At 42.4% G+C, this 288,358-nt stretch overlaps 3 protein-coding genes and 1 long non-coding RNA gene across 12 annotated transcripts; 2 read left to right on the top strand and 2 right to left on the bottom strand.

Moving 5' to 3' along the window:
* Positions 1-10,291: 10,291 nt before the first annotated feature.
* On the bottom strand, positions 10,292-51,156 carry SLC7A5 (solute carrier family 7 member 5). The gene is made up of 10 exons (XM_037409248.1): positions 50,441-51,156; positions 36,828-36,953; positions 24,447-24,552; positions 23,633-23,677; positions 22,256-22,379; positions 21,086-21,189; positions 20,211-20,307; positions 19,772-19,921; positions 18,455-18,632; positions 10,292-16,554 (listed from the first exon to the last, which is right to left on the bottom strand). Exons 1-10 carry the CDS (start codon positions 51,045-51,047, stop codon positions 16,499-16,501), a joined length of 1,593 nt encoding a protein of 530 aa, XP_037265145.1. The 5' UTR covers positions 51,048-51,156; the 3' UTR covers positions 10,292-16,498.
* A 3,740-nt stretch (positions 51,157-54,896) lies between these two features.
* CA5A (carbonic anhydrase 5A) lies at positions 54,897-81,581 on the bottom strand. 2 transcript variants are annotated; one of them, XM_037409249.1, is made up of 7 exons: positions 81,286-81,581; positions 71,180-71,377; positions 67,080-67,198; positions 65,217-65,312; positions 64,982-65,044; positions 61,573-61,728; positions 54,897-59,692 (listed from the first exon to the last, which is right to left on the bottom strand). In XM_037409249.1, the coding sequence occupies exons 1-7, from the start codon at positions 81,455-81,457 to the stop codon at positions 59,513-59,515; spliced, it is 984 nt and encodes a 327-aa protein (XP_037265146.1). In that variant the 5' UTR covers positions 81,458-81,581; the 3' UTR covers positions 54,897-59,512. The 2 variants fall into 2 exon arrangements, with proteins under 2 accessions (XP_037265146.1, XP_037265147.1); XM_037409250.1 differs by lacking the exon at positions 81,286-81,581 and adding an exon at positions 73,298-73,424.
* Positions 73,495-88,646, top strand: LOC119157874. Of its 2 annotated transcripts, XR_005107688.1 has the most exons (3): positions 73,495-73,994; positions 76,931-76,994; positions 87,808-88,646. It is a non-coding gene; the product is annotated as an uncharacterized LOC119157874 (long non-coding RNA). The 2 variants fall into 2 exon arrangements; XR_005107689.1 differs by lacking the exon at positions 76,931-76,994.
* Positions 88,647-89,143: 497 nt separating this feature from the next.
* On the top strand, positions 89,144-241,684 carry LOC119157770 (BTG3 associated nuclear protein). Of its 7 annotated transcripts, XM_037409009.1 has the most exons (14): positions 89,147-89,253; positions 95,973-96,024; positions 103,922-104,066; positions 105,420-105,514; positions 106,818-107,017; positions 125,319-125,441; positions 126,203-126,378; positions 139,541-139,780; positions 157,164-157,331; positions 165,833-165,963; positions 170,348-170,419; positions 172,197-172,241; positions 236,374-236,517; positions 240,905-241,684. In XM_037409009.1, the coding sequence occupies exons 3-14, from the start codon at positions 103,997-103,999 to the stop codon at positions 240,974-240,976; spliced, it is 1,536 nt and encodes a 511-aa protein (XP_037264906.1). In that variant the 5' UTR covers positions 89,147-89,253; positions 95,973-96,024; positions 103,922-103,996; the 3' UTR covers positions 240,977-241,684. The 7 variants fall into 7 exon arrangements, with proteins under 7 accessions (XP_037264909.1, XP_037264908.1, XP_037264906.1 ...); XM_037409011.1 differs by lacking the exon at positions 95,973-96,024 and having other exon boundaries at positions 89,145-89,253; positions 170,357-170,419; XM_037409008.1 differs by lacking the exon at positions 95,973-96,024.
* The last annotated feature ends 46,674 nt before the right edge of the window (positions 241,685-288,358 follow it).

Here is a 288,358-nt window from a genome sequence, read left to right as displayed (position 1 = left end):
ATACCTGTTAACAGTTTTTCTGTCACTGTAATGTGTACTGTTTTCTCTCAGAAATAACCATCTTGGGTTCCTGACCTGTGATGTCATTTCTCTTACTAGAAAAGAAAGAGTCACACAGGAAGGCGAAAAGCAGATCTTGGTGATATGTCACAGTGGGCTTTTTTCTGTGCTGTTTGAATGGAAAGCACAGCTTTATTATAAACAACCACATGAAAAACAATCTGACACAATGTGCCACACATGATCCATTCTGCTGATGAAGCAGATGGGAATTAGGTCCCATTTAGAAACCAGTATTTACTCTGATATCTGCTGCTGGCTCTGCCGTGCTGTCTGGCAAGGATCAGGAGTGTAAACTGGGTTTCTATGGTGGCTGTTTACACTCAGGCCAGCTTCACACTTTCCCACAAGATAAACTGTCACATTATGGGACCAAGGTGAAAAGCAACCCAGCCACACAAGGCAGGGAGTGGGAGCGTGGCTGGGTGCCTGGGTCTGGTGGGCTGCAAGATGCTCCTTCTGGTGCTATTCCTCTTGCCCAGGGTGTCTACACACCAGCCAGCAGAGTGGTAGGTTATACTTGCGTGCAAAAGGCCAGCTCTGATTTAATACAACCACTTTTCCCTGCTCTTCAGGTACAAAGTGAGGGACCAGGACAGGCTCCAGGAAGTGGAGAGCACAGGGGATGTATTTGTGCAATGCCAGCTGCAGAAGCTGCACATTCCCCTCTGCTGCCTTTGTGGACAGGCTCCTCCTGCTCACTTGCAGCACTGGGGGATGCTAGTTCATGAAAAAGAGTATGGCTATTTCAAGACACCATGAAGTACAGATACTGCACGGTCCACACAGGGCAACGAGTCCTTCTGTATGACACTGCTGCTGTGGGACATCCAGCAGAGAGGTCTGCTAGGAAGGTCATTTCTTCTGCACAGAGCTGTTAGCTCATATGAGCTGTGTTACAGCTTTTTATCTGTGGGAATTGGTACATGCCAGACAAATACATAGCAAATCAATCTGGTGATGCTCTGAACTGCAAAGCAGCTACTAGGAGAAGCTGACAGCTCTCCCCAGGCACAGACTTGCCTGGTGAAGTGCTCAGTTGGAGGCAGGCGTGGGCTGGTGCTGGGGTTCCTCATTCCTACCAAATCCCTCACCTTTATCCGCTGCACCTGGAGGCTAGCGGAGTTCGAACATGCCGGTGGTTATTTGTTGGGGAGAGGCAGCAAGCCAGGTACTGCCTGCATCTGAGGCGGTGAGGGGAACCTCACCAAACCCAGCTAGGGAAAATCCAGGTGGTAACTCCATCGGTCTAAAAACATGGAGAACTTCACCTAAACAGTGCAGGGACTTTGGGTTGACCTTTAAGCCGCAGTCACTTTCCAAGGCACTGCAATCCAAACTGAAAGGTTGTGGCCCAATTCCTCCTGCCACCCCTTTGGGGTTATTTGTGAAGGAGGATTGCCAGCTCCTTTGTCTGCCCCACCACCAAACCTACCTGGCAGGGAAGCTCTTCCTGATGTCCCTTTTGCTTTTTGATCTAATGCAGAATTAAGATCCCTTTTTCATTCCAGGTCAATTTTCCTCATTGTCTCCAATGCCCCATCTCTTCCCAAGCTCTGTTTCTGTCACACCTGGTTGGAGGTAACCAGCCTTGAGATTAATTTTGTCATTTCATCTCGATGCTGTTTTCTCAGAGATGGGTGGGAAAGGATTTTCCCACCACGACTGTGGTTTCTTTCCAACACAGACCCCAAGAGGGTTTGAACATGCAGCCGTTGCAGGTTGCCAGTTGCAGCTCCGCATCCCAGCAGGGTTGCAGGGGCAAGGATGCTACAGACCACCCCTCACGGCACTTGTGTCAATGCTCGGAGCAAACCACCCTGAAACACCAACGCAGCACTTGCCCCACTGTGATTTGCACCAGGACCATGGCTGGATCCTGGGAGATGGTGGCATACAAAGCAGGGTGTGCAGCTCCACAGAAAGCCTGGAATTTGTTTAATAAGGGCAAGGAAAATCAAATGAAAGCCTCCTTCCCCACCTACCCCCCTGCATGAATCAACAGAGGTGGCTTCAGCATCCAAAAGCTCTCAGCCTGAAGCCTTTTTCCCAGGGCATGGGCGGAGAACAGGCCACAACAAGCAGGTGGTTAAATCACTGATAGTTGCCATAAATTGTGTTTCTGCTGGGGATCTTGTTCTGTAGCAAAACCACAGATTTCTGAGACACCGTTACAGCTCCGTGCTGAGCAGCCTTGTGGCTGCTGGGTTGAGTATAAGGCTCCAATCCTGCAAAAAAAAAAAAAAGCCTCCTGCGAGGAAGGAAGCAGAGCCCACAGTTCTGGGGGAAGACGAGTCAGAGCTGTGCCTTTGCGGGCGCTTTCCTACCCCATAGCCTGCAAAATGGCTCCTGCTGTTTTCTTCTGGTGCAACAGCCTTTGGTAAGGTCTTGCATCAGACACTGAAGAGGCTACAAGACCATGGTCAGAATTAGGCAGGTGTAAAAGTGGTTTTGCAGGCTTATTTTTCTGTGCTGAGGGCAGGGAAGAAATCTAGATGGTATTTGGCCCACACAGCAAGAAGAAAATCCCATAGAGAATATTTTGCAAGATTTTGAGGTTTATCTTGTTTGACTTGGGTGCAGCAGGTTCTCTCAAATTTGGTTTAATGAATAAGACAAGCAAAACCTGTTTAACCTTTGCTCAGCAGTGATAGCACCTGGTCAGAACCTCCACAGGGTACTAGAAAAAAAAACTATTTTTGCTGAAGTTTTCTGTGTTTTAATTTAAAGTATTGATTTTAATTAAGCATGGAAACTAAAGAAAAGCTAGAGAAGTTTGAGGCTTGCCGGCTTTCTAACTAGGTAATGCCAGGCTTCCGGCTTTCTCTAGAATAAATATTAGAGGTATATGAAGAAAACAAACATGAACAAGTGACAGAAGGATTCTTCCATCTCCAAAGCTTCCTTCTAAAGAAAAAAATGTGAGCAGTAATAGTAGTTTTTGGTTACCTGGAGGGTCTGACCTACACTGGGATTATTGTGGCTTTAAGTGGCTTTCTTCTAGGAACTGCAATTTTTATTTTGAAGCAATTATTTTCTCCACCTGAGGAAGGACTGTCCAATTAGCAGCTCATCAGACCTTTCCTTTTGACTGCTTTCTTAGGTTCCTGCTTACCCCCTATGACCACACTGTCTAGAGCCAACACTGATTTCTGCAGTAATTGCACAACCCAGAGTGTCACGTGAGAGCTTAAACTCTTTACGTTGTGGAAGGCCAGCGCCTCTTTGAAAAGACTATTTCAAACAACTTTGTCAATCTGGATTATTTTTTTCCCCCCTAATGCAAACACAATGTTGGCAAAAGGCTAAATACCATTTAGCAAGAGCAGCGCTGCAGACAGATGGACAGCCGGCGACAGCAGCGTTGGGAGACTGCAGTTAACAGCAGGGAGCTCAGCCTGGCTGAGCTGAGCCCTGCAATTCCTGCAGTTCATCGGGTCATCTGGGACAATCTTTTCAAGATCTGAACAATCAGCTGACTTCGAACATGCAAGAAATAGTGAAAAGGTGGTAAAGCCCAGCATGTCGGGCAGCTTCTGGTCACCAAAGGATGTTCCCTTTGGGTCCCTGTGGCCCGTGGTGCTTTTTTCCTTGGTGCAGCCAGCCGTCCCCCAGCAGTGCCTATGCCCCAGTGACTTGCAGGCAGCTTTCACAGCTGCCAGTGCCTGCCAGAGGCGCAACGCAGGGTGGACTGCCAAGTCTGGGAAACCTTCTTAGTCCTTGCAGGAATGTCTGCAAAGGTCCTCCTTGCATGTCTGTGGCTGCTGAGACCTCCCTGTGGCCCCACAGCTGCTTCCCCAACTGCCGTTGGTACAACCCCAAAATGTTCAGCTTGATTTTCTCAAGACTCACTGCAGAAAGTTTACATGTACTGTTGTTTTTATTACCCATGTGCAATTGGTCTGCTGAGTTTTGTTTACTGAAACCAGGGCCAGCAGCAACCTCACTTCAAGTCCTTGCAGGCCCAAATGTGTTTTGCATATTCTTTATCACACACAGACTTGCAGAGTGTTAGTCCCTATCGAATGAGCAGGAGCTTCACCACCTGCCCTTCTCCTGGCAGAGGTAACTCATGCCCTCCAGACATTGGGTGTTTTTTTTTAAACTGATCCAGTATCTTTGCAGCACCACTGCTTTCAGATACAACATGCACTGGCACCTCTATGAGCTCGTTACACCACAAAACCTCGTGAATACCTGAAATGCCTGGACCTGGTTTATGAGTTCTGCAAAGCCAAAGGCTAAGAGGGACGAGCTCTCCTGCCTTTGCAACACACAGCGGTTACACAAGGCAAGGAGCTGCACAGGGAGAGGGATGAGCCCATGCTTTTCCTAGGCAAGTCAGAGCAGAAATGACCTCACTGAAATCTCAAGCCAGGCTCCTGGAGACATTGACCAAACCAGCCAGAAAACTGGTCCAAAGTGGAGAACACACTCATGTTCCCACCATGCAGTTACACTTTTAGGGTTTGTACAGGCATATTGCCACATCCTTAGAGTTTGCTTATGGCACTTAGGGTGCACAAAGCTCTGTGCCTTTTATTGTTATTACTCATTTTTGTGATAATATTATTGACTGCTCTGGAGGCTACAAGATTCATAGCTTGATGCTGTTACAGACAGTACCTCATTTTCAGAAGTCTGGAGAGGTCTTTGATGATACCCTACTCAAAACTTGCTTTTAATTGTGCAGAGAGCCTGGCATGATGCATAGGCAGGGCACAATAAAGGCAAAGACCTTCTACTGGTCTGCTCAGAGGCAGACATGCACAAATACATCCCACTGAGACTCTTTGTGACCTGTGCGTGTCCTTGCCACTGCTGGCAATGTGGTCTAGCTCTGAAGGACACAGTGACAAGTGATGGCAACCCACGCAGGGAAGCTGGGGGAGTGGGATAGGATCCTCAAGATGGATCATTTCAGTGCTTATTGCTCTGGCTGCAAAGAGGAGGCAAGGGATCGGTTCCAAAAGGAGGTGTTGAAAAGAGCTCTTAATACAAAAGAAGAATTATTTTTCTTACATAATCTGTCATCCTGCCTGTTTCCGTTGTCTCAGACAGTGTCCCTCACCCCGGCATCCTTCCCCTGCTCAGTGCCCTGCCAGCTCCATCCAAACTGAGCTGCCGCTTGACTCTTTGCTGGCCAGCACTGCTGGCCACAGCTCTCAGTGCACACAGTGGGTAACTGGATTGTGCTGAAAGCACTTTCAGCTCACCCAGATCTGGGGACAAGATCTCCAAGGCATGTATTTAACAAGACTAAGGCAATAGGTACACTCTTTGCTCCAGCAAACCTTGACTGCAAGCTGACTTTCAGGGACAGGGTGCTGGCAGAGCTCTTCATATGAACACGAGGTGCCTTGCCCAGTGACCCCAGAAGGACAGCATCTGAAGGACAAGTTAGTTAAATCAGGCAAGAGAAGCTCAGGCAAGAAGAATTGACATTTCTTAGTTGCCTGGTCTCTAATTTGATGTAAGGGTTCAAATGTGGATTTATCTTTTGTATTGTGTAGCTTGGATGAAGACCAGGGGAATTGCCAGCACTTATTGCCCCACCTGATTCAGACAGAGCTTTTAATCTGCTCTCCGCAGGTGGGCAAGATCATTCAGAGCTGGGGAAGCTGAGGCACAGCCAGGCACAATGGTGGTTGGCTGGAGGAGAGCCCAGACTTCCAGGTCCCCCCCAACCACACCACCGTCTCTGGTGCCACCCATCCCCAGCGCGGCGGATGGCAGTCCAAGATAGGCAGAAAACTTGCATGTGCAGTAACTACACAGGGAGGATAAAACCGTATAGATATCTGTAAAAAATAATCCCTCTGTTATCAAGGTCTGGTAATCAGGAGGTTGGGGGTACACTTTCGTTAACACCCACTCTTCTATACCACTTCAGTGCCACTGAGCTCTGACACCTGAAATAGGTCTCCAGCAAAACCAGGGCAGAGTGGCATGTTCTGCAGAGGCACCTTTATTTCATGGCTTTTGTGCAACAGGTGAAACATTAACAACTCCTTTTGAAAAGAACAAAGACTTCCAAGTGGAACTTCCATTGCCTCAATATTAAGGGGACAATTTTGTTGTCAGGTGTGTTTTGCTGCAAGGAAGTCTGTTGACATTGATTCTCCTTTTATTAATTTTCCTCATACCTGTATCTTGGTTTTGGTGTATTAATTTATCTGCCTCTGAGGATCCCTTTATTAGTTCTATACACAATTCCTTGTCAGCTCCTTGCTTTCATTTGTTTGCACCCTTGAAGCAGTTCCCAGCCCATGTCATACCCCAGCCTTAATGGCTTCTTCCCAACCCAAACATATTTAATGCCTTTCATCTTTCGCACAAATTTTCAAATAAACAATGGTTTTATTGCTTCTTGCTGGGCTTGCCTCCAGTTTGCAGAAGTATTTCTACCTGCTGCTCCAGGGGCTCACCCTTCTTTGGTGGCAGACCCCTGTGCCTCTCTCCATGCTACTCAAACACACAGGCACTCCTGGGTTTGGGGAGAAAAATGTCATGTTTTTGGTTTAAGGGTGGAAAACCATCAGTCTCGCTGCCTGTGTGTCCTCCAGAAGGGCTGCATTCCCACGCTTGCTCCCTCCCATCACCACTGCAACCTCCAAAAGACCAGCAGCCACAAGGCCAAAGCTGGGGACAGCCGTCTAGACAGCTCAGTGCTGCCTGGGGACCGTGCTGGGTCCATGTGTGGTCCCCATGCAGTGTGTCCTTCCCAGGCAAAGCCCAGCATGAAGTTTCCTCTACCACCATGGGGCTTCCCTTGCCGCCGCTGATCTATCGAAGTTCACCCTCCAGAGATGGAGGCATGGCTGCCACAGTGGCACCAAAGGAAAGGACAGCTGGGGGGGAGCCAAGAGTCAACACATGGCCAAAGAACCATGTCTCCAGCAGCCATCAGTAGTGATCTTTTAGGGAAAACTCCTATGAAACATAAGGTCTGATCCCTTCCCGACTTTGTCCTTCCAGCCTCAGACTCACAAAGACAGTGCTCCTTGAGGCAGAGGCTGCACCAAGGCTCCTGCAGTTAATAACAAACCCTTTCATCTGAGCCCTTTTTGAACTTTAATGCACACAGAAAAGTCTCAACTACATCCCCTGACACCGAGCGCATGATTAATGCTGCTGTGTGCAAAAAAACACTTCCTGCCTTTGTTTCGGGCCATCCGCCTGAGAGCTTGCCCCGTGCTTGCGCAACAGTGAGTGCAAGTCATCTCCCGCTCTCCCTCGTGCAGCCCCAGACCCCAGCAGGGTGACCGGGCTGGCTCAGCACTCAGGACAGGCACACAGAGCAACATTACATAGCATCCTTGGAGCCTTTCATTCTCACTTCCTAACTTGATATTTGATGAGCCTGGAAAATGCTCATTCTCCAGGAGGTTTTGCCCGTCTCCCTTTCTAGATCATGTGTGCTGAACTGGCCTGAACCAAGAGAAGATCCATAGGCAAGCTCTGCAGACCACCTCCCTCCATTATGAACTACTTTCAGCAGTGTTCTCTCCCTCCCAAACAATTATGATCAAGATTAATTCCTTCTTTCAGACCCCGTGGGAAGCTCAGTGAGACCTGAGCCTGCTGAAAACCCAAGGATACAAGGGGCTGGAAGCGCGGTGGTCTGCTGAGGACTGACCTCCCTGTATGAAAGCTGCGTGCTTCTCCTCAGGATGCTCTTCTCCATCTCTCTGCTCACTGTATCCTCTACACTGGCTTCTTGCAACCGGTCTGGGCTGCTCCTGGACCCCGTACCTGTACTGGCATCATGTTTGCCACCTCCCATACCAGGGGCATTGCTGCCGCGTTGGGCAGTGGGTTGCACATGCCTGCTGGTAGCACTTAACCTGATCTGGGACCCTTTGCAGGTCTCGAGGGCCTCTGAATCCCACAGCTGGAGCTTTGCTCTGAAACACGATGCTGGAGGAATTCCTTGGGCTTGCTCCCTGTAAGAAAGGCTCCAGTACGGGAACTTCTCCAAGCAAGCCTGTAGCAAACACAGATGCAAATAACTCATTTTGTTTCTGTGCTACTGCCTTATCTGTCTGTTAAAGCGCTTTGCAGCACAGCACGGGGCCCACTTGTGTCTCTGGCAGGCTTCCTGCAGGCGTCACGGCCCTTCTTCTGCTGCTGCTGTCAGCGTCCCAATTGTGAATGTACTGTTGACTTGTCGTATTGAGGTTTTATATTTAATTTGCCAGAGTTTATTCTCTCCTCTGTTTTCCTTCTTTGGCCACAACTGTCACTTTTTGAATGATCTGTTTTACATGGCTGATAGCACAGGCTATTCTGCTGTTTAGCCATGCTGGCTTTTAGAGATGTTTTTCTTAGATTACTCTAATTCCTCCACTAAGAGCCTTTAATGCCATATTGGAAAGCCTCTGTGCCCCTTGGTGCACACATTATCCTTGAAACTGCGTTCTCCTTTCTGCATCTTTGACTTTGTCCTTTGTATATACATGTATCTATTTAAAGTTAAACGTTACTGTGGTAGTAGAGTTCAGTTTTGCGAGGACGTTGGGCTTGAGCATATAATACTGCAGATTCTCTCTTCCAGCGTTACTTTCTGAAACAGCCACAATGCTTGAGAGTAAATCAAGAATTGCCTTTTTCTTGTGAGTTCTCTCGTTGTTCAAGACATCGGTTGCCTGTTGCACCTAAAATTCACTAAGAAATTTGTCTATAATATCTATTCAGCCTATGTAGGCATCACTGAAGTCTCACTTTACTACTGGGTTTTCTTTGCAGCCTTTCAGAGCTCCATTAGCATTTCATACCCATTTCTTCCTCTAGTAGGGGTGTGTGTGTGTGTCCAAAGAATGGCCTGAGCACTGTCCCCTCCTTTAGGAAGGGAAACTTCTGAGCTTTGCAAGTCTGCAAGCAACCCTCATGCCTCCACCTTTCTGGTATGCCTGAGCCAGGACCCCTGCAGACCCAGTCAGCCCTGAATTGGTCAGGCAATTGGACTAGGTGATCATTGTAGGTCTCTTCCCACTGAAATATCCTCTTCTTTTGCATGGAAGGACATGGGCAAGAGGAATGGCAGCAGAGGATCCCCTTATAAAGTTTGATGCCTTCCTGCTTGATAGACAGGTTCCTGTGTAAACCTCATTAAGTTCAACAAGGCAGAGTGCAGGGTCTGGCACATGGGTTGGGGCAATCTCAGGCATAAATACAGGCTGGATTGAGAGCAGCCCTGAGGAGAAGAACTTGGGAGTTTTGGTGGATGAGAAGCTCAACACGACCCGGTAATGTGTGTTTGCAGCCCAGAAAGTGAACTGTGCCCTGGGCTGCATCCCAAGCAGCAGGGCCAGCGGGTCGAGGGAGGGCATTGTCCCCCTCTGCTCTGCTGACACCCCCTCCCCACAGTGCTGTGTCCAGCTCTGGGGCCCCCAACATCAGAAGGACATGGAGCTGCTGGAGCGAGCTCAGGGGAGGCCACGAAGATGATCCGAGGGCTGGAGCACCGCTCCCCTGGAGACGGGCTGGGAGAGCTGGGCTGGTTCAGCCCGGGGAAGAGGAGGCTCCGGGGAGACCTTAGAGCAGCTTCCAGCACCTACAGGGGCCGCCAGGAAACCTGGGGAGGGGCTTTGTACAAGGGCCTGTGGTGACAGGACAAGGGGGGTGGCTTTGAGCTGGAAGAGGGTGGATTTAGATTAGAGATGAGGAAGAAATTCTTCCCCGTGAGGGCAGCGAGGCGCTGGCCCAGGCTGCCCGGAGCAGCTGTGGGTGCCCCATCCCTGGCAGTGTCCCAGGCCAGGCTGGACGGGGCTGGGGGCAGCCTGGGCTATGGCAGGTGTCCCTGCCCGTGGTGGGGGGGTGGAACTGGGGGGGCTTTAGGGTCCCTTCCAACCCAAACCATTCGGTCATTCTATGATGTCTTTTGGCTAGTGGCTTTTCAGCAGCATGAGCAGTGTCTCCATCATGTAACCATGCAGATACACGCTGAGAATTGGGACATTCATGTTCTGCTCCCACCTCTCGCCCAAAGCTCATCCATTTTCCCACTCCCTTAGTCTTAACACATACAAACCTAGAAATGGTAACTAGAATTTTAAAAAGGAGGATGGTGACAGAGGAACAGATGCTGTCGTCACTCAGCTGTGCTTCTAGACCCATCTGCAAGAGAAACACTTGGAATCCCAGGGCTCAGATGCTGGTGGATCTGGGATAAACAAGGCAACCTTTTGCAAAAGACAAGTTTTAGAGGCAAAGACCAGCAACAAGAAAGTTGTAATTCAGCTTTCTTTGTTAAAAAAAAAAAACAAAACAATGACCCAAAACATAGAACAACCCAAACATTTAACAGATTTGTTAAACACAGACATAAAAGAATCAAGAAATACTAGAAAAAATCCATTGCAGGAGACATCTTGTTTTACAAGGCAATTTGATTAAGTTACTACTGGCTGACCAGCACTCAGTCAGTCGTGGAATAGCTGTGTTGACAGGAACACAAACATTGTAAATAGACAGCGCTTACTGTAGAAGTATTAAGACTAAAAGATATTTACCCCTTAAAATAAATAGTCATCTACAGCAACATTTAAATTAGTAAAATATTTTTAAAGCAATCAAATATAACAAAATTGTAAATCAGATCTAGATTTTCTTCTGTATGTTAAGATCTTTTTTTTTCTGTGTTTTTAAAAAACCAACAAAAATACAAACTTTAGAAGAACGGTATCTCTGACGCGTCAGATTATTCACTACAAGTGAATTTCACCCTCTTTATGTTCTGCGGGCCAGTGCAAGGTCTGGGTACCACTTGAAATTCTCCTTTTGCATGGATTTAGGTGGGACACAGACCTCACCCTGTCCTCTGAACAGATAAGGACTTTTTCCCTACATGTGATATTCATCCCAGCGCAGGAGATGCAGCCAGGCCCTGCAGTGCCACGTCCCGCTGGCTGGGATGCAGGAGAGCATCCGAGTGCTTACAGAGCCCCTGCGCAGAGATGAACATCACCCAACGGGAACAATTTAGATGTAGATATAAAGTCTCTTTTAGGCCATTTAAAAATTAATTCAATATTTAAAAAAATAATTTTTTTTCTCATTAACACTTCAACAGCTGGAGGAAGCAACACCCCTTCTCACGCAAGGAACAGGGGGCTAAAAGCAAAGAAATAATCCTCTGGACATTGGTTCCTTAGGGGGGACCTAACCCGAGCCACATTTCCTACTACTACATCTTGTGGGTGAGAGCATCTGCACCAAACGGGGAGCTCTTCGTTCCACCAAGCCCAGAGCATCCCACGCACACACGCACCCCCCCCACACCCCACCTACTAGTTCCAGTTTGGACCATGTAAACTGGGAAGAAACTTGTCAAGTACGGGCAAAACCAGCATAAGGCTGGCGGGCTGTAACTCCTCAAGAAGCTACCAGAAATGGAGAGCCCTTTGAGCATCCCTCGGTGCCAAGGTCTCAAGGGATGCCCCAGCCTGGGCAAGGTCCCCAGCGGAGGCACGGGAGCAGATTCCCATCGCCGCAGGAAGTCGGCTGCTGTGCTCCCTGGTCAGCAGCCAGGCACCGCCGGCTCCAGCCGCGCTGGCCCGGCCCACAGCTGGAGATGCTCGCCAGGCTCCCAGGGCCAGCACAAAGCTGTGATTCAGTACACAGGGCTCTGCCGAGGTTGCGACACTGGCCAGCAGACCTCAGCATGAGCCCTGCAGGGGAACCAGAGCCATCCCACCCCTGGGCTGCCCTTTCCCAAGCTCCAGTAGGAAGCTTTGTTCCAGCCCTTTCTCAATAGCCAACGTTGCCTTCCCCTTTGATGTCACTAGAAATGGAGTTGTGCAACGGGTTGATGAAAAAGCTGGCATCCCACAAGAATAGCCCCAAACAGCCAGAGTGTTGTGTAATGACATTTGGTCATTTCCTTTTTTTCTTTTTTTTATTTTTATTTTTATTTTTTATTAAAGCCCAAGGACACTGCAGTCTCGGCTGAAGGCACGGGTACCTTTCCAGACTGAGTGGAAGCCTTCCCTGTGATTTCCCACAGCTGGACCAGGACTCTGTCACTGCAAACACCTCCCCATGTTGGGAAGCGGCAGCCATGGCAAAGACCTCTGCTGCAAAACCACTGCCCCTCACGGGCTCCGCTCCTGGGCAGACCCACAGCGGAGGAGCCCAATTTATTGTCCTGCCTGAGCCACCCACAGGGAGAGGGCTCGGAGGACAACAAAGCCACTTATTACAAACCTCAATCCAGTTGAAGGGTCGTTAAAGTTTGTTCAACAGTGACAGAGTCCCTTTGAACTTAGTATCCACAGAGGGTGCCATTAAAAACAAAAGCGTGTTTACCAGAACATGGTATCCGAGATGGAAAACACTGCAAATACTGCAGGAAGTTTAAAAAAAAATAATAATACATTCTACCCAAGATGACCTAAATCCCCCCGACTTTTGGCCAGGAGATTTTGCAGGGCTGAGCGGGGCTGGTTCCCCTCTCAGTCAGGAAGGTTTCTTGTTCAGAAAGAGGAACCCAATGGGTAAGGAAGTGCCCGGCCCCCAGCTCCTGCACACCCCTGCCCTACTGTTGAGCAACCCCTGCAGGATGCTATTCCGTGCACACCCCAACCACCAACTGCCTGGGAGTCTGAACACTTAAAAACAAGCTAAGAGTAGCAATAATTGAAAGGGGGGTTTAGTACAAGGACCAAGGGGCTACTGCAGCACTGCCATTGCTTGCAGAAATACATAGCCTTGGCTCCACAGTTGGACCTGATGATCTTAAAGGTCTCTTCCAATCTAAACAATTCCATGATTCCACTGACATGACCACTCCAGCTATCTTTGCCATATGAAATAGATTCACATGGAACATCCTTTAACTGTAGCTACTGTTTAGGAAAATAAACTCACGGTCACTGTGGTTCTATGTATCCTTTGCGGCAAGGGTTTATCTCCCTTGCTGGCTTGCAACAGATGTGACTGATCACAGGCTCAAAAGAGCACAAGCAGAGAAACAACAGAAAAAAATCCCACATCCAGTGCTGGGAAAGATAAGAAATTTTCTGTGAAGTCTCTGTTGCTCATTTCACCCTCTGTGACATGTGTCATTCCACATTTCAGGAAATCAAGCAGCAAGGAAGTCTTCATGGGGATGTATTCTGTCTCTCTTGCCATACCAAAATCCAGCTGAACACGGCATGCCCCTGAGGGCAGGAGACACTCCTGTCTGCTGATCTGTGTTACAAGCTGTCACACTGGACAGCAGATGCTGTTAGCATCAGTTTCACCCACTCGAGAAATTATTTTATTGTGTTTTCTTTATAAAATGAAATTCAGTTTTACCCCCTTACTCTTTATCTCCCTAGCCTCCAGGAAAAAAACAACCCAACCTCTTACAGCCGTATCACCAAGCACTAGTGGTGCTGGGGAACTATTGGGGTCAATGAATCAGGGATAAAAGAAGTCAGGTTTTTGAAAGGTCAGCATTGAGATGTGAGCTGTTCAACATTTTTGTCATTCTGTGCTGGTACCTGGTTCAGTTTCTTCCTGTAGCTCTATTGCCAGGGAGATGCTGGCAAGATCACCATGAAACATATGGTATCAATGCCAGAGCCAGCAGGTTAGTACAAGAGAAAGATCTTCAGCAGCAAGTGAAAAATCATGAATATTCATAAAGAGCCAGCAAGCGAGTTAAGGATTTAATTAAGATTGGTTAATTAATAAAAAAATATTTCTCAGTGTGACATCTCCTTGTCAAAACCAGTGTGAAAAGGTTCACCAAGAGGATATAATGTAGTGATGGTCTTCATCACTGATGAAACTCGTTTAAAGATGTGTCCAAACCAAGTAACCCCACGCCTCTGGGAGATTTGGACCCATTTCTGAGCGCTCTGTGGATGGGACTTGAGTGCTAATTTATGTTGGACTGAGGTGGATGAGAGCTAAAATCCCTTTCCTTTGCATCACAAATAATTCTGCTGGTATCTGCTAGCACTGAGTCCCTCCACTGAACCCAGGCCCTGCAGGAAGCTGGCTCTGAGACCGCTACAGCCAAAAAAGCTGCAGACCAAGTGGAAGGTGACAGACTGAGGTTCTCGCTCCATGACACAGGTCCAGCATAAGCAGCAATTTCCCATCACTACCCTGCCAAAACATCTCAGCCTTCAGCTGGACGAGGATTCCAAAAATTGAGTTTAGGTTTTATGGTTCATGACCTTATTTATGCAAACGCCTCTCCGCAGGCACTGGATCGGAGATGCTCCAATTCATTGCACGTAGGTCCCTGAACAGCCAGGCACTGGCCATAAACTTTGGGTTCTTCTGCACTGTAGGTACACCCAAACCAGCTGCAACTCTCCACAGGTTAACTTAGCTCCTGGAAAGCTCAACGCTAAAACACATGAAGTGGCACCTGAGCTGGCCTGGGTATCTCTACATGGTGCTGCCATTGAATAAGCAACCTGACAGCAAAGTTTTTCAGCGTGATGATTGTCTCGCCCGTTCCTCCTGCACTGCCTCAAAGTAAAGACGCGTGGCTGATGAAGCAATAGCAAAAAGCTGCACATAGATACTCGCTGACATAGGCACGGTCATTGTCACACACACTTGAACAGAAGCTGCCACCTGCTAGAACACACACTTTTTTTTTTGCTAAGGAACTTCTTACAAGGACAAAGCATGAGCTAGTACCATTGGTGTCCTTAATGCCTCTTCATCCAAAATAACTCTATGCTACAAGGAGAAAGCATTAGCTTTTGGAGGATCCCGGCTTCCAAATGGCTTAGGTTACAAAAATAATGAGGAGAAAAAGTAGTTCAACAACCCATTTGCACAAAGCACAAGCACAAAGATCTGTAGCAGAGACTGAAGCAGCTCCCTTATGGGGAAAAAGATGCTTTTGATTTCCAACTATCACCTTGAGCGCAGAGGCGTAATAAGCAAATTGTTCAAGAACTGCAGTTTTGCTGAAAAGGTGATGCTTTTGACCAAATGAAGCAACGTGTTCCTAAGAGGACAGTTTTGGCTACTCGGGAACTAGAGAGATTTGGGGTGGGGTCAGGGGATGGGACTGCACCACCCACAACAGCAAAACAAGATTTCACATGCGGATTGTGGGTTTTATGCTCAGAGACCACTCCCTGAATGGGAGGGTGTTGGTGGGGGCATCTCACCAAGCCAAATGCTGCAGTTCCGAGGCCCCCAGGCCCTACTTCTTAGAGGCAAACAGACCATCTACAGCAGCCCAAGATTAAAGCCAGGCTCCAGCCGTTCTGGGGACATCTGCCCTTTTCTGTGCCCCCAGATCCAGCTGGTCCCATCTCCACTGCACGTTCTAGAAGAGACACAGCATAACGGAGGGCATGGCAACAGGCAATGCACAGACAGACCCCAGGGAATGAGCTAAGGGAATCCCACCCTTATTTTCTCTTTGCAAATGGTTCAGGGGAAAACACGAATCACACTGCAGGCAATGAACAGGGCCATTCGGAGAGCATGGTGTTGCTCATCCCATGCTGGACGATAGCTTATCTGCGGAAAAACATGGAGTGAGCAAGCCAAGGACTTGGCCTTCTGATAATTGCAATTTCCTGGGTTTATCAGGAGGAACTCCACCCTCAGGCCTGCACCTGCCCCAGTGCTAATTCACAGGGCCATGGGATGGACGTTTGGTGAAAAGCATCCCAGAGGACCGGCTCAGTAGCAGGGAGATGGCTTGGATCTGAGAGTTTAAAGCCAGACAGTGGCAGGGGACCCTGAGTGCTCTAGTCAGGAACGCAATGAAAGTCAGATGAGGCCTCCCCACATCATTTGTCTGACACTGACACTGCTCTGCCTTGTCTCACCTAAGTCACTCCAGTGGACACAGTCAAAGCATCCAGCAGCATGTATTTTGGTATGAGTTTGTGTGTGTGTGAGCACATGAGCCATCTTCAGCCAACCTTTGCTTCCCAACCACCCTCCCTTGACTAGGTAAGGCAGGAGGGCCAGGCTCAGAACCACCCTGCAGCTCTGTGACAGTCCCAGCCCCAGGCACGTTTGTAAGGCTGAAAACACTCAAACCAGGCTTGCAAGCAGATCTGCCATCATCTGAGGGATCCCAGACCCAAGCCCAGTAAGCCTACATGGAACTGAAGTACAGCTCTCGGTATCACACACACACAGAGATGCTGATCGGACTCGCTGCTGCCGGGCAGGCAGGACCCCTTTGAAGCTGCCAGCAGGAATTCCTCCTTCTGACCCACGTTCGTACCAAGAACTTCTCATCTCAGGGCTGCTCATCTGCCAGGCTAAAGGGTGGTGATGGAGGGGCTGGAGGAGGCAAGGCAGAGCTGGGGGCGTGCTGTCAGACACGAAGAGCTCCAACGGGCTGCTGCAGTGCCTAGGTTTCGTTTACGAGGGATCAGAAGCATTTTCTCCTTGTGTTGTCTTAAAATAATATTGTGCGTTTCCTCGAGCTGAATGTCTCTGCTTTTCCTGCTTATGATTCTTGTGGAACCACTTCCATCAGCTTCTGGCACAGGACTGTTGCAGAGACTGCGGGGAAGAAAGCAAAGTACAGGTCAGAAATCGCACGCAGGGGCCCAACATGTATCTTGGTCTTGGTTCATGATGCTCTGCCTCTGAAAGGCTGACCCATTTGCCTCCCCACCGTGATTCTGAGCAAGATTAGTCCAAATACAATTTAAGACTTGAAAGCAAATAAGCCATGGGCTACTCTCTATTCATGCCCAGAACCTCAATGTGTAACACTGGGAGCTTTGCTCCTGCAGCAAGGATGCAGTACTGCCCCAAGAGAGCCTCTGGTCCCTCCCGACAGCAGTTTCTAATTGTGTGGTGATAGGGTAACTATCTTTAAATGCCATAACTACAAGCAGACAAAACTGACTCAGGCACAACAGCACAAAAGGGCATAGAAAATATAAAAAGCTGATGCTTTTACTTCCAATTTTGGAGACCTCGGCTCTATGTGCACATAGCTTCCTTAAAGGCTCAAGTACCCAGGGCAAAACCTGGGCAGAAAACCTGCCAGAAGGCAGAGGCCACTGCCCTGCACAGAGCAGGTGAGGAGTAAAGGAAGCATTTCAAATGCAAGTTTGCACAGGAAAGGTGCTAAACTGAAGTAACTTTATTTTTCCACCCATTAGTTCTGGTAGCTGGTATCCAAACACACCTGTGCTTTCTGCTGCTTCGCTGTGTGTTTGGAGATCACGAGATAGCCTTGCCAGGTAAAGCTAGCACTAATTCTAAATACACGCAAAGTCAAACCCAGATCAGTTGGAGGTGATCAAATTACCTGCAATATATTAATATATATGTGTTTAAAGTTCATATGTTTCTAACTGGACATTTGCAGGATCATCATTCCCGCAAAATGTTCCCAGAATATTTTCTATATTCTCCTTAAAGCTTTTGATGGTGGTAAACAATCAATATGGTAATTTGCCACCCAAGCACTGCAAAAATGGCTTTTCCAGGAACTGAGCCTAATACTCAGAATGAAAAAGTGAGTGTGTGAGAGAGGGAGAGAGAGAGATGGGGGGGAAAGAATAACAAGTGCTGCTGAGCACTGTTGAAAGCCTTTTTCTTCTTCATAAAAAGCATCCAGCTAAGGCTGGGCATTTCTACTTGTCTGCTTTTCTAGGTCAGCCTGCTGTATGAGAGCTAGGAGGCAGATGGTAGAGTTTAGTTACTTGGACAACACGGATTGACTTTCTTGATTCAGTTGTTCAGACAGAGGTTACATGTGCCAAGCACAGCCTCTCCATCCCTTCAAAACACACTGTGGTGTAGCATCAGCTGTTGGAAAAACTTGTAGGAAGATAGCTAAAAAAAAAAAAACTCGTAAGAGAATAAGAGAAAATGTCAAAAGGATCTTCCTCTCCCTCTGCCCTGCTGCCACATTTTGATGCCAAGGAGGGCTTTGACAGGACCAGAAACGTTAGCACTGGCTAAGCGATGGATTGGGACTAATTACGCATTTTCAGCAGTCAAATTGAGGCCAACTGTGCTCAGAACGTTAGGCTGTTTCTTCTTTTCCTTTCCTACACCACTAGAAAGGGACTCTCTGGTGAGAAAAGGCTTGACCTGCGCTTTTACAGGAGGCAGAAGAAAGGCAGCAATGTGCTCAGGATATTACGCTCCACTGCATAACAACCTGTTTGCCAAGATAAAAAAAATACAGACATGGTATTTGGCCCAAACTTAGCTATTATCACAAGTCAGGGTCCGTTTTGGGTGCTTAGTAGATACAGTAATCATCAGGTTAAAACTTGTTACCATTAAAGAAGAACTGATCTGAGCCAAGACATTGGAAGCCGCCACTACACAAAGGAGAGCCAGTACTAGCTACTAGCTGTAGCATGCTCACCGAAAACCTGCTATTTTTGGAGGAAAAGCCAAGGCTGCACCCTTGCTTTTCACTGCTAATACTTACAGATGCCTTGGAGAACCCACTTGGGCTTGTTTTGCCACCAGACCCCAAAGAAGTAAACAGGGATCCCACTGAAGATGATTGCAAACCCAATCGCACATTCCTTCGGCGTCATCCAGAAGGAAACAGCAATGAGAAACAAGCAGGCCAGGATGAAGAAAATGGGCAGGCAGATGTTCACCTAAACAAGGACCCAAAGAACAGGTTAGAAGTTGTATCAGGGGAACAGGGTACACTTTCCAGGGAAGTTTATCTTGCTGTACAGCCCGGTGAGGGAAGAAGTTCATGTTCCACCAGGGACCCCTATATGGATGGTGCTCCTGTCTGTCCCAGTGCTCTGAACAAGGGGACCGTGACCTTGAATTGCCATGGGGAAGGTATCGATATAGGCAGTGCTCTTTATCAGCCCCAGAAAAAGCAGATGTTAGGTTAACACCTAACACGTTCCTTTAAAACCAGCAAAACAAAGCACAAAGATGTGGCTTGCAAGAGCTGTGAGCATTTCTCAGCACCCTTTTTTTTGACCCCAATTCCATACTTGAATGATTCCTTATAAAAAGCACCTGTACAGCATCAAATTCAGCAGCAACCACAGCACAAGCCATAGCATCTTCACAGCGGTTTCTCAGGGGACTCGGCTACACTGCTCTGAGCAGCCCAGGTCTTAGAAGAAAAACCAAAAAACAAAGGAAACACCCTGCCAAGAGTTCCTTTGGGAAGGCACTGGTACAGGTCTGAGAGTTTGTTTCTGTCTGGCTGCCTGTTGCCTGGCAGAGACCTGCGTGTGCTGCGGGATGAGTGAGAAACATGCCTTTAAGGAAGGCAGACACGCTTGTGGCTGACATGATCTTGGCCTCCTCCCAGATGGACGCGGTACTGCCAAGCTGGCCAAGGACAAAAAGAACAAAGTTCTCATCTCGGCAGGCGTGGGTTTGTCTGCTTTATTAAAAAACTATTTAAAGTTAATTCTGTGATGGTACAGAGTGTTTCACTGAGAGCCACAGCCAGTAATTTGTCCTGGGGAATATGTTAGTCATCGAGAGCTTCCTGCTGGGCTACCCCACCATAGCACGCTGCATCTCTGACACTCAGAGTCTCCTTCAGGCTGATGTCCCTATGGCCACGGCAGCTCTTCGTCCTCCCACCCTGATCCGCATTTAGCAAATTCCATGCAGCAGAAACACCTGTGTTAGCTACTACACAACATTTCCCCTGCATGCTTGCAACCCCAGTCCCTCCTCCATACAGGACAAACAGCCATACTTGAACTTGGTGAGAAGGGGCTCAGGGAGGACCATGCAATTACCACACTGTTCTCACCTTGATGGGCCTCTCCAGCTCTGGCTTCTTGTAACGCAACCACATCATGCCAATGATGGCCAGAGCCACGCAGAGCCAGTTGAAGAAGCTGAAGAAGTTGATGACTGAGAAAATGTTGTTGGAGAAGGCATAGAGCAGGGTCATGATGCACTGCATCCAAAAAATAAAAAGCCATTAGCAAAGGGAGTTGGCGGAGCCATGTATGTTACAGCACTAAATACAGGCATTTTAGAAGAACTAGTTGCCTGAAGCAATTTCAAAACAGAAGTGAAATATGAGGATATGAGGAGGAGGAGGGTCCATCCCCTCCTTTAGGTACATGCAGGAGTGGCTGTGTCTGGAGGTGGTGCCCAAGTAGTCCCCCTCCAACCGCTCGGATGGGATCCTACTATTTTTCAATACCAGGTCAACACTCACCACCACAGACCCAGGTGCTTACCGTAAAAATGAGGGATGGCACAGGAGTGAGAAGTCTGGGGTGAATCATAGACAGGATTGAAGGCAAGTGTCCTTCTCGGGACCCCACAAAGAACAGCCTGGGGGGAGGAGACAGAACAATTATCACCTCTGCAACCTTATGCCCCGGGCTGGGGTTTGTCTTCAGCACAAAACAAGTAGGGACAGCCCAGGCTCAGCCTAGAGAGTGTCAAGGCAGCAAGACTGAGATGCCCAGGCTCCGCACAGGTTCTCCACCCTGGTAGTGCCTTGCACAATGCCAGCTGTGCCCTTTTGCCAGTCGCTGGCTCAGGAGTGGGCCCTCCAGGAGCAGCCCCCAGCACAGACTGCTCTGCACATACACAGTGGAAAGTCCCTGTCCTAGAAGGAAGGCTGGAGACAGATGAAGAGTGTAATAAAAAAAATGTATTTATATCCTCCTTTGCAGAGAGGAATTAAGTGACTTTCCTAAGACAACCTGGGAGATGTGTGTCAGAGCTGGAACTATCTCAGTCCCTGTTCTGGCCCATCTTTTCTCCGCTTTCTGGAGGGATTCTCAGCCCTGAAGTTTCTTAAGTTTCTGCTTTTCATTACACCACTTTCTTGGGCAACATCACTGAGCCCCAAACCTGTGTTTATGTTCTAATAACTTCAACAGGACTTTGCCTGAGGAATAGAAGACTAAGATCACTAAAAGTTTTTCCTTTAAACTGGATATGGTTTTAAAGCCTCACTTTTTTTTTCTGCATTCCCCACATGGCCTCCAGATCCTTTAGACTTTGTGTCTACCCACAGCCACTCTTTGGAGGACAGCTCCAAACGAAGAGGCATTAAGCACGACTCGTAAACAAAACCCACAAAATTGAGCAAGAAACCTACCGGGAAGAAGTGAAGAGAGATCCATTAACGGATCCAAAGCATGACAAACCAACAAAGACGGGTATGATCCAGGACATGACGCCAAGGTGATAGTTCCCAAAATCCTAAATGGGGGCAACAAGACAGATCTGTCATACCCAGAGTGTCCGAAAGAATTCACAGCTGCCTACAAAGACTTAATATTTGTGGAAATCTGAACAAATGACATGGCTTAGAGCTGAAGCTGTTACAGAGTTTTCCATATTGCCATTTGCTGCTCCTCCTTCCTGAAAAAGCATATTGTAGAATTGCAAAAAAAATCAGCAGCGCGCCCTTCTCTCACACACATTTATCAGAATGGCTACCCAAAAGTTCAAGACCAAATGGAAACTGCGAGGCAGATGTTGCCAGCTGCTGAGTAAGGACCTGGGACACGGCCCCTTAGAAAAACAGTGACCTGGAGCTGTAGTTTTTTATCACAAACTGACCCCGCACTGCTTCACTGCAGTTTTATGCCTTTATTACATTGCTTGTGAGTCTTGCAAAGGCACCCAACTAGAGCAACGCGACACAGGCTGGCATCTCCAGTAATTCAGTACTGCACAGGTGCAGGCTGGAGCCGGAGCTTGGTACTAACCCAAAGGATGGAGCACCTGAATGGCCCAGACCAGCTTATCCTGGACTGTGAGACTCCTCCTGAAGCACTGAACAGTCCTGGTCATGCTCAGACTGCAAGGTCATACCATGCTGCTCGCTTCTGAAGCAATCAGATTTCTGACCGCAATGGCATTTTAATTAATAGAAGTATTATTTTTCTGTCTTAATTAAAACAAGGAAGATACAGAGTGAGAACAATCAAGTTCAGTACTGACTGAATGACCTTTCCCCATAAATATCATGCTCTGGTAACTGATAAGAAGTCATGAGGCCAGCAGCAGCCCTGCATGTTTACAAGCGCAGTGCTAACTGATTGCCCACCCTTCCTATTGTCTGGGATTAATCCCCCTGGGTATCACGCTGTTCCTCCCTGCTCCCATCACAGATGCTCTTTAATTCCTGTCAAACATCAGCTTTTTTGTAAGCAGCTGTGATCAACCTGGAATGAACTAGAAGACGTATCCAGAGATTGTAAGTCTGATATAACCAGCCCTGGAAAACAGATGAGTCGCGTCAGAAATGCACCTATCTTACCACAGCCACGGCCTCGGACATCAGCATCTGGTCTGTCGACAGGGTCGTGAAGTAAGCCAAGTTTGTCAGCACATAAACCAAAGTGACTACAGGTAGTGAGATGATGATAGCCAGAGGCAGGTTTCTAGGAAGAAAATACAAATTGTAATGGAGCGCTGCAGCTCACAGAAGAGCTGTTGATGCCAGGGATCGGTGGCTCATGCTGCAGCCCTCCTGTACTCATTGAAAGTTTGCTTGAGCCATTTTGCTCCTCTGACTCTGCAGCACGTCCGGTTTCCCAGCCGCACACTGCTCCCCTGGGGGAGCAGAAGATGCCCCCACAGCAACAACCTGGAGACTGACAGATGTAGAGTGAAGGATTATGGCAGAAGGGACTTTTTGCATGGAGAAGCTCTGGCTGTCTGGGCAAGCAACAATCCAAGCTCACTGCAAAGGCAATTAATTAAAAATACACACACACACACACCCCCCCATGTCTCTTGCTAGCCAGTGGCATTAACACGTGTATTCTCTTCTGGACAAAGGAGAATCATTTGTGCTGGTGGGTTTCTTGCAGGAGATGGGAAGGTCTGGGATTTAGCACGCAGTTGTTAGGCTCTAACTCTGCAGCTGGCTGGACTAAGGAAACTCAAAGAAAATGTGTTCAGACACAGTCTGAGCAGGTCTATAAAGACAAGGCTGCATTGGTACAAATCTGCCTTTCCAAATATTTTTAACTTCATTTGCGAACGGAAACTGAAAAAGGAAACCCTGCTTGATGCCATGTATAATTGGTCTAGTGGAGCTCAAAGCCACAGGAGGAGAGAGTCAAATACCATGACTGCATTCAGAAGACATGAAAGTAATTGCAAACTGCAAAAACCTTTTTATAACTGTATTTGTGAAGGAAAAGGCATATCAAATCTTATGCTTCCCAGCAGGCACTAATCACTGCCAGGGCCAGCCAGGAATGGGTTCTTGCACAAGTGACCCCAAAGCTCATCTCAGAAGTGCCTCATAGGCACCTTCCCTATGAGCAAAACCGATTCATCGGTGATGTCCTGCTTTAGGGTGGCACATCCTTATCTCACTGAGTCCCCTGCATAACCCCGAAAGGCACGAGCAGGCCATGGCAAGGAAGCAGGACTTTCTAACACTGATAACATTAGCAGTACAGGAAAGCAGTGTAAGCAACAGCCCTCCGTATACAGAGATTATTCTTCCCCTTCCCCTGTTACAGGGAGGAACAATGCCATTAATTTATCTTGTTTTCTATTTCCCCAGAAAAAGGCCTTGGCTTCTGGGCTGATTAGCAAACCCTGTTACACACATGAGGAAAGGCTTCCCAAGAACAACAGGATTCCCTCCCAGGGAAGTTATCACAGGACGTACACCTACCTGTAGGGATTTATCATCTCTTCTGTAACAAAATTCAAGTAATTCCTGTAATTTAAAAAGAACGGCAGTTAATTCTGGTTAGTCCATGGAATAAATGAAGCCCTTCATCTCACTCATCTGCAGGGGAATTTCAGGAGGGGTTGCGAGACTGACATCTGTGGTAAAACTTATGATGGCTGATGCCCACTCCAAGACCCCCAGCACAAAACCTGTGAAGCACAAGCCCTGGATGGTGCCGATGGATCTAGCACACCATGCTGCCAGCTTCCTTGCAAGGGAGGGGGATGGCTGCAGGTGAAGAGCTGGACCCACGACTGACAGGGCCGTCCCTCCAGGCAATAAGGACGGCTGCAACCGGCCTGTTCTCACAGCCAGCTGAGCAGGCTCCTTGTGCTTGCAAGTGCTCAAAGCGACTGCCAAAACAGCCCTCTGGGAGCTTCAGTTTTGTGCTCAAAGTCAGTCCACTGGCACGTAGCACATCTCTCTTCTGCTAGCTAAACCCAACCCTGCTGCTTTCCCCTAACACACCCAGGAGCTGCACCAAGCATCACGGTGCGTCATCACCCATCATCTGCTGCCTCCGAAATCCCATGATCACCTCCACTTCTTTGTGCTTCTATGTCCTGGTGGGAAATGCGGTGTGAAGTATGACAATAAAACATTACTAGGCAAACCCAAAGCATCTACCTCACTGCCCTGGTTACATGAAAAATGGAATATCCTGGACCACACTCTTCCTCCAAACACAATCTGGGGACAAAAGGAATGGACTGCAATATTTAGCACTAAAAAAATATAGAGGGCTGTATCTTACCATCCTCCATAGGCAAAGAGACCGCTGTACAAAGCTAAGACGATGTTCCCCACGCCTACTTTTGTGCCCTCAAAGGAGCGCTCAGGAGTCAGGCTTGTCACGTCACCTGCACAAAACAAAAACAAGAAAGGATCAATGTAGATGGACTGTGAACCCCAAGGGCCTTTGTGGGTGTTGAAACAAAGAAACCTGGAGGCAAAAGCTGCTCTTAGGATAATTGTCATGCTGATGCACTTTGGGTTATGCTAGGGAGCATGTGCACATATTAGTATTGGGCTGATTTATCCGGTTTTACAGTGCTTAATTCATCGGGAGTAACGCACCGAAGAATCAGCCCCAAATACACTCGTCTCAAGCAACTGGCCATTTCTGAGCCCTCAAAACTTTCTCACACTGCAATGTGCTATCATCGAGGTAATCTCCCCCTTCTCTTCTCCTTGCAAAGAAAATATTCTGGGTACCTTCCTGCTGGAAGATGCTATGCAAACAGATATTGTCACATTGTCCTCTCAACTGAAAGCTGCTTTCATTCGATAAAACCCCAGGATTTCCTCCACTTCCACCAGCCACCCAGTAAAGCAGAAACCCAGGATTTCCTCTAGTCCCACCAGCCACCTGATAAAGCAGAAGGTTGTGGCAATCCCTTTGATTGTGGGAAGTCAGGTTCTTGGGGGCTTGAATGTCAGAAGTTAGCCTCTTTAGGGCTTGAATATCAAAAGTTCCTGTTATGTACCTGCTTTTGAAACAGAGAGCCATAAATAGACAACTCGATTGTACCTTTGGTAAGAATTCTCCCAGAGCAGCCAAGGGTTTATTTATTTTGCTTTAAAATGCTCTGCAGTTGTTTTGTTCCCTACCTTTTGATGTGGAGCCTGGGTGTAAGCCTGCGATGGCGAAGCCACGCTCCCCTCCCGGACCCAGTGCGCCCCTCGGTGAGGACCAAAGCAGGGAGGGAGGGAGGCAGGATTTGGCAGGGCACGTTTTCATCCAGGGAGACCTGTCGAAGCCCATGTGATTCCTCTTAGGGCACAGATCTCTGCTAATCGCTGGAGCAACTGCATCACATGGCAGTCAGCAGGGCCTGGAGCTTAACCCTTCATCTCTTAGTGCAAGGTACCCCACACGTGCATATGGGGAAAGGAGAGGGATGCTAACACACCAGGCATTTTCCCTCTGGATGGGCTCTCTTTCCCATCTCATGCTGGGACCTTTCACTCCCCTATGCCACCAAAAGCCACTTCTGCAGAGGCTGAGTAACAAATGCAGATGCACGGGCCTTTTAACGCCTTGCTGGTGGTGGGAACGGCAGATTTTCCTGACACGCTATTGGTCTGCTGGTGCATCCCAAGGGACTGCTCCGCATCTGTGCCGGTGACACAGAGCTGCCCTGTGTGCGTGGGAGAGCTACATCTTGTCTTTCACCTCCTCTACCTGACCCTCCAGCTCTGTCCCCATCCTTTCCATCGTGGGCATTGCTCCCCTCACCAACTTTCTCCCTCCTGCTCCTGCTGAGTCCTAACCAGGTCAAAAAAGATATTCCCTAACATGGGGCACAAGGTGCTTTCTGCTCACAGAGATACCCCGGAAAGCAGCAGCCCTCTGCCTTCTTCCATGACCTGTCACTATCCCATTTGCAAGGGAATGCTGTGGGTGTGAGCTGCAAAAGAGCCGGGACCACAGGAGCAGCTCTTGCACTGGGCAATCGGGTCCGGGAAACCCCGTGCAGTTACGTCCAGCACATTGCGAGGCTCTGCGTGCCCAGATCCCACTGCAGGCTGCAGTTCCCCATTGGTGTCACCATGCCCCTCTCTCTCCAGAACCTACTTGCACTAGGAAGGTCTCTTCTGAATCTACCTTGGGATATGCTGGTTGTATTTAACGCCCCTTCAAGCTGGTGAATCTCCTTAAGCAACATGCACCAACTGTTTTTAAAAAGCAAGGTTAGAAAATGCACATCAGTGTAACAGGAAAGCCAGGAAATGCAGAGAGACTGATACAACGTTGTGAGTTTAACCTTAATTCCTGGCTTATACGTTCAGTCATATAATCTTAATTTACCATTAATGCCCTGGACTGGCTGTGAATAAAAAGGCTGAGCAGGAGGCGGGTGTGCACAGTATCACATTCTGCTGGATCCCTCGGGCTCAGCTTTCCCGACTTTATTTTCTGCCCCTTCTGAATAATCACCAGCCTAGTTCTTTCCAGGTCTTTTGTTATGGGAATAAGATACACTTTTTGTTAACAGTGACCGTAATTAGCTACTGGAATGGCAGATGAACAGACTAGGAGAGCAGGAGAGCTCCCCAGGCCTTTCAAACACCTCTCGGGACCTCTCTTCTCAAAGGTCTGTCCATGATCTGCCAGCAGCCTGGCTCCCACCTGGACGTCAGGAGGATGCTGCGATCCGGGAGCAGCCAGGGCACAAGCAGCATCATGCCGTGGGCTCGCACTTCCACTTCTTGCCCAGAACCGGGCACTGGCTTCCACCAAGCCTCTTTCTGTTTGTCACAGGCAAAAAGCTCTCAGGCCAAATGTTCCTTTTTCTGAAGCATCTGCAGGTTTCACTCTATTGCCTTCCCAAACCTCACACAGGAACCGTGTGCTGGTGCTGCTGAGGAAGGGCTGAGCTGCCACCCTCGCCCAGCTGGCCGGGAGGGGAGGGGAGGGGAGCAGAGCATCGGTGGGACCCAGCCCAAAACCAGATGCCTGGATTCAGGGTATGCCCCCTGCTTGGGAACCAGGGGCATCTTCAGCCTGTGGGCAAGGAAGGGTCCCAGCCCAAGTGGGTGGCCTGCTGGGCTGTCCAGACACGTTGGCTGTGTGTCAGGACTGCCTGCCTTCCAGGAAACGTGAACAAAAGAGGAAGGAAAGGCAGCGCTGGACCGCTACGGGAGCAGCACCGAAGCAAAGAAATTAAAACAAAGCCTGGCATTTTGTTATGCTGTGGTTGGGGGTGGCGGATAAGAGGAATGGATGGGTGCAACATAACTAATTACTTGCACACCTCTTCCCTGAACCTGCCGCGGCATGCACCTAACACATCTCTTTGAAGCACTGGCACTGAAATGCAGCTACCGGCAAAGGAGTGGCAAGTCAACGTGGAGGCAGCCAGGAGAGGAGACGAGGTAGGAAGGAAGGGACTTTTCGTTCCTCCTCAACACTTGAGGAGCTGACACTTCGCTGCCTTCTCCCTGCCTTGCTTATCAAGAGTTGTAGCTCTCCAAAAAATTGCTGCACATCGCTGAACTTCATGTCTCTATGCTCCCATGGTAAAATGGATTTAGCAACATGTCAGAACACAAATAACCAGAGGAGCCAAGATGTTCCCTTGGAGCAGGAGGCGATACAAGCTCATTTACTCAGGTGTCCACCTGACGCTCTTTAGCAGCTCCCCACACAATTAGACAGAGGTTCAAGTAGTCGTTAAACAGATCCCTGGAGGAGGAATCATCACACAAAGATACCTCATCTGGTGCAGAAGACCCAGAGGTGCACTGGAGGCTGAGAAAGCATCCAGGGAGCACCACGAGTCCCCCTTGTTCTTGCACTTACCCACTGATGCTTGCTACTGGCCCCAGCTGGAGACTGGGGACACTGGGTAGATGGTCCAGCAGGGTCATTCTTACCTCCTTCCTCTAGTACAAACGCCCCTAGGAACTGCTGTTCCAAAGGGAGGTACGAGCCTCCGTCCCAGACACCGCATCTTTCAAGCCTCAATGTGCAATTCAAGGCTCCCAACAGACTTTGGATCAAACTAGGGTTACAGATCTGTAGGTGAGGCTGCCAAGCACGGCCCCAACCGCTCCCAGAGAGCAAGAGGTCTGCCAGCGAGCGCACCCTGGGCGAAGCCATGCTCTGCCCACCCTCCTGGCTCCCCTGCCCTCCCCCAGCCCACGCAGCCACCACTGCTCTCTAGGCAATGCCCTGCCCGTGCCCGGCACCCCAGAGATCTGAAACCTGATTTGAACTGGCTGTTCAACTGCACTCTGCTCTACAATTAACCAAATTAAGGTAACAAGCTCTGACATAAACCCCATTTGCTGATCTTGCCAGCTGCCAAGACTCTGGTAATTGCGCCGGCAAGCGATGGGTCACCTGGGGCCTTTCTGCGGGAGGGACCTATTTCGGGTCCACGTGCTGCATGTTCAGACCCTTTCTTTGAAAATGTTCATTTGCTCCCCAGTCATGTCTGTTCCGGTTTTAATAGCACAGCAATCTTCTCTTGCAGAAAGCATTTAATGATAATTAAATATTTTTAACTTGCCTAAACAGCGAGGAGAGGGAACATGGCCATCTAGAGAGCTCAGCAAGACCTGGGGGGCCCTCAGTGTGTCTCACTCGTGGAAGAAACTGAGCCAGGGAGAAATGTGTTGTATACATGGAAAAACCCCAGAGGAGAAGATCAACTCAGCTCTTGAGCCATTTTCTGTGAAAAGCAGCGAGAGTTCAGTAGACCGATTCAGAATAATGAGATGGCAAGAAACGTGCAGGGGCCAGGGTTAGGAGAGCATCTCTTCGCCAGCTCGGAGCTCCCTGGGAAACGCACACTTGGTAGCCACATAAGCCGTTTGCTCTTCTCTGCTTGCCACCACTCTGCAGACAGTTTTGCATTAAGCAGGTTCGAACAGCAGCTATTAAACTCGGGTCCCATAGAGACAAGTTTATGGGTCTGAAAGACAGCACCAGAACCTTGGAAGAGCAGAGTGGGCATCCAAGGAGGAGCCAGAGGCTCCTGGCTTACGTCCCAATTCTCACCAGCAGCTGCGGACAGGCTGTGACACTTCCCCTCACTTCAGCTACAACCTTCTGGTTTACAGAAAAGCTCCTCTCCTCCCAGTGCTGGGAAGCTCTGTCAATACCATTTACAAAGAGCTGTTATTCCTCCTTCAGGGTGAAACCATGGGTCTGGGCTCCTGCATTCACTCCACCCCACTACTCAAGCTTCACAACTCCTCCTTTTGCAGTTGTCCACCAGGACACCACCTGGGCCAGACAGCATTTAGCACCTTTCCCACCTTCTCTGCATCCTGCTGATGTCACCAGAAGACCTTTTTATCTTCCTCCTCAGCAAAAACCTCTCGATTTTCACAACCTCTGCATCAGCCGCCGTAACATTTGCTGATGGGAAAGAGAGAAGCAGACCCAGAAGCAGTGGCGCAAGCCCTGACCTCAAAATGCTGGGTTCCTCCGGCAGCTGGAAAGCACAGGGGCACTGCAGAGACCCTGGATAAGCAGGGTCCCTTCGATCTTTAGCATGGCATGGAAAGGTGTTTCCTACATGTCCCCTTGTCTGCCCCTATCTGGGCAAAGTCACAGCAAGGTGCAAACCCTGAACAAACCACCCAGTGGGTTTCTAGTCACTTCCATAAGCTTTTTTCTTTTCATTATCTGCGCAACACATGCAATCCACATCCATAGAAACTTGGGACTGAGAACGACAAGCAAGAAGGAGCCAGCTGACCAGGCTCTGGGGGCTAACAGAGCCAACCAGCCTGGCATGCAGGAGAGCCAAGAGCACCTGGGGAGGGAGATCCCCCTGCCCATCACCCACATCTCCAGCCCCACAGGCAAGGCCGCTCAGTTCAGCCCAGCAGCCGGAGGCTGTGGGAAAAGTTCAGTCTCGAATGCAAGCAAAGGCACACGCGCAGACACAGAGCTATCGCTGACACACCTCAGGCATGAGCCACTGCTCCTGCTGCGGCCAGAGACTTCAGGGAGGCAGAGGGAGAAGAGCCCGACAGAGATGCACAGAAGCAAATACCAGAGAATTAGCTGCTCTCTAGTTAAATATGTCTGCATTGCTGGGATAGCTGAACTTGGAAAAATGTGAAGCCACCAGAGCCTCTCACACCGGCTGCCCTAACCCCCACCGAGCCCACCAGAGGGGTGAGCAGGGTGCCCTGTGGGTGCGCTCCTCAGCCTCCCACGCAAGGCACCTACCTTGATCCAGCTCAGCGCTTGGCACTTCGTTCCACGTGCCGAAAATGAGCAACGTGCTACGATCCACAACTCCTTGGATTAAAGCAGCAGCTTTCCAGGTGTCACAGCACATTTCCAGCCTGAAGAGCTAACGCAGCTACGAGCCTCGATACGCAACGCTAAACAAACATCGGTTCACATCATCATTAGAGTCCGAGCTTCCAGCGTGCACATACAGAGCCACTCCAACTCACAGTGAGCTTAACAAGCAGCACAGGTCACTGACCGACTGCTTCTGTATTTTGGGGGAGGAGCTGTTGTTGTTTTGTTGTTATTAAATGCATTTTATTTATTTTTGGACAGGCAACCTTGCACTTGTAAAATGCAAAAGTCCCAGCAGGCCGAACTGTTATCCTTGAATCTATAATTGCTGAAAATTTTCTGGGCAGAGAGGGCAAGAAAAAAAATTGTCTGAGCAGAAATGAACATTGCTCACTCCAAACCAGAGCAGGCAAGCTGCAGAGCACGCTAACCTGCTGTGCCCACCTGGCCTCAACATTTGCATCCACCTTTGGCTAGAAAAGAAATCAAACATAAGAGAGTGAGAGGCCCATAAAACATAATTGTGTTGCATCAACCCTCCAGTGTTAAGACGCCTGATTAATCTCCGACATATGGCTGATGTGATTTAGAGGTTCAGGATGCTGGCAGCTTTCCCAGCTTCCTTGTTTCTGCTCTCCTTCGGTACAGTCTTCCACTGTCCATGTGCTCCGTGAACAAGAGGGTGAGTAAGGGAAGCACAACAGCTTTCTTTCAAAGCTTAACGCTTTGAAAATCATGTTATAGTGGCATTTTTGAATGCCAGTGTAACAAGAAACAGCACGGGCAGCTGCAGGGCACGCTTTTCTTGCAATCTTTTGTGCGCCAGCCTCAGCCCCAACTTGCAGGGATGCACTCAAAAGCTTGAGGGACCTTTTCTGATCCACAGGCTTTGCCTCCCGTCTGCCAAAGAGGATCTACAGTGCGAGTTAGTCACGGGCTGGCTGGCTGAACACCCGTCAGCGCTGGCTTTGGGCTCCAAACTCCTCTCAGACACCTACAGCTCTATTATCACTTGATTCCCATGTCCCAGCTTGTGTCCTAGATAGAGCCAGTCCCTTGGGTGAGCTTGTTCCTCTGGGCACGGCCACCAGTGCAATGGCCACCACTCTGCGTACAATGACAGAGAGTGTGCCAGAGGCATTGCTGCATCTACCCTCCATTAGCAAAAAAGCAGGTCGTGACTGATGGGGCAGGGGAAAAAATATTTTTTAAAAAAATCAATAAATCAATTGAAAACAAACTCCTAAACATCAACCTGCTGATCAGGTTCATGCTACGGACACGAGAGATGAGACCGGGCCAAAGGAAAACTTGCAGCAGATTTCTTTAGCTGTGCTAAGGGCTCGTGTATCTCTGGATGGCCAAGCGTGATTAAACGTAGGTACAAACCAAAGAGACTTCATACAATGATCACTCTTGTTTTCTCCCAGCCTCTGTGCACCATTGTGCTTTGAGACCTGAGGGAGCCTGAGATTTTAATTATCAGCCATGAAATCAAGTTTTCCTGCCGTGTCAGCAGGACCCCCGCAGAGCAGCCCTGCCCTCCCCATGCTCGGCTCTACCCTGGCCTTTGCTGCTGGCCGAGCTCTGCCCCAGCTCTCACTCCACAGCTGCCTCAAGGGGCTTTTTGGGACATTCAACTGACGTTGCCACTGGCAGCAGAGAAGAAAATTTGGGAGGAAAGGAAGATTGAGTAAACTTTCTCTCCCTCAGTTCTTTCTTAATCATGGGATTTTTAATCAAAAGAAAGGCAAAGAAAAAAGGTCTGGGCAGGGAACTAGCAAAATAACCCTCACAGAGACAGACAGAGACCAACTAGGCATTTTCTAGCAAAATGCAAAGGGATTCGATAAATGAAAGCAGCACCCAGATGCACACACAGCCCCATGGCGCCAAGATTCTGCCTCACACCTGGAGTACTTAATGATATTTTTAGGAGGCTTCACCAACATGCTAAGCACACATTAATGACTGAAGGTTTGACTCTTCATTTCAGTACTTTCAGAACCCTCCCCCATGTCGAGTTCAGAATCTGCCAGCCACAAGTACACCTCTAAACATCTTTTTACAAAGAACACGTGATATTGGAGTGAGGGGTGCCAGTGCTGGCTGACACTGTATGCATCTATTTAAAAGAAAACCCCAAGATTAAGAACAAAACTCCCTGCCTAGTCTGAACTCTCCATGGCAAATGTCTGGAGTTCAACCTGCCTGCTTTGTCCTTAATTCACCCTGTGCTTGTTCAGCAGATGCAGCTCTGCTGGTCTCTGACAACCCAACGAAGGGACTTAAGTGAGAATAATGCTGCTGCCATCAAACAGGCACTCGAGGCACCGCAGACAAGAAATTTAAGATCAGAAATTAGGCATTAAGAGGGAAAAGGGACAATAAATTCAATAAAAATAATTCAATAAAGCAAGCGTCAAATTCTATTTCCCCAAGTCCCAAATGCCCGATTTCTTTTTTTTTCTTGGAGCAGAACTGCTGGTGAGGAATCGCAGCGAGTGCTGGAGCCCAGCACCACAGCACTCCCCGAACGTGCGGCACCTGGGGATGGCACCTCTCTGCTTGATCTGCCCGTGGGTAACTAAACATTTCAGAAGCCCCAGGACATCAACAATGGACAAGAATATATATGAAACATGGCTGTGATATGTTTGTTTAGAAATTTTTTTTTTTTTTTACATCAAAACCTTTCCTGAATTTCCTTGCTTGTAAAAAGTGTGACCATGTCCCTAAAGATTGGCACTTTTTTTAAACCACATCGCACCCACGTTAATTTTTAAGGCACCGGGAGGTGGCAGGGTGATCGGGTATGAAAAGCACAGCTGCAGACCTAACCGCAGACCGTGTCGCACCCAGTGCGGGAAGCATCCCTCAAACCTGCACAGCCACTGCCCAAAGCAGCTGCGCAGTCCGGTCCTGGGCATCCTGCTCCCCAGGACAAGCATATCGCCAAAAAGTACCCAGAGGTGGCTGGACAGAAGGCAATTTGTGAGAGCTGGTAGAACAGTAGAACCAAAAATAAGCCTAGTTTTCATAATATCAGAGTGAAAAAATACTGATCCTGTCTATGCTGTAAGTTATTTATCCTATTTAAGCGCTACAGACTGGTGGGCTCTGCCGTTGGGGGTCCATATATAAGGTTTTACACACCAATATACCAAGTTCAGGACACCGAACTTTTAAAGCCACACAACTGCAGCCACCCAAAGGCTTTTAAAAGTGCAACTTTTGTATTAGTAAAATAATTGCATCCCAAATGGGTCAGCTATACTGAGTCAACTTTCAAGCAGCTGAAAGGCTGTCTAAGTAGGAAACCAACTTCCACCCTTCTTTTGAAGTCGCATGAAAGAAGTGATGTAAAACAGCTGTCCACAGAAAGATCACAAGGAAACACTATTTTCTGTGTGGTAATATCGCCACATATTTCTTCGTCTTGAGATGTTACTGCTTTTCTGAAAATAATGAAAATATCCAATGAAAGGAAAAAAGAAAAGCCAAAAGCTGAAGGTGGGAGGTCAATACAAAGACATACTTCTGTGAAGTCTCAGAAGTTTCCACATTTGAGCAAGAAACTGTGGCACTGCTCCTCTCCTCTGTTTATAGATACTGTAAACACAAGCCAGCAACGGGACACTAACATTAAAGCGAGTTAATCAGCATTGCTCAGGTGCTATCCGGACCATCACGGGATACACAACCCCAGCGCCGCAGAAACTGCAGCCCCAGACAAATCAACATGGTGTGTATTTCACTCTGGCTTGGGACTTAATTTACCCAGCTGGTAGTGGTAGGAGTCCTCTTTGTCTGAAGAGCATTGGAACCAGTGTAACAGAAAGCAAGGGCACGCAGAGGAGCAGTAAAGGCATGGCCCTGTGGTTACGTATAGGAATCAGGATCAGCCACCTACCCAGAGGTGAAACGGGCTTTTAGAAAAAAGCTACCCGTTTCAAAGCATCAGTGCTTTAAAAGACTTGGTCTGGAGTGTTTTGCCTAGAGAAGACCCAGCAGCTCTGCACTGTACCAGTAATGACAGCACGGCCGCAGAGAGCACCGGCACAGCAGCTTCCAGGGGCACCGGCTCTGTCCCCCCTGCTCCAAGGCACCTTCGACTCACTTAAACCACTCCCGAGAGAGACTGCTTAATCCGTCCTTGTGCATCTCCAGTGAGACAGCCTCTCTGGACAATCCACTTGACCTCTGAATATACAGTTAAAAGTGGTTTTCTAATAACTAATCTAAATACCCCTTGCTTCACAGCTTGCAGCCATCGTTTCTTGTCCCAACAAAGAGCGAGAACAGCGCAGTACTCTCCCATTTTCAGTATGCTTTACGTGATGCTAGTATGCTTTCCTTGAAGAAAAAAGGAAGAAAAAAAGACAGTCTCTTGATGTATCCCTGCTACATAAAAGCATCATGTTACCTGGCATGATTTAAAGAAAAATTGAGAAAGTTGCAAAATGTAGGTGGAAGCTATGGGAAGGCATACGAAAGGAGCTTGCACATTCTTAGGGACTTGCCGGAGAGCCTGCAACTTCCATAAGGAGATTAATACAATCCACGTTAGACCACAAGTAGAATCCCAGGCAGCACGTTGTAAAATAGGAACCCAGACAAGCATAGCGTGCCACCTGGGACAAGGTGTAAACGTGGACTTTGTGAGGAGCACCCTCTGTAGATCCCAAGGTTCCCACTCTGAACCAGTTTGCTTTACCTGGAGCACTGTGTGCACAGGCAGGAAAAAAAGGGTTTGCCTTCTGAGGTCACCAGCTAACTATCACTTTTGATCTTATTACCTTCCAATCTGTCCGAAGCGGCCGGATGGTTTAGCAGAAAACTAAATGTCATGTGCAATGGCCTGTAGTGCAAGATGCACACAAGTCATAGCTGCAGCTCTCCAAGCTAGGAAAACCTGAAGCTGTAAGAGGCTTTGTAAGAGGTAAAAAGCTTCTGAGACAGAGGAATATAGGATGTGTGTGTGGGGGGGTGTGTGCACAAGACAGAAATGTCTTATTGGTTACAGCTGCAAGTCAATGGAAATATCATGTACTTATACCTGGGGAACCAGGGCAGAAAGCGATCCACCCTTGACAAAAAGGACAGTATAGAGGGAGGGAAAGTGATTCTGCAGATGCAAATTAAGATTGTCACCTGCAGACAAAAAACAATCGTAAATATACCTTTACGCTAAAATGTTAAAGAACTAACACAGATTTCTGTTTATTTATCCTTGTCCTTCTAAGAGAGAAAAAAAGTTGAGCAAAGCAGCCTGGGGAGTTATGAAGAGGAAGGAGGTATATTTTGTGATAAGCCTCAAACAATGTTTCTGTTGAGTGTAGGCACTGAGCTGGAAGAAAATAAAACCTCTGATAAAGCAAGAAATTCTGCAAAGACAGCACTGGCTCCCATAGCTGAGACAGGAATTAAAAAGACCCACGTGCACACACAAGCATACATACATGCTTGCCAGTGCAGAGACAGGCAAGGCAGGACTATGGGCAGACTTTTATCCATGTTTAACAAACAGGGCCTGTACTGTTCCTTAAGAAAAGTTTATTTCCACAAAACACCACAAAAAAAGCACACAGTAAAGCTTATCTGTGTGGATTAGTTAATCAGATGGATTTGGAACAAAATATCTCCCTAGGTCTGAGAGGACTTTAAGTGTGCATGAAGAAAACAAGCAAAACCACCAGAAATTTGCTTTATCTTCCCATTTTTATCTCCTCCTTCAGATGCTAGTTGACAGACATGTGTGCTAGTGTCAGCTGAGAGCCCTAATATCACTGTTCATCATGTGGTTTCTGCAGCCTCGCCTGATCCCGTGTGACCCCACGGACCCAACCAAGCTTTTCCATACCTGAGGCAGGAGGAAGGGAAACGTGCAGGGGCAGTTTGTGAAAGAAGGAAAGTTACTGGGGGTTGGTTTGCACATGCAGATAATTCTCTACTAGCGAATGGCCATGACCAGCCACCAGTTACAGAAAAGACTTCCCAAGAGCCACAGCACCAAAATTTTCATTCCCTGTAGACTTGGCAGCTCTGCAGATCTCAAAGGGAGAGGCCACACAGTGACTGCACCAAGTGGGAAAGAGCTTGGGTGATATATGCTGGGTTCCACTAGCGTGAAATCAAGCATAACTTTGGCTAGGTAAATACAAAATCTCGCAAATAAAATGCACAAAAGCACTCAAAGCACAAGGTGGAAGTATCACCCAAGCATGCAAGAGAACGGAAGATGTTTGTAAAGCACTTCTGCTATCTCTGAAATGCTTGGGTTGGGACTCTCGGGCTTTATCCCTAATTCCCAGATTCTGCTTTAACTGCACACCACCTTCAACAGGGAAACATACTCACCCTTTGCAAGCTGCACGAAGCCAAGAATGATGATCAGAGCCAGCGCCAGCAGCTTGGCCGCAGCAAAGGCATCCTGAACACGAGTAGCAGCTTTCACGCTGTAACAGTTCACTGCTGTGAGGAGCACTAAGGGAAATGGACAAGAAAAGGCACATCAGTTGTCAGCGAAACACTTAAAATGCAAACCAAATTATGACAAATTGGCATTTGCTTTCTGCTAAAACTTAAACACACACAAAGACTCTCTTCCTAAAGTAGTAACTTTTCAAAAGCAAGGCTCTGCAGCCACACACTTCTCTGTTTCGTCTTTCGTTTTGGCAATAGGTGGGTTGAACAGTTCATACGCTCCCTGGGACAAGGAACTGCCCTGCAGCCCTGGGAAGTTATGCTTCTGAGGGCAGATAAATAAAAGCCCTTACTGCAACCATTACCATCAAAGTGCTTGGTTGCAATCCCTGTTAAGTGGATCCAGTTTAATGCTGCTGTGGTGTGAAAACACCATAGAAACATCAGGACAAGCTCCCAGAACTGATATATAGCTATCTGTGTAACATTAGCACCTAAAAGGCTATGGAGGCCACACCACTGCCTAAACATATTGGAAGAGACGTCCCTGGCCCGACCTGTTCGGCAAGTGGCACAGCTGGGAAAAGCAGCTGGATCTAAGGAGACCCTCATCCTCTGCCCGACCCACTCCACCAGCGGTGCCAGCGGCCGTGCCGGCTCTCAGAGGTGCTCAGCACGGCAGCAGTGGAAGAGACGGCTGCGCAGAGCAGCTCAGCGGCTCCGATGTGCTGTGGCTGCTCTTGGACTTGATCGCGCTGCCTCCCCGTCAGCATTTTGCTTGTCGAGAAGCTCCCGCTACCGACAAATTGCTCTGTGGTTAATGCACCTAATGAAACCTTTTTTCCTACCTTTTTTTGCCTTGTTCCTCCACCACCCTCCTCTGTATCACCCACTCCTGCTGCTATTTAGTGTGGCACTCCTACCAGGCAAGGGACAGCATGAACTAGGGTTTATCTAAAGCCAGATGCTGACTGGCCAAGTTTCACCTGCTTCACAGAAAATAATGGCTAAAGCCTTTACTGCTCTTACAAATCACTTACTATTTTCGTGCCCTGCTCACTCCCCACTCCCCAGCGCCTGTTGCTTGTTATAGAGGCAGGCAAATGTCACACAGAGAATGACAGTGCCCTACGTGCTGCATGCCCTCCCCTCCTCCTTGTCTCCCTTGCACCGAGCCACCCCTCGCTGCCTCCACACCAGCTTGCCAGCAGCCCCCGGAGCTGACCCGGCACCGAGCAGCTCAGGGAGGAGCAGATCTCAACCTTTCGTCTTGAGCTGGATTTTCCCAGCGGGATCATTTCCAAGCTGGCTTCTGCCCTCCTGCAAAGGCCCCTTCCCACATCCTGCAGCTCATTTTCACAGGACGCCACTGCCTCGACCAGAGCCAAACAGCTGCTCCTGAAAATATTCAGCTCGGAAGCAGCTCACCCTTCTCTTGAGGTTACGGGCTATATCTGCACTCGCAGTTTAAAGCCCAGAGCATTTGATGGAGATATTTCAGCCTTAATCAAACCCCCAGAGAAATGAGAGGGCTCAGCAGCATCCTTGTCAGGCCACCAGCCTCTCCAAGAGATTGCTGGTGGAGACTCTGGCCACAAGCCTGTCCCCATGGGGCTGAGCCACTCGGGGTCCTTCAGAATGGAGGCAGAAGGTGACGGATAGGAGAAATACCCACAGGAGGCAGAAATACCCGTAGCTGGATTGCTTGGTTACCACCCTCAAGAGCACCCAGTGCCTTAAGACCCTCAACACATCACAGAAAACCACAGTGCACCCCTACTCTGAAGCAAGGTGGCCTCCCAGCTACAGACCGGTACCCAGCTGAGTGTGCCCCGAGTGCAGGACACAGGCACCAGCACCCCCCATATTCACTCAGCACCTGCAACACGAGGCGGTGGCCCAGGACCGGCAGAGCCTGCCTTCCTGCCTTACAGCAGGACCAAGCACCAGAGCTGCCGATACCTCACCAGCTTGGAGCTATGGCACGTTCCCACAGCCTCACACCCTGCCTCCCAGCAACGGCACAATAAACTGCAAACCGAGAAATAAAACCATGGGAGGAGGAAGAAGTATTTAGGCATTTAAAAGGGCCTTATTGCCTCACTGCCATCCTGCCCTGCCTGTGAGAAAGCAACTGCATTGGTAAGAGTTCAGGAAGATGCACACAGAGCCCATGCCAGAGCTGAGAATAGCCTTCCTGGAACACATGGGCACAGACAGGCTCAGACATACCCACAGGCTGGCTTCAGAGAGCTCGGTCACCAGGGACCACAGTATCGGGGTCTGACAGCAATGATGAGACTTTGTGTTCCTGCTCAAGTGAGCGCCGAGTGTGACAGGGCTTCCCGGTGACTCAGAGCACAGGCAGGCAAGAAGGGATCCAGCGTGTCGTTCATTCACAGGGGGCTGGGAGCTGCTACGCCCACTACACGTCAGGCTGAGAGGACTGAAGTGTCCGCACGTTGGTCAGGGAAAGGCTGCTGGTAGGGGACCATTGGGCAGGGAAGAGCAAAGCCAGCTCCATCTGCACATCCCAGAGTATGATGACTGCTTTGGGGATAGTTGGCTTCCACACCCCCAAACCCCTTGGATCTAGCGTCATCTCAACAGAAGAGAATGTAAAGTTTGGAGAAATGAAAGAGTTGGACATCTTTGCAAAGAAAACCACATGATCGAATATGTCTTACAAGAATGAAAGCCAGAAGGAAATAAGGCATTTCAGAATCACTTTTTTTTTTTTTTTTTTTTTTTTTTTTAATCATGCCTCTCAAGCCCCTTTGGCACTCTGGGGGTGTCTGGGTATTTGGAGTGGGTGAGACTGAAACAATGCAGAGCTGTTTCCATTCGGAAGGACACCCGTACTCCCATGAGCTCTTAACACAAGCCACAGGACAGCACGAGCTGGTCTTTGGTTGCGCCAGCCGAAAGCCAGCAGTGAGGAACCGTGCCAGCCAACCCGCCACACCACCTCCCCCCTCTGTAACACCCCGTCCCAGCGTCCCTCACCCTGTGCTCTGCAGGGCCGATACGGTGCATCTCACTCGAAAGACACGGCACGAAAGACCAAAAAGTCCAGGCGTGGAGGCTTTTCAGCCTCGAGCAGCAGGCCAGCAGCGTCAGCGCTGTGCAGGGGCAAAGCTCTGTCCCCTTGCAGCAAGATTGCAATGGATCTGCCTCCAACCAGTACGCTAAAAGGGACACTGTCCAGATACACGGGGAGGGGAAAACAAAGGTAAGCAAGGTCAGCTTACATATGCCTGTGCTACAGGGGGGAGGTGAGGGGGGAGAAGAGAACACAGCGAAGTATCACTAAGCACAGATGACAAATCATCTACTAAAAGCACCTCTAGTGAACCTTAACGGGGAGGGGAGGGAGGAAACCAAAGATCCAGGATTCACTTCGACCAGCAATTACGCTAAAAATAAAACTCTCCCTGTTTACAGAGGGATATTTAAAGGATGAGCTAACACATCTAAAAGCACACTTTTCGTGTTGGTGAAGACAGCCCTCAGAGGTGTGACAGTGACATTCCCTTCCCCATTTAGGCATTCTGTGTCTTTGACAATAGCTGCTTCAGCCCCCACGGTAAATACTGACTTTCTTGGGGCCGTTTCTCACGTTCTGGTTCTGTACAGAGTCTCGGTTGGATGGACCGTGGGACGGCAACGGTGTACATAAAAGGCAAAAGCTTTCTACACAGTCCGAAACTGAAAAGCAATGGAAGTGTCAGTATTGAGCCCTTAAAAACACACTGGTGCCAGATAAACAGGCTCTGTAAAAATAAGAAAACACTTAGGGCCAAGACTATAAGCAGGACTGAAAGCTTCTTCCACGCCAGTCGTGATTCAGAGCCCTTTGAGTCACAATCTCTCTGCTTTGCTTTTCCCACCATGTAATAATATTTGTCTTTCCTAAAGGAGTGTGGTGGAGTTACTACATTTAAATGCTTTCAAGATAGGAAGGGCCAAAAAAAAAACCCCAGAACAACCCAGTCCCACCCACCAGGAAGGATCCTACAGACACAGTGACGAAAAGACAGACTGAGTACTTTTTCAGTAAAGCTCCCTGACAAATTCCAGTGGTTGCTCAACTTCTCGGGAGACCAGAGGGCTGGGGTTTCTTACAGCAGAAAGTTTTATTCCTTTGATCCAAGATGCTACTCTGCAAAGCAGGGGCTGCAGGACTCCTCCTGGCACTGGTCCGTTCACCTCAGATGAACTGCTCCGCGTGAACAACGGGGGAAAGTTGTACGGCCACAGCTTTATACATCAGGGCAATGATACAAAGCAGGGAAAGATCGGATGGCACTGCCCTAATTTCTGCAGCACCTTTCCTAAGGCCACTGGCCCTGCCAAAAGCCGGCTGTGCAGCCAGGCAGACTTTCAGCGTGACCTGTCGGGGCCATTCTTGGGAATCGTTCTAGGAATAAGGATTTCAGCACAACCCGGCGTGACACGCTCTGTCTGATCCAGCAGCCCCTCTCCAAACACTTTACATAATTGGGATAATAGGAGCTAGAAAGCTGCAGTGATTGCAGATATAAGATATTTATGTACTTCTGCCAGAAGTAGGAAAGATACTGGCTTTTGACTGCTGTCGAGAGAACGTGCTCACAAGGTGGTGTTCACCCCTTCATCTCTTCCAGTGACTGTCCAAGCTAGCTGAGAGTGAGTGTCATTGCAAGATACTCAAGCCACAGGGGATGCCAGAGGCTTTCAAAGAGAAGTTTGGCTTTCTGAAGACAACGGCGGGTCTGGCTTCAGTTATTTACTCTGTTCTAGTAGTCCTCGCTGGCTTCAGGCACGTCATTTAACCTCGTCCTGCTGGCACTCACCTGCCCAGTCAGGTAATCTCCCCATTACTGGGAGGAGCCAAGGATAAACTGATTACTACAGCATAGGACCAAGAACCTTGTCTCCTCGCAATTCACATTTTATGGGCATATTACTTTGAACTCAAGTTCCAAGATGCCTCCCAACCCTGATTTCTAGATCACAACAGGAATAAACCCTTACAAAGCAGACACAGAAAGGGATCATGACAATCCCCACGTAGAACAAGTCCACAACAAACACACGGTATGTAACAACAGCTCCTATGTCTACAAAGGAAAGGCAGGATGTAGTAAAGCTGCCCTGAGGGTATGTGGTTCTGCCCAAAGCAAATAGGACATGAAGGAAGCCCGCACACAGGTAAACCAACAGGGCTTGGCATTTATGATGCAACAGTCCTGGCAACTACCCTACAGAAAAAGGCAGGGCCGCAGCTTTCCTGGAGTAATGGAACACGGCCGTGGATCAGAGGCAGAGTAAAGACAGTGCTCACGGAGGCTTTGTTCGGAGAAAAAAAAGCAAACAAGCAAGGAGCCGATCCACAGCTCTGCGCACTCGTCCTCATTCGCAGGGGAAAAAAAGGATCCAACTCCAGCACCATATGTAACTTGCTGATGGGGGACGGGAGTCTGCTCAACCCAAGATCTTTAGCAGCTTTTCATTGTAGGAATTCTTGAGGTACTGGCACAGCTGCATTCATGCTGCTTGTGAGGTTACATACCTCGGGAGCCTTGCACAATGCCACTTCTGTCCTTTATTTCCTCTCCTACAGGTTTCCCTGGTCTTGACCTGTAGTGCTTCCCATATAACTCAGTATACACCTCTGTGACAAGGATAGATGTAAGTAGCTTGCTTTAAAGAAGTGAACTCAATTAACTTGCTGCAAGTTACCCACGGATTCTTTTTTGTGGTATTAGAGGACCAGCATGAAAATGCATAGTAAGGTACGGGACTTGTGGAGGGAAACAGGAAGAATGAAGGGAAATCCTCCATCTCAGCTTCCCCTCCAGGAAAACAGGGACTGTAACACCTCCACACACAGAGGATAAAGCATGCAATGATTCCTGTTTGTAACGCACATTTCCAAAGGGCTTAGCCCTTACAGTCCTAAGACGATGCTGCAGTTTACCATCCACCACGAGATGATGTTGATTTTCTCTTCACAGTTACAGAACAGTTCTCAGCTCCTTCCCATTTCCCCGCTCCACAGCAAGGCTGCTCCTTTCGCTCTTGGCAAAAGTGCAGATGATGGACAAGCGGTTTCCTCTTCTACCAAAGACGGTGCAACCAGGTTTCACACAGGGACAATATACACTGAGCCTGTGGCCACCAAGAGCCAAACCACAGGGATGACAGCACCACGTGGCACAGACACAAACTGGTCCACGTGCTTTAAAAAACCCTGCTACCTAGGCTCACCAGAGGTCAGACACATGGAAAATAAAATTACTCCACACAGTACGAACAAGGAATTATGCTATACTGACTACAGCGGTTAAACCCATGGGACAAGTCAATGCCTTAACCAGACGCTAAGGCCAAACTCCCACACTTTATATTCAGGTGGTTGTGACGCCGCAGCGTCTTCCAGTAGTCTCAGATGTCTTATTTCTAATAGCACAACCTAGCATGAGACATACAGACAAGAACAGAGACAGAAAACGGGTTGGGAAATTTCACCTTGATGGGTATTGAGTGAAGACTTGTGCCCTGCAAGGCAGTAAAGAGAAAAAGCAGAAGGAAAAACTTTGCAGATATTTCTTCAAGGACAAGTCTCTGGAGAAACCGAACAGTCAGGGCAATGAGTCTGCAGAAAGGAAACCCTTAGTAGCACATGAGGCTGTTGGAAAGGAGCACTTGACCCCACAGCAAATGTATCTTTATGTATCAACTTATAATAATAAACACACCTGGCAACTGTTTACAGTCTCCTTGTTATTTTCCTTCCCAAAACAGCGGTGCTGGGGACTGGGGGAACAGCTGCATCAAAGGACCACAGGTGGAAGGAGAAGGTGAAGGCTGCCCTAACGCTGCAGTTTAAGAAAAGAGATTGCCTCCAGACCCGCCTTGAGACCACGAGCTCTGGCTCTCCCCAACAAATGGCTGCAGACCCCTGAAAGCGTCACCGCTCCATCCTTGCACCGGCTTCCAGTTCCAGGAAGTCCCTGGTGCTGAAACAGGTCGGAGCTGGGAGCCAGCACCAGGAGCCAGCACCAGGAGCCAGCACCAGGAGCCAGCACCGCTAGCGCAAAGCAGGATGCTGCTATCATTTCATCATGTACCACAGATCCCAGCAGCATCCACACCCTCCGGTTTCCAGAATTCCGCAAGAATAAATTAACAAGCACTCACTTGCCATCCCTCTCTCTCACGAGCTGTGCCAACCAGTGCGGCGCAGGCAGGGCCAAAAGGCAGCGCCAGAACTGCCCGGAGGACGAGCTCAGCGCACAATTAACTGCTGAAGCTGGATCTCAAGCCTACGTAAACGCACCCCTTGCTTTGGTACCAGGTTCTGTAATAACGGCAGGTTCAGTTTACGCTATTCAAACTGTGTGGTTTGAATAAAAACTATGAAGAATTCATTAATATTAGGGGAGCTAACTCCTAGCCGCTAGTAGTAGTAGTAAACTATTTTGTTTCCTTAGAAAGAAGCTTGTGTTTTTACTGTCAAAGTTTCTAAATTACATGATGCCGCAATTTCACAAAACAGGTCATTTTACCACAGGAAGACAAACAAAAGATATTTTGCAATGGGAGAAAGGGGTAGATTTGTTCCATTCCCAGCAAATTAAAAGGACCCCATAACTATCACGAGCTAAACATCTCTTCCACCATGCCCACCTGATATGAAACATCTTCCTGACAGCAAACAACACTTACTAATATGTTACGTGCACTTTAAGCCCCACAGACATACCACCATCTGTGCCGAACAGACGGTCAGCTACCAGACCTGCAAACCACGGCATCTTACCTGGCCCACAGAGACATTATGCTCACAGAAACACCTCCCCATAATTGTACTGAAGCAGGTTCCACAAATCCACAGAAAGGTGGTTGAACTTCACCGCTGAGAGCTAAACTCTGGGTCATGAACTCAATGAAAAATTCCAGGCAGGTTTTAGTCTGAATCACACCACCTATCCTAAGCAGGGGGTCAGAACTCAGCCCTGCACGCTGACTGGCAAGAACCCGCTTTCTCACATCCTTCTCATTTGATCTATTGGCCGCATCTGACACTGGGACTATAAGACTCCTGGAATACTTGAAATACTTAGTGATGTTGCTTTGAATTAGACTGACGATGGAGAATTTCTCTGAGAAAGCCTTCCTAATTTGTTCATGTCAGAAGAGAAAGACTCTGAAGGATCTCAGTGGTAATGTAAATCATTCAAATACAATAAAATTTAATGGGACATTTGTTGCGAGAGCCAAGAGAGGGGTGCCAAGAAATGCGGTAGTTGCTTACTGTGCTTCAAGAGTCCTCCAAACCGTCACCCATTTCAGAAGAGTCCTACTAGTGTCAGAGGCCGTTTTCATTAACGCTACTCTCTCTAATTAAACACAGCTTTTAAAAAAGCAACCTCAGATTTGCAGCATTAGCATACAGCAGGGATTCTACAAAGGCCCTTTCCCTCCACTCTGATCAAACAAGCGCATATTTACTGCTAAAGCTTAGCCAGTTAATCCACCTTGCTGGGGGCTGGGGGGGGCGGGGGGCAGCGGTGGAAAGTCTTCAAACTCTTTAAAGCTTCACACCCTGCTTGTCCTGGCAGATTAAATCCAAGTAGCGATGCTGCAAAATAAAACCCATCTTAGACAAGCACAAGATGTATTTTGTGTTTGCCTTGCTAACCATCTAATACCTGATGGGTTGAAAATCTACCCATAGCTTCACTTTGAACAGCTAGTCAAGCAGCCAAACTTGTCAGATTAAAATAAAACCTTAATACCAAATGAAGATGTTCCTGCTTTGAACATCTGCAATCTCTAGTTGAAATGCTGACAGTGAATATTCACTTATGGACTACAGCTATAATTTGGCAAGCACTCACGGCATGTGTTTAGACACTTTTGCCAAACCCCGGCTTTGATACCATTCTCCTCTAACTCACAATGTACTCAGGGGGGGTGTCAGGCACTTATGCTATTAGATATGACTCAACTCTGCGCTGACTGCTACTAATTCTTCCACTATTAGGCTGTTCATAACAAAAGAGACGAATGAGCAATAGGTGATCATGCTTGCAGGAATTCCATGCTTGCAGGAGAAGCGCCCAAAATATTTCAGAAGCAGCAAAGGAAGTCTAAAGAAATTCTGAAGAAGATTAAGATACTGTAGCTTTGGAAGAAGCAGATATTGCTGCAGCAATATTGGGGTTATTAGTGCCAGATGAGCATATATAATTAACAAGTGATAAAAGGCCTCAGAGGCTAACAATCAAATCACTGATTTGACATTGAAGATGAAGAGTAAAATTATATGCAACTGGCAGGGTTTCTCAAGCTTCTGTGGAGCAGATTACACTGTCAAGAAATAAGTAAATTACAGAATAACCTGTTATGTAGCACACAGCGGGGGTGTGGCAGGCTGTGTGTAAGAACCTGTGTACAAAGAACAGTTCAGGCACCAGCGAAACACCAAGCAAGAACCAGCTGGGGGCTGGAAGCAGCGTTATTCCTCATCCCCCTTTACCTGCAGGGAATTCCCTGTACCACAGTTCAGAGACCTCTCACATGTAGGAAACCTGCAAATTAACAGGTGGAAATAAGGAACATGGATGTTAACTTTAACTGGGCAATTTGAAACTTTCCATCTTTAAGCTATATCTACAACATACACTGTGTATTAGGTTGTGCTCTGTGAGTTTTTAATGGTTTTTGTTAAGATTTATCAGTTCAGATTTAAGAAATGTTAACACAAGCATCAGCCAACTGTAAAAGAGGATCTGACCGACATGCACTGGAAGACATCAGGGATGCACCTTCAACTGGATGCTGTTCCACGCCATCTCTTCCACGGGAAAAAAAAGACAGGATTAAACAGGTTTACACGATCCTGCTTCTGCTACATGAAGATGGTCCTGCAACGTATATAAACAACAAGTTCTTTCAAAGCTACACTTGCTACCTAAATATTCTGTTAAAAGGCGTGTATTTTTTAATTCTAAGTAAAAATAAACTGTAGAAAATAGCAGAAAAAGATACAAGTGTGTTGGAAGTACAGTGTGAATGTACGTTCCGCTGTGATGCTTTCTCAAGAGAACAAGAAGAGGAGCCAACAACAAATACAACGGATCCTCATTTATCTACGTAGATTCAAATTTGCACCTGAGACACCAAGTACAGAATCCTTAGCAGTTTAATTCTTTGCCATGTACAATACTAATACTGTAATGTAGATGTCATCAAACACAAAACCTCAGGACATAGTAACTGTGCCTCCATCCTCTATAGAAGGGGTAAAACTGGTTTAGATAAGATTGTATTTGGGGGAATTCAAATTATTGTTGGGTATTCACGCAGATGCACAAATTCTCAGTTTCATTAACTTCTCCTGTTCAAAAACACTTGGATACCACGCAGACTTTGTGTTTGTTATCCCTTAGCATCTGCTTTTATGATTTATCAGTTCTAAAAGCATCAGCCAGCCAGTCTTACAGCTAAAATAACACGATCAGGTTTCTGAGTTTCCCAAGAAACCCGCAGCCTGAAAAACATTAAGCCAAACTACCTGGAAATTCTTACAACCAGGGAGCACTGGCTGTTGCGCGGTGAACATAAAATACACCGCACTAATGATGAACAGCTTGACCCACCTTGCCACAGGAAGACTTCCCCACACTTTTATTTGGCAGCTATAATAAGCGTTCGTGTTGTCTTATGGAAGAAGCAGTCTTGAATACTAACTGGCTGGAGATCGTAATCTTGATAGCAGAAAATACCTATTTGTAGTGAAATTTTACTTACCACCCACCTTGTTTTCCTCAGCACCTTAAGGGGAACAAAATTCCCTAATCCAGCTATTTTTTTCTTTCTTTCAAGACTGTGATTTATTTAGATTATCTTCATGCCTAGGAATTCAATTTCTGTACTTCACGGTGGCAAATACCAAACAACACGTTATTTATTCAACTGTTCAACACTGGTAACACTCGCAGTGGAAACGAGTAACTGTTGTTATTTCTCCTGTTGCTAGAAGCCATGCAGCCAATTGCATTTATGTTGAGATACAAACTTTGCAAAGAATACAGCTGGTACTGTTCTGGACGGCTGGGTTTTAGCTACATAGTAAGTCAACTGTATTCCAGCCCCGGGGCCCCACATTCCCCTGTTGCTTCCTAAACTGTTCTTCCCCTCTTTGAGGTAACTCATTAGTGTATGCTCTGGAGCGTATGTACAAATAGGCCATTTTTCCTACCCCAGGGCTCTTGAAAAAACATAAATATCTCCCTGGGTAGGGGTATGTTGGGAACAACCATGTAACAAAGCCGCTTGTTAGTCCATAGAAGTTTTGTGTGACTTGCTAAGTCCTTGGACCAGATTTACTTCATTTGTTGTTCCTAGATCATGATGTGGTTTTGGCACCAGACAGTCAACAAGCTAACTGCAAAATCAAAGTTACAGAACACTAACTTGCTGAAGGCAAAGCATGATGAACTAACCTTTTGTAGCAAAAGAGACAAACAAAAATTTAACCCAAAGCATAAACAAAATAGTAGCCAGGGTGTAGGGGGGGATAAAGTTTGAAGAAGAAACACATGGAAATTACGCAGATTTGTAGAACTAGCAACTCTTCCCTTGGCATTTCAGGATAAAGGTTAAAGAACAAATTCTGCTTCAGGAAAACTACTAATTGCTAGCAAAAGGAGGTTGGAGACATGTTACTTATTAGAGGAGCTTAAGTAGGAATGAGACCTGGCATCAAGAAATTTCATGTTGCAATCCATGGTCACAGAACCAGATCTTGCCATGGGCAAGTCTGCTTCACCCCTGTATTTTTTTTCTGATCAGTAAAACCTCATCCTACCTATTTTGGGAAAGATCTTGCAGAGGAAAAACTACTTATTATTAGAAACATGTTCTCAAAGGCTTTGTCGACTACAATATGTTCCTGCACAGGGAAACTTTGACATAAAACACCAAGAAAGCCCATTTAATCAACGCTCTAATTCTGTTAGCTTCTCAGCAGAAAAACGTGAACGCCACATGCATGCATGCCCCTTGTCTCTGTGTCACTGAAGAAACCACACTGCAGACTGAAGGAAAGCTCTAAAAAGAGGTTTTTTCACAAGGCCCTACTTGAGGCAAGAAACCCGTCAGCAGAACTCTTTTCTAACCCCGCTACAGCTTTCTCAGTTGGGTTAGTGCATTTCCTTGATAGATGCACTTCATTTTGTTAAAAACTTGGATGGAAAGTCCACATGCCTGTCTACTTGTCCTTACGTTCCTAAAAATTTATCTGGGGAATGAGTAAGCTTCAACCTCGCCCAACGAATGTACAAATTGCTGTCCCACCTGTTATTTATCTTATTGTCATCTACCAAAGATTTGGTCAGTGTGTGTATGAAGACAGTTACAGACAATCTATCTTCCTGTAACGACCATGTGCTGCCACTTTTGAATGCCTGCGATCCTCAGAGGGTGAAGGAATCTAACACAATCTCCCTTTGGACAGCACGAACAAGCAGCCTTCCCTTCACAACCTCAAAATGAAAAAATAAAAAGACCACCTGATCATCACTTCGTATACTGAACATGCGCTTTACAAAGCCCTCACAAAAAACTATAACCTCTCCCAACGTACATCTTTACAACAGCACAAGAACTACCAGTGCAGTAGAACACAGACTGAACAGAAAATGAGAAGAGAAAGGCAGAAAATGATCCTGTATTTAAAGGATGAGAAATCTGGATAGAGTGACTTTGCAGTCACTGGAGGAATGGAAAATGGGGTGTCAGCGGCAAAACCGCAGACCTCAAAATACCAGCGATGGTAAAAACTGCAGCAGGAGAGATCGATCCGCGTGCCAATGGCAACATCAGCGGCCCTAAATTCATCACAGCATGACTGAAAGGCAATGCCTCACGAAACGCAATGTTTGCTAGCAAAAAACCCCAGGTTTTGAGCTTGCTATCAGTGCACATACAGCCAAGAAACATCTTGTCTCAAAACTGGTGCTGAAAACAGCCAGGCACTGCAGCACAGGCCATGTTCAGCACCAGCTGGTCGTGACAGATAATCTGCCAACTGCACGTTATCCTCACGTACCTCTGCACACAAACACCCACCGCAGCCCCCGCGGCCCCTCAGCACTGCAGGGCTGCAAGAGGAGATGTTACCCCGGCCAAACGCACCTCTGCGGGAGGGCAGGAGAAATCCCATTCCAGCACGAAGGCAAAACGCATGTTGCATTTGCTGCACGCTGCTCACTGCGTTGCTGGAAATCAGAGAGGCTCGCTAGCCTGTAACCGGCATTTGGGGAATATTTTGCTCAATTTATTTGGGATGGGACGCATTTTCTGCTCACAGCAGCCCCCGACCCCCAGTATGCAGCCAGCGGAGCAGAGGAGAGATGGTGCACCTCCTGCAACGCGGCGGGCTCGAGGGCAGCTAGCCGTTTGGGCAGACTTTTGGGGAAGGCGACGGTGAGCGGGCAGCCACGTGCGGCAGCGGGACAGCGGGCACCTGGAGAGGGACCGCGAGTACTTACGGACGCAGAGACAGGCCACCAGCTTGGCAGCCTCGTCGGGCACCGGGCAGACGGGGAAGATGGGCTTGAGCAGGTAGGTGGCGAAGACCAGAGCGACGATGTACTGCGAGGAGGGCCGGATGATGAGCAGCTCTATCCAGAGCTTGAGGAAGGCGGGCAGGGAGCCGTACACCTCCAGCATGTAGGCGTAGTCCCCGCCGGACTTGGTGATGGTGGTGCCCAGCTCGGCGTAGCAGAGGGCACCCACGATGGAGAAGGCCCCGCAGACGGCCCACACCACCAGCGACAGCCCGGGCGAGCCGGCCTCCCGCAGCACGCCCGTGGGGGTGACGAAGATGCCGGAGCCGATGATGGTGCCGACGATGATGGCCACGCCGTTGAGCAGCGTGATGGAGCGCTGCAGGGTCACCCCCTCGGCCTCGGCGGAGGCGCAGGGCGAGGGCGAGCGGACGCAGCCGTTCTCCTGCGCCCCGCCATCCGCCGCCTCCAGCATCTTCTCCATCGCCTGCTTCTCCTCCTCCTGCGCCAGCGAGGCGGCCGAGCCCGCCGGGCTCCGCTTCTTCACCCCGCTGCTGCCGGGGCTGCCGGCGCCGCCGCTGCCCGACATGGTGGCGCGGAGCGGAGCGGAGCGGGGCGCGGAGCGGCGCGGAGCGGGGCGGGGGGGCAGGGCGCGGGGCCGCCACCATGCAGCGCTGCCGCCCCTTTTGTTCCGGCGGCGGTGGGCGGCGTGCGCCGAGCGCCTCCCGCCCGGGCGGGGAGCGGGGCTGGCCTCCTTTCCGGGGGGGGGGGGGAGGAGGAGGAGGAGGAGGAGGAGGAGGAGGAGGAAGGATGGTGTCGCAGGGCCCCGGGAACCGGCGGCTATGGGTCCCTTTCCAGGCGCGCAGGCCACCCGCACCCCCCTCGCAAGGGGCCAGAGGCACGGCGGGGAGGGGGACCAAGGGGACCAAAGAGCCCCCCCCGCCCCCGCCCCTGCCCCCGGGGGCTCCCCGCTGCCGGGAGGGGAGGGGGTCACCCTGCACCCCAGACTGGGCGGCTGTTCTTAGAAAGCAGAATGGGTCTCTGTGTGTAAACCCCAAATCCAGCAACACGCGCCCCTCCCAGCCCCCCCGATCTCAGCCCCCCCAGCCCCCCCGATCTCAGCCCCCCCAGCCCCCCCAGCCCCCCCTGATCTCAGCCCCCCCAGCCCCCCCTGATCTCAGCCCCCCCAGCCCCCCCTGATCTCAGTGCATTTGCTGTGCTCCTGTTTGACAGATCCGTGGGCCAAGGCCCCTCACTGCATCACCGTGCTTCTGCAGAGGCACTGCAGGCATCTTCCTGTCATCTCAGGCACCCAGACTACCAAAAAGATGCATTTGCCAAAAAAAATTACAATAAAACCTTTCTGCTAACCTGGCAAGTGTGCAGGCAAAACGGGCAACTTCTACCACACCACCTCAGTGAAGGCGTCGGGTTTGAACCCGAGGAGACTTACTCGGATAGCTCACAACAGTGCCCAGGGAGCCAATTCTTGGTCAAATTCAGGCTCCCTCTGGTCCTTGTGGGATAGAAGAGCTCAGAGGCTGCAGCCTGGAAGCCCTGATGCTCAGCGAGGCTCCTTCCCACCCCGGGCTGCAGGCGGTACCTCTACCGAGAAGTCGGAGCCCGAAGTCTGAGAGCCAAGGTGTCCATCCTGCCCCGACCATCCCCCTCCCCAGCCTCAGTACAGGCAGTGGGTCAGGAGGTTTCTGCAAGTCACCTCGGAGAAAGGTGAGATCTGCATTCTGGGGAAAGATGTAACCGAGTAGGAACGTTAGTAACCGATAACGGGCATCGCGGCCGCTCCCAACCGCGCCAGGAATCCCGAGCGGCCCCTCAGCACCGATCAGAACCTGACATCTAGTGGCTGCTACACACCAGCCCGGGGGCTTCGAACTCCACCGCTTCTCCCTTCAAAGAAGCACCCATGTTTCAGAAGAAAGCTTGAACAAAAATTACTTTTGCATCCAGCGTGTTTTTTCTAGTTTTCAAAGACAAACGTGATCCTGAAGGGACCGAAAAGACTATGACAATTAATTAAACGGGAAAGCATATTTATCACACAATTTTCCTGAAACCCCAGAAGCCTTTCTTCCGCCTCTCCAGCTTCACATCAGCCCCATCACACGGCCTATATGGCTGTAAGCTAAACCGATTATTTCTCGAAGTAAGATTTACCAACATTCCCTCGTTACAGTGTTTCATACTTTATCCTAGGCAAAATGTTCACACAACCGTAAAATCAGGGAAAACGCCAGGTACCTGCAACACAGGGGACTGTCTCTGCGTTGGCCTCGTTAGTCGGGATCCAGCAGACGGGGCTGGCACTGGAGTAAGACGGATGCTTCAGGTCTTCTCAGACGAATGCTCCAACTCAGTTGTGTAGTTGGGTGAACAAAACCATTCATCAATGCTTTTACTTCACCAGTGCCCTGGACTAAATTATCACCTTAAGGCAAATTAACTGCTTGATCATTGGCATTTTCCACCTGATATTAACCTAATTCTTGACCATTGGCATTTTCCACCTGGTATTAACCTAATTCTTGATCATTGGCATTTTCCACCTGATATTAACCTAATTCTTGACCATTGGCATTTTCCACCTGATATTAACCTAATTCTTGATCATTGGCATTTTCCACCTGATATTAACCTAATTCTTGACCATTGGCATTTTCCACCTGGTATTAACCTAATTCTTGATCATTGGCATTTTCCACCTGATATTAACCTAATTCTTGACCATTGGCATTTTCCACCTGATATTAACCTAATTCTTGATCATTGGCATTTTCCACCTGATATTAACCTAATTCTTGATCATTGGCATTTTCCACCGGATATTAACCTAATTCTTGATCATTGGCATTTTCCACCTGATATTAACCTAATTCACAGACATTTCCATTAACTTTCACAAGGACGGGACCAAGTTATCTTTTTCTCTCTGCATCCAATTCTTCCGAAAGGGGATTTTTTAACAGACAGCTAAGAATTTGCAGACTTCAGTCTCAGTTTTGACACCATTTCCATTTGGAAATCCTGGGATCAAGCAGCAGTGGAGCAGCAGCCACTGAACTGCCATATTTAAAGTCAACCACATACTTGTCTTGCAAATTAGTCGGCGTTAATTCTGCAACTGTTTCTCTGTTTCTATTACTGAGAAAATACCTGCTTTGCAGGCATGGTGTTAGGGCGTGTTCATATAGTGCTTTATATCTTCAAAGCACTTCACAAATGCTGAGTATTATTATCAGTTCTGACCACGAACATTAACTCTCCTCAGGCCCCCAAGTTATTCCGCAGAATCTTTGAAGACTATTTGATTATACAATCAGTTCTCCATATGCTAATACTCAGGCACTTCAAGTTTGTCACATCAAAAAGACAGACAAAAAGAATTATTTGTCAGAAAGACAAATAATTACCAGTATTAGAAGTAAATTGGCCATTTGTTAAAAGTAACGTGTATGTTTCTTAACCATGTATCAGCAAAGCTGCCTTGATCAAAATAAGGCAGCCTGCTGGAATCAAATAAGCCATTTTTTTAGCAAACACCTCAGCTATACTAATAGAAGAGCTCAGAAGCTCTTTTGTTGGAAGTGGTGGTAGCTTCTAGAACCCTTAAATAGTAATAACGGTGGGGCTGGCCTCACTTTTAAGCCCCGTCACCCTTTCTTCACGTCAGAATGGCTTGCCTACCACAAAGGGTATCGAATCGCACCGTTTGGGAGGCCTTACCGAAAAGTACTGCCTACAGTTATTTTAGGGGGGGATTTCTTAACTAGAAATATAACCTACCTTTCCCATCAAAGGAAGCAGAAAGTCATTTGAATGAATTCAGCTAAACATATCTATACGATAACTAGGCTCTAAGCATGGCTAAGCAGTGAGTCAGAGAAACTAACACTTAATTTCACCTGATTAGCCAACTTGTATTATTGATAAAAGTAATTTATTTTACTCAAAGTTTTTTTCAGGTCATTTGATAAGATTCCTGTAGCCACATCCACTAAATGCGAAACTCTTGGGAGTTTCACATCAACGCTCCGTTTCATCAAGACCAATTATAGCACAGGAAAAGGAGCTTAGTTGCCACATCAAGTTTAATGATCAGTGTCAAATGAAGTAGTTTAGAAAAGATCCTCAAAATTTGTAATCCCATTTTAGACAGCATGCAGCATCTAGCTGAACGTAACAAATAATTAGACATCCTTCCATCAGTACAGCAGCAACAGAGAGGTCATTGTTCTTTCATTCCAATTATAATACAGTTCAGCAGAGTCTTTCATAGCTTTTAAGTATCACAGAATGTCTCACATTTGATTAGACTCCACTCCTAATGAACTGGTTCATTGTCAAGGAGGAATTGTATTATTTTCTTGACAGAAAGTCTAATTCTTAACTTGGAGAGCTTAATAACACAATGAGATACAGGCACAGGTTTCTCTGTGTTTCTTTATTACATAGTTTGTACACTAAAGTAACAGTTTAAAATCCAGCAGCTAGAAGTTTCTTTACAGCAGGTAAAAACTGACGGTAAAGGCCTGTATCTTAGGAGAACAAACAGCATTCCCGGTTACATATGTTGTCCGCAAAGACAATTACTTGCGTAAATTATGATTATGCAGATAACATACATTAAAATACACAATGTAATAACTGCCAGGAATACAAGAGGCACAAAGGAAAAAACAAAGATGTGCCAAGAAATACAAGTTAAGACATTCCGAATTAAAGGCATGCAATTTTTAAAGCAAACGCTATTGACTATTAAGTTGAGCAGAAGAAGGGACCCTTCCTCAAAAGCAACCTGTGCAGGATTCCAGTACTCTAAAACCCAGTAGATTTTTGGGAGATCAAAGCAGTCTCCATTTCTAAAGCTTTCAAAGCCAAAAGATACACTCCTGTCAGAACTGCAGTAAAAATACCAACGCAAACCATTCTTGACAGAAGAGAACAAAAGAGCGGCCAGGTACACGTGGTGGCGCACACCTGAAGTGCACCAGTGCGGATGCTCGGGAATGTAGGAACACAGAGCAACCATCCAAACGGCAAATTAAGTCCTTCAACTACGAAGTCACCGAGAACGAGACTTCTGGTAAGACCAACACTGAACAGAAACATTGAAAGGCAACTGGAAGTCAGACCGACAGGGATGCAGACCTATGCCCAAAACCCTACTCCCTTTTCAGTAAGCTGTCCTCAAAATTATTTCTGTTACAGTCTTTAATTCCTAGCGCTTACTGCCACAGGAACGCCTCCCAGTACCCTGTTAAGTAACAGAAGTGACTGCTATGCAAGGACAAACACAAATGTGTCCTTTGACCCTTTTGGACTGTACCATAAAAACAAAGAGCCCAAAGATTCCTATGCAGGCACTTTAGAGTTCAACTTAGCTGTGCAAAATCATTACAGGTCTTAGCTCTAGTCCAACAATCAAATCAAACTGGTTTTCCCCTCATGCAACTGAGAGAATAAGACAAAAGAATTATATCCCATCTCCTGTTTTACACACTTGTGCAGGCATGCAGAATTATTTTTCTCACAGTTAGCTTTTGCAAGGCCAGTAAAGTCATTGTAAACTAAAAGTTAAAAAAACCCAACAAACAAACAAACAATCTTTCTGATAATTTTCAGACTGCTAATTTCAATGACAATCCACCCTGCAACTGAGATACTGTTGACCTTACCCAGAGATGCTAAAACACTAATGTGTAAATGCAAGACTCAAAAACCAGCAAAATAACTATAACAGAAAATCCCTGTAAAGCTTATATTTGTAGCACAGAGTTAAGTTTTTCTACGTCGACCCCATTTCCTGACATTTGAAACTATCAGTGCTGAAATTGAAATAATTAGGTTTATGTCAGTATACTTAGATGTGATTTTATGTAAATATATATGGAGCATAGCTTATTGATTGTATGACTGGCTAATATACCTATTCTCTAACAAAACTTCCACGACAATACTTTAACAAAGTAAATTTCTATGAGAATTTTAGAAAGATCACTGAAAATAGAGTAGTCAACTTTCTCTCTGATGGATGCATGGTGGTGAGCATCTTACAGAGATTTACACACCCAGGAAGAAAATCTGGTTCAGTGCAGCAAACCTAACCACTGAGATCTCAGTTGGGTGTGAGCATACTAGAGCGTTATGAAGCATCTGAAGATTAAACGTTTACACTATGGTAGTTCCCTGGGAGCAAAATACTTCTTTTTTTGTATTTGCATATGCTAGGGAAGCTCTATTAACTAGTGAAACAGGCTCAGTGGATCAGATGTACATAAAAATTTGGTGAAAATTACCAAGGCAACTAAAAAACTTTGAGCAATCGTATGAAGCTTTTTAAAACAACCTATTTATATACGATAGGGATACTGATGCAGGCTACCTATATCTAGCTTAGTGCTGCTGTGTCACCTGTATGTGACTTTTTTTTTTTAAATGTGTTTTAAATGTGAAGGCGACATTAAGATGTCTTTATATTACAGTTTTTCTTAACTGCTAATAATAAGCAGCAAAAAATCTCAAAGAAAGACAAGTTCTGAACCACTGCCATGTTTCTACGGGGTCCTCCTCAGAAAAGCATTTGCAATAACAGCACTGAACAAAACCCTCAACCTTAACAATGACTACAGCACCTACATTCAGGCAGAAAACAAAAGAATTCTTTTCCTATTGCCAGGATTGTAGATATCCCTTCCAAAATTATTTTGGAACCTAGCATTCTCTGGCAAAACCATGACTGATGTGATTCTGCGGACTAGGAACATAGTAAAAAGTCTGTCTGCCTCAAGCTGCACCAGGGGAGGTTTAGATTGGATGTTAAGACAAACTTCTTCACCAAAAGGGTTAACAAGCACTGGAATGGGCTGCCCAGGGAAGCGGTGGAGTCACCATCCCTGGAGATAATTAAAAGACATGTCAATGTGGCCCTTAGGGACATGGTTTAGTGGTGGACTTGGCAGTCCTGGGTTAACGGTTGGACTGAATGATCTTAAAGGTCTTCTCCAACCTAAACGACTCTGCGATTCTAAGATGATGCCAAAGACTGTATAGATTCAACTGGGATGCTATCGTTCAACCAAGTTGGTATAGATGGTATAGCTCTACAGAGGTCAAGCAAGATGGGTCAACTGAGCAGTAAGGGCTTGGGAGAGGTAATGAAACCGAAGATACATACTGCCATGTTGAATGTACTACACAGTAAAAGTAAGTATACTACACTGGAATAGAAAAGAGATTTTCTTACATCTACCATGTAGAGTCACTCTGAGGTGAAGTGGGCACGTTTCAGATTGCCCAGACAGAAAGGCACAACTGTTGCAACATTAACAACAGCCTGAGGTAGAGCTATTAAGGAAGAAAAGGCAGGACCTGGGCACTTAATTGGTTAAATAAGAACATAAAAAAACCTTAAAATCATCAAGGTCACACTAAAAAGTGTTAAAGTGCTTTTAAACTCAACACTTAGGCTTAAAAAAAACAGAAGTATCAATTATAAAGTTCTGAATTTAGCATCGACGAGCTAGTGTCCTGGCTTCACTTGTGCTGAGTCACACCAGCTTAGTGACTTCGCTTACTGGCAGGAGCAGACCAAGCAACATCTGTTCCACAGGATGACTCCTCAAATACAATCAATCAAGATCATGTCATGAGTCTACAGATAGACCTGCTCCTCATCAGAAAATCTGACCGTACGTGATTTTCATGTACAGGCACATCGTTAAAAACAGTAAAGCATAAAAAGCCAGTGAGAAAGGTGCTTGAGAGAAAATTATGGCTAGTAGTAGTATGCTTAGAGGTAGATAATACTTGTGGCAATTGGATCGTAACTCTAGGATAAGGCTCCACAGCTGGCAGCTTACACAACAATTTTGTCTGGTCCACAAATAAATTTCAGCCACCACTGAACTTTGGTACTATAAGGTGCTATAAGTATAATCTGGTCCCCAGTTATCTTGAAGCTAGATAACTCTTTATAAGGGAAGTACACCTTAAGACAAGACTTTGAAGAGAGTGCACTGTTGCTAGATGAATTACTGAAGGAAAAAAAAATAACCTTCCAAGTATCTGAATGCTGCATTTTGTCCATACTCTCTTAGCACTGGATTAGGTTTCAGAAATTGTTTGGGGTTTGTTTTTTTTTTCCCCCCCAAATCCCGTTGGGAAGGTCAGCTGGGGCATATCTAATTTTGCTTTCCTTTGATGTGATCAGTTTCCTGGGATCAGTTGGACATTTTTGCTTAATTTGCTGCTCTGCCAGTCTCGAGATACTGGTAAATTCTGTTCTGCTCTCTTCTCCTGGTACATTATTGACGCAGAAATGTAAAAGCTGCCAAAGCTAAAAACTTCTACATCTGTTATAAGGTTTTAGAAAAAGTCTGCTGACTTGTGGTGTAGATAGAATGGACATTCCGTGACATCCATATCAAACAGAGATCATACAGTCAATACAATGGAAAAAGGTTAGATTCTGTAATTCGTTTTTTCCTTCTCCTCTTGTCATCCTAAACACCAAGAAATAAGGAAGAAGATAAACTGTCTCTGTATATCAGACTAGAGAAGTTAGTTCTCAAACCTCTGAAACAATTCCACAAAAGGACCTGATCAGTATTAATGCTATTAACTTCTTCACACTTTCTGCTTGCTTACATGTTTTTAGTTTGGATTATTAATTCACGTAAGCTACTGAAAGAGCATTTGAAGAGACACAGAACAGTTCAGAAAAGAGATCGGGAAAGAGACCTCCTGCGCTTATTTTTCCTTTAACTCTCAAAATAATTCCTTACTGATCCTTGCTTTAAAGCAAGTCAGTTTGTTAAGGGTTAATATTATTTACTATTTTGAAAAAGCAGAACTAAACGACCCCACAGCTTCTCTAATATAAGTCAAATGGCACTTAGCAGAACCGAAACTGGCTGGCTATGAAACTGTACGGCATACACACACTGCAGGAAAAGGAAAAATAATTAAAAAATAACATCAGCCCAGGTATACGGATATGTCTGGATGAAATGTCCGGACTGATGTTTCATGGGCCATCTATGGCCTGATCTGCTCAGCACGGTCTTTGGGCTGTACTTCAGTATTTAAGAGATGCCTGATTTGGAAGGATGAACGGACGGTTCGGTTCATTAATGGCTGAAGAGGGCGGAAGTTGTCTACCATTCTCTTTTCTTCTTCGCCATCTGAAGTAAAGAGCAGCATCCGAAATGCTTCCAGCTGAGAACGAGAAACGTCCAGTTTTGTGACTTTACTAACTGGAGAATTACTTGAGTTCATGACAAAACACAATCATTCATGCTTGGAAAAAAAAAAAAATCAAAGATACTATTACATTTGCATTCCGTGAAATTTTAGCAGGAACTTCTGGCGCTTCTTTGTCACCTGCTGGTAAGGATTACACCATCCTCCGTATCAATGCAGAAGATGAATTGTCAATCATCTGCCATCTTCAGGCAAATTAAATCTCAAATGTGGCATGTCTGAGATAGAACTGATTCCCATTCAAATACTGGAACATATGCCATCTTTAAATAAACCTCGCCAACCTTCTTAATTCACGCCCTTCCTGGAGTTCTGTTATCTTCTACAGACATGCATATGCCAGCATCCAGAAATGGGGGAACCTCAACAAGCAACAACCTACATAGTTGTTTTCAGTTGTTTATAACTGGGGATTAAAATAAGGTATGCAGCAGATCAGCTTTTAATGCTCACAAGGGCGTTACAATGTTAAGTAAACAATAAGCCTTTCTATGCCATAAAAGGATGGGTGAAGAGCCAAGGGAGGGGGAAAAAAAAAAAAAAAAAAAGAGGAAAAGTTTACTAAACCATTAAAATCACATATATGGCTATTCTTCAGAATTAGCGTTTGTTTGGAGCATGACTTTCTAGATGGACTAGCTCCATGCAAAATTTGTATTAAAAAAAAAAAATAATTAGTATTTTGCCTCATGTCATTGGACTCACTTCATTATTCATCAAAGCCAAAAAAACCAAGAGACAATGCACAGTTAACTTGCAGTGCCTCTTAAATAACAAAAATATGGTAGATTTGGGGGGGGTGTTCATTTTCACTTGCTTTGCAACAATCTCCCAGACTTGTTCTATGCTGTAACAGCCCTCAAAGTACTCCGCTTCCTTGAACAGACAAAAAAAAAAACCCCACAAAAACTTCCAAAAAACGCACAACTGTAGTACAATTCCAGTAAGTCTTCCTTCTGACAATTTTCTACTTGCCCCTACACATACTTCATACCAAGGAATAACAGTACATTGAAACATGAAGTACTAAAATTAAAAGCAGTAGAGGGCATATGGTAACAAGTCAGGGCTGGTCTCAGAACACACTATTGCCCACAAACTCCTCGACTTGAAATAACTTCTGCAATACAAACATTTGCTGAAACCTTTGTTTGTCCTTCCTAAAGGGGTATAAGGAAAAAGAATTCAAGGACAATATGGCCAAATATAGAGTAAACATGCCTACAAAGGCAAAGGAGAAAACCCAACGGGGACTCACCCTATCTCCCACCATCAGAATGGCACGGGAAGGACTCCGAGCCACCCGCCACCCCCTCCCTACCTCCAGAGTCCACCAAGGCAAGAACAGAGGATTAGCTCCGCAAGATTCCTCTGCAAATGCATGTAGCTATCAAGAATATGTGCAAAAGGTTAGAGTTTGGAATTTCACAAAACCTGCACTTTCTCCTCCCTCCCTACCACAAAAAGGACTGTATTCTGGTAAGGAGAGCAAAATTATCCAGCTTTTCAATAAGTAACTTTAGAAGTTTTCAAGGGCCAGCTTCCAGCATAAGGCACTGTTTATCACAGATCAAGATAAAACTATCACGAGAGCTGGAGAAGCACCTTTATTTACTTCCTGAAGACATCTTGCATCTTTCAACATTAGCTGTTGTTAAGTTAGGATTCCTCCCAAATACCTGGTGCGAAGCAGCCACTGATCTCTGTGTATTCACAGAGAATTACTGTACTGGTAAGCAACTACTTCTGGGCATCTTCCCCTCCGTGGCAGCAGGCAGTCCAACAGGTACGGTACGATGCTAGCATGAGATTTGAAACGTGAACATGAGATTTACCTGATTTTCATCAACCTCTATCGGCTTCTTTTTAATAATCCATGTGACTGATTCCGTAAGCGGGGGAGTAGTCAAAGAGCCTGCGTAGGTCCAATAATCGGGGCACGAAGGTATCAAACAAGAGGGATCAAAGACATCAAACTCGATAATAGTGTCCTAAACCCCAGAAAAAAAAATATATTTTGAGAAAAAAATTTACAAAGAATTTCACACTGAGATTAAATACTGTATATGATACATATACACACGCAAAATTAGGTGTTGTGAATATTAATAAGGATCTACATAATAATTTAAAACCCCATAAGCTTATCAACAGTCCTGGCTAACGGGGAGGTCCCGGGAGACTGCAGTTTAGTGATGCCCATCCACAAGGAGGATCTGGGAAACTACCGGCCTGTCAGCCTGACCCTGGTGCTGGGGAAGGTTATGGAGCAGCTCATCCCGAGTGCCATCACGCAGCAGTGCAGGACAACCAGGGGATCAGGCCCAGCCAGCCTGGGTTTGCAAAAGGCAGGTCCTGCTTGACAGACCTGATCTCCTTCTACAACAAGCTGAGCTGCCTAGTGGATGGGGGAGAGGCTGTGGCCGGCGCCTGGCTGGGCCTTAGTGAAGCCTTTGGCACCGTCTCCCACGGCATCTCCTGCAGAAACGCCGCTCACGGCCGGGCCGGGGGCTCTGCGCGGGGTCGGGAGCTGGCTGGGCGGCCGAGGCCGGAGCGTGGTGGGGAATGGAGTCACATCCCGCTGGCGCCGGGCACACGGGGTGTCCCCAGGGCTGTACTGGGCCAGCCCTGGTCAGGATCTTACCGACGATCCGCACGAGGGGATCGAGTGCCCCCCGGTCAGTCTGCAGATGACCCCAAGCTGGGGGGAGCGCTGGTGTCCCCGAGGGCAGGGGGCTCTGCGGAGGGGCCTGGGCAGGCTGGGCCCGTCGAGGCCGGTGGTGCGAGGTTCAACCCCGCTCGGTGCCGGGCCCCGCGCCTGGGGCGCACCAGCCCCCGCAGCGCGACAGGCTGGGGCAGGGGCTGTGAACTGCCGGGGGGGACAGGGCCTGGGGGGCTGGCTGGTGGCTGCGAGCATGAGCCCCCAGTGTGCCCAGCTGGCCGAGGCGGCCAGCAGCATCTGGCTTGTGTCTGCAACAGGGTGGCCAGCGGGACCGGGGCAGTGCCTGTCCCCGTGCTCGGCACTGGTGAGGCCGCACCTCGAACGCTGGGTTCAGGTTTGGGCCCTCGTGGCCAGAGAGACCCTGAGGGGCTGGAGCGTGTCCGGAGCCAGGCAGGGGCTGGGGCACAACTCTTAGGAACGGCTGGGGGAACCGGGGGTGTTTAGTTTGCAGAAAAAGGAGGCTCAGGGGGACCTTCTCGCTCTCTACAACTACCTGAAAGGCGGCTTTAGGCAGGTGGGGTCAGTCTCCTCTCTCAGGTAACAAGCAACAGGACAAAAGAAAATGGCCATAAATTGTGCCAGTGGAGGTTTAGACTGGATATTAGGAAAAATTTCTTAACTGGAAGGGTGGTCAGGCGCTAGAACAGGCCGCCCAGGGGGATGGCAGAATCACCATCCCTGGAAGCTTTTACAAAATGCATAGATGTGGTGCTTTGGGACATGGTTTAGCCGTGAACTTGACAGTCCTGAGTTAATGGTTGGACTCCATGATCTTAAAGGTCTTTTCCAACCTAAATGATTGTATGATTCTTGTACAAAACTGCTAAGCTGGTTTTGAGGCACAAGAGGCAGCTAGTAAGTAGACAAAATTTAAATATCGTGGTTGTCTCCACAAGCCATTAGGAATTCAGTGCAGAAGAAACAAGGAGTGCAAAGGAATAACTGGCTATGTCTTTGTGGGAGCTCGAAGCAAACAGGAAAAAGAATAAGTGGTAGAGTAAGTTCAGGTAGTTCTGCCAGGTACACTTAAGAGACTGCAAACAATAATGCTTTTACATTTCACCACATGATTCTAGGCAGTGGGGAGAGGGAAGAGAACTAAAGTTCTATTTAAATCATACCAAGTATTCATGTCTCCAGAATGCACCCTCCCACAAGTGAGATACCAGACAGTATGTAGGAGCTTCAGAGCCCATGATTTCCTACACAGACATTTTACTCCTGGGATATTTCCAGGATATACTGGCAATGCAGGAAAGGAAGATCCTGTATTTCCTTAGATAGGCTTTACCAGTTCCCCACTGAGAATGAGAAATATTACAGTAAAGAATTTTTCAAAAATAGCTGGACTCTAGTTGGATTCTAGATTGGAGTTTTCACCCTTCACGTGAGAGGAAGGTGCAAGGACATCAGAATGGGTATTATCTGAACTCCCTCCTTCTCCTAACCAGGGTGATGCTCTTCAGGGTTCAGTGCTTAAGTCAGTGATAATGCTGGCAAGGCAACAAAGGTTTTCAAATGTTTTAAACCAAGTGCTAATGAGTTACTGGGTGACCGACACTGTTTGGAAATTATATCCCTTTCCAAGCAGCCCACAGGTAGCTTGACAGCTTGATGAGCCTCATGTTTGATACTACTTTTTTTTTTTTCTTTCTTTAAGATCTCTACTTTTGTTTCTTTCATATTCATATGCTATAAAATGTTATATTCTCATAATGGATATATATTCACAGATTTTTGTAGGTCTTTTGGTACTGAACTGACTTGTCTGACATTTATCTGACAGAATTTTCACAGCATTGCCATAAATATTTTTTGATTTGGATAAAAAAGAATCCTTACTGTTACAAATAATGGCAGAGCAACTTCAACTGCATGCACTTACAAGCCAGCAAAATTCTTGATATGTATTTTTTGTGTGTACTTTCAAAAACGAATGGGCACCTGGAGGAGCACGAGCTGCTCCTGAGCTCTATCAGAGACGCAGCACTCCCTCCCCTGGCAGAAGTCAGAAATCAGCTATGAAGAAAGAGTCCCACCAGCACAAAATTTACAGCGTTTAAAAAAAGACAATAATCTCCTCCTCAAAGATCAGACAAAAATCAGAAAGCTTTAATTCCACAAGAAACAAACTACCACTTTTCACAGCACAGGAAGTTCCTTCAAGTTAAAAACCATATGATAACTATTCTAGTGGCACCTGCTTTCATAGAAGCAGAAGGGCAGGCTTCAGCAAGGGCCAGCAGTAAACATGTGCAAGCCTTTCTAAGTGGATACAATCTCCAGAGCATCACTTCTTAAACCAAGAGGTTTGGAAAGCTTAAAGTATACAATTCCTCCTTTAAAAAATAGCTTCCCCCGCTGCCCAGTATAATCAAAAATTCACCCAAGGTTTCGATCAGGCCCCCAACTGACATTTAAAGAAGAAAGCACTTATTAGTGTTTTGCTCTTCTCAAAGTATTCTTTATGTTGAATGACTGCGTTAGCTACGCCGAGTGATAACTGCTTAAAAAATACTTACCTTGTGTTTAACTGCTGGCAAGGCATCAACCAGTGTCTGCAGCCCTTCATGATGTGTTCCTAGCTGCAAAAGACAGGTAGGAGTTAGAGAATCAATAAAATGACATTCTACATGTCTACCTTAACGAGTATTTTTTGAAAACAACCACTATCTGGAGGTATTTTGTCCTAAATTGGTTTTAACAAAATGAAAATAAAAAGGCATCATTACAGCTCATTACATAAAGTGAAGTTACCTTTAAAAACACTCCAATAACAGCCAAGCCGTTACCCTCCATTACAGCTTCTTCAAAAGTTGGGTATGCAACAGCATTCCAGTGTACTAAATGTAACTGAAATACAAATGAACGAGAAATCAACGCATGCACAGAGCACAATTATAATCTCAGGAAACTTGAGGTTTGATCTTTGCTATATTCAGTCCTTGGCAATCTGAGACACTGCAGCAAGCTACCTCAGAAATCACCCAACACAAAAATGAGGACCAAAATGTTACTGGAAAATAATGGTACATCCCCTCCCCCCCCCCCCCCCCCCGTTTTTTTTTAAGCAAAACAAAACAAAAAGACTCAAACTGCATTTCACACACAAAAGGGATTTTGTCTGTGACAGACCGATTGATTACAGGAATGCTAGTTAAAGGCACAAAAAAAAGTTTCATATACCTGAAACCGAAGGACTCTTCCACCTCTTAGCAGGAAGAACAGAGTATGCTGTTCTGCTAAATAACATTCTCCTGCACGTAACATAAGCTTCCTCTGCAGTGCTTACAGTCCAATACAAGCATTCCATTAAGGGTTTTTTTGTATGAAATAGATAGACAGCACCAGTCCCAAAACTTAGTCCTGCAGTCCTGCTGTTAGTAAGTATCTTGCCAAGCTGACAGGCACCATTATGAACACATTAACAGTAGATAAACACCTTCTCAAAAATAAGCAATAATCATTTTTCAAATTCTCCACCTTTGGCATATCACTGTGTTTATACCTGTTACACTTTCCTCTCTAAGCAACTTACTCTATATTTTTCCCCATTGGCTCCAAGCTTTTTATTGACCCTCTTTCTGCCTTAGCAGTCACTTAATCACAAAAGTTTTGCTGCTGTAAGAATTGCTGAAGAGTTGAAAACAGAAAATATAGTGATCATGATAACCACTATAATTACCATAGAACTCCGCTGTATGTTATTCTAATGAAACACAAAAAAATTTGTCGATAACTAGAATAAACTTTCCACCATTAGCTGAGGCTCTGGGCTCACATACAGAAGACAGTTACTATATACAAGGTAAGCAGGACCAGGCTTCTTGAGTTACGGGTATGGGTGTGAGCATTAAATTTTCTATTTTCTCTTTAAGTGTATTTTTAAAAAGAGTAGTTAGCATGCACTTTGTTTTCTCTGCATTTAATAACAACAAAGTGATTTTAAAGCAGCAAGGATTGGGAAATTTGGAGGTCCACTAGAGACAGCAGCTGACATGCAGCGCACGCACTGTACTCCCAAGAAAACAGACCATACATCTTGGGAATTTTTAGCTTACTGCAACTCAAAGGTAAAGCACTTAATTTTTTTAATTGAGATCTGAGCTTGTGCATTTACCTCAATATTGCTGTCCACCTGATCTGCATCAGATTAGCTGGGACCTGGGAGTTCACTAAGACCTGACTGTGCCCTCAGCCTGCTTTCTGCCTCATCCTTCTCCCCTTTCAAAGGAGGGAGGACAAGCAGAGCTGTGCCACTCCATCCAGACAGAGCTGGAATAGCAATGATACTTTGCTGCCTGCCAACGGCTTGTCCGGCAGCTACCCCTGAGGACATTCAGGGAGAAGAAAACACTTCTCCAGGGAAAAGAAAAAACTTTCAGGAATGGGGCCAACGTTCAGTTTTAAGACTGTGTTCTTCTCCAGAAAACACAGTGAACATGAGCTTAGTAATAAAACGGTAGATGAGCTGCAGCACCCACTGGGCCTGATCCTTAATACCAAGATGCAGTTCTTCAAATTGGGAGTTTTCTGGCACGTGGTATAGTCACAGACAGCCTGAGACCTAGCCTCCAGTCCCCACAGGTTATTCGCATTGTTCAGCATTCGATCTCATACCTCTGCTGGGTAAAATTTACTGTCAACTGTGTGCTCTGAACCCCACTCGTTTATAGCTCCCCAATGGAAGTGGAACTGCTTTAGCCTGTACTGGTTTTCCAAGGGACCTCCAACGATTGCTAAAAAACAAAGCAAGACACACATATTAATAAACATGATTTACAATTGTCCAGACAAGTAACACAGCAAGGTGCTCCTTGAAGTAAATTTCCCCAGGAAAAAAAAATCAGGTAGAACAACTATCCTAACTGAAACAGTCCCTTTATTGCTTCACTACTTTTAGACTTCACTTTGCTATGACAAAATTCTTCGAGCAAACACATCGCTGTTTTTCCCTGCAGTCTGGATCAACTATGTCAGACAAAAGATTAGCTAAACAGTCTCCTTACTCATCTCCCCTCAAGCAATTTGTTTTTCTAATTCACATCAAGTTTGCCAGAATCATGGTGATTACATGTTAGGTTCTCCACTCTTCTTTTTGAGCAAGCACAAGAACTGCTGTACCATAAGCAACATGTATGAAGACAAAGCAATGAATACATCTATTTAAACGACATCCCAGCGAAGTCTCAATATCTATGAAAAATGTTGAACTTTCCCATTACAAGACTTCAAGAATCCAATTTTGGCAGAAAAATCGGTACATTTTGTCAGATGTTCAACTCTGCTTTTTTTCCCCAACTTACAGAAATCCAAACATACTATTGTGCCTCAGTGCAGCTTTCAGATTGCATAACCAATGTTAAACAATTTCCTACCCAGTCAGAAATATGTTCACATTGTGCCTACTGTAAACTGTTCAAGCGATACTTCATAAAGTATCTAAACATACAGTCTGCCTATGGTCAAGACTGTGAGTTTCTGGAAACTTCAATGCACTTTTTAGTGAGTCAAGGCAAACATTCAGCCTGCTCTCCTGATTTCCGAAGGCCTCTCATTATTTTGCAAATACATGAATGAAAAAGTCTACGTCTAGTTTTCTGTGTACTGTTGGGTTTTACGTATTTCCTCCTAAATAAACCAGGAACATCCTGCAAAGTCTTCCTGCTAGTTACTAAATCACCGCATCTGGTAAATGAGAGACCATAATTACTTCCAAAGGGCTAACAACAAATATGTAGCTGTAGAGACTCATATGTTGATTTTTACTGAACTGTATGTACATCATGGTTCAATTTTATAGCAAACCACTGGATAAAGTACATAATCCCAACACTACTTCGTAAAAGTTAATCACTTTAATGCTAAGGAGAAAACAATGAGGGGCATTAAGAGCTTTTCTTGTCTTATTTTTTTTTCTCAAAGCCAGCAGTCAGCCAGCCAGCAGTTTTGAAATTCTAACTAGATAGGCCTGCTTGTGATAAAAGAATAAGCTAAAACAAGCTATGTAAATTGATATTTATTTCATCCGCTGCTGCTGACCTCTTAACATAAATGCAATACTGACCATCACTAAAAAAAAATCACAATAAGGAAAAGCAACTTTCAGGGATGGGATAAAGATGTGGCCCATGCTGCCAAGTCTTTCAGAACTGAAGTTTCTGCACTCTAACACTATCCGTTCCTGATCATGTGATGATGCAAACCCACAAGTGACCACATTCATGTTAACAATCACATTCACTTGAATGTTTGCCTCATGAGTAAAGTTAGGCACAGGAACATATATGCAGAAAACTGTTCCTATAGCGGATGCCAGAAAGTGACAGGAAGCAAACAGGAACTTACAGTCCCTTTACAAGCATTCTGTCCATTTCGTTTCCTCTCAGTTTACCACTCTTGATAATTTCAAAACAAAACAGAAGTTTAAAGGAGCTCTAACAACAACCAGGGAAATAATCACATCAGCTTTTTATTATAGCCCTGGTCCTGTTTCAGTCTCGTTTCCTTGCAGCAGATGGCTTTCACGCACATAGACAGGACCACAAACTGTACGTACCTTCCCCACACCCTCCTTCTTCAGCCTCCTCCTCTGCTCGTAAGCAAACACCCCATAGCAGCACTACCTTCATCTTTTGCCCAAGTCTTGGTTTGCCTCATCTCAGAAGTTGGGCATTTTTGTCTATCCTGGGTGCATGTTTCATTTTGCTTTTTTCATCTTCTGTTTCAGTTTTCTTGCTTTGTTTATTTGTTTATTCATAAGCTTTCTTCTCTGGATTTCTATTACTACTAGACAGAAGCTGGCAGAAAGAAAAATCAGAAAAAGAAAGAGTAAAGAGAAAGGTGGAAGGAGAGAAATAGGCACTTGAAAACCTGGCCATTTATACAGCAATATCTCGTGATCTGTCATTTCTCTGCCATTTTGGAGTCCTGTCACTGATTGATTAATGCCATCCTCTGCTAGCTGTCATCACCCTTCAATTAATTTGAGGAAGATGATGATGATGAAAAGGCAGCCATCCAGAAAGAGGCAGCAAGAATGCTCACACTTACACATTTACCCAAATGTTCAGCCTTACATATGAAGCGAGTAAGATCTTTTAGAGTTGTCGTGTGCTCTGAAAGGCCAGCACCCTCCTAATAATATTTGACAGTCCTGATGATTCCATGCTTGCTTCTAAAAACCGTCCCTGTGTATTTAGCTACTGGGTACTTCTTAACCTCCTGCAAGAATTTGTTATCCATCAAACTGCAAACCATTAAGCTTTTCAGGAATGCATCCTCAACAGATAGTGGGGTACAGCTGCATAAATTAAAAGAATGTTAAATTAAAAGCAAAATTTATCTAAAGTTAGTAAGTTAAAATCACTGATGAGCTAACAAGCAATGTCTCCATCTTCAGTCTGTCCTCTAACCCCACCTCACTAACACAATTGCAGTTTGTACTGTAAAAACAGAAGGGGACTACTCAGTCTCTTCATTACATACAACAGTGCTCAAACGAATGAGGGCAAGAATATAGTCTGGTCAGAAACTAATAGTCTGGGTGACCAGCTATAAACAATAAAAACGAAAAAAAACCTCAAAGCCCAAACAACACACAAGCCTCTGAAAGCTCTGTGCATTCCACCACTACCATTTTTACTGCATTGTTTTATCAGCTTCTTTTGAAACATCAACCCAAAATACTGACATCACGGAGATGAAGCATTTGTTTATTAACATGCTGAAAGCTTCCTTCCCAAGAGCATTACTAAATCCCTTACGAAGTTCTAGCATCTCTCATGGTAAGCAGTCACCTTAAACATAAATTAATCAAACAGGTTCAAACTCGCCCAGGGTCCCTCAATTTTTCCCTTCAGGACAACCTGAGTAATCAACACGAATCACGTGCTTCACAATATCCCTGACCAACTGCTACCAGTTCACCTCCCTTTACAAAATATCTTCTTTATGCATACCAGGAATATCCTTTGGTAACGTCAACTTTTGAAAAGAACAATGGACAGAAAATCTGGAACTTGGTAGCAATATCTTGATTTTAAGTCACTTGATCCTATTAAGCATTTCAAAAAGATTTAGCTGCTCAAGTCAGAGTGCTTATTCACATTGAATTGCTGGAATGCATAATGTGATTTCACCTGCATTTACTCCTGCTTATACTGAACAACAGGAACACAGGCAACTGCTCCTTATGGTAGCAGCTCAGTATTATTTAATTCTCCAAAAGCTTATTGAGATAAGTAGGTATGCTTTCCAACTGAAAGTCATTTTGCTGTTGATTATTTCAAATGCATTAAATATATCTGCTGACACTGCAAAAGCGCTAAGTGGCAGATTATTAAAGTGTAATGATGGCATCTCATTTAAAATCAAGTAGATACACATGTATGACTGAAGATTGACTCAAGTAGACAAAGCTGTGCTATTACAAGACTAATCAAAAGGCAGGGCATTAAGGCTTATGCAATAAGAGTAAGTTTCAACTTACAACAGAGGATTTGTGCACAGTATCTGTGGTAATAAATACGTAGTAAAAATGAGGCTTAGACAGAACTTCTGCACTGCAATTCCCATCACTGTAAATCCATATTTAGCTAAAGCGTTCTTTTAACGTACATTCATTTTCAACATTTATCCTGCAGTTGTACATCATACAAATATTTCTCCTGTCTAAGCATTAATAAGACATTAAATAGATTTTTCCGAGTTTTGCTTACTTGATCTATCAGTAGAATCATCAAACTCAACCAGGAATGAATATCCATTGTTCCAGATGTGAAGACACGTCGCTGGGTCATAGCTGATTTTCAGAGGCTTCAGAAAGGGGTCATAAACACTGTCTCTCCACTGAATATTGATAGGAGACTGCCGGGTGCCTCCAGGAATTGTAAGCGGACTCTGCCAAAGTGGATGCACTGGAAAATAATGAAGAGAGTCAGGCTCTAATGCATGATACGGAACTTCCAAGTTAATACTTCAGAACCCTTTTGCAAGAGAAGGTGCTTTGGCATATTGGCTCCAAAGGCTAATTCAAGTCAGCTGATGCACAGGAAAGCAAAAAAAAAAAAAAAACCCACCAAAACCCAACCCAAACCAAAAAACCAACATTCCAGTTGCATGACTCAAAGCCACACAGGGAAGTGCAGTAATTTGACTTACAACTGTGTCGATACCATTCTGCCTCTACAAAAAGCGCGTTAAAAAAAAATCTGTCCGCTTGTTTCCCAGTGTCATGGTTTAACCCCAGCTCCAACTAAGTACCACACAGCCGCTCACTCACCCCCAACCCCTCGGCCCCCCCAGTGGCATGGGGGAGAGGATCATTAGAGTAAAACAAGAGAACGAGTGGGTTGAGATAAAGACAGTTTAATAGGTAAAGCAAAAGCCACGCACACAACCAAAGCCAAACAAGGAATTCATTCACTACCTGCCATCGGCAAGCAAGTGCGCAGCCACTGCCAGGACAGCAGGGCTCCACCACACAAGTTATTTGGCAAGACAAATGCCATAACACCAAACGTCCCCTCCTCCTTCTTGTTACCCCAGCTTATATATATATACACAGCATATATATATATACACACACATGGTATGGAATGGTCATACAGTATGGAATATCCCTTTGATCCCTTTGGCAGTATCAGGTCAGCTGTCCTGGCCGTGTCCCCTCCCAACGTCCTGCGCCTCTCCAGCCCTCTCGCTGGCTGGGCCTGAGAAACTGAAAACTCCTTGAACAACCAAACCCATCAGCGCCCTACCAACATCATTCTCACCCCAAATCCAAAACACAGCCCTGCACCAGCTCCTGAGAACACCACTAACCATCCCAGCTGAAACCAGGACACCCAGCAGGCTGTTTTCCTTTTATTGCCAACTGGCTGTAGGGTGGTTTCTCTTTCGCGGCTTTGGCAGAGTCTGAGCACACCACTTCGGCTTTCCTCATGCCCCAGTACCATCCACTGAGGTCAGACTGTGCCAGACAGAAGGTAACTCCCACTAGAAATTAAAAACGCTCTGCTGAAGGTGCTTGTCTCTTGCCTATGTGCACTTAGGGGTTCACTTGGGGGTTACCCCCCAAGGTGCAGCGCTCCCGAGGCAGCCGTACCAGTACCGAGCAGGGCTGCTTCAGTCGGGACCTACAGCTGAGCCGCACACCCCTAAAATACTAACCTACCAATTCTGGGGGCAGCTTGGGCGTCTCAAACTGGCACGAGCAGCTGGAATAGAGCTCCCACAGGATTTTATTCTGCTTAAAGAAAGAGCTGGGCCCTGTGCGGCCGGGCCTGCTGTCCCGCAGGCAGCGTCTGTGCCCTGAACAGGCCTGCGGGGCTCGAGGCGCTGCGTCCCGGCCACTGCCTCAGGTACGGCTGCCGACGGGCTTTCGTAAAGGGAAAGAAAAAGGAAACTGAACCATTTAGCAAACCGCTCAGGCAAGGGGTGGCTAAAAACCTTCCCCTCAGTCGCCTCAGCAAGGGGCAAACTTCCCGGCAGGGTCGCCGCGCACAGGTCAGGCAGCGGCGCCCAGGGAAGCTGCCCCCCCCAAAAAGCGCCACAGCTCCGCTGCTGCCATTTCCTCGTCTTTCAAAAGAGGAAACTGTCACCGACAAACCGCGCTGGGCTCGGCGCCCCTGCCTGCCCTACGCTGCCCGCCCGGGCCGCGGCGGCCCCTCAGCCCGGCGGCCCCGAGGGCGGAAGGGACGCGGCAGTTACCCGGGCCCGGGCCCCTCAGGCGGCGGGAGCGGCTCGGCCCGGGGGTGCGGGCAGCCGGGCGGCGGCGGCCCCCGAGGGCGGCCCGGCCCCCGAGGGCGGCGGCGCGGGAAGGCGGCAGCACTCACGGGCGTCTCGCAGGCGGTAGGAGCAGCAGGCGCCCAGGCTGCACCGTCGCGTCCCCCGCCGGCAGGCAGCGGCCACCCAAGCCCGGCGCAGCAGCGGCAGCATCGCGCAGCGCTCCGCGGAGCCGCCCTGCGCCCCCGCCCGGGCCGGCCCCTTCCGGGCCGCCCCCCGCCGCCATGGCGCCCTGCCCCGTGCCGGGGGCAGCAGCTCCCCCCGTGTGCGTGTATTCCCGTCGTCAGGCTCACCTCGGTGCCTGGCACACCAAAGCTGTGGTTCCCGCCGGGGGGACAGCGGCAGGGCTCGCTCCCGCGCCTCAGGGCTCAGCGTTTATTCCTGCCTGGTTAGTTTTCCTCAGGTAGCAGGTTTGGTTTCCCCCAGCCGAAGGTGGGCCGGGGTGTGATCCCACTCCCACAAAGGGGCAGGTGGCCCTAGCACAGCAAGGCCCCTGCCCCAAACCACACGTGGAAAAGTTAGGAAAAGTTAACATGATGCCCGCTTTCTCCGACTGCATCTGCCCCAAAGGCTGGAGGCCAAAGTAGGCCCGCCTGGGATGGTAAAAGGGGCTAATTCAACTCCCTGTTATTTGGCAGCACCTGAGGTGGGCCTCCCTCCGCACCTTCTCCTCTACAGCTGCCAGGGAGGAACACGCAGCGACCGGGGAGCCGCAGGGAGCCGAGTGTCGGAGAGCGCGGAGGTGGAGTAAGTGTCCTCGTTTTTGCAGAGTCTGTTGAGCTGCCAGGAGCAGAAACGGCACACCTCAGCTCCTGGCCTTCGTCTGGCTACCTGCTTTGAGTCATGTTTCTTGGTTACTGCCTTAAAATCATTTTGCAAAACTGCATTTACCTTTTGGGGATTATTAATCACGTTAGGGTGAGTACTACGTTTTCACAAGGAACCTGACGTAGCGTTGGGAGTGTTTCACTGGAATGGAGACAAGACTAGATACTCTACTAGAGTCAGCCAAGAAGTGTTTGCTCTAGCTTACAACATACTGCAAGAAGTTTCCACTGCATTCACAGCATAAACATATTTAAAGTACTCCTGAGTTGGGTAAGAAGAGGCTAAAATCTGACAGGCGATTTGTTTTGAGTGGCTACATAATCAGCAAACAGGTCGTCAGGAGATGTGCAAAACAGCTTGTCATCTTAGGATGCTAAATTTAATTTTGCTTCCTCCCTGGCAAGATATGCCTTCTTTAAAGCACAAGGTATTTTTGTATAGTAGGATTCAATCGCAAACAATTAATTCTTGCTTTGACTCTCAACATTTTTCAGGATGGCTAATTTACTACCCTCAACATACAGCTTCCTGGAACTTAAAAAGAAGGGGTAGGTACTTGATGAAGTTGAAAACAGTTGCTGCCCATAAACATAATTATTTATTTGGGTTTAATTACAGTTTAATAGCCTATTGATCATGGTTAGGCAGCTGCACTTAGGAAAGGTCCGACATGTCTGTTGCTGAACCTACTTATGAGTAGCCGGTAACTCCTAGTCATGAGGACAGCCCATACGAGCTTCATGCTTAATTGCAGCAGGGAGCTCAGACATAGCTTCAGGTACTTCAATATTCATCACAAACAAGACATACTAAGTTTTATTCTCATCTGCTAACAAAACAAGATTGCAATTCCTTCACATTCCATTCTTCCATGATGTGTCCTCTAAATACAGTTGATAATCTTGGCCAGCTTAGAAGTGCCATCTACCAAACTGACTAACGTATGTATGCCCTATATCATGGTATAGGTGCTTACTGGTACAGAGCATAACCTGGTTTCTGTACCACTATCACTTTTCTGTGTGATAAAAGCAGTGGGAAAAAAAGCCTCAAGCTCCACTGTTCTACACTGTGGCATTAAGATCACCAAGCTTTGTGAAGCTTTTTATGTATTTGATCCTGCAAGGTTTTGAAAATATAAAGTTTATTATAGACCTGCTAAGCTGAACAGAATGAGTCATTTCTTGTGGGCTGAACAGTACAACCAAAGGACTTACGGCACAGGCTTTTGGAAGTGATGGGCTGTTCAGGTACAAAACTAAAGAGAAATAACTTTGACCTACAACACATTTGTTTCCCTTCTGAATCATTCACAGAATCTGCATCCAGTTTTTTTACATGCAGATGTTATTTCTTACTTTGCATAAATTTCAGTCGAACTTCAGCATTTAATGAAAAATCTTTTCTTCCGTAGGGGATTAAAAAAACCCCTTCAAAATATGAGTTCAGTGATATGGTTTCTTTTGGAAACTGCAGACAGAAAGGCAAAAACTACCTGTGGATAAGGAAGCATAAGCCCTCAACCTTGTTCCCTGCACTTAGCCAGTATGGCCAATCTTCTTTTCTGGACCATTCCAGAGACAGTTTCTCCTTGGCCATGTCTCAGCTAGAGATGGTGATTTATTCAAGAGAGACATGGCTCTCACGCAGCAAGCTGGAGAGAACAATAGCAGCCAGAACTATAATCTGTCTGTTGTTCTTGTATTTTTCAAAAACTGTTATGTTTCAGGACCATCTGGGAGGTTTCAGCTATGCTCTCTCTGTTCCTGAACTGAGAGTGGTTTGTGCGTATAGGGAACACCGCAACCAGAAATCTGGCAGTTGGCCTATAGGATGAGTTAAAATGATGCAGAATCTGCATGGAAAGAGAAATCTAAACCTCGCCTACTAGGTCTGTTTTCAAATGTGCAAAGTTAAAAAGGAGAAGGAAAAAAAAAAGGGTGAGAATTAAGATAGCATGCAGTTTGCACCCTTCGCTTTATGCATGCCTCATGTAGATCAGTTCACTGAGGAAGGGTCTAATCTTGTTTACTTTTGTAATATGCATATCTATGGTATTGTCAGAACAGTTGTAGTAAATACTGCAATATAACGAGTATGACCAAGATGTGAGTCACCCGTGAAGAGAGATCTGCCACAAACAGACCTAATCTGTGCTTGATTTATTTTATTTTTTTAAACCTTTCCAGACAGACACAGTGATGCTCCATTTAATTTTATAGTATTTGGAGGCTTGTTACATTTGCACTGTTTTTTCCCCTACCTTTCCCAGCTGAAGTACATGTATAGAGCCATCCAAATAGTCCCAGTTTTTTGATTTTATTTTATATAATTAATTGCAGCTGTGGATGCTTTAGCAGGTCTGTTTGGAGTAATTGTTAAAAAGTTCATTTAGCATTGATACAAGTATCAAAAGCTTTGGAGTGGGATCCAGTAAGATCCAGATGAAAATTTTGTACGTTACTGGTTTATCATAATTTATAACACTATTTCCAAGAAAATATTTTGAAGGCCACAGTTCTATGGTAAAAATCCAAAATAAATTCAGCTAAATGAAAGGATTTACTGCCAGTTTACATTGTTGTAAACTTGATTTAAAGACACAAAACTTCTGTCAATGTTTCATTTTTAAATTCCCTTTAAGTATCCTGGGGAGGAGAGAGTTCTTACATATGGGTTACAAAATTAGAAGAAAGAGTGTGGAAATTAATTCAAGTTGTCAAGTAAGAATGAGGGGTAAAATGACTCTGCTTCAGTGGATTTCAGTCTTTTGGTTTTAATCTTTAAAAGGGGGAAAAAAAAAAAAAGAAAAAGGAAAGACCTGTTGAATAAAGCACTTTGATTTGTTTACACAGGGACTTTCAAACAAGTGTCACCCAGCTCTGAAGTAAAACAGGGAGGACAGCATGGTGGGAACAGGTGAGAAACCCTACCTACCTGACAGAAATATGTTTTTGTCCTAAGTCGAGCAGGGGTGCTTTCCATAGCAACATATTCTGAATTAGAAAAATAAAAACAAAACACATTACTGAAACTCAGTAAAAAAAATGTTTTAAACTTGAAAGGACCATGGCTCTGCTTCAGCCACTTGGATTGAATATTTCAGAGGAAATCCAAGATAGGTTGATTTCTTTGAAGCTTTTTAGTATGAATCAAGATTTTGGAGGGTAACAGTGATGGTTGGCTGAGATCCATTGTGACAAGGTGTTGAAAGTTCTGCTGAATTGATGTCAGATTTGGACTGATGTAGGCCAGTTTATTGATAAACAGTCCAGTGCTTTTTATCAAACGGATGTAACTGACAGGTTACTCTAAGCTCAACAGGAAAGCAGCCGCAGATTGTGAAATGCTGAGCTTTTCTCTGCTTCCAGAATGTTTGGCTGAGATAGGAGCCTGGATGAGAAGGCAGTGGCTGAGGCTAAGTCCAGATAAGGAGGAGGTAATTCCAGTTGGCAAGGTAAAGCAAACAGAGGCTTTATCTTTTCTGTATAAAAACATTTGCTAAAATTATGCATGCAGGCTTAGTAACTCCACATGGAAAGGGCTTAGAAGATATCTCGTGGACAATTTGTGTAGTTACTGCAATTGTAGGTGCAGTCCTGGAGATGGCACACCTGGATTGTGTGTTGTTGCTGTACTTATACAATTCTTTAGAAAAAACTTGAAGGATTGTGCTTTTCTTGTAACTTCTTCTAAAAGGACGAGAAAGAAAAAAAGCCACTCAGGTCTGCTCTGGCAATAATTATTAGGGTGAGGGTATACTCCATAGATTTAAAATCCCTATGAAGGGCATTTCCAGCAAGTCCCCCTCTATTGTATTAAAATGCATCCGAAACCACTGCCCCCCGTGGATTGCTACAAGAGATCACAGAGCTTAGTACAGACATCCAACGCGGTAGTTTGCATCACTAGAAATTTTTACATATATGCCATCATTCTCAGCAATGTTTCTACGGTTCTTTCTCAATGAAGTGCAGAAAAATACTTTTGTTCCTGTAGGGATGCAAGGGGAATCCAGAAAAGGCACTACAAAGTGTCAGCCTTTGAATTTTTTAGCCTGTGTCCTCACGGCAAATGTCTGCGTTAACTGCCAAGTGAAAACAACGCCACCCAGCTCTGTGAGAGACAACGTCTGTGTGTGGGAAGGGTGAGGGGAGAAAGAGAACAGATGAAGTTCAGAAAATGGTGAACTTTACATTGAAGATGTTACCTAAGAGCTCAATAGTCCAATTGTACTGTTTCTCTGATCATGTTTTTGTCACTGAGAGGGTTGTTCATACCGTCAGCTAGGAAGAGCAGAATTTAATTGAATGTGCTTTTTGCTGTGAATGCATGGTGCGCAGAGGGGCTAGCCACCAGATGGGAGAACCCACAGGCTGACTTACTCAGAGCTAGTGTCTATTCACTGGCAGCTGAAACCAGCCATTCCAAAGATAGTGTTTTCCTGAATCAAGTTTGTTTTGGCATTTCCTGCATGAATGTCATGGAGTAGAGAAAGATTTAAGTAATAAATAGCATCTGTCTTACATCAAAAAGAGGAAAACAAGTAAAAAGAGAGAGATAGCAATTGTACTTCATTTAATCAGCAGTGGTCTTATGATGGAACAGCCTTGTATGATCTCTTCCTGGAATGTTTGTTACCATGAAGGGAGTTTTAGTTTCTCGGTAGTTCCCTGTGGACAAATTTACACAGCAAAAAATATGGCATCATGAACCCCTCACTGGAAACCGATGGACTGTGGGTAACCATAAAATAATTACTCTCTCCATCACATGTGGAAATCTAGAGATCTCAGCTTTTCTCCAGTTTCCCTTCTTATTCCACTGAACAATTTCAAGTTATTTTCCTAGAGTAACACCTTCACTGATGAAACAGCAATGTAACACTTGATTGTAACATGTTCCATTCCTGAAGTTTTTCATTCTATAGGCCATAAAGTTTTGTGATATATTAGTACTGAACAAGCAGAAGAATTAGGAAGTGTGTAGAGGGATCCTGGGCTGCTGATTCAGGGGTTTCATTACTTTCTTAATGAAGGATGTTGGTTTATATTGTCTGTGTGGCCTCTGAAATTGTAAGTCATTGGACTGACAGTGAATATTCACTTGCAATCTTAGTTAATATCTTCAAATATAAAAATAATGAACAAATAATTTTAAAATACAGAATGACAGAACTTTTTAGCCATAATTACGGTGCGTTCTCTGGATTTCCCCTCTGAAGCAGTAATTCGTATCACTGCACCTGATGAGCAGTATTGTATGAGCCCAAGCATTCTTACTCGTACTGGCACAGGTTTTGGTTTTACCTGTTCAGTCTGCAACGCTGAAAAAGTTTGCTGATACATTGCAGATAAAGGAGACAGACATTGCTTGTGACTGTTAGAATATCTTCTTTCATATGCACACATCCTTGGGTGGAGTGGGTGTACATACAGTTGTACAGACTAATTAACACCTAATAAATATGAATTCATTAGAGAGGCTACTATTACATGCACCTAATTAATATTAATTCATTAGAAGAGCTACTATTTTATAAGGCTGAATCATTGTTTTTCTCAACTACTGTAGTGCTTTGCTTTGAGTAGATGAACAATGTCCTTTTTTCCTTATTTTAAGGGGGAAAATGAAGTTTCTGAGCATGCTTGCAAAGAGAAAACTGGTAGGGAAGGAAGTAAAAGTTTAAGAGACTTTTAAACTGTACTAGGTAAACTCTATGCAGGTCAGAAAAAGCAAAAATACTGTCATGGATGCACATGTGATCATTTAAATTTTGCCTTAGGAATTAGGCTCCTTCTTGTGGTTGTTTCCCTAATAAAACAATTCAGTGCTAGTCCTGCTTCTAGAATTAGGCATCTCCTACAGAGTTAAAAGGCAGCTTTTTAAAATGAAGGTGAAGTGTTGTATTAACAAGTTATGCTACTATGTTGGAGTGCCCGTTCTGTTTTAAGCTTTCAGAATACAATTCACATTTTCTATTCTGAGTAGCAGAACAAAAAGAAAATATAGACTGAGAACTCTGAACAACACTGCAAACACTATCTTTCTAAGAACTGCTCTGAATTATTTCTGATGTGCTGAGTGACAGGGGAGCTTGCATGCTATATATATTACATAAAGTCTCCATGCCTACGAATATATACAACAGTGCACATTGAACTTGGCAGTTAATCTACCAGGTTTTTTTAAATGCTAGTCACTCAGTGGCAGAAAGTATTTTGGCATCATCTTAAAAAATGCATTTACAAGTGTAGAGCTATTAACCACTGACAGTTACAGAATATTTCTTCTGGCTTTCAAAATAAACAAAGCCTTGCGCTTGTCTCTGTTCTGCTTTGTTTTGTATCTGTCACAAAATCATCTGTTTTACCAGTTAAGTAAATACAGAATTTGTCGTTTGATAAATTACATAGAAGGGAATCACAGCATTCAAGGAGGGATCTGGCTGTTCTTTGGGCGAAGTTAGCGTATTGAATACATTTATAGAGAAAAAAACAGGCAATAAAAGTATTTCCTGGATGTAAAAAATTGCTCCTTATTTTTGCTTCAGCTGACATTATCTGCACACAAGCGAGTAAGACAGTCTTTGGCTGGCCTCATCTTATCTGTAGGTAGGTTAATCAGTATTTTAAGTAACAAAAGATTTGACATCTTCCAGTAGTGTCCTGCATCTGGGGAAGTGATTCATTGTAGTTCTATACACCACATTTGGAGGGTTTTGTGGTTTCTGCTTATATTAGGCCTTATTTTCAAAATGAAACATTGTAGCATCGGTTCAAAGTCACTCAGTATCAGTTTGTGCTAAACACACTTTCAATTACACTCAGAAATACAGTTTTCATTGAAACTAGTCAAAACATTGCAGGACAAAATTAAAAATGAATTGGTCTATCATCTATTTCTTCCTTGTAGTTAGAAGTGAAAATCGCAAACAACCCAGTAACACTGACACAGCAGAAATAAAAACGAACAACATTTTAATCCTGCACATGGAGTTAAATCATGCAATTCGATAAGGTATTTCTATCTCTAGTTCCTCTCATTCTATTCACTCTTTCTTTAATCTTTCAGTCATGTTCCCAAATTTCCCTTTTTGGCTAACTGACAAATAGGAAAGAAGAGAAACAACTACACTTGTTGTCTTTGTACCTCTGCATCTCCTTATGCAGGTCTCCAATACTATTTTGATAAAATTAAATACACTTACATGCATCATTCCTGTTTTTGCGAGTGCAGGTGGCCAGGCTGCAGAGTCGTGCTGGCACCGCTGCTGGACTCCAGATAGTTTTCAGCTGCCTGTATAAATGTGCCAGGGTGTTTGCCTTCGCACTGTTCATTGCTATTGCCTTGGCACTTAAAATTTTCAGTGTCTCAAACATCCAGAGGAGCTTTCCAGAGTCCAGCGACCTATCAACACAAAGCAGAGGGGGGGAAAAAAAATCTTGTGGATATATGGCTTCAAGTTAACTGAGGGGTCTCCAGACCTATTTATAAAAAAATTTGAGAGCACCCTTTCCTGGTTGGAGAGGTGGAGCTAACCAAGTAGTTAATTTTCAACTTGTCCCTGGACTGGCTTCTTCATTGGCTCTTTACTTTGTTGGAGGGCTAGCTAGTTGATGATTGTTCTACATGCGCTTCCCAGGTTTTTCCTTAACTGGCTCAAAGAACACCAAAGGGTTACAGAAACCACTCTTTCATATGCAAGGAGAGATTTCTTATCATTTCCTCGTGCCACATACTTTGAATTTGAATAGCTGTATATTTGAATGCTGATAGCTAAGAATCGTTGTCAGTAACAGCTGGAATTCTGGGAACTGCTCAAACTGAGGAATTCACAGTAATCTGGTGGATATACAAGTCTTGGCCAGGAGAACAGGAAGGGGAACAGCCTCCTGCAGGAGTGCCTTAGCTCTGAGTGTGTAATACAGTATCACTGCAGCCTCAAGGTGAGGAATTTGTTCTTCTGAACTTTCCAATGTCCCGTAAGAGGGATAATTTTGTGTAGACTAGAAATAGGAACAGACATAAGGAACCATAATTACTCCTCCCGCTCACACACCACTTTGACCCAGCTGAAGCTTTGAGGTTTTTTCCTCCCAGTGAGGAGAACAGGTTGAGATGTTTTCCTGAGCTATGTTTCTTAGAGATGAAAGCATAAAGAATATTACTCTCTTACTATTTCCACATGCAGTTCCAAGAACTTTGTTACCTTGTGTGGAAGATCTGTATAAAAATGGTATCCTTCAGTTTTCTTTGGGATGTTTGCTCTTTCTTCTGTAGCTGCAATCCATGTAAGTGGCACAGGCACAAACAGCTTCTGAGTCAGAGCTGTAGTTTCTCAGACTAAGCACAGAAACACAGGTAAGCAATTAATTCTCTAAAGAATTCTCATAATGTTACGGATTATAATAGGCCAAACAGGAATGAAGATGGAGAGCCATTAGAAAAGGGTGCCTAGGCACATCAAGGAGCAGGAAGGGCCAGCTAGTCTCCAAGAGCAGGGGAGTGGGAGCCAGGGATGACCCCAGCACAGGCAGGGTGCCACCCTGCAGAGCCCGAACACAGCAGGTAGAGCCAGCTACTGGTAAAAGGGTCCCCTGGTAATCCCAAACACTGCAATGACAAACCAGGTCCAAGGTCCAGCCAGAGAACCCAGACAGGGGCAAGAGAAAGGCCAAAGACAAGCAACAACAAGGGTCCAGAGTCCTTCCTAAAGACAGGGCTGAAGGCAAGTGCCGTAACAGCAGAGTTTAGGGCCTGGGCTTGGGCTTGAGTATGCTCCTGGCCCCTGGGCAGGGCTGCGGGTGAGCCTTGTCAGGGCCATTAAAACTTGTCAGTGGCCTCAACACGAAAGTATTGTGGGGCCTTTAATAATTCTCATGTAAGTGTTTACAGAACCCATGTGATTATTTTCCTCCGTTAAGTACAGAGGAGGGCTTATTTTAAAAGCTACAGAGTATCAATGACAGAGCGAACAGAAATGATAAGACTTTCAACATTCTGCCATTAAAAATTTGTATTAAAGACGACTCCTTTCTTAATCCATAAAATTATCCCTGAAGGTTGTTTCAATAGTTCGGGGTTTTTTTTGTCACTTAACAAATTGTGGTGTTTTGAATTAGAAGCTTATTTGCTTGGTGATATTTTCATTCAACATATGCATGTCTGTCATGTCTTATCACACAGGGTGTAAGAGCAAGGCTCAGGCTCAGGGAATCCTCTTTAGTATCCTAAAGTGGCAAGCTTATCTGTGCTATTTACTATTCCAAAACCTATTATTTAGAAGAGTCTTTCTTAATGCTTGTCATTTATTACCTTGGCTGCCTACTTCAGAGTATCTAAGAGCAAGCCATTTTCAGCTAGGAGTTTTGCCCTAAGAACGGCCAAATCAAACTTCTATTGTTGTTGGTATTTGTGGATAATTACATATGTGGAGCGTGACTGTATGCAGTGGAAATGTGCTCACTTTGTCTTCACAGAAACTAGAGAAGTATAATCTAGAATTTGCTTGCTGTCGTTACCCATCTGGCTTTTGCTGTAAGAGCCTCCGGAATGGACAGAGAGGATCAATATTGGTGTTTCTGTTTCTGATGCTTGCTAGAGGCTTGCCAGTACTTACATTCTGGTTAACTTCAAATGAATGCTGTTAATGGCAGAGAAAATTGCCTCCTCGATTTAGTGTTTCAAGAAATCTGATTCTCCTGGCATCATGCTTGTAAGGGTGTTCTTGTCCTATTATTGTCTCGTTATCTCTCATAAAATTTATTCTTAAATTTTACACGCACACTTGCAGTGATGAAGATTAATGGCATAGTGGGCTGTATCAGAAAGAGCACAGCCAGCACATGAAGTGACTACTCCCCACTACTCAGCACTTGTGAGGACACATCAGGAATACTTTGTCCTGTTTGGGGACCCCTAATGCAAGAGGGAGAATGAAAAACTGGAGGGAGTAGAGGCGGTGAGCAGGCTGGTGAGATCAGCTGCATTACTAAGTGTCCTAGTGAGATTTGGACATCAAAGAAAGGCTTCCCATCGGCTGAAGTATACACCCAAGGTGGTTCGTGTGAGCCAAACCACAAGCAATGCATATTAAAGCCCACCCTGTAATGACCTGGCTGCTTTGTGAAAGCAGCCCTAAGTGATATTTTTAGCTACTCCACAGAGGTTTCACATGGACCCCCCAGCAGCAATGCCATCCCAAGCAGCTTCCTGCTACCTGATTGATTGTCCTGTCTGCTGCTTTTAATTACAGTAAAACTGTAAGCCTACATTTTTTTCTGAATTATTGGGTTTGACTTGCCAATGTTGCAATTTTAGGATTTGAGATCCTAAAATTATATTTTTTTATGAGATAAATTGATGCTGTGTAACATTTTATATCTGGATTTCTGAAAAAAAAAAAAAAAAAAAAAAAAAAAGAAGTTGGGGACTACACACTGAACAAGAAAACAGTTCTTAGGCAATCCTTAGTCTGAAGAAAAGGATTAAATCCTCTAAATTCAGTGAGTGTGATGAGCTTCCCTTCAGATTTTTGATAATCCCAGTGGATTAAAGAAGACTGATGATGAAAATGGTACCTGACCAAGTAAACATGCTCTGTGGCAAACTTGAACTAAGCTGGGCAAACTAGCAAATACTGGGGAAAGATAGCAGCTGTGTAACATAGGTAAAAGGGCAGCAGGAACAGCTGTGAGCGTGATCCTGGGAAGATCACAGTCGGTCAAAGTGCGCATACAGAGCTTGTTAGAATGGTGGATTTCTGAGAAAGGAGTAATTTATTTTCCATGATGCATACAGGGAGATGGAACAATATTTAAATAAATAAGAGAACACTGAGATGACACCTGACCCTTCTCACCTTATTTCTCAGACTGGCAAAACTGACCTTACAAGACCACTAACTTTGACCAGCTAGATGACCAAATGTGTTTTTCTCTCTGCTGTGGGAATTCAAGGCCTTTTCTTCCATCCTCATTCATTGAAATTAGGATTATCTTCATTGAATGTAATGAAATTTACTTAGCCATGATACCAGAAGAGAGATCAGAGTTAGAACAGGAAAGTCTATGTCTTGCCCTAGGTCATAGTGCTAGCTGAAGTATGCTCAGGAGTAAAACCACTTGATCCTGACCTGTTTTCTGTAATAAAATCAAAGAACAATTCTGAGAGAATTGAAAATGGACACGATGTCTGAAAAGTAAGTGGTGAGGAAGTGTGTACTTGGAGGAGCAAAACTGACACAGGTTTTAACAGCGGAGAAGTTTTCTATGGATAAAAGGAGAAATGCTACAGCAAGTTTAAAAACAGCATTAATATTACCTTTGTTTAATAAATGTGTTTTGTATAACTTTTCATTAAGCATCACTATGTCACAAGATAGTGTATGCTGTGTTCACAAGGATGTGTTTGTGTCCCTCTCCAGTTATGAGAGTTAGTATATGGAAAATGAATAAAGTAGCTCAAACAGAAACTGAATAAACAAGGGAAATTCGAGTTCTTTTTTTTTATTTTAATAGCATAGGATGTGATCAAGGATTTCATCCATAGGAAAGAAAATTATTCCTACAGAGTTCTTATGGCAAATACTCTGGAGTTACTTCTATGCCCTGATCACATCTTCTGTGTTCTTCATGCCTTTGTTTCTATATTCTCATGCTCAGCAGTGAGAATAATTATGAATGCCTGTCACTTGTTTAAACAAATGCTTTGTTTGGCAACCTTTGTTTTTCTGCTGATGATGCAGCTGCAAAATTGTGTGCACAGTGTGTTAATTTTTTACCTTTGATGCTATGGTAAGTTTTTTTTCCTAACAAAAAAAAGGAAACCAATGAATGAGATACCGATCTCTCTTGATCCACACAGAACATGTGAAAGCAGCAACTTCCTTAGGAAACAATAGTAAATGAATGCTGATACAACAGTAAAATAAGCTAGATATTTCCTGGAACCAAATGATTCTTCGCAACATGACAGAGAAAAGTTAGCACATACATAAAATGCAGGAGAGAGAGTGAGAGACTAAAAAAAAAAAAAAAAGAGGATGAAAAAGGTGAGGAAATAACGAAAGAAATACCTGGTTATTTTATTTGGGGACAAGAGACTAATGGGGCAACAAGATGTATTTTCTTTTATAAAATCAAAAAATGTAGCTGACATATTAGCACCCTGAATTCTTATTCATTATTATAAAGGAGGAAAAAAAAAAAAAAAAAAAGTGTTTGCCATAGGCACTTGAGCAAGTTACTGTGGTTTAAATCAGAATATAATTTAGAGTGTATGAACTTCTTCCTGGTGCTTGCTCATGGGCACTTTCTTACCCGCCCTGAAGCCAAGCCCTCATTCACTAGGGGGGTTTTACACTGAATTTCATTACATTCTTGCAGAAATATTCAGATGAGCACAGTTCTGAAAGCTTGTAAAGCTTAGGAGGCTGTGAGGCACGGGAGGCAATCATCCTCAGCTAAGTCATTCTTGTGTTGGTACTGTAAGTTAAAGACTAAAAGGCAAATTTGGGCCTTCTGATTTGAGCACAAAGGAGGTCTCTGCTGCTAGGTTGTGAACAGAAAGATCCTCTTCCTTCTGCTGTTTACCAAAGTTTTCTGTCATACTTCACACGGCGTGAACAGTATGTCATATCTGGCTGTGTCAGTCTCAAGGGGAACAAGGGCTAGGCTATGATAACAGAGTCTCTTAATGATTTATTGGTGTGATTCAAAATTTTAAAAGGAAATGCCCCCTGCTTTGTAAGAAATGCTAGGGGGGAAAAGATCTGGTCTGGTAAGAAGGGAAAAAACCCTTACAAGAGGTAAATTAATTGTATACTGCAGATTGCTGTAATGATCAGAGCAGACTGACTCGCTAGTAGAAGGTAGTGCTGCGGCCTTAGTGATAAATTGCTATATTATTTTTTATTATGTTGCTATCTCTGATCAAAGATGTAGACATCAGTTGGATCCTGCCAGTATTTCCTGCAGGTAATCTGATGACTATAGGTGAGTAGTATAATTGGTTCATGTCAATGAAAGTTTTTCTGGTTTGTGGTATTCTAGCTGAGAAGTGATTTACTGCCCGTACAGAAAGGAGCTCACATCCTCAGCAGAAAGTGAGTTAATAATCTCTGGGAGGGAATGTACTGATGAGAAAACAGGGCAGTTTTTACATTAGATTATGGTTTATGACGACAAAGGCTTTTACTAGCAACTTTCCACAGCAGGTAGTACGCTGATATTTGTATGGCTGTTTTTGTAGCCAGGACCTGGCAATTGCTTGAGTGCAGCAGAAACTGACAAATCTGTAGCAGGGCAAATCTGTGCAGCAAAGCATGAAATAATCCTGTGTGAAAAGTCAGTTTATAAGTAGTTGAACCTTTGAACTTTGTAATCTGCTTCTGAGGGAAGAGAACACAATAAATAAATCAACAGAATCAGCTAAACAGTTACAAATCTGGAAGCAGAAGCCAGGGTTTTCCTAACCCATCGGTGGTTAATTCCCAGGCGCGTGACAACTCTTTTATTACTGAAACCCCCAGCCTGAGAAGTCACTACGAGCACTTGCGAAGAAAGGCATGGTGCACGTGCCTCTGTCAGCATAAATTTCCCTGCCTGACACGTGAAACCACTCAAGTCCTGTTCTCTGACTCTGTAACTTCCAGACAGATGGTCCCCTGGGGTCTGAAACGCTTCAGAAACTGGAGCTTTTGTGACAGGTGCTGTTTAATTTCATACAGGTACAGAAGTCCTGCGGTGGACACCTTGAGTTCGAACATGACAAAGCTACAGTGCCTGAGGACAGCACTTGGAACCCCTAGCACAACCGCCCCAGCAGCCACTCCATTTAGCCATGGGTCTGTGCATGTCGGGGGGGCCAATTACAGCTGAACCCGAGTGGGTTCAATTACACGTCATGACACTGCAGAACGGAACTGAGTGTCTCGTTCAATGTTCAAGGAACGTTTTCGTGTGGAAGTCTGGAAGTCACTGCTGGCTGTGCTGAAGCTGAGAAATGAAGTATGGTGATGGTATTCTCTGGGCAACACTGTGATGTATGGGGATATAGTGAAATAAGCTAATCTTTATCTTTTTTTTCAGAGCTACTTGCATGCTTCCTCCGTGCTTCCTTTGTGTGCTTTTGTGTATTTTTATCATTCCCAGAAGGTTTTCCACCTTCGCCCAGTCATCCTGTTCTCACACCAAATGCAGGAACGAAGCAACAGAAGAATCGGTCTGATGAGCTAATTTAGCAAATTCCCACTTGCTGCCTGTTCTTCAGCTGTGCTCTGAGCGTGGAGACATTTTTCTCCTGAATATGACAGCTTATGTTCGGATCATCCCATTTCAGCGATGCGAGCGCTTGGGAGCCGTTTGAGTGGGAAGAAATTTATAACGGACGGCCCAGAGAAAGGAATACGTGAAGGGAAGGTGTCGGTGTGTGAGCGGCTTGGTGCAGGCAGTTCTCGAGGGGCAGGTACATGTTTCGTCTGCTTGCTGGCAACTCCGCTGGCCAAATCCTGCGGCTACATTGCCTGGCAGGTCTGGAAACGCTTAATAATAAAACCCCCAGATGTAACGTTGGAGTTTGCAGTAGCTCCGAGACACCGTCGGGGAAGGCATGGCCGAGCTGTGCCCCGCAGGCCGCGATGGCAGGCGGCGGGACAGGGCCACGCAAAACACTTGTCTGTGTTGTGTGAAACACCGGTGGGTCTGTCAGCGCCGTGGGGTGAACAGCGAGCCCCTGGCGTGGCGCCCGGGCCGGGAGGAGCGGGTTCTGCGGAGCCCCGAGGGCTGCGGCAGGGCTGGCTGTGCGCCTCGGCCGGGAGCGGGGAGCCGCGCCGGGTGGGCGCCGTGCGGGCGCGTGGGTGCGCGGCGGACTACAGTTCCCGGCGTGCACCGCGCCGGCCGCGGGTACTACAGGTCCCGGCCTGCTCGGCGGGGGCGGTGCCGAGGGGCGGCGCGCGGCCCTCTGGGAATTGTGGTCCCGGCCGGCGGCACGGCGGTGAAGGGCGGCGGGCAGGCCGCGTGCCCCGTGCGCCTGCGCGGGCTCTCGGGGCGGGCGGGGGCCGAGCGGGCGCGGCGCGGCGGCGCCTGCGTGCTGAGGAGAGGAAGATCTCTCGCGAGGAAGGACGCCATTATCGCAGCCGCTCGACAAACACCACGAGAATTCGGCACCGCACACGGTAACCGCGGCGCCCCGCGGCCGGACGGCTGGGGCTGAGCTCCCCGGGGGCCTGGCGCCGGGCGCGTAGCCCCGGCCCTCACAGCCTGCCCGCTCCTCACAGCGCCGCCCGAGCACGCGGGCCGTGAGGCGGCGGCTCCGGGGAGGGGCCGAGGCGGGGGGGCCGCGGGCTCCCGCCCCCTCACCCGCACCGGGCCGGGGGGCGACCGGGGACTCGTCTCCTCCCGCCGCCGGACGCCGGCGCAGGGCCCTCCGCGGGTGGCTGCTCTTCACCGCTTGGCTCCCCGCCTGCCTCCCTCCGGGCCTGGGCAGGGCTGGGGCTCCCCGGTGCCGGCCCCCGCTGATGCCCGCCGCCGGGGGGGGGGGGGGGGGCGCGGGTCGCCACCGCGGGGGCGTACGGCGGCCGAGGCGGAGGGTCTGCCCCGTCCCTCCCCGGCAGTGTCCCCGAAGACCGTGCCCGCTCTCCCCCACGTCTCCCCCGCGCTGGTGCTTTCCCGTCCTGAAGGACGGGGCGGGCCGGCGCCCCCCCCCCCCCCCTTCCCCGCCCGGGCAGCACCCGCTGTGGGGCAGGGGTGTCGCTGGGCGCCCCCCGCCCGCCCCGCCTGCCTCTGCGCCGCTTGCAGGGAGCCGTAATGGAAAGGGGCTGCTGCCGCCTTTCACGTGCCTGCTGGTGGGGGGAGGGGAAAAAAGGAAAAAAAAAAAAAAAAAGTGTCTCCCCAGGTGCTGTTTTGCTTGTGTGGTCATTTAGTCATGGTAAAGGTTGTTCACATCCCTACCGGGGCTGGGATTCTCTCATCTCTTCATATTAGTGATCTGTTTGCCAACACATTCGGTCTTCCCTTTTTCCCTATTTGCAATTCAAGGGCTGCTTCTTAAATTTATTTTATTTTTAAAACCTTGTCCAGTGGGAACGGTTGTGTACTTAACCAAATATAGTAATTTTATCCTGCTGTGGGACATACAGTTTATGTATCAGTTTATTTTTAGAGCTCTCAAGCGAAGATTTTTTTTTTTAAGTAAACAGTTTTGGAGGGGTGTTAGCAACTGAGTGACTGCTTCAGTGGAAGCAGCTTTCAAATTGTAAAATGATAATTTGGAACGTTTTTTGCTCCTTTTTTTGCCTTTGGTGTGAGGTTACCTTAGGTGTAGTACCCTGCTGATGTCAGGCTTTCAAGATGCAAACAAAAAATTGGTAGAATTTTGAGTACTCAAGCAAGATCTTAAAAAACAAAGACCAAGGGAAAAAAAAAAAAAAAGCGCCTTTGTCTTAATAACGTCATAGCAGTACCTCTTGAAACAATGGATTTTTTCTGTTAGAAAGCGTTAGTATGTGTTTAAAGTGAATGTCCATGGAAATTGACCAGACTAACTAGAATTTGAGTCTGAAACTGACTGAGCCTTATTCTGTACACTAAATGACAACTTGGCGATAGTTCAGTTTTCAGGAATACCTGAAAAGATGTTATAAAGAAAGACTAGTTAATTTGTTGAAGGGAGTAAAAAGATTTGAGTTTGGATTTGGGAAACATTCAGTTTCCTTCAGAAGATGAAAATATTTCGTAACTTTTTTTCCTTTTTGTAATTTATAATCAGTTTTACAATAGCAGTAACTGGCTTTAATGTCTTCATTATTCAGCCGTGTGTAAGTTGTGTGGTTACTGGACAACTTTTAAAGTTTAAGGTGCTTTTAAAAGAGTAATTGATGACTAACATTCAGAGTAGTAATTGAATAATAACATTAACAGTAGTAACATAATGACTGCTGATTATCCATGTTCACACCTGAAAGGGTTCCATCAGCACATGTTCTGCTAAACACGTTTGAGAGAGTCTTGTTTCCTGCCTGTGCTGTTTTTAACACTGGGCAATGTACTTGTTCTGTACTGTTTGGGACTGATGAGGTGAAGAAAGGTGAACTGCAGGTCATAGCTCCAGGTGGTGAGAAGTGCTACTTCACAGGTGCAGGGATAGTAGTGCTGTGGGATTCAGACCCTCGTTAATTACAGTAATTGCTCACATCCGCAAGGACTTGAGGTTGTCCCTCCTCTTCATCTTGAGCTTTTCCTTAAACTTCTAAACCTTCGTTTGTGCAGCCTTCATTTTGTCTGAACTTGAATGTCTTCCTGTCTTTCCTTGAAGACTGCCTTGAACTGAAAATGCTGTGTTGGTCCTTAGAAAGTAAAGACTCTCAGCATCTTCATTTTGAAAGGAAGAGATGGGTATTTCTCTTTGTGCACGGAAGCTCTTGTCCCAGAGGTCTACAGAAAATTTTTATGTGAATTGAGCAGAACAGCAAGAGCTACTTGTAGGAGGAGACAATGCAAAGCTAATGACTAGAATTAGAACAACAAAATGTCTATGTATGCTAAACTTTGCCAATAAAAATTTTTTCACAGATTGGATTTCCTTCAGTTTGAAACTTGGTATTTAGTTGTTAACTGCTGAAGTAATTTTGATTTGTTCATTACGTATTCATTAAAAGGCTACATCATAATCTTTTTTCCAAGTAAAAATAAAAAGAATAAAATGTCTTAAGTTATGTCAAACACTTGTTTCCTTGCAGTTTCAGGTTTTTAAAGCTACCGTTAAGCGCTTATTTTTGCCTACCACTTGTTAGTTCGCATGTTGAGCCGTAAAGCAGAAGTGCACGAAAGGATTAACATCATAAAATCCTTTGCATTTGGGACTTCAAATAAAATAATTTGTAATGTCATCTGAACAAAACTATTTTGCTTCCTGTTTGTAAAATCTTGACTTAGACCACTTAAGGGAAAAATACATTAAGTTCAAATTTTCTTCTGAAAATTGGAGCATCTGTATTTTATGGTGAAAAACCAATGCATCTCTCCTACCCGTGGAGTTGAATTCATAGGAAACTGTAAACACCCCTTCCTTCCCTGCTCCTTAGGCACAAGTGTATCTGTTCAATGCATCAACTTACCTCTCTTTAACATCCTATGAATTACAGTCTTGCAAGTTTAAAGCTGTACTTTTCTTCTAGCGGAGGGAGGGGGAATGGCAAAACAGGTTTGGTCTGTGCTAATGAAAGTATTTCAGAATGTGAAGAACTAATTGCTCTACATTTTTCTACTGAAATGATGCTCTTCGGTTTATTTTCATAAGTATTTTTGGTCAGAATCTTAAAATACTAGTGTTGTCCCTTTATTTTTAAACAGTGCTAAGGTCTGTTTCAGCAGCTTGAATGTTTCCTTTTTCTAGACAGCTACAGGAGATAAATCTAATAGAAGACTTTTGAGTAAGCAGATTACTTGTGTATTTTATGTCGGCCATCATGATAGCAGAAGCCTGTTGCCGACATGGGTGTCTGTTCTTATCCCCACCCCCCTTGGAACTGGTAGCTCAAAGATTTTTCCAGTGTATATACTAGAAAAAACATAAAATGATAAAAAAATTTAAATTATATTGCTCCTTTTGTTAAAGATTTTGTTGTAGGTAAGCTGAACGCATAAGAAAAAAGCATTTTGCACAAATTTCCCTGGAACTTGAGCCAGGTGGTTGTCATAGTGCATACTGGTCCTAGGGTGTTGTGTTCAGACTGAACAACTTCCCGAGGCAAAGCGTCCAAGTGATACAGCAAAGCCTCTTTCCTGCAAAGAGGCAATTAAACTGGAATGTTACAGTATTAGAAAGTCTTAATTCCTTCTGCCGTTGGAAAACGTGTGTGCTAAGCAAGGATGTCTTACACACTGAAGGAGGTCAGGTTCACATACTGCCTCTGCGGTTATTTTCTGTAGAAAAGCTAGTTTTAACATGGTGAAGGAATATGATGGTCAGAGGAAAACAGATTTTGGCACAGGGTCTGTGCTGTGCTGCACAGATGTGACAAATGATGTATTATGGGAGAGCACCCCATGACGCGCACACAGTGTCTTGGAGCTGAGCAGAGCAGCAGCTTGGGACGTAGAGCAGTTGGGCCAGATGGAAGTGGCTTCTCAGCAGCGCTGTTTTCTTGCAAACCAGCGTGGAGCAAGATCTTCTCCTTGGCAGTGTCTTGCGGTTGGAATTTCGCTGATGGGGATTTTCATCACGCAGTTCTAGTCCAAGCATAGTTTGTTGTTGGTAGTGTGTTGTAGTCATGATGTTGGAGCGGCGCTTGTATTTCTTGGGGTGTGCGTGGCCCAAGAGCACAGCTCCAAGGTGCAGGGCTTAGTTACTGTGGCTTTCATTTTTACCTAGACAGTGACAGCTAATTTCTGCAGTGCTTCCCCCAATGTATGTGCAGTGCTCTGCACGAACTGAAGTTTCTAAATGATCTTTTACTTGGCTTTAAGTAGGGAACTTTCTGATTCTTTATGATTGGAAAGTATGGATGATGCTAAACTTGGAGAGATCTGTGTCAGAGCCAGTTTTTAGTTTCATCAGCTATGTATGTACTTGTATCTGCCTCCTGCTTTGATTTCAGTTTGAAATGTATTCTGAAATTGGTGTTATCTTTAACTCTTTAGAGCAAATAATAGTCTCCAACCTAAATCTGATGTTTATGAAAGTGAATAGCTAGATATTTTTTATTAAAAAGTCTATTTCTATCTACCATAACTTAAATAATTAATTTTTTTCACGTTTAATGCTTTTTCCTCAGAAAGTGTGGTTGTGTTATGCTTTTTCCACGTGTTGGATAATTGTAATAAAATTTCTAATAAAACAATTATCATACACCTTTATAGCAACATATTTAAAAGTAATAGTTTTCTGTTTAAACTGAACTGCAGTGTTTGGTTTGTAAAGTGAAGTAATATTTGTTTTGGCAGAGTTCGTAATACAGTGTTCAGGAGTTCAGTAGTTCAGTCCTTCAGACAGAAGTGTTACCCAGGTTGGGTTTTTTTCTATATAGTATGGTTGCTAGCTTATTCTTCACTCTGCCTTTCTTCTAGGTCTGTTTATAAGCCTGGAATAAATGTTGTTGGAGGTTAGAAGGTTTGAAGAATTATGTGCTTTTCTGATAATGTAACTGTTGGCACGTGGTCATTGGTGCCAAAATTGGTACTAAGCGTTCCTGTGGAGTCGGCAAGTGTCATGGCATATTGGTGTGCCTTTTCCCACTGAGGCAGAGCCCAGCCCCACCAAAGCTGCATGATTATGAGGGCTTCCAAAAGAGGGAATCTTCATGGAAAATTTAATCTACTCTAAAATTTGTTCTTTGGTAAACATTTCTTCTTAAATAATTGCATTGAGTTAATGGCCATGCCATTTCAGAGGTCATTTAAAGTAACATCTGTGATACTATACATTATGCTGTTTTCTTGAATAAATATAATTACTTTTTTATGAGGGGAAAAAAATTACAATACTGAAATGATTGGACAACTTAATGAAAAACTGGGCTTTCAGAGGTATAAATTGAAAACTGCTAATTTCCTTTAAATTTTTTTTATTTCCCATCTTTTGATCTTGACTGTATATTTCCAGTCTTGCAAAAGGGAAATCAACTTAATAAAGATTGCATAGATTTTCACAAATATCAAATGGTTGCACGGTAAAATAGAATTAAAGGGTTAAGCAGGAAAGAAACTGATGGGATAGCTGCTTAATATTGAAATAGTTAATGAAGCTACATTAGAGATGCTTGCAAATGCTTTTATCAGGTATAAATTGTTATGTAGGTGGTCAATATTCAGAAGCTGTCATTTGTTCAGCAAGTTTTAGCAAGTGGTTTAATATTAAAAATTTTTTTCACCTCCTTCGCTCTCCTGGTACCATCTGACAGTTTTTTAGAACTCTTATTTTTAGTGCAACCCTTTCGTTATGCTATTTATTTCCCACTTTCCAAAAAGGGTTCAAATATTGAATAAATAGCTGATATCTAGATCTGTTATTCTTCTTGTACATATATTCCTTAAAAAAAATCCTTTTGAGTTGAACTGGTGCTTGTACAGAAAGTATCTCAAAGACTTTCTAACCAACACGCGGTATTGTTACCTAGAAAGCAGCTACAAATGCCTTGTGTACAGTCTTAAAGAACTTTTTGGGTTTTTGGTGTCTACTTCATATGGGAAATTAGAATTAAAATTTTTCAAAATTACATCTGTCTGTATCATTGTGATTTCAAAATGTTTTTAGTACACTTTTTTTCCTCCCTAAAAATGAAGTAATAGAACTCAAATTTGATAAAAATTGCATTCTCCAAAGTCTTCTCTCATTTGCAAGTTGAGGGTGAAAGGTCTGGTGATAAACCTTGTTCCATTCTACACATCTTTGCTGGGAGAAAATGTGTTCCCTTGGTCCTTCATGAAGTGACTGATGTTTCGTGAGCGTAATGCAGATCCCTCTGCTGCAAAGGAGGCTCATCTGAAAAAGACTACGTTCCGATGTCTGTAAAAGATGTTTGCACTGCTTGTACCCTTCCTCCATGTGTTTGATTCCTGGGACTGGAAGAAGACCTCACAGCTTTTCTCAGTCAGCTGCTCAGCTACCTCTGCAGACCTTTTGAATAGCAGCAGCGGAGCTCATTTGCAGCATTACTTTGTCTTCAGCTTGTGAAAATCGGTGTGGTGCAAGAACTTTGGGTGATACCTGCTCTGAGTTGGTACTAAGTTGATTTCATAGCCGGTGATACTTCGGCTACCTGTGTTTTCTGGAATGTTGGCTTTCCAAAGAAAGTTCCCGTCTTCCCCCCATCACCTTGGATCTTAAATCACTTCTCAGGGAAGGTTCTGTGGGATGTTTAAAAATCACTGTTGTTTCCTGTCTGTTTCCCTGCAGGAGGAATAATACCAGCTCTTGAAATAACACCTTTTATTCAGGAACCGGGCAGGTGCTGCACCTTGGTTTTTCTTCTGGGGAGGAAGGGTTTTTTTTTCCTTTTCTTTGCCAAATGGCAAAACTGAATGCTGAGCAGTGTGCACGGTGTTTGCGCCAGTAGCACACATTGTACTAGACCTGTCGTTGCTGAAGTCTGTAGATTACCATGGCTTGTTCGGATTACTGAAGCAGCCTAACATTGTAACGTCCTTGGAGTTTTGTGGTGGAGAATAGGAAACAAAGCACTGAGAATTCAAATATTTAAGCTTGATTGCTTTATAGTCCACTTACATTACAGTATTAAATTTCAAGCAAAGTTTTTCTCTTGCTCATACACTCAGCGTTCTGGTAAGAGCTTTCTGCTTGTGGACAACATGACTATGAATCGGGGTGTAGCTCTAGTTTTGTTCCATTATTTTTCTTATTTGTTTGTTTCAACTAGAAATAGCATGAGTGTAGTTTTTGCTTTTGATTTTACATTTTAAGCAGGAATGTCAGTTTGCTAGGTAGATATGAAAGTACACCAGAGTAGGAAATTCACAGGACCAAACGTACTCTCAGGATAGTTGTTCCTGGTGTAGAAAGGCCCAAGGGTACAACCACCTCTGTGTAAAGCCATGGGCACGGTGGGTTAGGTGTGACGTTTTAAGGTCTGCTTTGAATCTGATATTGTGGAGCTGCCTTCGTTAATTGCAGTATGCTTTGCAAGCATTCAAGTCATGCTGATACTCTCAACAAAAAGACATCCTTTCCCAACATCAGCAGGATGTTTTGGAGTTTATTGAGGCACAAAAGGAAAATAGTTTTAGCACTGTGATAGTTTTTGTAAATGCCTTAGATCTGCCTCAGATAATTCTGATTGTGTTAGGCAGTGGTTTGAAATCCTTGAAGTCGACATGAAATACCACAAAAATAGATTAAGAGGTTAAAAAAAAAAAAAAAAGAGTAGTAAATTCTAACTTCAAATGAAGGTACAGTTACCCAAAGTTCAGAGGACATCTAGACTACCTATCTAAAAAAAAATAATTCTAGTCAGGGGTAGAAGTTCCTTGAGGCTGGGAGACACTTTTATGTAAAATAATGTGAAGCTAATTCTGGAAGTTTGTTCTTTGAATTTAAGTACTTGCAGGGTTTTTTTTGAGCTGTTACCAATAAAGATTCTCCATCTAGTGGATGAAGACAATAAAACAACATGACTACATCTGGTTCTGCATACTGCATTTGCTGTCTGGGCAGTGCTTGTTTCGTGTTTGCTGGTTTTCAGCCATACAAACTGTGCCTAGCATTAATGAATGTGTCCTGAATAATTATACCATGAAATATACCAGAAAACCGACCTCTGCTTTAAGGCACTAAATCTGCGAACGCTTATATATACCCAGTTCATATGGGTAGTTTCATTAAGTTCAATGGGATTATATGTCTGTAAAATTAAATTCAGACTTTTCTGCAGGTCTAAGCACCTGAAAGTGTAGTTGTAATAGGTGTTAGCACATCCTTCCTAGCTTGCTTGGGAGTTGTTGCATCAAGGATGTGGCAGTGTGGGTGTTGGCACATGGCGGCAGAAAGTGTTTATACAGGGTTCACAGAGCGAGTTTGTGCTTAAGTTGGTGTGTGTGGCCACACGCTCAGCGCTGTCATTCCGTGTGCCAGAACGTGTGAAGCTGGTGTGAGCACACTGGAAAGCAGGACAGTGGTATTTCTGTTTCAGTTTGTTGTACGTTGTGTTAGGATTGTGGCCAATGGCACAGAAAAGTTAGAAAAAGACATCCAGGCAAAACAATGGCTTGTACCAGGTGGAATGAAGAAAAAAAGAAAAGGGGGGAGGAAATACTTTTAGAAGCAAAACAATAATAATAACAATGTGAGCTTTCATAGCAGTATTTGAGAATTTCTGCCTCTCTGCAAGATCTTGTACTCCAAAGAAATTCCAAGTTCGTTTATTCTTGGAGCAGCTGTTACCTTTTTTCTGTTGCTGTCTGTATTTTAAGAACTTGTACCGGAGTCCATCAGCATAGCATCTCTGTGAGTGATATTTATTGTATGTATCTATCTCCAGAACGTTATGGCTGATGTCTGTGCTCCCACAGATAAAGAATGTTTCTGTCATGTTTTGGGAGGATAGACTTTTTTTTTTTTCCTGATCTTTGGCTGAACCAAAGATGCCTGTGTATTATTACACTAATTTTTAAAATTGTTAAACTGAAATGCTTATGTAGTTTTACTATGAAGTTTATTTAAAACACAAATGTTTTTACTTGCCTTTTAAGGTGGATTGAGAGTAAGGATGACAGCTAAACAGATGCAAAGAAAGATTAGAATATTCTCCTTTTGTTTTTAGTACTATTAAAGTGTAAATTCTGATCTCTTCCTCCCCTCGGTTCCTCCCCTTGAAAATGGTTTTCAACTTCATATACTCATAGACTGCAGCTCCAGAGAGTTGGAGCGTAAGGGAGGCTGGTAGCTCTTGTATTTACAGTGCATTTAAGCCTACATGCTATTAAATTGTTGCTTTTGATTATGTTACTCCTCACTTGTTACACTGTGTTAACATTTGCACAGATGTGGTTGGTTGGGGAATTATTAATTAGTGTAGGAAGGCTCTGCTCCAGCTGCCAACTGAAGTGACTTTATCTTAGAGAGAAAGCCAGACTTTGGGATTACAAAAATGTTGCAAGTCACAGAGCAAGACTAAAAGGGCATTGTCAGGTTCTGAACCTTGTAATACCCATTAATAACTTCATGTATTGAATTACATGAGCGTTTCCCAGTTTGTTCCATGGGACCACGCAGAGATCTTTCCTGGGAAGACACAGCAGACTTGTTGATGCAGATCCGTTGCCAGGTCAGCCAGGGCTGTAACCTGAGTGTGCAGGTTATTCTTTTAAGATTATGCTGTGAAAAATTTTGTTTTGTACTTGGAGTGCCTTTTTGCTGGTTTTGTGTAATTTGCTTCCCGAGTGGATTTAACTGAGCTGCACAAAGGCATTCTTGGTGTGGATTATTCTTTGCACAGAGACTGAAAGCTCAGTACTCCTTCTGAGCTCGTTCCCTGAAGGGACAGGAACTCTGGGAAGTTGAACTGACTTAACTAAAGCGGTAAAGTTAATGAGTGTTACACCCTCTGTGGATCTTTGCTTTTGGAGGGTGCGTGGTCTATGTACTGTAATCCCTTTACAGCATAAGGTCATTTTACTTCTGCACAAAGTTGTCCTCATAGAGGATTAATGCCCTTGCATGCATCAAATACGTTCTTATCATTAGGCTTGCCCTTGCAGCCTAGCTGGTTTGCTGTTTTGGAAGACTTTTTTTAAAGTGTTGGCAAATTGTAGCTCTTTGCAAGACAAGGACGTTTGTTTGTCCCAGTCATGGTAGATATTAGGCTCAGAAAAATGGGCTGATTGGCTAACAGTGGTTGTATAGAGGAGAATATATATTTGTAACAGAAACTGCATATTTGAAAATTGGCCTTAATTGATTCAAAGGAAGAATGAAGAGGAAAAACATTTCATAGACTCATAGAATGGTTTGGGTTGGAAGGGACCTTAAAGATTTGGGGCTTTTGGGTTGGGCAAAGTAAAATGGCATTCTTCAGCTTTTTTCACACAATTGGAACTAAATTTTTGTCATAGTGCAAGCTGAAGTTTACGAGAGGTTTTTTTCCTTCATCAGTGTATAGCACTGAGAAATAGTGATTAGCTGCCCAAGTAAGAGAAGTTCACTTAAACACCCTAAGTAGACTAGAGCTCTGGGAAAAAAATTTTTCAAAATATATTGTTTGCCCTCCCTAATTAGTATGAGAGAGAAGAATTTTTGTGCATGTTTTTATATGTTAACAAGGCATTGGATGTTTTTGATTATACACTTTGGAATGATGCCCTGTGACTTTGTGAAGCCATCAGATATTTCAGTAAATAGGTTTGTTTACAAGGGACTGCTCAGAAGAATTATTCTGAATTAATGTTTTAAAATAGATTAATTAATTGCATTAAACATGTGTGTGGAAAAGCTAATCTAGAGTTCAGGTGAATTTAATTTAGTTGCTTACAAATACTAATTTCCTAAGTTAAACAAAGGCTACTTTGATTCTGTGGTAAGTGTATCAATTCTGAGTAAGAGTATTGGCAGAGACATTTAGTGCACTTTATCTAATCTGCTTTGAATTTACACATTTAGCTGTCTCTGATCCCTTTTTCTGAGTGTTCCAGTACCAGAGCCACCTCCTTGCAAGTGGCTATAGGGATGCTGTAGGCACTTTGCTCCCCTTTTTGGCTTTGATTCTGAACATGAAATGCCAAGAACAGGGAGGAGTGTTTGTATTCGCATTCAACTCAATACATAAACAGGGAAATTGATATTTTTAAAATTTTGATGAGTGATGAAATAGGCTATATATTTTTAGAAGATTTAGTTCTGTTTCTCCATATTGATGCTTGTTGTGTCTTGAAATCTTAGGGCTGTTTTCTCAAATTTTGAAAAAAGATGTTACCTTTGGGAGGTAATAAGGGGCTAATGCAGTATGTTTGCTATGTGTGATTATTTCCATTATTCACTGTGATTAAAGCATGAGACAATTTTTAGTTTGTGCTGCTTTATACAACAGGAGTGGGCTTCTGGTGGCTTTATTAGGCCAGGTTTACCACAGTAGTGCCTGGGCTGGGGAAAGGGTGGACAGTAAAAGAGCTGATCCGTCAGCTACGTGCTGCAAGAGGTCTGAAGGGTTTAGAAGCATCTGAGGTAACTGAGAACCGAAGGCACCCGGGGCTGAAGCGGTAATGGAGGTGGGAGGAAATCACATCACTCTGATACACACCATAAGCTGTTTTTCAGTTTTGGCGTTGGGTAGGACTTGAAGCAGTCTCTTCCAACCCCCCAAAAAAGCCCTCCAGGAGAAGTGATGAGTGCGGTGTAGATCCACCTAAAAGCTCAGCTGGAGTCAGTTTGAGTTTGGCTGGCCAAGGCCTCCTGTAGTGTATGTGTTAATGAGATATTTTCCATTGTCTGGTTATCAGCTGTCTTCCCATACCCCTCCCTCAGATAATAGCAAATTGGCTATAAAATACTGCTCTGTTGATCCAACTTCCATATGCTGCTTGGGGGAGAAGTGGGCATATCTCGTGTCCCTGTTGTAGTTTATCCTCAGCTTCCTGGCTTTCTGTTAGTATTTCTTTCTTATACCTAAATGTTTTGTTCCAGGTAATATTTCAGCATCGGAGGCTTAATGCCAGTGTACATATACGTAATTTAGATTTAATGAGGACTAGGGTTTCAGCCAGAAGAAAGAAAGGGAAAAAAAAAAGAAAACAAAAGATGCTTGGGAACATATAGCAAACTTCAGGCAAAGTAGTGTTTTACAGGAGGAAATGGTGGTAAATACTTCACTGAGTAGAGTATGTGGTAACTGTATTGGCAAAGTGATTCTGAATTTGTTTACTGAGGCTTTTTAAAGCTGATAAACTAATCTAATGCTGTTAATTTTTATCGGGCTTTTAGTCTTGGTTCTGAAAGGAAAGTTAGACCACTGCTAAAATTTTCTATTTTAAGTTGAAATTCTGAATGTGGAAGATGGCCATGTTATTAGAGTTGTTGGTTGCAGTACCCAGTGGGCGTTGGTTTCCTAATCCACATGTCTAGTGTTAATAACAAATTTGTTTGTTTTCCCCTTATGTTTTGATACAGGAGCTCGCTGTGTCTGGTGACAGCAGAAGTATATTTTGTTCTGCCTGTTGAGAAGGCAAAAATGTGTTCCATCAGGATATTGGCTAATTGCCTATAAGCTGTGTCTTAACACTGAAATTGTAATAAAATTTGTTTAAATGGAAATAAATACTAATGTTATGAAGATACATTGCTGTGTATGTGTAGTAGCTGTTCTACCGGTCATATTTTGGTTGTTATGCCTGTGTTTTAAGGCTCCGTGACAGAATATTCCGGTGGTAGTTTTCTGATGTGAGATTGAATACTTTCAGACTATGACCCATGAGAGCTGGAGAGCAGATGTCAGAAATGTGAAATTATTTTTTGTTTGTGTTGAAGAAAGGTTGAATTTCAGTGATTTTTTCTATAATGAATTTTGGAAGGCTAAATATGTGCATCACATGAAGTATTAAAGTGGATTTAAACAAAAGCATTGCAAATCCTTTGGAATGTTTTATAAAATATTGATGTATTTGTAGCTATAACTGGTTTAAATGCAACGTGAAGTATCAGGGAAATCTTGATTTGTGTAAATAGACAGTTTTAAAAGTTGGGTTTTGTTCTAGTTTGTCCTTTTTTAGTGTTTGGAGTGGTGGATGTCTTCCTTCAAGTTAAGGGCAGGGTTCTTAATATTACTAGCAGTATGTAACATTATGAAACAGTAACTGTAGCACAGCTGTTTTATTATGTTAAGCCTGGCTGGTTACCAGGATTTCTCAGAAATGGCAAATACAATTTGCCAAAATGGCATCCATATGCACTAATGTATTGCCAGTTTTTTTGGGCGCGCTGCCACAGTCTGTGCTGTCCCAACAGTTTTTCACCATGATCAGAATTTCAAATGACTCAGTATTGGCAGTGCTGGTATTTTGAGTAAACAATTCTGATGTGTGGGGAGTCCTCCTCCTGAGATGGGCTTTCGCAGTGTGCAGCGGTTGCTCGGGCCAGTCTCAAAATTCTTCTGTAGGTTGTGTTGCTCTCTTCAAAAATCTGTACTCCACCTGTCTGGCTTCACGGCTTTCTTGCACTCGAGTGCAAGAGGGAAAGAAGAAAACAGGAAAATCTGTATGCATAGTTGGATTTGATTCATTGTCAGCATTAAGGGATGAATTACCATTTCCATTGGTAAACCTCAAATTATCTCCGTAGTGTTTTTTGCTTCAGGTTAAAAAGGAAAAAAATGGGCCGATCCCTCAGTATTCAGTGTCTATCCCTTTGTAAACTGTGGGAAAGCACAGATATGAATGGTTCCAGTGATTTTAATTCAATTTTACAGGCTGAAGATTTCTCTTAAAACACTAATAAATAACCTTGACAGAGAATTCCAAGGGAGCAGGGCTGAGAAATATTTTGGCTTTAAAATCAGGACCATATTCTGAAAATGGTTTAATTAGAGCTGAGCTGTAGAAAAACCAGGCAAGTTCAATAGCCAGGTAACAAAAAGTCAAGTTTTACTCTAAGTCTAGTTACAGTTGTCTGCAAGGAAGTTCCCTGTCCTCACTGAAAGTTTATGAAGATTTTAGAGGCCTGTTAAGATTCATACATGTAAGGATCCTGTGTGGACGTAGGTCTGTACAGAATGCAGTAATTGCAAATCTAACATAGCTTGGGAACTTCATATGCTTTTGCAATCTCAAGACTATATTTTTACCAGCCAGTTCTAAATCCAGTTCTTTTTTGTTAATGTTTTCTTCAAAATGTTTACCTTCAGATGAAAGGCTGTTAGAACCTTTAGGTCTGCACTAAAGTCTGATCACTTCCAAGACTGAAGTAATAGTTTGTAAATTAAACCCCTGCAGTTTAGCAATGGTCTCGTATGCTCTTAAAACTTCTAAAAAAAAAATATCGATTTTAAAGAAAAAAATTTATTTTGTATTTCGTACTGATGAGCTGTCAGATCTCTGAAGCTAAACGTTCTCTTGATCCTTTTGGAAAATGCAGAAAGGTGGATCAGCAAGGAAAGCTTGAGGTCCTGTCTCAGTCCTAGCGTAGAAAGATTTACTCATAGAGGTGATGCAGGTAGTTCTGTCCTTTGCTCTTTGATGAGGCTAGTGAATAAAGTAGCAGTTGATACCACTGAATGATCACTTTGTAGTTTGGTTGCTCCTGTTGGGAACTGCATCTGCTTTTATAGAGGAAGAATGAAGAAATCAAGGCAATACTGACATATCAAGTATGTCTGTATTAACACTCTTCTTGCTGCTGTTTTTCAGGATTGCATGACTTGTAAAATTCCTTACTTGTGGACCTGCAGTGGTGTTTGACTGGATATTGCTGCCTGGTCCTGAATGATGTCAGAACAGGATTTGGCAGATGTTGTTCAGATTGCTGTTGAAGACTTGACTCCAGATAACCCAGGTACAGTAGAGATTGTAGTGATGGCATGAGAAAGATCATTTATAATATTGCCAGTTAACAAGGTGGAAATCACTGTTGAGCTTTCCTTAAAAAATATAAAGCAGTGCTGCAGATTTTTTGAGGTGCTTCTTAAGACTACATACAGGGTTTTCAATAGCTTAACTTGTATAACTTCAATACCTTTTAGATCAGTGGGGTGTTTTATTTATTATTTTATTTTACTTTACTTTTAAAGGCTTTGTTGCCTGGGGCTTTTTTTGAGCAGGGATAGACTAGTCCCGAAAACTTTGAAAGAAATACGGCCTCCTGCAATCTTTTCTCCAGACCAAACACATGTTTTAGGCTTTCCTTCAAGTGAAAACTATCACCCATCTATTATGAATGGATATTCGCTTGTAAAATAGTTACTCTCATACATTATTAACATTCTTTGTACATACAGCAATTACAATAAAATTGAAAAACAATTCTGAAAGTAAATATTGTGACACCTCTTGCTTAGAACTTGACCTACTAAGTGAAAGCCTGTTGCGATCGGCTGTAGACGTTGATCTTATGCTGCCATTACACGTAAGTGACTGCAAGAACAGTAACTACAGTTACGGAAAATAGAAAGACATATCAAAAAAACTATGATGCAAAATGGAAAAGTTGCTTCAGAAATGTTCCCAAAGAGCTGGAGGAGAAGCGAGGACCTGCCTGTCCTAGTAGCTTGGTGTTCAAGATTGTCAGCTGTGGTATGGTCAACCTTAAACAAGTCTTCCTTTGCTCAGTTGTGTAAAGGAACTTGAACCTGGTCCAAGGTGATGCTCTGACCGGGAAGCTGTTCAGGGCTCTACCTCTGGATTTTTATCAGCCAGGTCTTCTAGTTCTAAATTCCAATTCTAAATTCTTTTTTGTTAATGTTTTCTTCAAAATGTTTATCTTTAGATGAAAGGCTGTTAGAACCTATAGGCCTGCATATGTAAGTATCTATTTTGGAACTTACTAATTCTTTTTATTGTTTTATGTAAACATGAGGGTTGAGAAACCTGTAGTGTCTGTCAAAGCAGAACAGCCAATGTGGCAACTCTGCTACGTCGTGGTAAGTTCCTTATAAAAAATAACCAAGGTAACGCTTCAGAGTTAAATCTTCAGTGCATTTGAAACAGTTCTAGGTTTGGATAAATGTTTTTTTGAGAAGCAGTAAACCATTGCCATATGTTCAAGAGAAAACCCAAGTGTAAAAGAATACATACGGTATGTTAATTAAATGCCTTTTACATTTGTTTGTTTTATCCATTTAATGTATCTTCCATTTGAGCCTTGTCCTCTTGTGTTATAAACTATGGCAATGTTTATTTTTCTTTGCAGTTGTGTTGGAGAATCATGAAGTAACAGATGATGATGTAGAGCCTGCTCTGAAACGTCAGCGTATAGAAATTAACTGCCAAGATCCCTCTATTAAGGTTATGATAATGCCTTTTTCTCTTTTTATCTGTAACACCAATGAAGTTAGCTTTCTTAGTGAAATACATTAAAAGAGAAGAATGTAAAACAAACTGTTTATATGTAATGCTGGAATTATTCATAGCCTTCTTGTAAATGTTTCTTCATTTTTGTGCATAGTGATTGCCTAATTTTTCAATGTAAAATCAGTGACAAAAAAATTATATGCAGTATAAAACGTCATCAGAATTAGTTCCAGTGACTCAAACATCACTATTGGTACATTTTTTGAAAAGTGAATAAAGTTGGCCTACAAGAGAAACTTGAGCATGTGATTATATTAGAATTTTTAGATTCTTTCAGCATATTTGAAATTATTATTTTAAAACAACATTCTCCTAATAGTTAAACCATATTTGGTTCAGGCTCAGTAGCTCAGGCTTTTCTGTACTTGCAGAACTTCCCCTGCTGTTCTTACCAGTGTGCTTTAGGTGGTGTGTTTTTTTTTTCTCTTGGAGCATAAGTATATGGGTAGTATTTTATTGCCACACACGTTACGTAGTGTCTAATTCTATATTTTTGAAATGGCCATAGAAACTGTAGTTCTGTACTGAAAGAGCAGCAGGGGAGCAGCGCTGTAAACCAGCTTGATGAGGTGTGTGGCTTGTGATGGAGGGCCACAAGATGGCACAGTTGCTGTTTGCAAAGGACAAAGCAACATTACCCTTTAATGGCCTATTTTTCCCAAGAGAAACCAAGTAGAATATGCTTTCTTTTGAATGAAATTGCTTAGGAAAACAGATTTTATTTATTTGCTTTTCTTGATTCGCTGCTCAGGGGAAAATGTAAGTGAGTGGCATTAATTGTCTCTGAGGTTATTTGTGTTGATATAATTTCCACTGTAATCATCTGAATTTATTTGTTTGGGCAGGAAAAAAACCCTTATTTAACTTTATCCAGGAGGATGTGTTCATAGATTTATAATCCTTTTGTTTTTATGTGTATCAAATGAAAAGCTTTGGCATGTCATTTTAAATGATTTTGTGGTGTATGAAATCATACTAACAAAGTGCTTAGGTGAAAATGTGTTTGGCTCAGATGCTTTTGGCTTCTAAATAAAGATCTGGAAGAATCTGAGAATGCTAAAATGCTCCTGGATGTCATCAGTTTTGTACGTGGCTGAATTTTGTCACTAGGCACACGGTTAGTTCCTTTAGAATTGTTTTCCAGTCACATTTATCTGGAGCTTCCTTACGTGTATGTTGCTGAAGATAAATGTCTAAGTCTTTAAAATCGGTTTCTTTTGCATTCTCCCCTTTCTAGTCATTCCTGTATTCCATTAATCAGACAATATGCCTGCGGTTGGATAGCATTGAGGCAAAGTTGCTGGCACTAGAGGCTACCTGTAAATCATTGGAAGAGAAGTTGGATCTTGTCATGAACAAACAGCATAGCCCCATCCAAGTCCCCATGGTGGCAGGTTCTCCTCTTGGCGCTACACAGACGTGCAATAAAGTACGATGGTAAGAAAAGAACAGATTACTCGTCAATGTGCTTTTTAAAACAAAGTAGATCCATTTCTTTGGCATCAAGCTCTCCAGCTTTCTGTATAGCTGTCAAGAGCTTGGCATGCTGTTTATGAATGTAGAGTTAATTTATCTTGAAGGTAATTTTTGTACCAGTTTCATGATGTTACTTAGAATGAGACACTGGTCCATGGACAGTTTGCAACTATTTCCACATTTCATTTTGACTTAAACCGGACTGATTCATCCATCCTCTGGAAAAGTCTCATCAGCTATTTTAGACAGGTTTTTTAGACTTGCCTGGCTTTTATTCATGTGCCTGTTTTGAGTTAATGAGTTCATAATCATTCTAATTGCTTCTCATTTTTCTTTTATTCACCAGAAATACAATGGTATTTGTTTTATGTGCTTGTTTTCTAAAGACTCTTGCTAGAATAATATCTGTGCTTATTTTGGGGTTAGGAGCCAGAGGTGGAAAATCTGTTAAATGAATCTAATCCACTTTGATGAAAGAGCAAGTTTTACCTGCAGTACCTTTTATGTGTGAGTTGCCTAATATGGTTTAAAATATCTAAATCTTGACGTGCATGTCATTTTACCCTGGACATGAAGCCAGCCAGAGAAGTATGCTTATCAAGAGACTCTTCTAACAACTTTTTCCTCCTCATTCATATTTTTATAGCTAAAAAACCCTTAATGCTTCTCTACATAATTACGCTTTATTCTCCATTACAAAGGTGTATAGACAACTTCCACATGCCATAGCATTCTAGTCAAACTTTGCTAACTTAACTAATATTTTGCCAGTCTTTCATCACTCCCCCTGAATTTTGTCAATATCTGAAAATTATTTTGAGTATATCTTTTGGTGTGTTATACTCAGTGCAGTGTTTCAGTTGCACTATAGAGGTCTACAGAAAAAAATCAGTACCTTGCTTTATGTTGTGGGTCTTATCCATGTGAGGTAAGGAAGAAAAAAACCCCAGCCCTCCATAAACATTACCCTTTTTCTGCTGGGTCACTACTTGGTCCCTGCTTTATTTTTCTTTCTTTTCTTTCAGTATTGCTATTTTTATAACAGGTATTTTACGTTAAAAACTTTATCTCAAGGTTGTAATGGCATTTCATTATGGTATCTTTCAGTTCATGCATTTACAAAACAGGATGGAGCATAACCTTACTGCGAAAAGGGTTCAGAGTTTGAGATTTTTGTGTAAGAGGAATAAACTCTGCTCACATAGCTGTACCTGTTGCATAATGCAGACTGTTACTTCACAAATGTTCATGGAGTATGATCACTTCTGATGAATGTAGTCTAACCTTTCTAAAAGATACCTTACTTGTGTTTAAAAATCTAAAATTATACAGAACCCAATTTGTTTTTTTATCAGTTTTAAAAGTTCAAATGTCCTGTTTATGTTCAGTGTAAATTTGGGTACTTTCTGCTCCTTTTGTTGTTACAAGTCACCTGTCCAGTTAGGAACAGTTGATGTACTCAAACTTTTCCAAAACAGTATTCATGTTTAGATGTCCAAATACAATATTTGGGCCCCAGTTCAGAATTCCCTTAGTGGTCTTTGTTCTTGTGCCTGTGATGAGCATTGTGACCGTTGGACAACCTCCTTTTCCCTTTTTCCAGTTAATTTTTCTTTAAAATAGGTGCTGTGTCTACATTTACCTATGCTGTTGAAGGCTTCCCAGTCATGCACTGTAAAGGTCAATTATGGATAAATTCTATATCAAAATAAATAAAGTACAGGGAATAACTGTTTGGATCATAGAGCAAGTAACAAGAACATTATACCAATGTTTTCACTTAATACCCGTTATCAACAATTACTTCTCAAGGAAGCTTCTTTAAATCTGTTGTTAATTTTTCTGTCGTTGTATTAGCGATCTTCAAGTTCTTGTGCATAAGCTGAACTTCTTACTGTGGTTTGCACACAAAAGGCTTCAAAAACACTTCCAGAAATATATGGCCCCTTTAGGAATCTATTAGTTCATGATCAGTGAGTGCTTTTCTGTGTAAATTGTACTATTTTGAGTTTCTTAGGGGATTTGTCAGACCTGAGGTGTGGGATTTTTTTGTTTGTTTTTTTTTAATTTCTGTAGCCATCAGTAATCTGTCCTGTGTGTTAATGGTGAGTTTGGTGTTTAATCTTTTGGTTTGGGTGTATGAATTTATGATGATGGCTTCTCAAACAGTCTGAACATAATTTAGATATCAGTCTGGAAGACTGTAAGATCCTCTGCCCCGAATACTTGTTAACGTTAGTATGAAGTTGCACATTATCGAATGCATCTTGCCAATAACACACTGAGGACTTTTTGTTCCTGTAGCAGTCTGTGGCCTATATGGCTCAAAAGAAAACAGTTCGGGGTGTATGTGTTTAACTTGGCGTTAGTAGCGGGTCAGTTTCACAGAGCTAGAATGTTTCATTGAATTCCCTGTTTCATTCATAAAAACCTTCAAGGCTTGTTGATTATTTCCAATTAAAGCCTGCAGGGACTGTTCTGTTGTATCAACTCTGTATAGTTCCCTGTTCCCCTTACCTTACAGATGGCAATGGAGAGCTGCCAACAAGAGTTAGTATTTTGGACAGTGATTTTCAGATTCTACATCTGAATGATATTCTTTAACTTCTTTCTCCTCTTTCTACTGCTACAGTAATATACCAGGTTTGCCACTATTGAAAATGTAGTTAGCAAAAGCGTGTCAACCAGATGGTGCTGTGCTGCCAGTAAAGCAGACTCTTTTTTTTTTCTTTTTTTTTCTTGATAAATACCTGTGTGGTCTTTTCTCTTCCACTCTATAGTGAATTTTGTTTATGGTGTTTCTGGCAATTTAGTTACGTGCATTAAGTTGTTGCAAATTTTACTTAATCAAAATCTGTTTTACAGCAGTGCACACAGTAAAGCGTATGAACCATGCGTTATAAAAACAGTTTGATTGCTTTGTGGTATCTGTGCTTTTAAAATTAATTTCCTAAAACTTGTCATTTGAAATATGCTTAAGTCATTGTGTGATGAAAACAAGGATGACTTGAACAGAGGAACTTTCTTCTGTGTCATCTTGGGTGGAACTGTGTAGTTGCAGTGTGCCAAGTGAATTCACAGCTACGCACTATGGCCTGCCTTGACTATGATGTGCTGTGTACAGCACTGTACACTGACTGCTTATGAGATGGAGCAATAAAGTATAATCTGTCCATGTAGCTGCATTAGGGCGGCAGGTGCCTTGCTTTGTAATGGCTGTCAGATTTATGTTCAGTGATCAGTTGTCTTTTCTAGCAAACTTAATGTTGATTTTTTGGGATAACTTATGCCTTTTTTGTGTGCCAAACTGATGTTTCTGTGTCTTAAAAATTCTTATTAGGGAAATGAAGCAGAAGTTTTTATCAAGAACCACCCGGTGTTATTAGGTCCGAGGACAGAAATGCAGCTTTCTGTCTCTTTATTAAACACATGAGGAATTACATGCGTGGAAATCTTCCAGCATCCTTTCCTAGATATGTGATTTCTGAAGGCTTGCTGATGTTTCTTGAAAAGCGATGAAATACTGAATTCAGAAGTTACAGTACTGTTTGTTGCTCTTGATATTTTGTATAAGTACGTCTTCATGAAAGCTGGGTTTTCTCAGTTCTTTTGTTCATATTGTTTACTCTTACCCCCCTGTTCATTATATACTAGTTAACTGCAGTACAGATGAAGAAAATAAAGGTTATGTGGTGCTGTATAATGAAAAATTTGTAGGAACAGCTGAGATAGAGAGGAACAATAGGCTAACTTTTAGATCTCCAAGTAAGAAGTTAAGCTACAGCAAAAATTAACAGGAGAACATTTCCTTTGAAAGTAAGTAATTCTGAATTTGCGAGATGTAAACTGTTCCGGGGGAAACAGCAATAGGCCATAAACAATACAGAAAGACTTGTAGCTGTGGTATTTCAATGAATTACCACATGAAAAACAGAACTAAACAAGCATGGTTTCATATAGGATTTTGTCCTACGTCTTCTACCTTTTCACTGGAGAAGCCTCACATTCCATGCGGTCCATGATGCCTCCTGCTGTGGAATTTTGAAATCTCCCGTGATAGTAGCATATGTGACTGTTGGAGCTAGCTGCCGTGGGGTAAGGGATGAGACCTTTCTGACTTTCCTGTTAGTGGGGTGTAGCCTTTGGGCTTGTCCTTACCCCAGCCTCAGATTTTAACAGGTGTTAATATCTCTGACCTCTTTCTTTTAGTCAGATTTGGACGTAAGAATGCAAAGTATTAGTTGGGATTGGAGAAACAGCATGATGTTAAATCTCATTTTCTTTGAGGGGGGGGGGGAAATAAGAGTTTTAGAAATTATTTTCTCAATCTTTAGTGGCTGCTGCTTAAAAATATGTAGTTGTCAGGATTGCCTACAAAGGCATAATGTTAATAGAAATTTTTAAATTTCTTTATTGGAAGAAGGACTGTCAGAAGGTTTCAGAACTAGTAGAATGGATGGCAAAAATCCTTAGATTGCACAGAGTTATGTTGAACTATATGGAGCTCGAAAAGAGCCAAGAACAGTAGCAAAATAAGGTAATAAATTAGTGATGGGAGTATGTGTATTGTCCCTGTGTTCTGAGCTTTGTCCAGCTTTGTGCAGCATTAGTACAGCCCTGCTTTTCCATCCAGGAAGTGATTGACTCTCTTCCTCTGTCTGCAACATTTCCTGGCAGTATGGCTATTAAAAGCCTCTAACCTCTTTTCTTTATGAGGTACCATGCTGGTCAAAAATTCCAGTAGCTGCTGAAAGTTTCTTGGATATGAGAACTGCTGCAATGCCTGATGGCCTGTCAGAATGGCAGCCTCAAATGATAAGTCTGAAATTTAGCATGTGCCCAGGTCTTGAGATTTATAAATTGATGAACACACAGTGTGACAGTGCAACTGAAATCTTTTATCCATGTTCTGAAGTAAATATTTCATCCGAAAGATTTCAGTCCAGAAACAGTGTTATTTTTGTCAACGTCTTTCCATTCATCATTTTTGTGAGTGGGTAAGCCCTAGTGTAAATGGTTAAGGTTGGTTGCTTCAGATAACATAGGAATTTGTTTTGGTTTTGCAGAACCCTCCATCATTTGTTTTTACGGCTATTTTGTGCAAATACTACTTTGTACAATGCTGGTCTGTTACTTTGGAAATTCATGTTGGGTAAATAAATGTAATTGAGAGCAGTTTTAAAAAGTGTATTCATTTTGGAGAGGATTTAAATGTAAATTTTTTGTTTTCTTCATACTTAATTATAGAAGTGCTTCTGATGAAATGCGGAGTATTCCATAGGTAAATGGAATTTTTCTTTTGTTCAGGCATTCTCCTTGAGCCTTTGTTATGATGAAATGGAAACCACATACATCTGATTCTTTACCATATGCATTTGTGGCTAACTGATTAAGGATACTGATCCCTGAGAATTGCATGTATTTTTATTTTTAATGGGAGCTGGAGAGTTAAATGGAATTGCAGTTTAATGCAGTCCGTTAATGTGCAAACACGTATCCTTGAACAAGACTTGTTAGTGGGCTGGACATAAGCTTATTAAATTGGAGGTGCTTCAGACTGTCTTGTCTGCAGCTAATTGGGGTGTTGGCAGGTTCAATCAGCTAGTTTTAGAAAACAGCATTTTTCTTTTTCTTTTTTTTTTTTTTTTTTTTTTTGTCTTAAGATACAAAGCAAGTTTTTACATGCAAAAGAGAAGGCTTGATGCAGTTGTGTACCAGATGGGGTGTATGAACTTGCTTTATTTTTGTAGGTGTAGATCATTAATATGTTTTACCATTAAGTTTAATCAACAGGGTGTAATAGGTTTTGAAGAACAGGATTTGTCCATCCACTTTGTTTGCAGCGTGCCAGTTGGCAAGCCTTTTGGCTCTGGATTTCCCAAGTTCCAGATCTCTGTTTCTGGTGTGTGATAGTTTCGTTGTTTACAAGTGGTTTTTGTAGTCAAATAATGCAAAATTGAAAACTGGGATGATTTTAAGTGAAGTTGTAAAGCAGTTGTAAAGGATTTGGGGAGGAAAGAACTGTAGGATGACTGTTCCTCTAGATCTAGCAAAACTACTGTTGCTCCTGCATAAAGCCTTTAGGAAAACAAACAAACCAACCTAAAGAAATATAATCAAGGTATTGTTACAAAACCCCAAATTGCTAGAATTTATTTTTTAAATATTTTTTTCCTGTGAGTTACCTCTTGACCAACCTAAATTCATGTTAGCAGGTACTGAATAGCTTTTTCATTTTTGTTGTACTTCTATCATAAGGATTTTTATAGTTTATAATAAATAATCCGACTATGCTAATCTAGGCTTTTAGAAAGAATAGTAACTCTTCAGTCCTTATCGCTAAGTAGTGGCTGTTGAGTCTCTGGTGTATATAGTTAACCTCTTTCCCACATCTGCTGTGGTTGATACTATAACTCATTAGGTGATGTAAACCACCATCAAAGATTAATTTATGGCTGGGGTTTTTTTTTGGGTTTTTTTGTTGGTTTTTTTTTTTTTAAAATTCAGTGATAAATAAATTAACACCGTAAACCTTTGGAATTGCTACTGTCTTTAATAGAAGTTAAGCGCTAACTGTCTCTTCCTGGAAATACACCCTCTTCAGATCTGAATACTCTCAATTTCCAGGAAGATTTTTATTTTTTAAGTAGCCAGTTTGAAACAAAGCATGTATTGAGGAATATAGTGTCCTGAAAGATGTATGGTATATGGTTTATTTTCAAGTTACAGGTACATTACTCTGCCTGCTGTGAACCTGATCTCATGCACTGAACTTTAGATCTGAAAAAATATTTCTCTAGAAGCCAATTCAGTCCTCGAGACAACTCAGCAGGCAGTTCAGTAGAAGATGTAAAATTAAGCCACTATTTTGGGGGTGAGAGGGAGTGGAGTGTTACAGATGATGTCTTGAAAATACAGTCAGCGATTTGGGGTGTTCGAATGTATTACAGAGGTTTTATTTGGAGAAGCTTTGGAGCTCATCAGGTTTTCAGAAATCCTTGTCACTTTCTATGAGCAAGCCAGATTTATTTATCCTTTATCTCATGTTAGAGCCCCTTTCTGGGGCCTCATCCAGCAGCGCCTTTAGTGCAGACCTTTAAGTCTGGGAGTGGCCGACAAAAACACAGATGAGCTTCTGTCATTGTTTTGGATTGGATCCTGTGGTATCAATAAATTACAACCTTTCCCTGCCACTTTCTGTCATCAGTCAATGGTGCTGTGCGCAAACATTTATTTTAAATTACCAGTTCAAGTGTCATGTCTGTAGCTTCAGCCAGTAAGGGTTCTGTTTAAAATTAACAGGTTTGTTTCATGAAGAATTGGGGATGATTGTGCTGTCCTCGTGTGAATAGCTCTTTCATGCGAGCCCACTCTGTTTATGTCTGGGCATGGAAGGGGCTGAAGGAAAATGGCATGATTGTCTGCGATCTATTTTCACCATGTTCATTTCAGGTACGCTCACATTTAGGGGACAAAGTCAATATTAACAAAATGTAAAGATCATAGTTAAAACTTCATGACACCAGAGGATTTTACCTGTTTTCACGAATTTAAAAATTTTGTTTAGAATCTCAAGTTTTTAAAGAGCACATAAATAGAAGCAAAATTTTGATACTGTGCTAAAAAAATTGTGGCAAAGTGGAATTTTGACTAAGGGAGTCAGAATTTAAACTGCCATTCATAATTTTATTGATTGGTCCACAATGTTGTTACTTTTCATGCCTTTAGGGGCCTCTGTTTTCTGTTCTGCTGTCTCCCTTTTATTTTTTTTAAATCCTTGCTGCAAAACAGGTGATAAAGGTATTTCTTAACACATGCATTCATGTATAAACACATTCACTCACTCTTGCTTTCAAGTTGAATGTGTGAAGCATGTTTTGCATGGTTTTCTTAAAAGAAGGAGGTTAGCTACTATCACCTTACAATGCCAGCAAGTGACGAGCAGTATTTTAGCGTGAAGAATTGTCGTGGCTTGAAATATATAAGTGAACTAATGGAAAAACCCAAATACCTTCTTGAGGTGTAGTAGACATGCTTCTCTGAAAATTATGATTTTTGTCTTGCATTCAAAAATTCAGTTTATGAAACTGAACTGATCAAATAGAGGCATTCTTTGATTAGATGTCAGCCCCTCTTTCTTTAGCCAGGGCTGCAGAGTTAGGTTCTTTGGCTGTGGTATGAAAAAACCCAGCCACTTGATATCTTTGATTCCCAGAAAAACACGACAATGTTTTCCAAAGTTTCCTAATTTGTCACAATAGCTTGTCAGCCTCAACGTCTAGAGATTGATTCTGGTCCTGCGTAGCAGTAAGAATGCTACTTTACATCTTATTTTGCTTGCATTGGAACATGCATTTCATGTGTAAGTACCTGCTATGAATTAAGTGGACTTCTGTGATTCATTATACTTAGGATCAATACAACTTTATACTGAAAATAGTTTAAGAACTCTCATGACAGTGATTTTTTTTAATTATTATTTGCTTTATCCTGCAAGATCTACAGCAGCAGTGCTGCAAACAATGGTAATTCTTGCTTTGGACATTTCTGCTGGAGATTTAGATACTTAAAAATTAAGCCTGCCCTGTTAGTTGTCTGTCTGGAGTTTTTGTTATGGACCATCAGCAAGTGAAGATTTATTTTGTTTAAAACCATCAGTCTGAGAAGATTTTATACTTTTTTGCTATTGGGAGTTAAAATTCACACAGGACTAAGGAGAAATGGCATCTTGGATTTAAGAAGCTTGTGTAGCAGTGCTCTCATTAGAATTTTGCATTCCATTATTGTTGCACTAAGATATTGAGGAGCCAAGTGTTTAGTAATTTGTTGTTGGGATTTGATAAATTGAGAAACAATGTATAACTTCCAGATAGTGTTTAGTTTGAGAGTGCAAGGTCAGTTGTGGAATTAAAATAACAATTCAATACCAACATTTCATCTGTGTTTTGGAGGGTTCAATAATTCATGCATATATGGGATGGAACTTAATCTATAAAAGTGTTCAAACTGACCAAGATTTGAACTGTGTTGATTCATTCTCCCAAGTCCAACTTTTCTTAAGTTAATGGTTTCTGATGAAATGTCATTTATAGTAGCTCAATGATTCAAATGAGAGCCTAGCAGGTAGCAGCTGTTAACTTACGTCTGAGAAATGGATGCAAAATATGTGGCTTGGATCTCTTTAATTGTGGTGGTGGTGTTTAAAATGTGCCTGTAAGGCTTAAAACACTAGAAATAATATTTCAGAAATATACAATCTTGCACTCTTAAATATAATGCTAGCTAAGATTTTCAGTAGTGCGCACTGAAAAGAAAGTCTTCCTTCAAGGTTTAGGCAAAAGTTTCAGTCTTGTAGATGTGTTACGAGAGTTAATATTTTACTGTTTGCCAGGTAATCGTACAGTAAGTTTTCCTGTTGCTACTTAGCCCATGACAAACGTGAAATCCATTAAATTAGGAGGTTTAAAGTATTGGAAGTAATTTGTGCTTGCTCTGAACCACATGTGGGTAAACAGTTTATTTATTCCCACTTAGCTAATACACAGGAACTTTGTTCTGCATCTGAGACTTCAGTGAATCCTTTTATTTTGTAAAGAAAAACCTTATGTGAAAATTATGTCACGAAACCCAGGAATGCAGTTGTATGAAGTCCCGTGTGGCGCAATATACTGCTATTCACAACAGTACGCTCGGGAACAAGAGAACTGAATGCATACAGAACTTGCCCCTTGTGCCAAGACATTTTAGAAATCAACATCCTTTAATTGTAAGGGGATCTGAGAATGAGAGAGAGGCATGTACGTGGGGATCAAAAAGGCTTTGAGTTTTATACACAGATTAGAGGGACATTTACTAGTGTAATTAGACTAAGAACATTTAAAACCAATTACAGTAGTATTAAAATGTGGGTTAACCTACCCCCTTGCCAAATCCCGTAAGGTCATATTAGATGAATTCTGGGGAAGGCAGAACATTTACTTTAATTCTATGGTTCTGTGAGCATAACCAGCTCTTGCATTCAAGGAATAACTAATGGGTGCAGACTTGAAATTTGGTTCAGGACAAATGCCTTCATATGGTTCATGCTTTTCCTTTTGCCTAAATAAACACCATCATTCTTTTCAATTGTTTTATGGAAGTGGACGTTGTTTACCTCATGAATGTTCTAAAATGGGTGAAAATGATTATTAGGATTATATTTTAGTGGAACTAAAAATTTTCATGTATTTGTAGTGCACTAGATTGTGGAAGCGTATGTTACATAAATTAATTCTTAAAATGTATAGTATATCAAGCATATAATAAACAGAAGGGGGCAGAAAAGCCTTATATATTCATTTGGACTCCCGTTTTGAGAGTTTAAATATTTTTAATGTTATGGTCTCTCAAGATGTTTGTGAGTTTGAAAATCCAGAAGAGCACTCCCTAGAAACTTTTCCTGTAAGTTGGGGTGTTTCATTCTGTGCGTACAACAGAACAAATGAATGAAGCAGAAAGCAGCGGATCTACTTGTGATATTAAAGGGGGCAAGTTTTCATTTTCCTTTGGAAAGGACAGAAATTTAAGTTGTGTTCGAAAATAATTTGCATACCAGTTTACACCAGATTAAAGTACCAGTAATACTGTTTTTATAAGTTGTTAAAACAACTGGTCTTGCTACTTATGGAAAATAATGCATAGTAGTATAATTTTAAAACAAATAGTCTACAGTGTTTTTGGAGAGTCCTACTTTTGCTTTAAGCAAGGTGGAAAAGAGCTATAGATGGATTCAGAGCTTCAAAAGGATGAAACAGCCTAACATCTAGCAAGGTCTCGGCAAGGTTGGTAAGATGGCAAAGAGCCAGTCTTCCATCTGCTTTATTTGGCAGCAGATGCTATTTAACTGATACATTTCCAAACGTAAAAAACACACTGTTTGGAATCTGAGTGTCTTTCCAAACAGAATTTTCCCTTTTTGTAGAACTGTACATTTTTGCATATCTTTAGCTAAATCTCTTTGTTCCATATTGAAGGGTGGAGTATGAGACAGGAAATCTGCTCCTAATAACTTCTAAAATTGTATTCTTTGTAAAAAGTGAAGAGTGGTATTTCTTTAACATCCCTTCAGGGTATATAGAAATTAAAGATTCAGTACCAGCTCTCAGAGTAGCAGCATCCATGGCATCCATGGCCTTTCTATAAAAATGTGTGTGTGGTGGCAAGTGCACGTAGCTGGTTGGGTAATTACAAAAAGCCAGAAAAACTAAGATACATAATGGAAATTATTTATGAACCGGCTCTGTAAGAGCTGATTGAGTTCTGTCCGCAGAAACCTAGTGTTGTATTTATTTGCAGTTTGTTATCTGGAGACCATTGAGGCTTTCGTTGCTGTAACTAGTGTATTGAAAGCCAATTTATAACACTGCTTCTGTCACCCCCAAACTCCTAGTGCCACATAAGTCAGACTTAATGCTGATATTATATATTGGAATTTGTAAGAAAGTTTGGAAATTAAACTTTAATTAAGTAGCTAATTATATAATAAAGGGTTCAGAGTCTTTACTTTTGTTTCATACAATGTTTTCTAAACATACAGCAATTTCTATTTTAGTACTAAGGCTGCAATGGATAATTTCATTCCTAGTAACTACGTTCAAGATCAGCCAAGCCTACATATTTTGTTACGGAAAACGACTGTCCTTCCCTTATAGATCAGCCTTTCTCATTTCATGTTTAATACAATCTCCAGTAGGCTGCAGTACCACTGCTTATCTAGTTCAGGAAGTTAAGGCTCAAAGAAGGGTAATAACCGTGAATTTCTTTCTATACGGTCTGAAAAAAAGATATCTTTGCTGTTTTATTTTTACGAGTACATTTATCTTTAAAGAGGCTTACAGTGACCTGTTATTTTAAGTCATGACCTGTCCTTTTCTTGTTCATAATTAGAAGACTAATAATAAGTGCCATTTCTGTTACAGTATTTTTCAGTCCTAGTTGTGTTGCTTGCACATGGCTGGGATATACTGGTTTCTGCCGCTTTTGTGTATCTGCTTAGGCCAAAAGGTTCTTTGGAGACTCTGTTTCACTGTGCATTTAATTTTTATGGAATTTCAGTTGTGCTCAAAGTAAGAGAAACTGTTTGTGGTGGTGGTTCTTTTTCTGTTTGTGGGTTTTGTTTTGTTTTTATTTTTTTAAAGCAAAGCTAAGGTATGAAGTTGCTTGTGTACCCATGCCAGTGTTGTAAAATTTCTGAAGTAATACGTTTGACTTTAAGTGGAGGTTCTTTGGGTCACTTGCAGCATTATCTCGCTGTTTGTTAGTTGGAGAACTAGTTGGAAATCGGTGTTGTCATTCATGAATGATTACACTTGGTTGTACAGGTGTGTTTAGCTTTTATCAGAGTGGAATAATCCGCAGCAGATCTGAACAGCTTTTAACATTGGTTGATAAATTTGGTCTTAAAGCTAGCAATGGATGTTTTTTTGATTGTCAGCCAATTCAGAGGCTCTCTCTGTAGGTAAGGCTGAGTACAATAAACTCTATATAGATGTATTTTGTAACTTGGGAAACGTCTGGCTCATACATATTTGAGCTGAATATTTGATATTAAATGTTCTTAAACTGTTAACAGTATGTTTTAATAAATTCTGCATTTGCTTTATCTTTATTATAAATTGATTACAGCTTTCTCAGTTTTCAGATCCATGAATCTCTCTCCAGTGATGGCTAGTGTACTTTGGCTTGTCTTTTTACAGGACCTAATCATTAGTGCTGTCTTTATAATGTCTGCTCATATGTGATGTTCCAGATGCAAAGAATGCAAAGATAATTTTTGATGACTGAACTCTTACTGAGAATGACGGATAGCACTGCTGCTTTTCTGGCAATTGGCTGTGACTAGGCGAATGCATGGTTTAGGGACATTAAAACTTTAACTGTTCAAGTGTGTATACAGCTCCTTACCCTACTGCAGGTGTCCCCCAAGTCTTCGTCTTGGTGAATGGTTTGGTTGTTAGCAAGTTTGTTTTCTCCTGGGAGATGAAGAGCTGTATTCATTTTTTTGGGCATAAATCCAATGTAATTTTGGGTATGCTTTGTGGCTTTGTTCATGTATACTATACTATAAATTCATAAGTCAGTTTTCTCATTCCTGTTTGGATAGGGGATCTTAACTGTGTGTGCAGAAGGCAAAGGAAGCAGGTGGTCATCAAGAGGAAGGAGCATTTCAACATTATCTTCCTTAAAAGTGATTAAAAGATCCAAAGAGTGGCTGCTTTTGCAGATGGACACAAGTGTTGGTGAAAGATAAAAAAGGAAAAAAAGCTAAGGAAAACACCACATTTCTAAAATGGTACTTTTCTGTATAATTTGAAAAATATTTAGATTTTCTTCATGGTAGGGCTAATTGTAATATTCCTTCAGAGCCCCCACACATGCATGACCTATACATTTAAGTTTTCATGTTTGTCCCCAGCAGTAAACTGGAAACTATTAGAGTTCGAGGTCTGTTTCCCAGACTTGCCCAGACTTAAAGCTGTGTTTGGCTGGAGATCTCTGGTACAAGCAGTCTGCCAGCAGTAACTCCGACTCCTGCCTTCCTGATCTATTCTCTTTCTGCATCTCCTTCTAATATGTACACTAGAGGAAGATGAGAATGATATCCCCAGGAGCCCTGCCTTCCAGATAAGCAGCACACACTATGTGGGCGTTGCAGTGACCACAAAGTATTATATAGGGAGGAAACAGCAGTTTGTGTAGGTGTGGCTAGCTCAGTGTCCCTAAGCCCAGCTCTCTGAGCTCCGATTTACCTATTTGCAGATGTTCTCATGTGCAAAGGAGGCTCAGAAATGGTCTAAACAGAGGGCTCTCTTCTTTCTTTTCTTTAACTGGTTGAGCGCTGCTACAAATATTCCATTAACTAGTCTATATTAGCATGTCTAGGAAAACAAGAATAACTTCTTGTCTGAAAATTTTGGTCTGAATTTTTCCAAAAGGAATTTTCATCCATTTGGAACGCTTTTGATATTGTACCTTGTGAAAGGTAGAAATGTCACATAGTTTCTTTTGCTTTATTTTCTTTCTAAATGAAAACCTTGTCTGGGAAGAGGGAGGAGATGGGGTCCTGGCATTGCCAAAAGTTCTTTTATTTCATTGGCTGCATTCTGTGTGATTGACAGGTTATTGGCAATGAAAAACCAACAGTTAAGACTAATGATCATATCTATGACTCACACGTTTTCCATACTGAAAAGTACCTTTGGCAGCAGTTTTCTTATGCAAAATATAGATCATCCTTTTATATTTTTTTAAAAAAGGTGGAAGCTAAATATGCACACTTGAAGATGTTTATTTTTTAAGAAATATTTTCACCTGTAATTTAACAGATCATTCTGTCAACTGCCTTTGAAAAAATTTCCCAAAATAATAGTATCTGTAGGTTGCACACATTTTAAGTTTCTTACTAAGCTGTGTCCAAGAATAGGCAAATTGCAGAACCAGTCTCTGCTTATGGGGAAAGGAATATGTGAATGCAAATGGAAAGTACTAAAGCCTGTGCAACAACACTGGGTTTCTGAAGCACTCCCACTGACCCCCTTAATATTTTCTTTCCATTTTCTCTGTGAGTATAGTACTGGCAGCAGTCATAGGAAGAATTGCTTCATTTGGGATCAGAGTGAATATCAGAAGCTTTCTTCCTCCTTCTCTGTGATTTTTGTTCTCTGTATTTTAGTACATAAGTAATGGTTAAAGTTGATTTATCTTCAGTATGAGACTGGAAAAGGAAATAATCCAGTATGAGGATGCACTAGGCTGTAATAAGTTTTAATGATATTTCTGATTTGTTTTGTCAGGTTAGCACAATGTTTTGACTTTACATAGAACTCCTTGTTTAATTTTGTGTCTCTTCAGCAGATTTATTTTTGTTGTCTCTTTAAAATAAATAAACAAACCTGAAAATGGAGATTAGAACGTCTCACAGGAAAGTTAAAGGGAAGCACATTCCCGTATCTGCAAGGAATCTTGTGGATATCCATTTCTTCTGTGTACTAATTGGAGTCTAAGACAACCCTGTGCAACTCTCCTGTTTCAAGCATAATGGTGGCTTTTTGTATCGGTCCCAATTATTACTTTCTTTTTCTTCCAGGTAAGTAACTGCTCATGTTTCACAGCATCAGCTCTGAAAAATTTCTGCCTTGTGATGCCTCATTTCAGAATTTGTCAGCAAATTCTATAGCCCTTCTTGTTCCATGTAGAACATGGACCAGAACTGTAGTTTCTTGGTTAATATTTATGACATTTTGAATGGAAAGGTTACCTCATCCTCCTCATGCAGACTGTTTTTTGAAAGCGTCATTCTTCAGGAGTTAAGCATTAAACATAAGAAATTCCTTCTCCTTTAAGACTGAAAACAAAAGAATTGAGTGAGTTTTACCAGAGTCATTGCGTTAGTAGATGCAGAACACAGAAATAATCTTTTGTCCAACAAGAAACTTCTATTTAGTTATTTTCAAACTAGATGTAGAGTTCCTACTTAGGCAGGTTAATCACAGGGAAAGGTTAATTGGAGGTTATAGATTTCTTGTGTTGAATGTTTCCAAATGCTTATTTTAGCTGTTCTCTACCACTGACCTTTGTGTGACTCTGCTTGCCAGACTGCTTTATAGATTCTTTGAGTGCGTACAACTTGATAACAGTTCATTTCCAAATGTAAAACAATTGATGGACAATTTGGTGGTAGCTGTGTCTTGTGACAGAGGTTTTCCTTGTGTATGTGGTGTCTGGTTTTGCCTTTATGCTGTATAGCCAGGAAAATACGTGTCAGTAAAACAGTATGTTTAGTTAGTGGCTCCTCCCAAAACAACTGTGAAGGTGGATTTTTCCTGTCAATAATCCACTCTACTAACTGGGAAAAGTTAATAGCTAGAGAGGAGCCAGTGTTTTCATGGGTGTTTAGGGATAAATTTGAAAGAAATACTTATGCATTGGAGCAAGCTACTTGTACATACATTGATGCATTGATCAGGGGATATATCTGTGCTGATGGGTTGTATACAAGTATTGCCTTACTGAAGGTGTGCTTAAGCTAGCTAGATGCCGTCCAGCTCACTCCCTATTGTCTTCCTTAAAAATGAATATTCCTAATAAAAAAAAAAAAAGAGCAACCTCCCCAACTTCTTCCTTATTTTATGCCAATTTTCAGTGCTAAGACTTTTTCAAATATAAACTTAATATGAGCAAAATCCTAAGGACTGTATAAATGTAATTTTATTGCATTTATCTCTACAGCTGAAATTAATTATTCAGAGTATTCATTAAAAATAAGCTTTGGTAAGTGATATTTTAAACAGGCATTCAGAAGTGATTGCAAGAAAGATAGTGATAAAGGAAAGTGTCTAAAAGGAAATGTAAAATTCTTGAACATTTTAAACTGGCCTGTAAAAACTTCAAATGTAGCTATTTGGACAATTTGGGAAACATAATGAGAACACATATTGCTGCTAGAGTTGGGGGACTGCCAGCATCGCCACGTATCAATGTTTTATCAAGTAATTGGTGCATATCTGGGGTGTGTGGGTTATTATTTTTTTTTTTTAATGTTCAGTGCTGGTATTGAGAAAATAGAAGTTGCCATTTTTTTTTTTTTAAAATAAAAAATGTGCGGTTGTTTTCCCCTTCATAATGGGGAAAATTTTGAAAAGGTGACCATGAAAACATTGAAAACCCCTATACTCTAGATAGCAACTAAAAAAAAACCCAACAGAAAACACTCATTTATTGCTTAATACAATTTGAACTTCAAAGCTATAGTACAGTCTGTACTTGTCTATGATCAGACAAACATCTTCCAGAGCTTCTCAAGGTTTGCAGTCCGACAGATCATTGGCAGTCCATGCGGAATCCCATTTGTTGCTAGCAACAGATGCAGTTCTTGTAAGAGGGAGGCAGGGCATTAGGCTCCGGGGCTTTTTGTATGCAAAACCGCTGTGGTTAACCATTTTATCTGGGCTAAAGTTGAGATCCATTTATTGTTAGCTCTTATGACAGTTTCTTGTCTTTTCTCTAGGTCTTAATGATGGATATCCTAGTGCCTAAAGTCTTATGTAGACACATGAATATTCAAGCAAGCAGGCACTCAATTACAGCTGAAATAAACAGAGTTGCTGTCATCAGATTTGTTTAATTTGTTTCAATAATTAGCTGAGGACTACAGTTAGGAAAAATAAATGACTGTCAGTCATGTTTGAGATGTTGGACCAGTAAAAACAATAGCGGACTATTTACTGTGGGAAGCAAAGAGAAAAGAAAGCCTTCTCTGACACTGAAACACAAATTATCTTCCAAGTTTTCTCCTGAAGTTTACCATGAACACAGTGAAAACAGTCTTAAATATCAAAACCATGCCTTAGAATATTGAGTAATGGTGTGGGAATAACGTTAATCTCTGAAATCAAATTATAGGATAAGATGCATGCTGGAGATAATTATTTACTTCATATTTACTTCTGTATTATAGTGTAGACTTAGTGCGTTTTTCTGTGCAACACTTCTCTAGTTATTTCCTTCTACATTGTCATCATAAGTGATAAAAAAGGCTTTCTGGTTTCTCACACGCTAAATGCTTTTCTGTTGCTTGTTTCAGATTTTTTTTCTTTTGTATGTGAAATGCACGTAAGAAATGGTTTAGTTTTGTCATTCGTTAAAGTTACAGTCTGTCCCTTTTCTGCTCTGATGCCCTAGTACCACACTTGTCTCCCTGCCCTCCACAAGCCCCCAGCACTGGAAGACAGTATGTGCTTTTTAACTCAGCTCATAATCCAATCAATAAATAATTTAAAAATTTATTTCATAGGAATTGTCCTACTGAAGATGGTGTATTACCGTGTGAGCTGGCCGTAGTCTCCCTCTGAAAATGCTCACTCTCAGACCTTGCAAAAGAAGAATGTGGTTGCTTTTTGGAACTGCGATTTGCAAACTTTCTCCTGTATATCTTGAGTTGAATTCTTTATCGCTTTGCCAGGGGTTGTGGACTTTTATATAATTCCATTGAAGCCATCCATCCTCTGAAAAAAAATTTGAGTACTTGAGATGGTACAGATGTCAAATTCGATGGATTACCAGCTTTAGCATTGGATGCATAACCACGATGCTGGGATAAAGAGCGAGGCTTAGAGGCATTCTCTGTTTTTAAGTAGACTATTTAAGCCATAAGACTGTGTTAATGTATTATTTATAAGGTTTGTTCCTTTACATTCCATTTTCCTTTCTGATTTTTGTCTTGTAGTGTTGTCCCTCAGACCACAGTAATACTGAACAACGACCGGCAGAATTCAATTGTAGCCAAGATGGTTGGGCAGGAAGAACCATTGAGCAGAGCAGCGGATTCTCTGGAAAATATCCTTAGCAAGTTAGTAGCAGTTATGGGAATCCTCCCCATTCCTTCCCTCCCTGGTTTGACAGATCAGTATCAGTTTCTGCAGCAGTTTGAAGTGGAAAATAAGGAATGTTCTAGGTAATAATAGTGGGAAAAGCGTTGAACTGGTACTTGAATGTGTTATTTGGCTGACCGTTCTGCCTAGGGAAGCCTCTTATCAGCAGTATAGGTACACTCTTGGTTTGCTCTGGTTGGGGAGAGAACATCCTGGAGGATCTGGAATTAGTTCAATGGCAGCAAACAGTTGAAAGAAAAAGTGCCTATAGCTACATATTTTTTACAGATGTACGATTGCTTGGGAACATGCCAAGATCCTGTATTTAACCAGCTGAAGAAGGAATATGCAGCAGCCCGGGAAGGCTTGTTAGAGTTTGTACAATCTAAAGCAAATTTTAAATTAAGTGGAACTTGAGATTCTGGGTAGAAGCTGTTAAATAATATGTTGTAATAAATTATTAAAATATTTTTGTTTTGCACACGAGGCCTAGGCTTTTCCATTGATGCAAATTTAGAAAGTATGCATCTACATTTTTTTTTATTTCTTCTGCTATTTTCCTTCCATTTTATTTTGTTGTGTAGCTCTGAGTTATAAACAGGAGTAGGCTTGTGTTTAAAGGAGCATGCTTTTGTAATGCATTTACTTTTGTCAATTAGTGCTTTTAATTCCCTTATAATCAGTCGTCTTTGGTCAAGGATTGTGTTTTCCCAAAGTTACATACTTTTCTTTTCCATAGTGCTGTTCCTGGACGTAGGCAGAACACCATAGTGGTGAAAGTGCCAGGGCACGATGACAGTCACAATGAAGACGGAGAGAGTGGCTCTGAGGCCAGTGACTCAGTTTCCAACAGTGGACAATTAGGAAGCCAAAGTATTGGGAACAATGTCACGCTTATTACGCTGAACTCTGAAGGTATGCTGATCTAACTGTAAGGCTACTCGAGCAAAGTCAATGTGGTGGTGGAATGAACTAAGATTCAACTGGAAGCTTCAGAGATGGTATCATGGGTCCAACCTTGAATTGTTAGGCAATACAGCAAGCATCAGATATGAGTGAATGAATAGGGTTGTTTTTTTTTAATTATTTTTACTAGTTTTGCAGGCAGAACAGCTAATTAAAATTCCTTATAAAAATTTAAAAAGTATGCCCCACTACAGCAGAGTATTTTTCTATTTTAAACCCTTTAACACATGCAACCTGCAGGATTTCCTGTCACCAAGTTGGAATATTGTTTCAGGAAAAAAAATGTCTTCTCTGGGAAATAAAATCTACTAGTCTATCTCGTCCTGAAACTTTAATAGTCCACTTGTGTAATTCTCATGAACGTGAAATATTTATTTTAGTGAGTGCAAGCAATTTTTATAAGGAAATTTATATTAAAAAGAGTGTTAACAGGATAGTGTGTAGTGTCAGATTTTTCTGAAAATTCTTTAAGCCTTGGACACAGAAATCAAATGTAGAGAAATCTAAAAATTTTAGATTAGCCTAATAAAGATATTCTATTTTATGTGGTTTGAAATATTGGAATAAATGTTAATTGCTATTATTTTAATCAGAAACAAGATGATGTAAGGATCTCTGAGTTTTAGGTGAAAACATAAGATAAATTAAAATTTGAAAGTATCAGTGATTTTGTTTTTATGCAGATGTAACTTGAATCCTAGAGTTCAATTTAATAGTTTTCCTAATTATTTTTTAAAACTTATTGATTGAATATTTACTGAAGTGTTATTCTGGATGTGGTAGTTCATATTTACATTGATGTACCAGAGAAGAATAAATTACTTCAGGGTAATTATTGCAGCAGAATGCACTTAGGAGGTGACCCTTGTAATTAAGAGGTAAATGCATTGTCTTTTTGATCTCTTAACATTGAAACAGAAGGACTCCTCAATTAGGAGTGATTCAGTTTCTTCTGCATGATCTCCAGCCATTGGTAAAAGCGTGTTGGGTGTGAACAAGTTAGGATACAATTAGTGGTAAGAATTAATTCAAGGTAGCCAGAAACTGAGTATTTAAGAGTTGCATTCATAGATTTCAGAACTGACTAACAATTTGACTAACTAATTTGACAACTAAAACTCTGATACTTGGAGAACTTCAGAAGTCAGTCTACTGGAAGTCTTATGCACCAAAGACAGTTTTTGAAAATGTTGTTCTAAGGCATATGGACTTAGGATTCTTTGACTTTTATGGATATTTGTACAACTTACGCATATTATAAAGTTAGGCTCAGTCTATTTGCGTGTTGTGAGACAAAGTTGCTTCCAAAGGGTGTTTAATTTTGGGTTAATAGGGTGCTAAAGGAGACTGAGACTGTTTGAGGAGTTCCCCTCAAAAATATGGTCAGATTACAGATAGTGCTGATATTTTGATGTGAAAATATAAAAGGTACTCTTTGTGGAGTCTGTTAATATTTCATACAGCTCTGTCAGCTATACCAGGAACGAAGTTTCTAACGTTAGGAGGCTATTTGTTGTGTACTGCCCTTTTTGACTTGGTTGGCACAGATTTGCACAGACAAATGTGATGTTGGCCTTTTATGCTATTGTTGTATATGTAAATTTTGAAGAAACAGGTAATCCATTAATGTCTTCAGATCTGATTTTCTTCAGACCTTTAGAACACTCATCCATTAAAAATCTCTCTGAGATTGATGAATGCTTTGAGAATCAGATTAGTAATCCCCCACACCTACCTCTTCTTGCCCTCACAAAGATGAGAGAGGACCGCTGGCACAGAAGGAATGCTAAACGAACTAGCCTGCAGTATGTCACAGAAATTAAATTATTAATAAAGGAAGTGATGAAGAATAATAGGTCTGTTGTGCAGACTTGTTTTCTTCAGCAGTAAAAAGCAAAAGTTACAGCACCCATCAGCTTGCTTTCATCGGCTGTTGAAGAATTCTGAGTGACTTGGAGTTGCTCAAAGGAATCTCGATGGATTGTAAAATACAAATGGCATACTTCAGCCCTTAGGGACTGAGACTAAACAACAGGCTTTCAGCAGGACTCCCATCCATCATCTCGTGTCCGGAAAGCAAAACTAAATCGTGTTTATAGTTGGGCTTTAGCTGACTTTGAATATGGCATTGACCTGTGGATATATCAGAATTTAGTTAATAGATTTATGTAAAGACATTGTTTGCACTCTGCAGGCTGTTTTCAAAGAGCATTTAATCACGTAGGATAGTTTAAAAAATATTAGTGTTATAGCATTTCTATTCCTGAAAAAGAATTACATAGAAGCATAGAGCCCAGTTCCAGTAATGGTCTAGGATAAGGTTGTGTTTTTGTTGGGTTTTTTTTTTTTTTTTTTTCTGACTTATGACTTTATTTGATCTTCAGTGTACATTACTCTTCTTGCATGTGCAGTAAGGTGTGTTCTGTCTTTTCTTTGAGCAACAGTTACTTGATTCTTTTGCTTTTCAGAAAACTGAAAACGCTCATCCGTTTTCCAGATAGGGTTAATGGTCGGACAAGCATTGATTTTAAGATGTAGTATTTATGAGCTGAAAGCATGTAGACATACTGAATCTCTGATTTTTGTGAAATTTTGTGAATTTTTTCCAAAGTTCACTTCGGGATAATTAATGTCCTTTTGTATAGGGATAGTAGAAATATCAACACCTGACATATTCATTGGACTGCAGTTCTAAAAGTGGAGTAATCTTTCACAATTGAAGATAAAACTCAGCAAGAATAGAATTGTTCAGTGTTGAATTACCAGTTAAAATAAAATTAAAATAGGCTAGAAGGCTTACTAGTAAGTGACTTACTATATTTATGTCATATTTTTGGCATAGAAAATACCAAGTGTATCTTTATTCAGCCAACTAAGAAATAGTGTTTTTTCATTTAACATGTAATTTTACCCCATGGATTCTAATAACTGTCAAAAGTGATTAGTCTGCTGTTGTTTTGAATGAATATGTTAGAGTGTGTTTCTTTTCTCTAACTTTATTGTACCCCAAGTGGATCTTCTGGTATGGATGGTATAAACAGTAGTGTAAGTTTAGTGCTTTAGTTGTAAAATTACTTCTCTGCGAATGGGAGGGTAATTTAATACTAAGATCAAAGCTCAAAACTCTGTTTTACTGAAGAAGATCTCTTCCTCCAGAAATACTGTTCGAAAGAACTGAATGCCATTGAGCCTGTCAGAGTTTAAATGGGGAAGGGACATCATTTTAAAATTGATTAACTTTGAATCTTTGGTTTCTGGAGATCTGGATTGGAGCCTTCATTTAAATCCTACTGAAACAAGGTACCGAATGAAGAAGCCCACGTGTGACCCACTACCGAACTCACATTAGAGTAGAAGTGAAAAAGCCAAAAGGCCTTAAAGCAGCAAACGTGCAACCTACCAAATAAAACTGTGTCCAAGCTGCTTTATTCCGGTAATTTAAACTGCATAAGCAGTGCTAAAGTATTTAATTGTAAGTGCTGTCTGTAAAGTCTAATTGACTTAATCATCGCCCATCTCTTTTCTCTTTATTTTTCTGATTTAGTAAGAAATCTCCTTGTATTTTTACATGGTATGTTGATGATCTTTTAAGAGGTCCTCACTTCAACTGGGAGTCATTGTTTCAAACCAGAGATTTTTATGTTGTTTAATTATCTTGGTTACAATTTTAGCTAAGGAGTTCTGATTTGGACAAGTGTTTGGAGAGCAACTCTTACAGTTGTGGAACTGTCCTTACCCACAGTGCACTCAACTAAATAAATCTCAGGTCTGGTTAACCTTTTTTCCCTCTCTGTCTTTTGAAACTTCAAAGCTATAGAGGTAACTCGCATACCGTGGTAGAAATGCAGCTAAGCAGTTTACGTCAGGAAGTATACCTTTGTGTTTTGATATAAATGTTTTCTTTCTGAAGAGGCTTTTAGAAATTTGAAGTACACAGCTGTTCCCACGTTTTTAGAAGTCTGTTGTGTGGTGGTTATTCTCTGAATACATGAACATGTCTGTTTGAGCAGAAATGTTTTCTGGAGAAAAGAAATGACCTAACATGAGTTATAGCATGACCTGTCAAACTTACAAACCATTTTACTGTGTGAGTATCTAAAGAATTTTGATAGAGGCTGATTTTTTGAAAGGTTTTAGTAGATAAAACCAATGTAAATATAATGAAAATTAATGTTTTTGCTGTATTCGCCTGATGCACTGTATGCTTTTTCTTTAATCTGGAGGAAACCTGTGTTTAAAAATACAGGGAACTTTTCTTGTTCATCGTCCTCTCTTTGTTTTTTATTTTCCCCCACCATGGATTACACATCTTTCTCATTTAATGGAATAAGAAAAAATATATATTACTAAGAAGTGTTTAAAGTAAATGCCAACAAGTGATAGATGTGTTTTTCTCTTTTAAAAGTCCAGTTAATTTTGACATGAATGTGTTCTTACTGTATGTTTTGGAGTACAGCATATTCTCAGTTTAAACAAAGTTGTGCTTTTTTTTTTTTTTTTTTTTAAATCTTGTACTTTCTAATTAGGCTTAAAAATGAGCAAATGATTAATGAAGAACATTTTTGAAACATCGTTTGGGCCTGATGTCTATGTACATGCTGGTTTTGTAGATCTTCAGGAACTGTTACAAAAACCTTTTTTGTCCATTTGTGAGTATTTAGTTGTGATGTGTGTTAAATGGTTTCTAACGTGGTGACTTCTGTCCATCTGTTCAGCTGTGGTTGGAAGGGAGTCAGTATTTCTCAGGTGCATTGGAGCTGTGCAGAATTATGTGACTTAAATGTCATGGGCACCCTCCAGCTCAGTGCAGTTCACTGTATTATGTAAAGCAGAGAGAGCACAGATAGAGATTTTATTAACTTCACTAGTACGGTTTTGGAGTGGGGGAGCCGTTAAGTTTTATATACTAAACATGCTGAAATTTATTTTTTACTAATTGTGTGTGCTAAATGAAGCGATGGCATGATTCTGTTTTCCTCGTCAGTTTTCAGATACTGTACTACTTGCACTTTCAGGGTGGTAAGATAAGGAAAAGAAGAGGCTGTTATTTTGAGGAGACTACTTTTCTGTGCTTTCCAGAAATGTTGTACATTTATAGAGGTCTGTAGACTCTGATAGAGTAGACCGTAGACTGGGTTTCCACAACCTAAAATGCAGCTGGTATTCAGTCCTTCTTGCACAGAACTTAATTTGCGAATTGATTCTTTAGGCCCTTGGCTAATTATGTGGTAAGAAAGACCTTGTGTATAGTCTCTGCTCATGACAACATTCATTCTAACATTGTTCTTTTGGATTTTGCCTTCCACTGCGAAAAATAGTATCGTGAAGAACATTAGATCCACACTAGTTTTAAATTACAGAGGTTTTAAACCTATGATATTAAGTACCTATATTGTTTTCTGACTTTAATGAATTCTCTCGTACTGGTATGTGGCTGTAATCCTGTCAAGGGTTGGTTTTCAATTGCCTAAGCTATAACCTGGCAGCTGTACGCACTTTTATGCTCACCACAAATCTGTTAGAAAGTATTCTGACATTCTCAAATATATTTGTCTAAACTTTTTAACTGAAGAGTTTTGTCATTGGATAAAGAAAAGCAAGCTGCAGTAACGATGAAGGAGTAAGTTTTGTTAAGAAGGGTGAGTAGATTTCCAAATGCTTAAATGGAACCTTTTATGTCCTGAATAGATAACATCTCAGATGAAAAGTACTCTTTTGTCCAGGCTCCAGTTACCTCCCGGCTTATTTACTGTGAGGTCTCCTCTGCGGCCTTACATTCAGAAAGCTGTTAAGATTTTCCAAACTCATCATTTTAACCCCATCATCTTCTGCTTGTATCCCTTTCCCTACTCCGTGGCACCCTTGTTCTCAAGGAAGACCTGACCCTTTGCCATCCCCAGTCACTCCTAGAGTTGCTCTGACTTCCTCAGCTATAGGTGACAGGTTTCCTTGCTTGTAATTTTTTCACAGAGACTTTTATGCTTTCTTCTACTTCCCTGGGAGGAGATCCTTATAACTATATACACACCCCTCCCTCAATCTCCTGTCCACAATACTCACTAATAAAATTGTCTTTTCTCATGGTGTTTATGTAAAACTTAGCCATAGTTAAGACACATTTCTTTTAAGATACTTTAAGATACAGTCTGTTTTGGGAATGCCTACAAGCTCAATGTGTGTTGTCACCTGCCTGCCTCTCTAATCTACCTATTGTCTCCTGTGTTATTCTTGGATTGTAAAATTCCTGGGTAGGGATGTTGTATTTGTTTTGTACTTACAAAGTGCCTTCTGCAACGCTTGATTCCGATTTAAGTATGTTACGCTCTTGGATTTATGGGAAACTGTCAAAAAGTGTGGCGGTTGCTTACTTGTGGTTTCTCATTTGTTGGGGAAACCGCTTGGGACTGATGCATAAAGATCACTGTTCATAAATAACTTTCTGGTAGGTCTTGAGCTTGCACTTAGTAGCAGTTTCAGAATTTTACATGAAGTACTATTTTGTCAAGAAACAAGTGCAAACAGCAGAAAGCAAAGAATGGATAATATCCAAATACATTTACTGCTTTTGCTGTGATCAGGCGTTTCATGTTTCCTCTGAAGGTGTTGAATTTTACTTTGAAAAACTTGACAAGAACTTGCTCTAGAATATTGCTAAAAAATGGAATTTGCTTTTTAATGCAGTTTATGTACAGAAAAAATACTAACTTAAGCCTGCTTCAGTTCAGTTCACCAAAGCTCAAATGTTGAACACTTACTGTTCAAAAAAAGAATAAGCTATCGAAGGGCACTGTGATACTTGCAGACTTCTCTAGGAGATATGACGAGAGCGTTATTTTGCTTAATGCTAGATACTGCTTTCAAGAGTCAAGGTGCTTCAAGATGTAAGGAATATTGTATAATACTGTTCTTACACATATTCAGTTTATGGCAACATTTAAAGTACTTAATCTGTGACTTGCTGTACAAACAAGAGGAGCATCTGTTCCTAAAACATTAATGCACATTATGTTATCCATTTAAATCTTTCACAATAGTGTTAGTGTCCTATTTTTAAGATGGAAGGAAGAAAAAGCAGGACCTCTCATCTTTGTAGTGTAAGAATGTCCCATTCAGCGTTACTATACTGCTTTAAAAGCAGATATTTTTAAAAATGTCTATGCTAAAGCCAAGGCTTTGAAGTTGCTGAGAAGGAAACACACTGTCCTTAGTGTCTCCCAAGTATGTGAAATGGTCTTGAACAGAGCTCCATGAAAGCTGGTTTTAAATGATATAAATAAAACAGCATGATCCATTGATTTAGAATTTGATTCAGTGTACTTACCACTTGATACACTGACATACGATATTTGGCACCATATATGATAGTTTTGTATTGTATCTGCTTTCTCTGCATTCCTTTTACTGCAGTTTAACACTATCAGAAATACAGAATTAGAAACATAAACATGAATATTTTTTGAGAAGATAAGGGAAGACTGGTCTATGTAGTATGTTAATTAAAGGATAAATAATATTTTCCCAAATAATTGTCACACATTCTCTTCAACTTTGCTTCTGAAATAGTCATTTTATGATAGTAGTATTAAATAGTGCTTTTTGGAATTTGCTTTCCAAATGTGAATCCAAGCTGCTCTTTGTACGTGCCCCGGACTTACCTGTTCACAGGGTTTTCCAGTTCACTGTAAGATCAAATCTCACATGTTGTATGATCGTTTGCAGCACTTTGCTTTTGCTGCCAAGCTCCTTATGACCAGATACAGACAGCGAGAATGAACATTTAAATAGCAAACTCTTGTACCTTTAAAACAATGTTATTTATAGCTGATGCAAAGACTTTGCTGAGACTTCAGGAGTTTCAGTGGCTTGTTAAGGCCAAAGAAAACTATAGAAATTGAATTGCTTTGATTTGTAATTTTTTTTTAAAATTTTTTGATTATTGGGAACAAACATGAACAATGGTTTCTTCCAGGTATCGGAAATCTGATTTCTGATATGAAACATTTTCTAAGGGTTTTAAAAAGCCATCTAAGTGCATGGATTTTCTCAGTTTTATCTCGATTTTTTTTTTTTTTTTTTTTTTTAGCTGATCATTTTAAGTTACAGATGATCATGTAGTAGTCCTCATTTTCTGCTTCTGTTAAATGTATTCCCTGGCCTTCCATGAGTCATAAAGTAAATGAATCTTTTTTGCCTCTCATGGATTTAACCATGTACTAAAACAGAGGTCTTATTTTTAACAGACTAAGCAATCTTGCTGACATTATGCTGGGACTTCTATGCACACTATAGTGTTTGCAGAGACAAGTATGCTTTGGTACTGCATGCCCAGAGGGTTCTTTCATGCTGTGTGCTGTCTGTCAGACAACTGAAGAAACCACGAGCGCAGGATATATTTTCAGAATATCTTGAATAGTGTACCAGTCCTCTAACTGTAGGGGCTTAGAAGTTAACTTGAACTATGTCTCTGTTAGCCAAATCCTTTCTGTTGTACAGAAGATTATACCTGAGGCATAAGATTCTTCTGGCTATCTTTCCTTTATATTTACATGGAAATTAAACCCTTTTTATCCCCCATGAGAACAGTCAGGCAAAAAACTCCAGTTCTGTGTTCGGGGTTCCTGATGTTTGTGGAGTTGTGTGTGTTCTATGCTTCCTTTTGCCAGAACTCCCAGTGTCTTAACTGCTTTTTTGGTGGGAGGTTTTGGTGAATGTAGTTTTTTAAAGCCAATCTTCTAACCTTCCTTTTAGCACAAGCTTTAAATCACATTGCTAGATTTGTAGGTTAATGTACAGGCTGATTATCACCCTGTTCCTTACATTTAATGATTGAAAGTCAGTGCTTTGTAGTCACTGTCAGTTATTCACTACCCTTGTGAATTGTTGGGGTAGCAAAAGACTTGGGCTAATGAACAGAAGTTTATTTAAAAAGATTGTTTAATCTTCTGTGCATCAGCTGAAATATTATTTAATTTCTTTACAAAGGGGGGTTCATTTTTGTCGTTAGGATTTTTATTTTAAGGTTGATTCATCTTTCTGCCTTTACTGTAGCTACCAGTCATTTTTCTCTGCTGGGTGCAAATCTGGCATTTGCAGGCTTGTTATTAAAAGAAACACAAGTACTCTGAATAACGGAACATGTTAATTTAAGTGTTTATGTGGGCAGGCATTTCCTTTCGTTTTTCCTAGTTTTAAAGGAGTGACTGATGGTACCTAGCGAGAGAGTGAGCCTAGCTTTGCTTCTGCTCTTACTCCTAGTGTTCGTGTGTCAGTCTAGGGGAGCGTATCCCAATGGAAAAATGTGAGTACCAGTGAAATGTCTGTCATCTCCCTGGGCAGGAAGACACATACACGAGTTGAGAGTGAGTCCGAAAGCCATAGCAACTCTTGTCTGGATTTTGTTTCCTTGACATAGGTTTTCTTAATACTAACCTTAAATCTTGCTGGTCCTGTTTCCATAGAAATGCTTGTTTGCATGGCAGCCCCAGTCACCTCTCATCTTCTTGCGTGTCCCTGCTGAAACAGAGGAATGGTCAGCTGTGTTGTGAGATAAAAGAAATGGACTTAATACAGTAAAAAAAAAGAGTTGAAAACTGTGTTGAAAAGTGAACTAATTCTGGATTCAGTAGAATGGAGATAAAGGCAGATTTTCTGAGCTGAGAAAAACATTGAAGAGAAACTAGGAATTAGTCTGTCATCGAAATGAGCTTCAGAGTACAGAGAGGAAATCGGTTTAGATATCAGGACTTTTAACACTACAAGTAGAAATGATCAAGAGCCACTTCTCTCATGATGTAATATTTGATGTAAAGAAACACAAGGAAGTACCTTTCCACATAGCACTCAAAGTGCATTCAAACTTCAGCAAGGCCATTAGGAAAATTAACAAAAGGAAAATACTTCAGGGCAAAATGAGCGAAAAGCTGTGATTAACTGAAGTAGTGTGTGCATTTGTGCTTTTTTATTTTTACGAAAAGTGTTTTTGGATTGTGTTCTTCATTCCCAGTCCTTCACATGTTATTTGTGTTTCACTAGTCTTTAAGGAATGGAAGCAGCCGTGTATGGTTGTACAATGCCTCCTGACTTGGTATCTGGCTATTACAATGTATGTACTAAATAACTTGACTCATCTAGATTCTATCTAGATATTATGTATAATGCCTAATAATACATGTAAAGTGAGATTAAAATACATGTTTCAGTAAGCATAAGAGGATATTTGAGTGCTAGGAGCTTCAAATGATGCAGCTTTAGTCAATAGTATTTATGTATTCAATTGTTTAGGGAGAATAGGGAGAAAGTTCCATCAAACTCCCAGTCCGTGTTTTTTTTTCCTCTTTCCTTATTCAGTCTGTCTTCACCCATACCACACGACTTGTTCAGTGTAGTTCTGCCTCCCTCCCTCTACTTCCTCTCTTCACCGTTCTTTTTCGGTGCCAGTCTCATTAAATTTGCTCTATGCAAAGTGCTAGATGTGTTGGCAGACCGGTAGGAATTATTTTTACATAAGATAAGGAGTAGTTTAGCTTTTGTGCCCTCAAGTAGCTGTAGTGAGACAGTAGAGTCACGGTTAACTTTAGTCTTGCATTTTCTACTCTAATGTAAAATCATTGTAAAGCAAACTGCCTTTCTGTTGAAGCTTTTAAAGCAGGAGGAAAATGCAAGAGGTAATTCTGTGGGGCTTGTGTCCATAGGTCAGCATAACAAGATAGTGTCTTTTTTCCAGGCTGTTAGCAATAAAAGAAAAGTTGAATGTGGTAAAAACAGTATGTTCTAGACTCTGTGCCAGCTGTGGGAGGAAAAAAAAGCAGCATTATTTTGCAAATAGAAAAAAAAAATCTTTGGTGCGTGTAGTAGGTTGATCGCATTTGTTAAACGAGACTGCAGGTGAAAGGTGTTCCTTAAGTAGTAACTCTTATGTCTAATAGTAATTCTGTGAACTGGTAAGGAAGTGAGGTTTTGATAGAATGTAGAGTCATTTACTCAGGCTTCCTAGAATTTCTTTGAAGAACTTACACATTTATCCAGAGGTGTTTTTGCTTTGCCAGCTCTGCCCAAATTTTTATAAAACAGTCAGTTTATCTTCAGGAACAGACTGCTGTTTTCCCTGATAATGTTAACCAGACTTGTGGTGAGGCCAGACACAGTGGCATTCAAAACAAGTCGTAATTAATCCGAACCACCTTATTTTTCAGATGGCACCTGGTACTGTGAGCAGAAAACATCTAGTATGCCCTATTACATAGTTCAGGATAAAAAGTAAGGTTTAAATAAGAAAAAAAAGTATTAAAAAGATTGTGAGTGTATGAAAATATATTCAAAGCAGAGCATTAAGTTCTGATTGCAACAGAAAAAAGTTCGAGGGACTAGCTGCTATGTACATGAGCAATAAATATTTTTCTTTGTAAATATCGTAGTTGTTAATCTGATGTTTATGATGATATCAGTCTTGCATAATCTAACATTTGCTTCATACGGTTGTTATTCAATGCAATAAACTCGCATCTGACATGTGGTATGACTCAACCCAAAGGTCATATTAGAAGAATGTTTTTTAGTGTTTCAGTTGCTTTTATGTTATATTTTATCGCGTACTTTTGGCTTGTAGTCTAGTAAAATGCCGGCTGCTTAGCCTATGCCAGTACCTGGAAATACACATGCTGCTTGCTCAGGGGTCCCATTCAATGTGAAAAGGATAGGCTCATCTGTGTGAACTCTGTCACCCTATTTTCTGCCTAGAAGAGTTATGGAAACCAGGAGTTTGTGACTTTGTATATACCGTGAAACGCTAAATGCATTTGATGAAAAATGAATCACGTAATTGAATGACTTGTTCACATTTTTGCCATTCTGAAAGCGTGTGAAACAACAATGAAATACTGTAAAGCTCTGGTGTGGAAGGGCTGTGGGACTCCTAAGTCAGGAAGCTTTGTTTTACACCACAAAGTTGAGCAAACACAGAAATCAAATCCAAATGGTCTGTGTCAGTGAACATTGAAATAGTACTGGAATGTTCTATCCAATTCCTATTAGCGTTGTCAAGATGCGTACTGGAAACTTTGATTTTATCTGGAATGAGAGTCTCTTCCTAGGTCCTGTGTTGCATCCTCCACTTCAGTAGGGGTTGGTCATCCTTATGAACTCTGTTCTGCTTTCTGGTTAGTCTTGAATTCACTAACTTTTGACATTGTCTGCAAAGATGAATTCCCAGCGAGGGCTTAGTATTCCTCTTAAAAATAATAGGTTGTTTTTTCCCACCAGGCTGAGAGGCTGGGACAGAAATCAAAAAACTTCTTTATATACGTAATGTGTCTGTGTGTCTATACACAAGAGAAGTTAGGCACGGTTCTGCTGATGAGCTTATACCTGGATAGAAGGGAATATGCACTTAGCAGATGATTAGCAGTCGATTCCTTATCTTTATGCTGGGCCTCTTCCTTGGTTAAACGGGTTGTTTAGGAAATAATGCAGGCTACTGGCCAGTAAATTCGAAGAAAGACCAGTATTTTGATTGGGATCTCTGGCTATGTTTTGAATGATTGTCATTGCTTGAAATACTCTTTTAGGTGGTTGAAAGAGTTACTGTTCACTATTGATTATAATTTCTTAAATTTATAACCTTGCTTACAGTCATTTTAATCTGATGCTTTTGGGGAAAAATGTGGTTCAAAGCTGTTAGCTTCCTGAAAGTAGCTATACTTTTAAGAATATTATGTGGTTGCAATAATCTTAATTTTTAGGGGATGACTGACTTGATGAATGAGAACACTGTGAATATAGCATGCTCTTTCAGCTGTTGGTGTCTAGTATGAGGTATTTTGAAAAGATATCTGAGAGCGAGTTAAACATCTGGACTAATTACATTGATTCTCCATGTAGGCCAGAATGTTAACGGCAGTAACTGTTGTGGACCATTGGTGTGAACTTGAGAATAATTTTTTTATCTGCAGCAAATCTTATGAGCCTATTAGTCATGCTAATTTGTAAAGAAGTTTATGGAGACTATGAAGAAAACTGGAAAAGCTCCTGATAGCTTAAGAAATGTTGACTGTAACTTGAACCTGACTGTTCCATTCTGTGCCACAACTAGAATTTCCACAATCTCTGTTTTTAGAGGATTACCCCAATGGGACGTGGCTTGGAGATGAAAATAATCCTGAGATGCGGGTCCGCTGCCCCATCACCCCTGCTGACATGCTGCACATCAGCACGAACTGCCGCACAGCCGAGAAGATGGCACTGACATTGCTTGATTATCTCTTCCATCGGGAAATTCAGGCCATCTCCAACCTTTCAGGCCAGGGGAAGCATGGGAAGAAGCAACTTGATCCTCTCATGATTTATGGAATTCGCTGTGAGTATAATACTGAAACTTTTGAACTTATACGGTGTAAATAAGGCAGAAACTGTCTGCTACTTGCAGTTAAACTAAATTTTGTAAGAATGGGGTATGTATTGTTCTTGCCAGACAGATGTTTTGTTAACTTTTGTTTAGTAAAGAATCCTAATGGGCTGATTTAATTTAGTTTGTTGTGGGTGTTCATCAGAAACTCTTCAATCTTAAAATCTGAGTTCAGTTTTCTTTGTAACTACAAGCTGTGAGCACACCAAGTGTAGTAAGTATCAGAGAAATATAACTTTCTCAGCTAATGGAATGAATAGTAAAACACATAAATTTAAATATTGTTGATGTGTTCAAAACAGTATGGCCTTGAATCTTACGTTTTTTACTTCCCATTTATGTGTACTATTTCAAAAGGCTAACTGACATTGACATAGAGGAAATCTGCCATCTCTATTAAAGGAGAGTCTGTTTATTCATAACGGGAATGCGTATGATGCTAATGTACTTCTGTCTGCTCCAGTGGCATAAGGCTTTTGGTTATTAAACTGTTATGCAGTAATGAACAGATATTACTTGTACTGAAGATGCAATTCTTGTCAATTTAAAAGGAATCAAGCGTGTGTTGTGTATAGAATACAGTAAGCGTAGCCACTAGTTTTGAGTGCAGAAGAATCTGTACATACGCAGCTTGCTCTAATAAGGTGACTTCTAGTAGAGGATTACTCAGTGGATACGTTGAGGACAGCCAAGTCTGTTCCATGAGCTATGGTGTAAATATTTTCCAGTAAAGCAGGTAGATGGACGCCTTGCAAAGAGCCAGGCATCTGACACAAGTGTTACAGCTCTTGCGTGGTACCTTTGCAATGCATGTAGAGGGGAAACAAATTTAAATGTTAGTGTGGAATTAGGACAGAGTCTAAAAATGACCAACTTTACTAATTGAGCTAGGGTTTAATATACCAGTTGATCTTACTGTTAAAAGATTCTTTATAGTCACATCTTATGTAGGTCACCAATGGATTAGTAGAGTGGGAATAATTTGTTATACTAGAGTGTTTTGTATGCAATTGCCAATTTGGAATGCCAATTAAGCTGTAAGAACATAGCCAGAGAGAGCTTATTTTGAATGGTGTTTGAAGAATTTGATGTTTTGTTTTTATGCTTCTGTTAGGGCAATGTGTGTGATAGTTATGTGGAAGAAAATGTGAAGAATATTTGATGATGAGACTGCTGTGCTTTCTTGCTACTGAACTGAGCTGAGGAAATACTGTCCTACTGACCTGCTTTTTTTTCTAGTAATTTGCTGGCTGTCTCGGGGAAATTGATAGGCAAAACTAACCTATTCAGTTTGCTGCATTAGGCCAATTTTTGTCTCATTATGTACCTGAAGCAGACTTCAGGCTTCTACTGTAAATACATTAGGTATGTATTTTTAAGGGAGATTATGATTCAAAGTAATTTGGATCTCCAAAACCATTATCTATCGATCTCATCAATGTAAATGATCTTGTTCCATTGTATTTTTAAAACTTAGATGTTTGTTGACAATAGTTATTAAAAACATGAAGAAATGAATCTTTCTTCAATGCTAAAGCAAGTCACTAACAGTCCTTTTCCCCATTGCTGAAATCTGTGAGTACAAATCAAATGATTGAGTTTATAACTGTCTGTGTAGGAAGAACAGGTTTTTGAAAGTGTGAGCACGGGGAAAGAATGTGCTGGTGTGACTGAACGCTCGAACTAGGGATTATGTCATTTTTATGAGGCATTCTGGCCATGAAGAAATTGGATTATAGAAGTGATCCCTGCAGTTGGCAAAGGTCTGCAATGGCAGAAATGTAACAGCAGTAGATGGTAAGCAGCAGCATTCTGAATGATGAGCACAGAAATTACTGTCTGCTTCTTTGTCATAAGCACTGTTCGGAAGGTTTGGGATCCAGGTATCGGAAACGTATGTTTTTCTTCTTCGTGTTGACTAGTGCGTTGCTTTCTTTTGGGAACCAGTCTGTAACAAACCAGGGATTGTGTGTGCCTTCTGGAAAAAAACACACCAGTGTGAATCTGGCCAGAGTTTACCTTTTTGGGTACCTAAATCTTAATGGTTATTGAGATTTGGTATTGGCAATGACAAAGAATCCTGTGGCAACAAATGAAGAAAATCCATATAAACCTGATGAAGCAGCAAACTTAATAGTAACAACGTTGGTTCAGAAATGATGACTTCATGTAATAACCTCGTATGTCACCGCTGTGAGTGATTAAGTTGGAATGAAATTTGATTTCAATAGCCTGTTTATGAATTTGCTATGATGTGAGTGAGCATACGAATGACTTACAACTTTCAAGGATGACATTCTGGCCATGTTCAGTTCAGTGGCAGAACTCCTGTTGCGTTCAGCTGTGCCACGATTTCATCCCTAATGTTTGTCACAGAGGTACTGGGAAGAGCCTTGCCATGCCATATCCATTTTGCTTTACCAGTCCACAGACCATGTGGGGTTTTTTTGTTGGTGAAGTATTGTTCCATAAAATCTACCAAAAACTGAGTGCAGTGCTAGCATGGGAACTAAATTAGGTTGTTGTCCTAACAATGTAGTTTGCTTCTGCTCTGAGCAGTAATACTTCGATGCATTACTTTAAACTTAAATGAAAAATCTAATGTCATCAGCCTTGCATTTGCCAATCATAGCTAGAAAAGCTCAAGCCAATATAAAGGATTTTATTTTGCCTTTTGTTTCAATTTTCTTCAAGTTTGTCAGTGGAAAGAGATTCCTTGCTTTTTCTAGGAGAAGAAAACACCAACCAAATCTGTATTTAATAGAGAGAATATTTTGTGTAATATGGAAAAACTATAAAAAATGAAGAGATCTATGTTTATTAGAAATTCTTGATACACTACATAAAATTTACCGCAAGAGAGATGAAAGTTTATCTTTGGAAGTATACATTTTCTCTTGTGGTATAAATTTGCTTGTGGGGTGGCAGTGGTATTGAAGAGAGTTTTTGGGCAAGAAACCAAAATGACTTAAACATACTATATGTCATTAAGTAGCTCATTACTTCAGCCCTACTAAAAATGTAGACGTTTTCTGGTGAAATAGGATACAAGAACATCCACAGTTGTAATTTTCTTTGTGTTACAGAAAATACAGGTTTAGCTCTTTTGGGATTTTATAGCAATCTCCATAAACAAGTTTGAGAAAAACAGATTTCCAAATTCAGAATTTTGCATTTATAAAAAACTTGATAACACAAAGAATGCTTTTACATATTGTCTTGGAATAAAGTGAGAGGGGATTTCTGAAGTTCATAAAAGAAGGGTCTATCAATAGTTCTTATTCTTTAAAATAATTAAGTGGAAACAAAATAACATTAGTTATTTCCTGTGTGTGTAACTTTGTTAGTGTGTCATTTCTGTGAAAGCCTCTTGCATCTGCACATAGGTTTTTTGCAGGCTCTCACCAGTCCATTTTTAATATAATTCTCAGTTTTGCCTAATTATGACAAAAGGATAGAAGATCAGTACCTACAAATTACATGCAGAATGAGTGGTTGAGTGGAGGAAAGAGTTTAAAATTTGATTGATTTTTAATTAAGGGGAACCTGCACCCTTAGTTCAGCTGTATAATTGGACACCAGAAATCCTCTTTGGGCGACATACAGTTGTCTGTTGCTCAGGGAACTATTTATGCATATTGAAATAACTCTCATATTAGGGACATGATTGTTTTTTAAAAAAACAACAAACCACCCCAAAACCTGCAGTACCTGTAGAGGGGAGGGCACCATGGTGCAAGATGACCAAGTACTGTTAGAGCCAGCTTAGTACTATTCTCTTGAATTTTTCCATCTGCTTCCAAGACTACTTCATAGAGTGAATTTTTTGTGATTTCTGTTCACGAGTTAACATTTATTCCATCCAGTATGCATCCCTGTCATTTAAATAACATAGGAAAAAAGTGTGACCTGAAAAGACCTTATGTAAAGTCTGATTTTTAACTGTATGGTAAATGATGTATATTCTGTTTCAAATGGCACTTAACTTGACTTCTTAAGATGCAATTTAAAATGTAGAATAGAAAGAAATTTGTAATCAAAGCTTGGTGTTTCTATTGTGTCGTAATACTGCTTCCAGTAAAGATGGGACTGCTTTTCTACTGTACTAGATGGAGATGTTAATATACATTGATGGAGGAATGAAATATAGCCATGTCCTCTTCAGAGGGCTGCTCAAACAGAATTAAGCACTGTACTCATTGACACAATACTGCTTGAGACGCAGACCACCCGCATTTGTTTAATAGGAAACACATTTGACTCCTGCCTGATTGTGTAACGTATGTCTGTTAGATCAGTGTCTGTATATATATATTCATGCACATAACCCAAACATAAAGCAGGTTGGGCCAGTTTTTAAGCTGCTAATTTGAGTCATGTAAAATCTGCAGATCACAGTAAGTCACTACTGTTTCAGCTTCTCATTTGCTTTTAATGAAGATTTTGATCTTAATAAGCGTGTGGGATAAACAATGAGTATACCACACTTTTGTTCCATCTTTCTTGAACATTACCTTGCTTTTAAATACTGGAGGAAGAGTTGTAAGTTGCTTCTCACAGAGAAACTGTTAGCTCTGATGTTTCTCACCAGTGGATCTGTTTTGTGAGATACTGCAGACTGTTGCCATTATATAGCATGTTTTATATAAACAGTTACTGAAGATATACACCATAAATACGGAATGGATTTAGTATTTTCTGTGGGTTTTTTTTTTTATTTTTCCACTTTAAAAGACTTACTGCTGTATTTTTATGAAGTATACTTTTTTCCTTTTTATATCCGTTTTTCCTTTCTAATCTTTGTGTACTACTTTTACACACTTTCTGTGTCTTCCTTTCATTTCCTGTTTATAATTCTGGGCTTTGCGTGTCTCGTTTCTGAATATAGTACTACTTAGTAACTGTATAGTATATAGAGAGTGGTTTAAAACAGTGTTACACCTAGATACAACAGTGGTTGCTACAAGTCTTGATTATCAGCAATTGTAGTCATGCATCTAGACCTTGGATTTCATCAGGAGACTGTTGGAGATCTTCAAGAAAAAATGGAATTTTTTCCAATTGCCATTTTGTCCTCTCTCTTCAATATTTCATCAGCACTAGAAATTGATGACTTTATGTAATTTAGATTGTTGTGACTACATTGCTAATTGTTGTTTCAGTCTGCCCCCCTTGACAGACTAGCTAACTGAAGAATCAGTCATGTTCTGGATGCTCTTGAGGTTTGGAGGGAAGAGGAATGGGTTAGTTGCAGTGCTCAAGCTAGTAATTTGTTAAGGATCTCTGATGTTTCGGTTTAACCCATGCTTCTGTTTCCTCATTATATAGGACATTAACTAATCTTCCAAGCTATAGTAGTCTGACAAGAAGTTGCGTGGTTTGTATCCACATGGATGAGCTAATCTTGTGGTCCCTGGAAATACTTCTTGCCAACATTTTCTTCTTCTAGTAACAAATACTATGGACTGTAGCTTTTTGGAAGTAAAAATTTGCTTCGGCGTTTTCCTTTGAAGACTGTGGCATTACCAGATGCTGTAGTGCATTTCTTCTCAACTGCCAGGTCACGGCTCAGAGGTAGGACAAACTTCATTTTACAGGTTGAAGGGCCGAGTATAAGCGGACAAGAATTTACCCAATTCTGCAGCCTCATGTCTGTGGCAGAGGGGGAGTGGAAGCAGGTTCTCCTGAGTGGTGCACTAGTCGAAACTTCTACTCTGAATCTTAGCAAGTGGGCCGCTTCCATCTGACAATTTCAGAAAAGCTGCGTTGTGCTTCATTCTGAAGCCCATGAGCATGGTGACTGGTGTTAGGGGCAGAGCTTGGGAAGAGAGGAGGGAGAGCTTGCAGAGGTGTTGAACTATCTCGTACTCAAGAAGACAGTGAGAAGCAAAGTCTTGAGAGTTCAGCACATCTTTAAAGGAAAGAAGTGAAAGAACACATTTCTTTCGTGCCTTTCTCATATCCAGAAAGCAATTTTTTTTTTTTTTTTTGTACAGCGCCCTCGGGAAAGGTCTTGTGATGCAGCAGTGCTGCTTTTTTCAAACATGTTGTCTTGCACAGAGCTGTGAAAGTCTGGCTTCAGTTCCAAATAGCTGCTGCTTTGTGAATCAATTAAATGCTGCCACATGGAGGGAAGCGATAACCTCTTTTGAGGCTAGGCAAGAAGATAATATGAGAACCCATTGAGTTTATCTCAGTACCGCAGTTCTCATAAATGGCATCAATGCTGGCACTTGCTTACTGACTTTATGTAAGCACTGTAATTTAATGCTGGCTGTTGTTTTCTTCTTTCCTGGGCACTTATGTTTATTTCAATTACTTTCCTGGCCAGTTACTGTTTAATAAACTGAAATAAAGGCAGCAATCTTGGGAAGTAAAATAAATTGTTTTCTCTCTCCTTCTCACACTTCTCTGGTTGTTTTTGCGTGATACAAGCAGTGAATTTAATTTTCCATTCTTGAACGTAAGCAGCTGCTTAGCTTCTCAGTTGCAACTGTGATTGCATGTAACTTGACTGTGTGTGATGTGCTGTCAAGCATTTGTGAGTTCATAGGCTCTACAGAAAGAAGAAAACTAATGCATTAGGTCACTTGGACCATCTCATTCCAGCTGATGCACAGTTGTTCCATCCTGTCAATACTTTTCTGCTTTGGCTGGACTTATTTAAAATACATGCTGAAGTGTGCTGGTCCTCGCTTCTTGAGGCAGCTGAAAACATTCAGATAAGTCTGTGAGCATGAAAGCAGTTTTCCCAATGACTTCAAATGTTGCTTCTGGACTGTAAAATGAAAAAAGGGGCAAGATGCGTAATCTGTAAGAAAGATGCGCGCATTGGGAAAGCTACTGCTACAAATACAATAATTTAGTTGAGCAAGTGCTGTTTCTTTCTAGTGAAAATCAAGGGAGTCTTGTGTAGGTTTCAGGATTCTTTACATATTCATGTATTAACAAGCCCCCAGCCCTGATGTCAGCAAGCAGTATTGGACCGTTTATAATTGATGCGTTGAGTGTGATGTCCAAGGATCATCTTTATCAATACTGTAGATCCATATGAGCTATGAAGTGACAAGTGAAATGGAGGACTCTTTGTACCACAGTTGAACTAATCGCTGTTTGCTTTGGGCTGATTCTTCCACGCGTGAAACTTCTCCAGTGTTACGACTGTTGGCAGGGTAGTTACTCCAGTGTACAGTGATGGCGTCCCTTTAGGATCTAACTCAGAAGGATGCAGAGCATGCTTTCCTCTCACCATCTACAGAGGAGGCTGGTGGTTACCGGGTGTCACTTGGGCTCAATTCCTGCATAAATAAAATCTTCTAATGAACTTTCAGTGGACTCCGGACAAGAAATATTTTCTTTGCTATCGAAGGCCTATAAATGACAAAATTGAACTTCTGCAGTGTGGTTTTAGAAGACACGAAGAGTCTAAGAAAGTATTTGATCCCTGACATTTTGAGAGGAAAAGCAGCTCAGCCACCAAACACAGATTGATCAGCGCAAAAATAATGTACGTTCATCTGGAAAATGCATTGCTGCATGCAAGGAGAGCTGTGATTTTACAAAATCTCATGAACGGAATTCCAGAAAGTTGCATAGTTTTTCCTTTCCTGGCTTTGAACTTTCTTTTCTCCATTTCACAAGGGTTAAGAAGTGAAGTGAGGAGATGCCTCAAGCTGACTGCAAGTAAAATGTAAATAAATTCCCGCAGCGTTCAGGTTTCTGTCGTGCCAGTCTTTTCCAAACCCACAAGCTCCTTCGGAAGGGGAGAAAGTTTCGTTGTTGATTCATAAGTGAGTTTTTCTTGGCGGCACGTGTGGTGGTGTTTGCCATCCAGATGGGCTCCCGAGGCACTGCGGCGAGGGCTTATGTAACGCGATGTCTCGGGAAGGGGGTGGTTAAAGCAACAACCCTCCTTTTTCCATCGGTTCTGCTGCTGGTTCTGTCAGATCACATTGTGCTGCTGTCTGAAAGACAAACAGCTGTTTAATCAACCTCTCTGTAAAACTGTGGCTATCAAAAATGGCCTGATGTGTGGTTACTGGCAGCGGCTCCTTAAAATCAGAAGTATTTATTTCGATCAAAGTTATTGCTTCAATTTAGGTGATTCCATTTGTTTTGAGCATCAGACTGTGATTTCAAACAGTAAGTTGATCCTTTGGCAATAAACACATCATATACTTAGGTATGTTCCATTCCAAAACAGAATGATGTCTGATAAGCCTTGTGGGATTATTTCTCCCAGCGAGTAAAAGAAATAGTGAGATCTTTGCTTGCTGACTGTGATCGTAAATGAATGCTCTCACATTTTGAATGTGCAAAACTAAAAGGTAAATTTAACTGAAGACTTAAAAGCACAATGTCCTGTAAGTGCATTTTTATTATGCAAAAAGAAGGTAATAGTTATCATGAGCACATTAGGTGTTTTATTTGGAAGGAGATTGTTAGTGGCTGGGTAAGTGAAATGATCGTCGGAGTCTTTAGGTCCTAATCTTCATGAAAAGCCATTTCAGATAAAAATGCTTGTGCAGTCTGTATGGAATGCTGCCACTGCAATTTTTATCTGTACAGCTATAGTATATGAAGTATGCAATTTTGCTTTCTTACTGAGATCTAAATGTTGCATGAATGTATACATTTTGGGAGGAAATGGAACATACATCTTTTTTCAAGGTATCTTGTTTTATTTGCTCTGTCTTTGGATTTTTGCAAGATGTTTTTTAGAGCAAGCTATGTGTTTTGAAAATGGGGGGAAAGATAGAAGCAAATGTCATTTGTCCGGTATCATTGTAGTGGAGTACCTCTCACGTAACCTGTGAACTGTAGCAAGTCTGCACTGGTTGACATGAAGAGTTTTCTATTTTCAGATTACAAAGCCTCTGATTTGTTCTAGAATTATTTTCTTGTGGAGTTGATGGATTCATTTAATGAGTTAGACACTTCATGTTTTTGATAATTTGGTTATTAAACAGTTACATTTATGCAGCTGTTGATATTCTGTCACCATCGGAGAAATGTGATCAAAAGATCCTTACGGGAACGCCTTACGGCTGTTGCTGTAAACCCATATGGAGCTCACCTCAATCAAAGTGTGCAACCAGGAACGTCAGAAATACTCTAGTTCTGTAGTGAGTGATTTGCTCGCTTTCATTTCACAGCATATCTCTGGTTCTGCAGTTCTGCTAACCTTTTGTAGCACTTGGCGTGCGCTGCGAGGGAGTCGGAGATTGAGCAAACATACACATGCACGGATAAAAATGCGGGTGTTTCTTGCCAGACTGGTAAATCTGACGTTCCACTAGATGGCATTATTTGCGTGCTTATGGCTGTCTCTTGAGGAGTCAAAATAAACCAGGTTCTGCTCTTGGTAAAATAGATAAAAATAGACGGGCTGGTTTTCCAGAAATGTGATAAGATGTGTCTGAATGTAGGAGCTCTTCTGTTTTAGAAGAGGATACGTTGGTGGAATTTGGAGATTCTAGACGCTAATTACTTTTTTTTAAAAAACAAACAACTTCTGGTAGGGTCCTGTAGACCTTCATGTGTCCTTTTAACTTGTAGAACAAGGACATTTAAAATAATGTGTAACTTCATGTTTCCTCTGGCTCCGTGATTTGTTAAAAATGAAATATTCAGGCAAATATTCTAAATAAATACTAGGAAATATTAATGAAATATCTGGACAAATTAACTTCTAATAAAATAAAATTACATGTTAAGTATTCTGATAATGGAATACTAGTTATTATTTCTTTTGAGAACAGCACATTGCCAGAATGAAATAATGAAATCTGAGCCAGATCTGCATATGAGCGTCAAGAAGGTGCTTATTTTGCTCATGTAATGTTTGGTTTAAAGATCTAAAGCTTCTAAAATGCAAGACATTCTGTCTATGGTTTACAGAGAGCAAGAACAGAGAAACCTCATGCCTTTTGGGTTGTACTGTGTTCTTACAATGTCGTCGTGAGTTTTTTTTTTGTATGTGGGTTTTTTTTTGTGTGGGTTTTTTTTGGGTTTTTTTGGGTTTTTTTTTGTTGTTTTTTTTTTTTTTAACCCAACAAAAAGGCAAAAAACTGTCTGGGTGTTGGACACCATGTATTTTGCTTGAAGCAGAAATACTTCTACGAACCTCTTGTAAAAGGTGAATGGTCTCCTGCAGTATGTCTTTGACCTGGTATGCTTGAGACAAATGTGAAAAATAGATGTGGTTACAGCCATCTGTCTGCATAGACCAAGTCATCGGATCTGCAGCTTCAGGTTGACAGAGAAAGTTGTAACAACTGAAGCAGTGAATAATTCACTTTCACTTTAATTTGTTACTTGAGACACAAGCCTATATGTGCAAACACTTTTTGTGTTTGGTAGATATTTAAAACAAGTTCATTTCTGAAATGCTTCTTCGATGTTTTAGAGTAATTTGACATTATTGAGGAAAACTTTCTTGCCAGTTCTTCTAAACGCTGTAGTGTTCTATTTGCATAAGATTGTAATCAGCAAATTGTCTAAACAGTGTAATTAGCATTTTATAAATAGTTGCTGAATGTAGTTTAACATTTCTTCTGATCTTTGATGCTGGTACATCAAAATGCACCCTTTTGATCCCGGAAAGTATTCCTACCAGGCAGATACTTAATTTGAATTTGGCTTTGTTTTGGGAGCTGAGATGAGAAAACATTCTTTTAAGTGGTTAGTTTTCCTGAAGTAGCTAACACGCAGATTTTAATTCTAAAAGGGAAGCAATGAGTGAGAGGGTGTTACCTCTAGCCGTCCTGTTCATGCACTCAGGGAGCTGCTAGCAGTTATGGTTAGGGACAGGTGGTGTCTTGGTCATTGTGAGACCTGTAACAGCTGGGATTCGGGGGAAAGGGGTGCTGGTAGGCTGATGTCAGTTCAGTCTGCGGAAATCTATGTCCACAGTCTCACTTGTGTTCCAGTTATCTGGAATCCATTTCTATATCCAGTTACCATACCAGTAAAAGGTATGAAAATAGAATGTTTAGAGTCTGGTTCCTTAATGTGCTGATGGGTGTATTTATATAAGATGCACATCATGATGGCATCTGGAAGCCAGGAGAATTATGCAATATGAGCAACACACTCCTGGAAGAAACAATTTTTTGGTGTCCCTAAAGTTAGTCCTTGTTCCCTAAATTGTCTAATCACATGCTCACACTTAAGGTCACTGACTTCACTGACATTTTTCACATCTGAAGTGTTTTGTTGTACATGCCTGGCTTTTCCAGTTATATTTTTAGTGATATTTATGCATTTCCTTACTCTCTTGTCCTGACAGATTTAACTTTCTTACTGTAGGTAACCAATTTCTAGGTATTTGTTGTAAAGCAGTTGTAAAATTAGCAGTTATGTGTTTTGTCATAAAGGTACCCAAGATAAGACTCCTTGTGATCTCTGGTATAGAGTTGAGTTCCTACTGACAAAGTAGAAAGGGATTTGATTAGCATGGAATTTTGAGGTTTACATATTATTATAACTTATTAGAAGAGTACAGTAGAATAATCTTTTTCTATGGAATCTTATTTGCAGAAATCCTCCTTAACCATATCTCCTGTACCTAGGAAAACAGGGCATCTCTTTTCTTGAAAAGCTGACAATTGAAAATTTCATGGAAAAGTTCAGATTTTTTGAATATTTTAGTGTTTGATTTTTATATTTCACTATTACAAATATTCTGGTTACTGACACAGGTTTAGTAAATTCTCCTTTAGGTATGGGTAGTAGAACAGGATTTCAGTTGCATTTAAGGCTGTTCATAACTACCCCCTGAACATAGTTTGTGCTATAACATGTGCACACTCTAGTCTCTAGTAGTCTATAAATTTATTGCTGTTTGAAAGGTATGAATGTAATAGTTAAACAAAGGAACTGTAGAAATAAAATGGAAAACAGACTAATTGCTTGGTAGCTGGATTTTCCTTCCCTCCTCCCTCTCTCCAAGTTTTTAACAGCTCCCCCCGTCTCTTTTTGGATGCTGTTTAGCCTGTGGATGAGAACAGTGTTATGGAAAGTGATTATCTGGTGACATGACTGTTCACAAGCATGTGATGTTGGAGAAGCTGCCAAGGTTCTGCCATCCCACCGATTGTAACGGGATGAGTTTTCCCTGAATGAGGATGATGTTGCTCTCTCCTCCTGCATCCCTTTGCCCAACCGTAAACAAGCCTGAGTTTTGGAGGGGGAAACTGCCTCCCAGCTGTGGAAATCACACATGCACACACCCCCCCACCCCACCCCCCCAGCTGTTAAATGAGTAAACAATTCCTCTTTTTCAAATTGTTTCAATATGGTCAATGTATGACCATAATTACGTTTGAAGAATTGAAGCCTGAAGGCGCAAGAAGTAACTTCAGAGGTGCTTAATTTTTTCTCCACTGTTCCAATATTTAGTACAGCAGATTTTGTTGTCATATGCTATTCGTTTAATAAAAAGAACTCCAAATGTATGACCCTTATGTGAAAAAATGCGTTTTGTTAGCCAAACCCCCAAATAATCGCCCCTCTTCATGATTCTGTGCAAGCAGAATCTGAAGCCCTTGTTTTTCATAATATCCATCATATTCTTGTCAATTAAAAAAAAAAGATTCTGTTCATCAGTTTAATGATTTGAATTTTTAATATGACATCCTGTTGCTTTTTCGTCTAGATTTCAAAAATTATGTTGAATTTGGAAATGGAAGGAACAGTTAACCAAATCTGTTTGGATTACACATACAATGTGAATATGTCTTTATTTTAGGCATGTGGCTGTTAAATTCTCTCTAGTGGTAATACTTTCCCTAATCTTTCAAAATGTAACAGTAACAGAGGGAAAGTCTGTGCCATCTCAGTATAAAGGGCAGCAGAGGGAACTCTGCCAAGGCCTTGAAAATAATGATTTATCTTTTAATCTTCTGAAGCAGGGTGGTATTCATGGAGAATGGGAAGCAGCATGACCTAGCAATATCCAAATGAAAGCTATTGACATGAAGTTTGGTTTTTAGGAGGCTGATTTTGAATGCAGTATCAAGATGGAGTATTTCGTGTCTGGTTTTGATATTACAAATGTCTTCTCTTCCTCCTCAATTTGTTCTTAATTAAATTTCTTTACAATTTAATGTTTTTATGTGGATTGTTTTGTCTGCTGACTGACTTCTGACCTTTAAAAAGGAGAGGATTACTTTCTCAGGAACACTGTTTTCATGGGGTTTCCTTTTTTTTTCCTCCTAATTAGTCCTGTTTTCAAAAACCTGAACCCTTTCTCCCCCAGCTTTGTACATTAGCTGCCCCAGAAGTTTGGCAGTATATAGTATTTCAGACATCATTGCTGATGATCTTTGTGTCAGAACCGGATAATCTTCACTGCATTCCCAAGCTTTTTTTTTTTCCTTTTGAACCACAGAAAGATTTATTTTGTGGTGCACAGGAAGCATTCTACAACTTGGGTCAGTCGTCCTTTTAGTTTTATAGCAACTTTGGCAAAACTGCTCCCTGTTTCTGATCTAGGATGTGGAAGGCAAAACTTAGTATGATGCACCTGTTGGCTTCTAAAGCTGACCTTTAATTTTCCTGGTGCACACATGCCTTTCTCTTAAGCTTTTGCTTGATAAGATTTGAATGTTGGTTCTTGCTTGCAAACCGAAGTGATTTCCTCTTTGTGCATTTCAGAATAGCCTGTGTCTGTGAATTCTTTGTGCAGACGTTTTTGTCTCTAAAGCTCTCGCTAGTATGTATCTGGTCTATAGAAATCACTCAAGCTCTTGCAATTTACTAAATAACTGAAGTATTTTAAGTCTCTGGTGTGTTTTCATAGAAAGCTTTGTTTAGGAAGTGAGGTTCCCAAAGAAAGCAAACTTGGACCATAAGTGTTTAAAAACAAGCACATCCTTTGTTTTGAATGTTACCGACAACCCATTGTCCTAAATGAAAGATCGCTAAAAACAGTCAGCCATCCTTAGATGATCTAAATCCTTTATTTCACTCTTCTTCTATAAGTGCATCTGTCTTCCAAAATATGGTTGTCTTTTTGCCAAAGTGCTGAATTACATTGCTGAACGTATTTTTTATGTGTTTTTTGCAGGGTTATGTGGCTCATAGATAACTCTGCTGCTTACAACTTACAATACTTCATGCTGCTTTTGACTAGCAAATGTTCCAAAAAAGTAAAATCCCTTCTCAGTGAAGTATTTCTGCCTTTTCTAATATAAACTTCCCAAGTTAAATGTCTCATTTGCAGTATCTTGCTTTAGTGCTGCCTTTCTAACTTTGTTGGTATTTGATATACTCAGAATGAGACAGCTGAAAGCTCTCATGCATGTGGTCATTTATGGATAGAGAACAGAAAGTCAGCATGCTTCAGTTCTCCAATATTGTTTGCACGTGTTTTGGGGATATATATTTATTACAGGTAAATCATATTTCTAATGTTACGGTGAACTTATCTACTTTAAAAAGTCTCCATTGTCGTGGGTATTAGATTTTTCTTCAGTCATCGGTGGACTGTTATGAAATGTGGTTGCTAAAGACCTCTTTGTAGAATAACGTTTTAGACTGTAATACCAACAGGATAGATTTATACATCTGAAATTCATTTAACCTTTATATCAACTATCTTTGTACTTAAGGGCTAATTTTTCATGCCTAATTTGCACATGCACTTACTGTGACTGAGTATGCAGTTATGGTAAAAAAAAATAATCTGTGCAGACAGCAAGCCTTTCATCTATACCAGTTTTACACCTTTGACCACCGTAACAGCTAAGTAGGAGTTTCACGAATAAGGGAAAAGAAATAAGTATGCCTGGCTTTGAAAATCTGTGCCTGATGTCTTAGGTCTCCCTAGCCTAAAATCTTCTCTGACTCTAGCCTGTTCAGCTTGTTATCTGTTTTCCATACTTTCCTCTGTAGTCGTGCTCTCTCCGTTAAGGTAGCAGTCTCTATCCAGTATTTCATGGCTGTTCCTTATCATATTGATTAAATTATAGCTTTTGTGATCAGTAAGTGGAAGAAGGTCTTTTCCTGTCTTCCCTCAATAGAGCAATTTCTGGGACATTTTATGTCACAGCTCTGGCACTCAGATTTCTTAAGCTCTTGTCCTACATGGTGTGGGTCTCCTAGTATGAACAGCTCACTGCACCTGAGACTTATCTTGTCCCATATATCTATATCACTTTTGATTTATCTTTGAATTAAGTGACGACCTGGAATATGCCATGGATTACACTGAAATAGTTAAAATTCCTAGCTAGACTGCTTTTCTGTGAGAGTTGTCTCTGACCTACAGTTGATTCAGTCACTTCTCTAAACAGAGCACCATACAATGTGAAAGTCATTAAAATGTATTTATGAATGAAATATGGACATTTTTTCGAAATAACCGCAGAGCATATGACTGTTTTATGTAGGACTACACAAGTACTTTTGTACGTACTGACAGCTGAAGTCGTGTCAAGAGTTAAAGCACAACTATTTTCATTGGACATTACTGCAAACATTTATAAACCCATTTCTCTGTGTAGTGCATATTAGTAATAGATTACACTGAGAAATGTGGTCTCAGTATTTACAATACAGAATGTGCTTTCCATTTGCTGACACCTATGGAAAGGAAACTGTTGCACAGCAGCAGATGATAATTTCAGTAGATTTTCCTCCTTTCCGACTTCCACCCCCTTTTTGGACACACAATGTAGGGGTTGTAAAGCCGTCTCTAACGTGCTTGCCGTCACTTGCCAGTAGAAAAATCTTGGGGCCTTTAAAGCGCTTTTGAATTAGCTTTTTGATGCCAGTGTTTTCCTCCTGTATGTTCTCTACTTAATTTCAAATAGCTTTTTGAACAGATTGGAACTTAAATGTGTTTAAAAAATGATGATGACTTAGTAGATACAGGACTCCATTTGCCTATGTTAGATCCGTAACCTGCAAATTTCAGGTTCTGTGGACTCCAGGCTCATTTGTGACAAAGTACAAAGCTCTTAGCCTGTGCAAAGCTGGAATTTTGCAGTTGCAGGCTTCAAATGATTTGTCTTAAAGGAACAGACCGTATCTTGTTTGTAGGACAATACAACAGCTTAAGCAAGTACTTCACAGGATCAGGACCCTATTTGAGAGTAAGACTGAAAACCCAGTAAGTCAAAAAGATTATTTTACTTTGCAGGGTACAGAAAGGAACTGATACCAAAAAGAATCCTTCAAGCATAGTCATGTTGAGTAAAAGCATATATTACAGCCTTGGATTGTTTTTTGAACTGCAGTATTGCGTATCTCAGTCTGGAAAGTTTAGAAGTACTGACATTTAGAGAATGTTAAATGTTGAGATAGTTGTTTTAATTCACGGGTTTTGAATCTTCGAGTTTACGTTAAGTGTTTTTTCTGCAGCCATAAGGATTATAAATTTCTCTTAACTTACAGTCAACTGCTAGTGCTTTAAGCAAAATATAAACCACACTGAAGCTTACAGTGAAATGGTAAACGTATGTAGCAATATGAGGAGGACCTTGAAACAGCTGACAGTGCACATGTTTCCTTCCCAGTTGTAAAGCCACTTGTCCAGATGTCGAAACAAGTATTTCTTGTCATACCTGAAATAGTCTTTTTGCTCCCTCTGTTTCTTGTATAACTAGGCTTCCCCGTCGGGTGCAGAGGTTGCACATGATAATGAACCTGGTTTGAGTTGGCCGTGGGACTCAATCCATATGAGCTTTGTTTCAAAACACTCGGTTCAACTCACGAGTCAACACTGTGTTTATATAGCAGTTTGGCAACTTAGCACCAAGTGCTGGAAAGTGCATAACGTGGCTCTTTAAGTGACTTAATACTAGTAGTAACGTGTCAGAAGATTCTAATTTTGTGTGTTCCATTTTTATTGGTTTCTGATGAATTTTGAACTAAGTTTTAAGAGGCTTTTTTTGTAGGGAGATACATGTATCTTCCTACTTCTAAGACTTGCACATATTGTGGGGCACTATCAGTGAGAAATAAAGCTTTATCCAGTTTTGGCTTTGGAGTGCTGATCCTTCTGTGGGCTAATGTTGAACAGCTTGAATGTGATAGTGCAGTTTCCATGGATGAAAGTGTGGATTAGAAAACTGCATAGTCTGCTGACATTTTAAAATATATATGTATGATTACTTAATTTTGTAAATGGTTGTTGAAATCACATCACTATAGTTTTGGCGTTTTTCATAACGTCATTGTATTCCTTTAGGCAGTGTCAAGCATGAGGGCGGTTGTAAAATTTTCACAGTCGCTTTGTTAGTCTTGTCTGTGAGTGTGTCATCTGCATTTTCCAGAAAATAGGGATTTATGCTGGTTTTCACCCCTTTGTGTTTCTCTCTAATTACAGGTCATCTATTTTATAAATTTGGAATCACAGAATCTGACTGGTATCGAATCAAGCAAAGCATAGACTCCAAATGCCGAACAGCTTGGAGGCGGAAACAGCGAGGGCAGAGTCTTGCTGTGAAAAGCTTTTCAAGGCGAACACCTTCATCATCCTCTTACAGCGGTTCAGGTAAAAAACAAAACAACACCCCCCACCCCCGCCCCGCCAAAACGCAAACAAACCCCAACAGAAATGAAAACTTACAGTAATAATGCCCTTTGTTTTTCAATATATCTCAAAATTATTTCGATCTTTAAGTTATATTTACAACAGGTGCATGTAGTATCCACAAATATGAGCATTTTTGTGTAACAGAGAGAAATGGAGAAACTCATATTTCTCAGAATTGAATTTTTGGAGTGTTTTTTATATTAGTGCATGTTTTTTTTGAAGTACCATTTATCACTGGCGAAGAGGCCTCTCTATTACCGTGTATGTATGTCTGCGCTGCTACTCAAGGAGTGTATCCAAGTGTACTGAGGCCAACCCGTTGTAGTTAAATCATCATGGGCCTTCAGGGCAAGCCAACCACCTCCTGGTACATTTGGAATCCTTTGCCGCCTCACGGGGCTTGTGCTGAAGTACATGCCTGGTAGGCTGAGATTCTAATCCTGTTTCATCTATGAATTGCGGTCAGGCTCCTAGTTGCAGTGCGTTGCTGATGCTGGAAAGGAAGTGAGATGCGTGTGTGTGTTCGCAAGGAGAAGAGGGAGAAGGGAGTCTGTCTCTAAAACAGTAGTAAAGAACAGGTTTGCCAGAAATGAAAGTGTGGCACATTCCAGTGTGTGAGAAAGATTGGTTTTGCTGATTTGTACCTCATCTGAGCGCCTGGCATCACTGAGGTGCTTGAGAACATCCATCCACATGTGTTAACTGAAAAAATCAAGCACGTGCAGCTCTGTGCGATCATATGGTTTTTTTTACCATGTTCAGTTTTTTGAGTGGGAGGTCAAAATGTTTCTGCAACTGATGTTCATAAGAGGACTCAAGCGAATAAATCTTTCTCAGTCTGTTCACACCATTTAGTAGGACGTGCTAAGTTTTGTTCCTGAAGTATTTTGCTCTGAAGAAATAAAATATGTTGTAGGTGATTCTATATTTCCATATAGGTATGTAGGCATGAATAATAATAACAAATGAAAAAGACTGACCTAAGTGTTCTCATAGGACATTTTTGGCTCATGCTTTTAATATAAAGTGGTGTTATGGGACGTTTGTACATCATATATTAAAAACAGTGTTTTGGAAGTGAGCCCAAAGAAAAGGAAGTAAGTTTATTTGCCTGCATAAAATTTTTGGTTGCATGTTAACACTAACCACTGTATCTCATGCAAAGAATGCCAAAATCTGCTTTCAATGGAAAATTTTATGTGCTGGAACTGGGAATCATATCCAAAATTCTCAAATTAAAACAACTAATCAACGTAATGATAACCATAAGCCGTATATGTTGATGCGATTTTTAGTTTCAGTCTCTTAGCAATTGGTATTTTAGAATAAGAATGCAGTAGTAAGTGGATATTATGGGCCTGTGCTCATTAGACCATACTCCTTGACTGTTGTTGAGATTTATTATTAGAAAATATTAATCTCCTTTATTTATTTAGAGATTTGGGGAGACCAGTGTAGAGACGTAAAACACAGACTCAGTGAATTCTTGTCTTCAGGAGGCCATAAGATAAGTTTTGGTGGAGTTTTCCTGTTGTTGTGGTTAAGCTGAAAACTGAAATTTTCCCCCCAATTCCGCTAACCTGATTCGTAAGTAAATTGTTGCATGGGTACAAAGACACCTGAATTAAAACCTGGGATTTCAGCAGCATGTTATCTGAGCAGGTGGGAATAGCGTGGGACAGACACTCATGAGCTGGTTCTGCAGGAGCCACCTTGGTGTTTTGTGTTGTGCACCCAGGCCAGCTCACGTAGCTGGGGCTGAGCTGGCTGCTGTGGCCCATCCGTCTCCAGGATTTCCCCAGGAGTTTTTATGCCACCTGCATCTCCCACCGTACAGGTTGTCTCATCTCCCAAGTCCCCTAGATAGCAAAGAGATGGCTGCACGTCCTTATAAAGATGTCTTTGGTCCTGAAGATGATGAAGGTCAGCTGAGGCATCTTGGCATGTCCTTGGCAGGTCTGTATAGACTGCCCAGCCAAAAGTAGAGTACTGGCAATAGCATTAACAGCTGCCTTTGGTAATGGTGTATGAAAATGTTCCCATGGATCCAGTCTTTTGTTAATTTTCTTTGAAGTATTGCTCTTACTCAGGATGTCATTGGCTTTGTTTTCTGGGAGGCTGTAAAGATGTTAGATGAATTCACCACTATGTTTGCACCCACTGTGAAAAAGCTGTTAGAAAGACAGACTGCTTTTTAGAATCAGGTGGTACTTTGAAAAACTAATTTCATTCCAAACTCAGGTGGGAGTGGTATTTCACCTGAAGAAGGAAGAGGAGGTATGAGGAAAAACAAGAGAGTGAGTTGAGATGCTGAGTGAGTGTATCAGGAAAAGAAGAAGAAAAGATGGAAGGACAAAATGTAGATTCACACTTGTTTAAAAAGGTAACTTTTGCTTGACAGGGATGTAATTTCACCGAACAGTGTTCAGGTGACTTCACAGACTGCTCAGACTGCCTTTGTGGTTTGACAACCCTGGAACCCCTCAATGGAATTACAGCATCATAATTCACAGGCATCTGTTCCTTATTATACACACTGTGTAGTGGATATAGCAGAATTCCTGCTGCCAGCTAGCAGGAAAGAGAAGTAATATTTCACAGCTCTGAAGTAAAGGAGGTCTGTATTTCACAGTTATGACAACATAGCTGTCAAATATGGCTTTTTAAAGTGTTACATATGAACCCAGACAGTTTTTATGGTAGCATTTGTTACAGGGGGCAATTTAAGGTGAGCCTTGAACAGTCTGAAATTCAGCTACTTGAGAAACTGTCTGTCCCGCTATTGTTAGTTACAGCTATTAAGATCAGCTTCTAGGTGCTTAACGTCAGGTCTCTGCCCAGCCCTGGTTGCTGCTGTCTGCAGAATACCTGTGTTTTGTTTCACCTCCATGTCCGTTCACATGTAACAGGCACTGGAGTTGTTTATCTGTTGGGTGGAATATAGCAACTGCTTCTCAGGAAAGATATAATGGAAAAAAAAAAAGCTCTTAAACAATTGTGAACGGCTACTGTGTCATGCTTACACGGTGAAGGATGAGAGGACGTGCAGTGTGGATTCTTGCATAATGTTCTCTGAGAAGCTCTGGCTTTGGCTCCACTCAGGATAAGACTGTATGAATTTTATTCAGAGACGCTATTGTTATTTAGTTTGATCAGGACGTGTAGTAGAGCCTGGTTCTGTGACTAGTCAGTTTAGGTGACTGTGCACCTTAAGGTAAGTGTGTCAGCATCCCTGATAGTTTAGATACAGCAGTGGTGTCGCACATGTTCAGTAGGAAAGCACTTTTCATTTCTTCTAAACAAGCATTTCAGATTATGTCACGTGGGGGAAAAATTCACACTCTCTCCCCTTTTCCCAGTTTAAATATGATAAGCCTAAGCTATTTGTGGAAGTAATTAAACCCACGGATTCTTAGCTAAATGATGATAATTCCTAAGGAAGTTTCAGTGCTTACTCTAGAAGATATTCCAATAATCTTCATAAAGCACTTCTCTTTAAGGTGCACTGTTGCCATCAACAGATGCCTTGAGCAGCCCTGTAGCATCACAGTGTCTGCCATGCAGTTGAGCTGTTCTGAAGATATCATTAAGAGGTTGAAACACTGTTTCAGTGTCCTGAGTGTGAATGAACGACCACCACTTTCCCCTTATGAACTTTTTCTGGAGTTTGGTAACGTTTTCCCATTTCTGAACTTGTGATTGTAGAATTTCATATTAAAATTATGTTCAAGAGGTGCCCAAAAAAAGCTCACATCCAAAATTATTGTCTTTCATTGGCACAAAGTAATATTTTTTTCATCAGCTATCTCTAGCAAGATAGCTTTCTGTTATGTTGTGGTACAACAATACATGTTTCAATCAGCAGAAATATGTTGGCACTTCCTTCAAGAGTGTTGCAAAGGAGCACCGTTCTCTTATGCTACAGAATATTTTCTTAAATGCTGGTATGCTAAAAGTCTAGAATAGCTTAGTATTTTCTGTTTGGCAGTGAAAATGGTTGAATCTTTCTACATATCATTAAAAATAATATTTCTGTTAGTCCTGAAATAGTTTCAAGTCAGCATGGTCACTGCCCTGCTGGACATCCTCCCCTGTGAATTAGGGGACTTGATTTTCCAGAGCTGCCTTTTAGCAGCAATGAATTTGCCTTATTTAAATAAATAAATGTAGCAGCCTGAAACTCACCTGCCTGTGACCTGACTTTGATTTCTCAGGCTCTGAGGAATCCTGAGGGTGGTTGAACACCGTCACAGGTTGCCCAGAGAAGCTGCAGAGACACCATCCCTGGAGACAGTCAAAATCCACCTGGCCGTAGTCTGAAGCAACCGGGTCTGGTTGCCCATGCTTTGAGGAAGGGCATCGGATTAAATGATCTCCAGAGGTCACTTCCAAACTCATCTATTCTGTGATTTTGTGATTTTTATGAGTTACTGCACACATAATAATTCTGAATTATTTACGTCTAAAGAAGATTAGTGTTCTTGAGCTTCGTTCTTACGTACTTGTTGGACGTGCCAAAACCTCTAGGCTTTTTCTGCTTGTTGTGTGTAAAAGTTTATGTAGCACGTGGCTTTGATTTGAGTCATGCAGTTAAAAAATGATAACAGATTTCCTCTCTGCTGTGTTTATCATATGGAAAAATTAGCCATGCAAATGACATAGAAAAGCAGAGGCTGAGCCCGTAGTCCTTACGTAGCCTTACAGATTTTTGGCGTTGTACTTCTGTGATAGTGTTCAAGTGTTAAGAGCTCAAGGGGAACTGATCTACAGACAAAAACATGTTTAAGGAAGCTTGTAGGAAAATATGAATGAGTATCTCTTTTCTGTCCTTCACCCCCGATATACTAATTGAGATTGTTCTACATTTAATTGACTGTGCAGCTTTACAGTAGCCACAAGATTTATGGGTTGCATAAAGTTGTCGTGGCAGGCTGTTGTGTTTAAGCAGAAGTTGGCTTTCCTTATTTTATCTGGCTCTTCTGTTTGAAGCTGTTGCCTTTTGTTGCAATTGAGGTATTAATTGCTCAGCTCTTGTTGCTTGTTAGAGCCAACAGTTTGGTCCTTAATGTGTGTTTTTTCTCTTCTGTTTTTTTCTGACAAGGGTTGTACACATGGCTGCCATGATAATTTAGCTAGATAGTCTTTTTAAAAATGCTAGCAGTCTGTGGAGGGAAGGCAGTAGGAAATGAGGTTTTTGGGAGGAGGATTAACTGAAGAGTGCCTTCTTCCTTTCTTTTAATTTCTCTTAAGATTGTTAAAGCTGTTATCACGGTTTTCCATGTTGGAATTTTTAATTAGTTCTATGACTTTGGGATTTATATGTAGACTTAGGCTGAAGTGCTCAGCCTGTGCTGAGATGTCACATATAAAAGTGGATGTGTAGCCAAATCTTCAAAGCTGTTCTGCAAAATTGGAGGCATTTAGCATGGGATGAGTCAAGTTGAGATAATGGTTTATGGTATACAGTTTTATTTCTATTAATTGTTCAGTAATGGAGTTTTTCCTGCTTTTTGTTTTTGAGGACTGCTTTGCTACATCTGGGCATTAACCTTTCCTTGCTAGGACTACACAGCAAGAAAATTCGTCCTAGTTTGTAAGCAGAAGTGTGAGGCTGGGAGGCCTATACACTAGGAAAACAATTTTGAATAAACATATAAGGTGACTAAGTGTGAATCCCCTGTTCTACAGAATCTGTACCTCCTACATTTCCTTTCAAAATGAGAAGCCAGATGCTCAACAGATAAATGTAAAGTAGAATAGGAAAGAATTGGAAAATGACAAAGGTTTTTTGCCTTTGAAGTGAGAATTTTAAAACTGATCATAGTTGAGAATTAAACACACGTATTCTTGAAATGGTTACAAATTATGTTTGACAAATCTAATCTTGTTCAGCAGTGTCCGAGGAAGCTTAGCTTTCAGAGGTGTGGCAGAAGTAACTGCTTCAGTGGAGGTGATTTTGCCAACTCTTGAACATTTGTTGAGAAGACAGGCTCACCGGCTAAATTTTCATTGACTCATACGCACATGCAGTAAACAAATGGAAAATGTCAAAGGTCCAGTTCCTACTTGGGAGGAAGGAATATTTCAGCAGTCAGGTCCTGTGTCCCACCCCCTCCCCATATCACAACTTAGTCACCTGTGGAATGGTCAGTGCAGCATCTTCCATTCTGTGGGTGGCTGCAGAGCTGTTCCGTCGAGTGGAGGGTGCTTTGGGAATACCATGGCTGATGTGCTCAGGAGTGGCACTGCATAAGCTGTTCGGTTGATGTCAGAGCACCCCTTTATAACTAGCGCGATGAAACATTTCAAGGCAAGAGTTCAGCTGTATGGCTTCCCAGTGCCAGGGATTCTCTAATATATCAAAGTTATAAATGTGGGGCTAGATAGTTTACATGATAGTGATTTATAACTGTTGACATATCCTCTATTCAAGCTGTGTGCTATTCATGTTTGTGTTTGTTTTTAATGGGGAATGTTTAAAAATGGATAAATATTACTTTTGTCTGGTCAGAGATTTAGAGGGGAAAAACAATACTTATAAAGGATGTTTTGTTTTCAGACACTGTTGAATCCTCTCTCTTCTTTCTTCCTAAGAAGAAAAAACTCCCCACCAAAATCCAATAAAAAAAGAAAGAAAACCCAACTGCTGTTTTTGCAGTGAAGCCAAACTGAAATCTATTTATAAGTGACCATGTGAGATGTACAGTGTGACTGCATTCAGTCTGTGTCTCCTGTTCCCACCTCTGAAAAGCATAATAATTTCTGGCATCTGTGAAGCAAAAGACGGTTTACAAACACAGGCTTTTGGACTTTACAGTTACATTATAGTCTGCATAAAGATATATAAATAAAGATGCATTTATAAGTTATATTATAAATGCGTCTTGTAGGGAAGTGATCTACAATGGAAGTAGAGTGACACTGTGTCTTAAATATTTCCATTATTGTTTCCAGTACTTGGGACATCTTGAAAGCCATATAGTATTGAATGTTACTACATGTTGGATGTTAATGTTTTACATTACCTTGTAGCATAAAAGTCATTGTCAGAGCAATAAATAATCATAGAAAAATTGTAAAAGACTTAGTGCTTCGGAGATTTCATTTGTTGTATTTTTGTGGCACAGAAAAAGGCAAACGTTAAAATTGTTTATAGGAATACTGTATATAAAAGGTAATTTATTCAAATAGTACATTATTCTGAAAGTCCTTTACGATAGTCTTGTTCTCCGATGTGTTTGAAATAAGTAAAAAGAAAGGGAAGAAAACTAGGACTGATGCTGAATCTTAGTACGATATTATTATGGTATTGGGACATTTCAAGGTTTTTCCTAGCAGTGTGTACTTGAAGTTGTCACATGTGTTGCAAAAGCATCATTGAGTGGTAGCCCCAGGTTTTTTCCTGATTCCTAAAAGGATATAAGGTATCCAGCAATACACTTCCTTGCTAGTGGTGTCTTAATCTGTAGGAAGATCCATACACGGCATTAATCTCTGGTCCATTATGTTCTAATTCATCCTTTTAGTACAGAATTATTGACATTATTAGTCTTTGAGTATCACTGACATGGAATGCATTAAAAAAGTAACGTCCTCCCCTGTGCGCGCCCCCCCCCCCCCCAAAAAAAAAAAACCAAACAAAACCCAACCCACAAACCCACACCAAAAGGTATGAATGCTTTTATGCTAAGAAAAATTAATTGCATTGAGTTCTTACTTACCTTTTTTCCTCTTTGCATTTAGAAGAATCCTTTCCCTGCATCTGAAAACCTAGAAATGAATCTGTGATAAGTCTATTTCTAATGTAAATCGTTTGCCACTTGAAATCATGTGATGGTTTTCCTGGTAGCTGTCAGTGTTACCTGAAGATAGTACACATGTGTCTTTGTTTTCGTAGGGGCATTTTCAGAAGGCTTCACCTTGCAGTGTGAGGTACTGTTTAAATTCATCTAAGTAATGAAATCCACCTGCCATGAGGTTAAAAAAAAAATTTCCAGGCTCAGTATCAATTATAGATGATGGGTCTTGAAAAACAACTGAGATATATCCTTTATTGATAAACTTCAGTTTACAGGATGGATTTTCAAATGTATCCTTGTGGTGATGTGGCAGTAAAAGTTCTCAGCTACATGGGTGCACAAAAGTGTTGAACTGCTTAAGAAGTGTATGCGTTTTTGCTGTGATACGACTTTTACGGTTGCAGAATTGTTAATCTAGATTAAAATGATGCTTTTTAAACATATGCTTTCTGAGAACAAAATAGCCTTTGGAACTCCTTTGGGATTTGTAGCACATCTACAGGTGAGCAATGAATGTGCGTAAGAATATTAACATATAAAAGATCTGCATCTACTTACTGACTGCATTTGTTTTCCACAGTGTTCAAGTATGCATTGTTGCATGGCCACTGGCATGGGATATACACATATAATAAAGCTGGATTTTTGTGTTTCTTTCAGAGGGTTCGCAGAGTTCAGTTTCAGCTTCTAATGAGATCCAGCAGAACCAGCCGCAGGCACTACACTATGCACTAGCCAATGCTCAGCAGGTTCAGATCCACCAAATAGGAGAAGATGGGCAAGTCCAAGTAGTATGTACTCAACTTTTTCTAAATTATGTCATTTAAACAATCTAGGTTATTGCAAACTTGGGTTCAGTTGAAATATAATTTGTTATTTAAAAAAAGTGACCTTTCATCACTTCTTAAGTATGATTTTCAGAAAATAAACATTGAAGTCTTATGAAAAAGTTTTAGAATTATTTGGCAGAAATCTTCATGCAGGATTTGCTCACGCAGTTGTTGTAAATGAATGCACATTCATTACTGTGTGTAGAACTGACTGGTCTCTACCTGGCTGTTTGCTTGCACTTGCCATAGTATTAATAGCGGACCTACTAAGCGCACGATTTACGCTTCAGAGGTAGATCTAGCTCAGACTTACAAAACAAGCATGCATTTGTTTATTTTCATTTTAAAAAAAAAACCCTGCATTCTCAGGCATTTTTGAACATCTGTTAGCTGAATCCTTTACATGTGTATTCATTTAGATGCATGTATATATGTAAAAGATATAAATATTGACATTTTTTAAGTCTGAGACTCCTGCCATAACTCAGGCCATGATTATTTTTATGTATGGTTTTAGTGTACTCTGAAAAAACTCACCTTGGCTTTAGTTCCTGTGTGCCACAGTTTGACTACAAGGATTGTTTTAAATTCCATTTTTTTAAAAAAAAATGTAGAAGGAAATAATGAAATGATGGATTGTGTGGCGTTTCTGACATGCAGCATTCAGAAAGAGTGAATTATATCTGCACACTCATTCTTTTGTGGTAGAAACCTGAGAATTTAATGTGTGAAATCTGTCTGCCATGAGTTTTCAAAAACCTCAGGCTTTGCAGTTCACAGTGTTGATACGCAGTCATATAAAACACAGCAACTTTTTTACCGATGGTATTAGTGTTTCGAAGCGACCCAGAAGTCGGAGTATGGGCCAGCACTCGACTGTGCCTGGCAGTGGCCAAGCACAGAAAGAAACGTGCATGGACATGTGTGTATCCCTTCCCCACGTTCACAGAAGCCCACTTTCCTTAGAAACCAGGCTAAAGAAACAGGCGGAAATGGGCAAATAAACAAGAATTTTTAAGACCTATTATTCAACAACATAAACTGTAGTACCCAGTGGTCTGGCTGTTGCAAAGGTTTTATAGTCAATGCTGTTACAAAGGGTCTGAAGTAGGATAGTAGATCATCTCTGGGTAGATACTTAGAGTATTCTCTCCCCAAGTAAGAGGCAATGCAGGGGAGAGGGAGCAAATGTGCCCAAGTAAATACTTTACACATGAAGAATGAAAACTCTCTATCAACACAAGGAGTGCTCGTCTAGTCGTATAGAGCCGCAAATAGCCAGTGTGGAAATGGTGAAGTTGCTCAGAAATGTGATGAAGAAAAAAGGGCGATGAAGGTCAGGTGCTTTTGTAATGCTATCAGAAAAGACACACCTGTAAGTCTGCTGAAAGGTTTACCTGAGAAGCAGTGGAAGAATCAGAGGAGAGAAGTGTCATGGAAATTGGGTGAAAATTTCAAGATGTGTGGCCCACAGCTGAGGGCAACTGACAAGAGTTTAAAAGGAGGACTGAAATATATTAGCCAGAATGTTTTTTAAGGAGTGCATGGAAGTGGAACGGGTTTGAGATGAAAGTGATTGAGAGGAATTCCAGATAGCAACTGCAACACTTGTGGAGAGGAAATTGCAGTAGAGCATATTTTTCCAAAGTGAAGAAAGTTGTGTATAAAGAAATGAAAGACCTGAAGTGTGGGTGTGACAGGTGCTAGGAACCATTAGCTGTGAGATTCAGATAGGGTTGGAAAGTCATAGAATCATTTAGGTTGGAAGAGACCTTTAAGATCGAGTCCAACTGTCAAGCCCACCACCACATCACGTCCCGAAGCACCACATCTACACATCTTTTAAATCCCTCCAGGAATGGTGACTCCACCGTCTTTCTGGGCAGCCTGTTCCAATGCTTGACCACCCTTTCAGTGAAGAAATTTTTCCTGAAATCCAATCTACACCTCCCCTGGTGCAACTTGAGGCCATTTCCTCTTGTCCTGTTGCTTGTTATCTGAGAGAAGAGACTGACCCCACCTGCCTAAAGCCGCCTTTCAGGTAGTTGTAGAGAGCGAGAAGGTCCCCCCTGAGCCTCCTTTTTCTGCAAACTAAACACCCCCGGTTCCCCCAGCCGTTCCTAAGAGTTGTGCCCCAGCCCCTGCCCGGCTCCGGACACGCTCCAGCCCCTCAGGGTCTCTCTGGCCGCGAGGGCCCAAACCTGAACCCAGCGTTCGAGGTGCGGCCGCACCAGTGCCGAGCACGGGGACAGGCACTGCCCCGGTCTTGCTGGCCACCCCTTTCGTGTTCCCAAGGCCTTGCCCTTTCCTGTTATGTGCCTGGATACCATATGACTCAAATAATTAAGTTAAAGAGCTAATCCTGGAGAATGATTGCTTAATCGAATAGATCCTAAATGCTTTGAGTTACTATTCTCAAACTTGGAAGAGGGCTAAAGAGAAGTTCAATAAATGAACTTGCAAACTCTCTTTTCCCCTCCTGTCAGTTGTTGAGAGCATCCTCTGTGAAATAATGCTCTTTCTGCAGGAACTGGGTGTAAAGGTTCCATTTCCACTTTGCTTTTGGCGTAACTTTACAGGTTTATCGTGTGGATTTCTTTGTCTCTTGGTTTCTCTGTATATTTTATAGAGTATATCTTCTTAATTGCTGTAGGCATCTTTTTATGAGATTTTTTTTTAATTGATGACTGAAAAGTCTTTTTCAAGCCTTGAAGACAAGATAGAAGGGAAAACTATGAAATACATGGATATAATGACAAAACAACTATGTTTATAGATGTGATGAAAGTTTGCCTCATTAAAGGATCTGGAACTATCAGTTATCCTTTAAATTGATCGTGAAATCCAGCAAAAATCCACTGCGACCCACAACCACTATCTGCATGTTTTTATAAGTTGTTAAACATGTAGAGGGGTCCTGGGTTGAAACAGGACTATGGCGTTGCTGTTCCAGCTCTAGGGAGCGATACACGTAGATCAGGCAACAGTCGTCAGTAAGGCAGGAGTTATTTACACTATGTATGTTTGAAAAAAACAATCAGCATTGAATTTGTGAACAAACTAAAAGGACTGTCCTTAAAGGCCAGTCATATATCTGCGAAAGATGAGTGAGCAGTTCTTTTTTGGAATGCTGCATGATACAAAGGTGAATGAAGTCACTGTCTCCCCCCTCCCTTTAGTTAGAAAGGTTTGCTTATATTAGAAAACACTATAAATGGATCTTTTAAATGTTCAGTGCTTTTTCCTGGGAGCCCTGAGAGTTTGATGTTAAGGAGGGAAAGTGATTCTAATCTCAACATGGACTGGGCTGTGCTATAATTTTATATACAGTCCCTATTGTCAGAGTGATACTTTCAGTATGTTTTTTCTCCCTATAAATAGACAGTTTCCTTCCAAAGGAAATGAAACTGTTTGAAATAGAGGGATCTGTGTTTCTTTGAAAATCACATGCAATTGTTCTTGTGTTATAAAATAAGAAGAGCCTTTGACAGAATTCCAAATGATTATCTTTAATCTCTGTCTCATGCAGGCATATTAAAATGAACACAAAGCCTTATAAACCTTGAAGTAGGTTATTTAGAATCCAATCTCCATTCAGGTAAATCACAGTAGCCAAGACTTTGCCGGGCTAGTCAGGATGCAGAGGAATTCTGTCCACTCTCTTATCTGTGCTTGATCAAATGGTAGGCTTGATACTGTTCTGAAATGGTGGGCGTGGTCAGCAATACATTAACATTATTAAAACTGTGAGGGCAGATTCTCCACTGCCATAAACCACTGTAACTACATTCAAATTAATGACTTCATGCCGATGGAAAGCAGCTCGAGAGAGAGTCTTTAGCATGATACTGTGCTTCACGGTAACTATGTGAATGTGCAAGGATACGTGTACTTACAGGTAGCATTTAAAACCTTGCTCTTAGCGAGTAGTTAGTCTTGGTGTATTTGTTTTAAAAACTGAGTTTCCAAGGTCTTCAGATGCGATTAACATTTCAGACACAATGCTAATCTACCACAGCAAGTTAGCTCCATGCTTTATGTATCAATGACAAATGCAGATACCATGTAATATATAACATACAAATGTTATTTATTATTATGCCTATTTTCTTTCCTCTTATGTGAAAATGAAGCATTCTTTCTTCAAAGTCACTCTGCTTACACTTTGCATAAAAAAACTGGGGAAATATGGATGCACTTTGTTTTTTTTAAAGCCATCTTTAATGTTTTAAATGGAATAAGCATTTTGCTTCCATACACTAAGCTGTATTGAATCCAAGGTAATAGCTTCTTCCTCTAGTTGTGATTTTCTTCTGATGCTCCTTGGTGTTTTCTTTTGTTGCGGATCCCACAGGGCCATCTCCACATAGCCCAGGTTCCTCAAGGCGAGCAAGTCCAAATCACACAGGACAGTGAGGTGAGTCAAAAAATTTGGTTGCCTGTGGAACAGATGTTGGTTGGCCAGGACTTGCACTGCCATTGAGAAGTGATATTATTTTAGTTAGGTTAACACTCAGTGTCTTTAACTGTGGGAACCTGGTGACCAGGAGTTGGAGAAACCTTCAGACGCCATTTAGTGAAGATATATTGCAGAATGAAGTGAACTTACTTACCTTTGGTACTGATCAAGTAATCTGGCACTGCTGTATTTGCACATCATCATTTTTTCCATAAAAGTAGCACAGTAGAATCAAAATGGATAAATGCAATACTGAACACTCCAATTTTTGATCTTTTTCTTCCCCCACTCGGGCAAAACAGCGATTAAAGCCAGATGAACGTGCCTGAGTGAGAGTGCTGTTGTAGGTTATTTAAGAGTATACAGAGGCTCCTGACTGCTGTTAGATTTCTTGTACACTTAGCATGTTTGCATGAAGAAGCAACAGCAAAATAAGGCTAAACATAAATGCAGCCTACAACTACAGCCTACATAAATACAGACTACAACTTTAATCTGTATGATTTCCCTGTAGAGTTTTTTACTCAACGTTAAGCATATCTGCTTGTGGGTTAGTTTAATCCATTTTCAAAGTACCTTAAACCACATCTCATAAAACCACTTTTGGTGCAAAGGAATACTGTTAACACTGGGAGCTACTGTAGAATAAATATTATTGTAAATATTATATAAATATTTTAGTTAAAGGCAGTGTCCTTTGAAGAGCTTGTCAGACCTAGAGAGAAAAAAGGAAGGATCAAAATGTTCCGAGTCTGAAGGAATGCATAGTGTGCTACAGTAAAGCTGAGGCAGTTCTTGGGTAAAGAGCCACTGGAAAAACTGTGATTCAGCAGATACTGGCTGTAATTGATCCGGAGGCTCACGCACACCCCAGTGTCTGTTGGCTTCAGCTCAGGTTCCCGTATGTAAGACTTTTAAGGACTACATTTGCCTGTGACAGATGAAAACATCTGGTTTTAAATTTATTACAGTGTACACAGCTTCAAATAAGAGGAAGTGCTGCCAGTAAGAGAAAATGCAGAAAACATGCAAATCAAAGAATGCCTCAAAGAAATGTGCTATTTCACTGCAAGTCTCTGTGTTTGGGAAGCTGTTTCTTAATCTAAGTGTACTTTTGAAAAGACATTTCTGAGCATATGAATAAAAACTTTTGTAGAGATACTGCTTTCCATTTTAGACTTCGTAGCTACAGTTTCCTTTAAAATTCTTTACATTATTGAGAATTTTTTGTCATAGATTTCAGTCCTGTAATAGAACTGTGTTGGTCTTTGGTAATGAATGTTGATAAAACCCCTGTTAGTACAGGCAGTAACTTTAGAACAACAAATAGTAAATAGCATTCCATACAAGTAGAAATGTTACACTTCTAGTTTAGTAAGGCTTTGACTTAAATTTGCAGTTACATATAAATCAGGAAAACCAAAAATCTTACCTGCAAAGCCATCCCAGCAAACTTTGCACAAAAATACTGTACATTATATGGTAAATTTCAAAAAGCAAAACGTGCTGGTGCTGGAAAACCTCCTTGCTTTTTAGTCTGCTTATCCTTTGTGGTTAAAGTGCTGACCATCGACTTGTAGCCGGGTTGCCAAAATAACCCTCAGCAGAATTTCTTAAATTGATTTCCTTAATATTGGAGTTGTTTAATAATGAGATGAGAAACAGGCTTTTTCCAGGACAGATCAACTTTTTAAATTCCAAAGTTGTGTTTATTGTCAATGCTCTTATTTTACAGGGAAACCTGCAAATACATCAAGTTCATGTGGGTCAGGATGGGCAGGTAGGAACAGAACTGAGTTTTAAACAGCATTTTACCTTGGTCTTGAAAATTAATGTTGCAGTTGGAATGATCTCACATTATTAGTGGCTGTTTTATAGAGCAAAACCTGTTCTAGTCTTTCTGTTTAAATAAACAACCTGCAAAATGATAAAACATAAGCTAAGTATTTTGTCTGTGGACTCAAAGTATTTCACCAAGCTTATTTCATTACTCCTGCAAGATACTTTATCGCTGTGTTTTATACTTCCTTGCCTTTGGCTTCTTCACTCTTACATTTACTAACTGGATTGATTACGTTGTGTACAGTATGTTCTTTTCTCTGTTATCAACTGTCACCATGGCCAGATGTGGACTGCAGTCCATGCAAACCTAAGAACATTTATTGCTGAGGTTTAAGCAGCTATTTTTCATTTTATGGCTGTCTTGGGAGAAACAGATCTTTCACATCTGCTTTTCTTCTTTTTGAGAAGATGGCTTTATTAGGTGCTTATGCATACATGAGGTAAGAAAGAGAAGCTTTTACTTTGAGTGGTGAGTCAATAAGTGATTAAATAAGCAGAATTTCCATGTCAGGTGTCAGCAAAATGGCTAACATTTGATCTCAGACATACTTTACTAAATGTTGAGCTATATTAAAATATCCACAGCACAAAAATATTCCTGTAAGAAGCTTTCTAGCTAGGCCACTTGAATAAATGTTACACAAAATTTTTTCATTCCTGTTGAATATTAACAAGTTGTGAGACATATGGCTAGAACTTTAATACTGCCCTGAAGTGAAAAGGCTCACATCATGAAGGTTCTTGAACTCAGAGGCCTTGAGAAGCTACCAGTACTCTGAACTTTTGACCACCTACCGTATTTATGTGGGGAAGCAGTCTAACTTAATTAATTTTTTTTACCTTTTAGATATTTTATATATTTTCAAATATTTTAATTTTTTATTTTTTATATATTTTCATATATATTTTTTAAAATTAAAAAATATTTTAAAAATAATAATAAAAACCTTTTAAGTGTTCTTTACTGAGTCTTTAATCAGAAGTACTTTCATAGAAGTGAGACTAGGAAAAGTAATTGGTTTTGGAGATCTATCAGAACCTTTGTTTTAGTACTTATTGTTCTTCTTTCCTTCTTTGTGAAATACTGCTGTCCAAATCATGTTACCTTACTAATACTGAGTGGCGTTATGTCTCTCAGAGTGGCATTAGATTGTTACTTTTTTTTTTAAATTACAATCTAATACCATTATTTTTCCCCTTGAAATACCTATTTTTAACATCCCACAAATCACTTCTCTCTTTCCTAAATAGAACCAAAGAATGCAGTTTAAAATGTTGTGAGTTCATGCTGTTTCTAAGGGAAACGCTTGGATGGCTGTACATTCCTGAAACCCTTATTTTAGGCAGGGAGAGGTGAGTCCTTTCATACAACAATAGAATTCAGCCATGTCTCATGCTGAAATAGTCATGAAGTAAAAAACTGAACTCTAGAGTAGTAAAATGCTTCGGAACTAAATACCTGTAAGTGGAGTCTTGCTGATCATCTGAGCAGTTGCATTAGTATATGGAGAATAAGGCTATACTGGAAGAAACATGTTTTAAAAGTATATGTTTGTAAACGTGGATATACATGTGTCTGTGCATATATATGGATACGTGGTACATGTTTGGTGAAGTGTGTGAGAGCACGCACAAGATAGGGAAGAAAAGCATGATTTAATTGATGATTTTTTTTAAAAAATCAACATCATCGTATCTATGTAAAGGCATCTATACTTGGCAGTATTATATTTATGGTTGGACTCGATCTCAAAGGTCTTTTCCAACCTAAATGATTCTATTATTTTAATCTGTGATTGCATAGCATATCATATTTGGGATAATCTTGGTTCTGCCGAAGTGATTGTGGCTATACGTGTGTATGCAGGAAATCAGTTTAGCATCCAATTTTTTTTTCCAACTAACTGTACTCTGGGCCCTGCTTTGAAACTTCCCGTGAAAACAAATGGTGAAGTGCCAAGTTTTTTCTTCTGCATGCAGCTAGCTGCATTTTGGTGCAGAATAGTTACTTGTCTCTTGAGCATGGACAGCTAGGTGTTGTCAGGCTTCGGCTGGCATCTCTGCAAATTCAGAGGAACCCTCAAGCTCCTCCAAAATGATTTGCTGCCTAACTGTTTTCCAGTGGACCAAAAACTAGGAGCAAGCGAATATTTAGGGGACTTTTCTCTCCATTCTGCATGACGTATGGAAACCTTCATCAGCAGTTTAAGCCACGTGGGGCTGTTTTGCACTGCAGCGGATGAGTAGCACTCACATGATTCCTTGCAACAGCAGCAGTGTGTGTGTTAGGTAGGGCGGTAGAGGGGAGGTCTGTGGCTCAACTGGCTTCTGCTCATCAGCTGATCTGTGTTAAGTGACCATTTTTTGAGCTATTAGCTAATAAAAATTGCAAAGGAAAATGAGTTAAACTAAATTGTGTTTGTGGTTTAAGAATGGAAGTTGAAACTAATACATTTTCCTTGGCACTTGTAGTGGGATAAGAACACAAAAACCTGTCATATGATACGGTTCAGTGGTAATGTAAGTCATAACAATCTAGTAGCTTCCAGTCATCTGTACATGACCTGTGATCAAAGAGACCTCTGTAGTTTTCCCACCTGTCCGTTACTTTTCAGGAGAGTGGCTTTTCCTTCCATGTTTTGAACTCTAATGCATGCTGCCAGGGGACATCGAAGAATATTGATAATAAGGAAAGTGAATGATGTGGGCTTGTGTTACTGAATATTTTTAGCTGCCTAATATATACTTACTAATGGTACTGGATCTTAGCTTGGCTACTGAATATTCCCTTTGAAAATTAATCTCATGCTGCAGTTTTCCACATATTATTGTACACTTAACAGATGTTAGACATTCTCTCTATTCAGGTGAGGTTCAGTAACGCTGCCTGATGCAGGCTTTCTCTTGAACCGCGAGTAAAAGGTTTACAAGAACCTGGGACTGCAAAGACTAAAGTTGTTAGCTTTGTATGAACTAAAGTATAAAATGGCATAAATCTACTGTGAAATTTTATGGGTAAAATTTCCAAGGCGATAGATGTATTTTAAGCTTTGTGATACTGGCGATAAATACTCGCTTCTCTGGAGAATGCCTCCACTTGTTGCTTTTAACACCCCCCACCCCCCACCCCCCCCTTCAATTGTCTGTCCTGGTAGTTGCACTGAATTTAGGTTTTGTTTTTCTGGCATCGTTGTTCATGGAACTAATGAAATCATGTCAAAAAACCCGCTGTCTACCTACACATGTGTTCTATTAGCTGAAAGTCTCATATTTCAGTGCACGTTTAATAAAAATACCAAACTGAAAAAATAATTAGACTTTATATTAACTAACACTTGAAGCCTTGGACTAATGGGAATTTCTTTGGACTTTGCATTTTATACTTACGAATTACCAGAAGTTTTCTAATTTACCTCTCTCTTTCCTCTGGTTACCTGCCTTCCTTTCTCCCTAACTCCATCCTTTCTGTCCTTTGAGCTTCAGTGTTCTTATCCCAGGAGGTGTTCAATGGGTGTCCTGGACAAGCTGACGTAGTGCCACAGTGTTCACGAATATACGTGGGGTGTATATATATAAATATATATATATGTAAAAACCGGAAATTCCGAGTAGTTTGACATTCCTTGATTCTGCATTTTAGACATTGCATTTTTGTACAGCCTTACAGCCAGAGTTTCTCTAGCTTAGAAATTAATTAAAATGACACCAGGCAAATGGTCTTCCACTAATAGCCTTAGTTTTTAAATTAAAAAGTTAATGCACTTTAAAATCTAAAATATGATCATACGTATTCCTGGAGAGCTGACAATTTGTTCTGCTCAATGAATGAAAAAATTAATAAGAGGAGCAGCATGTAGTTCATTTAGTATCAGTTTCTGTAGTTAAAGAAGCAGGAGAATCCAGAACAAACAGCATGTACGATAGGTTTAGCAGCAAAAAGCTAGCCAGCATAACGTGCTTTTGTAGTATCAATCATCTTACCCTGTGCATATGAAATGAACATGCAGAATTGCTTCTGCTACATCATTTTTCAAAAAGAAACTTGGCATCTTACACATCTGTAGACACAGTCTCTTGCAGATAAGTTTGTAATCAAAGTGGTGCACTGAGACCCATCCATAACTGTTGAGTTACATATACGTAGAAGGAGAGGGAATCACATTAATAACACATTTTTCTGCTGCTTAATGAGGTATTTGTATGGAGCAGGGATTGCATTATCTTTTTCTGAACTTTGGCCTTGCTGTTCTGAGCTTTATGACAGCTCTGAGGTCTAGGAGAGTTCAGATACAGGGCTGTGGAGGTAGCTCACCATGGAAGCTTTAGAAAAGCATCCTCATATGTGTAAGGATTGTGTGAGAGTATATGAATCTGTGATTAGAAAAGATATTCTTGGAAAATTGCTGTAGTGATGGAGAAAATATGGTAGACTTGAGTGCTGCGAAGTAGCAGCTAGCTGCTGTTGGGCCTGAAAGGTCGGAAAATAGACGTGTATGAGAAACAGATCAGTGAGAGTTTGTCTTTAATGTCCTCAGGAGGAGTATGAATCTGATGTCTCGTTCAGATCTGTTTTCAATACACATAGTACACGCTGTAATATAGCTCAGAAGGAGATATGACCTCATCACCTCTCTTTGAAACATCTGTCCTATTTCTGTACTCTGCTGAAGTCTGAAGTAAAGGGCAAGCTGTTAAATCTTAGAGGAATGGAAAAGAGGTTAAAATGGTTCCAAATGTTCAGGGGGAAAAGAACCCCTATTCTAGTAATTGTGTGTAATATCCAGTGAATTGTATTTGCGACTAGGTCAAACTAAAATGAAAATAGGTTGGTTTGTTTGGAGGAAATTATGTACAGACATACGGGACAGCCTTAAACTGAGTCTTAACATCTAGTTGTTGTATCTCTGTTTACATCCCTGATCGTTACCAAGATACTCACACCTTGCTTTTCAGTGAGGGCACCACGTTTTTTTAAGGTCCGATTTAATCTGTAACTCAAGCATGATTTTCAGTTATACAAACAACGTGTGGAGTATTAACCTTGGCTTCTGCTCGCTTTTATGCATTTTGCAGGTGTCATTTGATTGGGAAAGAAATTCTTCAGTATATTTTGTGAATATGCATTCTAATTGCCTTTACTAAACCATTGGAATAGATACTGCAGTTTCTATCAATAAGAACAACTTCCATAATAATATTTTATCCAAAACAGAGGAGAGAGCCATCTTCCACAGTTCTTCATTTTCATATAATGCATCTAATTAAAAAGTTCTAGATTTTAAAATACTAAAATTCTATATTTGAGTTCCTCAGTCAAGAATTAATACAATAAAAGAGTTTTTTTTCCTGTCCCTAATTGTTAAGCAGTAGAGGGCAGTAGTATTAAGATGATTGTCAGTTACTTTCTCTGCAAAAGCTTGAAGAAATGAGGAGGAAATCTGAAGTGCAAGAAATGTGCTGCTCCGACATCAACCTTGTAAACTGTCGTACCATGGGGACAGAGACACAGTGACAGTGTGAGTTTTCCTGCATGCCTTGCTGCCGTGGGGTCTGTGTGTGCACGAGCGTCTGCCTGTGTGCAAGTGAGAGGAAGGACGAAGACGGCAACTTCTGCCGCAGCTGCTGTAGCGGATTGAAAAGGCTTTTTCTTGTTTCAGCTTATCTGCTTTGAATAATATGCCTGGAGAAACAAACAGGATTGTTAGAAGAAAACCAACAAAATTAAAGCCCCAATAGAGTTCAGCTGGAACTTAAAAACGGCTCGTATGGTTTTGAAAAGAAATAAAGTATTATTTTTAACGGATACTTCTTCAGTAATATGTTGCACTAAAGTCTTGTAGGTCTGCTCTGGTTTTAGGAGCAAAAATGAAGAGAACAGTTTTGAAAAAAAAAGCGAGCTTTATGCACATTTCATGTAGAAACACGGTGTATTTATGGATAAAGTCAGATTACTTAAAATACTTCAGTCTGAAATTTTAATTACAAGAATCTTTTTTTCTTGAAAATAGTCCTCTGTGCACATACACTCTAATTTGGCATTCCACAGAAGAGGTGTTTTCCCCTTTGACTGTTCCTCAAAGCAGATCATCAAAAACACTCGCCATAAGTTTTGAAAATTCAGTTTGCTAGAGAAAGTTTATTTTAGCAAACTAAAATTAAGACATTGAATTTGGAAGCAGTTAACTGTACTGAAACATACAAATGTGAATGGATTAAAAAAAAATTGGGGGAAATCCCTACTATTTAAGGGATCAGTAGTAAACAAAATATCTCTAGAAAAATTGCTATTATAAGAAAAACTTAACATTTGCGTTATTAACTATGAGCAACTAAAAAAGTAGCTGTAATAAACTTACGTTGGCTATAGTTTAACTGCAAAATTTAAAATGTGTTTGTAGAAGGTTTGCACCTACTTTGTAACTGTAAATCAGGGTAAGACGCTGTCCAGTAGAATGGCAACTGATCTCCAGCGGTCCTTGTTGTCATCACTCTCCGTGAGATTCCTGAAACAAATCTGTGCAAATTGTTTCCTTCAGGTTGTTATATTTGACAGTAGAACAACAGGATTCTTCTACCCCAGTATGAGGAGACAGTACATGGTGAAAATACAGTCCTTCAATGGCAGTCAACAAAACATAACAGAAGAGGAAAAAAACCACAGGAGGGAAATTGCTACTTAAGAAATATTCATGGGAAAATAAATTCTCTGTGGTTACAGAATGCGAAACTAATTCTGATATTTAATTGAAAATGCCATATGTTTTTTACTACGTAACAAATTTATCCACTTTCAGGGAAAATGAGTGATTTAGAAGCTCATTGAAAGTCAGCAGGCCTTGCTCTATAAATGAGTTAATATTTTTCAAAAACACCTGTATTGCAAATCCAGGGATTCTGTGTTGTTTCGTTAAGACTTAAATTCTAATGCAGGTATGGTGACAGGATGGTTTCTTTCCATGTCTGTGCCCCCGAGGTGGGGAACCCTTGTGCCTTTTAGCTGTCTTGGAAGGCCTGGAAATGAATGCATTTTTTAATAACAATTATGTCCTGCTTCTCTGTGTAATTGTACTTCTGTCCCTGTTAATAATGTAAAATTTCAGAAATCAGTTACTGGATGACTAAAGTTCATCTGTCAGCACAGAAAGCTGTAGCAGATGCTGAAAGACACCATGATTAGAAAGTAGCTTCAATTCTTATTCTTACGGTTTTAAATCTCAAAATGCATATATTTTTTTTTTCTTTAAAGAATCAAAACCTGAATATTTTGCTTGCACATTTTTTAATCTTCTATTAATTAAGAAATGATTAATAGTTGTTTGGGCTTTTTTTTAAGTCTTTTGAGATTTAAGGTAAAGGAAAAAAAAGGCGGGAGTCTTTTTATTTATTTATTTATTTAATTTCTGTGGGAGTTTCACTGCATTAACCTGATCACATCTGGTAATTTTTGTCACTTTTTGTGTGGCTTAAAGATGTATTGTAACTCTTCTTAAACTAAGATTTGTTAAAAAGGGGGTGGGAGGGGTGACCCTGGCAAATTTGCGATACCTAGTTGCTCCTATTTATACAAGTGTTCTCCTTCACCTTCTTGAGATTTAAGTTGTTTTTCTTTCCGTTGTGCGCTCTCCATCTTCTCACTCATTTCTGCTGCATGCTGCTGGGAAGGCAGTAAAAAAATCTTTTGTACCAGAGAGTCAGCGGTATCAGATCCCTGCAGACGTTATTGGGTCATAAGTTTCATTTGCAAACTGGCTGCATTTAGTTTTCTTTCTGCGCTCCTTTGTGCCAGAAGATACTGCTGTATTTTATGGAGAAAACCAGCTCTGTCCATGCCTAATACGTCACCAAGAACAGTATTCTGAGCTGGGTCAAGAGGAAAAACTTTTTTCCAGCAGCATGGCCCTTTCTCAAATGTAGTAATTGTTACACCTGACTGCCATCAGTACTTCAACATTTTCCACTCTAATAAGACATGTTTATTACTACATTTTCTGTTCCAAGGTGTAGCAGGTATACATTGGCACTCCCTTGAAGTAGTTTAGTCCTCTTGAAATTGGACTTTATTTCATTCATCATGGTGAATAAATATTTCCCCGTTTTCAGAGTGCTTAGCAGTGACTTCCAGAGCCTCTGCCTCTTTTCCATATGTTATTTAAGTTTACATAAAATTGGTGGAAGGACGGACAAGACAAAATGAGTCCTTGTCCTGGTGCAGGCAAAAAGTATACAACTCTGCTTTTTAGGGCTTTTGTATTGAGTAGTAGTGGCACCATTTCCCAGCCTTTTCAATACCAAACTAAAATTAGCTATCTAATTTTATTTAATTTCTCATGCTGCTGAGAAAAAAATTATAGCTTAGATGCCTTTATTTTCTTTACGATATCTCCAGCTATTGAAGAGAATCTTTCATTGGCCGGTTCTGATCCTGACTGCAGGGTTAACTTGGTTTCCTTTAATCAACCTTGAGTAGGGACTGAGTAAAAGACGTTGCAAAATTAGCAACTATTTTTGCATTTCCTTCTTTCAACTTGAAAGCAGCCTTTATATGATGATGAAATAAATGGCAACGTTTTTGTGTTAGCGTGGGGTGGTACGAGCAGTAACTATTAAGACATTTGTGCCCTTCATGTGCAAATACACTGATCTAATGTGTGGTGAACTTTTCACCTAAGTGTAGTAGAGGGTGGAAAGAGTACTTTATGTTCAGATAAATGAATCCAAGTAGATTTTACACGTGGGAAAGGAAGGAAACGGGGAAGAAAGAAATAGGCTTAGTCAAGTTTATCAGGAGTGGAAGAAAGGAATCGCTACTTTGGAGATAAAAAAAATATTAAGCTGTTTTAGTGTACTTGAGCTTTGGTGTGTAGGTATTTTTATGTTGTAGTCTATCAAAGGTCATTAATTGTTATTAATCTGTGGTTCAGCACCCGTTTTAAAATGTGAGCTTAGGAAATCATGGGTACGCCTGCTCCCTGTCTCCACTGAAGTTCAGTAATGCTCATCAGGTGCCAAGGATGGTCTGAGACTTAAAAGGCCATTTTTGTTTTACCATTTGGTGAAAAGATAAGCATCTTCAGTCCACAGTGCTTTTTGAAAAATACTCACCTTTCTTTTGAATTCCTCGTCAGCCACTTTGTGATGCTTACTTGCTGGCATTTGCTCTGCTTTTCTTTGTCAAGTCCTTGGTCTTGTCTCGTGGGCGGCTGTAATTGTGATGCCTTTAATTTTCTTGTGATAACACTTTGTCTCATCCAGGATTTTAGTATAGTTCCTAAGGGACAACATGCAGTAAAGTTTGCAGTAACCTTTCAAGTAAACTTGCTTAAAAAGTTTTACCCCATCTACTAATTATCATTAATTACCATACATCAGCAGCCCCACAGTGTTTTGTCTTTTTCTTTTGTCGTTTCTAATTTGGGACCCAAAAAATCTCTGCTGAAGGCAAAGTAAACCAAGTCTCCGACAGCAAAATCTTAGATTTATGGCATTTTTTTGGTCACTTCAGCATTTGGCAAAGTGTGACAATAAAGAAATAGCTTCCCATTAGTATCAGAGGATTCAAGTTTGACCCTGCTTTCATGCTTCATCTCAGTGACGCAGGTAAAGATTTGTTTTGGGAGCAAACAGTAAATTCCAGCAGATACTTGGCTGTAAGCACATAATATAATGTCTGTGTTTTAAACACAGAGTTTTTCCCCAGCGCTTCTCAAGATTTAGACATTATGTCACGCAACTATTTTTGTCGTCTGTTCAGAAGCCCCAGTTCCCTATACAATATCTCTCAATGACGGGTGGAGCTGTGCACCGTTACCTTTCTCACATCACAAACTTGGTTGTTTTTCTTTGGCTTGCTCATCAAAAGTAGTAAAATATACAGAGATAGGTTAAAATCGGCCATTATTTTAATGCTGATATGTATGAGGATTTTTTTTTCCCCTCCCAATTAGTTGTTCCAGTTGTAAAAATGTTCTGACTGGTGGCAAGAATTCATAAAGGTGATTTGTTAATCTCTTATAGGTGATTTTTTTGATACAGTCCCTGAGCAACAGAGTCCATAGAGTGATCTGTGGTGGTTGTAAAGCAAGACTGTTTAATGAAGGTTTTGGATAATATTTTCTGTCATCTTTTTTTATTTTTCTCCTAAGAGGGTGGGTTGTTCCATTAAAATTCCATTCAAGCAGACAGAAGCATTTATAATGCTCCAAAGAATATGTTCTCTATTTTGGAGTATATTATGTTCTTTATTCACCCAAATCTTGTTTTAATATTGCTGTAAACTTAATAAGAGGAGATGAGATATGAAGTGATAATCTTTTAAATATAAGGAAAAATAATTTTCTCCACCTTGATAGAAGGCATAGGTCTAAGCTGTCTCTTATTAGAGATTTTGGTAATAAAAATCTCTGCTTGTAGAATAGCAGTCATCACAAAGCTATCTTACTGTGCTAATCTAGATAAATCATTTCTTTTTTGTTTTGTTTATTTTTTTTAGTGCTTTTCATTTATGATTTTTCTCATCATGTGATATTAGCCCTGTCTTTATGCTGCAGATTTGCCCTTATCCCATCACTGTTCCACTTCATATGCTCTAATAGTGCCATGCTCAGTTACTTTAAATATTAGAGATGCCTCTAGCATCATGAGTATATTCAGAATTCACTGTCTCACGTTCCAAATTCCAACTCAGGAAGGGTTTTGGTAATGCTGGGTATGGTTGGACAGTCAATGCCCGTGGTGGGTTGATACTGGATATATTATAATGCTAATATCCTTGGCTGGATACCAACTGCTCGCTTGCTGTGGCAGACCCTGATGATTGCTTAGCTGTTGAATGTGGAGAGGTCTCGTTTCATCCTGGTGAAAAACAAAATAAGTGCGTGCATGCGTATGTGTTGTCAGGTTACTAAATGGCGAATATAGAGTTCAGGCCATGAACAAAATTAATCTTTCTGCTATGTGAAGCGCAACAGTAAATCTTGATGACCTAAATCTGTTCCCAGGTTTCCATATTGTATGCCTAGGTCAAACAATCAATAGGATTTTGTGGTATTTCACAAATGGCGGTCATAACTTTGGAAATCTTTTGTGACTAATTTAAGTATGGGGAGATGGGAAACGGCTCCCTTTTTTTCTCCTCTCCATTAAACCAATATTTTTTTGCCAAGTTAGTTCACAAAAGCGATCCCTTTTGAACCACAATGGCTCTATTGCAAATGAAGAACGAGCTTATCTTTTTAGAGGAAAACCTGTGTGATTTACACAGAGTTTTTAGGATTTTAACAAGATAATGTTAAACATAGTGAGATTCAACCATGAACATGATTTGTTCATGTATTTAAGCCTTTCCATAGTTCAAATATATTTTCAGTCCAGTTTTCCAGAGTCCTTAAAATATTTCAAAGTAGCTGAGTGACTGTCTAATAAATTGAAGAAGGACCGTCAAAGAGTCTAATTTTGTGATTTGTGTGCTGTTTGGAACAAATGATATAGGGTGCCATATAGTTCAGTGTATTTTTTAATAGTTAATGTGTGTTTCTATTTCAAGTGCCTACATTAGAAAAAGCCTACAAGATGACCACTTTGCTTATTTTAGACATTGAAATACCACATCAACAGCATACTTTTCATTTCTGATCTCAGATGCTGTTTTAATTAGCTGAGAGATATTTACTTTATTCAAAGTAGATCTATGTATTACTGTGAGTAACATTTGGAAAGTATGTTTGGAAGATCATCTGTTGTAGCTTGCTTTAGCATTTCTTTAGTGTTCTGTGAACAAAATTCTTCTTTGTGGAATAAGTACTTTAAATTATAAACTTGCTTCATTTTATTTGATCCAGTCTGCTGGGATTAATTGTTGTATACTGGCTCCATCAATTATTCAGCTAGAGCTATCAATTCCTGACTGGTCTGGAAGCAAAAAGCAGTACTGCTTTACACAATATTTACAAGATATTCTTTTTCTTTGATAGAAACTCTGGGCTCCAAAGAGGGTTGAGCTATGAATGAATTTGTTTTATAAATTGCTTCATTTTTTTACAACTATTTTTATTCCTGAAATATGTCATTCCATGCTTCTGGAATGTTGCTAAATATTTGTGTTTAAACAGCAGAAGTGTTACAGAGTTCACCAGGAGGAAGCGTTAGATTTAAGTTATTTATCATGTTAGTGTGATTTTTCTAGTTAACTGTTTTGTTATAGGTGGATCACGGTGACACAGAAGTACCACCATGTTTGGATCCCGCCCATCTTACACTTAGTTTGTGTATGGTTTCCGAGATTTGTTGTGTTTTGCTTCTGAGTTGGTACTACAACGTTGACTCCAAAACTAAGTCAGTTCACGGGTTTTACGGGGAAAGGCGCTGAGGGCTGCAGAAGGTGCTGTAATGCATCAAATTCAGTCAGGGGCAAATGTGGTGCCAGTAAATAAGTGCATATAACAGCTGGCAATGAAAACATACTGATCCGTACTTCAAATTCCAGAACTGTGTTGTGAGATTTTTGCCTTTTTTTTTTTTTTAAAAAAAAAAGTTTTTCTTTTAGCAGAAGGCAGGTATTGCAACATTTTGCACAAATAACAGTGGGAAGACACTAGCGTACAGTTCAGGGATAGGACATCTGTTATGCTGTAAGTATGGACAAAGGAGATGCCTGTGTTAAGACTGACCGAACCAGAGACCGTGCTCTGAGAAATAAATGACTTTGTTTCAACAATGGCATAGCGACTTTTGCTGTTGACTTTGGTGGGATCATGTTTCCTTCAGGGTAAACTTGTTTTGTAATGGGTCAATACATAAAAAAGACTTTGTCAGATTGTAGAAATTGGTTGTAAGCATATAGAAAAGAGAACGTGTCCTACTGCTGCATACAGAGGCATGGCAAAGTCAATAGTGGAGACAAAATTTTTGCCTATGATATTCGTTCTGTGTAGGTCCCTCACATCTGTGTGCTAACAGGTTGTGTTTTGGCATGAACAGCAAGTCTCCAAGAGGAGTGACTGTATAGCTGCATGCTACCAGAGAACAGAATGCTGGCCTTCAAAGGTGTATGGTAAAACACCAAATGATTTTACTTTTTGGTGTATATTTTTCATTGTGGATGGTGATACGTCAGACACGCTATCTGAAGCCTCAAGAAAGGAGTGATCAGTGAATCATCTGTTCTTAGTTAAATGAAGTATGACTTAGATTTGTGTAATGGGAATGGAAGTATCAAAAACATTTGTCGTTGGCCTAATTCTTTTCCAAGCGATACTAACAGTTTTACCATTATTTGGCGTCCATTTAGTCCAACACTGAACTCTTTAGTCCAACATCGCTTGTGAGTTTCGTGGTTGTATTGCGCGACCATTCATGTTGGTGTATACTTGAAAAGCCCCGGAGGCACAGGGCATAGATGCTCCTTCTTCCATGGAGACGTTCCAAATTAAGATGATTCTCATTTGGGTCCATGTACGTTATCTGGAGTAGGCAAGTAGTGTTTGATGAAATCCAAGATTCTGAGTGTCTGACCTAGAAATGGGTAGATGAAACTGTTCAGGGGGCACTTTCTTCTGTTGCTATAACAAATACTGTTCTATAAGAACATTTAATAGGTACATCAGCTGTAAATGTCTTCGTTAGAAGTGTTCCTTTCCTTTTGGAAAATTCAATTTAGATCACTTGTTTTGAAGAAAACAAATCTTGGCATACTAATATCTGGGACTTTCTGGAATTATTTTATTGAAGATACACAGATGCTTTAGTTTTCCATGTGTTGAATAGTGTCTTTTTCATTATTGCGGGTAGATAGTGGAATATATTTGCAGACTGCTGTCAAACTTGATTCCCCTGCCCCCAAACCCATCACTGGCCTTTAAAAGAGCATAGTGTGGATCAAGACTGACTCGGTTAATGAAAAAGGAATGACACCCTTACAAAGTCAGAACATCTGCGGTCAGAGTTGGGCACTCGTTTTCTGTGAACATATCTTTTTTTTTTTTAATAGTCACACGACATATTTAATAGCTTGCAACGCTGCTAGAAGTGCAGTTAAATACCACTAAATTTTAACTGTCCTCACCATACAGTAACTTCATATCGCTTGATTTTCTGGAAAGCTGTGACGAAAACTTGCAGCAAAGCTAAGAGAGGAATAGAAGAATTCCTAGACGGTTGCAGAAGAGCTGACGGAGCGGCCGCTGTTCCTGCCGTGGGTCTGGCTCCAGCGGTGGCAGCACTGGTGCCCCTGTGTCAGCCCGGTGGCTGTGGTGGCACTTTGCAGCACGCAGGCAGGGCTGTGTTAGCTTTGGGCAAGGCTGTGACTTCTGAGCTCCGTTGGAAGGCAGAGTCTTCTACGGAAGAAGTATCAATATTCCGTGTTTTTAACAGTTTAATCTGATTTCCTGTTCCATTATATTTGACTAAGCCAGATTGTTTCATAAGTGTTTATTGTTTGTTTTAGAACTTTTCCCCTGCCTGAAATATTAAGTAGAAAAGCTTTTCCTTTCAGCATCTATCTCAAAGTCTGTATAAATTGTAGAATTATAACAGTGTAATTCTAATCCTCAGACTTCATCAATACTGACTGAGAGAGATTTTGACCTTCCTCATTGTTTCTTTTCTCAAGTAATTGACATTTCCAGACAAATCTGTATTTTTTTTTTCCCTCTTCAGAATTTTTTATAATGAAAAACTCACATCCTGTTAACTATGGACTACTGCAGAATTGTAAAAGAAGGAAGTATAGCTCATAAAGAAAATCAGTGCTATTTAAATTATTCCCTGGAAGTGAATAGTATCCCTTTAAATCTGTTTTGCTTAGACCAGGAAAACACAAGTGACAAGGTGGTTTTCCCTGGCTCCAGTTCTGCAATGGCACATGGCATCCAGCAGCCCTTATTCCAAGCATTTGCAAACACTAGTGATCAAGAAAAAGGACTTAAAAGTCACAGACTTCCAGCCACTGCGGTTAATTGGTTTGTTTTTTATTAGTAAGACCTTGATGTCAGTACAAGAGCTGACATTTATTTTGATTTTTTTCTAAATTCATACAAATGCCATATTAATTCCAAATGTCGAATTTGTTGAGAATTGCATTTTCCATTTCAAGTAAAACATTTTATTAAAAAGATAAATTGATTTGTCATCTGTTTGCATTTTTACTGTAATTATTATTAAAGCAGAAATTGGTGCAAAATATTTGAATGAAATGAAAATCCTTGCTTTTTTCAACCCAACTGAGTTCAAAAATCAAAAGCTAAAAAATCCCCAGACTTCCTCTTTCCTGATTTGGAAAGTTCTTTCTGTATTTGCTTTAGTGAGGAAAAACTGCAGTATAATAAGCAGTAAAAGTAGGGAAATATGGGAGTAAAAACACACACACAAAAATACCATTTTGCGGTATTCCAACCAAAATATGTCAAAATGAAATGTTTTTGTGAGGGGAAAAAATTGTTTTCAGTGTTAAAAAAATAATAAAAAATCCAGTGTGCTTTAGAATCACCTTTTTAAAGAGTATGAACTTGCATAGTAATAATAATAATGATAGCAGCCTCCTGTGAGGCTATGATGCATTTACTTTTATGGTCCATTAAGTTTTATGGTTCATATGACACTATCTGCTTTGTTGTTGATAGCATCTTCCTGGAAGGAGTGGTTCGTGCCAGGCTGTGTAAAGCAGCAAGAGCTCGTGTTTGAAGAGCTGTCTCTGTTAGATTTTACTAACATCTGTGGTCCCTATTTCTGTGAAATTAAGAGTACGTGCGGGTGCAGGCTTTCTCAGGTGCGTAGCCTACTTTGCTGGGTTGCAGGTGCTGTTGAAGATCAATCCAAAAGCCCCAGAAAACAGCAGCGGGGAGTTGTGCGCTGTGGCTCAGCGTGCTGCTGTGGCATCCAGTTTGTGACGCGTTCTTAGAGAAAATTGCTTTAAAATGACGCTTTTTCCTTCATTGTTATGGTTTTATATATATGTGTGTATATATATATATATGGTAATTCTTATGGCCAGTGCAAAGATTTCAGTCTGTAGCTAAGAGGAAAATTGTTTTGAGGATAGCTACTTTAAATAGGAAAAAAAAAATAATGCAGAGGAGCAGTTCCCATACGCCCCTCTCCGTGACGCCTGTTACTGAAATACTGTTGGGGAGCGATGGTGTCACAGCCAGCACAGCAGTTACAAAACACAAACAAACTGCACGTTGTTTTCTCTGACCAATAGATGCTGCGAGGAGTTAGAAGAACAGTTTAAAGGCATAATTTGGTAGCTGTGGGCTTTCTCAGATGGACTGTATAAGCTGTAAAGCAAATGTAATGTTGAACAAAAATATTTTGTTTTAGTGAACAAAGTTTTACAACCTAATGATAAAAAACAGAGCTGTAGGGCAGGGTTAACAACAGAGTGGGGTTCTGGAGCATTTGGAGACATTTGCGATCCTCAGCAACATAGATGAGTCTGGCAGGGCTATTGTTGCAAACAGGCAAACTATTCTGTTGTTCTGGAACCTTCCCCTGAAGTGTGAATGCATCATCATTGAGACCAGCCCTTACTACTGATCAAAGAACAGTGCTCCCTCCAGTAGAAATTCTGTGGGAAATGTGTAACAATTAAATATAAATATATATATTTTTATATATGGGTATAAGAGAATTTGGTTATAATATTTGCACCTATGTTGTCTGGACAGCAGAGCAGTTTGCTGTCCCGTAGCAGTTTGCAGCATTGATTGGCTTGTTCTGATGCTAAATGTGGCCAGAACTTCAGTTACGGAGAATTTTCAGTGTTACTTCCTTCATCTTCGCATACGTTAGTGGACACTAAGGCAACATTTCTTCTACAATCTCTGTTTTAAATTGTGGAAGAGATGTAGCATGTCTTTTAAGCTATAATGATCCGTTGTAGCCTCAAGAATACGAGTTGAACAGAGAACTCGATGAACTCGGGGACCCACAAGCCTTTTTGAATGAGGTTGAATTAGATGCATCCCTTTAAAAAAAAAGCACAGGCCTTATTTTTATTTTTTGGAATGAGTGTTGATAGGTAGCAGGGAACCTATCTTTTTGAGAATATGGGCATGACAGAAGCCAGCTCTTTGATTTGCATGGTTTTTACACAGACTTCTCTGGTACTAGAGTACTAGTACTAGTGAGAGCTATAAATTTATAGTTGCTTTAGAATTGTTTTGATTGCGGAGGTGTTTTTCCTGTGGAAAAACAGGCATGGACCTTCTATTCTCAGGATTATATAATACTATCTTAACAATTAGTTGAAATTTTTATTTTTGCCCTGTTCTTTGAAGCCTCTTTGAGCCGCTCTTTTTTAGGGCAAAAAGTAGACTTTCTCTACTCTCCTACATTTCATTTACAATAGTCATCCATATGTCTAATCAGGGGCTTGTTTCTCCCTCAGGATATCTTTGGCATCTTTTTTCTTCAGTTGCTCCAGGAAAAGTTTGGCTCCTTAAGTATCCTCTGACTTTGGCTGTGCTTTGGTTTCCCCTGGTCTCTGTTCTCCTAGCCCCATCAAAGGCTGCCTTCCTGGCTCCTGGCGGTCCTGACATTCCTTCTTGGTTGTGCTTTTTTGCTGAAACTTGATGAACATACTGCACTAGTGCCTTTGAAGTGTGCTTGTGCCACTTTTGTGTAACTGATTTCAAAGACCTAACAGCTTTTCTCAAATTCAGAGTGATTTGGGCAACCTGGTCCCTTGGGTTCTGCAGTGACTGCCAGGTAAAACCTCAGCAGATCGGTCGCTGTCAGGCTTCCAGTTCTTTTATCCCCGTGCGGGCAGGAGCACAAAGGTTCTGGCACAGCACCATAAATGTGATCTCAAATTATGACTTCATGTAAAAATCACAACATTTGAGTGTGAGTTGTAGTTGAGATCAGAAAATACAAGGGAGTGCCACTTTTTTTTTTCCTTCACGTTTTCTACATGGTGGTTTGATATTCCTGTTCAGTGTCATTTCAGTTGAGTTGCTTGAGGCTGCCTTCCTCATCAATATCATATTTTTCCTTACGTATCAGTCCTGTCAATGTACGTTATATAGTCAATCCTTCTTCTGCAGCCTTTCTTGGTAGCAATGGGAGAGCTCCAAAATACTTATTTCAGGAAAAAAACTTAATTGTGCCAGGTCATCATGCTCTTAGCTGGAAAGGTGCAGTGTTAGGGACAGCTCCTCTGAACGCTGAGGTTTTGAGACAAAACACATGTATAGGGCTGTAAAGGTTATGTTGTTATTTTGCATAGCCAACTTGGAGCGGGATGTATAACTAAAAAACCCATCACAACCATGCAGATGCAGTCTTTTAAAAATCTCATGTGATGACTGAATTCCTTGTGGTACGAGGCATAAAAAGAAAATAGAAGATATTCTCAGTGGGAGAACAGGGGATGTAAAACATGCATTGGAGTTGAAATTTGCCAGGTGTACAGGAAAGTTTAGATGCGAATGGACTGAGCATAACAAAAAGGAATACTGGCTGGACAGTAACAGCAGGTTTTGACACACTTGAGACACTTAACAACAGGGGTTTTTTAACTCTGAAAGAGAAAGTTAACTGTGAAATTGAATCAAAGAAATTTGAACAGTGCTGCATTCCAGTAACATCTGAAATACAGGGGAGAGATGCATTTTTGCCTTTTAAGACAGAAGGTGCTAAAAGTGGTTGAAATCGTAGAAAACCCCGTGACTAGTAACTTGTGAGTTGTAGTTTCAAGATTTTTTTTTCCATTTTGTAGGTTTTTTTTAATGTTTTCATTTAGCTTTTTTGTGTCAGTGATAAGAGATGAAGAACCTCAGAAGCCAAATGCTTTTTAAAGCTGTAGAGTTTGTCCATTAATCAAGCCATTCTGTTGTGGTAAAAACTGTGGAAACCGTTCTGCTGCGGTGGCCATGAGGAAGGATACAAAACGCTGCAGAAGAGACGTGCAGCCACAAACCATGTGGATCATAGAGCTGGAGTCCAGCAGAAATATATCTGTTAAGTATTTTATTTTGTTTAATGCAGCAGCTCTGCCTCCTCATGAGGACAGGAGGGTCATAACAACAGCCCATAAAAAGCAGAAGTACATTTTTATTTGCATTTTAATCTTTTTGAAAGAGACAGTTTTCTCAGATTATCGTTTGAGTTCGGTTCAACCCCAGAGATGCTCTGCTGAAAATTACAGCGTGGTTTTGATTGCACAGAGCAGCGATGGCCAAGGGACAGCCCAGGGGGACAATTTGGCCTGCCAGAAGTGTTTATTGACTGGATGGATGGTCATTGCAGCAGTCTCGTCTGTATTCATATGCTAGAAAAATCTCTTTTGAGCCTGAGCAGCACTGTCGCTGTATTTAGATGTGTACTCAGCTGGCAGGAGAGGCAATACAGAACGTGCTGGAGCTGGTCTGACCTACGGTCAGCAGAGCTTGTGAAAGGGCCCCGTGGAGAAGGCAGAAGGTAGTGTGTGGGTTGATCTAAGGTGTTCAGGTTGTGGGTCAGTTTGTGGAGGACTGGAAGCAGAAGAGGAGAGGGTACCGTCTGCTGGTAGGGTGAGCCTGGGAGCAGAAGGAAGAGCAGTGCAAGGAGGAGGCTCAAGGGAGAGCCAGTCTTCTGGGGTTTCTCAGCTTGCAGCTTGTGTTGGGTAGGATAGATCCAGGGCTGGTAAGAGTGGGAGGAGAGGAGCTGCATCTGGGTGGCCAGAGTGGTCGCTTTCAGAAGAGGTGGTATAGCTGAGTTTAAAAAAGATACAGAAATCTTAGTGTAGAGTGTCAGATCCATGTTATGTTGGTAGCACATTTGGAGGTGCACCAGAGAGTGTGCAAAAAGGTCCCACTAAAGGTGTAGCTATTACTACTCTGCTGTCCTAGGTAGACTAGGAAGAGATGCAGAAGAGGTTCCTATGTGAGAACCTGAGTCAGCAGCCTGAGGGTGCTGATGGGTGAAGATAACGTCCAGACTTGATTGTAAATCCACAAATTCTGCACCCTGCTCTCCCCCCGCCACCCCCAAACGAACCAAAACATGGGAAACCCCGGGACCGTGACAGTACCAAAATGACTTCAGCTTCCTGACTTTGTACACTACTTTTACCTCTGTGTAATCAGAGCCAAAACTCAGCAACTGATAGATGTAGTTGCTAAAAGAAAATAAATAATTATGCACCGGTAGAGTCAAAAAGAGGAGGAGGTTTTGGCTTTGATTCAGCTATGTGAGAAGTTTTCATGATTCGTCTTCGAGAGGCCAGCTGACCATCAGCCACTAACTGGTATTGCCAAATAGAGCAAATGGGTGATATCCCACTAGAATATAAAGATTGCTGTTTTGACTGCAGATATACGATTAGCCAATGAAATGAAAAACTATTAGACATTTTATGTTTGCAGACATTGTTTCTAGAGCTTTTGCCAAAAGCACAGTGGAACAAAGACCAGAGTTAAATTTAGTACATGTCAACCTGATCAAAACCAACTATACACAAACAAAGCCTGTCCAGATTCAGACACAATGTGGCCTGCAGTTGCCAGAGCTACCACAGAGGATGGGAGCTTGCAGAAAACACTTCAAATTATTACAGCAGGAGGCTTGAGGCAGTGTATCTCCAGCGTCAGTGTGTGAATTCAGTAGGCCTGGTAGTCACTAGAGGGATTTTATTTAAGGCAGCAAATTGGAGTTCTCATTGTTTTGTTCAAAACAAGTGTTGAAAAAGATGCACTATGATGGTTCAATTATTTTTTGTTTAATCCAGAAATTTACAGTAGCCTCAGATCCATTAAAACCCTTGCAAACTCGATCCTGTTAAATTGCAAAATAGCAGCAATGAAGCACTGAGTATCACCTTTTGACATTTTTTCCAACAGAAGAATGAAAACCAGAATGCCTATACTGCATAGAAAGTGATGTCTGAAAGACTCTCACTGAAAGATCCCAGAAGACTAACATTAATGAATGGTTTTGGTTTTGTCTTATGAAAGTGACCCTGTGTGGGTCTGCAATGGGGAAGAACAGCGGCAAGGAGCAGGGACATCACGGGAGCTTGTCCCGTGGCTGTGTGTGAGAGTCGACCCAGGCAGGCAGAATATAGAGTAGCAGGAGATTGATGCACAAATTCCGGGAGAAAAGAAGGTGATTCTGCCAGAAAATGTTTCCAGCCAGCAGGGGCTACAGGATGAGACCAGGAATGCCAAGGCGAGGAACTGGTGAGCAAGCCCCATTTGTCACCTTAGCAGTACCAGTGCTTCGAGGGAGCCCGGAAGGTTCAAGCAGTGGCAGAGAGCGCACTTTCCTAACTGAACCGTAAATAACTCAACCACAAGGTCCACTATAGATATTTCATGTTATGTTGATGTTACTCTCTAAATCTTTTAATGTGTTTCGAAGGTCTGACTTGGAAGGGGGATGTGATGTCAGGGACTTTTAACAGCCGAGCTTCCCGGCTGGAGGCTGGGCGAGGGGTGCTGAAACACTTTCTGCCCGTAGGCAGCCAGCTGGAAGGAAAGGCACAGTGCAGCCGCGCTCCAGCAAGTGTTTCAGCACTGAGTGAGCACAAAACCGCCACACAAGGCCAGAGTGTTCCAGCTTCTTAAATTTTTCCTCTTGAGCTGATCTTTTAATTCAGGAGAAATAAACTCTTCCAGCTGTGCAGAGCAACCTGTGTTATCTTGTCACCTTTCCCTTTGAGTGCTGCCTGTCTGAATCTCATCAGCAGGAGAAAATGATGATTGCTGAGTCTTGCAGCTTTCATTTCTTCCTTCGGAAGAGATGAATCTGTTCAAAAAGGCTTTCGCTTGTTTTGTGTCAATTAATACCATGAGATTGTTCTTAGAGTCATTTCAGACAGCCCTTATCTTTTGTATCTTTAGGGTAGTGTTTGTGTATCAATGTTTACAGGGAATTGTCTTCACAACAGCCTGTGTATTATCTCTAAAGCAGATTTTATTCATTAAGCCTTTTTTCAACCACAGAACTGATCAGAATATGAAGTATTTCACAACAGAGTAAACAAAGGCAAGTTTGCGGTCACAAGTATCCGACATGTTCTCCCAGACAGGCTGGGAAGCATTGGTTTCACGTTCTTGTCATTGCTGTGGCTTTTAATTCCCATTGCTTGCAGGCTCGTTGAAGCAGGCAGGGTGAGGATGGAAGATACCATAAATTTCTCAGCATTTAAACTCAGGGAGTGTGAATCATTTCTTTCTTGGAATAACTTTAATAGAAAACTAGAATCTGACCTGATGAGAAAAACGTGCAAAACCTTTTTCTTCCCTTTTTTCCCCCTGTTTAAATGGGTTTTTTTCCAGGTTATTTTTATTGTGAATGCATAAGCACTTTGAGAACCTTTTGAGTTGTAACACTTACAGAATGAGAGCACTGTAAAGAAATATTTTGTTAGGAGGTTGGTGTTTTTTTCAACTAACAGTAGAATTCCAACCAATTAGAGAAGAAAATTATTTGTGTCTGGGATAGCTTGCTCTAGATTTTAAACAATTTCTGCAGCTTATGGAAGGTTAGAAATTGGTTGGATTTCCTTCTGAAAAGATGTAACATCATTTCTAATGTGTTTTACAGCAACATCAGATGTCGAAAGCATAAGAGAGCTTATATCTCACAGAGGCGATGCCAGAAATGTAGCAATGTGTTCAGTAATTCCCTGGTTTTACAAGAAGCAGTGGATTATATTCACTTGAATCTTACTCGGTTACGATGTCATTATTTGGACATTTTATCTTGATTTCAAAATACTGAACAAGCGAAAAACACAACCAGCTCAGTGAAGATCAATTTAGTGACTCCCATTCCAAAAAGAAATATTGACATACTTTGTTGTTTTAGGACTTGAATTTATGGTGCTTGGGGATGTAGTCCATTCCTTAATGTCATCTAATCCATTGAGTGCTGGACAGAAAACCAAAACTACTCCTCCTCAAATCCTGTGCCTGCTATTGCTGAGTGTAACTTTAGAAAAAGTGCCTTTCCTATTGGTACGGGGGAGAACAGCTGCTAACAGAGTTTATGTAAAACGTGAGGCTGTTACTGCATTACGAAGCTTCTTAATATGTAGTATTTTATTGTCGTAAGAACTGAGCTGGTCCAAAAAGTTCATACAAAAAATGCAATCGTATGATGTGCAGTTTGTCCCAGCAACAGCGCCAGAGTTTCAAACGTTTCCCTTCCTGTGCCCCCTCTGTTGTGTGTGGAGATACCAAACAAGTGCCTTGCATCTAACTTAATGAGTCTGAAATTGTAGTCTTATAAAAGGTTACTGTGTTCTTAACTGGGCTTGGATTCATTTTGCAAGGTGGGATTCATTCTAACAAGCTGAAGGAATCGGGGGCAGAACCACTCATTTCTGAAAAATTGAAATTAGAGTATTTCTAAAAACTTGAAATTAAAGTGTTTCTAATTCAGTGTAAACGACCCCAATGCTGCTCTGCCCCAAATCTCTGCGCTTCCTTGGTACTTCTAACTTTGGCAAATTGACAGACACAGTTAATAATTGGGAAATTGTTCATCTGAATGCCCCTTCGTTTTGAGTGCCTTTTTTATCGTCTCTCTATGTGCCCAGCACCGCTTTTTAACTCTGCAGGGTTATTCAGTGGTTTGGATGCTGTGGTGGAAAGGTAGCTCAGGATTATCCCAGGCCAGCTTAGCCTGCACCAAGGAAATGAGCTGTGATTACAGTCACTCGTGCTGTTATTGCGGGTGTTACCCGTCGTGTTTGGCTCTCGCACTTACTGTCATCTTGTTTGATAGCTCAGGTTCCACAATAGAAAAAGCCGCTGTTACAGTGCAACTTGGCAGAAGCAAAGCTTTGGTGTGTCTTCCCTGCACCCTGCCATTTCTAGGGCACCTAGAGCTGAGTAGAGAAAATTGGAAAATATTTAAGGTAGGAATTAAGCAAGACCAGAGAATATGGAGCAAAAATTCTATTTGATTTACAGATTTACAATGAGTTTCCCCATGATCTTTTACTCTTTAGTGACAAGCACTGAGACAAAATCTCATCTTAGCTGATGAGACTTGGCTAAATCTCAGTTGGAAAACTTTTGTATTTATCCATTGAGGAAGTAGCTTTTAGAAGCTTTTGTGAAGGAATTTAGATAAGTATTTTCTTTAATATGTTTACAGGGCCAAGCTGTAGTTGTTGTAACATCTTTGACTTCTGTAGGTGCTCTGCTTCTTATTTAAGCTCCTTTAAGATCTTTAGCAATTAGGCTATACTGATAAAGCTATGTGTTCTTATCTTGTCTCTTCTCTTAGCTTAGAGGAAATAATTTGTGCATTATATCAGGGATAAGAGCTAGAAAGTGTGAAATCTGATCCCAGTTCTGCCACTCGGTGACCCGTAGGAAATTGGTTCACCACATCGTTTCAGTTTTCTTGTCTGTGTGATAGGTAAGCGCTAGTCTCATCTGTCTTCCAAGGCATTCTGCAGCTCTTTAAGTATTTAAAAACAATACTAAACCTTTTAATAAGCTCTTCTATATATCATTTTTATTGAAGAAAAATAAAAATTAGGTTATCTGGAGCTTACAATAACTGTGAATTTCAGATTAACTGTGAAATCTTTCTGCTTGAAATCAGTGTATCCCACTTGCTTGGAAAGATTTTCTATTCCATTATTCATTACAGGGGCCTTAAAATTATATTCCAGTGACAAAGCCTCTATTTATTTTTAGACAATTGGCATCCACTTCTGGCTGACCTAGAATGTTTCTTTGATGACAATGTCTGTGATCCAGCTGGGTTTGCTGAATGGTTGAATAAACAAAGACAGATAGTAAAATGTGGGAAAGAAAAGGCTATTTTTATTATATTAGAGAATCTACCCAGCCAACTCCAGGCCTGATTCTGAATGTCATATTGGTAACAACAGTACACTTCAGTTAAGCGCCCTTGTGGTCTCCATATCATCTCTGGAATTTTATCGTTATTGGATTGCAAGGTTATGAGAAGGCTAAGATCAAAAAGTTCAGAATGAAGGTGATTCACAACAAAAAGCAATCAATATGTTATCCAGCCTCTTCCTTCCTGAAATACGTAGGTTAAATATGTGGAAGTAGGAGGGTAAGTCTGAGCTTGTTGTTTTCTCCCTCACCATTTTTTCATTGTTGTTGCGTTTGCTGGCCATTTATGTTTTATTGCAACAACCTCAAAGCCAGCTTAATTTTTGGATGATAATGCTGCCTGTAGGCAAAGAACTCCAGGTACCAGGATAAAGGGAAGTCTCTTGATTGACTAAAATCAAAAGGGTATTTCACTACATAGCATCATGATTTGAATTTCTCTCTCTTCTTTGAAAGTAAGAGCCTAAATCAGTTATTGATTACCATACAAGAAGGTGTCAGTGGGCAAAATTTGACCATGGTTCAGATTTCCCTGTAAATTTAGGGGAAGTTTTCTGAGACTTTAAAACCAAGTGGCAAATAACTTCCTTGCGTCAATTTCAATTTAGTTTCTACAGTGCAAATAATACATAGTAATGAAAAGAACCTACTGAGATTCCAGTGCTGACACTTGAGTTGTCAGTCAGAGCCTGTGCCCTTAATGTGCTCACAGCACCTGCCAGGTCTTGCTCGAGCTGCCGGCAGAGGGGACCCATCCAGCCCCATTGTTTATGGGCTGTAGTAGCAGCTTGGGCCAGTAACAACCATTACTTCCACTGTCAAAAGCAATGGCACAGCTCAAGAGTTCCAGCATGGATATTGTCAAAATATTTTACCAGGAAAAATAAGGGGTTTCACCGTTTGTTTGGTGTGGGGTTTTTTGGTTTTTTTTTTAGTGGTCATTGCATGTCTGAACAAGAAACCATTTTTAATTTGTGTAGAACAACCAGATGTGCTCTAGCTTTTAGCTATGGCTGCTGTCCTGTCAGTGGAAGGGTTATTTCTACTGCATGAAACAATTAAAGTACCCTACAAATGCTCTGCAGGAGCATTTTACAGTCATAATCATCATGTTTGTCTTGGATTAGGAGCTTTAAAGGATTTATTTAGAAGCCTTTCTGTTTATCTGTTTCTAGAATGTAAAAAATGGCCTTTCACATATAATACGCTAAGCTTGATGGCTTCAGTGTAATTTTCCATGGTTCATACTTTGTGCAGTAATAAATAAAATGTAATAAGAATAAATTATAAATATTTATAAGACTATTTTTGTCTTTCATTAGGTTTAGAATTTAATATCCCAGCCAAAGCTTCAGTCAGGAGTTCTGTTCTTTAACATCAGAACGACTGCTCAGAATTTTACAGTTGAAGACTGATCTAGTTGACTGCAAAACCCTCACCTGTATCAATGCCAAGGAAAGCATCCGGTGAGATAGACCAAACAAAGTCGGCAGACCTTAGACATCCACATTGGGGTTAGGAAGTTCATCTGACCCAAGCACATTCCAGCTCCCATCCTTGTGCTGCTGTCTCTGGGTTAGTCACTCTTACGGACTTGGTTGCGTGCCAGGTGTACCAGATTGGGGTGGGGTGGTTTGTTTGTTTTTAAATATTAAAAGAAAAAAACCCACAAACTACTTAGGGTTCTAGAAGAGTTGCTTTTTATAAATGAATAACTTTCTGTGCTTAAATTCATATCACAGTTCTAGATTATTTAACAAATATTTTCTGAATGTTCTTGTAAAATTTGGGCTTAATTTATATGGAAAAGAATGTGGTTGATGGTGCTAGAAACAAAGTAAACACAGTTGTCTGTTAGTTTCTGAAAAATACTTAGTCCCTCTTATTTTGTGCCCAGACTTGAAACTGAAATATCTCCTTAATTTGGCTTATGCTGATGTACAACAGTTTTGTTTTTTATTTCCCTTGTAAAACATGTTGTTCTCAATGTAATGAAAACCCATCCATATGTACGTTCTTCTGTGGTTGTTCATATACCTCATACTCCCCAACTGGGAGTTGAATTTTGTATCAGTTCTGCCGTTTCATGTGCCTCATGCTGAGGGCTTAAAGGGCAGTGTCTGCTTCTTTTCACCCCTCATATGAAGACATAACATACTGAGATTTTTCTGCAGTTTGCATCACTTTTTGATTAAGTACTTTTATACATCAGGGCAAGGAAATGAGGTTTTTCAGTTGTCGCTGACAACCTCCAAGATTCTTTTAAAGCCGGGAAAAAAGATCTCTTGTGCCGACAACGGCTTCCCTGTTGTCTCATGGATTCGGATTACTGCTTTGACCGTGAAAAAGCCAAGCAATAGATAAAAGGCTGTGAGTACCTTCACTCATCTGGAGGGAGCCTTGTATCCCAGGAAGGCCTGTACCTGCAGGTATTTCACTTGACAAACCTGCAGCAACAAGGTTGTAGACTGGCAGATCTCTCTTGAACAAGTTGATGATGCTACTTCAAATGCAGATGCCAAGGGCATCCCCAAAAGGCTCTGAGAAATCCAAAAACTCTTAGGTGCCTTGCCTTCATGCAGTTCTTCAGTGTTAAACAGGGAAATGCTGTTTTAATAAGATAAAGGACTAAGCGTGCCGAAGAGAGAGCTTTGCTTTTCCTTCCACCCACGTAGTCCTCTTTCTCTTATTAAATATTGGCAGGGTTACAGTAAGACAGCAGCAAAACATTGTGTCAGGAAACTGATGTGTGAAAGACTGCAAACCCCATCTGCTTTCTCCCATGCTTTTATCCATCCCTTGCCAGTTCAAGAGCACCGCTGGTGTTCTCCCCTGAGTCATCCTTGACCATAGAATGATGGTAGGTAGGGCAGAGTAAAGCCACAAAGAATTTGCAACGGGCTTACAGAAGCTAAGGGTTTAGGTTTATACTGTGTGAACCTGGTCGGCCATGGTTGCAGAAAGCCCTGAAATCTCAACATCTTTGGAAACTTTTCCCAATTAATCCTGCTCTCAGCACCGTTTGTTACTGCCAGTGGTTATAATGCGCTTGCTGTTACCTGCCTCTTCATTGGTGAATGCCGTCTGATAACATTTAGGTCGTTGCATGGCTCCATGGGTTTCTTCTCAGCTGTTTTTCAAGGCAAAAACAATTTCACCCCAAGGGGGACACTTGGATAAGCTGCGATTTCAGTGCATTCTGCCACTTGGGACTGTGTTGGCCTTAGATCTTAGTAACAGTTGTAATGATGAAGCTGGATTGTAAAACATGAGAGCAGCAATTCAGTGACAGTGCCTGTTCCAAGACTGCTAGCAGCCCTCAGCAGCTTGGCTTGGTGGCTGTCCCAGTACAGGCCCAAGATTCAGAATATGCAGCTGTACAGATAAAGAAATACTCAGATGTTTTTACCTTCTCTCTCCCCCCACCCCCCCCAATGAGTTGCAGGAAGCAGGAGCTGCTCTGCACATCCCAGAGCTGTCAGAATTCCAAGATGTTCTGCAGGAGCAAAGTATGGATAGTTTAGATTTGTCCTCTTCAGTTTAATTGAAGGACATAGTCCTTGCAGCTCTTCCCTTGAACAACTTGATTACACTAACTTCAGTCTCAGAAGACTGGATTAATTGGGTAATAAGCACATAATTTTGTGCCAGTGGTTTAAGGTCAGGAGTGGCCAAGCCCTGTGTTAAGATCTGTGGCAGACTTGCAAGCAGCTCGTTTTCTGTACAGGCAAGTTACTCCCCGGTGATGGGGAGGAGCTGTTCTGCTGCTGCTCTTAGGTCAGTTTGCACGGCGGTGTATGTGTGTTGTCTGTGGCGGTCACGCTGTGGTCAGTCCGGCTGCTTGTGTCAAGCTTTTCCAGCAAAAAATAAGTGCTGTGAGCTTCCTGGCTGAGGTGTCCAGCTCTCGAGCTGCCCCGCTGTGGTTTGTAACCTGGAAGGCCTTGAGGTGACTCTGGTGGGCAAGGCTGTTACGGTCTAGTGAAGTCATTGAGTGACTTTCTAAAGTAATATCTTCATTAACAATGGGCTTTTCTGTCAGCTCAAAGCATCCGCATTGCTGAAAAGCTCATCCAACACAACACATGTGTTCAGTAAATTAGCTAGAACTGATTTATTTATTTTTTTAATTCCAAGAACTGAAGTCCAGGTGTCACTAATGTTGACAGCACTTGCACCATGGCAGTGCAGAAAGAACTTCCCTGGTACTGATCCGCTAATATGGGTTGCATTGCTGGCGTGCGTACTCCATAGCCTGTGCTTTTCAGAAGCAGGCGTCAAAGCAAATCAAGAGCAATCAAAGCAAATCAAAAGCAATCAAAGGAAAGGCGTTTGGGGGGGTGATGAAGCTCTGCGCCTGCCAGTGCTCTCTGCCTCTCCCCAGTGCCCTGGGGCATGTGGACCAGTATACCCTGCACGCAGCTTGCCGGGAGTGTGTCAGGTGGTGTGAGGTGCGATACGCTGCAGATCCTCTGTTGCAGGGAAGTGAAGTGTTCTGGCAAAAGATATCAGTGGTGTTTAGTACATAAGGAAATAAAAATTCTAAGGAAAAGAGTATTTTTGCATGTTAACTGTCCGTTATGCTGGGGAAAAAAATATCCTACAGCCTAAGTGGAAAAAGGGAATACTTAGTAATACCTTTGTTAAAGCTGATTTTTGCAAAGCTTTAGCACATTCCTGCCAAAGAAGAGAACAGGTTGGATGCTTTTTTATATTTTTTTTAAGAAATGGTAGAATAACAGATGTTTTCCTGATCCCTTAAGTATATATATATTCCCTGGGCAACATTCTTCATTGATAACATACATTTTTTATTTTGAAGAATGATACAAAAACTGGCTAGAATATGATAGATTAAAGGAAATATTGCAAAAATACCCTACTGAATAGATGCTTTCTGTTAGCATTTTACTATTTATTAATATCATGTATAAAAAATTTTAAACCCATATGGGTGGAGGTAGGATTTTACTGATTGGTAAAATACATGGGCTTACATAAAAATACTTGCTAATTTACTACCACTGTTTTTACTGCTATGTCTAGGCTGAAGGATTTTAAAACAGAAATTTTATTTTCTTGATGTCAAACAGATGTGTAAAAAAGAAAAAAAACCACTTTTTTTTTTTTGTTTGTTATTATTTTGAGCAGATTTTAGTGATAGAAGGGGATTTTTTTTCATGGACTGTTTTGGTGATTTTATCTGATGTTTGTAGAATGTGCAGGTTATGGGGTTTTTAAAAAGTATTTGGATATTTGTATAAACATTCATAATATGTAGGAAGAAAGAGATAAGGCTGTGTTTATTAAACTTAAAGGTGGAAGTTTTCTAAAATTTCTCTGTTTTAGAGGGTGATTAGAAAATAATGTTTTCTCTTATACCTGCTTGGCAAGGAGAGTCCTATTAACTGAAGAACTTTGCATGCTAAAAGTTTGTCTGTAATGTCTTTGTTTTCTCTGAGCCACATTTCCAGCTGTGTCTGCTTTATTTCAGTTGACATTGTTTAAATCTGTTCAGCAAAGTAGTGAGAAATATGTATCTGGAATGAACATCCTGAAGATTTTAGCTAGTAGATAGTGAATTGCTGTAAAGAGAGTGCTCACGTTTCAGGAGGAATGTTAAAGATGAGCCATTTTAGAGTGAGGAATTCTTCCTGACACTTAGTTTAGATTCTGCACCACAGCCTGAAATAGTGAACAGCGTGAAATTGGTAAGAACTTACATACTTTTCTAATATCTAGTAATTATCTTTTAGTATCTTAGTTTTCCCAATTGTTTTTTGTTGAGGGTGCAATGAATTCATCTGGCAGGCTTTGAAATCTGTTAGTAGTTTTTAATAAAGTTTTAGTAGTGACCAAAATTAATAAATTTTGTTGTTAGTCACTTCAGCTGTCACCATACATCTGTTTGCTAAAGATAGGTGGTGCTCTGATACATGGTGCCAGTTTCAGAAGTTTTGTCACACAGAAATATAACTTTAAGTTACAGCACTTGGACATGGTTTTCAATTCTTTAAATCTTTTGTTCTAAAAAAATCCACCTAAATCTTCCTGCTGCTCAAATTCAGTTTGGAGTTTTTCTTAATTTGCAACAGCAACGAAGAAAATAAGTTGACTATTTCAGAAGCCTTTTTTTATTCATTTCAAACATGGCTTCATTTAAAGACTGTTCCATTCTTTTTATCCAGACTTTTTTCCCCTTAGCACTCTTGTCCTCTTTATCCTCAGCTCACCCTGCTGTGCTTAGGTGTTACAGGAGCAGTTTCTAGCGCGGTTTGTGTAGAGAGAGGACTTCAGCAACATGTCAGCGTAGTAGCATGAGCTAAGGAGCACAAGAGACTCACTTAGGCATGTGTTGCACGGCTCTGCACGGTTGAAATTAACCTTTGGTAACTGGAACTGATGTTATTGGATACATAAAACGTGTGCTACGAGAGCTGAAGTAACTGTCAATTTGCATTTGGAAACTGCGTAAAATGCTGCAAAAACGCAAAGCTGAAGAGCGTCTCATGATGCTGAACTAGATCAGGATGTGTAAGGAAATACAGCCCTTTTGTGCCTGTTTGTCTCGGTAATCTTTAAACTTTCCAACCTCTCTTCCACATGAAAGAACCTTTAGGTCTCTGATATGTTTTACTACTTTTCCCTGGGCCACTTTCTCTATTTTCTTTTTGGTTTGTTTCTAAGATTGAGAAGCTAGACTTGAATGAATGCTTAAAGGCATGGCACTAAGTACTATTTTACAAAATGACATGACACTTTTAATTTCCTTGTTTCCCGTGCCTTTCAGATCTGTTTAGCTTGACATTACAACCTCTGTTTAATGTTTCTTTTTCATGAATGTGCATAGTTAATTTGTAAGTCTGTGTGGCATTACCTTGTGCTTGCAGGGGATGAATTTCACCTGCCACTGTGCTGCTTTTGTGTGTCCCTAAGTTGGTTTGGATTCTTTTGCAGAAGTTTCTGCTATATGTTATCCTGTTGTCATCACAATGGTTCAGTATCTCCCAGGATGGGCACGCTGTGCTGTCAGCCGCCTTCCTGAATGTTAAGGTTAAAAAAAAATCCTGACAATTTAAAAATCCTGTAGTGTTTCTCCTAATATCAGGAAATTGATGCAGCATTCTTGGCTAAAGATTTGCCCTTTCACAGGTAAGCTGACTAGCTACCATTCTCAGCAGAAGTTCTATTTATGCTGTTATGAAGGTACAATTGAGAAGAAAAGCATTCTGTAAGCAGTTGAGTTTAAGTAAAAATATTGTAAACTAACATTTTTTTTTTCCATGAGTAAACATGACTACAGCTGAAATGGGGGCTGTTTTCCTCCTTTAAGTTGTTTACAGATACATCTGTTACTGCAAAGTTGTAAGTTCTAGATTTCTGGCATTTCTCTCTCTTCTTTTTTTTTTTTTTTTTTTGGGGGGGTGTGTGTGTGTGAGTGGGTAGGTCATTCAAAACACTCGTGAGGAATTAAATTAATTTTGTAAAATCACTTGAGGGGAATTAGGTACATCTGCTTAGATAGTTCAGTCTTTCTAAATTGTATTAAATGCTCTTGAACAAGAAACACTCCACATGCAGCTGCCTGGGGCAGGACGTGGAAGGTAAAGCTGCGTGCTTTTTAGCAGACAGCCCAGGTCTCTGTAGATTTGGGGAGTAACGTTTTGCGCCGCCACTTAATTTACCAACAGCGCATAGCAGCTTTGTGCTCAGATCTTCATTTTATTCTCAATGTGTTATTGCAGACCTCAGGCAGACAGCAACGAGCTTGTGAGCAAGCCTGTGGATAGCCAAACTTGCATCTCCAAACTGGGGGTAGATTGCCACCCAAAGGGAGCTCAGACTGTAAATGTCCCTCCTCCTATATTCACATACACAGGAAAAGAAAAAAGAAGTTGTCATATTAAATGAGGAGATGCTTGTTCTGCATGCTGTTGTGTGGTTTTGTAGCGTTAGCTGCAAGGCTTTGGAGGAAGGAAGAGAATTGTTTTTGTGTCACTTATCTCTCTGCAGATAGAAATAGGTTATCAACACAGTTTCAATTATGTGTGGATAGTAGCGCTTGCAATTACGTACAGATCGTGTACAAGCTAATAACTGAAGACACAGAATTCAGAGTAAGGAGACCTAAGTTCTGCTCATGTCTAATTATTCCTGTACTCTTACTAAAACAGGAGTAAAAAGATATAGACACTATTTGCATCATGTGGTTTATGTAAAACACAGAGTTGAAGCAAAATTCAATTTGTTGAGCCACAGCTGAACCTGAAGGGTTTCTTGGTACAGAACTAGGACTGAATCCCTTCAAAATACTTTGTATTGCTAGTTCAAAATAATGAGCCTGCTAAAAAAAGTAACGTACATATATCTATATCTATATCTCCTTTGCATAAGACATCCTTTCACGTGCAGGACTATTTTCACCTGGGGGTCTCCCTCCCTCTGTCCCTGTGAGCCCTTGCTGCTGCACTGTGACACTGTACATGTTGCAAATGCTAGTAGGGATTTTTTTTTTTTTTTCCCTAATGCAAGAATTCGATCAGTGATTCCTGTGGGCTCTAACTAGGCTGTTCTGAGGGAGGGATTCTTGTCTCAAACGCAGGTAGTGACTCTCCCCAGGCTTTCCCCTAGCAATCCCACTTTTAAATCTTGTTCCATATGCATTTCTGAGCACCAGTCTGTGCTGTATGTGCATGGTCTTGGACTTACAGGTAGGAGAAGAGGGTACCACCAAGAGTGTTCAGACCATATCTTTAACCCGTCCTTGTTTCACTAAGAACAACACTTGGGTCATTTCTCTACTGCTAAATACAGCTGTACTTGAGCTCTGACAAGAGGTGGGTTTTGGGGAGTTAAAGGTTCCCTCTGGCTGCAGCCTCGTCCTGTGAGTCCGTCAATTTCAAAATTTTGCATTTTCAACACAAGACAATCTCAACTCAAGTGAATTTACTGGTTAAATCACTCCTTGCCTGAAACATCACTGCAGAAATGCGATGAGAACTGATCCAAAAAAATGCAGTGGTTTCATGTCCAAATTTTAAGGCCTAATTAACTAATGTCTGCAGGGGTTTTAAGATTCTTTGGTTGCAGCTGGATTTAGAAGGGCAGAATAACAGTAGCAGGGTGCTAAAGAACTGCTGAAGAATTTTTTTGGCATTGTGTGTCTGCTCCATTGAATTGACAGTTCAAAACTTGGCATGAAATGAAAAGATGAGCTTTGGATCGTATCCAGAGTCACCGAAGTCACTGGGTTCAGGCTTTGAAGAAGCTTGAATCCAAGTATCTCCTCAAAAGTACTTGTTAAAAAGGGCTGCATAGGAGCTAAGGGGACTTTATCTGTGATGGATTTTCTTTTTCATTTTCTGTTTTCAAAATTGTTGAGTGGTTTGTGGGGTCCCCCCCCCCCCGCCCCCGTAAAGGCTTGTATACCGTTATCTCTGTTTTCAGTTTGTGTCTTTTTATGGTGAGATTGCATATATAAAGCTTTTTCCTGCGAAAACACTTGCCAAGCAAATCTTTATTACAGTTATCCAAATGAAAGGCCATTTTTACAGAGAGACTTCTCCATACATTTTTTCAGACAGCTCGCAAACAGCCAGCCAACAATAGCAGTGGCATCTTTCAACTTTAACCTTGTGTTCTTTAGAATTTGTTTAACAAAAAGAAATTCTAAGAACTTCGATGTTTTCCATGAAGTGACTCTTTTGAAAACTCAGATAACAAAAGACTAGGAGAAATGCGATCGTTCAACTTTTTATTTTGCATGCATGAAAAAAAAATCCCATAGCAAAAACATTTTGTGTAGCAACTTCCAGAAGTATTTGACTCTGCGTAATAGTTTGCCATACAGAGCAGAGTAATACCAACTCAATATACAGGGTAATTTGTTATTACTCTTGTAACGAGTGTTCCTTTCAGGCAAAAATGTTCTCGTCTTGCATGCTAAAACAGAAACAGAAATCTTGGAGAGCCTAGGTAGCACAGGGAATTAATCCCTTATGGGAAACCCATCCCTACCAGAATTAGTGGAAAATAAATTTTAAGCCATAATGAGTCAAGAAAATGGGTTTGGTGTTTACTAGTTCCAAGAAACACCCTAGTAAAGTCTGAAAAACAACTGTACATCAATTGTGAGTCTGGCAAAGGTGAAATGTGGCCAAAAGAGGCCCAGGACAGCAAGAACAGGACAAATATCCTCTTTCAGAACGATCTCAGCAGGCGATTGTGCTTTGTCTGTCCTGCCTTTTGTGAGTGCTAGACATGGAATTCTTCTCATCGCTTTTGTGCTCCTTCAATATTTAAAGTTATGTTCATATCTCTCCCATAAAAACGATTTGCCATTCCTTTGAAAGTTTCATTTAAAAGGTGCAAGTTGAACTCCAATTTTGAGATTGTGCCTGGCCAGGCAAACGACCGTGTCGGAGCTACAGTGCGAGTGCTTGCAGAGAGCAGGGCAAACACGAGAGCCTCGGCTCTCGGGCCACTGCTTCAACGGGCTGGCTTTACCTTTTTCTAAATCTAGTGACAATCCCTAAGACACAGCTGTCAAAAGTAAGCACAGGTATCAGCAATATAGAGCTGGCGTCTCTTTTTTGGGCCATGGGGATTTAATTGGTATGGATTTGTGTAAACTGACGCATTCAAATTGTAGCAGGTTTTGTTCCAGTTTCTGTGTAACAGAGTGTGTTGAAATGAAACCATAATGTATTTGAATGAAGCTTTTCTGAAGATTTTCCATGGAGATATTTCTTGCTGCCATTAACTACAAGTATTTGAAACTAGAAACAGAGCCCAGGAATCTCCTAGAAAATAATTCTTCATCAGGGGCAGGCATCAGCTTCCTCTCTGAGGAGGGGAAAAAAGGAAACATTCTATGACTCTATTAATTAAATTTTCAGTAATTTCTCAGACTGTTGAAAACGTGTAGATGTGCTTGATGGATATGTTAGGATATTCACTGCAGGAAGCTTCTAGGTAAGTGAGAGGTTTTTTGGATTTTGCTTTGGCAGCATTTCAAAATGGATTGTAAGCAGATAAATGGGAAACGTGAGTAGCGTTCACAAAACGCATGTGTAGGTTACGCTTATACACAAGATGTAAATGCTCCCGGCTTTCTTTGCTTTTAATGCATGAAAAGCTGTATTGTGCTTTAGATCAGAGTAATTAAATAGTAGATTTGTGATCCACGTGCTAATATCATATTACTGTATCTTGTCATGGAAGTAAGAGTGGGTGCGCTCCGGTTGCATGGTGGTTTATAGAGCAGTGAGCTCTTTATTTGTGGCTTTGTAAAGATGCAGGACGTGGCCAAATGCTGCAGTAATTAAAGGGTAACATCAAATTGTAAGTTATCATTTGGATGTTAATCATTCCAGAATGCCTCGGGACTTTCCCTTCTCTTCTCTGTCTCTCTTTATTTTTTTTAATTTAACCTGTGATGTTGGAGGTGTGACAGATGGAGGAAGAAAGCAGTATGTCCCCTGCAGGTCCTGGGGATCATACACCTGCAGTATGATCTCAGGAGCATTTTCAGTTTACTTCTCATAAAGCGGAGGGTGCTGGTTCTCACTCCGGACCAGGACTTATTTTTGGCATCAGTTCCCACGTTCCAGGAACGTTTGCCTCCTGGAGCGTGGGGAATACCCAAAGAGATTTGTTTGGACGGAGGTAATGTACGGTACTAATAGAGTTATAGCTGGAACTGGCCAGCCTCCAAAGTATCAAAGCATAGCACTGCCCAGGCATTATTACAAGAAGCTGGTGGTGGGAGGGAGGCCTCTTCTGTGGCAATCTCGAAGGGGGACAGAGTGAAAGTAGAGGATTATAGTCGATGGACGTGGGGTTACTATATACAGTAAACAAAGCTTTCTAATAAACAGGGAAGAAATTGCATTAGAGAGAAATGTGTCTGTTATGGACGTTGATTACAATAATCTTTAAGATAATGTTCTCGAAGGTCAGATTTATTGTTCCCCCAAAAGTGCATTTCTGATATAATTTTTAGGAATGTTGGTGCTCCTTTGCCGACTGGAAGTCTGAACAGTAACGGGGCAAGTGTGAGATGCGCTGCATTCAGAAGACTGTTTGGGGGGGGTGGTCCATCCAGGGGCGCCTGCAGCAAGTATTGAGTAGGCATCGCCAGCAGTAGGCATGAAGCTCTAGCAGGTGATTTTTGTGGGCACCAGTCTGCATGAAAAATGTGAACAGATCGATTTTTATATTATGTTTTAAAAGCATAATCCAAGAATTGTAGATTTGTGTAGGGGAATACCTCTGATAATTCTACTGAACTCATCCTTTAGAGAGAACTTGTGTTCTTTTGGGCCTCTCTGTACAAGAATACTTCAAAAAGCTTATCTAAATTAACCAAAGATATACATTTAGTGGATTATTTTAAACCATAATAAACCCCTGTGTGGGCACTATTTTATGGAGTTCAAGTGGATTTAATTCATATATCTTAATTCACTTTTGAGTCTAATTAGATTGAATTTAATGAAAGTCACTTGAATTATGGCTGAGAGTGCTGAGGGATGTAATGTAGTTTAGCTTATCCACTGAATTATTTTTTTTTCTGTGTCCTGTAATAGGTAGGCACTCTTAAATATTTACTTTTACATGTAACAGGACGGTCTGCTCTGTGTGGTAAGATAGGCTTTTTTGAGCTGTGGCTATATAATTCCAAGTGATCAGAAGTACCATGCAATGTTCTTAGTCTGCTTATTCAATGTAAAAGCAACAAAATATTAAATATATACTCAATATTTGTGGGATGTGTCACACTGCAGTTGAAAAAGATGCAAGATTTTGTGTGTGTGTGCGCACACTTGGGGGTATATTTTATCTTATCTGTGGCTATAACTTGCCAAATTACGGTATCCAAAGACAGGGAATCGGAAGGCAGAGTGGAGGTATTAAAGAAGTATTTAGTTATGTACTTGAAGAAAAAGCTGTTCTGGCCTTGGACGGGATACAACTTGCTGTGTTTACCTTAATTGTAGAGGTTGTGTCATGCTACCGCACCTTTTGGGATTTCATCTTGGGTTTCCCCAGCTTGCCTTGTGTCCCAGCTCATGTGTCTGTTACTCGTATTCTCAGCTGAATTGTTTTTTTCGGAGTGAGTATCGGTTGTTTCTCTTCATGCTTTTGTTCCATGCTATTTCATTTCAAGCTGTTGGGAATGTTGCCTTGGATTTGACAGGCCCTGGACCAGACATTGAAGTTTTCAGCTCCAGCTACAAAAGTCTCATTACTTTGGTTGCTTGGTATTTCCTAAATTGTCGTTAACAGGTAAATCCATCATTTGGGTTACTACTTGTCGTTGTGTGATGTATCAGCTCTGGGGGCGTTTTATTGAGGCACACATTACTGTGTTGTGTTTCACTGAGACTTTTGTTCTGCACTTGGAGCAACTAGATGAGATTAGAAACAGTTTATCTTTTTCTCTTTTCCTCTGCAGTTGACAAAATTGGTTCACTTTTGGGCCCCTCACTGCCAGACAGACATTGAGGTGCTGGAGCATGCCCAGAGGTGGGCAGCGGGGCTGGGGAAGGGTCTAGAGGATGGGTGATGGGAAGCGGCTGAGGGAACCGGGGATGTTTAGCCTGCAGAAAAGGGGCTCAGGGAGACCTTCTCGCTCTCTACAACTACCCGCAAGGAGGTTGTAGCGAGGTGGGGGGCAGTCTCTTCTCCCAAGTGACACGTGACATGACAAGAGGAAACAGCCTCAAGTTGCACCAGCGCAGGTTTATTGGGCATTGGGAAAAAATTTCTTCACCGAAGCATTACTGAGCACTGGAACAGGCTGCCCAGGGACGTGGCGGAGTCACCATCGCTGGAAGCATTTAGAGGACGTGTAGATGTGGTGCTTGGGGACGTGGTTGAGTGGTGGGCTTGGCAGTGCTGGGTTAACGGTTGGACTCGATCTGAAGGGTCTTTTCCAAACTAAATCATGCTGTGATTTTTAAGTCCTGCAGTCACGCTCCTGGCTGTGTTCTTTCTGCCTTATCAGTTCAAAGTTTAAGCGTTCCCAAATATTCTGTGAAAACCCGTTTGCAGTCTGTTGTATGTCCTCTCAGGATTCAGAGTCCAGGAATGAAATACGTGTGAAGTGTCCCCTGAGTTTTGGGAGGAGGTAGAAATTGGTTCAAATTGGAAAAATGTACACATCTGACAACATAAGGACTTAAAAATTTATCTTTTTTTTTTTTTAAAAAAGAGAGAAATTAAGAGCATATTGAACCACTTGCCCTAATTAGACAAACTAGTGAAATATGTATGTATGCATATATATACTTATGCCATTTAAAAACACTGAGGATTGAAAATATTTTCACTCTATTACAAATGTAACCATTTGTTACTAATTTTTCATAGTTTGGAGTTAACGATAAACAGTGCTCCCGAGGCTGGGAGAGTCAAGGGGAAGAGGAGAGGAGTGAGTTTTATTGTCACAAAAATATCATCTCTGGCTGGTTTTTTGCCCTTCTATTTGTTGTTCTTGCAAATCACCTATGAAAATGAAAATAATATTCACAAGATAAATCAAGCAGAAGTAAAACCCTTTTATTCTTACAAGTTTGGTTGGTGTTTTGTTTTTTTTTTTTTCACTCTTCTGCAGAATGCAGAAGAACGGGGTGTTGGCTGGAACAAATGCTTTATAAACCTTGGTATATTTGCTTTTGGAGACACGCTGTGGAAAAAAAGTTATTAACTACAGGAAAATGACAGAAAAGGTTAAAAAAGAAAAAAGATGAGAAGAGGGATTTGTACAGACCAGGTGTTGTGAGCAGAGCAGTGAGGATAGAAAAAAATAAAGTTTTAGACCATACGATACGCTAAATTAAGCAAAGATTCCACAAAGAAACCTGATCTTTTGACTTTAAAAACATGGGTTCTTTCTGTGGACTTAATTACATTAAGGTAGAAGTTACGTGCTTTTTTTTAGAAACTTTCTAGAAATAATCTTTGAAAGTATCGCTGCATGTGTGGACTGATGTGCAATATAATATTCAACAAATATAATGAATATAAGAGCATCTGAAACAGTAGAAAAACTTGTGGTTTGTGCATACACACGTGTGTCAGCTTTTTAATGTTCAGTCTGCACAGATTTTGTGTTGGTTTGTTTTTTCATTGAAGTTGTGAATTAAAGCTGTCCAAATAATCATAATTAGCACACCAAAATTTGCCTGCCTTCAGCTGAGTGGAGAATTTACTTTCCATGGTACTGGCAAAATTTTCCCCCTTGATAGGGTAAGAAATAATGTTTGAGATTGGTGTAAGGAATATAATATTGCCAATTTTAAAGCAGAACTATTTTTGCTTAGTGATGCATGATTTGAAATCCATAAATTCACAATTAGAGAGTAATTGCAGTGTATCTCATTAAAGATACTTTGACTTACTGCACCTCTTGCATTTTAACAGACCTCAGGAAGAATCTGAAGGGGGTTAATCACAGATATTTTGCATTATTACAAGATCCTACTGTTGTTATAATTTCAGAAGTGTATCGATTAATGAGGTCGTCGTCTTCAACTTAAACATCCACATGCAGTTTTTTGGCTGTCACTGTGTCCCTTCAGCGGTAGTCAGTTACTGTACAAAAGGTAGCTGAATTTGTGTGCACCTACTATTTAGTAATGTTTTTTAGGTATTTACTAAGTTACTTGGTGATAACTAAAGTATCAATTAGCTGCATGGTTAATAGCAAACCAAAATCCCAGAGAGTGCTTGTGTGAGTATTTCCAACAATGGAAAAGCATATAGCCACAGACAAATTTCAGCTGAAGCTGGGATTCATAGGATCCTGTAAAAACTGAGAGAAACAAAGGGCAGAGGAAATTCTGGGACATAAAACCTCATCCCATCTAAAATTTCATATTCTAACTTGTTGCTTACTTCCAGAGGGGGATAGGGATTTATTTCCTGTTTTAAATCTGTTTTTAAGTGCAGCTCTGACAGCGGAGTCGCTGCCAGATATCTGTAGCTGCTAGAAGCAGCTCGTACCCTTGTTTTTCATCTTCCGAGCCTTTATGTCTGTCAGCCTCCCCAGTGTCCCTGTGAGGGGGCAGCAACCACCTCACCATTGTACTGGTGAAAGGGCAGCAGCGGTGACTTGCCCGGGGTCACTTCAGTTGGTAGGGAACTAAGATGAGAAATGACGAATTCTGGATTTCTTCTCTGCATCGTCGAGCGTATTCTCTGTTTCATAATAGGTTTTGTCCTGCTTTTACCAAGGAAGAAGCCAAAGAAGTTTCTTGCTTTTGGAGGAAAATGGCTTGATTCCTTTCTGCTTAGCTTGAGATCACATCTCAGCACTTCTTCCTTGCTGAGCAGCTTATGACTAATAACAGAAAACTCTTCCAACTTTTCTTCTTCTGTGAATTGGCAAAGCGTGTTTTGCTTTGCATAGAATTATGTAGGAGCCATCCGTAGTGCCCTGACCCTGCCAGATTTGAACCAGTTACATAAAATCTCTTGGTCTTTGATGTTCGCCGGCGATTTCAGAGCTCTCTGGTGCGTGGTGCAGGTTGCAGTGCAGTTCTCCAAGTTAACAACTATGTTCACATGCTTTGTGATCCTCAGTGGACAGAGAACCTTGGCGTATTTGTGATAGGTTTGTCCCCAGAATCTTTGGGATGGATTAGATTTCCTGGTTGCATTTCAGATAAATGATTCTCCTTTGTTATGTTGCAAATGCAGTCATTTCAGGAAACTTTAAATTGAGTTGACAAAGTGACTTGTGTATTCTAAGTTACACACACATGCATATATGAGAATCAGAAATAAGAATTCAGGGAGGGAGGGGTTAGGAGGTGCCGCTTGCATGCTGTCCCCTGTCTGTTCGGAACTGCCCTGGCAGGCTGCACCCCAGGAACAGGCAGCAGCGCGGCCGAGGAGCGGGATTGCTGGCCCTTCAACCCAGAGCCCCTCTCATTTATAACAGAATGACCATCCACGAGGACAGGATTTAAATTTGCACTGGTGATGGTAAACTGGGTGCTCTATGACTTCTGTGTCTTTGATTTACAATCCAAATAGTCTGCTATTTTTGTTGCTTTAGACCACTTATTATACCAGTTTTCAATATTGCTTTTCGATATTATTTTCAATCCTTTTATTTATATGTCAATATTATTCTTCCATAGTCATTGTTACTTTCAATATTCTTTTTCCAACAACAAAAAAAAAAGATTCTGGCTACGGTCCATATGCCTGTACAGTGAATTTGAGCCTCCTTGAGAAAAACTTGTTCATAATTAACCGCAGTCCAAAGACTTTAGAAGTCCTGCTTAGATTCTTTACATCCCTTCTGACATCCCTTCTGAAGTGTTACCTGAATGTTAGCAGAAACAGCCTGAAGTCAGCTATTGGTGTCTTTTAATAAGTTTGTTCTTAATATCTCAACTAGAAATATTTGTTTCTTGCTAGGTAGCTGCAGAATGTTTCATTCATCTAGCAGTTGCCTACAGCTGCATATAAAATAAGTACAGGAACATAGAGGCATTTGTTTTCAGCTAAAATAAATACTTGCTTTCAAAATGTTTTTATTAAAAAATAGCCATGACAGCTTTGGAATATCTTCATCCTTGGTTTTTATTCAGTCTTTCACATCATTAATTTACAAGCTAATGAAAAGGTTATGATCACAATAAAACAAGATGGAGCAATAAATTACTAAGTCTGTAAAAATACTTGGCAGTATTTAGTTAGATACTAGGTGAGATAATATTATATTCTGTTGCAAAATTTATTTACAGTTTATTGTAAAAATTTATTTACAGTTTGATTACAAAAGGGTATGAGAACAGGGGACCCACCTGGAATTTAAGCTTCAGGTGCCCAGAGGTCTGTGTGCAGCTGGTCCCAGTGTGCCCAGGTTGAGTAAACTGGGATTGCTGGATCTGGGTGGAACACAGCTTGTTGCTTCTTGAGAGTAAAGTGCCCCCGAGTGCTTTGCAAGTGGGAGGTACAGGTTAGTGAAGTGTTAAGATTTCCTGCTAATGCGAAGAGTAATTTTTTTTTCCTTCAGTTGTAAAAATAAATCCTTGCAAAACCTGTTACTTTTAGCTGGGGATGTGTAAAATAAAAGCGTTTAATGCATACTTCTAATTTTGAAGATTCCCCCTGTTTATAGAGGTGAAAGGGACTTGTTCTCTCTTCACTTTTGCCTTTAAGCAATACTGGGAATGGGGCTCCGTGGTCTGTCCTTCAGAATAGCTGGTCAAGGCTTTTATACAGACCCCTCATGCTATTTGCTTAGCATTTTTCATTATTGTTGTGGCTGTAATGTTTTCCCAGGTTATCACAGAATCCTTTACTTTTATGGAAACACTCTATAGAAGAAAAGATGATAACACCCTTTAGGTATCTTGTGAAATTTAAAACGTGATGTGTTTTTACAAACAAAAAAAAATAATCAGGTTTCATTATATAATAAATCTTTCATAGCCTTTGAACATTCCTGCAGTTCAGCCTGTCCCACAGGAGTCCATCCCCAAGTCCTTCCCCTGCATCGTGTTTCCAAAACCACGCAGCTCCTCTTGAGCCAGTTTCCACAGTCTTGGACACTTTGCTAAGAACATTCTGTATCTAGGCAGTTCCTATTTACCTGGGATACTAGTGACTTAAATTCATTGAGTTACTGGACAATTATTCACTCATTAGCCAGATATTTCAAAATCCTCAAGTTTTTTCAAAGACATTTTTGGTCATAGTGCCGCCCTGTAAATCAAAAAAATAACAAGGTAGACGTTAAATGAAAGCCCATAAATATTCTTCATTTGAAATTCTTGGCCTTTTATAAAAATGGACAATAATGCTGTTCAAGAAATTGAAAGCAGAACTTTCAAAGTCAGGAAAATGTGTCTAATCCCCCAAAATTGTTAATCTGATGCTTTTAGCAGTGTTAGTCATAGGTGACCAATTGAAACGATAGGCTATTAAAGAAATTCTGGGACCATTCGCTTTTGTTACCATTGAGTGAGCAAAGGCTTGGAAACGTGTAGGAGATTAGCAGCTTATTACTCATTTTCATTTGTGCTTTTGAGGTCTGAGATAGACTTTCTCTAACTAGATTTTGAAGCAAACTCATCTTCCCTTTCATTTTTTTATAAATTATCCCAAATTGTTGTGATAGCAAAGCTGGTTTAGCTTTCCAGGTTGCCTGGCATGTTCAGTAAATCAACTTTACGAAGGTTTTAAAAAACAGAGCACACTACTTTTTTCCTGGTCTGCGTGGCAGGTGTGCTCAGGGTTGCAGAATCGTCTGAGTTGTCCCGGGGCTGATGATGGGTCACAGATTTAGGTGCTGGTCTACCAGGGAACTGCTGGAGTGAGCTGGGATGTGTGCCTGTCCCCTGCGGGAGGGGATGACAGGACCGGGAGCACTGCACCACGCTGGATGGCTGCGCCTGGCTATACTGGCTCGGTGGCCAAAATCTGCTTGTACTTCAGTTGGGAAGCAGCTGCGCCCGGAGAAAGATCGAGGCCAGAAACATTTAGAATATTGGATAAGCGTGAGAAATTTTTGGTCTGTAAAGCTCAGAGCTCTTTATTAGCACGTAATTTAACATGATTTGTATCCTTAGTATCACACAGACTGAATCCTCTCTCACCCTTTGGTTTGTTAGGTCGGGTTCGTTACTTTATTTTCCTTGGATGGAAACCTCCCCAGTTATCAACAGTGAACAAACATATTTAGACATAATACCGAGTATTGTTTGTCCTTTCCTTTCAATCTAAAATCTAATTTCCAGCCACAGTAAAAATAATAAAACTGATGTTTGCTCCCTACCCCCCCCCCCCTTTTTTTTTCTCTCTCCAGTGATAAATATGATGTAGTTTGAATTTTATCTGTATATCTAAAATACTCTGTTGGAAGCTTTGGAAAGATCGCGTTGCTTTTACTGCACAGCTGGCTCCTGGTCAAGTGGGTTAAGCTGTATGCATGAATAGAAACTTCGGTTGTTTATAGTAAGTACATCCGTTGCTGATGTACTTTGTAACTTATGTTTAGAACTGAGTGTAATTTCTCAGCTTTTTAACTATTCCAAATTGTTTCTCAATACAGAACTTACCCTCTCTGTTTTAAGTTTTTAATGGATGTGGCACAACAAGAACTAATTGCAATTCTACTTACTGCTGAATTATCTTAGAATCTAATAGTTCTTCAACATAATGTCTGCAGTTTTTCTCAGCTGTATATAGATATCTCTCTGTATTTCAATCCTCAAGACATAAATCCTATCCACTGTGCCCTGCATTTATCTTAACATACAGTAACACATTTTTGCCCTGTGTTTTGTGTAACTACAGCAACAGCAGTGCTTGCCAGTGGGGTGTTTTGTTTTGTTGGATTTTTTTTTTTCTTGGGTGCCATCAATATTCCACCATAATTTTTATCCTGAAAGTACTCTGTTAAAGTCAAATAGACGAGGGTACTTGGAACTTCCCATTTTCTTTCTGAATTCTTTTTGTGGAATTTCTCTTTCTCCTTGCATCCTTACTCTCCGATTCTTTAGCTAGAGGTTTACAATGTGTCTGAGCACTGAGATACACTTTTCCTGCATGATATGTGTAAACATTTTCAGATTAATTTTTGTGCCCCACGTTGAGTATTTTTACATGCACCTTTCATCTCCTTCAGTACTGAGCCTTTGCATTGTTTGCAGGTACTGAGAAACTTTCCTTTTTAGTAACATGTTGAGAAATTCTACAGGTTTTTCCAGTGTCAACTGATTGTTTTTAATTTAATCTTTGCCTTTGTGAAGATCAGCAATGGTTGCTTGTCCAAAGAAGTGATGGTTATCAGTAGTATTGTTACTAAGCTCTCTAACAGATATTTTTCAATAATGAGCAAAACTACAGAGGGGTGTATGACCTCAGTTGTAGATTTGTTCCTTTGCGACGCAGCATCGTGTACCGCACGAGCGAAGTGACAGCGCTGCCCTGTTCCTGTAGGCAGCTGCTACGTTCTGGTCTCTTGCTCATTAGAGACTCTGGGAAGTCCAGAGGGAACTGCCTGACCTAACCGCTTCCCTGTGCCCTAATGCATCAGAAATTCATTTATGAATGTCAGCAACTGCAGCTATGTTTTATGTAATGAGATCTGTAATGGTTTGAAGACATGCATCAATCTATATGGAACTGGCTCGTACTCTCAAAGGAGCTCTTTGTAAATAAAGCTGTAATCGGTCTGGGGCTGGTCTCTGTGGGTCTCTGAAAAGACCGCAGTAAATGTCACCAGTAGTTCGGTTCAAAATGATGGTACATTTTTACAGTGGTGGAAATTAGCACTGTAACAAATTTTGAACCAAGTGAAGAAATATCAAAGGTTGTCAAAGGTTCAAATTACGGTATTTCAATTGTAAATGTTCCTTATGACTAACCTTATCTCACAAAAAAAAAAAAAAAAAGAATTTTTTTCCTTGAGTTGCCTCTTGACATTTTGGATCTTGTTAATATAATATGCAGCAAAAATTCCGCTCTGTGAACCAGAGCAGGGCTGGCGTTTGGCGCGGCTGTTGAGAAGGCACACAGGGTTTCAGGAGGGAAGGACAATCCCTTGGAGCTGAGATGCAGCTTGAAGGGGCAAACCAGGAGCGCATTTGGAGTGACAAACACGACAGCTGAATTCACCAGTCGGGTCAGGTCTGCTCCCCAGTAATGTAAAGAAGCAAAGTGTCAGATCGTGGAGCCCTAATAACAAAAATTTGGGGATGGCAGGCAGAGAAGGATCGTCCCTGGGCAATGCCAAAGTTTGCTTCTCTAGAACTGCTGGCGAGATGGACTTAAGCATCTTCTGCACGCAGCAAATGTGCAGGCATAAGCTGCTGCACGTTTGCCATATGTAGCTCGGACTCAAGGAGGGTGGGACATACTGTTGCTCACCTCATTATTTCTATCTGGACACTCAGGCAATTAAATTAGCCCCTGATCCGTCACATACAGGATGTTGTCATATTTATGAAAATGGCTAGAAATTTTCATTGCCATGTATTTTGAAGATTAAATTTTTCACAAAGCGTAGACTCTCAAGCCTATTAGAAGGCTTTACCTGTTCACTGTTTGCCTGCTGGATTCCGCCTACCATCATTTAAACTTTAAAAACTAATTATTAAGTATTATTGCTTTTTTTTTTATAACACTGGCTAATTGTGCTCTGTGATGTACAGTGGTTTATTATTTATTTGAAATGCTAGGATGGATAATTACTAAACATCTTTTAATATAACTGTGGTTAAAAGGTAAAGAAATTTTAAAATTTTTTCCAGTGCCATTTCATTAGTTATCTCCTCTGTGGCTTATTTACTATACAGTGGGTTTCTTTGGGCTTTGTGTGATCCAATTTCGAAGTCAAATACACGGGGAAAAAGCAGTATGCATGTTGGTAGGTAAATAAAAGCCAAGTATCAGAGGGCATACTTGGTGAGCTATACATCTCCTGCACCCCTGGGGAGTCTGATTTACCCCTTTCTTCTTTCCTGTGCTTTTATCTTCTTGCTATGGTAAATGCTTAAGTATGACCTATTACCCCCTCCTCCTCCTTAAATCTTGTCTCCCCAGAAAGCATCCCAGAGTGTGAAACTAGGATTTAACGGAGGTTGTGAAGTAACTCCTGTAGTACACTGTTGGAGTCCTTGCACTTGGGCTGTTAGGGTTACCGCAAGGTACAGCCGCAGGTTTTTCTAGAGTAAAATATTGGTACCAGGAGGAGAACAGGTTTCTAGGAGCACCTTGGTGTTCCGAAAGAAATTACAAATGTAAGAGGAAGTATTTCCAGAATACCTGTATTAACTGTGATTTTGAGGCCCAATTCTGCCTGTGTTACTCAGCTGGAGTAATTTACTAAGTGTAAGTAGTCTCGCTGCTTGGTGCGCTGTGGCAAGGTCATTCAGGGTGCCAGTCTTAATGATCTTATTTTGCTGGTCTAATATGTTGATTTTTGAAGAAAAAAAGTAGCATGTTCTGTATTAAATATGAAAAAAATGCTTTTTATGAGCACATGCTGTATGGAATCTTTATATTAATAGCATCTTGGCATTTTACACTCCCAAGGCAGTCTCAGAAACCATGCAAGGGCTGAAAATCTGGTTTGTAAGTGCTGTAATTTGTATCAGGACCAGATTTGATCAAGTCCAAATGTTTTGGGTTGTTTTTGTTGGTGTTTTATTTTTTTCTTTCTTTTCTTTTCTAAAATGCTGAATCCATTTTAAGCGTTTATTCATCTCTATAAGAACAGCCAGCGATATAGTGTCAGACTCAGTCTGTAGGATATAAAGTTATTGTGTGAATAAAAACCTGGTAATCTAAGTCAAAATAATTCATGCATTAATGGGGTGGAAGAAGGAGTAACTTTTGCTGACACTTCTTTAAATTCCTTTACAAATGGCTTTCAAACTGAGCTCACTGCGGCCCTTGCTCCGTGCATACCTCTTAGCAGCCTTCAGGATAACATTATCGGGTTGTCACTTTTATTGCTGCATGACTTCTGATTTACGTTTTGGCCATCAAAGTTGCCAAAAGACGGTGATTTTATATACAAGAGTACTCTCTAGATTCGGCTTGCTTTGTTCAGCAATTTCCTTTACGCACTTTAGTAAGCCTTAAGTTTTCCTAAGAATTAAAAATGTTGTTACCAGACGTTTGTGCTTCCCATGGACTAGAAAGAAGTTTTGAGTTGGTCAGGGAAAAGACTGTCAGCAGCCCGGGGAACATTCCTGCAATGCACTGGTGTTAAGACACTTTGATAATTCCTTTCTGATGTTGTGAGAAAACCACATTTTAAATTTCTTTGCTTTAAAAACTTGTGTTTTGATTGTAAAAATCAGTAATTTTAACCTTCTAAAAGCAAGATTTTGTGCTGCTCTGGTGAGCTTTAGTTCTGTTTTCCAATTGTGTGGCCACACACATGCACGGTGCCTAGTTTGGGGTGCGATTTTTGTTTTTTTCGTTTTTTTTTCTCCCCCTTCCCCTCCCGCCTCTTCCCCCTCCATTGATACAAACTTTTCAGTATGCGGGTAGAACGTTAGTCAAGTTGAACTTAATGCATACAAGTATTACTGAACAAAAATATGTGCTTCTAGCACTTATTTTAGGTTATATGCTAGTTTTACATTATCCCAGCTGGGTATTAAACTGAGTTACAGAACTGGCAGTATGTTGGGGAAAACCAGATGTGTACTCTAAGAAAACAATAGTTTTGGGTCCAGAGCTTTCATTGAAGTCTGCTTCAAATTCACACTCCATATTCCTCTCCCTTTTCTCACCGAAAAAAAAATATATAATAAAAATTGAGAGTTGTTCAAAAATGCATTTTAAAAAATCCAAAATGATGATCGGAAAGTTTAACATGTATGCAAATGCTATCTGGATATGGCTTCAGAAAGTAAAGACCTTTGGCTGGCCTGGAGGCTCAGCTGGTAGCGAAATATATTGCCGTGTGGGAGACCCTGATTTAAGTTCAACCACAGGCCATTAAGGTCTGGAAGCTCCACATAGGTGAAACTTTCAGCTCTACAGCAAAGCGGTGGAGGATTTGGAGGCTCTCTTACTGGTGGTTGGCTCCTCCAAGTACATCCCGAAGTAACACTCTGCCGTGGATTCCACTGAAGTAGAAAATGAACGCAAATGGTAAACAAATGGGCGGCTACACGGGGGCGCACGGATGGGTGCGCAAAACCGTGGAGAGCCACCAGGGCTGGTGCTGTTGAAGGGTGAAGTTGACCTGACAAGAGACATATGGTTGAAGTTTAATTCACTGGGGATAACAGGCACTCAACTACTGTGCCAATTGTTTTCCACCCCCAAAGCAGAGAGGTTTTAATGATTTATAGCAGAAAAGGGTGTATGTGTTACCTAATGTGTTTAGAATGACTTGATACGGTTTTCGGAGCAGTGCGGGATGTGAAGTGAATAAACAGTCGCTTCTTACTCTTCTGTGTTCAGAATTTCAACAGCAGAGTTCTGGTCATCTTCTGTAGCGTGAGTTTCTCTGAAAATGCTTTTCCATGCAGAACTTCATGTTGTAGGCTAATACATGCAAGCAAAAAATAAATTTTGAAAATCACTACCAGGAAAATGCTTCTACTTGTGTTCTCAAGGTGGAATCTGACTGGCAATTCACATTCTTAAACATTTGTATAATTCATAAATGTCAGGTTACTGGCTCCCACTTGAGGGCAGAAAAAAAAATAATGGAGGAAATTAATTCAGTAACCAGGAATTCATTTGCAGAATTGGGAAAGCATCATCTGCAGTACCGTAACATGTAGTACATGACTTAGTCAAACAAACTGACACTCTGTTAGGATTCATTTTCATTTTATGACTTTAAATTAGAAAAAACATGTTTGCATCATTGCAAAGGCTGGTGTGAAAGAAGCACCAATTCCCAAGCTCTTCTCCAGGGTATTAGAAACATTTGTCCACTTAGTGCATTGACTAAAGGGAAAGCACATGTGAGGTTGCGTTACTGAGCGGGCTTCTGATGGCGAGGCTAGGCAGAAATGGTACGGCTCGTGTGGAGGGAAGTATGTGTAACCGATGCCTTATCGGTGAGCTTTGGAAATCAGAGGACGGTGATTTGTGTTAGGCTGATGTTATTAAATTTGTCAAAATGATGATAGTTTTAAAAATGACAGAGGCTATATGTAAGAACATCCACTGCGATGAAAGAAATCAATCATTTTTCGTAATTGCTTTTGTTTGAGAACTATTGTCTGAAAATGTTTCTGACATGAAACATAAGATTTTCTGAGGTGGAACGTGATACATAGCTTATAATATACATCTGCTTTTAGTTTTGGTCTTCGTTGGAGCACACTGAGCAGTTCACAGCAACGCTATCTTTTTCAGTGTGAATAATTTAAATGAAGAAGATAAAGCTTCTATTATTTTGGATTATTTTTACATGAACTTCACTAATAGATAAAAGCCCAGATTAGAGATATAATTGGGTATTTCAATTATCTTTCTACCCCTATCCTGTAACTTTTTGTACGGGTATTCTGAGGAGTCCAGGTGTTCTTCTCATATGTTTTTCATTTGAAAAAAACAGCCGTTTCATATGTTTTATTTCTAGCCTAAATTCTGGAGTACATATTGCCCTGATGTGAACAGAACTCCCCGTGTTTGAGCACCTACAGCTCTGTCATTGCTGAGATCTGAGTGGAAAAGCAGAACTAAAGACGACAGAGACTGATGGGGCTGGGGACCCGGTGGCTGTCAGTGGGTTGGGGAGCACCTCCCTTCGCTGGAGGGAAAGAGCCCTGAGTGTCTGAACCTGCTCTTTAACTTCTCTCAAGTTTACACTTTTTCTTGTCCTTTCTGGGATTTTTTTTTCCCCTTGAATTATGTCTACAGCGTTCTTTTTTTTTGTGCAAGTTACTGTAAGAAACTTATTAATGTAATTCGGGTAATTCTCAGGAGTACTGCTTTCTTACTTAAGTATTCTTTAATTGACAGCTCCTGGCTTAGAACTTTCTTCAGCTTCTGATTTATAGTTCAGGCACACTTACAGTTAACTCCCCGCCATGGTGTGCCTACCGTCCTTCTTCTGCTTTTCTTTTGAAGCCATTCTGTCCTTCTGATACTGATTGATACAAATTGAGCTGATTACATCATTTCGTAATTAAAGTGCAGGAGGCGATACATTCATTTTCTTCTCCTTAGGACTTTCCCTGAACGCTGCAATACTAGAACTTTTCTGTTCCTCTGTGTATAAAGGGCTCATGCCGTTGTCGCATGTGCTGCTTTTCCCATCCATATTTCTCAAATTTAATAGGATCCTGCAGTGTACGGTAGGAGCAGTGTTTTGTTACCCTAGCAACGAGAGCCAAACTTTTAGATGTTGTTTTGCTAGTATTTTTTTAAAAAAATAAATCACTGCCAGTTATGATGTAAACATTTGCAGTTCCCCCCAGATGTCTTTTCTTTTTGGAATCAAAGTAAAATCACCTTTCTGAGGGGAAACCGAGAAATTGTTTTAGACGCTGTTAAGCACAATAACAGATGCATGTGATTCTGGTAGATCCTCAGTGATCTGCTCTTACTACTTTTTTAAGTGGCATATTTACTACTAGCCTCATTGGAGATGATGTACCCTCTCATCAGCACTGTGTCCAAATTGTAGTTTTAAGTTATTTATGAAAGGATTGAATGCTGTTCCTGCTGAAATTGCCTGACGACTTTAGCAGAATTACATAGTAAATGCTGAAAGTACTTCAGCGTTTATCTTGACCTTTTGTTTTAAGCATAACTAATCCCATCAGGAATTTGAGACTGGAGGATGGGACCAGCAGGGTGACATTTGAAGCCATGTTTACATTTATTAGGCTAGCAGGGACTTGCCACATAAAAATGTAAAGGAAGACAGTCCTTTAGGACCGAGGTCTCCTCCCCCCCCCCTTGGCTACGTTATGTCACAACAAAAAATTTCCCACCAACCAGATGCTGTGTGACTCACCATTTATTATTCACTGGAATAACCTTTGCCGGTGCTGGTCAGTTGAAGGGAGTCTGGGTCGCTCATCTGTGACTTGTTTCTTGAGCATTTGCACTCAGCAGCTACAGTTTAGTATTTTTCTCTGAACTATCCAGCCATTTCTTAATTGCACTCCGTTGTACGCTGAATAAAACCCAAAAATAACATTCTGTTGGGAAAAAAAACATTCAAGCCAAAGGCTTCTTTAGTATGGCTCAAAATAGTGAATTATCATAGAGACATTTAATTGTCCACTCTTGAAAAATCTTCCTCTTGGAAGCAGTTCCATTGATTGTACCATACTTACTGTGAACAGTAAGCCATTTAATCACAAAATGTTGTAATTGCGTGGATTTGAATGTTATTTACTCTTCTTAGATTGAATTAACTCAAAAGATTTTGTAAGCTGTAACAGAAGGATGAGCTGAAATGCTTAATGTTTTTTTTATATATATATATATATGTTTGTTTGTTTGTTTGTTTTTCCCTTGCCAAAAGATTATAGGGATATATGAAATAATTTTTGGTGGGTTCATTACCCGGCAGTCACAGCTCCATATGCGTGCATGGAGCTCATATGATGTAGAACATGGGTTCTCACCAGAAAAGAAATAAAGCGATTAATTAACCAGAGCCTTGAGAAGGTGGGCACGAACTACCGAACCCACCTAATTGAGGGAGCCCTGGCACACGCAGGCACGTCACGCTGCCTTTTGTGTGACAGCTGAAATGGAGCTGCAGGGTATGGGAAGCGCGCCGTCTGAGGAGAGCTGTCAGGTAACCCCAGGCTGTTCTGGGAAGTTCCCTGTGGTGGGCAGTTTGTGAAGAGTGTCTTCAGACAAAAGGTGGGTCAGATGAACGAGACCACGATACGGATTTCCTTACAAGCCTCGTACTTCCTAATAGCCTCTTTAATTTGATCCAGTGAAGTTAGATGAGGTAACTCTTCTTTCCGTAACCAAGTCACTTTTACTGAAATTACATCTGCAGTTGAACTGCCAATTAATTATAATCAAGTCTTGCACGTGTGCTAGTTCAAAATGTATTTTCAATGGAAGCCTGTGTTTTGTGTTGATGTATTTTACATCATGACCTAAGCCCATGTCTGCCTGAAGCCAAAGGAGGGACCCCACTTGGCTTCCATGGGATGCGACCCCAGAGCACCTTGAGAACAGTATCTTTCTTTGCTTCGTTATCTGTTGATGGTGACAGATACTTTGCTGTCTGTCTACAGGTGATACTGAATTAAAATACTACTGATGTAAACGTGGACTACTTACAGTTAGGATTTCACATAATCTCATTCTATTTCCATCACATGATACAAAGCTTGATTTAGACTTTTATTTCTTAGGAATTAACTTTGCATCTCTTTCAGCCAGTGTAATAGTTCACAGATAAAGTTTTAATTACACTGATTACCCTTTTGTGTTCAATACCGATGGCTTCTCCAGGGAGCTGTTAGTCTGTTGAGGGACCCCCAGCTTGCCACGGAAGAGTATGTGCGTTGACCCAGTGAAAGCGTGAGATACTTCTAACAACTGCATCTTTGCTTTAGGCATCCACTATAAATGTAGGCAGGACGCGTTTAACCTGGAGAGAGATCGTGAGCCTCATGGGTTTATTTGCATATTATGTGTTTTCCAAATACCGTATGTAGAAAAAAATTGGGTCAGATTGCTTATTTTAGTTGGACTGTGCTTAGGAAAGGGTCAGAGAGACAGTGCTGGTGGGAGCAGGTGCTTTTTTAACAAAAGACAACATGAACTGTATTAGCTGGGTCTTTTTCTGCGCCTTATGTTTGTCTAGTTTATTTACCAAATTCGATATGAATGCTTTTCAAAGACTTCAGAATAATTATTTCTAAATTATTTAAAACAGAAAAAAAAAGCTTGTATGGGGAATGTTAAGAAAGAACATGAACTTCTGCCACGCTTTCCCGTTCAGAACTTCACGCAGCGCTGTGCATCTCATTTTTCTTTGCTCAGGGCCCATGACAGCATTTCACCGATATCTGCTACTCTCCGTAAAACCATAGTGCTGGAAAATATCGGCGGCTTTACTCCGTGAAGTTAGTCTCCAGAGGCGGAGGCTTGCTCCTGGGGCTCGCTGAGCCTCGTGCGCTTTTGGGGCTCACTGCAGCGGCGCTCTCGGAAGCAAGGCGGTGTGTCGTGAAAGGGCTTTTGAGGGTACAGGCAGTTTATATACACTAAGCCACAATTTGCCGTCACTTATCTAGCTCCGTCCAACCGCAGCAGCCGGGAAGATGGACGGTTTTTTGTGAAGTTTAAGTAACCACAATACCTGTAGTTTGTGCTCGTGCATTTCTCCAGTTTGTGTCGAGGCGCATTAAGGGAATCTCAGAGCAGACGTTACAGAGCAGAGCTGCACTGCGGTATATACTCCAAGTAAAAGCAGATGAAGTGGTTTATTATTTGTTATGCAAGGAAATAATGCCACTGATAAAAATGTACTCTGGAATTATTCTTTTCATTTTTCCACACTTAGCAGAGCTGAAATCAGTTTCACTTTTCATGCCTGTTAGTTTGGGGAATTTAAAGGAGGTGCTCTCGGTTATATGACTCTGTAGGGGTGTTAGTTAATGAAGTTTTGACAGATTTAAGGTCACATTTTGCATGGTTCAATTCAGCACACTTAGTAATGCACAGCAGGGAGAGTTCCTCTCTCTCTCTGAACTGCTATATATTAGACTTTTATATATGCTGAATTTATTTTTGTATTGGCACACTTTATGTAAGAAATAAATAGCAAATTTAGGTACAAGTTGTTGTTGGAGTAAGGAAAGGACTCCAAGTAACGCTTTATGAACTAGATCATTGACTTCAGAATGATACTTTAATCTTTAAGAGCAGTGGATCCTTTTTATATTGCTTTCAGTTCCCTTAGATCAAACATACTTTTATTTTAAGAGAAACTTACGGGGACATTAATGGGAATATATTACCTTAACATTACCAAAGCTCTTGCTGCGTGATTTTCTGCAGAACCCTTATCGTACAGCACCGCAGTATTTGTGGACAGGTGAGTGGAGCTCCGTGGGTTTGGGTGATGGAAGCTGCTAACAGGACATGTGATTCAGGGAATCAGACTTCGGTAGCTGCTTCATTGCTGCTGGGTCTCTCAGCACCCTTATTTTTTCCTCTCTCCCTCTCTCCGTAGCCCAGCCCATACCTGGTACCTTGCTCAAGGGGACTTCATAAATGAATCTTTTCTTGGGCATCAGTTGCTTTGACGTTTTGATGTGACCTGTCTGGGCACAGACATTCCGAAGAGTGTGATTTTTAATTCAATAAATATGCTCTGTTTAGAGGAAGTGTTTAGAAGGCAATTAGTAAAGAATTAGAACATTAGCATACGTAATGTGGATCGGCGTTACTTATTAAAAATGGGCTATTTTTTATGAGTTTGACTGACAGTATACTGATGTGCTTTCTATTTCCGATGCGCTGTTCCAATAATTTGAAAATGTAGCCCTGTAGCAAATGATTGAAGCCAGTGTGAACTTTATTCAAAAGAATTTAGTTGATGTATTGCAAAAAGCAATTTTAGGCCTTCCAATTTTTATTTTCTGGTGTTTTCCCACAAATATCTTTGGCTAATGCTATTCAGCATTTAAATCAAAGATATGAAAGGAAATGAATAATTAGTGATGTGTAATTAAATGCTAAGTAATGAAAGTAACAGGTCACTTTCACACTCTGACCTAGATTACTAGATATGATTGACTCAGCTTTCCTTTTAATAAAGCTAGATGCAAAGTAATGTATTTTTCTAAGAATAAATAAATAAAGAAATATTCCAGAATTATTTTATTATACCAGTGAAGGTTTGGTGGCCTGCTCGACGGACTAAAATAAACTCTTTCACCTCCCAAAGCTTTTCCTGCAGGGAGCAATGAGAAGACATCAGAGATGGGGCAGTATGTTACATGCTCCGTGCTATTCTGTAGGCTGAAGTATTTAAAATAAAGATGGGAAAACCTCTAAAAGAGATGTTCTACTTCAAAAAGCAGTTGTGGTTTTAGTGGAAATTGCTTTGTGTAGGGGTCTTTTAATTTATGCCATGTAAGACAAACTAGACAATGATTAGCCTTTTGTAAGAATAAAATAGAAAAACCTGTGAATTTCTGGAAGCTCCCTGGTGGCTGGATATGAAACACGTTGTTGGAGTACACATTATGGCCTTGGAGGGTTTTTTCTCTTGTGGTTATGCTGGTAAAAATGAAATTATAATCAGAACAAGTTCAGCTTGAAAACCAAAAAATTATGATGTGTAATTATTTTGGAAAAAATGTGAGTGGTATGTATTTTTCCTTTTTGCTTGGTTTTAGTGTGATCTTAGTAGTTTGATGTCAGACATACAGCCGTAAATGTGAACCTTAGAAAGAAGAGAGGCCTTGTATTTTGGAGGTTTCTGCTTAAGAAAGGGTGGCCAGTAAGGGATCCTGGAGGATGGGTTACATCTGCCATGTGCTTACTCGCACCTCGGTGTGCTTCTCATCACTGATTACTGGGAGAGAAAAGCTGCATATTTTGTCTGCAGCACTGTGAGCCATCTGTCTTCCTTATCTTCTTGGGAGAGGAACTTCCAGTCTTTTATTGCTGTTCATGTTTTGAAAAGTTGGGAAGATAAAACTTAGTCCTTAAAACTGTCCTGTAATTCTAGCAAAATACTTACTGCTTGATTTTAAATACAGCACGGAAAGTATGCAGCAGTGTGTAGTGATCCTTGGTCCATACTGTATTTGTTCTGAAGAAGTACAGGTTGAATGTGTATTTATTTCTCCACAAAGATTACACATCATCAGGCTCTATGCATTCATACTTTATATACATGTGGGACAGATTAAATAAAGCGCAGGGGTCACCGTGGATTTCATTGAACACTGCTTGATCTTAGCGTGCTGATGACTGCTGCTTCGAGAACAGTTAGGTCACTCCATCCTTTGCTGCCACTCCTTTTTGGCACATTAACACTTTAATTTTATTGGAACTGGATTGTAAAATCATCAAACTAACTTTGTATCAGCCAGCCTCAGATCTGAGCTTTTCAACACGGTTGACCTTGGTTAAATTGAACCAAATAGCTTGAAGAGGAAGGGGTGTAAAGTAAGAGCACGTTGCCAATTTTCCTTTGTATTTTAGTATCCTCCATACTGGACGTGTTTCCTAGTGTTGGGTCTTGCTCTGCTTCATCAAGTGAAATGAAGAACTACAAAAGACAAATCTTATGGAAGAAACTCTTCGTTTCTTTCATACAGCTGCGTTCTTGCGACATTCTGGATTGTCTGTTCCAGATTCCTCAGTAAGTGCCAAGGTGACAGAGGCCTTGATTAGTCTAAGCCTCTGATGGTTTTAATGGAACTCATTAATTTCTAATACTAAAACGTTTTGAGTTCTGGACCTAAATACAGAGTCTAGTGGCTCCAGGTAAACTCATCTCTAAGCTTGTAAATCCACTAAATGAGTGTTTCGTTGGCACTAAATACAGTGGATGTTTTTAGTCTTACGGCTCCATCAAGAAAGCTTTAAGACTGAAAAGAACCAGCTAGAGGCGGTTATCTTCTTTTTTTGTGAACATGTTTATCAACAGAGCTTCTTATCACTTGAAGGAGCTGTTTTTGCTGTTTCGATATATTCATGTAATTTTGCCATCCATGAATGACAGTGTAGGAAGATGATGGGCAGGCATTTTCCTAATTTATTGTTTTCTAGGAATCATGTAAACCCATAACCACCCTCACATTTCTGGGCCCAAACTGTTGTTTCTGCCAATCTTTTAGCTGGAGCATGTCACTGAGATCTTTCCCTTTTCCTATGCACAACTCATTTCTTTCGTGCAACATTTGCTGAAATGGTTATTTGCTGGCTCTAAGTGTTACAGGATTTTCAGATGTGAACCTTATATAAACAACCACTCTTTCAGTGATTCAAAACCTCATTTTTTTTTAGAAACGTCATCTTTTATTGCATTCCTGTGTTAGAAATGGGAAGAAATGATGGAAAAAAGACACCAAAATGCCAATGTGTCTTGTTTTTGAGCTTTTTATAGGTAGGCAAACATATGTGCTTGCCTAGATTAATAAAAAAGCTCACAACAGCAGTAGCAAGAATGTGTTTTAGAAGGCTCAATCTGGCAAGGACCAGACTGAGGAATGGGCTTTTTTGATAAACAAACTCCAGCTATCCCAAAACAGTTACCTATTTTTGAAGACTGGGGTCTAGAGAAATATTTTGAGTTATGGGCTTCTAGAAGAATCATTCCCAATGATAAGTAAAATCAGCTGAGGATGTGATATGAATTGAAATATGGCTGGAAACTATGCTTGAATAATTTTGGAAGAAACTGAAGGAAAACCTTTTACATTTTAATCTTTTTTTTTTTAAATTTTATTTCCTGCCCTGGCAGTTGAATGTTAAATGGGAACTATTAGTTATGGGCTAAAATGGTCTTTAAATGGAAAGGAAGGGAGCAGAGAAAGTAGCTGGTTTTCATTATTAATACTAATTTTATTATTATGTTTTATATGGCAAGCATCTCACTGAAGAAGGGACGAAAAGCAGAAATCCAGGACCTTCAGGCTCAAAAGCTCGCATGTCCCAAATCATCAAGACTTTGAAGGGAGAATGATAGAGGAGAAAAGGGGGAGAGGGGAGGGAAAAAACCCCAAGAGAAAGGCCAAGACTGAGGTCAGTGAGGTGCCACTGCAAGGGCTGCGCTCCTGCTGCAGCCCCCGTGAGGAAGCCTGGGTTTGTTAATGCGCTGTGAGGGGGGACGGGACGTATGGGCACAGTGTGCTTGGGGTGGGCAGGAGGGAGCTGCCTGTCCCTTAGCTCGTTTTATCAAATCTGTCAGCTCTTGTGTGGCTCACTGAAAGCTTATGGAGCTTTCAGGAAAATAAATGTTTGGTGAAAGAGACTGTGGTTCTGTATTCACGAACAATGCCAGGAGTTCACACTTCATTTTAAACATCCGAACAAAATACTTTTCCTTCTGGTATTTCTAGCACCATTTAAAATCAAAACTAATAGAAATGCATTTATATTTCTGTCTGAAGGTGTTAGGGAACATTCTTATTCTGTCAGGCAACGGGACTAGTGAGAGAAGGGGCTCTTTCATGCTTGCTTTTTAATTCAGGCAAGTTGTCCTCACCAGGGTCACCGTGCAGTGTGGTGATCTTTGAGGCAGCAAGGGCTGGGACACGAAGGCTTGCCAAGACTGGGCCAGGTCACAAAATGTGCTCGAGAGCATTGGTGGCTTCCAAACCTTCTCAAAGGCTTACATCTCTAAGATACTTGGAAGTATCTTACAGGCGTTTCCTAAACTGTTCGGCTTTGTCTTGATAAATGTTTTTTCGCTAGGTTTTATATTTGGGGAAAAGCATGTATCTGTGGTTGTAACTGCAGGCTTTGAAAGAACAGAAGAATTTCGCGAGCTGCACCGTTCCAGCTGTGCAATTGCTTATGCTTGCAGTGGAAATAATTGTGCAACGTAAAGAGTGGGCTCCGGCTCCGTGAGAGCTAAAGGTCTTGTCACTGTCAAGACAAATCTTAGCGCTGACAGCAAGCAATAATAGATGGCCAAATGTACTTTTTCTAAATACTCTACTAACAAAGAAAACACTTCTTGTTCTGCTTGTTCATTTTAAAGGCACTCTTTTTTAGAAAGATTAAATTTGTCTTGAACTCCCACTAGCCTGCGTTAGCTGGAGCAACACTCCATGTCAGATACCTCCGTGCTTTTGTGCCCAAGTGAAAGGGAAGGGTGACTTCAAGCTTCTTGTTCTGTGTGTGTGTTAAGAGCATGAATTAATCCATTTTCTTAGGTGCGAAGTTTACTATTTTCAGTTTAACCGTATTGCGCTACCTGTTTTGGACCAGTAAGGCAGGATGTTGGAGAAGCCCTGTGGAATCGGGAAGAGAACTTCTTTTTCAGGGTGGGTTGTTTATTTTTTTGGTACAATTCCTTTATTTTAAGGTCAAGGACAGGTAAGAACTACAGAGTTTAGTGTTGGTTTGGAAGTGAAGCGAGCAGCCAAAGAAAAGACATATACTTGTACCTGCCCCATTTGCGAAAGGCTCTGCTACCCAGCTCCTCCACAAACCCCACGTTGTGTAAAGATGTTGATCCCTTTATGTCTTTCATTTTTGCAGCCTCGCTATAGTTTGATATAAAACTTATGACATGAACAGAGCAAAACTATTAGGCGAGGCTGATTGAAATTATAGGGCTGAAGTTAAATCCTGTTTTTATCTGGGGAAGCATGGTTATACTGATTAGAGAGCCTGTTCAATCTACTTGAATCCACTCCGTGGACTCTGTCCTTTATTATGTTTGTTTGTATCTGTCTGTCTTTCTACCAGCATGTATTTTGAGATAACTTACCCCCTGGGACCTTTCTCCCCTCTCTTAAAGGAAATGGGGATATCTGTTTTTATAAGGCACTGTGAATACCATGGAACAAAAAGGTTTTTCAAATACAAGCAGAATGCAAGGACCATAACGAAACTTGCCACTCTAGTTGCCAAAGTCGGGCTTTTTCTGAACAAAACATTTAGTGCTGTTTGTGAGATGCAGAAAGGGTGACATCAGTCATAGTTCCTCAGCATAACAAAACTTGTAGCGTATTTTTAAGCTAAGACAGAAGCATAATAAATTTATCATGATCCCCAGTAATGTGTAGAGAAAATGTAATTTATTGCTCTTTTTTATGTCAGTTCCGTTAGATTTTCCTATCTGGATATGCCTGAGATCATGATAAATTGTGTTATGAATATGGTGTGATTAGGTAAGCGCTATCTTTAGTAAGCTGCAGGTCATGATCGTGTCACATTTGACAGAGGCGCTCAGACATACAAAGTGGGATCAAGTGTTCCAGGCTGATCCTGGGACTGGGTTGATGCTCTGTTTGGTTTAGCAGATTAATCACAAGGTACAGTGCCATTGAGGCTACAGAAACAGCTTTTTTTCCAAATCCCTTTTTTTAAAAAAAAAAACCCAACTAAAAAAAAAGGGGGGGTAAAGATGGCAGTTCTCCCCTTCTACTCTCGTCCATTTGTATCTTAATTTCAGAAGCTGTACGGTAATTCAAATAGAAATTGCAAAACAGTAATTTTGTTCAGAGTGCTGTATATGAACTCTGCAAATATTAAGAGCAGCTTGTTGCTCATTCCTTCATTTAAAGTTCCGTCAGATGGTTTAATTTAAGACTGGGATCTTTTTCCTGTTCTTGCTTTTATTCTCATTTGTACAGTGACTGGTTATATAGCCAGTTACGCCACAACAACAAGCTAGGCAGTATTTAATGAAATCTAAGACAGCTATTAATGTTAGCTGTATTAAGTGGAAAACATTAAGAAATCTTTTTTGGCATTAGATTGTTGTTCTTTTAATTTTCAAAATCATACTTTTTCCTTCCCCCCCCCCCAAGTGATTTTGAACACATATTAAGTAGTCTGTGCAGGATGGATGAATGGATAAAGAGAATCCTAAAGAAGCAAAATGGTTCTTAGTTTTGAAAAATGGCCCTTTCCTGGCTTCTAAGCGTCCTGACATATTTTCTAACTATAGGGAAAAATGCAAAGCTGGCAATTGGTAGAGAATAAACATACCAGTGCAACATCCAGTGTAGAGCCAATCACCTGGTGTGCAAATCCCAGATAGTCTGGCATGACGCTAGTGGAAGTGAATCCACCTGGCTTGGCCATGCACCTTCCAGTAGTGAATACTGAAACCCGTAGTCCTTGGGGTCTGTGTAACCAGGACGTGACAAAGAAGGAAAACCTACACCGACGGCAATGCTTACAGTGCTGGATGTCTCATCTCTCCCGTTACCAATCTGATTTTTTCAACCTATAAACTGCAAACCAAGCAAAGTGTGTGCAGCTATCGCTGCTGTGGTTTGGAGCACAACTAATCTTAACTAAACTGGTTTTAATCTGGCTAGCTGGGGGGAACGGAGCGGCAGCAATCACTGTGTGACCTCGGCAATGGAAATTCGTAAATACCTGGGTCTGTCAGCCCCTGCTGATGTTGGCACGTTGTCCATTTTACCTCTGTGAAAACTAGCTCAGCTTCGTCATTACATCCTATAAAATGCTTCCCACTTCTTTGTGAAGGAAAGAGGAATTACAAGTAGTTTATCCAGCAGGAAGACACAATAGGAAAAGCACATGACCATTTACATGAAACCAACAGGGAAGTGTAATTTGACAGTGAAAAGTATTTTATGCAAGTACTGTTGGGGTTTGGGGTTTGGTTTTTTGGGTGTTTTTGGGGTTTTGGGGGGTTTTTTGATGTGGGGGTTTTTGGTGTGAGGGTTTTTTTTTTTTTGGTAGGCAGGATGGTAGAGGTAGGTTATCACCAAGGATCAAATAGGTTTGTTACAACACATAACAGAGTTACTTCATCTTCTCCAGGGTGTTTGCTGTAAAAGGGAGTTCTGCAGAGCACTGGAAGGTGTGCAGTTGAGAACATACAATAAAAGAGGAAAGCTGGTGTACTATTTAGGCTTCTTTGTTGTAAAACTGTACGTGAGAATGATGGTCTTGTTCAGTCACTTACAATGGTTCTGAAGTTTGTAGTTCAGAAATAAATGAGAAAAAGTACATTTAACTTGCAGGAAATCAATAGGACAGACTGTGACGTGGTTCCGACATTATGTATCGTATAGTTCCAAAACAAATACTCTAGCACGAGAGGATTTTGCTTACTTCTGTAAAAACAAAGTGTAGCATCCTTCTGCAGTTTGATGTTGACGGTATCTCAGAACACCCAAGATCCCTATAAAATCCTGACAACACCCCTTAAGGTCATTTATGGAGGTCACCTCTCTTTGCCTCCCACACTCTCTAGAGAAATTCTAGCCTACCCACTCCTTCATGGCCACCCACCCGCAGATCAGCTGAGAAATCATACTTTGTTAAGAAAAACCTTTGTTAAGAATGTTATTTTTTGTTCTTTGTCCTCTCTTCATTGGAAAGATGTCTTTTATTTTCTGCAGTTCAAGTACCATGTTTTAGAAATACATCATTCGCAGCATATAGAAAGTAAAACTGAATATGTGTTTTAGCTGAATTTAAAAAATGAGATTGGTGACATGTCGTTGTTTACAAACATGTATTTTATTCTGATGTGTGTTTCAAGAAGTAAATTAAAAGTAGTCTCATCACAAGAACATTTCTAAGCAAGCACTTATAGAATCAACTGCTCTTTGGTTTTTAAAGCCTGGAGGGGACTTACAGTCTTCACCAGTCAAATGCAAATATGTTCAGAGTCAGCATTAATCAGCAGTAATTCTTAAATCTACACCTTTATGTGCGATAGGAATATAAACATGACTGTAAGAAATTGTCAAAAGTTGAATGCCTTTGGGTGCGAGGAGGAGTATCTTGGATCTGTGCCAGTTTATGTAACAGCAAAAGCATTACTCAGTGATACTGTTATGTGCTATTGACGTTACCACACTCTTAGTGTAACCTGCGCTCTCTATCCCACTTAGCCTGTGCAATAATCATTAACAGAATTACGAATCTCATAAGGCAAAATGCGGCAAGCATCTAATATGGGAATCGTTCCATATGTGTACCATGTCCTCTTGGAAACCCACATGATTTAAAGCAACTGTTAGCGATAGACAAGTTTTCTTGTGTTTCTTTTTAATAGTCTTTGGGTTTGCATCTGTTTTAAGTTAAATGGTTCATAATGCATTTCTGATTATGGTTGTTTACAAGCTGCTTTCTCTGTTGCTTTCCCTGCAGGTGTTGCAGGGCGCTCAGCTGATAGCTGTTGCTTCTGCTGAGCCTGCATCAGGGGGTGTTGATGGATCTCCGCTCCAAGGGAGTGATATCCAAGTCCAATATGTGCAGCTGACACCAGTGACAGACCACTCTGCGACTAATCAAGTATGTATACATATCTTTTTGCCATTTGAAAGTGCTTAACTGGATAGAAACATCTGTCAGATGAACTATATATCTAGCCATGAATGCTGCAGTCCCAATGAGTTTACAATCCTTTTTCCAAACAGGCTTGAAAAAAAAAAATTATAATAAGAAACATAATTTTGTTGAAGGTATAAATGGTCTTTGACTATTCCTGCTTCTATGTTCTTGCTCAATGCCTCTAGAGAATAGTTATTTTGGTCATCATTGCTTTTCTGCATCCTTGAAGGCTGAGAGCCACGTTAAAGGACAGGGCAAAAACTGGCTCAGAATCTATCCAAGAAGTATTTTTCAGGCTGAGGTTTCTCTTCAAAACGTTACTCCCTTTCTGACAGCAGTTTTCCAGTTATTTTGATCAACAGGCTGGATTTCCCACAGAAGTCACAATGTTAGCAATTGTAAGTGAACACTTGATCCTCTCAGTTACAGTGGAGGAATATTTTTTTTTTTTTTCCTTTTGAAATCAGTTTGAACAGTCTTGTATCTGAGTCTAGAAAAAGTTTCTCATCGGCTTGAAGCTGTGACTGGTGACAGCACAAGAATGCTGACTTAAAACAGTTGTAAGAAATATTTCTGAAGATGGTTTGCACATTCTTCTGTGAACCCCACTTGGTGAGCGTCTTCTCTAGAGAATGCCAAGTGATTGTGAAAAATAAGCTGCTGCCTGCGAGCCAAAATATAATGGTATCCTTAGCAGCCAATATTTGAGGGGATTTTTGTCTGATACATGCCCAGTTTTGTAGAGAATTCTGATCTGGCTACAAACATTTAGATATTGAGTCTCCTTGCAGGGAGGGAGGCAGGAAATCGCATAAGGAATCATGGGAATCACGTCCAGACTTTGCATGTGCTGCTTCCATGGGCAAGGCAATCTTCAGGTCACTTCGATACACGAAGTTAGAGCACGTTAGTTATCCCAACGGCAAAGGGCCTCGGACAAAAGCTGCGGCCGTGTTGGATGTTGCCCAAGTGCCACCTGCACTGGCTGGTGCCGGTGGGAAAGCCAGAACTCCAAACTCTCTTAGTTGCTCTGGTCCACACTGGCTCCCCACCTGGATGCTACAAAGCGCTTTTCAGAAAAATCGTGCTTCCCGGCAAAAAGCATCGGACTACGGTGTGTGGGTGTGCTGTGCTGCAAGGCGACGTGCCGGTTGTCTGTCCGCTGATCTTCCTGTGCAGATGAGCCCTTAATAGTAATTTTTCCCTCTCTTCGGCTTTGTCTCTGAATTAACCTTCTTGATATTTTATTTATAGTCATTTGTAATAGTACACCTGACAATTAGAGTGTGGCTACAGGGAATTATGCCGTATTTCTTTCAAGTCCTCAAGTACGGCGGGTCCCGTGCAATTAATAAAGCACATAGACATCAGGTAGGGGGAGATGGTTCTCATGGTGCTGTCCTCACCCCAGGCCTGGGAAGTTCTCAAGTTCACCTCTCTCAGACTTCGTCCTGGGTCTGTTCCTCGTGCCCTTCCCGGCTAGCACCTCGTGCAGGGCAGGGGGTGAGTCAGGAACCATCTCCCACACAGCTGGCAGCCACCGGAGGAGTTACTTTTCTCTTCAGGGACACTTTGCACCATGTTAGGTTTTAATATTGTGGTTAACCACAGAGATTTATACAAAACTGAAGAGAAGCAGAAAAGGAATGTGAAATAAGAAGAGTATGAAAGGAAAAACAGACAAGACTAGAAACAAGTTTGCCATAAATATTTCCTCAGTTTACACAAACTGAAAACTAAGGATCTGTTAATGAATTGGAGAAACCAACTTGGTATTTACATTACTCTGAGTTATATGGATAGTTCAATAGCTTTTTTTTGGCTAAAGTTATGGAATAGTCCTGCATGATCTTAGAAAAATCTGTTATCTGAAAAGAAGAATCTTATCTGAAGGGAGAACCCTCTCGGTGAGGCTGTAGTGACACTTTAATCTGTTTTCTTTGGCTTTTAGTCAGGGTACCGAGAGGTTTCAGTGATTTTGTATCTATTTATCAATCAAAGCTTATAAAAGTGGAGTTTATTATCCACCTGATTTTGATGCTGTGCCCTACACAAATTACGTGTTTCAGACATCACAAGTGTGAATTTATTTTATGTCTGAAAACACTGTACCGGTTTTTGTACCGTTATTCTTGAAAGCCACGCCTTTGAAAGCAATCCCACATGAAAGCTGAAGGTAGGAGTGAGGCTGTTTGAAATGAATCCCTTCTGTGACTTCAGCTGAAGCAGACAGCAATAGCCACTTCACTTTAGTATTTTCAATGTATTCAAGCACGATTTTGCATTTGCAAATTAGCTGTAGACAGAAGTATTAATAGTTTGGATTCTGACAGTTCTTTAGTGACTCTAAGCCACATATATAAACACAAACTTAATATACGAACAGTGTTTTGCTGGCATAAAATTGCAAGTTCTTGTTCCGTGGGAGGAGGCGTCATTTGAAATCAGATGCATTTTGGAGATGTAGATTTAGTTGGCTTGTTTTCATGTCTCAATAGCGTTCTTGCTTAGAGCAGCTTGCAAAATTCAGAAATACAGAATATGCTGATGTCAAAGAATATTTGGATTAATTCTGTGCTCAAATTCATATGCTGGTGGTAAACACTGTTAGATTTGGAAAAAAACCCATAATTCCAGATCTAAAGTGTGCTTCTAATCTGGTTGGGCACTCTTCTACTTTTGCTCTGAATCTTGGGTAAATACTCAGTACTGCTGTTGTTTCTGTTCTTTGATAATTGTATTACTTCAATACAGTTTTCCCCTAATGAGAAAGAAAACTTCAGTGGTCCCTTACCTGCTATCAGATTTAGCAATCTGATAGAATTATTCACCACTTTGGCACTAATTTATTGAACAATTAAGTAAACACCAAATTACCTATAAAGTTGAACAGGAAAAAATCTTGTACCTGTGTGCGATCGCTGGCAACAAGGCAGAGAGATGAAGAGAAGTAATTTGACAACAAAACCTTAATTTAGGAGCCATGCTTTATGATTTTGAACCTCCAAGTACTTTCATTCGAATAAATCAGTTGTGCCTGTAGAGTAGAACGTAAAGGATGGGAAATCTGGTTGAGTTTCCACCCTTATGTCTTTGTGGATCATCTTGCAGATGCTAGGCAGAGAGCGTAAAGCAGGGCTTCAAGTAAGACTTTTTCATAACAGAAGTACTGCCACAGAAATAATTCTGTATCCAGAGTGTTACATAAAGCATCTATTAGATGTATTTATGGAGGGAAAATCCATCAAGGGCAGATCTCTGGAATCTGTGGGAGTGTACAGGAAAATACCATTAAATGCTTGCCCTTTCCTTGTAGTTTATCTATGCTTGTGACATTGGCTGCTATCAGGGGAAGGCTTACTGGGTGTGATGGACTTTATCCAAGCCAGTACAGCTGTTCTTAAATGCTATTCATCTTATAGCTCTAAAGACGGAGTTTGTTTCATAATCTAGTTTTCCTTACTCCAGCTAACTTGGCTAAAAGGGCAGCTTGCTATGGGATTATCCTTTCACAGCATAGACTACTGGTAGGCAGTAATTTAATTTTTAAGGTGACTTCCTTTGACAACATGAGTCAATTGTGTTTACTTCAGATTCTTACATGGAGGACTCTTTTTGCTTGGAGAGTGAGTTGAATCAGACCTGTACGAAGAATTATATTTGAGAAAAAAGTTCACTATAGTAATGCTGTTCTCATTGTACACAAAAGAGAGAAAGACTGCAGTGGGTCAAGTCAGCAGTTTTAGGCTGTGTCCTGCATCAGCTGGGGAAAGTCCGAGCACAGGGCAAACAGGTCGTTTTACTCCTCTTACCTACAATAGTTCTGTCACTCTGGGACTTTCTACTTTCTTTTCTATGATCACCCTTGGGGGAGTTTAGTTCCGTAACACTGATCAGCTCTGTGCCCCCGAGCTGTCAGTACGTACATGGTGCTGGGACAAGTCCTTCCGCAGCTTCGGCATGTGTTCTGCCAGGCACGGGTTTTATTTTGTTTCTTTTTAGGGCTGGTTCTTTTTTGGGAAGAGAGAGGGAATAATTGTTGTCTATTTGCTCTTTTTGTGCCATTCATGGTCTTAAAGATCCTTATCATGATTCCATTATTTCAGCCGTCTCTTTCCAGTCTGAAGGGCATTAGTCTGCTTAGACTTCATGTGGACTCTGTGGTTTTTTTGGTGTATTTTTATGAGTGTATTCCCATTTTGACTCTGTCATAGAGCTGGTATCCATGCAGATTTTGCACTGGTTTATACAAGAACTTTATATTAGTATGATATGTTCACATTCCCTTGGCTGCAGCAATGGAAAGCACTTTTGCATCGATTTACTGATTTCATGTTCCCTTTTGCAGGGCAGCGATACCCTTCAGTCAGCAATCCAGCCAGAAATGCAGATAGAACACGGAGCAATACAAATTCAATAAGAGAATTGTGAAAAGCTGTGTCAACCAAGATGTCAGCAAGCCACAGTCAGAAGTTAAGCGCTGTAGTCTTCGTGCGACAACAGGAGAAGGGAAATGCCTGTTAGACTAATAGTGACACCTTGAACATCTCCTGCAAATAGCAGAGTTCTGATGATCTATCTGGTTGTCCTCACCTGGAATAAATCAGGACCCAGTTACTTAAGCTGGAACTATGTCACTGCATCCATCAGCTGAGGATGTGGCCGTCAGAAAAAAAATAAATGGCCAGCCCTTAGGTACACTTAAAGAGGAAAAAATGTAATGAATCAAACTGTGAGACTAAATTAATGTTTCATCCTGTTCATTTCTTCTGTGAAAGGCGCCTTTCGAATGTCTGCAGATATCTTAGGAAGGGTATTGCTGCTTTGCAATACCTGCTTTACCACCTATAGAAGATCAAGAGCTCAAATATTTTTCACTGTTTAAACAGCTTTTTTTTATTTGCTATGGTGTTTATAACAAAAATGGAAAATATTTAAAAAAAGGAAAATCCCATAACTGCAAGTATTAGCCTTTTGCTGGTGTTTTCTGTTCAGTGTAATGAAAACTGTATTTGCAGAAGACTAACAATTTTGTTCGTACTGTTGCTTAACTACTTTTCTAGGGGAAAATGCTTTTAATGCTGTAATTATGCATTTCTAATGAGAAATAAATGTGTATTTATGAATAGTGCAGCTCTAAGTTGCTCTCTGCCTCAGGAATGAATACGGTTTGACTGGACTGTGCTGTGGGAGAGTAGTTCTGCAGTATTAGAAGACAGATGCTATCTGGCAAGCTCTGCTGTCAAACTGAGAAGGAAGATTAAGTCTGTAAGGAAGATATCGATCTTAGATCATGCAATTATCTAAATTTCCAGTGCAAGAAAAATGTGATAGTTAAGCTTTTGAGTTGCAAATCCTATTTTGTACAATGAATTTATGCCTTTTTTTTTTTTTTTTTTTTTTTTTAAATGTGAACAATTCTTCTGAGCTGTTTCCCTTTTAGTTCCACCTACCTCCTTTGTCCAGCAGTGGCAGTACCTCAGTTTGGGATTCATCCATAAAAAGCTGGGCTGCAAAAGTGTGATACCTATCTTGTTAGCAACAGCAAGGTGAAATCCTCTCGCCACCGAAACCTATGGGACATTTGATACCTCTTTCAAGAAAGCTACATTTTCATATTTGCTGAGTTTCAATGGAAAGGATACGTTTGCTCTAACCTGATTATCTTTATGTGCACGTTTTAGAAAAATAGTTACTGGGGGAGGCATTGCTTTGTATTTGTTTTTCAGCTGACTTGCTATATGGTTATTGTCAATATAGGGCTCATAAAGCATTTAATGTGTTAATGAATGAGACATAGCCACAAACTCTAGATGGTTGAATTCAAGATAACTTTTTTTTTTTTTAAATGAAAGAAGGGGTTAAGCACACCCAGTTTCTGGGATTGTTGTCCCTGGTAAGTATTATACTTTATGTAAATTCCTACTTCGCTTTAGGCTATTTCTTGACGCACGAGTACAATCCAAACTGAACCACAGCCTATTGAATACAATGTTTGCAACAGGCCAAGAATTTGGCTACTCTTCAGTTTCTTTTTTTAATAGTGTTTCTCAGAGTGGGTAATGTTTGAAGAGCCTGGCATCCAAACAGAAGCCTAAAAATAAAGCGAGGCCTGTACATTTTAGCATGGCTGTTTAATAATAATTTATCACTTGGAAATGACAGTGAGAAAGCTGGGATAGCAAAGCCACTGTGTGCTGCCACATACCACTGTCTTGCTATATTTGTATTGGCCACAGCAGCTTTCTTGTCATCTTCAGAAAATTTTACTCTTACCGGCCTTTCTTCTCTGTCCTGGGTATCTTCTCCTTTTGAGCGGAACACAACGTGGATTTTAACTGTAGGGTATCTGTCTCTGTTTCACGGTGCAATTAAGAATTCTGTTCTCTTCACGTTTTTCAGCTCAGGTACAAGATGAAATTGAGTTCAGGAGAGGTTTCCTTTAGCCGCTAGCCTGCTGCATGCTAAAAGTGAATGCACAGGCGTGTCGAGCAGTGAAGTAGCATTCACTAGATTACAAGAGAGTGGAATCTACTTCATCAGTGTGGAACAGAGATTTGAATCAATTGAATCAATTGAAATAGGTAAGGAGCACAGCTTAGTAAGATCCTCCACTGCATTCGAATGTTAAGACTGCGTGTTCCTCAAGATTTGAATGTTTCTCAGTGTTACGTCAACGTTTACATTGGTTAAGCTGTGTCACACTATGTTTATACTTAAGAGAGAAGAGGCTTCAACATTGAGCCAGGTATTCCAATGAGTAATCCTTGTCCCTGTTCCCTTTCTGTAGATTTTGTGTCCTTGGAGGGTTTATGTCCTTGTCCAGGGAGGAAATGTCTTCAGGAATGTTTTATGTGTTCTCTAGACATCGCAGGGTGTGTAAGGTACAAAGTAAGTAATTCCTGAGAAGGGTAATTTTCAGGAATGAATTCCCTTCTAGGAAACGCTTGTGACTGCGAAGAGTCTGAGGTTCTGTGCGAGGGTGAAGAGTGTGTTCGTGCAGAGAGTGTCGTAACAGTAACATATCAACATAACAGTAAGAAATCCTAAAAGTATTACAAGATAACTCAAGGAGTTAAAATCTTGCGGGGGTACTGCGGGCTTTGCTGGCGTTCTGCTCAGGTGCCTTGGTGGTGTTCCACCGTGGATGTACTTCTACCCTCGAACACTGTTTGACAGTGTTCAGTAGGTCAGCTGGAAATGCATTCTCATTGTGCCTGCTGCTGTTATTCGCAGCCTCTGCCTTTAAAATGGCAAGGTTCAAACCTTCTGACATCCTTGGGTTTAAGTGTTCTTTTTCTTCCGATGCTGCTTTTGTTCAAGAGGCAGAGATTGAGAACATATGACCAAGAGTCTTCAGGGGGACGTTTTGTCTAAGGTTAGACTAGGATCAGCTGCATGCTTTATTTGTAATTCATCTTGTGACCTGCAGAACGCCGTTTTCATGGGTTTGATTTTGTTGTGTGCAATAATGTTTAGTTAGGCAGGCAGGCCTTGGGGGAGAGGAGCCTCTGGTTATCCTGCTTGGCCTCACTGGTTATTTTTGATACTAAGTTCACTGTAGCCAGGACCTCACCGTTAATCTTGGTGTTGTACTAAAGTTTTTGACATGCAGTTATGGCTGTACAAGGCGGCATGGTACCATTATAATGACCTTTCAGATCATTTAATCTTGAATCCCACCTGAAAGAACATCCATCTCATAAATTCTTAAGGGCTTCTGTGGTCCCGATGTAAAAACTAATCAAACGTCTATGCTTTGATGGATTGTACAAAAAATTGGTTTAAAACCAGTGAAGGATGTGGGTTATTTCTTTGCTGTTTTTCTTTCTTCCATTCCTTGTTAGTTTTACATATTTTGTCTTGCAAAACAAAACTGTAAAAATGAGCACCCTTCTGTGACCCAAATAAACTGGAATGCCTTCGTTAGCTGCATTTTTAGGCATTTCATTATTGACAGTTTGCCTATAAAGCAAGGAATGCTGGCCAAAATGTTGCTCTAGTGTTTGTCTCAGTCATGGAGACCCTGGCATGTGTACGGGTGTGCTCTGGTGGCCCTGTGCTTTATTGCCTGCCTCACAGAACTGCTGTGGTTTCACGTTAGAAAATACAGTGAGAAAACCAATATCTTCCAAACAAAAAAAAGGCCTAGATCACTGTGGCACAAACTTCTGTTGGCAATCAGTATTCCTCCTGAATTCCTAATTATCTAAGTACTGAAAATTTAGAGCCCGAACTGTAATTCAACAAAAACTGTTTCCCATTATCGACAATAAGAATGTTCCTTTCATTTACTGCAATCCCAAAGCGCTTCTGTAAGCGCTGCTGATTTAGATGAGTGCTCAACAGTCAAACCTCATTTCCTTCAATAAAGCCGGGAAGAAGAAAGTCATTCAGTTAGAGTGGTGCCTGGGGTAAACGGAGAGTGCTTTTTTAGGGTGCTGGTACAAATGGACATACTTGATTTTTCTGCTAAACAAGGTTCGACATCTTTGGAGGCTGTTTTATACCCCAAATACAGGAGTAACAGACCGTGCAGCAGGTGGGGGCAGAAGAGTGGTGCGGAGCTGAAGCTGTACCGAAGGGTGTGGGATGCGATTGCCCACGTACAGTTTGGCCAGGGCAAGGGGTTAACGCTCCTTCCCCTTCAAAAGGTGCCAGGGGATTTTTAATCAGGTCTTGTTCTTCAGTATGAAGAATCGGGTGGAAACTGGATGAAAACCCTTTTTTCTTCATCTACAACTTCACAGAGCAAATGTCTCCTTTGACTTTTTTGCTGTTGTCTAAATTTACGTAACTTCAACTTCTGAAAACTTTCTCATGTTTGTTTCCTCTTCAGTTTTTCTAAATTTACACTTTACAAATGAAAGATGTCCTTCAATGGTATTTAATAAAAATTTGTATTTTGGGCAGAAAATTATATTTTAAGGTTTCATCAGTATGGATATTTTTAATTCACCTATAGGCTGGGAAAAGTTCTGTAGTTGTTCCGGTCCCTCAGGTTAATTGGTGGTTTTGAGTGTTTAAACCGTCCCATTTCATCTCTGTTCATCATCTCAGGTTGAGCGTGAGACTATATGTTATATAATCTTTCAGTACATGTTTCATTTCAGATTTTTTTTATACTAGTTAAAGGAAGGTGAATGTGGTTGTGAAACAGACCAACAAAAGCCTGGGTGGAAAGCTAACTTTCGCCTGACATCTCTGCATGCTGTGCTGTGATGCCAGCTGTAAGGACAGACTCGTCATTGTCCCTCACTGTGCCACGACCTGGACATTTGCGGTATTTAATTTGAAAATAATAATTATCACTGTTTTCCATGCTGGTTCCCTGCTTTTCTGAAGGAGGGAGTCTTTAGGATTTCTGTTTTCAAGATGCACGGGGGTTTGCTTGCCAAGCTGTTGGGTGCATCATATCAGGATCTGAGAACTGAAGCAAATACACTGAAATCAAATGGGCTTTACTCTTTTGTTATTACCACAGGGAATACAAATTTCCTGTATTTATATTTAAAATAATTTAATTCTTAATTGATGAACTATATATTAAATTTACCATTTGGCTTTCTGGGTAAAGCAGGAAAAAAAAAAATTGGGAGCTGGCCAGCACCATTTGACTAGCTGAAAGGTGCACTTCAGCTTGCTTGGTGTGGGTGTGTGTGTCTGTATATACATATATATATATATATATATTTATATGTGTTTATCTTCTTGCTTGTGTGTGCATGGGGGTGGCTCACCTCCTTACCACTTGGGTCCTAGAAGTCATTTCTCCCCTCCTCTCAGTTCCTTTTGATATTTTTTTTACTCTCCCATTTATATAGCATTTCATTTTATTTTTATGAAAAATGTAGATCCATTTTGCTGCTTTGATCTTACCAGAGGAGCTTGGCTGGCCACCTCTAATTAAAAAGAAATAAATCAGAAACTCTTGGTCTGCTGGATTCTAAATTGCATTTAACAGGGGAAAAAAAAGTTACAGACACGACCTTCTGCCCGGGGAAGAAACTCTCTTACTTAGTTTCTTTAACAGTTACAAAAATTGTCACAGTTGGACATTATGTGCCTGCCATTAATTAGTAACATTTTCAATTTAGTAACCAGATTTTCCCCTGCTGTTCCCACGTGGTAGCAAAATTAAACCCACTTTTGCGAGCACCCAGGTGAATACACCAGTAGCCAGTGCTGTGAATTGCACTTAGAGTTTTGCTAATTTCCAGTCTAGGTTAACCAGCAGCTAAACTTGTCACTTGATGCCTTTCCTCCCCCAAATGCCTGCTTCCATCTCCCCGGTGTCATAACCCTCTTAGGGTGGCCCTTCTCTAATAATCACATAATTGGTATGATTTAATCAGACACAAATGATGTGCTCTTGCTAAAGCAGAGCAGGCTCAGTTCTGCTTCCCACCCCGGCGCGTGTGAAATGCTGTGCTCTCTCACTGGGGCCATCTGCCTTGCGTAATTGCTGTTATTTAACAGCAATTTTATTACTCAATCCTACTTCAACTCTCTTAATCCCCCTGCTCTAATGGGCTCCCTGCTCTCTTCAGCAAAACCGGAGGAGAAATAAAAACCCCAAAATGTTCATAAAAGGGGAGGCGTGAGGAATCAAGGAAAAGATGGGAAACAGTCTGTTGATTTGTTTTGAATCCCTTCCTCCCTTTTCATTCATTCAGGTTGCCTTTCGCTCCTTCCCACAGTTAAACGCGCAGCCCAGGGAGGTGGTTCACATTGAGAAGTTCTTCATTTTCTGAAATACAGTAGTGACAGAAATATCCTACTTTTTTCCGAGGAACAGCAGCTTTGGAGGTAGGCAGGGGCAAGGTTGGAGGGTAGAGGTTTGGTTTTTGGGGTTTTTTTGTGGGTTTTTTTTTTCAATTTTGTTTATACCTTACTATGTTTTTATATAGCTTGTAAGCATCTGGGGGGGCTTGTATCTGTTTTGGGTTCTGCTTGAAATTCCTTTGAGTCCTGTTAAATTGACCATTATAATGAAATAGGAGCTTCTCCGGCATGTTCTGTCTCAGAATTTAAAAAAAATAACGTGCTTTCCACCTCTGACATTTCCTTACATTTTCATGGAAATTTTCTTGTGTGGCAGAAGGCTGAATGGACCTTATGCTAGTGAAAATATTTTCCTCTTTTTGTTGTAAAAGATGGGAAGGTATTAATCTTTTCTGCCAGAAAATCAACTTTTGTAGGAGTATTCCCATAAGAAACTTTGACCTCTCTGAATGTCTTTGCGTGGACTGACAGTTTTCCACGTTGATTCCTTTCTTTCAGCAAATGCAACACACTTGGCACTGATAAAGGTTTGTAGATGATAAGTGGCAGTATGTTTGATGAAGGTTTTTCGTGTGTGGTTTTGCTTTTACTTGTTTTGGGGTTTTTTTTTCTACCTGCGTCATTTCACTGGATGGCGTGCTCTGTGCTGCACAGCAATGAGCCCGTCAGAAGCGTGTGCTTGGCTTCGAGCTCCCTCGTGGCTGAAGGCTTTTGGCTCCGAGTTCCTCTAAATCTTTGCAGCTTTAATCAGTGTGCAGATTTGGGCAAATAGAGGGTGTAAGATTTAAAAGCCCTTGATTGGAGCGTGGCTCTTGGGAAGGAAACGCCGGCGAGCAAAGAGCTGTTCGGTTTGGGCAGAGAGGGAGTCGCAGGAGCCACAAGCCAGTCAGATCCTGGTGGGAGATGGGGCAGGGTGTTCGGCAGGGTGTGTGAGGGAAGATTAGCAGCGGAACTAACTGTCGAGAGAGGTGGATTCTTCATCTGTAGGTACTTTCTGCTCATGGCTGGTGACGGTAATGGGAGTGTGCCCTGACCTATGGAGCCTGGCACTGTGATACGTGTGCAAGGGTTATCCCATGGGATGCCCGTGGTTCCCGCAGTCTGGAGCTTCACCAGTCTCACCATGATGTATCCATGCGGTAGAGCCCATAGTCATTACATCGCTCCCTGGGCTCAGAGAACATTGCGTTGATTCGCTCACTACACAGCATGTGCCATAAAGCACAGCCCAACAATGTATGAAATACCCTAAATTCAAACACCGCAAAATTAAAGTGTACAAGTAAAAAAGTATAACAGACTGTGCGCTTGGCTGCTGTCCTGGTTTCTTGCAGTGGCAGTCTCCTGTGACATCAGAAATTCTTTCTGAGCCTTTCGGGTAACCAGCAGGACCCTGAGCCCTGAGCTGCACGTGGTACTGACGGGGTGAGCAGTTTCTCCTTCGGTCTTTGCCAGTGCCAGTAACTGTGCAGACTAAACCCTCACGACAGCAGCAGGGGCTGGCATTTTTGTTATGTCATGCAGTCCATAATTCATGAAGGTATCGAGTTCTGCCTTGAAACGGTTTTTCTCGTGGCCATCGCTGCCCTTGCTGGAAAGCTGATTCTTCTCTGATGAGAATTTTCTCTTTTTCTCTGTTCTGGTGTAGGTCTTCGGTGCTTATTTCTGTCATATATGGGTCTTTTCCAGTCCGTTTCGCTATGGTTTTAGCTTTAATCAACTGAAAATCTTCAAATGAGTTTCTGGTCTATATCTCAAGCACTTTTCCTCCTTTCAGATTGCAGCTATGTGAAAGTGAGATTGGTGCTAAAACATCTAGAAACGCGAAACTAATCACGCATTTGTTTACCCTTGCTCTGGATTTACCAAAAAGGCTCAGCTGCCAATAGAATAAATTCCTAAATCACAGAACGGTCAGGGCTGGAAGGGACCTGTGGAGATGCTCTAGCCCAACCCCTGCTAAAGCAGGTTCACCTCGAGCAGGTTGCACAGTTGCGTCCAGGTGGGTTTTGATTGTCTCCAGAGAAGGAGACCCCGCAGCCTCTCCAGGCAGCCTGCTCCGCTCCTCTGCACCCTCGAAGTAAAGAGGTTTTTCCTCCTATTCAGTTGGAACTCCCTGTGCTGCAGTTTGTGCCATTGCCCCTAGTCCTGTCGCTGGGCGTTACTGTGAAGAGGCTGCTCAGCTAATGTCAACGTGCTGAAAAAAGCCCAGAGCAACTTCGTGTCTTTCACACAAACAACTGGCTGCATTAGCTTGGGCAGAGAGAAAACACGGGCAGCAGCTCACTGGTGTGTCCAGGGTCATTTCTGTCCGCACTGCCACAGGCAGCCCAGCGGGCACAGCTAGCGAAACGCGCTGGCTAAGGAGCATCTCCTGCCACTCAAGGATATTTCTGAGCCCTGAGTGTTTGAAATCCCTGTAGTTACTTGGAAGGAGCATTGAAAATACAGACCTACATGGAAATACCGAATGTGCATAGCAAAGCGTGCGGAAGGATGGGAAGGAAACTTTGTTGCATAAGTTAATATTTATTCTGTCTGGGGCAATCAATCTTCTTTATCGTAATAGCTGCATATCGGAGTTTTCATGTGGCTGAGGGACACAAGGCAGGTATCCTTCCAATTGCTGACGGGGAAATTCCCGAGTAGCTCGTAGCCTGGAGATGGCAATAGCTCCCACTGCACCAGTGCAGCCCAAAGTGACCATTTAAAAGATGTGTAGATGTGGCTCTTGGGGACATGGTTTAGTGGTGGGCTTGGCAGTCCTGGCTTAATGGTTGGGCTGAATGATCTTAAAGGTCTTTTCCAACCTAAACGTCTCTGTGATTCTGTATGTGCTGGCTCCAGCAGTGCCCGCCAGCTACCTTGCTGTGGCTGCTGGGTCTGAGCTACCATCTGCCCACATCTCATCCTGGGCAGGGTATTTTTAGTTTCTATTTGCAGTTTGTGTCCTTTTTCCAGAGAAATACAGGATGGCAGTGGAGTTTGTCATGCAGCAGAGATGCTGGCTCTGGTGGGTAAATGGAAGCTGTAGCACGCAAGGTAATGTGTGCGTTCGTCTACGTATGCCAGGTTTGCTCAAAACTTTTGGAGCAGTTTGAGCTCTGCCGTCAGGTGCTGTTCCTTTTTCTGTTGGTCTGTGCAGATCTGAGCAAGACGATGGAGTGTGGTTAGTGGCAGGCGTGCCGGGCTGTGTGGCAGGACTGTCACGTAGGAAGCCTTTGGCTCAGGAAGCAGGTGACAGTGGCAGCTATTTCATCCTGCACAACTCTCCACGGTGGGGGGGGGGGGGGGGGGGGAGGAGCACATATTCTTGTCTGCTTTGCAGCTCTTGATGTATGAGGGTTGAGATGGGCTAGAAGTGCATTTTAGGGGATTGCAACTACTGAAACAGAAAAGTGATAGGTTCTTGTGCACAGATGCTTGTTTGTAGCTGATGGCAAAAGTCTTACTAATGAACAGTGCTTCTGTCCGTAGGTGGTCTGGGAACCGAGGAAGGAGGAGTGGGTTGATAATGATCGTAAGAAAAAATTCAAGACAAACAAAACTAAAAAAAAAAAAAAAAAAAAAAAAAGAGAAAAGAAAAAAAAGACTTGAAATCCCTAATCCTTTGGGACTGGTTTCTAAGGGTCCATAGTTAAAAATATCATAATTAAAAAGAGCTTTCTTAGAGCGCAGAGTTAATAAGCAGAAAGTATCTAAGAAAACACTTTTTTTCCCTTCTAAAATGCTGCCTTCCCACTTCCTGCTTCTCTGCTGTCTTTCGTACCTAGGAGGGGTTTTTGTGGGTGTTTACTAGACGCTTCCAGCAGAAGGAGGGTTAAGTACATGAGAAGGGGGTGGAGAGGGAATCCCAGCTTGGAACTTGAGACTTTCCAGCTGAGAAAGAAAGATTCAGAGATGCAGACGTAATCATACAGCACTGCAATCAACTCCTGTGTCAAAAGAAGTCAGGAAAAGCACATAAATAACTCCACAGCCATACTTAATGTAGTGCAGGACATATATCAGTAATGCCACCACTTCCTCCAGGGTGAGTATAGAAAAAGCTTCCTGTCTAAACGCTTGCAAAATGGTTTAAATACTTTGAAATGGCTCAATGTAAACTTCAGCAACTGAGGTAGCTTTGAATTCAAATTATTTGGTACCAGATCAAATAGACACTCTTTTATCTTAATGCAAGTTTCAGGTTTCCTTGCAAGTAGTCTCAAGAAATGAACTGTGGTTGTCTGAAGCATAATCTGCATTGTTTCCTGCTGTAAATTCAAAAGTCCAAATGAGCTGCCAAGGACTGAAAAGCACACTCATTTAGCAGGAATGCAAATTTGTCTGTATTCTTTAATATAGGAATCTGAGCATTTCTATTTTAATGGCTTAACTCCTTCCAGCTGATTGCTCGAGTTGCTTTAGTTATCTGCCTGCTTCGGTGTAATGAGCTGAACGTTTTCAGGTAATCCACGTGTTTAGGATGGGCTTTCCTGAAGCTGTCACAGCTTTGAAGCATCCTCAGTGTAAATCTGGTGTAGCTGTACGTTTTATTTGCTGCCTGTGTAAGGTACAACAGCTTCTGTGAGGGCTGTGGGGTGCCTGCGGTCAGTCTGCCGGTCTGAAGGATCCAGAGTCTTTTTGACTGATACGGAGCGAAGGATGGAAGAGGAAAGAGATGCTGCTGTCTTGCTTCTCAGTGGGGCGCTTTCTCCCCTGCCAGGTGGATGGGGATGTGGTGTTACAGATGGTGTGTGATTTATTGCATTATTAGTATTATTATTACCAGTCTTTATGGAATGGTTCTTGGTTAATGCGCTTGAGTTCATAAACCATTTCATGCTGGGCTTTGTGTGTATGTGTTTGTAAAATGCCTGTTTTCCATTACAAAACTGGGAGATAAACGAAGATGACAGTCACATTTTCCTAACATAAATTTCTCCCTCTCTCAGTCCTCGTTTGGAAACCATAAATTTCAGCAGCTTGTCTCTGTGCTCCAGACATCAAAAAGCCACATTCGGGCGGGCAGATTTACAAGCCCTCTGTTTTCCTTGGTCAGGTCCTTTGCAGAAGAAAAGATAGACATCCAAATGATAATGGATGGAAAGCTGGGGAGGGAAGCAGGGTTAAAGGAGGAAGCTGTACAGTGCGGGAGGGGAAGGAACGTCTCCTGGGAGGACTTGTCTTAGCAGATACAATTCAGGTGGTGGATGAAGATTTTCCTTCTGTTTCTGGCCAATCAGCATCTTGTTTTCCTGTTCCTGTACTAAGTGTTTTCAGCCCTAAGTAGTCAACCTTTTCTTCCTCACAGCTAAAACTCTTGTCCAAGTTGTTATCTCATCATGTCTCGATTAACGCAACATCCTTTTCTCTTGGCCTTGATGAACACTGACTTTTGCCCAAATCATATCCATTCAGAAACATCCTCTCATTTGGCTTTTTCTTCTCTATCACATCAAATAATTGTCTGTACTTTTCCGGTCCTTCTTGGCCTGTCCTCCTCTTACATCCTGTTTCTCATTTAAGATTTGTTCCTTCCTCCACGCTGCCCCTTGCACTTGACGAGTACAAAATGCCACGTGCAAACAGCCTTTACTCCGTGCCCTTTGGTCCCTTCCTGTGGTGCGTTGCTCTCTGTGCCCATCAGGAAAATCTTGACTGTTTCAGTTGCTGGCATGCTAAGACTACTTCCTTTTAGGCCTAAATATTATGTTAATATTGTTCCTAAATGTGATGTTATCTTCCTGCCCTGTATTCCCTGTCTTTATGGGCCTTCTGTCTCTTTGAAGCTTGGACCATCCCGTCTTCCTTGTGCAGCCCCTGGCCCTATTTTTAGGATACAAGTGGCTTTGGTCATTAATGCATAAGAGGTGGTATTTTTCTTTTTTCAATAATTGTTATAATTATGCTAAGACTAAGTGTAATTAGCTTGGAGTTAGCACACATTAATAAAACCAAGACTCAAGGTTGCAGATTAGAAACCTTGTGCTGGTTTTTAGCCTTCTTTAAAAACTTCGGTGTCTGCTGCGGAGCAGATCATTTCACCGATATGTTGAAACAAAACCTTTCTTGCGACTTCAGTCTGCTGGGTCCTTATCAACAAAATATTTGGGAGGGCACACAGGCCACAATCCATCACCATAATCACCTCCCTGGACAGCGGGGTCTTTGTGGATTTCCTGGCATGGGTGTACTGGGGGGACAGGAGCCTGCAGCTCCGCTCTCCTCCCCTGTGTTCTAGGACTTCTGGCTAGTGGCCGGCTGGACCCGGGGGGACTTTCAGACCCGAGTGGTTTGGACTTGCACGTGCTTTTTTCAAACACGGAATGGGTGCCTGTGGGCTGGCTGTATCCTTGACACGACAGACTAGCTGTGCCCGTTCTGGGTACGATGCGTGCCTGTGGTATCACCTGGGGTCTCCCCAGCGGTGTGTCCACGCTTTCGTGTTGCACCATCCAGCTGTGGCCACGTCACTCCACACCAACACCGCATGCATTGGCATCGGGCTGCATCTTCCAGAATTTCTCTTCCTACCAGGTTTTTCCCAGGGATGATGTTTTCTAGCCTTTTAGGAGGCTCCAGCAGAATCGGGAGCTGAGCTGTGCAGTAATGACTTTGAGCCACAACATTTAGCAGAGACCTGTTTTGTTCAGGGCTTCATTCTGCGTTGCTGTAACATGAGCATCTGGGCAGCACTGCCGCCACGTCCAACTGCTTCTTGGAAGTGCCTGTGAAAGGTGTCCCTGCTCACATTCTTCTTTGCTTGCCAAACATAACAATAGTAGTAACAAAATATAAACATTTAAATGAGAGTCTGACTCTGTAGCTTTTTTTAGTAAGTCCTTCACTGTTTTGGCATTTTACACCAGCCCGTTACACTGATGATAATAGGAGCGAGTCAGGAAGGAAACTCCAGATCCTGATTTTACTACTGATGACTAAGCCCATCAACAAGGACTATTACTCCAGGTATTTAGCAAGAATCAGCTTGATCTTGTTAGCTGCCATGTCTTCTAGCGAGCTGTATCTTGGGAAGAGATTTAATAATCCAGATCACCCACAGTTTTCTTAATGAAAATATACCTGCGCTCTTTGGTGAGAAGTTTAGACCACTGATTTTTGTCCTCCTGTTTGACTGGTGTTGCCATATGTGACTATCCTGACCTACTACTTCCAGGTGACTGATTATTTCAGCTAGTGTAAAGCATTTCTATTAACCTAGTGCTTTCAAACAAAACCCCATCACCAACCCAAAAGATCCTATCGAGATTAAAGATGCGTTAGGAGTGTACTCGCTTGGTCCAGTGCCTACCTGTGAGATCTCATCTTCTACAATAGATCTGGCATTTGCAATCTGTGTTTTTTCCAAGAATGTGTACAGACTGGTTTGTGGTGTTTTGTAAATATTTTGGCTGTGAGACTTACACATTTAATGCTGACAAATTTTCTAGAGCAGGAGATCCCCGAATGTGGTAGGTCTGTTTCTGGTAATGTGGGTGCTGGGTGGGCAGGTTCTTCTGGGGGTGAGCTGGGGCAGGGTGTAGTTCTGGGGTCCCACCTCTGGGGCAGGAGGAGATAGCAATCCATCTCTTCCATCGGCAGGTCTCCGAGTACAGGTGTGGTGGTGGTGAAAGCTGTTGGCATTACCAGAGCAAGAAATGAGGGAGTGTGTCTCTGCAACCACCAGGCGTGTTTATCTGCTTTGCAGATCATGTGTTTGTAGCTGACACAGAACCGTGTTCGCCAGGAGTGCCTTGTCAGCATCTTTTTGGCAGCAGTGATGGTCATGTTCATGGATCCCAGTCGTGTTCATGTTTGTGGTTGATCGCGGATAACATCTGTCTTCCTCAGGAGTGACTTCTGCTTTTAAACACATAACCACCAACTGTGGCCAGCACCTCCATCCCTTTTGAGCACACTAGTTCTGTCAGTGTCGAGGTATGCATGGCACAGATCTTGATTTTGACCATGCTGGTGATGGAGACTGTGCCAATATCCTCTCTAGCTGTGTATCGCAGCAGCTAAGGACTGAAGCCTCGCTGCCCCAGTTCCCACATGTAGTCCGTTAAGATCAGCATCCTTTGTTCCTGGGACAGCTCTCCGTGCAGTAGTGCTCTCGGGTTGCTAATTTGAGCAGCTGAAGTAGGGCAGCCTTGTTTGCCCATCGTCATTCCAGGAAATCCTTGAATCTCCTCGTCTGCTCTGGCAGCTGGGTACATCTTGCCAAACTCTTCTCTGCCTGATACCTTTCCTTCATTTCCAGTACATGGAATTCAGCTTTAGCTTAGGAGCTCCAGCTCTTTCCAAAGTGGGTTGGAGCTTTCTGTCATGCCTTTTCTGCAGATTTTCCCCAGATGTAAGCATCAGCTCTGTAGACTTTGGAACCCTCCTGGATACACCAACAAAAATATGTTGTATTTTCCAGTGAAACACCTCTGGTGCTGAACTCGACCCAAGTGACAGGCTGAGGAAAGTGTCTCTCAAAGAGGGTGTTGAATGCCCACAAACATGGACTTTATTTTTCTAAGGGCACCTGCCAGAACACTGCTGATGCATCAAGCACAGAAATACATTTGGCATTAGACATCTCTCCAAAAATTTCTCTCTCTGTAGGTAATGGAAAATGTTTCTTTTTAATGTATTCTTACAATTATGTTGTCTCTACAGAATTTTTTTATTGAAGTAACCTGTGAGTGTAACAAACCTGTTGCTTCTTTTCCTGGCTTTGTGGTTCATAATAATTTTATCTTTTCCAGCTCTAGGTGCCATTAGTAAGACCAAGCTTTCTGCACCAAACCTTGAGTTTTACCTCATTACTTTATGCTCGGTCTCCCGTTGCTGGCTCCATGCTGCTTTGTGCACCTTTGCATTAAAATCTGCTTCCATTGCAGCACTGTCTCTTGTTTCTATGAAGCCGTCCCTGAACTAATGCCATTGTCCTCTGGTTTTGTCAGCCTTGCATTTGATTCGTTTCTAGTGGATTTCAGCTCTGGTGAGGCTTTTTGCTACAAGGTTTTCCTCAGGACAGACTTTTATTCTTTGTGAAGTGGTTTTGCAGAGCCAAGAAGCTAAAAAAAAAATAATAATAAAATAATAATCCCAGAACCAAAGATGCATCAAGGCTACCATGAGGCACTGTCTTGCATTTGCAGCACTTGTGGTTAGTGCTCCTGTAAATCTGCTTCCAGCTCTTCAGAGTTGTTTAGCGTAAGGCCTCCTTCTAGCACACCAACTTGTTCCAAGTAGTCCACGCATGACCTTCTTGCAGCACGGCTTACGCAGGGAGCAGCTGGAGACAGCTGCTGGTCTTCGCTTGGGATCACAGGAATCCCATGGATTTTTGTAGGGAAAGCCCAGGGCTCCTTTAGCCGCGTTTTATGCAGTTTAGTTTTATGGATGCTGAGCCCCTTTGCAAGCAGGCTGTAGCTGAGAGGTTCTTGCGAGCTCAGGAGGTATCTCCGTGCTTGGCTCGGGTTTGGTGTGCAATAGCAGCTGTCTTTTCTTCCTGTTACTGATGTTTCCTTGGGTCCAGGGAAGAATTAATCATCTAGGTAAGTCACCGTAGTCCTACATGGACTAAAGGAACTTGGAAGTGGCAGGCTGTTGCTGCATTGATTGTTGGAGGGGACGCGAGTCTGGGGATAAAAGGCAACGATAGATGTCAGTGCTCAAGGAAACTTGCGTGGGAGAGAAGCCTAGACCCAGACTGGTGTGATCACCGTCACTGGGCAACAAGTCAACCTGTCCTGGCTTTCATCCTTGGCTGGGTTATTAATTCTGTTGGGCTCTGCGTCAAGCAGAGCCTGCCCCCGTGAAAGGTGAACACTCAGTTCATCCAGCTACGTGATTCCTGGGAGGGGGAACAGACAATCTTCAGTAACCAGCACCCTGTTGTAGTGCATGGAACGAAGAATCCTGTGGTATGTAAACATGTCTAGCTTTTCCCTTTCTTCCATGCCTTTAGGTCTTAACATTTACCATAAATAAAGTCAGTTTCTAAGTAGTAGTAGTAGTAGTAGTAATAATAACAACTAACAATAACAGTAACAATAATGATAATAACAACAACGACAACCCCTGATGGTAGTTTTATGTTGTGGGGTGATGTCTGACCAGTTAGTCTGGGCTCTTGTCCTCATGTGTCTAGAAAATTTCTATTTATATACAACGTACAGAGGCTTTTTCCAGTTTCAAGGTGGGGATTTGCTGAAGGCCTGATCTGGGTTGTAATGGAAACTGCTGGGATAGACTGACTCATTCTGCTGCTATAAACAGTTAATATACATAAACTTTTTATTTCTGTTGCACTTGTTGCTACCTCTTTTTATCCTGTGTGTCTTAAATTCACTTGTTTTTATGACAGGGAGGTGAAGCCAAGACCAACTATACTCATTCAGCCCCTCCCAGGGTTTTAAGCCTCGTCCTTCAGCTACCTGTAGCAGTGTCTCACCATGTGCACTCGTCAGCAGGACAAGGGACTAATTGCAGGCCTTCCAATTCACTGTCCAGCAGCTTCATTACATGATTACGGTGTCTTTTCTCATCATTAATAGATGGTCTAAGCCCTTCTAGCTCTGATCTAGTCCATTCTCTTACTAGTACAGTGTTGCTTCCTGCAATCCACTTTCAGTATTTTTTTTGTTTGGTTTAGTTTCGTGCGTTCCCAGAAATGAGTCTTTCACTTCAAGCTGTGAAAGCTCCCACTCAATTAACAAGCGAGCTGAATTCGGCTGAATTCCCTTTTTATCTTCATTCCATGATCCTGTTTTATTCATTAGCAAAACAGAAAATATTTCCGATCTATATTGTTGTAATTCATCAACACCACAGTTTGGATTTCAGCTGCTGCTGAAGATCCTTTTCCATCGGGAGGGCCAGCGCCTTTGGCAGGACATCAGAGGCACAGGGCTGTCCTGTGGAGACATGTCCTGCCCCGAGCTCACCGCGCCGGTGCCTGCGTTCATCACTGTCACGCAGCACGGCAGTGCCCCTGCTCTGCCCTGCCGCATGCGGCGGTGGGAGGGCCACCGAAAAAGTTGTCCCTTCCATGTGCAGTGGGGTTCCCAGAACTTCTGTCGTCTTCTCGTCTGCAGCATGTGTGAAGGTGTGACACAGAGATGTGAATATGGGCGCCTTCGGGTGTAATCTTCTGTCCTCTGTTCCAGCTCAGGCTTGGCCGTCAGCCTAGAAGAGACACAGGGATGGAGGGACCAAGCCGGGGGTCTCCTTTCTGCCAGTGGGAGAGCTCTCACCGGGGCTGATAGGAACCGAATCGCAGATGTGGGTAGCTAAGGTCCTGAACTTGGAGGTGTGATAGATCCCTTTTCTGTCCTGTGCAGGCTGGGCACAGACCGCAGTCCCGTGTCCCACTAGTCCATCACAATAGTACTTTTCAGTGCAGGGTTTTGGAAATAAGTTTGGTTTTTCCCCCACCTCCTACAGGCAAGGCAAAGGGGGCTGTGCCAAGGTTCTCATGCACAGACCTTAAAGGACCAGCGGGCAGTGTGGGAGTTTGGGGGTAGACTGCAGGACACAGTGGTGAGGACTTTGGATCTGTAGGCAACAGCCGCTTCATCCCAGAGAGCTTGGAAGGAGCTGGATCTGTCAGTGACGGCATTTTTGTTTTCCTAGAAGAAACCTCACTGCTGCTGCAGGAATCACGCCAGGCTGAGACCAAAGCAGAAACCCCAGGGCAGGGGGAGCTGGTTTCTTTTCACTTTTGGAACTTTGTGAGCCCTGGAGAGTGGGGAAGTGCTTTAGGGTAAAAGTAACCTTCATCAGAGCAGCAGGGTGGCCTGGCAGCCTGGTGTGACCATCTGCTTCCATTTTAGGGACCAGGTTGGAGCTGGGCTTCACCCGTCCCACTGCAGCTGCCTGGAAACAAACCTGCACTGGTCTAGCAAGGGCTCGCTCTCTGCAACTGGGAAAGGGGCTCAAGCTGTGGGGTGTGACACTGTTCAAAAGTCACGTACTGTGACACAAGTGTTAACTATTAACTGTTTGGTGCTAGTAAGTTGCTAGAGAGAAACCCAACTCCTGCCATAAAAGCAGCACCGATCCACAGCCGGCTAAGCCGATGGTGCTGCCTTTCTTCCTCTGAGCCAGAGGCCTCCCCCTTCCCTCCTCTGGTGTTGCTTTATGGTATATTTACCTTCGGAAACTATTAAAGCAATTCTGAGCCAGGGGATTTGCTGCTGCTACTGTAGCTGGGCTTTAACTGATGGGTCGCTCCTGCGTGAATACTGGCTTCCACCCGTAGCCTGACTTCCCGGAGATCACGGAGATTACGGAGGTCACCAGGTCTGTCCAACAGCAACAGAGAGAAGCTTTCGGCATTGTTTATGGTACAGATTCAGATCTGTTGCTCTATAGATTTGTTGCTGAACTCAGGCTTGCTCACAAGCACATATATGTGCGTGGTGTGGGTAGGCGTCTGAAAAGGACAAGCCGCTTGGTGGGGCTGGGGGGGCTGTCATCTCTAGAATTTAGGAAAGAACAAGGGAAGAAAATACATGTCTCTTTCTGTATTGCAAGTGTTTGAGATGCATGTGATGCTGAGCCTCTTACAACTGCACCAGAGGCCTGCCTGGCAGAAATGTGGTGATGTTACAGGTGAGTGAATTACTAGGCAAGGTAAGCAGCAGGTCTTAAATGCTTTTAGCCACCTGAGAAGCTGCAGGTTGGCACCCCGGCAGGCCCTTTGTAGGAAGGTACACAGTCATAGTGGCTGCCAGGCATCTTGTAGTGTGGCTCCTTCCAGGTCAAACACATTTAGAGCCTGTACCGATGATGTTTGCCAAATGGTTCTGAAGGTACACCCTGTCTCATAGTGTGTCTGGTAAAGATCGTGGAGTGTAAAAGCATTAACTCTTAAGTTCCCTCCCTCCTGTCCTGCTCTCTTACTAAGTGCAGTGTGTCATCCTGCTGGTGAGTTGGTTCCTGCCCTCTGCCACTGTGGTGGCTGTGTTGCACAGCTGCAGCATCTCATGGAACATGATTATGATCCATTTTGGGATAAAACACACTGGAAACTGTAAAGGACTCCAGCAGTGACAGCTGAACCTCACCTTCCACAGAAAGACCCGGTGCAGGTTATTCTTAGTTCAAAAGTTCTTTTTCACCCGTGAGCTGTTTTATTTGGTTTCCTCTCTAAAACTCTGTGAGCAGCTGAGCTCCTCTTCACCCTCGCAGTGTGGATGTTTGGATGGCTTCCTTCTGCGCAGAAGCCAGATATAAAATCTACTCTTTCTCAATTACCTATTTATTCATTTTCTTTATTTGTTCATGGATGGGCACCTTCCCTTGTTGCTCTGCATCTGATACCCATATGGGAGAGGCGTCTGCTCTCTTGCCGTCAGACTATGACTCAGGGTTCCCATGGCTTGTTCACGCTGTGGTGCTCGGTGGTGATCTTACCGAGGCTGGATTGTGACCTTGCTTAAAGAACTGTCTGGTTTTTCTGTCTGCCAAGTACTGCAGAGCAGCTCTTACTGCAGAAGGCATATGTATCGTGGTAGCGTCTGACCTTTGCAGTTTGCTGTTGAGAAGAAGGAGACAAAAAGGCAAGAAATAAAGCAAACAAAACAAGGAACAGCTCTTGAAGTGCCAGAAGCAAAACTCATTTCAGATAGCAGGGGTTTTTTTCTTCTATTTTTAATCCACTAACTTTCATTTTTTCTGTGGGACTCATGGAAAGAACAAGCTTCTGGATAAGCAAGAGACTGAACTTGTGCTTAGACGTAAATAATCTTGTTAATCAGCAATGCAAGGAAAGGAGACAGAAAACTATGTGACGATTGAGCTGAAGTTTGGTCAGATCCCTCTTGGTTTGAGACATTTTGCCTGATTTTGCAGAGAGCTGTCTCCAAACCAGAATCCAATATAAGTTCAGCGTTATTAAAATAATTCATCTCTTAAACCTCAGCAGAATTTGTTTGGATTGTTAATTTCCTCAAGGCCTCAGGCCCCTGTATATGTTGAAGCAGATAAAATTCATGGTTAGCACACAAGGTATCCAATTGCACGGTCTCTCAGGGGTAGGAAATCACTTTACAAGCATGCCTAGTAGTCATAGTGTGTAGAAATTGTTAGTGGTGATTATGCAGTAAAAACCATAAATGATCAAAGCAGATACCACACAGTGATGCGGGTGCTGAAAGAAAAGGAAAATGGATGGGGAGAGTCAGGAGGTACGGGCTCCACACCAGTATTGCCATTTTAATCCCCCAATTTGTCCCGGGATATAGTGACATCAGTGGCTGAATAACACTTCTTTCAGCAAAAGTTGCTAGGATGCTTGCAGTTAGCAGGATGGAGGAGTCATACAGGCCTTTTATCCAGGTTCTCTCCAGCTTTCTGGGACCCTTGAGATGGAAACCAGTTCATTTTTAAGTCACACCGGTGTACTTCCGACTGAGCCCTCGGGTCCTGACCGTGACTGGTTGAGCCAAAGGGGCTGTGGAAGTGGAGGTTACTGTCTCTTCTGTGTCTGCCCTCCAGACGCGGGATGTGGTGACACTGCTGCTCATCTGCCCCGGAGGTGGTGGCACGGGGGCTTCACCAGGCCATACTTGGTGCAAGAAGTCGAGTGTTAATACACATGGATGTACGGCAAAAGCAAGAAGCGACCTGGGTTAACTCTCTGACCTCCGCAGCATTCTGCAGACCCTGTTTTTCATAACCTTTATAATCATGGAAAAGAAAGGAAAATACTGCTTTGGCTACTAAATAATGCTTATTTTTCTCCTAGCTGTCTCCTGCAGTTCCGGCCCTGGCTTTCCTGGCTGCTCTCGGTGCCCCCCGGTAGAGCTTTCTGTTTTCCCAAAGTGCACCTTAATTGCACTGTATGTTTTGCTTCCTATGGCTTTTGTTGTGAGGGCTGTTTGGGTGGCCTCCCCCTCTCCCTTACCTTCCCGAAGTCATCCTCGTCCTGGTACATAAACACCTTACTCCTTTCCAGCTGCTTCGGTGGCCTCGGGCCAGAAGGCAGGGCTGAGAGTCGCTGCCTTTGGGCACGCGGTCTGCCTCGGGCCGCGGGTTTGCTGTCCCCTGCGCTTGCATCGGGAGGGTTGCAACGGGGGAGAAGGTTTGCAAGTGGCACGTGAGAGGAGGAGGAGAGTGGGGCGGTGAGCCTGGGGGAGTTCTGCATTTCCTCCCTGGGAAATTTTGTTAATTGTTAATTTCCAGATGATGCGGGGAGCTTATACTTGGCTGTTGGCTAGTCACAAAGCCAGTCCTTCCCTTCATCCCCTACAGAAAGAGGAAAGCCACCCAGCACCCCCTTCCAGGCAGCAGCAAAGTCCCTGCGGTCAATTTTGCTCAACTGAGAGGGTGACTAGATTTTGTAAATAAAGAGGAAGGTGTGAGACTCGGAATAACCCTGATGTCAAAGTGTTTGTAGAGGAACATGTTCGCTGTTACAACCTGCGTATGGTCCCAAAGTCTTGGCCTAAGAGGGGAAAGCTAGGAAAATCACACATCTAAGGCAAAATACCACCCCAGCAGGATTGTTGGGGACTGTTGGGACAGTTGCAGCGTTCCAGTCCGCCCCCATCAACTTGGGGACACTTTGCCCTAGTCTTTATACCACCCACGTGCTTCCTCTGATGTGGATATACGAGTTGAAACTGAGACAGTGAGCAGTGAATCCCATCTCTGTTATTCTCACTGTGCTCCAGTTCTGCTTCTTGCAGAGTTAAAATTACCCAGTAGTTTAAGGACTTTTTTTTTTTTTTTTTTTTTTTTATGACAAACTTCAGCATGGAGAGGAGCAGCTGATTCTTGTGCCTTTTTATATAGGCTTCCTTTGCAGGGTTAGCTGGAAACATCTATAAAGTGTTAGTGCAAACAGAGCTGATAAGTGCTGCAATAAATGCCTGTCTGGATGTTTTCCATGGGCTATCTTGAAAACACCCCAAAAGTCGTTTCAGTCTGAACATAAAAACTGACAAAAGGGACTTAAACCCATTTTTGTTAGTACTCTGGCTGTTCTAGGTGGTTCAGCACCTTTTCCTCAGCTCTTAACTGCCTTTTACTAATTACATCCTTTCCAGACAAGTGAAAGTCATGTTCAGATTGTTTCTTTTCCGTGCCCGTCCTCTGCCTTTCTCTGCCTGCCCCAGCTGGATGGTTGGACGTGATGAATTCGTTTTCACGTGTGGCTGACTGGTACCTCAGGCTGAAGGTTTCCTATTGCTGGCGTGTTCTGCTGCAGCCCTTTTCCTAGCCCAGGTGCTCCCACGTTTACGCCTCAGAGCACCTGCGATAGAAAGTGGCTCTTCGCTCGGATAGAGGCATCAGTGGTAGGTTAGAAAAAGGACTGTATGGAAAATACTGTTCTTTTTTCTTTTTTTTTTACAAATATGGCTTCTGCTTTACAGTATAGATTTATTTCCATCAGGTTTTATGGTTTTCTGTGGGGTTTTAGAAAAACCAAACATAAGCCCGAAATCACCAGATATAATATCTTAAGTCTGCAAAATGTTCTGAGACAGGGAGGCTCAGGGGCTGTGGCTTTCTGCCTTATGCTGAGTGATTTTTTTTCCTTAAGAATTTAACCTGGGGGTTCCGAGAAATGCTGAATACCTGCATAGACACGTACACAGATGCTCCCGTCACTCCCGCGGATGGCCCAGGGGCTGCTTAGGCTCAGCCACGAGAGCGTGAAGTTTGCATCCTCTCCTGCTCTATATCCTGGGGAGACCTGATGCTCCTGTCCGTTCTCTTTACGTAGCTGTAGATCCGCCTGCCAGCAGAGGACTTCGGTGTGGTTATGGGTGACTGTCACGGGGTCTGTGAGAGTAATGAAGAAAAGCAACCTCTCGTGCTCCACGGCAATCTGCAGATGTGCCATTTCTAAAAGGAATGGCACCTTCCCGGGAAAACCTCCTTGTTTTGACAAATGCAAAAAGATGAAAAACAATTGTGTGTAGATGACAGAGAGTTTGCACATGTCATTTATTAAAGGAGTTGTGTGTGCTCACCAAACCCGGGCCACCTGTGTGTCCTATCTCATAAGATCGGACACATCTTGAAAACAACAGCATAGGAAAAATTCTGTAGAACTTAATAGAAATCAACTGTTCCCAATTGTTTCTTAACCCCCTTTATTTATTTTATTTTCATGTCTGAGGTGGAGCTATGTCCCAGAAAAAGCCTGTTAACACACCAGCTCATTCTGATCCTTCTCACCAGGCAGTTTTGTTCTTCCAGTGGAAAAAAAAAGGTTTTCTTCGTGAATGAGAGATCTGCAGAGTGACCTGTGCTCTCAGCCCACAGTAGTTTGAGGTTAGTTGGGTTTATGTCACATCCTCTTAAGAAACATTGGAACTGCAACAGCATATGAAATTACCTGTTGGAGAATAAATATCACCTGCAAGTAAGTGTTTGCAGGGATATGCAGATGTGTTTCAAAAACAACAAGGTAAGCAGATAAATCTCTTTCTCCCTTATTTACTACCTCTCTACCATTCTGGATGGAAGGTGAGCATCTGTTTGTTTGCATTTTGAAAGTGAAGTAATCGGTGCTTTACAAGTGGTGGTTGTAATTTGCATGAGTTGGCCATATCGTAAAGGAAAGGGTGAAACAGAAACACCAGTGAAAACGTGGAAGGAGCTGGGTGTTAATTCTTCCCTGCTCAAGTTTGGCACTGGGCTTCTTATGTTTAATGGTGCTGTGTCTAGTAATGACTGGTTTAACAGGAATGAGTTAATTTGCTGAGTCTCTTCCCAGTGCTCAGTTTTCCTTATGCTTGAGGGCTACATTCAGACAACAAGAGCTTGGATTTTCTCTCCTATTTTGTGGAAACTATTTTATAAAATGCAGTGAAAAAAAAAAAAAAGTTGTAATTGATGCAAATGCAAATTAGCAAGTGAGGGGGGGAAAAAATGCAAACCCTTTTGCTGTGGCACTGGGAACTCCCACTGTTTGCCTCCCCAGCGTGTGCGGACAAGAAAGTGAAAATAAGCAGAAATGGAAAATGCGAGTCAGTTATCAGTGGCAGGGAAGCCACTGACGGCATGTTCCCCACCTTGTGGGGAGACCCCTTCCCATCATAGCCCCCGTCCGTCCCTCCAGTCTTTCGCAACGTCTCACACTCCAGGATATAGGAAAGCATAACAGGTCAGGAAATGGTGAGAGCAGAATTAGATTTTAATTTGCTTTCACCGTTTTTTAATAATCTCTGATGCTGTTAATAATACAGGAGTTATATACCTCTGAAGAATAGAACTAATAAACTTGCTTTTTTTTTTTTTTTAAAGTAATGCTTGTTCAGAGGGTTAAACCTTCTTCCAGACGCTATTCTAAAAACCAGCAGTGATTTAAACTCCAATAATTTTAGTCTGCAGGACAGAAAAAGACTTATTTGAAACTTGTATAGGTCTCTTTTTTTCTGTGTGTACAACCTCTTCCCCTGCCCCCAATAACACTTTAGCCACTTGGAAGGAAACCTTGGGTCAGGTTTTACAACTAACCACATGCAAAAATGCTCCTGCAGTTGCTGTGTTAAAAATGAACTAAAATTTCGTGCAAAAATTAGAGTTTGGTGACACACCTTGTGAGTGGATGAGGTCGTCGGACTGGTCTCGTGATGTGGTGGATGCCAGAGCCGGCGGGCACGTTTATGGGCTGCACACCTTACCAGCATCATGGGACACGGCGTCCAGGAGGGAGCAGAAGCCCCGCTGCAGGTGCCCACCCTCCCTTACCCAGTTAGGGGAAACTCTCCCGCGGTTTTAGCAAAGTAACGTCAAATTTGGGAGTGAAGTAACATCAGATTGGTCTGATGCTGTTCGCCAGAGGACGGTGATGCGAGGAGGTGCTCACCAGCTGGCTCCTGTGTAACGGATGTCAGAGGGGAAGAGGGGTCTTGGCGTAGTATGTCACCCTTTGCGGTTTCCTTAGGGAGGTTTCAAATACTGAGTGTGTTGTAGCATCCCTGAGCCTGTCACCAGCTGGACAAATCACAGCTTTGGAGAGGCAAATCTCTGGTTCGTTGGGTTTGGGGTTTTTTTGTTGTTGTGCTTGCAACTGCAGGCTCTGTCCTGGGATGTAGGTGTGAAGATTCGGGATTTACCTCGGTGGTGTCCCTGTGATAGTGTTTTCTGTATCTCTGTGAACGTTGTTTACGGTTGGGCAGAAGGAAACGTAAGGAGATGAGCTGCCCCTCCTAGAATTACTGTCCGCAGGTTAAAATAATGCCATTTAAAAAACTAAATAATTAAAGCCCTCTCTTCCAGATGGTTACCTCTGGGTGGTCTGCTCCCCTGGGGAATTGCTGCCTTGGAAAATCTCCATGGCTCTCAGAGGGCTGAGGAAGATGTGCTGGAGGGGTTAATTGCCAGCTTATCTCTCCTGGAGACCTTTGTTTAAGTTTGGCCCAAGCCACAGAGGTCTTGGTGGCCTCATGGTTTTTTGATGTGACTTTGCCGGTGCGCTGAGCAGCCCCGGACCGCAGGCGGGGGGAAGGTGAGCTGGGCCAGCTCCGCAGTGCTTTGTGGGGCCAGACGGAGCGGTGGGACGGGTACGCCGAGTGTTTGGCCTGAGCAGGGAAGCGGCAGCAGTGCCCTGTCCGGATGGCAGCGCGTGTCTGGGCTCCGGCAGAGCCTGTGAGTCCAGTAACTGTGCAGTGCCCGGGTGCCGGCCGTAACAATCCCTGCTGAGTCTCCCCCATCCCTCTCAGCCTGCGTTGTGTCCGTAGGGACCGCCGTGCTGCGCCGCAGCAGACACGTGTTTTCTCACGGGGCAGAGGGACCCCCGGGCACACCGCGGGCGGCAGCACCTTCTCCCTGGTGCGGCGGCGGAGCCGGTGCCCCGCCGCAGTGGTGCGGAGCTGCCGTGTGTGCTCGGGAGGGCTGGGACCCACGGTCCGTGCTGCAGAGGGGCACGGCGTTCACCCGTTCGCTGAAAAACAAACAAAGAACCAACGCAAAAAGCAAAAGCAGAGGACTAGAGTTGAAGTTTTGGCTTTGACCCAGTCTGATGGATAGTCAGCTCTGGCCCGAAGACTCTGAGATTAGCAGATACTTGTTTTCCTTGGGGATTGAGGAAATCTCCAGATTGGCTTTTACAAAGGCTGGTTTTCCCCCTGTCTTGTGACAGGGGTTCATCCTGTGGACACACGTTAGTAAGAAGCAGATGATAAATTAATTGTCTCCTGAGATTTTTACTTTTTTCTTTTTTTTTTCTTTTTTTCCCTTTCACACAATGGCACCAAGGCCTTCCAAAGGGAGTTTATAGTTGGCTGTGGGCTTCCAAATGAAAATGACTCCACGATGCAGAATTAATCAGAGACAGCTGTTACCCACAGCGCAGCCGGCCTCACCTCTTTAGCATCAGATTAAAAATCATTAATAAGAATCAGCGAGAAGCCACGGAGGCCGCTGGCGAGCTCCTGCCTTGCGGTAAGTGTGCTCCCCGAGCGCCGTGACAGCCCGGGGTGGGCACGGACTCTCCCCGGTGGCCGGTGGTGGGTCAGGATGACCCTGATGGGCGGGTGTGAGCACACACGGGTCTTGCAGCTTTCGGGCACCGTAATGCAAAAGTGTGAAGCGAGCCATCCTTTGGAAAAATGCAAATGAGGATGTGAGCGTGGAGCTCTGCGTAGGGATGGTCTTGGCTTCGTGTTTTGTTTTCTTACCGAGAGGGAGCTGGATTTGAACAACACAACTGGCAGGCGAGTGATCCTTCTCCCTCTGTTTCAGTTCTCTGTGCTTTTTATAGCAACCTCTCTCAGCTGGGTCCAAGCAGAACAAAGGGGGGTTTATTAATTTTGTTTTTCCCTTTTTGAGTCACTTGCTCTCAGTTGCACAGGCTTGGAGGTCCCTCTGTAGTTGCCCCCGTCCACATACGAAAGCCCTCGCCATTTGGCAGACCAGGCGGTCACACGAGCAAGTCAAAGGAAGCATGCAGCTCCTTTGCTGCATCCAGCTTGTGTTTCTTTCTCCCTCTTTGGTGCTGTCTGGAAAACCGTTGGCTTGGTGTGAGTGGAAATGTGGGTAAGATTTATTTGATAAAATGGGGTGCACTGGGACACCTGACAGATGGATTCAGTTTGCGAAACAGCCTCGTGTTTCGCACATGCTCCTATGCTGTGTAAGGCAGAACAGATGCCTGGGAAGGGACTGGGGCTCAGAAAACGAGGGGTTGAATCCAGGCTCTGATGCAAACCTCGTTTTGGTGAGTCATTAAAGCAAGTTTCTTCAAAGTATCCAGGCGCTGACCTCTCACAGCAGTCTTTTCCGCTCCCTGCTGCAAGCGCTGGGTCGTGCCTGTGATGTGCACGGCTCTGTTCACCCTGGTGCGAGCACTGCGGTGCTTCACTGAGAGTGGCCTCTCGCTCCCCATCCTCACAGTGGGCCTTGGAGCCCAGGCTCAACGCTGAGGCATGGATGGTATGGAAAAATCATCGTGTTTCAGTCGTGGGCTTCTCGATACACAGAGACGGACCCTCTGAGGATGTTACAGCACTCGGTGCGAGCCGGGGAAGGACCGCTGAGCAGACACCTATGCAGTGCTGACATCATCGGTAACGCTCAGCAAGCTTTCTCCAACTGCTGAGGCTCGGTGTTTGGATTTAATTAGCTCCAGAGACCCAGCAGCACCCCGTTGTATTTCTTGAGCTCCCATAGGCATGGGGAATGAAGGGGTTTCTTTCAACACCCCGGAAAAACTATGAAAAATGACCTCCAAAACGTTCAGAGCCCACTCTGCCTTCCACCCACTGTTCCTGCGTGCCGCTGGTCTGCCAGGAACCTCCTGAAGGAAGAAAACCCCAGGGCTGCTGGGCAGGCTTTGCTTGAGTTTGGGGAGGATGAATCATTCACCTTCGGGGGCTGCAGGTTCAGAGATGAGCCCGGCCGCGGCAGTGACAGCTGTCAGTCATATCACCCCTTGCCATAGCCCAGCCCACTCCCAGCAGAGCGGGAGCTATGGATTGCCTTGGTGCCGATGAGTCTGTTGAGGGTCTGGGCTGTGTCATGGCAGTAGTGTTGAGTACAGGAGGGCTGGGACAAGACGGGCTCAGGCTGCTCTACAGCCCTGGAATTTTGCCTCGGGCTGCAGGCAGGTGCTGTAGCTTCCCACTTTTGGGGGGGAAAAAAAAAAAAAAAAAAAAAAGAGGAAAAAAGCAAGTCTCCTTCCCACTTCGGGGGCTAAGCGCCACTTCACTGCTGCAGTGCTATGGGTTCTACTTTTGTCCTATTAATTCCTAGCAAAATAAACCCCAGCCACCTCCAAAAAGAGCTGGATAGCAGGTGACAGCATGTGCCAGTGTTTCTTCTTCACTGCTCCTGCCATCTGGAGCAACATATGCCTTTATCTCCCTATCTCCTTCCAGATCTCAGCTGAAAGCACGTCTGTTCTTCTTTGCCTGCACCTCTTAATTTCCTTCTGCTTCTGCTACTATTTATGACTTAACTCTGTTCCTGTAATAACTCGGGTGTACCCAGATGCCCTGTTTCTACAGAAGTGGTGGCTAAGATGAAGCCATGTTGGTATTCCCTCCTTGAAACGTGCACAGAGAGTTCCTCAAGCTCTGTGGTGGCCTTGCTAAGGCTTTTATGTGCTTTTACTGTTTTGAGTATGTTACTGTTTGAGATGCAGTGCTCTCACCTGTGTTGCCCAGAGCTCAAATGCGTTGGAGTGAGTTGTGCAAGTGGTTCATTGATTGTACGCCAGAGCAGAGGGAGCTGATGCAACCTTCTCCATCCCCTCTTCCTCTGCCTTTGTCGTAGAGGCACTGGAGATGCTAAGGGAGAGTTTCAGACCCACCTGCATCCTCTCCAGCCCCTTCCAGCAGTGAACACTTCCCAGAGATTTGCTCCCAATGGATTATATTCCATCATTTTGCCTGGTTTTGAAACGGTAAAATACCCTAGAGTCCCTCAGTTTCAGGCACCCTAAATCTGAGGTTACTCAGCCCATAGTTCCTGCATTAGTACCATATCTAGCATCTCTCCTGAGCAAACGGGGAGTCAAAGTCATTGCTGTCTTACATGGCCACGTAAAGTGCAGAGGTGGCAACCGTAGGAAGTGTTCGCGTTGGTGGGAAGGACGGTTGGATGCATAAAGGCTGTGCTCGAAAGCCTGAACCTTTTCCCCTTGCTCTGTTGGGAGCACTTCATTCACAGTGGATGAATGATTTATTTGTAGTCAAATTAAGGACCAAGCTGGTCCTTTGGCTTTGCCTGTCCATTCAGCAGTTTTGCTTGTGTCTGGCCAGAAAGTGACTCAGTCTAACCATGACTGAGGGGCATGAACGTTTCTAAAGGAAGGCAATGAGAGGAATTAATCCTTCAACAAATAGTTAGAAGCTGATATCTTGATTCAGTACCAAGCTTATGAAGTGGAGCCACAGGCAGTGAGATTTGAATCGAGAGGCAATCCGTGGGGAGAAAATGGTCAGAAAAGAACAGGCTGTGCTGATACAACACCCCGGATAAGGACTTGACTAGGGTCCAGTACTCCTCTGAGTGCTCTGTGAGCTACCAGACAGCTTTTCAGCTGGGTGAGATCCAGATGGAGAAGCCAGTGAGAGCCAAACCCGTGTGTGGGTTGTTGAGGATGTCTTTCTCTTCTATGACCCCATCTTGAATCGCAGAAACAATTTTTATATTGTAGTGAAGTGAATGAATTCTTCGCTTCCACAGTAGCACGGGTCTAGCACTGGATCATTTTGGGGGTCTGTAACAAACCTGAGGCGGTTTAGGGATGGGTGATGCATGAAGCGAAAGCATCCCCAGCCAGGTGGCAGGGGGGTGAGTTGGCCAGTGTGGGAGGGACGGATGCTGTGTGTCTGTGTGGGAGAGCAGGCTCCCTGCTGCAAGCTTTTTGAGTAAAAGCAGCAGGAAAATGGGGACAGCATCTGTGCTGAGCAGAGACTCCTGCAAGGTCCCCTGGAGGACCCCAGCACTGCGACTCAAAACGTAAAGGGCCTTGTAGGAAATCTGCTTTGCTCAGCTGTCCGTAGCAACAGCTTCCAAGAACCCCCACCCTTTCTCCCACTCTTAATAGCTTGGGGTGCATAAAAAAATTTCTCATTAACTATAAAACACCCAAACCTCAGCAGAATTACAAACAGATGGATAAACAAACCAAAATTTCAAACAACATGAGAAAAACCCTTAAAAAGCAAAAACAAGGCAGAGTCCTGCCCAGCCCTCGGAGAGGCAGTCCCCACTCCTCAGCCTTGGCATCCCTTTGTCAGAGCCCAGGTGGTGGGAAGTTTTGCTCGCACACCTCCGTCGTCTTCGTACAAGGGTATCTGCGCCTCTGGGAGGCTGGAAGGGGCTTCTTGCAGGACTGGGCTTGGTCTGAGCTGGTAATTCAAGCGCTGGGTGCAGTGGGGTATCAGTGACCATGCTGAACCAAAGAGAAGGTGTGGTTTTCTTCTTTTGCTCCAGGCATGAAGTTCCGGGGGCAAGGAGTGGGGAAATATCTTCTCCTCCTTGGGGCCCCGCAGGCAGTTGGGAAGTGGCCGCCGGGAGCAGACGCGGGAGGGAGGAAAGCCAAGAGCTGCCGCAGCAGAGCTGGCGCTGGAGCAGGGCCAGGGCAGCAGTGCTGGCGCTGCCACCGTCGGGTGGATCCAGCCCTGAGCACTGGGAAGGCTGTAGGTGAGCCCTGTCAGCAGCCGCAGCAGGGTGGGGAGACGCAAGGAGTACCGTGGGAGTGGATCAAAGCTGCTGGTGATGATGATGAGGTCGGTGATTGGACTTTGAGTAGGGGTTTTTTGTTTTTTTTTTTTTTTTTTTTTTAAGACAAAAATTGTTGGGATGCTTTTTACACAGTGATGCTTGGCTCCGTTCAGATTCGTAGGGCAGACTTGGATTGGGCTTGCTTTGATGCTCGTATACTTGCAGAAATCTTTGTAAGAAACAGGAAAAGGTCTAAAGTGTCACTTCATGTTTTTTACCTCCAGCATGCCTGAAAAGATACTAGAGAACAGTGAGTGGGAAGTGCTACATGTTCACTACCTGCCGAGAAGCTGTATCCCTCTCGGCTTTGCTGTTCCTGAGCCACATCGTGGTCCCTGCCCCCACCCCTAAGTCACTTCTCCAACCGTGTGATGATTATTTTCTCTATTCTTCCATGGCCTTTTATGCAAAGAGGACCTCTTGTTCCTTAGAAATATGCACCGTTGTTTCCTGCTGCTTTAATGGGCGGAGATTTTGGCATGAAAGGGCGTGGGATTTGTTCCCATCATCAGTGGGAATTTCTGAAAAAGAGCATTAACATTGGTGGCAGCTCCACATTAAGCACAGCGGGGCTGCTCTTCCCAGGAGCATCCAAGAGATCTATAGCCTTCATCTGGCTGGGCCAGCAAGTTACGGTCACGGCCCCGGACTCAGAGCCACCGCGTGTCCTGGCAGCCCTCCTCCCTCAGCTTTCCCTGCTAACACTGGGCAGACACCTGCCAGGGATGCAGCTGGCAGCAGGGAGTGACTCCAGTGTCCCCCTGATTTTCGGTCTGATGGGAAATAACGGTGCCTGCCCCACATAACTTTGTAATCATCCCGACCCTTCGCAAGATCAGGGGAGGGGACCACCGGTTCTTCGGGGCGTCCCTGGCCCCCAGCCACAAGCCCCGTCCCCTGTGTAGTTGCAGTCACCATCAATCATCTTCTGCCTGAGATAGTTCCTTCTTTTAGTCAGGCTCCTGCGACAGTGGATGGCAGCTGCAGCCTTTCGTGTGGGGTTGTTTTGGCTTGTTCAGCTTTTATTTCAGGGAAGCAGCTCCTTTCTTCCCTCTGCGCAGATGTGCCAGTGGAAGCCCCCCCAGAAGTCAAACTGCTGGCTGGCTTGGAGGAGCTGTCGTGGGGTTGGAGTCAGGGGCTGACGTGACCCAGTGCTGGGAGAGCTGTTTGAGGTTCCCCAGCGGGTGGGATGGGAAGGGCACGCGCTGAACACGGGTGAGCTGAGCTTGTTGGTGCTGGTGGAACTTCTGGCTTCTCGCTACAACAGTGCATGAGGGACCAACCTCTAGAAAAAGTCTGTGGGATCAAGGAGAGGAACAGAAACCAGAAGAGCTAGAATCTGGTCTTGGCTCTGTGGATGGACTCAGTGCAATGCACTGAGCATGTTGTTTAAGATCACCTCCTTAAAAGAAGCAGCCTCTAATCCGGGGGTTAAGTCAGGCTCTAGCCGTGCGCTTTTCAGAGGTTCTGAACTCCCACTGCTCGGAATTGTCTGCTGGGAAGCGTTTGAAAGGGCAGCCCCTCAGTCTGGCACTTCAGCTGCCCCGACGCTGGAAGCTGCTCATGGACAACCTCTGTATCTCAGCCCGAAGGTGAAAAGCGCGGCTAGCGATGGTTGCCTTCAGAGGATGGGGGAGGATAAACCCATACTCGTGGCTGCTTGAAGTTCTCTACCGAGGTCGGACTCTTTGGACCACTACTGGACTTGAGCTTGGCGGGAGGTGTGCGGTAACTCACAACGGGGAGGAGCAGCATCCCCCTGTGGTCTCTTGCTGATGACAGCTGGGATTTTCCATGTAGCTTGAGTTTTTTGTGCGCTTAACTCCCACGGCAATTTGTGAGCGTTTGGTGCCTGCTCCTTTTCAGGTCTTTGGAAAACTGCTGCCAAAATCCACCAACGGCATTTTCTGTGAGAAAAACGTGTGTGCCACTCGAAACTCAGCCAGCATACCGTGGTGATGAGCATGTTAAGAAAAACCCTGTGGAGTGAACTGATCTCTTGGCTCAGTTCTGCACATGTTCATTTAATTGCAGAGAAAAATGAAAAGTTTCTCTGTTAGGCAGGGAGCAGTCCTCTCGCTGCAAGGCCCCACGGATGGCTGGATCTGGAGTCTGAACTTGGCCAAAGGCAGAAACACGTTGGTGCTGCCGGGCTACGCGTGCCAGGTCTCCAGGTGCCTCTCCAGGCTTGGTGCAGGCGGATCTGGCTGGTGGGGCGTGCGGTCCGTGTTGCTGCACCTGCCGATGGGATAAACCCAGCCCCAGGCTTCCTCCGTGCTCAGCTGGCTCTGTTCAACCTGAAATAATGAGCTTGGAAACTTCTCTTGAGGGGCTTTTTACAACCGGAGCAGCTTTCTCAGTTGTTTCCTTGTGAATTGGTTTCGCCACCTCCTCGGACCTGTTTTGCACGGCGCTGGCTGGGCTGCTCCGTCTCTTGGCCTCTGCAGGGTTTGTCTGGCCATTTGATCTCGGTACGATGGGTCACTTCAGGAGCATAGTCCGTGATGAGTATGTCAGCTCGAGGGAACCATAAAGAAGGAGCTAAGAGTTCAAGCAAACAAAACCTGGAAGCTTTGATAGAGTAAGGTCAGTGGAGACACCCTCTCCATGGCAGGACACTGTGTTTTTTGAGACTGGGCTGCTTTGCCTGGCTGGAGACCTCTGGCACGTTCCAGAGTTTGCAGTGGACTCTTTCGTTGAGCTGGATGTTGGGTCTGTTCACGGTGCAGGAAGCCGCTTAGGCTCTGGGTAAACCAAGAAGAGGTGTTCGGTGCAGACAGAGCTGTTAACCAACGCACAATGCGCAGGGAGTGTGTGCATCAGATGTCTCTTACCTTTCCCGACCAGTGCTTCCTCCCTCTCTGCTCAGAATCCAGCCTGTGCAGGGCACGGAAGGATGGAGGGTTTCCTAGAGAAATGGGTCTAACCTGCAAAACCAGGATCCCTGTTTCGGGCAGGGAATTCGCTTTGATTCACTTGCTGTCCCCGGAGCAGCTGCCACACTTATTCCACAGACGGGGAGGTCTGAGCTCTGTCTGAATCCTGACTTGTGTTGCATTGTCCCAGCTGATGGGTGTATCTGGACCTTACGGTGCCCAGCAGGGGGTTGGTTTGCCTCCCTCTTGGCTAGTTTGGGACTGATTCTAGCAGCCTAGGGTTGCCAGAAACCTGGTGGAAGTGAGGTTTCCAAAACCCCTCTTCCCTTCCAGTGCACAGCAAGCCTGGGGCTTTAGGGACCTGCTCCACCATTCTGGTGGCATTTCCCCACCTCGAGCAGAGGGTCCTATCCAGAACAGCCTGGTTTTACCAGGTCAGAATGGACTGTGAACCATTTCTCCACCCACGAAGCGGGGCAAACGGCCTTTCATCTCCTTCCTAAAACCCTGTGAGACCTGCCGGCACGCAACGCTACTGCGAGCGAACCCCTGCTGTTAACGTTTAGCATGTCCAAATATTATTTCATCCCTGTACTGCAGCCCAGCCGGCACGAGAGCCAACAGAAACGTGGCTGCAGGACAGCCCCAGCAGCGCGGGGAGGGTGGGGGGCTGCCAGGCAGGGCAGGCTCGCAGCCCCCAGCCCGCAGCCGTCGTGTTTGCAGCTCCCGGGGTCTGCGCTCCCTGTGCGTGGCTTGGCCCTGCTTAGTCTCCCACCAGCGCCGCCGTGTTGAACGGTCCGGGCACCCCACGTGCAAAGGGACAAACTGGAAACGAATGCTGATCTCTAAGAGTTCACCCCCCAAAATGCACCAGCTCAAACAATCCAGGCCCTCCTGGGTCTCGTGGCCTTTTAGTTTGTCTTCTTGCTCACAAACCAAGATGATTTCTGTCAGAGAAGATAAATGTTGTCTACAAAGCTCAGATAAGAATGATGAAATCTGTCCTTTTCTGAGGGCTTTGCGTGGAGGTTTGGGGGGATGTGGATGGAAAGTCGGGACTAGACTTGCCAAGAACAGGGAGACTGATCAAGTACATGTTAAGGGGTTGTATTGGTTGGGGAAAATGGATGTGAAATGCTTTATTTCTAGGTCATTTGCTTATTTCCACCCCAGTCTGATTGCCGTTGAGCAGTGTTCCTGTGCCATCCGTTAAATGCAGGCTGTGCCGGTGTGCTCCGGTGATACAAGTTTTTGAAATGCAAGGGCAGATCCTGCAAAGGTCTTTCCCCAGCTGGCGGGAGGCTGGGCGTGCTGGCCTCCCTCCAGTTCAGACAGGGCTAGCATCCATCTCGCAAGACCCCGACAAAACCATCAGCACGGACACCCCCCTTGCCGGAAGCCTCAGCAAAGAGGCCAGGGGATGTCTGCGCGATGGAGTCTGACCCGAGCACTTCCCCGCAGTGGGGTTTCCCCCAGGATCAGCGTTCAGGGTAGAGACGTGCACATGGATGTGGATGGAGTCATCACTAGGATTTTGCTGCAAGTAATGGAACGTGCCTTGCTTTCGCCAGTGCTGTATCTTGTCTGAAGACGTGGACCTTTGATCTCCAGAGCTGTTAGGATGCAGGAGGAGAAGTAGCGTGCTGCCCTGCGGGGCTGTTGCTCCCCTCTTGGCCATCCCACGTTGGGAATGTGCTCAGCATCAAGTGGACTGGAGGGCTCCGCAGCCCAGTCGTGGCTGCATCTAGCCTGGGTGCGCCCTGTTTGCCAGTAATAAATGTGCTTAAAACTCAGGGAGCCCTACTTAGTGGGTGTAGGTGGTGCAAAACATGAAAATTCCACCAAAAAAACCTGCAAAATGCTGCGTGGCAGCCGCAGTTCCCTGGGTTTCTTTAAAAGCACAGCTCTTTATTTATCTGCTGGAAAGTTTCTGAAAGATGCTGTTTGAAGTCTCTGTCTTTTTATGTATTATGCAGGAATCTGGCTACAGGAAGTCTTAGTTCTTTCACGTATTTTCTATCAAAATCCTTTTATAGACCAAATAATTACTTTTCCGTGGTAGAGAGACTGTGACCCATACACAGTGAGACAGATTGCTCCAACCTGTTTGTGCTGCTGAAAGGAACTGGAAAGACAAGTCTGTAGCTTTTCTGTTAAATTCTCAGGCTTTACTGTTTTTCAGGGACGTTTTTCAGGGGAGATGAGAGGGCTCTTTGCAAAGCTTTCTGCTTGCTGCCTGGCACGCTGGCTGCATCCCTCCCAGAGCATCACTGAGGTGTTCAGCAGTCAGAGCATTTTGTCGACGGCCTTACAGTCACCTTCGTTGGCACGTAAGGAAAAGATTTGCGGAAAATTTCTGTCGTTTCTGAACTCTTGGGCTCTCAGGGAGTTTTCCACCTGCAGCGAGTCTGTCTGCTCCATGCTTAAAAGCAGACCTCACATTGGCAGTGGTTAAAGCCACCTTTCAGAGCCAGCAGCTGCTGATGTCCCTATCCCGCCCAAGACGGGCTGATAACCAGCTTGGCGAGCGCGTTATCACGCCCCCTGACATTGAAGCGATGGCGATGAATGCTCAGGCTGCTGCAGGGAGGGAGGCGAAGGGGGAGAGCGAGCTTCTGGTCCTCTGTGTGGTACGCACGGGCTTGATCAGGGCTGTGCTCACCGGGGTGTCACAGCTTGGGGAAGGTGACATGCCCTGTGCAGCCAACTGCAAGCTGCAGGCACTGCCCTCCCTGCAGCGACCAAGGTGCCAGAAGGAGCGAGGGTGAAGAAAATTGGTTGCAGTGAGACGGGATGACAAGAGGGTAGAAGGAAACGATACGTTTTTAATTTCAACATCACATTAAACGGAAGGAGAAATGTTTCCGTCCCAGCAGCTTGTTTGCAGTTAGTTCTGCATCGTGCCGTTGCAGAGGCCAGGAGGGACCCAGATGTCTCTGGGAGTGAAATCCCGGAGCAGCTCTGCCTCTTTAAGGGATTGCGAATCCCAGCTGGCTGTCTCCCCTGCGTCTGCATGGTCATTTATGCTGAGTGACAAGGGTGGCAAGTCACAAAGTGGCTTTGTAAGGCTGGAAAATCAGGAGAAGGCAAGCTCCTGCCTGCCTGTTGCAGGGGCAGCTTGGCTCTCTCAGCATTGGGCTTCGGCAGGCTGAGTGTGCTGGCTCCCAGGCTCCCGGGATGGGAGCGGGAAGCTGCAGTTTCAAAGGGAGTGGACAGAAATAAAACACACCGTGATGATATTTAGTTAAGTGGCAAGGAATGTGCCACGGACATCTCTCTGCACCACTGTCACCCTGGGTTTCTCATGGGGGTGGCTGTTAGGAAAGTCTCCCTGACACACAGCTGGTGGGGCAGAAGAAGGGTATTGCCAGATTGCCAGGCTGGAGCAAGCTGATCATCCTTGGACCTTGTAGCCTCTGCCCAGCCGCAGTCACTGCAAGGCTTGCGAGTGAAAGCGTTACATCCATTTTATCCTTTGCCCGCTTCCGCAGGGGCACCTGCCCGATAGTGTAGTTAAGTGCGTAGCCTCAGATGCTGAAGAGGAGAATCTCTCCAAGGCCAGCCTTTGGTGTGCCAGGTCTGCTCTGCAGAATTAAGCATCTGTCTCTTCTGCTGCAGACAGCTTGCAGCTTTGCAAATCAGAGCCCTGGCTATGAGGATTTTGAACGTGCACCTGGAAAAACTGCAGAAGCATTATCCCCTACCAAGAGAAGTCATTGCATCTCTCCAAATCTGGCAATTACTTTTTCCACCCTTCAAATCGCTCACGCTTGGTAGCGGGTGGCGAGCAATCGAGGTGCTGCAGGCGAGCAGGTTGCTGCCTGTCATTGGGCTGTGGGCCGCTGGCGTGCTGCTGCACGGTGCTTCTTACAGTGGCTCAGGAGGATGTGTCCAGGCTGTTACCGCAGCTCAGCTGATGGATGAGAACTGATGAAATCATAGTCCCAGGACACTGGTAATCTGTACATCTCCCGAGACAGATTTCAGAAACTGCTGGACAGGCTTACCACCCTGTTTCCATTAGAGACGAAAGGCTTGAGGTCCCATAAGGACTTAATTTTTTATTTTGCAAAGAGTACGAGATTTATTCCCTTGACCAGTATTTGTAATTACTAAGGCCTGACGCAGGGAGCCAGGTTCAGTTTTGCTTGAACTGTCAGTGCTCTTGGAAAGCCGGGACTCTCAGTGCGCGCCTCTATCTGCTGACCTTCATCGTGTGCTAACATGTGCTGAGCAGATCCGTAGCCTCACCCGCACAAAGTGCATCGTGACCTCAGTTAAGAAAACACTTGCTGTAATCGCCTCCAGATCTGCCGCTGTCTTTGATCAGTTTAAATATTGGTTTATCTTATGATATAAATATGTAAAACATCCATTTGTTTTTCTGCAGGATGCAAATAAATCATTGCGTAAGTTTATACATGAGCTAGGAAGTGGGGGGTGGGGGGTGTGTAGCGATGGGTTCATAACTCTTAAGTCTCCACCTCTTTGAAGGTCATTACTTCACGAGCATGCCGTTTCTCTTTCCAGCAAGCCCCTACTTTCCATTTTCAATGGTCCGTGTTACCCACGGGTACTGCCCCAGCACTGCCGTGACACCTGCCTGTGCATAATCCGCTGCCCTCTCGTGGGTGCAGTGCCTGTCCACCCGCCGCTTCAAGAAACCCATAAAATTAAAAAAAAGCTTCAAGCACCTCCTGAGACCACAGGAAGAGACGGGGTCGACCCGCTGGTTGTCTCCCAGCCCTGCTGCAGGCGCGCCAGCTCACCTGCGGCTGCACTGCGCTCATTCTCACCCCTCCGCTTGTGTCCACCTGTGTGCACCAGCAGTAACTCGTTAGGCTGCGGCCTCAGTGCTGCAAAGGATTGATATCATTTTAATCCTATGGCTGTTTGCTGCCTCTTGCCTGCAGCGTATGCCCATTCCCGACCCTAATCTCCATCTCTTGTGTGTGGTGTCCCGGTGGGGTGTAGCCCTCCGTCAGCACGGCTCCGCTACAGGTTGCACGGGCTTTGCAAGGAGGCGACCCAGCAGCGTGGACTTGCTTCCCCAGGGATGCTGCTCTTCAGCTTGAGGATGCAGTGAAGCCCCCTCAGAAAATACAATTCCCACGTTGTTGTAGGGTCGGCTTTCCGGCGGGGAAGTTGAAAGCGTTGTTAGTGAGATGGGCTTTACAGGGATTAAGCTGAGCCCAGAGCTCAGCATCTCCTTTGTTTTGGGCTTTGTATAACACTAAGATGGTGTCAGCTGGGCTTCTGCTGCTGGATCAAGCCCTGCTGCTGCTGGTCGTTTGATGGGAAATAGGAATTGGGGCTTTCTCTTTCTGAGACTTCTAAAAATCAGCTTGGTTCCCAACCAGACATAAACAGACCCCGTATTTAACATGTCAGAGAATGGACTCTGTTGCCAAGAGGTTCAGTAAAAACTGTAAAAGCACATAATAATTGATGACTGGGGATTCTTGTCTGCTGAGCCATAAAATGTGCAAATGAGCATTCACATTTCTTCCATACCTAATGAAGAATCAGGGTCTCGCACCAGTCATGTACTTCAAAGGTCTGTTAGCACTTTCCCAAGAGAGAAGGGATTCTGTGTACTTGTTCTGTCGGAATTCCTACTTGTGCCCTTATTCCACCTCCTCACGGCCGTATATTGGTCGTCATTGTTAGAGGATTTTCCATTTATTCCAAATGCTCTGCTGGTGGGCAGATCCCACCCAGGAGGTGGCTGTGTTCTGGGGCAAATAATGCTTGTGTTTGTGTCTTCCTAAGTAATAAAGCAATTTCAGTGAAGAACATCGGTATATAATAATATTAATCAATATTTTACTGCTGTCACTTCTGCTCACAGATGTCCTGTAAAAGAGAGTATAGGGAGCAATCTGAAGATAAGATATGGTGCATAAAATACTGCAACATGATTAATGAACCTTTTGTCCTGGTGAGTGAGATAAAATATCTAGTGCTACTGCCCCATGCTAACAGCATTTATATCACATTTTAAATATTTTTTCTTATTTCAGAGGTATTTCACTATCTGTCTTTGTTCAAGGGCAGATGAGAAAGGGATGATGCAAACACTGAAATTTGAAATCTTCCCCAGCTTAATTTTATTCTTAGATCACAGAGATCCTTTCTTTGCTGCTTGCTTGTTTGTTCTGTTTTCTCACCTTTGCAGACACCAGAGTTGGAAGAAGTCCACATCAATTACTGACCCCCCCCCCCCCCCCCCTTCCCCACCTCGCCAAACCTCCTGCATCTCAAGCAATGGATCTTATCTGCCAGCTGCCACTGCTGACAGGTCTGGAGGCTGGCCCTGAGGCCACGGCCAGCACCGCTCTGGCGAGCAACTGGGAGGGAGAAGCAGACCCGTGCCAGAGTTTTGTAATGCCACAAAGTGAATTTCAGCTGGAAAGCAGAGGGGGATGAGGCAGAGCGGCCAGGGCAGTGCCCAGGGCATTTAAACCGTTGATGGGGTGGGGGGTGGGAGAAGACGCAGGGCTGTAGATGGGCAGAGCTTTGGCTCAGGCATGCACGTAAGCTTGTGGAACTCCCCTGGGCTGGTGACTGAAAAAGGCTTTTCTCCTTCTTCTCCAGCTCAGCTTTCTCTTCTCGTTCTTTCCTTTCAATTTTACCATCATTCATCCAGGGGAAACCCTTGCAAGTATGCAAGAGATGTCAGGCCGGTGCTGGGATTGCTGCTTCTGGGAGAAGAAATCCCTGGGGGAGACAGTGGGTACAGGGCTCTGGGGCTCAGAACACTGTTAAGAGTCACGAGAGCCCCAAAGTCACAGACCGTGGGAGCTGAGAGCAGTCTGGGCTTTGGTGGGGGGTCCCTGCGGCGGAGGGTCCCCCGCAGCGAGCATGGTGATGAGGACAGGTAGGACAGGGTGGCGTGACGGGCAGTGGCAGCGGGGTAGCATCACCACCTCAGGGGTGCTTCATCCACGTGGCAGGGGAAGCTTTCTGGGAGATGCTCTCCCATCGTCAATGGGCAGAGGCTTGTGTTGATATTGAAGCGTGGGTCACGCCGGCGGGAGAGCCTGCCTGTGCTGAGCAGCCTCGCCGCGCAGCAGCTGCCTGTGCAGGGGCTCGGACCTGCCTGATTTCCACTGCCAGTTGCAGAACTGTGGTGTAAGAAAAATCTGATGACACCAGCATTATGTTCCTCCCATAAAGACAGGCTTGCACCGTGTCCAAGACGAAATGAAATGCAGTGCTGCAGTGGCACTGTTTGACCTTTCCCTTTTTCTGGGTATTGAGTTTTATTTGAATTTCAACCTTTTCCCCGCTGTTTCTTGGCTCTCTTCTCAGCAAGTTGACAGATATTTGCTCTGCATGGAAATCCACTCCACCTCAGGTGCTTGCCGCTGCCATTGAACTGAACAGGAGCTGCTGCCTTCGCTTCACATCTGTTCGCGATGCCACTGCCGATGAGGGTCTTGCAGAGGGTGGCATCCCACCCGTTTGGAGTTGTGGATGCTGCAAACCTCCCTGCTATCTGCTTTTTCACAATGGAATTCACATTGAACTCTTGTCGCACAATTAGCACAGATCTGTGGCGCTCTCCCTGCAGCGTGAAGCTGTTTGCCTATCAGAGGCAAAAATGTTCTATCTCCTGCATCTGAAGCGTTTTCTCCAAACCCTACTGTTGCGGAGCAAGCTGTATTTTCTCACTTGTGTCCACCAGTTTTCCTAACGGACAATCAGACCTAGCTGGGTGACTGCACATGCAGTTTCCTTCAGTTTTGGCAGATTTTACAAAGTCAAATCAGCCTCCAAGCACATAAGTGATGAGCTTTCAGCTTCTTCTCTGTAAGGTTAAGACTGAAACTGGGACAATTTATAGCAACATTTCCTGCTGGGGAGAGTGGTGCCTTTTACACCCGTTCGATACTTCTTGGACTTCAGGGAGTTTACTCCCAATTTATTCTATGCTATGTTGGGTCAGAGTCAGGCCACTAAAAGAAGATAAATATCTTTAAAAATGTTAGCTGCCTGCTTTGATGAAGGGAATGTAATGGCTAAAAATAAATCTGAAGTGGAAAAAATAAGACTGTTTTTGGAGAGTTGGGAAGGACACAACAAAGCCAAGGACAACGTCGTTGCCAGCAAAGGAAAACAAGGTGCAGAGACAGTGATGTCTGTGCAGAAAAAAATGGTGATTTGACAGATGAAAAGCAGGAATTTGCAGTTGTCCTCAGGTTGTGGAGTAGGTACGTTCACAGATTCCCAGGGTTTCTGGCTGAAGCTGAAAGTTGCCCATTTCTGATCATTGCCAGGGGCTGACTCCTAATAATCTCCAATGTGCGGTGCCTGGGGATTTGCCTGGCGTGTGCGTAGCTGATTTTGGAACCAGCCACCCATCCATCCATCCATCCATCCATCATCTCACTTTAGGGTAACTACGATCAGCATCCCACAGCCTTCTGGCCCCGGCCGTTCCCCTGTTATCGCTTTCCATCAAGTGGATGGCAAAACCTTATTTAGGTGGCTAATTAAACTGCAGCGATTTATAGCTGCTGCTGTTCACGTGCAGACCTAGACAGGGAAAATATTCGTAGGCAGTGCTTGCCAGGCTGGCTGGGGTCTCCAGCTCGTGGGTGACCTGGCGTGCAGCTTGGGAGCATGCAGCAGCCCTGTGTCCTCCTCAGGGTGCCTGCGATGGCAGCTCAGCTGCGTGTGCTGAGCGTGCCGGGACACTGTGGCCGTCCCTGCTCGGTGCCCACGCTGTCATGAAATAAATATTTGTATGTGGTGATGGTTTTAGCACTCACCGAGTGGTGGCCCGCTTCTCCTGAGTCAGGAGCGTTTTGGGATAGCTGGGATGGCCTTGCCAGTGCTGCTTCTGTCACCTCAGGGGAATCCATAGCCTGTCTCTGCCTCTTTCTCTCCAGTGCTATTAACAGTGCAAAAATACTGCCTATGTGAGCAAAAGTAGAATGGAGAAGAAAATCCTCTCCAATGGCTAAAATGTTGGGTTGGATGTTAGCGCTGAAGTTTATCCTCATAAAAGGCATGGTCTTCAAAAACACCTGGAAAAGTAGTGCAGCATGGAAGATCCCCCTCTCCACAGGAGAGGCATAATGGATTTCTTGGGCTGGGATGGTGTTAAGTGTAACCTAGTAATTCATGACATGGTAAGGAGAAAAGATTAGTGCATTACCAGCTTTCCTGTATGGATGCAAACCCGTCATTTTTTTTTTCACAAGAAAAAAATGTCTGGGGACCTTGTTTGCTGTCTCAGCAAAGAAAAAGAAGACAAAATGCCGTGTTGGTTCCTGAAACTGTCATTTTGAAGTGTCTAAAGGGTGAGGAACGTGGATTCTACTAACCTGCAGGAATTTGTGCTCCCAGATCCCCGAGGGGGTTGGAAAATCTGCTCTCCAAAATGAGCCTGAAATGGTTGGGAAATTCAATTAATGCTCGCACAGATAGCTGTTCCTAAGTATTTACACAGTACACCTATCTCAGTGGTATGTAAACACTCTGCAGGGTTTAGCAGCGTGATTACAGCTGACCTGCCAAGGGCAGTCATTCCCTTTACTATTTTCCTATAAGTTGAGTCCAGGCTATTGAAGCTGAGCCCATTTTCTGCAAGTTTTCATTTAAAATTCAGAGTACGGTCCTGCTCTGCATGTCCGGATAGGTGTGGGACAAGATTTCAGGAGTAGAACTTGTGGAAATGTGACCCCCCCAAAAAAATATTTTTTTTAAAAACATACATGTTTTAAAATTTACTATTGGGCAGTGGTTTATGCTGAGAATTAATTTTTATTATAGCTGATTTATAACCCCATGAAAATGGGCTTTGGTCTCGGAAAAAAATGCATACACTGCAAATACCAGAGGTGTGCTATCCAGTTTCCATATAGCCCTCCAGCATTCATATACAGCATATTTGTAGGGGTGTCACAGCTGGCTTTCTCTTGGCCATATTTTGCTGGGGAACTAGGAATCTTGGCAATTCTGAATTTTGCTGCTCTTCCAAAAGCAGAGTCGACACCATTATTGTGTGGTGAAAGGTTTCTCCATAGGAACTACATCTCATAAGTTAGTCTGCGAATGCAAAGCTGGAGAAGAGCTGTCATTCTTGGCCTTCCAGAAATAGCATTTCTCTGTGTGATTGCTCAGGGTCCTGCTGCTGCAGTTGCTGCACATCCACAGAATTGTCAGGGTCAGCACAGCGTGCGAGGTTGAGGAGGAGCGCGGTCTAACAGAGGCGGTCAGGAGGGCAGGCTGGTCGCATGGTTGCGGTGAAGCTTTGCAAGGAGACTTCTTGCAAGGGGACAAAGCATTTAAGCTCAACTGAGCCATCTCTCAAGAGTCCCATGGAGGTATAAATACCTCCTTAAATATAAACGCGTGGACTGGCTCACAAGAAAGCGTATTTCAAAAGAAATAGACCCAGGTAGAGTGGCCACATGTCTTTTAAGCAAGGCTGTGATTGTGGTGCGGCATCCCGGCACTGATGTGGTTCAGTGGCTCGATGAGGAGTCGTGGTGGCTTGGGAGCAGGTGGAGCAGGTCTGTGGTGCAGCCAGGCAGGAGCAGGGGGCACCCCTTGCCACGGCTGCCTCCACCCTCCGGTTTTTACACAAGGTCGCAGGAGATGGTTGTCCAGGCACCTCTTGGATCTGTTGGCGAGGCTTCGAGACGCCGGCGGGGCTGGCAGGGCTGTGTTTGACAACCTCCATCCTCTGCTGCCAGGGCCCAAGCCGCAGCGCCACGGTGTGCTCACCCCTTCCACGGGCACTGCTCGCCTCGCGGGGACACGCAGCACAAGCAGCTGCTTCTCCTCTATCTCGATAGAAGATGGAGCAGCATCAGTGGAAGAAGGTAGAGGAGAAAGAACCGTGCCTGTTCCCCGGCAGTAGTTTGGTGGAGTAAGGACGTGCTTCGGCTGCAGAGGCAGCGTGCTCACGGTTGCTGATCACAGAGGTCCTTGTAACTGACTAGCAGTGAAAGTGCTCGTTGCCCGTGGCGTGGAGCGCGTTTGCACAGAGGCACGGAGTAGATGTGCGTGGTAACAGCTGCAGGAGGAGCTGCACAAGGCACTTCGGTGGTGTGAGGCTGCGCTCCCGCTGCGGGATGGAGCCAGGCGGTTTCACGAGCCCTCGGTGCGGGCGGTGGGTAGGGTGCTGGTTGCCAGCCCGATCTGCTGCGCAGGGTGGGCTCAGCGCTGGGGCAGGGCCCGCGTGTCCCTCGGGCAAGGCTTTAACCACCATCCTCGGCCAGTTAAAAAAAAAAAAAAGTGGCGTATTTAGTCTGCAAGCAGACGGAGCTTTTGATCATTGGAAATCATTTATACTCACCTCCATGGTCTCTGCCTGCAGATGGCAGGGTAGGTGTCTGGCCTCACCTTTCACATGAAACCTAAATAAATAAGAAAGTGAAGGATTTAACACAACCGTATCCAGTAGCCCTGCACATTTCACATTCTCTACTATGTCTCTGCTCACCCTCACAGTATTGCTGGCCCTCTTCGTCAGTTGTGACCTGGCTTCCAAATGTACAAGGCTGGTTTCAAAATTATGAGGTCTCATATGTCTAATAAATGTGGGGTTCTTTTCCTTTACCTCCCCTTGTTATTTTAATTTTTTTTTTTTTTTTTTTTTTTTTTTTTTAGTTTAAGCAGCATTTTGCTGTCATTTTGAAGTTCCCTCTGCAACCTTACACATTAGAATCTTAAGTCCTGGATTTTAAGCAGTATAGTTACTGGAGGTTAATTGTTGTGTTTTCCCGTGGTTCAAAGCTCTTGGATTTAGGGAGCAGCGCTGATAGCACAGGCTACGCAGTAACATGGCGAGAGCTGCCAGCGCTGCCTTTCTATACATTCCGGTGTCTGAGCTTTCCTCTCCCTTTTCCAGTGGAAACTTAACCTTCAGCTTCTCAACTCTGCAGACATTTCTGTTGTTGAGACACTGCCACGTTCTAGAAAGTCTGTGCTTTCCTTCCCCTCCCCGTCCCCCAAATCAGCCTCCGGTGTGATGGCAGATTAACACAGGTGGTGGCGAAGGTGGGGTTAGGGTCGGGCTCCTTGCACAGTCCCGGGGCACTGCTGCTTGCTGGGGTTCCTGGCTCTGCATAGCTCTGGACTTCGTGCCTCCTGGTCTAGTGTTGGGGTCAGCATATAAACGTACACGCTTCTCCGGCGTGCTCTGGAAGGACTGCGGCGGCTTTTAGCCAGCACGTGTGATGAAGACACCCACCCCTCTTAGCCAGGGTTTGCAGAAGTGCCTCTGGCACCTTGCTTGCACCGTGTGCGAGGGGCTCTGGGAGCTGCTCTGACGTTGCTTAGGCTCCCAGAGCACAGCAGGTATGATGGAGGAGGAAATCGCCCATCTAAGGATAGACAGGGAGCACTGCTGCAGAAAAACCCAAGCCCTGAAATGACCCTTAGCAGTAGGTGCCTGTAGGCACGAGGGCAGCCGGGCTCAGCGGTGCTCTGCAGGAGGTACCAGCCCTTGCTTGGGTGCTGCCCCCGCTGCAGGGTGGCCTGGAGCTCCCCAGGTGGGGGGAGCAGGGGCTGTGGGCAGCTGGAAATGGTTAAGGGGATGGGAGAGCCCAGCCCAGCCTCCCCACCTGGCAGGGGGCTTGAAATTACTGCTAAGTGCTGGTTCCCCTCTCTGGGTCTGGGGTGAGTGTTTGGGGAAAGTGCTGCCTGGAGCTGGGATTTTATTTCTTATTTAATAGCTTGCTAAGGACAGTGGGGAGCTGGGGGATAGTTGGTGAACCCCCTGCTCCTGGGGGGCTGCACAGCTCTTCCTGACCCCCTGGATTTTGGGTTGTGAGGTGCTGTGCTTGGGCGGATGCTGACCCTGGAAATTTTGCCATCTCTTTGGAGACCTGGCTGGAGCCCTGGACATCTTCTTGCCCTTTCCTTCCTGAGCAGCAGCTTCCAAGCTCAGCAGGTTGGTGAGGTATCTCTCTCCTCTGTGTCCCGGAATTGCCTTTATTTGATTTTAATGGTTTGTGATTTACTGGTGTGTGTGTGTGTGGGTGGGAGGCTGAGCTGTGGTTTGGTTTTGCTCCCTCTTGGTTCAGTTATGCTACTGTGCTGCCTGCTCTGAGTTAGGAGAGATTATAGCTGTCTCGGATGTAAAGCTCGTCTTGTTCCTTCCCCCTCTTGTTTGCAACAATATTTGGTGCCAGTCTTTCAGCCCTGAGGCTGAGAAGTCTCAGAACATAGAAGCTGCTCTGGTTTCAGAGGTATATTCCCTAGTAATAAAATAGCTTTTGGGTTTCCTCCTTGGTTCTCCCAAAGCCTCGCCCCTCTTGGTCCTGTGCTTTTCAGAGTCATCAAAAGGTACGTCTCTGTGTTATTTTTTTTATGAGCCCCTTCTTTGTAGCCTTCAAATGGTGGCAGGTGGAAGTACCAAGTGCCTTTCTTTTGTTGTGCTGGATGGTGCTGTTATCCTCTTCTGTTCTTTTCCCTTGTGAGCCTGTAAGCCTGACCGAGGG

This window comes from Falco rusticolus, chromosome 15 (genome assembly GCF_015220075.1).
Source record: "Falco rusticolus isolate bFalRus1 chromosome 15, bFalRus1.pri, whole genome shotgun sequence".
NCBI classification, from domain to species: domain Eukaryota; kingdom Metazoa; phylum Chordata; class Aves; order Falconiformes; family Falconidae; genus Falco; species Falco rusticolus.
Note: the sequence above shows the minus strand (reverse complement) of the source record. Positions and strands in the feature narration are given on the sequence as shown.

Excerpts from the sequence above, each read along its gene's own strand:
- SLC7A5 (XM_037409248.1), bottom strand. The coding sequence starts at position 51,047 with ATGTCGGGCAGCGGCGGCGCCGGCAGCCCCGGCAGCAGCGGGGTGAAG. Across the intron at positions 24,553-36,827 it reads CTTCGTGCAGCTTGCAAAGG|GTGACGTGACAAGCCTGACT; the intron begins GTGAGTATGTTT and ends TGTTTTGTGCAG. Across the intron at positions 23,678-24,446 it reads CTCTTTGCCTATGGAGGATG|GAATTACTTGAATTTTGTTA; the intron begins GTAAGATACAGC and ends TTTAAATTACAG.
- LOC119157770 (XM_037409008.1), top strand. The coding sequence starts at position 103,997 with ATGATGTCAGAACAGGATTTGGCAGATGTTGTTCAGATTGCTGTTGAA. Across the intron at positions 126,379-139,540 it reads TATTACGCTGAACTCTGAAG|AGGATTACCCCAATGGGACG; the intron begins GTATGCTGATCT and ends CTCTGTTTTTAG. Across the intron at positions 170,420-172,196 it reads AAATCACACAGGACAGTGAG|GGAAACCTGCAAATACATCA; the intron begins GTGAGTCAAAAA and ends CTTATTTTACAG.
- CA5A (XM_037409249.1), bottom strand. The coding sequence starts at position 81,457 with ATGTTTGAGACACTGAAAATTTTAAGTGCCAAGGCAATAGCAATGAAC. Across the intron at positions 71,378-81,285 it reads CAAAAACAGGAATGATGCAT|TGCATCCACTTTGGCAGAGT; the intron begins GTAAGTGTATTT and ends ATTATTTTCCAG. Across the intron at positions 67,199-71,179 it reads TGATTCTACTGATAGATCAA|CAATCGTTGGAGGTCCCTTG; the intron begins GTAAGCAAAACT and ends TTTGTTTTTTAG.